The following is a 288358-nucleotide window of genomic DNA, read 5'->3' as shown; positions in this document are numbered from 1 at the left end:
GGAGGTTCCTACGGAGGGAGATTACTGAGCTGGGTTTTCACAAATGAGTGGGTTTAGCCAGACCAAAAGAGATGGCAATAGAGTAAGGCAGGCAGAGAGAGCTGCAAGCACAAAGGTACTGACCAGGAGAGCAAGAACTTGCAAGATTATAAGTGTGAACATCACACTTCAAATTTTAGGTTGGAAGTGATAAGGTGGGAAAAGGAGTGTTCCTTCCTCAGAGCAGAGCTTGAATATTTTCTAATCCACTGAGATAGGACGGCTTTTCATGCTTTTAAAAGGTAAGAGGAAAAATTAAAACCTGTTCTCAGAAATAGTCACAGTGTACATATTAAATCAAGTTCCAAATGTAAATTATGGGCTTTTCCTTTAATGGTTCCAATGTTTTGGAACTATCTGGAAATGGGGCAAGTTACCTAGCCAGTGGATACCAACTCCTTTGACCTTGTGCTTCCTCCCCTTCACCAGAACCACATCTCTGTGGGCCATTTCTTGACCATTCACCCAATTTTAGGCTCTGTAAGTATTCTCAACTTGATAGGCTAGACAAACTCTAATCACTTCTCTAGAGCAACAATTGAATCAGTGATATCAAACAAAATATCAATGTTATTTCTTTTTTATGTTATTTCTTTTTATACTTTTATATACTTTTTATAACATTCACAAAATTAGTGTCACATATCAAGAAGTTTTTTATTTCGTAAAGTGATACATAAGTTCATATGTGAGAAAATACAGATGAAAAGCAAAAAAATTCTTAAAAAGAAAAGTAGCAAGTAATGACTTCTTTTCACAGTATAAAAGACTTATTTTAGAGCAATTATAACTAAAATAGCATCTTATTGACATAATATATCAATGAAACTGAAAAGAAAACTAAGATATTGATTTGAATAATATCATCAGCCTTCTTCTGAGTCCTTTTCTTTTCTCTAGAATTGACTCTGAGGTGATCTCATCCAGTTTGTGATCTTAAGTACCATTTACATGCTGATGATTTCCAGATTTTAGTTCAACGTAGGCATGATCTCTCAGTTCCAAACATGAATATCCACTTGCCTACTGTATTGGTGTTCTCCAGAGAAACAGAACCATTAGGATATGTATAGATATATAAAAAGATGCTTCTTATGAAGAATTGGCTCACACTATAATGGAGGCTGAGAGCTCCTCCATCTACCAGCTGAAACCTGAAAGCCCAAGAATGCTGGTGGTATAGTTCCAATACAAACCCAAAGGCCCGAGAACCAGAGGGCCAGCGGTGTTAATTCTGTCCGAGTCCAAAGGCCTGAGAACTAGGAGGCCTATGATGTAAGTTGTGGTACAAGGCCAAAGGCACAATAATAAGGAGTGCCACTGTGCGAAGGCAGGAGAGGATGGGTGTCCCAGCTCAAGCAGATCAGAAATTTGCCCTCCCTCCATGTTTTTGTTCTACTCAGCTCCCCAATGGATTGGATGATGTCCACCGCCACTGGTGAGGACAATCTTCTTTACTCAGTATACAGATTCAAATGCTAGTCTCTTCTGGAAACTCCCTCACAGACACACACAGAAATAATCTTACCAGCCATCTACATATCTCTTAGTCTAGTTGGGTTGACACATAAAATCAACCATCGTATCTTGGGGTTAATGTAGAGCATGAAATCAGCCATAATACCTGGCTTGCTAAAATGTAATGTGGAGGCCACTGGGGGCAGAGGAAGGTTTCAGAGAAGAGTGGAGGCCTTTGGACTGCCAAGGCAAGTGTAGCCACTCAGTGGTTGGAATGCGGCAGGGAGCTGCCTTCCCCAAGCTTTTTTAGCCCAAACCACCACCCTGTGATCTGAGAGATGAATGCATTGTCCCTTAGGCTATATTTAGTAGAACAGACAGATTACCATATCTTATCTTTCCTGTAAACAGACTCTCCTAGTTTCAATAGGAGCCCTTGTCACACATCAGGTACTTGGGAAACAGTAATAAGGATTTGTGATATCCTGAAGGACCAATATAAGTGGGAGAAGAGTAAAGGGTCTTCCATCTCTGAGCGTTGACGCCCTTGCCTTCTCTCTTTCACAGCAAAGTTTGGAGTAATCTTTCATGTGTGGGTACAGGGATTGCTGGCCATTCCCCACAATCATATCTATATAACAACCTACTTAATTCTTTGAAACTCTATTTCTCACCAAGATGGTCTTCTATTCCCTTCTCAATAAATGCCACCTCAACTCACAGTTTTTAGAGAAACATTCTTAGCTTTCTTTCCCTCACTCCTCACATCCATTTCTAGAACAAGTCCTCTTGGTTCTAACTCCAAAACATATCTCCATCTCACTGCTACTAACGTAGTTTAACCTACAAAACTGGCATTGACTACAGCAAAGGCCCCCAGACTGATTTCACTGCATCTACTCCTGTCCTCCTCCAATTAGTTCTCCTTTCCTAGTGATTTTGTTATAAAATAAATCAGATCATGTCACTCCCAACTTAAAACTCCTTAATGGTGTCTCATTTCAAGTAGACAATATTCCATCTTTACAATGCCCTGCAAAGCATTGCATGGTTTGGCCCCACCTGAAGAAGTGCTATTAAAAATCATTGAAATAGGAACACCCTATTCAACTGAATGGCTCAGTCAGTTAAACCTCTAGTTCTTGATCTCGGCTCAGGTGTTGATCTCATGGTCATTTGTGAGTTGAAGCCTCCAGCTGGGCTCCACTCTGGGGCATGGAGCCTACTTAGAAAAAAAAGAAGAAGAAGAAGGAGAAGAAGGAGAAGAAGGAGAAGAAGAAGGAGAAGAAGAAGAAGAAGAAGAAGAAGAAGAAGAAGAAGAAGAAGAAGAAGAAGAAGAAGAAGAAGAAGAAGAAGAAGAAGAAGAAGAAGAGGAAGAAGAAGAAGAGGAAGAAGAAGAAGGAGAAGAAGAAAATCATTGATGTAAATTAGAAATTTTATCACACTTATCTCATTTCTACTTCTTACATTATTGGCAAAGTATAAACTGGGCTCATGATCTTAACGAGAAATATAAGCACACATACACCCACGAAACATACAAAAAACACATATCTCTGTCTTCCCTAGGGCAGGCCCATCTCTGCTGGGTTGTTTTGTTACAATGTAAGTGTCATGTTACCATGCAATGCAGGTCATGTCAATTAGTCCTGAGGGAAAAAGATAGCAGAAGCAACTTCATCAATTATCACCAAATTTTACAAACTATGTAGCTTTGTCAAATTTTATACGGTACAGTAATAAGCCAGGGGGAAATTAGGATTCTATACCTACTAAGGTTTTATTCAAAAAGAAAAGTAAATTGGGCAACTGGGTGGCTCAGTGGGTTAAGCCTCTGCCTTTGGCTCAGGTCATGATTTCATGGTCCTGGGATTGAGTCCCACATCAGGCTCTTTGCTCAGTGGGGAGCCTGCTTGCCCCTCTCTCTCTGCCTGCCTCTCTGCCTACTTGTGATCTCTCTCTGTCAAATAAATAAATAAAATCTTAAAAAAAAAAAAAAAGAGAAAAGATTAAATTTAAATTTAAATTAAAGATTTAAATTAAAGATTTCAGGTAAACAGGGAGCACCTGGGTGGCTCAGTGGGTGAAAGCATCTGCCTACGTCTCAGGTCATGATCTCAGGGTCCGGCTTCGGGCTCCCTGCTCAGCAGGGAGCCTGCTTCGCAACACCCCCCCCCATCTCTGCCTGCTTCTCTGCCTACTTGTGATCTCTGTCTGTCAAATAAATAAATTTTTTTTTTTAAATCTTTAAAAAAAAAAGATTTCAGGTAAACAAAAGTTGAGAGAATTTGTTGCCAGCAGACCTGCTCTACAAAAAGTGCTAAAGTACATCCTACACACTAAAGGCAAAGCTTACCAAGATACACCCTATTTGCTTCTCAGCAACATGTTCTATTTCTTCACTGCTTCCCTACTCCAGAGACGTGCCTTGGGAATGGTTTATTTCCCCTACTACAGCTCACCTCTCACCCTCACTGCCACTCATCCTAACCCACAGGCCAGACTATCAGTTTAGCTCGCTGTGATTCCCTCACTCAGTACATTTTCCCCCAAACGCAAAGTCTCGGTTTCACTTCTGCTTCGTGAATACTTAGCGTTTATATTGCAAACTCTCAATCACTCTAATGTTGTGTTTTTAGGGTTAACCATGTGTATGCGTTGCTTTTGCTAGAGATCTTGGTTTTGCTTAATCAGTTGTTCAGTCAGAACCCTGTTGTGATTATTTTATCAGGAAGGGTAAGTGGCTAATACTCCCCCTAATTCTTCGCTCATCCAATAATATCTTCCTTCCATTATGACAGGGAACTGAAATTTTAGGTGACTTCAAGATTGCTCATTCCAACCACTTCTTCCTTATGTATAGATGTTATTTCACTATTTATTCTAGCTTGCAGCTATTTTGACTTCTGACATTTATAAATTTTTTTTCCAAATAAAAGCTGTGATATTTTCTTTTTAAATTGAGAAACACAATAATTTTACCAGAAATATGTCTACCTGTATGTCCTTTTCCATCTCTTATTTGGGACTATGGGAGCTTCATTAACCTACCAAATAAAGCCTACATCCCAAAGACTTCTTTTTTTCCTCTTGCCCAGAACTTCAGATGTTCATAATAAATTTCCCAAGACTACATTACACTTTTAAGTATTCCTCCATTCATTTTATGTAAAACAATGAATAGACTCTGTAGAAATGTTAACAAATATAAAAATTCAAAAAGGATTAGGCCTTATTATCTACTGATTTCATAAAGAACACATCAAATAAAATTTTCCTAGCACAGGCAAGTTACAAAATATTCTAAAGCTACATGATGATTCCAAAATTAATAATTTGACCTGCATAACAATGGTAATAAGAAATAATAAATATATTAAATTCCATGCAAAGTCTCTCATGAGTCACAATAAAACTGTTTGAATCCTAAATGATTGTTCTAAAAGTAAAATAAATGATAAAAAGAAAGGCCTGGTATAATACAGATAAAAAGGAAAATTGATTAACGTAATATTCTGCAGAAAGAGTGTTTTGCATAGCTTAATTAGATATATGCTTTTTTTGGAAACTAACCTTCATTAAGAACCACATGACTTAAACGAGAGTTCATTGGACCCTATGATTTCATCCCTCTGTTAGCCCCTGCTTTATATCCCCATCTCTTAGCCCTACATTAAAAGTTCTTAGCATTTCTCATTCTGTCAAAGATTTCCCCAAATGCTGCAAGGACAGAAGGGAAAATTTTGTCTACCCCAATTACTGGCAGAATTGAGAAGTAAGCAAAAATCTATTCTCATTTCTCCTAGCTATTCATCTCTGCATTAGTTACTTTACCCTTTCCTGCAGGCACCTATGCCTCTTGCGTTTTGTCTTTCACAGCAGAGAAATAACTGCTCCCAGGAAATAATACGGTGTCATGGATTTTCAAGTAACTCTGATTGTAAGTCAAGAACATTTCAGATATCAACAAGTAAAAGAGAGGGAACGTATTTTATTTTTTTTTTAAGATTTTATTTATTTATTTGACAGAGATCACAAGTCAGCAGAGAGGCAGGCAGAGAGAGAGAGAAGGAAGCAGGCTCCCTGCCAAGGAGAGAGCCTAATGCGGGACTCGATCCCAGGACCCTGGGATCATGATGTGAGCCGAAGGCAGAGGCTTTAACCCACTGAGCCACCCAGGTATTTTAAACACTCAGAAAAAAAATTGCCTGCATAACACACAGACATAACACCAAAGTGGGCCACTTCTGATTGCATGGGACTGTGATTGATTGCTCTGCATAGAAGATGGATAGGCTTATTGTTGGATAGGAATTGTATATTCATTCATTTACTCTTCATATTTCTTTGAATGATTGGTATGAGTCAAGTTCTGTGCTAGGCACTTCAGCTGTAACTGAACTAATATTTGTGCCATACTTAATCTATCCAATCTATCCACACATTTCATTTACTTGGATATTTTTGCCTTGCCTCATCACTGAAAGAACTAAATGCTCTTAGAATGGATATAAGCCTAGGGGCTCCTGGGTGACTCAGTAGGTCAAAGCCTCTGCCTTCGGCTGGGCAGAGGTCCTGGGGTCCTGGGATGGAGCCCTGCATCCGGCTCTCTGCTCAGTGGGGAACCTGCTTCCCCCTTCTCTCTGTCTGCCTCTCTGCCTACTTGTGATCTGTCTGTCAAATAGATAAATAAAATCTTAAAAAAAAAAAAAAGAATGGATATAAGCCTTCAGAGTGCAGAACAAAGAGAAGACACAGGGCATGAAAACCCAGGGAGAAGGTTGTTAGGTTATTGGGGCACCAGTTTAGTGGTAGAGGAATGGCAGTAAAAACCTCAGCTGATCCAAAGGAGATGACAGTCCCAGTCAGAGTTGGATGTTCAAGGCTTATCAAGTGGTATGAGAGAGTCTATGGGACTGGCACAGGGTCTGAAGCTGTGGATGACAGTGGGAAGTCACAGAGTTGTTGACATCACATAGGCAGAGCCTGATGTATAGAGCTAGGATTCTAAAATCTCCCCAGATCCAACTGGAAGTAGACCTGTCTGATGTAGAGAAACAGAACGGATACTGAACAAGCCCAGAGTAATCCTCCAATACGCTGATGCTGGAGGAAACAGCCAATACATTTTGGAGAGAGAATTTGTTAGGTGTGTAACAGTATATGGATAATGCACACTCTAGTATCTCATTCCAGGTAACAAAGAAATGAATTGCATCAAATTCTACCATAGGTACATTGGGTCACAGTACTTACAATCTAAAGACCAAACCACATTCTAAGGTAATGATTAGAGAGAGAGGCTGTAGGTTCAATGACTATTGTAAGCATGAGCTGCCCACAGTAATTAGAAGGCTTTATAAGCTAGTCCAATTGCACCACAATTGATTTTTAGTCATTTGGTAACTTCTTAAGCTAGGTATCATGCTAGGCACTGACTATGGATGCATACATGAACAAGATGAAATTTTCATCCTTGTTATCTTCTTTTAAAGTGGTATGGCGTTAAGGTATATGGACTTGAGATCAGCCAGATTCCAAATTTGGGTTTCATCCCTTCTGAGTTACCATGGGTAGGTTACTTAACTAATGAATTCTTAGTTTCCTTAGTGTCAAATAAAGATAATAATGTCCAGATCACAGGGCTATTAAAGTCAAATACAGCAAAGCATGCAGTGCCCTAATACTTAGCAAATTCTCCATAATTGTTAGCTGCTATTATCCTTCAACATTTTGTGAACAAGAACACACAGTTGTTGAGAACTGTAATAGGAGACTCATATATGAGAACTGCTGCAGAATAATTTATACCTTTTGGCAATCTAGACTTCCTTCTGTCACTTTTCCAAGAAATACTACTACAGAGGCTTTAGTGAGCTATATTCATATTAAGGAACCTGTTAGAGTTCCTAACTGGTGAAATTGGCATCTTGGTTGGAGATGATAAATGTAAAAATTAATGAAACATAAACATGTGAAGGACAGAGTTGTAAACATGGTGGATGCTTCTTAAAGATCCAGAAATAAGGTACACGACCCAGAAGTCTGAAGCTTCTGGGTATAGAGCCACAGAAGAGGATCCAAAAGAAGAAGAGACGTTCAGGCAGAAGATACATTAGGTAAACTCTGCCACTTGACAAGAGTCCAGGAGTGAGGGACATGCCAGCGAGGGCATACCACTGGGTTCAAATTAGACCAGAAAAGAAGTGCAGGGTGGTGGTAAATCTGGGCTAGAAATACAAAGTGTGGTATTCACTGTGGTTGGTAAAACTGAGGTTTCTCTGCACTGTCAGATAGTGTGGCTCATCAGCAAGGACTGACAATTCCAGAGGGAGAAAAAAAGATATGTATAAAGTCCAAATTGGAACAAAATTGGCCATAGTTCTGGTCAGACTGAGGTAAAGTGGCTGTGGTTGTCAAAGGCATAGGCTCCTTCTTAAGGTCTGAGTCTTCAGGGAGGATCTTCCCAAGAAGGAGAATGTCATGTCCAAAACAGTGCCATTTAAGAAATTCCCTGAGCATGATCTAGAAGTCACTGGTACTTTAACAAAGAAAGGAAAGAAGAAGGAGGAAAGGAAGGAAGGAAGGGAAGAAAGAAGGGACTAGATCAGTTTAGCCTCAGCTACAACAGTAAGGACCTAAGATGAGAAGATGCTAACCAGTTCTATACTTAGGTTGATGAGAAAGAAAGAGTCAAAATGTCTCTCCCTTATACATTATTGCAAATCTAAAAGATTTGTCCAAAAAAGTTGCCTTTTGATGTCTGAAGTTAAGCTGTATAGCAATGCAAATGAACAAAATTTAGTAATGATAATCTAAGACAAATGCATAGCATTTCATCCCTTGGAAATGAAAGATTTAAATGTATGCGTGGCAGATATAAGCAAAAGCTTATGTATATAGCTGGGATTATTATTGCTCTCCTACATTATAGGAATGATATGAACTTGTATGTAAAGTCTTCACTGGGATTATTATTCATATCAAGAGAAACCTTTCTCAAATCACTCAACAAATAAATTTTGAGCTTTGGGGGCTACTGAAGAGAGGAAAAACAGAATTAATTTTCATGGGAAAAGTGATCAGATAAATATGGACAATGTAAGGTGTTTCTAAATCTTGCTTCTTTAGGAACTTTGTGAAAGTTCCACTGTCAACTGAAAGGGATTAGCATGGCTTTAGAACCCTGCTTGTGGGTAAACTTCTGCCCATCAAAACAAGAACCACTTTGAAATTAAAGCTCAGATACCACAAAAGAAAAGTTCTTCAATATTTGCACCATGTTCCAATAAATCTGCTTTAAATCAGAGAAAACAATTCTTAATCTCTGAGTAGAAATGTTTCACACTGTTGGCTCAGTCTGCTTAAACAAATCTAATCTATTCTAATATATCAGCTGTGAGAAGGTCTGGCGAAAAGGGGAAGGAAGGACCTGCACACTTTTTTTTTTTTTTTAATTTGACAGACAGAGATCATAAGTAGGCAGAAAGGCAGGCAGAGAGAGAGGGAAGCGGGCTCCCTGCCGAGCCCGATGGGGGGCTCAATCCCAGGACCCTGGGATCATGACCTGAGCTGAAGGCAGAGACCTAACCCACTGAGCCACCCAGGTGCCCCGACCTGCACACTTTTTATGCTATTGCTGTTGATGGGGTCACACAGAGGGCTTGTTTTCCATCTTTTCTTAGGTCTGATAATAACTAGAACTGATGTGCAAACAGCTAAAAAGGCCAGGATAATGGAGCTCAAACAAGTAGAGACCCTGTGAAAGACAAAAATGGATGGGACAATTAGAGAAATGAGTTTATTTAGATTATTGCAATGAAGAAAACGTTCATTAGTGAGAAACATCTAAGGAAAGGTGGAGGAAGGGCCTGCAGTTTTATAGAGGCAGATATGAAGGATGGAGATGCGTACTACAGGAGTCACTGAGAAATGGTGGAAATGAGTCTTCAGTGAGGGCAGAGTGGTCTTTGAAGGTAGCCACATCTCATAATACAAAAGCCATATCTCAGAGCTCAAATAAAGTGCAATGTTGTCACCCCTTTTTACTCTTAAAAAAAAAAAAAAATCAATTGTTAGTTGGCTTAAATAAAATAGCTACTTTACTTTACACAATACTACATTATTCTTACTTACAAACTAAAGTAAATTGAAATAGTAAGTCATACTACAAGTAGTACAAGTAGTAAATTTAGAAACAACTGCGATGGAAATGCTTTCAAATATATAGTTAAAAATAACTTAAATTACAGGGAAGGGAAGCAAAGTTTTGTAAAACATATATTTGAATTCTACAGTGGTTGTTTTTTGCAGATCTCTAAAATCAAAGAACTGGAATAACAAAATTAATGTATCTTTTTCTTTTTTTCGGTGAATGAAGACTATACAATCCCTGAATCTATTTCTTGCACAGTGGTACTTCAATCATTATTTATTTATTTATTTATTTATTTAAAAAGATTTTATTTATTATTTATTTGACAGAGAGAGATTACAAGTAGATGGAGAGGCAGGCAGAGAGAGAGAGAGAGATAGAGGGAAGCAGGCTCCCCGCTGAGCAGAGAGCCCAATGCGGGACTCGATCCCAGGACCCTGAGATCATGACCTGAGCCGAAGGCAGCGGCTTAACCCACTGAGCCACCCAGGCGCCCTTCAATTATTATTTATTAAGGCAACTTTCAGACATACATAAAATCAACACAATAGCATTAGGAACACCCATGTACCACAACCTGACCTCAGTGATTGTTACTATTCTACCATTCTTATTTCTTTATTCCCCTAGAAGTTTTTACTCAAGTGTTTTAAATAAAAAACTAAAATCATATTTAAACAAAAGCAGTATGAATATTTAACTGGAAATGACTTGTTTTTAAACAAAGGGAAAATACCATTATCAGAACCTTAAACAGATCAACAGTAAGTCCTTAATGTTTTATAGTGTTCAGTCTCTGCAATTTTCCTCATCTCAAATAGAGGTTTATTGGCTTACTCAAATTAGGATCCTAATGAGTTGCATACATTGCATTTGGTTGAAATATCATTTTAAGTCTTTTTTAATCTCTAATATCTCACCTTTCCCTTTTTTATGCCATATAACTGTTTAATAATCTGAGTCTTCTTTTGTCACAGAATTTCTACATTCTAAGTTTGACTAATAGTTTCCTTAGCATTTCTTTTAATATGAGTTAGAATCTTGATGAAATTCTGATGCAAGTTTTATGGAAGGAACATCTAGTAACTTTTTGTTCAGAGTTGAGGATATATTAGAGTTGAGGATATATTAAATACCTTCTTTAGATGGATCCTGAACACAAGTGAATTTGGGGGGCTCCAACTATTTGGTCTATTTCACAGCATCCAAAATGATCCCTAAAGAACAAACTTCAAATTCTAGGTGTATCCATAGAAAAAAGCATGAAAACCCAAAGGACTGTATTTCTAAAATACTTCCCTTATTTGGACATAAAGGAACTAAACAGAAAGAGATGCTCAAAGCCCAACTTCACAGAGTTCACATCTCTTCCAGAGTGCTGTCTTGGGGTAAAAGCAGACCTTCTTCCTCCAAGATAATTCTAAACTCTCACTCCCATTTCAATTATTGATGTGTAATACTAGATACCCACTATTTCACATTTACAAATTTGCTCTCTTCAAATGTAGGATCTTTTAGGTTTTTTCTTTTACCGTGGACCCAAAAATCACTTCCAACTTCCAGATATTATCAGGTTCTAAAGGAATAAATGTTCATCTTGATGAAGATGAAGCTATACTTCTGGTTATGCTAAAAGCATGTCAGGGGGGCTTCAGGACAGGTACCCCTTGAAGTAAAGGGAAGGTTGCAACAGAAGGCAAAAATGAGGAAGAAGGAAGAAAGCAAACATAAATTACAAGTCCTTCATGGTTTAACCAAGGAACGGCCATGTCTATGTGTTGAATTAATCTGTCCAAACCCTTACAGAAGATCACTCTGTCTCTATCACAGAGATATTTTAAGATATATGACAAGAACATCAAATTTAAGTATATTGTCCTTTTTCTGGGATTCACAAATTACATCTGAGAAAGATAGAAACATAGATCCCTTTTAATTTATCATCTACTCACATCTCTTCCCTCAGCATCAGCCCTTTATTTTCTGAGTGATTTTTATTCCTTTTCTTTGCTTATATCTCCATTTAGGTAATACTGGCATGACTTTACATGCTAACAGCTCATTACTAGTTCCTGGTCATTTTTGTTTGTTTTTCATATTTTATCCATCTCCCACAGAAAGACTGTAACATCTAAATCATTTATTAGTCTTGGTAGGAAACTAAATCTTTTCTTTACATGTAATTTTTGAGTTGTTTAGATTCTGACTGACTTTATTAAGATGAATTGAGCCATGATAGGGGAGGCTTCTTGCTAATAGTTAATAAAGTTAAATTTTGTATGTGCAAAATGATCTCAGGGCCAGGGTGGGTCTTATGATTAAAAACATTGTTTGTCCTGGCTTTTAAACAGAGAACATTGCTGGTTAACTTAGTAGGAAGCAGAACAAATATCTGGTCAACATCACCCTTGACTTTGGACACTTGATTTGTACATCTTGTTTGTTGAACTGAACTGGTTCACTTAACTCTAATGGCTGTTTTCAAGGTTAAATTCATTTTTAAGCCTTCAGCCATGGAAATGCAGGAAGTAAATACTCACAGAATGGCAGGCTTATAATAGGAACATGGTGAAAAACAAGGTGCTCATTCGACTAAATACAAAAAGGAATCATAATACTGAAGCCAGTCTGAAGATAACATGACTTACTGATTGGGCAGCAAATATGGAGATTTTTTTTGCCACTATTTAACCAAACCTACATTAGCAATAGATTGCAATGTGAATAAAATAATCCAATAATCTTACTGTATTGGACTAGTTTCCTTAACAGTCAATTCAAGAATAATCAGCATTCTGATTATCATGTTAAGACACTTGACTTTTCCAGAATTATTTCTACTCACTGAGAGAGTGAAAATGGCAGCATTCGAACATAAGAAACACGATTATTGTGCTAAAGTGGGCATTTTAGTATAATATTTGAAATAAAGCTAAGGTATTCTTATCTTTAAAGGGAAGGCCAAATGTAAGGAAGTTTAAAAGATAGTTGAGGTCTTGAGGTACACACTAACATAGAAACATTGCGTTATCTTATAATTCATGAGTTTAACCATCGCATTTAAAGTGTATGATTCAATTTATTTTAGTATATATGTAGCATAGTACAAACATCACCGTAAAGTAAATTTAGCACATTTTGTTGCTCCCAAAACAAACCCTATGCTCATTAGCAGTAACTCCACATTCCCTCCTCCTCTCAGCCTGTAGTAATTAGTAATCATCTTTCTATCTCTATGGATTTGACTATTCTGGATAATTCACATAAATTATATTACATAATATGGTCTTTTATGACTAGCTTCTTTCACTTAGTATGATGTTACAAGATCCATTCAATACTTCTTTACTTTCTGTTGCCAAACAATATTCCATTGTAAAGAACCAGTATATTCTGTTCATCTCTTCATTAGTTGGTAAGAATTTGGATTGTTGTCACTTTGGGGCCAGTAAAAATAAAGCTTCTATGAATAGCTATGAAAAACTGTGTGTACATGTTTTTGTTTTGTTTTGTTTTCCAGTTTTATCAAGGTATAAATTGACAAATAAAAACTGTATATATTTAAGATGTGCACTGTGATTTGTTCTATGAATATATTGTGAAGTGATTACCACAATCAAGTTAATTGATACCTATGTCACCTCACTATGTGAGGTGACGTAGGTATATGAATATGGTGAGAATACTTAAGATCTACTGTCTTAGATGGGGCACCTGGGTGGCTCAGCCGGTTAAGTGGCTTTCTTCAGCTCAGGTCATGATCTCAGGGTCCTGGGATCGAACCCCATGTTGAGCTCCCTGCTTGGTGGGGAGCCTGCTTCTCCCTCTCCCTCTGCCTGCTGCTCCCCCTGCTTGTGATCTCTGTCAAATTAATAAATTTTTTTTTTAAAGGGAGAGAGAGATCTACTCTCTTCACAAACTCCAAGTATACAGACAGTATATTACTAACCATACTCACCATGCTATCCATCATCCCCAGAACTTGTTCATGAAAGTTCATTTAAATAACTTGGCTGAATTCATTCTGTGAAGTCTATTTTCTCCACGGTGCACGGCCTCTGTTGTCCCTACTCAGATATTTTTCTTTTGTTTTACCTCTTCTCTTGGGTACCTAGAGGTCATTCCTAGGTCAGAAGTTTTGTTCTAGCCCCCTCAGCCAGCTAGATTTTTACCCTTATGCCACTGGATGTGTTGCTGCTTGGAGGCTGCTGTCAGAGCTCAGGGCGTTTGCCTTGTTTGCTAATGTTCACCAGGGGTCAGGACCCCTGATGATTCCTCTCTGCTGTTTCCTGAGAAAGAACTGCACACCGTCTTCCAGACTGCCAGAGATAAGTGGTATTTTAACTGTAAGCTTGGTTTCCAAGGAAGTTGTTCCAGCATCAGGGCTTATTGTTTCATAAGCAAGCGCTGCCTGCCCCTGAGCTAGTGAAGCCTAGGGCATGCACGCGGCCTTCCCCAAACCCAAGGTTGGCAGTTGTTATGAACTGTTTGGGGACTATGTCTCTCCAACCGAATTCATATGTTGAAGGCTTGCTCTAGTACCTTAGAATGTGACTGTATTTCGAGATTGGGCCTTTAAAGAGATACAGTTAAATGAGGGTGTTAGGGTGGGCCCTAATCCACTATGACTTATTGGAAAAAGAAATTTACACACAGAGGGATGAATGTGAGAACACAGTAAGAAAGAGGCCCTCCGTAAGCTAAAGAGAAAGGCCTCAGAAGAAACCAAACATTCTAACACCTTGATCTTGGACTTCCAGCTTCCAGAACTGTGAGAAAATCAAGTTCTGTCATTTAAGCCAGCCAATTTTTAGTCTTTGATTATGGTAGCCCCAACAAACTAATACAGCAGTGATCCTAAGAGGCTCTTTCCCTGGTTCTGTTAAGCTTCTAGCTGCTCTGCCATCTTGCTCATATCAAGGAGCTATCAGCCTCCTTTTTTGTTGTTTTTTTAAGATTTTATTTATTTATTTGACGGAGAGAGACACAGCAAAAGAGGGAACACAGCAGAGGGAGTGGGCGAGGGAGAAGCAGTCTCCCTGCAGAGCAGGGAGCCCGATGCAGGGCTCGATCCCAGGACTCTGGGATCATGACCAGAGCCAAAGGCAGATACTTAATGACTGAGCCACCCAGGTGCCCCAGTACTCTCCCTTTCTTATTCTGAATATTACTTAAGTTTGATTCATATGAAACATTTCATATATAACCATTATATAAAACAAGATACAACTATTTTTTAAAAGATTTATTTATTTGAGAGAGAGCAAGAGAGCATGAGTTAGAGGGGCTACTGGGAATCTGAAACAAACTCCACAGTGAGTACAGGGCCAGAGACAGGGTTCAATCTTATGACCCTGCGATCACTATCTGAGCCCAAACCAAGAGTTGGACTTACTGAACAAACTATGCTACCCAGTGCCTCAAAACAAGACACAAGAGGCTTTCAAAATTTTTCTTGGCAGCTGTCAACCAGGTTTTACATTTTCAAATTCATGTGGACACTGACCTCTAAGTTAGCTGAAAGCAATGAGGTTGGCAATAGGACTTCTCCTAAATAATAACCACTTGGTGAACAAAATCTGATTCTACTGGTTAGAGTTCTCTCAACCTCTGAAGCAAGGGGAATTTTGTGACTTATTTAAGATGGAATTACTTATCATGGCTTGGTATCCTGCTCTTATGATCTAATATTGCCAAGGAAATCAATGAACAAAGTGTTAAAATTAAAATGGGGGAAAAAGTTTGAATGAGGAAAGTTTGTTTAAAACTGCCTTTCAAATTCTTAGCCCAGCTTAGAAAATAGCTTCTTTATAAAACTCTGAAGCTTTTCAGTATTACTTACAGATTGATTTATATCCTCTAATTCATTGCCAAGGTCTGGTATACACTCAGTACTGTGTGGTTTTCAATGTGAAAATGCACATTAAATCAAAGAAGAGAAATGGAGTCCTAAAGAAATGTTTCATTTAAAATTATGAAATATAAAAAGACTACAATTACTACCATTTTTAAAGTTCTTTAAACCCAGGAGTTTACATTCTATCTTTTAACCAGAAAATAATAAGCTTTAGCAACTTTAGTAAACAAAGTTCCTTCTTACATTTGACTTAGAGAAAAAAGACTGATCAGAAGAAATTGAGTCAATAACCAATAGTTAGTTAAAAATAAGGTTTTAGTTTTTGTACTGAAGTCAGTTGCTGTCTGTCCCAGTATCTCCTATCTCTACCCCTACATGATTATCCAGTAAAAATAATCTCAAATCCATAAACACTCATGTTGGCAAAACAAAAACAAAAACATCAAACAAACAAAACCCTTATTTTTAAAAATTATTTTCTTTACTGAGACTAAAAGAGAAGCAAGATATTTTTTTAAAAAGGTTTTATTTATTTTGTTGACAGTGAGAGAGGGAACACAAGCAGGGGGAGTGGGATAAGGAGAAGCAGGCTCCCCACTGAGCAGGGAGCCTGATGTGGGACTCGGTCTCAGGACCTTGGGAGCATGACCTGAGCCAAAGGCAGATGCTTAACCGACTGGGCCACCCAGGCACCCAGAGGCAAGGTATTTTAGAAGAATTTATGATGAATGTTAAGCACCAAGTCTTAACACATTTACTTTTATAAGGCATAGGTCCTACTTATAATAATCATCAACAAGTCTATTTATAGTTTCTATCCCCAAAATAAATCCTCAGTCTGACCACTTCTCACCACCTCCATCACCTCCACCCAAGACTAGGGCTGAGACAGATAGAATGCACATATACAACTGTACTGGTCATTAAAATATTGAAGCAATTCTGGCAAGCTTGTATATGGCCTCTTAGCCATGTGCTGAATCTGCCAGGTGCCCCTGCCAGCCACTCTGAGCTTTCCTCTGAGACACCCTATGACTGCCCTGGATATAGAAACTGAAGGGTTAACACCTGATATAGCAGGAATCCCACCCACATTTTGATCCTTGTGACTGGTCAGTATGTATGACATATGGGACCTAGATCTGCCCTAGACCAATGGGGTCCTCTCTTGCAGTAGACTCCCTGCTATCATTCTTATTCCTTTGACATTTGTTCTACGGGAAGGCAAGGTGATTTTTACTATTACTAATGCAAATAAGATCATATTGCTTTCCTCTTTAAATTCTTCAGCAGTTTCCCATTATGTTTAGAATGAAATCCAAACTCCTAACTAAGCTTAGTTGGCTTGCAGATGACTCTATCTGTTCCCAAAGTCTAGTCAGTGGCTATCCTACAGTTTCCTTCCCATGTGCTTGTTCCTTCTTTCCCTCTGCCATAATACCCTTCCTTCCAATGCTTCCAGTCCAAAACTAGTTATTTCATTAACAATAATATTTCATTAACAATAATATTTCATCAAATGCCATCTCCTTAGGATGTTCTTTGATCAACCTATAGCATGTAATCTCTCCCTCTTAAGCATTGCTACCAATATTCCTCTGTTCTCTTAAAACCTTAATTGCTGATTTTTATTTATGAATTACCTTCTCCTCTCAGTGAACCATATTTACTTTGAAAGATATATTTTTAACCCAGATATAAGCTTTCATTTCAGTCATCAGTAAGTTTTCATGCAGAATGAACTTGTCTTCCTATTTATTAGCTGACTTCTTTCTTTACGATAAACCTCAGTTTTAGGTCATGGGACGAAGAGAGTCTTCATAAATTTGCACTTCATGGTGAGTTAACTTTGGCTTATGGGAAGGGAGCTGTGACAATTCCCCTCAGGACACATTGCTGCCTGCTTAGGAAAACTTAACTATAGTTTATAAACTTGAAGGAAAATAAGGTAGAACAACTCCCTAAAGAGATTCTTTCCAGATGTTTTTTGAGTAAAGTTAAATCCTTATAATCATTCAATGTTCACTAGTCTCCTTGCTCAAGAGTTCATCCAACTATACAAGTCATATTTCTTCTCTAATAAAAACAGTTTTAAGCCAATGAAAGTATTTACTGGCACTGGTTCACTTCTATTGAGAAGTGAATATTTTAATATTTTTAAGCAGATGATCTAACTGCAAAGCTAAATTATTTGTACTTCTCATAAATCCTATCTTTTATCATCAAACAATTATTTTTGGAATTATAATATTTTAGTGCCAGAGTTCCTTAGAGTCTATTAGCTAACACCTAACAGAATATGCCAGGTATTGTTTTAAGTGCTTTTTATGCAGTAATTCATTTAATCCTGACAATAACCTCTGAAATAAGTACTATTAATATCATCATCCTTATCTTAAAGAAGGAAAAACTGAAATACAGAGAAGTTAAGTAACTTATCCAATGTCACAAAGCTAGTAAACAGCAGAGATGGAATTTGATCCCAGCCATGTCTTGTTTGGATTTATATGGCAAACATATCCTTGTTCTAACCCCCTTCTCCCTCACCTAGTTTTGAGGTAAAAGATTTGACTTCTCAGCTCCCCTTACATATTGAGGAAGATATGTGGCCCTTCTCTGGCAGTAAGAGTAGACACAAGTTCTTGGGAAAGATTTCCCTTCCCAAAGAAAAAAGAAAACTTCATAAAGAAAAATATTTGGCTATTTGCCTTATTTACATTGTTGCTCTCATATCCTAATTTTAGGATACTTATTACTTATTTTTTAGTGAGAGTTATTTTTTCTTATTTAGTCAATACCTGAAAAATAGTTTTAGGAAGAAAGGGAGAGTGAGATAGGATACAAGCAGCTTAAATTCAGGTATATTGCCTCTCCTCAGTTCTGCTGTGTGCTGTGCCCTGGGGCATGTCACCACTCTGTCCCTACACTAATGAGGACATCGATTGTGTCCTCAGCAATCAATGTGGTATAAATGTATACACACTCTCCACTTCAGGGTGAGCAGGGTGGTTTACTGAGAACTCTTATGTCACAGAATTTTATTTCTTTGGAGCAGGAGGGTAGTTGAAGTGATTTATTTATTTCTCTTTAACGGACTCTGGTGGATTGATACAACTATTTTTCCTCTTTGTTAACCCATTGGCAACCTGCTTCTTTTAAAGTTGAGCTGTTAGCAGAGTTTCTCTGTCCTTTGTGTTACTCTACAGCATGGAGATTGGCCCAGTTTCTCATACAGCCCATGCACAGCCTCAGACTCTGCCATTCCAAGTAGGGACTGATGGTAGGCTCTTCAGAGCCAAATAACCCATTTCCAGTTGTTTGTGCTGAAAGGTCTGAAAAAGAAATTATCTGCAATCATTGTCCTCCCTCGTGGGTTTTGGCACACATTCTTCAACTATCTAAACTAACGAGTTATTTTAATTGCTAATTTCATTGACAATGAAGAATCTTTTCTCCCCATTTGTCCTCTATTTTGCAACATTTAAGGGAGAAAAAGGTGTTCACAACAGTTTCCGTCCCCCTAATCTTTAGCATATTTTTTCCTCTTTGGGAAAGGAGTCATAAGTAACATACTTAGGGCCTTGACGTGTATCATTACTTTTTGACTGAGTCTTTTCCTAATTTATTTTGATTAGCTTCTAGGAAGTCCCAGTATGTACTTTAATAGTAAATCTCTTCCTTAGCAGCCAGATATGTTCAGAGCCCAGGATGCTAATGATATCATAACCACAAATACCACATAGGGCACTGTAATCGCTTCACAGTTCTCAGATCCCTCCCACCTGATGCTAAGATTTTGAGACTAAGAATTGAGTGCAAAAGATTTATCAGGGAGGCTAATAGGAACCAGATCTGTGGATTTTAGCCAGTGTTTTCTCAACTTCACCACTATTGATATTTGGAAAAAAGAATTATTTGGTGTGGGGAATGTCCTGTGCATTCATTGTAGAGTTTAGCCGTATTCCTGGCCTTTACCTACTAGATGCCAGTAGCAAATGCTTCTCGTTTCTATAACATTCTAAAGTATCTCCAGACTTTGTCAAATGTCCTCTGGGGGAAGTGGGGGTTGGTGGAGGGGGTTGGTGGTAGTGGTGGTGTTCAAAATCACTCTCAGCCAAAAAGCACTGGTTTAAGAAAGAAGAAGAACTGTGATGCAACTAGAATAAAGGTCTCATTGGATTGTTTGGAAAGCCCTGGAGCTGGGATCCTTTGCAGAATTGCCCCAAATCTGCTTTAATGAATAGTAGATATAAGCTGCTCCCAGGAAAGAGACATTAGTTTGGCAAGGCAGCTCCCTTTAGCAAGCCTGAGTGGGCGGCCTCAGGAGGGTGATGTCTCCAGCTCAAGGCCCCAGCAATTGGGGGAATGAGTGCTGCAGTCCTGAAAGGTGACCTGGTGGAACAATAGCATCCCTACATCGGTCAAGCAGGGTACCCAAGCCTTGTCAAATACTTTTGAACATAAAATACTGAGTAAAATATTGGTCTGGGACTTGACCCCCATAAGTAAAGTGAGGGTTAAATAAAACAGTGTATGTACTTCTTTTCAGATTTCTACCTTTGACTGAGATCCCACTTTTAATCATACTATATTCTTATAAGTATTAGAGCTTATTTCCTGTCTTCCTAATTAGTTCCCTCTGCCTGTGTGCTCTCTCTTTCTCCAATAAGTAAATAAATAAAATCTTTTTTAAAAAATAAAAAAAAAAAATAAAACAGTGTATGTACAGTTTCTGGCATATGCGATGTGCTAATTAAGTTCTAGCCACAATTGTTTTGCTCACATATGTAATTCTCTAGGCATAATTAAAATAAAACAAAGCCAAGCAGATTTATACCACACTCTTAAGATTACCTAACCACTTTCTTTGGTTGCTTAGCAATGAAGGACAAAAGGACAAAGCTACCAGTGTGACCAAATACTGAATTTACATGATTGGAATTTTAGCCCCAAGAAGTCTTTCAATAGTAGATATTGTCTTAATGTGAAAATGACAATAAATACTCCATATCTGACCTTATACTTATATTGAAATATGTTTCCAGATATAAAAGCTATCCTTCTCCTTTACAATAATTTTCAACTGGGAGACATTTTCACTGAGGAAGAGTTTTGCTTACTACTTAAGTTTAGACTCTTATGTACCATGATGAATCAACAAATGCAATCGAATAATATGTTATCTTAAATATGTTGGGTCAGTGGAGGAAAAAAACAGAGGCAACCTTCATTTGTTAATGATATTTAACAAATGCAATGACAAATGTGAAAACAATGTTTTCAGACTATTTCAAATAGAGATAAATAGAATTCAGTGAATGAGAACTGAGTAATGACAGGACACACCATAGCATAAGCAAGATCTTCTCAAAAGGACTGACATTTTGCTAATTAATCCAAATATATATATATAGAGAGAGAGAGAGAAAGAGAGAGAGAGAGAGAAGAGATATATGTCACTCATTCTATTTCTATAGCTACCAAATTGCGAACCATCATTAGCAATAAGTGTATTAGAAAGAATATGAAGAATATTTTGTTAGTAGATTGTTAAACCTTTTCCAGTATTATAATTTCAAGCACAACCACTGAAGTGACTGAGTCATTAAAATAATGTGAGAGTAGTTTAAAAACAGCTTACTGTTTAACAGAAAGAATGTCAACAGCATTAATGACAATGACTTAGAAGATGGTCCATCATAAGCAAAATTTAAGGAATCACTTTAACCACAAGTGAAAAAAGAGAGACTACCAAAGCACATTTTCAAACCATTAAGCTCAACTTTAGCAATTAAAACACTATTTATCATATCAAATTAATTTTAATGTTCTTAGTTCTGGAGTTCCCTTTCAAAATTTGGGTATTTTGGTAACCACTTTTAGCAAAAATAATTCCAAACTTAACCAGAATATGAAACATAATTACTTCCTGCATCTTAATAAAGTCACATAGAAGCCCTCCATATTTGTCTAGAATTTTTTGAAACTTTTTTTAAAAAGTGTGATATACTATAAATTTATTCTTATTTTAAAGCAGTAAAAGACTATAGCATAAATAGTTTACTCTAAATTATTAATATATATTTATATATTATTACAATAAAAAATATGCAAGTTAAAACTCAAGTTCTTAAAAATGTTTTCCTTGCAAAGTAGTCTATATATCTTACTCAATTTTGAGAATCTGAACTTTTTAAGAAATTGAATTGTGTTATATTGTCAATATTGATGCATGTATCAAATGTAATGCTTGTTTATGCTTCTATTCTTAAAAAAAAAAAAAAAACCTGCCTATAACTTCAAGATTTAGTTAAAAAACCACCAATTCTGTGAAGCTATTCCTGAACTCCACACCACCACAGTTAACAATAGAGTTAATCACTTCTTCTGCAAGTAGCCTTTATAGCTCTTTCACATTTCACTGTCCTTTTATCATCTTCTGATCTTCTTTCCCAGAAAGCAAACTCTTTTAGGACATAATCTGTAATTTATTCATCATTGAAATCACAGTTCCTGGTTCAGTCCCTGGCACATGGAAAACATTCAATAAATGTCTAGTGAACAAATAAACAAAATAATTATTTAATTAATTGGAAGGCAGAAGCAATTACTCCTATTAGTAATAAGACTCAAAAATCTGCAGCATGTGATCCCTTGAAACACAGCAATGTCACAAAGCTAGTTTGTAATGTTCATACACCATCCTGGCTTTTTCATACTGGAGAAAAGTAAGAATAGTCACTGTACGAATTTACAGATTGTAAATCAATTTATCAGCAAGTGTTTCCCAAACTGTCATCTCAACCTGTCATCTTGAGGAATGATTTCTTAGGAGAAGTAAGAGGAAGGGTATCAGAGAGCTCTGCTGAAGAATAACCAGTTCAAGAAAGTAATTGAACTTTGAATAAAGTAGCTGCTGGGGACACATCTATTTAGGACTCATATGAAAGACGACAGAAGAGACATGGATCCCTTTATGAGTTGTGTGTAAGTTCCAACACCATGTCTGATACTCTTATCAGCTGGAAATATAAGCCAAGTTCCTACCCAATTTTCCTTTTCGCCCTTGGAATTGCTTGGCAGAAACTGTTATGCTTTGGTAACAAAGAACTACCAATTCCTAGCAGCCTAAAACAACAAAGATTTCTTTCTCACTTGAATGTCTACCAGCTGGTGGTTTTGCTCTGCACCATCCTCACTGAAGACCTAGGCTAATTAAAAATCCCCTGTCTGAAACATCCTGGTCATCTTGGCAGAAGTAGCTTTTGAGGGTCAAGCAGCAGCAACTAAATGCTCCAGCTCAAAAGCAATATGTGTTATTTCTGCACATGACACATATTTTCCAAAAATAGTGGCCCCACCCAACCACAAGGTGGCAAGCAGTGCCATTCTACTTTGTGCTCAGAAGCTGAGGAGTCAGCACTTACTACCACCCCTAAGACTAACTCATTTAGGAAGTATGCCTTGACAGATTACCAGGATCTTGTCAAGGGGATTACCTTCTTTTCAGTTAGGAAAAAATAAAAACCAGACCAGATCAAACCTAAAAATCTTTTCTCCTATTAATTTATTAGCCTAAAATTTGTCTTTAAGAGATGAACTATACTCTGTGAACACCCATTATGTGGGGCAAAAGAAAACAGGCACAACGATGACATACTGCATGATAACATGAAGTTCAGGAACAAGTGTGCCTAATTGATGGTGAGAGAACATTGGAGGGCGATTGCCTCGGGGTATAATACTGACTGGGAAGAGTACCTTCAAGGGGCTACCAAGGTTCTTTCTCTGCCTGTACATACAGAAAAGTTGACTGAACTGTACTCTTAAGATTCAGATGTTAAATGTGTGTGTTATACAATGGCTATCAGACACATGAAAAAATGTTCATCATCACTAGCCATCGGGGAGATTCAAATTAAAACCACATTGAGATACCACCTGACACCAGTTAGAATGGCCAAAATTAGCAAGACAGGAAACAACATGTGTTGGAGAGGATGTGGAGAAAGGGGAACCCTCTTCCACTGTTGGTGGGAATGCAAGTTGGTGCAGCCACTTTAGAAACAGTGTGAGATTCCTCAAGAAATTAAAAATAGAGCTTCCTTATGACCCTGCAATTGCACTACTGGATATTTACCCCAAAGATATAGATGTAGTGAAAAGAAGGGCCCTCTGTACCCCAATATTTATAGCAGCAATGGCCACAGTCGCCAAACTGTGGAAAGAACCAAGATGCCCTTCAACGGACGAATGGATAAGGAAGATGTGGTCCATATACACTATGGAGTATTATGCCTCCATCAGAAAGGATGAATACCCAACTTTTGTAGCAACATGGATGGGGCTGGAAGAGATTATGCTGAGTGAAATAAGTCAAGCAGAGAGAGTCAATTGTCATATGGTTTCACTTATTTGTGAAGCATAACAAATAACATGGAGGACATTAGGAGATGGAGAGGAGAAGGGAGTTGAGGGAAATTGGAAGGGGAGGTGAACCATGAGAGACTATGGACTCTGAAAAACAACCTGAGTGTTTTGAAGGGGCGAGGGTGGGAGGTCAGGGTCCCAAGATTTGTGTAAGTCCATCTCTCTCTCTCTCTTTTTGTTTTTCCTCATACACTCTCACACACACATTTTATCTTTTTATTTAAATATAATTACTTAACATATAAAGTATTATTAGTTTCAGAAGTAGATTTCCATGATTCATTAGCCTTATATAACACCCACTGCTCATTACATCACCTGCCTCCTAAAGCCCATCTTTTATCTAGCACATTGTTTTAAAAAACAACAGCAACATCAACAAAACTGCATCTGTAATTCAAATAAGAAAACTATTCACCTAGAATTCATGAAAAAGTGAAAAGTGAAATACTGGAGATGTTTAAGTAATTTCTATAAGCAAGCCTTTTCTTAAGTGATTTCAAAACATCTTCATCTTCAATAATAGGTATATGCAGCTGATACACTTAGTCAACTCTAAAGATACTCTAATGTAATAGAAAAAGAGATGCTTCCTGGAAGAGGCTAATGCAAAAGAGCCAGCTTGTCAGGAACCCCTATCAATGGACATGAAGTTTTAAACAAAATTATTGATCCATAGGCAGAACTAAAAAGCACATGCCAGGGGGTCATAAAGTAATATGGTTCTGGTTTTTATTAGGGATTGAAAATTTTCAATAACTCTTCATTATTATAGGCCTTTACTCTACATACTACTTAATGAGGCTTTGAAAATCCAGAATTTCATCTTGAGTGGTCTTTGTACTTATTTAAGAAAATAAGGCTTACATTTGGAGATTAAGTCCTCTTAGAGAAATTCCATTTACTATATAATAATTTTTTTAAAGATTTTATTTATTTATTTGACAGAGAGAGATCACAAGTAGACGGAGAGGCAGGCAGAAAGAGAGAGAGAGAGAGAAGCAGGCTCCCTGCTGAGCAGAGAGCCCGATGCAGGACTTGATCCCAGAACCCTGAGATGATGACCTGAGCCGAAGGCAGCGGCATAACCCACTGAGCCACCCAGGCACCCCACTATATAATAATTTTATAAGGAAATGTGTATTGTTTCATATTAAATGTATTGTGAGTATAGGTAAAACTCTAGTCATTTTGACACTTGAATTAAACTAGCTGATTTCTTCAGATTGTTTAATAATTTACAAACAATGATCTTCCTTAATGGTTCTCAAATTTGTTCAAATGGCTAGAGACATCATGAAGACCTTTTCAGAATACCATAATCTTTTTAGCATATTTTGAAATTTCATATTTAATTCCTTCACACAAATAAGAAACTACTATCTTAGTCCAAAAAAGGAAAAAAAAAAAACCCAACCACACCCATACACATACACACGAAATATAAATTCACAATCATTAGCACACAGCTTCTGAAAAAAAAAATATCAAATCAAGTATGATAAACTGTTTTTAGGTTTTCTATATTCACTTGCTACTTTTAATTCAATAACAATAAATAACATATAAATAATAAATAATATACTTATGTATCATATGCTATAATGCATAATAAATAAAAATATTTATATATTATACACTATAATAAATAATACTGAGTTCAATAATTCAATAACTAAAGATCACTAATAGACAACAAAAAGCCAAAGCTATCACTAAAGCTTTTAATAAAATTTTAAGAAGGAAAAAATAAAAAATAAAAAAAGTCCATTGATTTTCATGCTTTTTTGAAAAAAATAGGAAAAAATATTATTTAGCATTAACCTCAGAACACTTTCTTCCAACTTAAAGAATCCAAGAGTTTCAGAGCACATAGCTTGTTTGATCTCTCTGTCAATGATAAGAAGAAGATATCCTTTTTGGTTTTATTAGAACTGCTAAAGCTTCCTTGGGATCTGATTTTATTTCAGCTCCTTTACTACAGTGAAGGCAGAGGAGAATTGGAAAGTGTTTATGAGTAAGGGCTATACCAAGAAATATCATAGGACAATAACCTCTAATTTTTTTTACTCCTATACTACTAGAAAGAATTTTGGCAAATTGTATGCCTCTTTGCACATTTTTATCTTAACCATAATTTTTTTTTATCATAAATCTGTATTATAAACAATATAACTTCTGGTCTGTTTAAATATTGACATGTAAATAAAACTGCTATATTTTATATCCAAAAGGAATAAACATTATTCTCTATTTTAATTAAATATTGAATTAGCTCTTCTTTACAAGTCAGAAATTTCATATTGCTTCCTTCTCTGCTCAAAACTTGTATTTCCATTCCACTTCCCCTACAGAATTTTACCCTAATCCAATCTATTTTTATATTTGAAATTATTTTTTTAACCAGCCTATCTTACTTTCCTGACACAAAAATCTGAACATAAATTAAAATGTTTTTAAATCTATGAGACCATAGGGGAGCCTGGGTGTCTCAGTGGGTTAAGCCTCTGCCTTCGGCTTAGGTCATGATCCCAGGGTCCTGGAATCAAGCCCGCATTGGGCCCTTTGCTCCACAGGGAGCCTCTCTGCCTGGTGCTCTGCCTACTTGTGATCTCTCTCTGTCAAATAAATAAATAAAATCTTTAAATTTACATAAAGCTGTGTTAAAATATTCCTTCTAGATTTAATTACTTCAAATAATAGTAAATAATTAATCAATATTATATAAATAGTATAATATTGATAATTACCTGACATAGAGAAGTAATATTTTATTGGAAATGTAAATTAGTAGGTATGGTTTTTTTTGCAATTGGTTCGCTACTTATTTCTACAATGAGACCACAAACATTCCATTCCCACTCTTCATTTTTTATAGATGTAATTGCTGAGAAATTATACAGATGAAAACGGAAGGAGTTTTGTATACCAGTGTTACTTAATTCTTTGACTCCTTCCATGTTTTGTGGTAAAAATTGCACACTACTTGTATTAGTAAACCATCACATTGATACATTATCAAAAATTATTTTCAGATCTATCATCTGACACTCAATATGTGCTCCTTCAGTATTGTTAAAAGAGAAGAACTGACCTAAACTGCAAGTGAATTTGTTATAGTCAAAAAGCAATGTACTTCTTCAACTTCTTGAAAGTATAGCCAAATGAACTTATCAAGACTATAAAATGACTACTCATTGTATCTTTTACTCCTACCTCTAAGCAATTTATTCAAACTGATGCACTCAAAAAGAATTGGAAAAAATTCAAAATATTGTTAACTTCAACACATCTTGCCCCAAATAATTTTTAGTTGTTTATTTTTATTTCATCATGTGTTTTATATATATTTTTATTAAAACTTTGGCACTGTAGATTTAACTCTTTCAAGTTATGGAAAATGTCTGTCTTATAACCTAATATAACCTAATTAGCACAGTCACCCTACTACCTCTTTCCTTGGCTGTTCAAAGTTCTTATAATTTGGGTTTTCTATCAGTATATGTCATATTTGGAGGACAAGTATAGGTATGGGATACAGGGAGAAAACAGTTTATTGAATTATATGCAAGCCATTCTGCTAAGAGATGGAAGCTGTTCCTTAGATCTCATCTCATTCTCCTCTTCCTAGTTCCCTGGTGTCCAGTCTGAAAGACCTCCTCACAAGCTTTGAATATGCCAAGCAGAAAACCACTTCCTGGAATGATTCCTCACTTCATTAAGATACCTGATCAAATATATCTTATCAAATGAAGAACCCCACCACTCAACTGTCCCCTTACTCTGCTTCACTTATTTCTTTAAACTTATGTCCACTCAATATATTATATATTAATTGGCTTATAACTTGAATCCACCCTTGTCAGAATTTAAGATCCATGAGAACAAATATTTTTGTTATTCCTGCTGTGTTCCCAGCACCTAGACCAGTCCTTGATACAGCATCTCAAAAGTTTTTCAGGATATAAGTGGATGAATGAATGGGAATCTCTCAGATCGCATTTAAGAGTAAAATAGTGGGGCGCCTGGGTGGCTCAGTGGGTTAAGCTGCTGCCTTCGGCTCAGGTCATGATCTCAGGGTCCTGGGATCGAGTCCCACATCGGGCTCTCTGCTCAGCCAGGGAGCCTGCTTCCTCCTCTCTCTCTCTGCCTGCCTCTCTTCCTACCTGTGATCTCTCTCTGTCAAATAAATAAAATCTTTAAAAAAAAAAAGAGTAAAATAGTAAAAGGATAAAAAAGTGAACTAGGATAGGGTTAATAATAGTAATAGTATATTTTGCCAAATATGGACACTTAGAAAATTGTTATATTTCCTAAAACAAAGAAATCTTAAACAACAAAACTGAGTAAGAATCCACTATATCAGAAACAAATGAGTATATTAAACTGTTCTAGAAATTCACTACATTTTACTTATTTTCTTACTTCATACTAGTGAAAACTTGAGCAAGAAAATCATTGTTACAAATACTTTGGCTGTCAACACTTATCTGGGTCATGCCAGGATACAATCTTATTCTCACGTAATCTTAAGAAATAAGATTATTTCTTATTTCAGCTGAGGCATTGGTAGTTGATAACTGGATTAAAAACACTAAAATATATTTGAAAGCAAACAAAGAAACAAAAATGTTGGATGACTGATTTAAGATGAAATTGAACATTTCATCTAACAGCTTTCTAGATAGAATGTTTAACTTAAAGAAAAGAAGAAATAGTCTTTGTGGAATTTGGGGTTTCAGAAACTGAATTCGCGACAAGGATATTATTCTTCAAAGCATCCTTCAGATTACTTTCATAAAGGTGAGAGCCCACAGATAAACTTAAAGGAAATTGTGACATTACACCTGACATTATAGCTGAGATTTGAGGCATACCTGAAGTGGAATTTGCTAATTACTATCCCTTCTGTATCCTACCTCTTTGGGCTTTACCATTTACATGTATCATAAAAGATGTCATTTTATGTATTACCTCCTGGCCATTTTTCATTTGTTTCTTTAAGGCTTAGCTATATGGTTCATTTATTCTTTGGTATCTTTTAGGTCTAGTAACTTGGAAGGGATACATGCTGTTTTACTTGAAATCTTACAATCAAACCAATAGTCCCTAATTATCAGTGTCAAGAATGAAACAGCGATTATTTGCTCTCTCAATGACAGGACAAAGTAATTTGCATATTTGTACTTTCCTTAACACCCCTATCCTCTCTTTGGTGGTGTTTTGCTTTTTGTTTATAATCTGGAATGTTTTTATTATAATCTGGGATGATTTTTAAGTTATCATCAATTTCAAAAATTACATTTATTTTGTAAACAGACAACAGTTGTTTACACTTTATTTAAATGGTTTCAGTGCTCAACATCAGTGTTTTCCTATCATGGTATAGGTAAGTTTTTATTTTGATGTTATCTCTTGTTTGAGTTCATCTTCAAATGATGTTGGTGCCCCTAGGCACATGGTCCTATTTCACCCACTGCTCATCACTGTCACTAACCAATTCTAACCCCTCCAAATTAGGAGGTCTTAAGGGGGTAGACCAGCATTTCCTCATTTCCTACAAAGGATGCAATACCTCACTACCTTCTTAAGAAGTTTAGTAGTCTTTGGTGGCTCCCTTAATTAGTCTCATCTGTGCTCTATCTAATAAAAATCACCAACATTACATTCATGTCATAGCATTATTGCTATTCTCTACTATTGTTATTCATTTATCTTTTTAATAGTCTTAAAAGGGAAAGAGCAGGTCTGAAAGGAAGATTTGATCACATCACTCTTTTGCTTCAGATGTCCTAGCTAAGTCCTCACCTATAGAGTAACTTTCATACTCTATAAAAGAAAGATCCTTCATTCTCTGGACCAGCCCACCTAAATCTTATACCAGAGCAAGTGCCCCATTCACCTCACCTAGATCTGGTCTTCTGTGTCTAGATAAACACAGAGGAAGATTTTTTGTCCCTAAGCTAGTTTAGACAGAGTCCAAAATTAAAGCCATCCCTATTTTACTTATTTTACTTTGCCTTTGATATCTTATTAAGTACCGAAAGTATGAATGAAAAATCAGTTCAAAGTAAATAAGCACATCAACAAGCAGTTGAACATGGAAACATGTAGGGTAATTATCTATGAAATACCTGTTTTTATATCTTGACAAATATCAAAGGAACTAGCATCCTAAGTAAAGCCATCGATAGTGCAAGCCAACAAACACCTTGGAAAAATTTACCAGTGCTTTTGGCCATGAATATTACTTCTTAAATGTTAATAAACAAGAAGAACTACCCTAGTCAACCAATAATATCATTCACAAGCATTATAAGGGAACTCTCAGCAACTCTTCAGTCACAACCGTCTGACTATGTTGACTGCCAGGTCAAATATTTTTCTAGCTTGAAAATCAAATGAAGAACATCTTTATAGTTTGTTCTTAATTCTCCTCTATATATTGCTTATTATAAACAATTTTATGAGTTCCCATGACATTTATATGTAGAATAACTGTTAAACCTAAGTTAAATTTCTCAAAAAATATTACTGTGTCTAATGAAGTCAGCTTTTCTGATCTAAGTTAATCTTTCTTGCAATCAACTTTAAATTATATTCGAACTTCTAGGCATACTAGATTATGAGTTGCTCTACAGCAAACACTAGGTATGTTTACTTGGTCTAATTAACTAGGATAAAAGGATCAGCCAGCAGTACCTTGAGATATTTGCTGTAGATTTCTAAAAATACGTGTAGAAATGGTTCTGTACCAAAAGGTGCTTAATGAATTTGTGGGCACTCAGAAGTTTGGACAAATAAATCAGGAAAAACACATTTTCTCTTTTGGACAATGGTAATCAAGATAATTTCCATTATCTAGTTAATGCTAATCATTTATCATATCTCTTATTAGCAGTGAACCAAATGCCTCTATCTGTAATTAATCTAATAAGCTTTTAATACCTACCACAATAAAATGACTGGTTTGCATTTATACACACCCCAGTTTTTTCCACATAAAAGGCACATAAATACAAATTAGTATCCACTTCTACCAATAGATGAAATTGAGTTACTATTAATTTTGCATGCACATTTCTATCAAGCATCAAAGAAGTGGTCAGCCTTCATTTGTACACATTCATTGGATGGCAAATACTTTTTTCCATAGGAATCTGAGAATTCAAAAAAAATTAGTTGCTAGAGGTCCGCTATTACCAAAAGTATTAGAAACAGGATAACCAACTTAAAATAAGAAAATAGGTTTTTCAGATATAAAGCTCTGATGATCAGATCCCTAGCATCATAATAAAATTTTTTTAAAAATTCTAAGTGTGTTTAAAACAGGTCTTCTCTTTGGTACATCTTTGGAGAGCAAGATTTTTGGTTTTTGGCAGTGGCGGCAGAGTCCCATAGTCTCTATTGCCTCTTATAGGAGAGGAGATGGCTTTTACTAGAACAAATACTTTGAGACATCAACAATAGCCAATTTTGGCAATGAAAGAAAGTAGTTGTGCCTCTCCTCCTTCCTCAGTGAAGCTCTCCTCAATCTCCTTTGTTTTCCAAGCCCTCCCAAGCTCTTAATTTTGAAGTATCTCAAGATATTCTCAGTCCTCTACTTTAGTTACAATCACTTGTTGATTTCATTCAGGTTTGAGGTTTAATCCACCTTCTCTCTATTCTAATGCTCCCAAATTCTTACTTAAGTCCAGACCTTACTCCCAAACTCCAGATTCGAATATCCAATAGCTGCCTCAACATTTCCACTTGGATGTTAAATAGCATGCCAAAGTCAGCATGTCCAAAACTCAGCTCCTATTCCTTCTCTACAGAGACCTTTGATCTAGATGTTTGTTCCCTTTGCTGGAAGATTTCCCATCTACACACACACACACACACACACACACACAGGAACGACGCACGTATACATGCACCACAGACACCACACACACATACAAACCAGACTGCTGCTTGGTTAAACTCCTAACCCCCTTAACCTCCTACAATCTTTGCTCAGATACTGCTATCTTAATGAGTCCCACCCTGATTGTCTATTTAACACTGGAACTTGATCCTCTGTGACCATAGGCACACTGATGATCCTCCTTATCCTGTCCTACCTGTTTCACTTACAGCACTTTAACCTACTATTTGATATCCTTATTTATTTTGTATCCTCCTGCTGAGATATAAAACCACTAAGGGTACCATCTTTTTCTCTTTGGTTCATGTATCTCAAACACATAGAACAGTACCCAACACACAGTAGTTGCTCAGTAATTATTTATTGAGAAAAAAATGGGTAGCAATTAATAGACACATCCCTGAATTCCCAGTACATAGGGTTAATCTTGTATGAACTTATATTTAAAAATCTATCTCATTGCCCCTCCACATTGCATTCTTTCATCTAGCTACTTCTCTTCTCTTTTCCTTCCTTTCCTTCCCTTGCAGGTGCCCAATGCTCTCTTGCTGCCCCTTGGTTTCTACTTAGGAAACTATGAAAGGTAGAGCAAGACATGAGGAGCTCTCCTTGAATCTTTGTTCCTCAAATTACTATTTCTGTGTTTTGTTCTTAATACTATTGTGCAGGAAATTCAGAAAACATCACCTGGATGTTAACAGAGATCAGCAAAAATATGCCCCCAACTTGTCCAGACTTAATTCTATTGTCCAGTAAACACATAAAAAAAAAAAAAAACCTTGAAAATGAAGGTCACTGTGTGTGTGTGTATTATAATACATGCTGTTATAAGTATAAAGGATTATTTGCTGGAAGTTCTTATAATAAGTTCTTAGAGTTAGAGAAAAAGCAGTCATTTGTATTTTATAATCAAGGATGCTAAGATTTTCCAATTCAGAGTTTGACAGGTGTAGACCCTATGAATTAAGGCACGCAGATTGACCATTTTGTCATATAAGAACATCACACAACATACTGGATCTAGGGTACTTTTTAATATAAATAAAACTTCAACTTGGATCCCATTTCTTTCTAGCATGTTTATGAGCATTTCTGAGTTGCTATCTCATTCCCTCCTCGGCCAGGACTAGGAAGATCACAAGTTCTAACACTCTTGATCCACACTGAATTAGGTGTTTATTGGATAATGTGATTTCTGTGTGGTCATTTCATAAAACATAAGAAACTGATCACTCTGGTACTAAAAGGTTCCTTACTAGACTAGATGGTAGTGATTCTGGTGAGGTAAGAATAGAGGAAAGGTTTGTAAAGGTTCCTGCTCCGCATATCCCCTTGGTCCCATGGAATCCTCAATTGTATTAAGGAACCCAGAACAAAGTAAGGTCAGAGTAGGTCTTCTAAAGCATAAGGCTCCAGGTGGCCCTCGGCTGAAGACAGTATTGCCTGTATGACCCTATGGAATATAAAATTAATACAACCCTGGACCACTGTCACCTTGAACAAGTTCAATCATCAAGCAGTAGAAATGGACAGCAAGTCCAAAAATATTCACTTGCTCATTGCTTTACTATATTTCTCCCCTACTGGCAATACTGAATTCATCTGATAGGCCCACTATCTACAAAAACCTTAAGCCAAGGCCAAGAGTTCATCAGCAGAAGTAATAACCATACCTAACATGGTACCCCATTTTTACTCTTTTCTTATCTCCCTACACTACCTGTCATCTTAGATCCACACATCACATATCCACACACCGCATATCATATATCTTAATACCTCTGATCAGTTACTGATACACTCACACACAAAATCCATTTTTATGTCATTTTCCAGATATAGCTCTTAGGATAGCTAAAGGAAAACTTTTATTTCTTTGTGTATTAAAATTGTTAAAAGCATAAGCAATTAATTTCACATGCTGTAAATGAAATTATTTGACATTGGATGACATAGAAGTTAATGGTTGTTTACAGTTTATAGTCTTCATAAAGCAGTATTTATAGGACTACATTTATCAATATTTATCTGAAAATAATTACAAAATTTCTATCAGTACCATCCTAGTCCACCAACACACACATAGATATACACACACACACACAATAGACAAGTCTTTCTTTTTTAAGTCGTTGGTTTCTTAAAACAAAGAGACTGTCTTTCCTGTTCTCATTAGATTTAGTATTTGCAACCTAAAAGTTTGATGGTAATAACAGCTGGTTTCTTTCTTTTTTTTTTTTTTAATGCTGAACACTGTATTTTATCTATTTGTTTTATTTTTATTTAAATTCAATTAAAACATATAATGTATTACTGATTTACTTTGTGTCAAACATATACTGAGCCCTGTGAATGTACTTGTTCATATAAATCTGACAACAATCCTGTGACATAGGTTCTATGATTATTTCACTTTACAGGTTAGGAAATTAAGGTACTTTTATCATGGTAAGTAAAGCTAAGTAAAAACCTACACTCTACCCCAACCTCTGATATCTTTAACTCATTGTATAAGAACTTGTCCATTGATTGTATCAATTATATTACCACTAACAACATTTTAAATTTATAGAATATAATAACTTACAGATTTAAGAAATACATCTTACACACATACACACAGAAATAAAACAAAAGTTTCACAAATCAGTAATCAACCTTACTATTTTACTACACACAAAGTCACTCCCATACCTTCAATATCTAGTCTAGTCTAGTGTATTTTTTAAGTATTATCAACTCATTAAATTGATGTTATACCTGAGTTACAAATATTCTGAAAAATGGTAAATAATGATATTTAGCTTTGATTTCTCTATTGATTTATTTTTTTAAAGATTATTTATTTATGGGACGCCTGGGTGGCTCAGTGGGTTAAGCCTCTGCTTTCGGCTCAGGTCATGATCTCAGGGTCCTGGGATCAAGCCCCGCATGGGGCTCTCTGCTCAGCAGGGAGTCTGCTTCCCCCTCTTTGCCTGACACTTTGCCTACCTGTGATCTTTCTCTCTGTCAAATAAATAAATAAAATCTTAAAAAAAAAAAAAGAGTATTTATTTATTTATTTGTCAGAGAGAGAGCAGAAGCACAGAGAGCCGCAAGCAGAACAGGCAGAGCAGGCCGAGGGAGAAGTCTCCCCACCAAGCAAAGAGCCCGATGCAGGACTCAATCCCAGGATCCCGGGATCATGACCTGAGCCAAAGACTGACGCCTAGACTGAGCCATCCAGGCACCCCTATTTTTCTATTACTTGATAAGCTTTCTAATCATTTGCCAAATTTGATGAAAAAATAAATTTTATGATTTCCTGATAACCTTGTTTTAAAAAACAATAAAACATTCAGATTGTATGTACTCAAGAGAAACATAGAATTCAACACTTCAAAAGATCTGACAAGGGTTTTTATTTATTTTTTTTATTAACATATAATATATTATTAGCCCCAGGGGCACAGGTCTGTGAATTGCCAGGTTTACACACTTCACAGCACTCAGTATAGCACATACCTTCTCCAATATCCATAACCCGACCACCCTCTCCCTAAACCACTTCTCCCAGCAACCCTCAGTTTGTTTTGTGAGATTAAGGGTCTCTTACGGTTTGTCTGACAAGGTTTTAAGTATTTTCTTAAACAGAAAAAGTTACATGAAATCTTCATAATCATGATAAAGCTAAGCACACAGTTGTCTTTTCATATACATTACAATAAAAATAATTACATAGCAATAAGTAATAAAATGGAAATTAACCTTTTAAAATGTGTTTTATTTATCAACTAATATATTTTTAGTTGCTTGAAAAAAGTAATCAGTTTCTTTTACATCTTTTCTTAGGAAATCTAAAACTGTCTCCTATACACAAAGTTTTTAATTATAATTTTTAATATTTTCTTGGTAAATAAATCACCTAAGCTTAATTTATCTATTCACAATATACAGTGGGATCATTACTCTCACATTTTCATAGTTGGAATGACTTGAAAGGATATTATTTGTTTTTATATAAAAGAATAAGACAGGGTGCCTGGGTGGCTCAGTCAGTTAAGCATCCAACTCAGGTCAGGTCATGATCTCAGGCTCCTAGGGTCAAGCCCCATGCCAGGATCCCTGCTCAGCAGGGAGTCTTCTTGTCTCTCTCTCCCTCTGTTCATTCTCCCTGTCTCTCCCTCTCTCTCAAATAAATAAATAAATCTTAAAGAAAAAGAACAAGGAAAAAACACTGATTGGAGAAACTACCTTTTTCTAAACTGAGTTTAAGCATTGGTCATAAGACAAAGTATAAACCTTTGAAGATTATTAAAGCCAATTTCTACCCAAAGTTGGGGTCAGCCAGTTTTTGCTTACTTGGGAAGAACAAGGGTTAGGCTTTTATTCAGAGACTGTGTTAAAAGCCCTCCTACCAAGTACAACTCCTAGCCACACGTCCATGTCCAGAAATAAATAGCTGGTCCACCTTCAGTGCAAGTTGACAGTAAATGCAAAAAAGGAAAGGCAAGGATGGATGGAAAACTTAGAGTTAACCAACTGATTTGCACGAAGGTTAGAGGTGGAGTTTCATATTTGTGAAATGCTTTTGTGTAGGTATCATGAATTACACATGGCCCATTTCTAATGTATATATTGAGGGAACTGACAGATACCAGATGTGCAATAGTAGCCTAAAGGAGTAATAAAGAGAGATAGACTTCACAGTGTCATCACACTTATGTCATCTATAAATGATACAGTTCATTTCCATTAATGGCTTCTTCCTATTTTTGAACTTTCTCAAAATGCAAAAACATATATCACTCAAATACTATTTTATTCAAGTGCTAAATAAATTTTTAGTCCTTGGACTTGACTAGTTAATTAAAAAGAAACCAAACCCTATACTTGTTGAGGATAATTTGGACACTGTCCCAAGATGGTCATGTCCATAATCCTCCCGTCTGGTTTCCCTACTGGAAGAACTTGAGAAAGTAAGGAAGTAACATGCTGAATTGTTACAATATTCTTTTTCAAACCTATGATTTCATATGGAAACAAAAAGCCTCTTGTTCCTGGAAACTTGATTACTTAAAAACTTGTTTTCTCTCTCTAATTTGTTTGCAATCTTTTCTATATTGCAGAGTCAGAAAAATGTGTAATACCACAGAGATTTAGCAAATCTCTCTGATGCCCAACCCTGAGCAGGGCAGGAAAAGACTGCTTACCAGTTTGCCTCTTTTTCTCCTACAAGTTCAAAGGCAGTTCCCAGTTAGATCTAGTGGTTCAGTCTAATAGTCTGTGTTCATAACCTTGAGTCTCAGTACAAGATTTGTCCCAGACTGAGGAACCAAATAAGAATACTCTTTACTGAGGAGCCAAATAAGAATACTAATAAAAATACGGAATAAAATACAAATAAGAATACTCTCTTGGGGAGATATCTAGTCTGGCTACAGGCCTCAAACACCAATGAAATCTTCTCAGGAACAACACAGGGAGAGCACCTGGCAGTTCAATGCAACTGCAGCACAGGCAAACACGTGGTATGACTCAGCTGGGATGAGGGTTGACCAAAGGCATCCTCTACCTGGTCCACTAACAACACAAGGACCAAACTCTGCCCACAACACGCAAAAAGAGATACTGCAGATACTGGACTGAAGGCAAATGCAGCTCAACCACAACAATAAAGAACATAAAACCCACATAGGAAACATCCTGAAACACCAGGTTCTGGTGAACAGAGGACACTGCACTTCAGGGCACTGCAGGACCTCTTCTTCGTAAGGTCACTACTTGCAAGAGTAGGAAATGTAGCTGTCTTTCGTAACACATAGAAACAGACAAAGAAGGTTAGACAAAATGAAGACACAGAGAAATATGTCACAAATGAAAGGACAAAATTACTGCAAGAGAGCTAAATGAAATGGATATAAGTAATATGTATGATAGAAAATTTAAAGTAATGGTCATAAAGATGCTCATTGAACTTGAGAAAAGAGTGAAGGACCTCAGGAGATCCTCAACAAAGAGATAGAAAATAATAAAAAGAACCAATCAGTGAAGAAGAAAACAATAAATGAAATTAAGAATACAATAGAGGTAATAAATAATAGACCAGAAGAAGCAGAATAAAGGGCCAACCTGGAGGACAGAGTAATGGAAAGCAATAAAGCTGAAAAGGAGAAAGAAAAAAGAATAAAAATGAAAATAGAATAAGGGAAATCAGGATACCATCAAGCATAAAATTTGAATTATAAAGATCCCAGAAGGAAAAGAGAGAGAAAAGGAAGCAAAAAAAATTATTTAAAAAAAATAATAGCTGAAAACTTCAGAGAGAAGTTATATACCAGAGAAAAGAGTTATATACCAAGAGAAACCCCATAAGGCTCTCGGCTGATTTTTCAACAGAAACTTTCCAGGCCCGAAGAAAGTGGCATGATATTTAAAGTGCTGAAAGGGGGGAAAAAATGGGTATCACTCTTTTGCTGCCTGCAAGAGACTCATATCAGACCATATCAGTCACAAGCAGATTGCAAGTGAAGGAATAAAAAACCATTTCTCATGCAAAAGAAGTGAAAAGAAAAGAAAGCTGGGGGTAGCAATACTGGTACCAGACAAAATAGACTTTAATACAAAGATTGTAACAAGAGACAAAGAAGGACACTACATAATCATAAAGGGAAGACTCCAACAAGAAGATATAACACTTATAAATACTTATGCATGCAACATGAAACATATAAGCTCCCAAACTGAAGCAGGAAGAAATAGACAACTTGAACAGCCTGATTACCTGCAGTGAAATTAAATCACTAATCAAAAAGCTGCCAACAAACAGAAGTCCAGAACAAAATGGCCTCATAGGTGAACCCTACCATTTAAAGAGGAGTTAATACATATTCTTCTCAAACTAGTCTAAAAAATAGAAATGGGAGGAAGGCTTACAAATTCATTCTATGAGGCTAGCATTAACCTGACACTAAAACCAAATAAAGACATTACAGGTCACTATCTCTGATGAATATAGGTGCAAAAATCCTCAACAAAATATTAGCAAATCAAATCCAACAGTATATTAAAAAAATCATTCACCACAATCAACTGGAATTTATTTTCCAGACTTAAGTGTGGTTCAATATTTGCAAATCAATCAACATGATACATCACATCAATAAGAGGAAGGATGAAAACCATATGATCATTTTAATAGATGCAGAAAATGTATTTGACAAAGTACAACATCTATTCATGATAAAAACTCTCAACAAAGAAGGTTTAGAGAATACCTACCCTAACAAAATAAAGTACTGTGTTAAATATTTAATTTCATAAACCCACAGCTAACATCATACTCAATAAAAAAACAGCTTTCTCCTCATGATCAGAAGCAAGACAAGGATGAAGCAAGACAAGGATGTCCATTCTTATCACTTTTATTCAATATAGTACTGGAAGTCCTAGTCACAGTAATCAGACAAGAAAAGTAAATAAAAGCCACCCAAACTGGAAAGGAAGAAGTAAAACTTTCACTATTTGCAGATAATAAGATACTATATATTGAAAACCCTTAAGACTCCACCAAAAAAACCACTAGAACTAATAAATGAATTCAGTGAGGTTGCAGGATACAAAATCAATATATAGAAATCTATTGTATTTCTATACACTAATAATGAAGTGGCAGAAAGAAAAATTAAGAAAATAGTCCCATTTGCAAATATACCAAAAATAATAAAATACCTAGGAATAAACCTAACTTATGAGGTGAAAGTTCTGTACACTGAAAACTATAAACATTGATGAAAGAAATTGAAGATGACACAAACAAATGGGAATATATTCTGTACTCATGGATTTGGAGAACAAAAATCATTAAAATGTTTATACTACCCAAAGAAATCCACAGAGTCAATGAAATCCTTATCAAAATTCCAATAACATTTTTCATAGAACTAGAACAAACAATCCTAAAATTTGTAAGGAACCACAAAAAAAACCAAATAGCCAAAGCAATCTTGAGAAAGAAGAACAAAGCTGGAGGTATGACAATCCCAGATTTCAAGTTAGACAGCAAAGCTGTAGTAATCAAAACAATATGGTACTACAAATCAGCAGTTCTGAAAATTATTTTTATCCTAGAACAGAATTATATAGATCAACATGTAGAAACATTGTCCCAGGTCACTAGTCTTATTTTTAAATTATAATACATGCTTTTTGAAAACTGCAAAGAGTATTGAAGACTATTTGAAAACTGCAAAGAGTATTGAAGAAAGTATACATACTTTTTTATAGGGTTTTGATTATTTAGTAGAAGTGGGATTTCATTATATATATATATATATATACATATATATACATATACATATATATATATATTTCCATTATCTTTTTTTTTTTTGCAGTATTATGGCCATCTTTCTATCTCTCTGGTATATATGTATTGCATTTTCTTTCATCACTGTTTAGCATTCGATATGTATGTTTGAAACAGGTTTTTTTACCCCTATTGGAAGATCATTTAAAATGCTTCCTACCATTTGTTGTCACATTAGTAAGATGTTTCCTATCATTTGCAGTCACATTAGTAAAATGTTGTATTTGTAAAGGTACACATGTGTTTCTGTAGGATACATTTCTTTAGTCAAAAGATAAGTCCATTATACATTTTAATAGATATAGTAGAAACTTTCCCAGTGAAACTTCTGGATCAGTGCTGTCCAATCAAATATAATGTAATCCAAATATATAATTTTAAATTTTCTAGTAACCATAAAAAGTGGAAAGGGAAAAGATAAAATTAATTTTCAGCATATATTTTATTTAACTCATTATGCCCAAAATATTATAATTTCAGCATGTGACCAAGATAAAAGGTTATTAATGAGATGTTTTATATTCTTTTTATCATACTAAGTCTTGAAAATCTAGTACATATTTTATACTTGCTGTACATCTTAGTTCAGATGCTAAAATTTTGTTAGAAATATTTGATTTATATTTAAATTTCACAAATACATAGTTGTAAAAGCAAATTTATATATCCAAATTGCTCTAAATATACTTCAAAGTTTTTCAATGATTGAACTGTGTATTAGTTTTTAAATTTAACTTTATATTAAATTTAGAAATTCAGTTCTGTTACACTAATCTCATTTCAAGCACATAATAGCCAAGTGTAGTTAGTGGCTTTAGTATCAGACAGCATAGATATAAATTAACCAGATTAACCAAAGATTTCTATTCTCTCTTTTCACCAAACTAACAAAAAGCTGAATATTTACAGCTAGGAAGTTATCCTTTGGTAGCCCTAACAAGCATTTTCCTACCAGTTGAGTTTTATATTTACAAAGATGAAGTTGCACTGTTATGAAATATAGTTGATCTCTTTGTTTTTGTCATTATAATTGTGCGATTTGATCAACATTACAAAACACTGATGAAAAATGAATTAGTTGCTTTGGAAAAACTTAATAAAAGAACATTTACTTAATAAAAATCTATTGATTTAGAAGTTGGCAAGATGACTGCAAATGTTTGGGAAAACACTGTAAAAATATGTAAGAATTCTTTACTCCTTTTGCTTGGTAAATTTCTTTAGGACAGAAACTGGAAATAATAGACAATTTGGAGATCCCTTTAGATAATCATATAATTTTCCTCCTTTTAACTGTTTAAGTAATCACATCTAGAGTTTTACTAATATTTTATTTCTATGCTTTCATGTTACTCCCTTAATACACGGTTGGGTTTAATTTCTTAATATTTTGTCACTACTTTTGTATTTATTTGTATTTGTACTTTTCCATGCCTGATTTCTAGTATCCAATGTCTGCCCTGAAGCCATTTGCGTAGTTTTAAGAATTGCATAATGTAAGGCACCATGTCAGATGGAAGCTATGCTGACAAACTGTTTTAGGCAATGGCTTTGATTTCCCTCAGACATATATGGCACAGCTATTCTTAGTCTCTAGAGAACATAAATACATCAGAATAAGATGGCTCTTTATTTGGTGAATAAGGAAGATCCTCAATCACTTTCTTCCTGTCTCCCAGTGTGAACCAGAAATAAAAGGCACATTTTCATTTGTTCTTTCTATTGCCTAAAGTGTAGAGAAAATGAGTTGTATCATTTGAAACCTGTCTAAATAATGGTGCTTAATTAATTCTCTGCTTTAATTTCATATCATTCTCTTTAGCAGTTTAAAGATTTTATTTATTTATTTGTCAGAGAGAGAGCGAGCGAGATCGAGCACAGGCAGACAGAGTGGAAGGCAGAGTCAGAGGGAGAAGCAGGCTCCCTGTGGAGCAAGGAGCCCGACGTGGGACTCCATCCCAGGACGCTGGGATCATGACCTGAGCCGAAGGCAGCTGCTTAACCAACTGAGCCACCCAGGCATCCCTCTTTAGCAGTTTAAATGCTTTTGGCTGCAAGTAACAGATTTCCTGACTACCACTACACAATGTGAAGACATTTATTTCAACAAAGAAGATCAGATTAAAAAAAAAAAAAAGAAAAAATTTGCACCATTAGTAAGAATTGAAAGAGGAATGTCATGATTTAGTAACTAGAGCGAAACATACGTTTCTTCCCCTGTTATCTTTTTTCAAATATAATTTAGACAAAACACTAAAATAATCTGACCTTACAATCAGACCATAAATATTTGTGTCATAATTTGTTTTTTATTTTTTTAAAGATTATATTTATTTATTTATTTATTTGATAGAGACAGCAAATAAGGGAACACAAGCAGGAGAAGTGAAAGAGAGAATCAGGTTTCCCGATGAACAGGGAGCCTGATATGAGGCTCGATGTGGGGCTCAATCCCAGGACCCTGGTATCATGACCTGAGCCAAAGACAGACGCTTAATGACTGGAAACAATCTGAGGGTTTCAAAGTGGCAGAGGTGGGAGGAGGGGTAACAGGGTGATGGGTATTAAGGAGGGCACATGCTGTGATGAGCACTGCGTGTTAACGTAATTAACAGATCACTGAACATTACATCAAAAGCTAACGATGTAGGGGCGCCTGGGTGGCTCAGTGGGTTAAAGCCTTTGCCTTGCATCAGGCTCTCTGCTCAGCAGGGAGCCTGCTTCCTCCCCTCTCTCTGTGCCTGCCTCTCTGCCTATTTGTAACCTCTGTCTGTCAAAGAAAGAAAGAAAGAAAGAAAGAAAGAAAGAAGGAAATCTTTAAAAAAAAAAAAAAAGCCTCTGCCTTCAGCTCAGGTCACGATCTCAGGGTCCTGGGATCGAGCCCCACATCGGGCTCTCTGTTAAGCAGGGAGCCTGCTTCCCCCTGCCTCTCTGCCTACTTGTAATCTCTCTCTCTGTCAAGTAAATAAATAAAATCTTCAAAAAACAAACAAACAAACAAAAAACAACTAATGATGTACTAAAAACAGTGGCTAACTGAACATAATAATTAAAAAAAATTTTTTCAGAAAGCTTATTGTTACTTTGCATGGTGATAATAAAAATAAGGCAATTTTCAGCCAGTTTTATTACTATTTCTAAATTCTTATAGATAATTCCCCTTTCTCTCCTCTCAATTGCCTGTGCTTGGAGCTGATATGACTACTACCCCATCATTGGTATATCATTAGGGGAAACAAAGACATTTTGTATGTTCACATTGTGCCAAGAATTGTCTCAGTGTTTTCTATATATCAGAGGCAGATATTCTCTGATTTGTGGGCAAAAAAAAAACTAAGACTAAGAGAAGTTAAATAAAGTTTGTGAAGTAATTGGAAAAATCCAGAATAAGTCAAATTCATCAGGTTCCAAAACCCATACTTTCTAATGGATATCAACTAACTTATAAGGGGTCATGGAACTTGGATTCTAATTCTAGTCCCAAACCTTCTGTTCTTGATCTGAAAAAGACGAGGCTTAGGTGAACTGATTCCTACGATCTCTTTAAAGAAAAAAAATGAAATTTCTCTTTTGGGTGCTCTCCGTGGGTCAGTCATTGAGGTAAGCATTTTACATATTATTTATTTAAAAATGAAAACTAAAAATAACTAGTAGGGAAGGAAAGTAAGATGCAGAGAGGTTAGATAACATGCTGAAGGAAATCTAGAGTTAGCAAATGGTGGTGCTAAGATTTAAATTCAGACCTATCTGGTTATGAGGACACATACTTAACCTAAAATGCCTATTGCTTTAGAGAAATTGTTCTCAATTAGACATGTATATCAGAATATGTAGAGTGAAAGGGCAAAATTCTTAAAAGCATATTGAACATTATAAATTATTTTACATTCACATTTCATAAATACATTTTATAGGACAAGTTTCTGGATATTATTCTCACCTGTTATATTCATAGATAAGGGAAATATCAACATATGTAGAATCAGAAGCTGGAGAGGGATATAAGTTTAATTCTTTCCAGAATTTTAAAAAATCACAGTGAACAAATCAAAAGTTCCAGGCCTGAGCATAAAGAGGTGAGGACACAGAAGCAGAGTGACAGTGATGTAGGAAAGCTTCTTCACTGAATGTTTTTCCTGATGACTGAAACCACACTTGCCTCAGCCAAGTCAAATTTTTATCCTTCTAAAGACACTGACAGTCTTGATACTTTTGTCTTTCTTGTATTCTTTCTGGTTGTCCTATATGTTTAGACTACAGCAGTAAAAAGATAGCATACCCTATCTTCATGGAGCAAACAGTCTAACATGTAGGAAAGCTTATAGACCAAACTCAGATGCTTACCTTCTTTCTGCAGCTGAGTGGGATGCATTCGCAAGTATTGAACCCATAGAGAATTTCTTTGCTGATGTGCAGTCCTGGCCAGAAGCCATGTCAGCTTTTTTCATCTCCGGGGAAAAGCTGGCAAATGCAAGGTGCGAAAGCTAAACTTTACCTACTTCAAGTTTTGCCAGGGAACAGCCCTATTTGCTCCCAACTCAATACAAGCTCATAAAATCTATTTCTGTCCTGTGGCACTTGAGTAGGTGCAGCTTACTGGGAATTTGTCTGGACTAGTTGAACAAATAAAGGTGAGGATAAGGAGGAAAAGACAGATTCAAGGATGATTATGAAGAAAAAATTGAGTGTTTGGTGAATGACTGGATGTGGACACCAAGGGGGGTTTGAGAATGATGATCACTCAATAGAAATATCAGTTAACACGACAGTTTGAGATGTACTTTAGATAAACTGATAAGGACACCTACACACAAACATGAAAAGAAATATGTTCAACATCACCAAATGAGGGTAAAAAATGACTTTTATGAATAAAAGTCTACATAGTCTCCCCCCCCCACACACAATCTTTAATCCCATAATAAACCACTCAGTCTCACATGTGATTCTAGATACTTATGGAGAAAAAGTAGAAAATTTAGTCAGTTTCCAATAGGGCTTCTGTTCTTTGCTTCTCTTACCTAACATTATTGAGAACTGTTTTATAATAGGCACCATTATGAATCTTTCACAGGTATCTGTGTATTTAACATTCACAACAAACCTATGAGAAGGAGAGAGCACCACACCCATTTTGCTTACAAGACACTGAAGTCCAGAGCCAGGAATTACACACAACCTACCTAGATTTAGAGACTCTGTCCTTCCTTGCCCTTTGTACCCTGCTGTCTCTAACCTCATGCATAGCTCTGGCACCTGGTGATGCTGCTGGGAACAAGCAGTACAACAACCTGTCACAATCCTTATTCCCTGCTGGGAGTTCAGTGGTGTGCTAAGGTTTGCCCGTTACCCAGTACAGAATAGCAGAAACCCAACACAGTTCTGGTTTGCTGCCCAAATTCATAATGACTAGGGCATTCGTTGCCACCAAATCTAGGGTCCTAGAGCCTATGTGAGTCCCAAATCAATGAAGATAGAAGATTCCCACTCACTGCTCCTACTGGAAAAACATGTTTCTCATAGTATGTCTCTGCATCCAGTCTGGGTATCCAATGTTACAGCTCTTTAGTAACATAGACTTTTTTCAGTATACACACACACACATCATATATGCCTACTCTCAAGAGGCATCTATAGAGCCAGGTTTTCCAACCTTCTGGGACAACACAGGCCCTGGAGTTGTGCTCCAGACCTCCTAGAAAACTGCTTTCTAATTCTTGGCATTTGCTCTTGCTTAGATTCCCTAAACCCATGGGTTCTAATAATGTTTAACTTCAAGGAAAAGGCAAGCTAATGTCTCCATATATTTGCTCCCTGTCCTCTTGACTCCTATGTAAATTTACTCACCTTCCTGAATTTCCTTCAATTTATTTTAAGTGTGGCATTTTAAGTAATTTGGAAAGGGATATTTGTTCCCAGCACAAAAAATAGCTAATTGTTTCGTATTCACATAAAATACACACATAAAACATTCAAGTGATTCTTCCCAAAACAAAGGTCCACCCACAGGTGAAAGAAACCTCTGATGGGATGCTAGGTGGCTCAGTCGGTTAAACATCAGCCTTAGACTCAGAGCATGATCCCAGGATCTTGGGATGGGATCCCACATCAGGTTCCTCGTTCAGTGGGAAATCTGCTTCTCCCTCTGCCTGCTACTCCCCCTGCTTGTGGTCTATATCTTTCTCTCTCTGACAAATAAATAAAACCTTAAAAAAAACAACACTGACAATTTTACATGATCATTTCTTTAATTAACAAATAATTCTTAAAATCTTCCCTTATCGCATACATCCTACCTAGGAATGGAACTTAAGTAAGAAGTGAGAGTGTGTCAGACAGCTTATCAAGAAATTCTTCCTTAGAATTAACCTAAATTCATGAATCATATAATTTATTATAATGAATATCAACTAGAATCATCTAGAATAGATGAATATGAAGTATGAATATGAAGCTAATATTCTAGCTATCAAAAGCATTTTGTCATACCCATTAGAATGACTATTACTACAAAAATTACAAAAATTAAGAAGAAAGTAATGAGAGATGGCAAGGCTGTGGTAAAATTGGAGCGCTTTTGTATTGCTGCAGAGATATATAATGGTACAGCCCCTGTGGAAATCAGCATGGCCAGTTCCTTAAATAATTAAAAATGACTTACTATATGGTCCAGGAACTCTACTTCTGGATATATACCCAAGTGAATTGAAACAAGGACTTGAACAGAAATTTATATGCCTATGTTCTTATTCACAATGGCCAAAAGGTAGAAGCAACCCAAGTGTCAGATGAAGGGATAAACAAAATGTTGGGGGGAAAAAAAGGGAGGGTGCATGTGGGTGGCTCAGTCACTGGGCTCAGGTCATTATCCCAGGGTCCTGGAATCGAGCCCGGCATCAGGCTCCCTTCACGGGGAGCCTGCTTCTCCCTCTCCCACTCCCTCTCTCTGTCAAATAAATAAATAAATAAAATCTAAAAAAAAAAAAAGTGTGGTATATAAATACAATGGAATATTAATCAGCCTTAAAGGAAGGAAAATCTGAGATTACAACAAAAAGGATGAACCTTAAAGATATTATGCTAAATGAAATAAGCTAGGCACAAAAGGACAAATATTGCATGACCCCATTTATATAAAGTATCTAAGCGTAGTCAAACTCATAGAAATAGAAAGAATGGTGGTTGCCAGGGGATGGGAGGGGGAAGGAGTTGGACTGGGGAGTTAATGTTTGATGGATCTGGGGCTTCAGCTTAAGAAAATGAAGAGCTGTGTGGAGGGTGGTGGTGATGGTAGCACTATAATATGAATGTTGCATATACTTTACAACAATTTTTATAATTTTAATTTTAATTAAAAAACACACACATTTAGTCTGGTGTGGGAGAAAGACTGATAAACGATTTACATAACAGTGAGTGCTGAGACAGTAATATGCAGCATCTGTGCTGCATCCTGATTGCCCTGTGCATGGCGAAACACTTGCCACAAGTAGCCCTGTTATTTAAAGTCAGAAGATAAAGAGGAGGGTGTTACCATTTTGAAGTGTTAACTAATGACCTCCATTCTGTCCACTACGATTCAGTCAGTTGGACCCCTGGTCCTGGCAGTTCAAAGTCAGAGAACAAAGGTGACAAATTCTTAGCTTTCATGTTCCAAAGCCGAAGTACGAAAGAGGGACAGAAAATATTTAGAAGATTCAGGTCCTCTCCCTAACACATATATGCAGATTCCCAGACTAGGTAAAGTTCAACAGGGTGGAGGAGAGAGAGAAGAGAGATGACAAGAATTGGAGTTTAGACACTAAACAATTTGCCTGGGCAATTCTCTGTGGCATAGAGTATCACATGGGCTAGTGAGAAACAGGGAGCCAATGGGAGCAGAATCAGTGGCTGTATCACAGTTTTGGTGCTCAGAGACATGTCCCTCGGCGCGTACTGAGTGAGAACTAAGTGTACAACATCTGCTCCAAAACCCTGCCTTAGTTGCCCTTCTCGCTGGTTACAGACAGCAGAGGAGTCCAGCAGGAATAATGCCTACATGCTTTCAAAAGACTCAACCCCCATCCTATCTGCCCTATATAAAATAATCTCCCTTTCAATAGCTTAGGAATCTTGTATCTCCCTGAAAGAAAGGGCAGAGGTCTGAGTAACTGATAGTGATACAGGAAGGAGAAGGAAAGGAAACCCGACCTAGGACATGATAGGTGGAATAAGCTCAAGCTCTCCCATCCACCTGGAACAATGCTGGAACAGAGATCAGCTTAGTTCATTAGAAAGCTTAATGTGCTAAAAGGGAAAAAAGTCTGAGTACCACGTGTTACAAATTTCAGTAAATACTCTGTGGAAATTTTTTTTAGAAAAAATATGACAATACTAGTGTTTAAATAATGAAATCCATACTAGGGGTCTTTTGGATGGGAAGACTAAGAGACCCCTCTACAACCAAGCGATGTCACCAGGACCATACTCTTGATTCCTAGAAGACTCTCATTTAGTTCGATACAACTATAGATACAAAGCACAAAGTCTCAGGGCATAGCAGAGTAGGGGTCACAGTCAGGAGTATCGGGGGTTGGAAGAAATCAGGACAAATTACTGCAGCCCAGAGGTCTGGAAAGGGATCTAGCCCTGACCACACTGCATTGTCAAAACAAATACCCTGAAAAGATTTTCAAAACATCTCGCCAAATTTACTCTTGTAGCTCTAGTTACAGACTTGACTCCTCTGGGATCAAGAGGGAAAACAGAAAGAAACCAAGCTGATATGTCTAGACCCTAAAATCTCCAAACAAGGGTCAGTCATGCATTTTTGATAGGTGTATGTCAATACTTAACTCTTCTTTAAAAGAGGTCAGCTGAATGCAAGATAATGGAACTCCCATGACTTATTGACTTTGTTGCATCATTAACTAAAATTATTCTAAGCCAAATGTGACCAATTTCTTTCTTATTATTCACACAGTACCCAATAGACTCTAGCTTCTTGGAATTCTAAATCTCTTAGCAATAATTTAACAGTAATGCCACAATGTCTCATTGTTCTCTAGTGAGAATCATCTCCACGTGATTGTTCCCAAGTCCATTATTCATTCTTTTCCTTTCCTTCTGGCTGTTTCCTTCCCCATGGCAACTTGAAATTATTAAGTTTTCCATACCAAATACAGGTACCAAATACAGGCAAATGGCTAGAAATGGGAAACTGTCCTGTGTGGATCTTGTTTCCTGTATAAATACTCATCAAAGAGTAGACTTCGATTACAACCCATTTCTAGAAATATGAGATTAGTCTATTGTGTGTTGATTCCATTCAACCAGTGGACTTGCTATTTAAGTATAAAAAGATAAGATACTATATAGTTTTGCAATAATGTTTAAGTATCAATGCCTAATGAATTAGATCACCTAACAATCATGTCCATTAGCTCCAGGTGAAATAAATGTTACTTTGAAACTATTTTATTCCCCACCTATGAAAGGTTAGTAGTTAAAGAAAGTGACTGGAGACTCACTTAACCTATGAGTATTTGCAATATAAAAATTTTCTCTCAGGTGTAACACTTAGACATGGATTATATTCAGTTAGTAAATTCTTACTGAATACTACATAGAAATAGAAAAAAACAAAATAGATTTCTGCCCCTGAGGAATTTGCAGATTTATAATCTTGGGGGAGATAATACTTTTAAGTAATCTTATTACAAACCAGTTGCAGCTCTTCATAGGTCACAAGATATTAGAATCTAAAGTCAATTCCTAGGTGGCTAAAAAAAAAATGTAGTCAAAGTATACCTTGAAAATCTCTTAAATTATCCATAATGTACAATATATACATAGCTTAACTTATAGTGTTTTTGAATATGCAATGTGTACCTTAATATGAAATATAATAAAGAGCAAACATGCAAAAGTTATTTAGATTGTGTACGTTACACATATTATTTCATATAAAGTAACTGCTATTTGGTTTAAGTGTTTACACCCTAATATAATTTCTTGCTTATACATAGGCATTTATTTATATTATAGCAACATTTTAGAAAATTGCTTGAGGGGCTTTGGCATGATATAAAACACATTACATTTTTTCTTCTTTAATATAATGCAAAATAAATTCCTGATTAGCATTTTCATTCAGAGCTCCTGAGTTTTAGAAATTGTTTCCAGACATTAAGTACAGATGCTAGGGTTTCTCAGTGATAGAAAGGTAGCAATTGAAATGTAATTTCATCAAGTTGATTTCATGAAAACTCCGAGCAGTGCTTCAGGCTAAGGTACGCAGAAACACAGAGGTGCCAAACATCTAGGATACAGTTAATGATAGCACTTTATATGCATAGGGAAGCAGAGAAGCAGGCCTTCACCAGGAAAATTTTAGATCACAGAGTGTTATATGCATAGGGAAGCAGAGAAGCAGGCCTTCACCAGGAAAATTTTAGATCACAGAGTGTTGGGCTAAGAGGCTGAGAATTACCTATTGTGTATTACTGATAGGTAACAGAATGTCTCATTTATATATTATATATAGATATATCTATACCTATATATCTCTATCTATCTATCTATCTATCATCTATCTATATCTATATATTAATGAGGAATCTAAAAACATCCTTGGGTGAGAGAAGGAGAGTTAACACTAGAAATAATTTGACCAATCTGGTTTCTTTGGAACAAAATGGATTAAAGTCGGTTTAAATCCACAGGTGCCCCCTACTGATGAAAAAAAAGATGACAGCACAGAGGGAATACTTGATCAGTTCCTCTGCATCTAGAATAACCATGGATGAAATACTTTTCCTTAGAATGAAATAATAAAAATGTCCTCAAGCAAAGTTCTCCAAAGGTCTAGAACATTATTCTCTGAAAAATAGCCAATATTCAATAAGAAGTTTGGTTGGAGGGCTGAGGCCAGGAGGAGAGATTTCTTCTCTGGTTGTTACAGAGTATCAGTTGAGTGATGCAGTAACTCATGGAGAAAGGAAAAGTATAAATCTTCTTTTTAAATACCTTCAAAAATCTGAAAATAGTCTGTAAACATATTTATAGCTTTCAAGAAAAATCAAGTTAGAAGCATTTTAAGAGACTGCAGCTCAAAATATCTCCTAGGTGCTCTCTAGCACCATCATAAAGGATACTTATGAGGCAAATAAAGTTTAGAATTTAAATCCTGAACAAGGGAAACAAGGCAAGATTCTTCTAATTCCCTGGAAAGAGCATCATTATTATACCACATTAGAAGATGTGCCCTCTATGGCATCCTTCATGTTCTCCTGCTGTGTCTCTTCTCCTGACAGTGCCTTCCTCTTTATACTTGATCTCTTTTCTCTAGAAGTGAAAAGGGACATAAGTGGTCCAACATTTAGGGAAGAAGTGATAAAGAAGCATTTTTTTCTCTCCCTTTGCACCAAATTCTCATCCGTTGCTTTTGGCAATTTGGTAACCAGTTTTGAAAATAACCAGCACTATGCTCACTGAGATAAATTAATGCCTCTGTTCCTCAGTTTCCATATCTATAAGATGAAGAGGATGGAATACATGGTCTTTAACATCCCTTCCCATTGTAGATTCAAAGTATTACTTAGAACTGCAGAACTCAAGGAGAGCCAGCTCTTAGAAACCTTCCGTTTTTCTATACCATTAAAAAAAAAAAAAAAAAAAAAAAAAAGGAACTGGAATGAAAACTTTTGACTGCCTATGGTTATTTCTATTCCATTTTAATTTCTTCTTATTTGAAGTCTGAAAAACAAGCCTACATTTCAGAGACAGATGGAGCTTTAAATTTACACAAGTGACCCATTTTCCAAAACCAAATAATTTTTTTCTGGCCCTAATAATATTTAAACATATATGTGTGATTTTCACGATCTTATATATTCAAGAATTTTTGTTATTTTTGTTGATTATTTGATCCAGTTTCACACATATTATTTTCAACTTTTCAGCTTTAAAGAAATTTTTTTTAGCTCTCCTAAAAAGACAGAATTCTCTTTACTTCTCAAGGATCCCTGTCATTGTATTTCTACTCTATTCTCTACTAAAAGAACTAAACATTTGTTCTCACATATATTTTTGTTTGCTTTTTCTTTTGTCTTTTACTTAAAAACAATAAGTTAACTTATTGTGAAATTTAAATTTGCCAAAGATATTAAAATAAAATTCTTTAATTAAAAAAAAGTTTCAGCAAGAATGACTACTTCAAATCTATAAGAATGTTTTATATGGTCTGGGTACAGTCTGGTAGGGGCATTAGAGTAAAGGAATAGGTGATAAAACAACCTGCAATTGACCATTTCATAAGTAGGTATTTGTAGAAATATAGAAGTATAGAAAGCCAATCACAAGCAATTGTAAAAACTAGATAGATGGCAAAATACCCAGCTATTGTTTTTGCCACCACAGCATACAGTCCCTCTTGTGAAAACTACCACGTTTTCACTTGAAGAATTCTTCCTGCTTCAATCTCAGCCCATGTAATTTGAAGGCTCTGTGGAGCACCTATGTGCCAAATCTGGCCAGTTAAAGCACTGCCTCCTTCAGGCCACAGAGGGTACCAGGATGGGTATGTGAACCAGGACAAAATGAAATACTAAGTCTATCCTTGTCTTACTTCTAAAATGTGTCTAATCCTTTTATTATTAAATTCCTTGAAGTTGTAGTTATTTTTTTCTCCTTTGAAAGAACAACTATATTACCTGTTTAATTTATCTCATAAAATTCTTCTAAGGTGAAATGAGTTAATATACAACTTATGAAATGTTTCTAAGCAGTATTTTAAAAAAGCATATGCAATTATGGCATGCATAATTGAAATCATAAAATACATATCTTACATGTGTCGTGCGATATAAAAATAAGATATAAATGTGCTTTGGAAAGCAAAATGCAGGGGCACCTGGGTGGCTCAGTGGGTTAAGCCTCTGCCTTCGGCTCAGGTCATGGTCTCAGGGTCCTGGGATTGAGCCCTGCATCGGGCTCTCTGCTCAGCGGGGAGCCTTCCCCTCTCTCTCTGCCTGCCTCTCTGACTACTTGTGATCTCTCTCTCTGTCAAATAAATAAATAAAATCTTAAAAAAAAAAAGAAAAAGAAAGCAAAATGCAATATATAAACACAAGGTGATTGTGATAACAACATACCAGGTTTATTATTAAGCACCAGGGCATGAGTTCACTGAAACCGGGAATAAACTCATATTCTCTGAACCCATTCATCAATTTATTTTTCAAGAATTTACTGAACACCACTATGTGCCAGGTACATTCACTGGGGTCACACAAAGGCTATACTGGATATGTGTGTGTATACATATATGTGTGTGTACATGTATGTGTATATATATGCATATATGTATATTTTGTGTGTATATATATCCAATATATATTACACATACATACACACACATACATATCAAGAAAAAAATGTTACTTAACATACACATGTTCTCCCATCATATATATATAAAAGTAAACAATATCTAATGGACTATAGCTGTTTATGCCTTCCAAGGAAATTAATCATATCGGGCAAAAAACCCTTGCATAAATATCTGAGTTGGGCAGTCATTAAAGAAAATGTTTTCATTTAAAGTTCCTATTTTTTTTATTAATTTCAATCAGCCAACATTGATTTCATTTGGTACTCCTGATGCAACCCTGTGCATCAGTGGAATACTATCCATACTTTATAAGTGAGAAAACTAAAACTCAGAAATATTATATGGTATCATTAACTCCTTACAGAGAGAAACCTAAAATCCAGGTCTCTTGATTCTAAATCTTACAATTTCTGTACTTTTTATTGTACAATGTTTTATAAATTATAGATAAGTCAATATATCCATCTCTGAAATCAAGCAAATTCAAAAACTCTCCCATGGCCCAAAAGGTAGTCAAAATTACAAATTTTTACCTGAATACCTACATTATTTTTTTCTATCATTATTTCTTTTTCTATCAGTGCCAGCCATCAAAATGTCACTTTACAAATGAAGTTATCCATCCCTTTTGCTACTTATCAAGTCATTTAAAAAGTCTAGATTTGTGAGATTATGATTGTTACCTGGTAATGAACTTCAATATCAAACTCTATTCATAAATCATCCGTAAGTAAAGCAAATAAAAAAATGAGACTTGATAAACACTGAGAGTTTTTTTACTTAAAATAGAATCAGTATTTAGTAATAATAATAATGTGTGAAAAAATTAAATTCAAGATTTACTGCATGCCTACTATATACCATGCTTTGTACCACTTTCTGGCAATACGGAAACAAATGGTATCAGTTTAGAGCCATTGGCACAGATTACCTTTCAGCAGTTTGCTCTTTCAACTAAGGCTGTGGCTGGATTTGCCACAATCTTATTTTAATGTGTGAGCTAATAAACTAAAAATATAGGATACAACCAGTCATTCATTTTTTAAAATAATGCTATTACATAATATTTAAGGGGCACCTGGGTGGATCATTTAGTTAAGCATCTGCCTTCTGCTCAGAGTCCTGGCTTCAAGCCCCCAGTTGGACTCTGAACTCAGTGAAGAGTCTGCTGAGATTTTATCTCTCTTTCCCTCTGTCTCTATCCCTGCTTCTGTTCTCTCTCAAATAAACAAAATCTTAAAAACAATAATATTATTTAAATCCATCAAAAATTGTTCATAATGTGTTTTTACAATTTAAAAAACATTTTAAAAGTTTACAAAATAGTGTTGATGGTGTACTTATGATTTTCTTCTTTCAAGACATGACTCCTGTTGTTGTTTTAATTGATTGTCCACTCTGATCTTCAAATTGTTTAATTGGATCAGGTTGTGTTAAGACCTCAAGGTAAATATATTTTAATATATGCAAAGAGAGCTTTAAAGAAAATTATCAAAATTATAGTAATCACTTGGCAACCTAATATCTTTCCATTTGCTTCTACAGCAACTTGCTAAGGTCTTAAGGGAATTATGATGGCTAAATTCTGAGCTAAGTTATGAATTAATAGCTATTTTGACTTTAAAACACCACTCTGAGTTTAATTACTTAATCTTATCTAATGTGTTTATTTACACAGAAATCAGTCAGCCTCTTGAGCTATTTTTTGACTGCTGACATCTGAATCTACTTTGTCATCAGCATTTCTTATTAAGGATAGCCAATGATAATAACTAACTAAGTTACAAGGAGCCTTCAGCATGAGTGAGTTTCATTATGTTCGCTGGCATGATGCTTAATGTTAGTATCAACATAACCTCAATTCTCTCTCTTAAATCATTTAACTTAATTCCACTACAGTAGGGGAATATACTAAAAGGTTTTACACCTTTGAAATTTGTTCAACTTGTGAAATTTGTTCAACTTATGATTCATCATATGGTCAATTTTGCTAAACATTCATGTGCATTAAAAGGAAGTTAAATTCTGTCATTGTTGGTTCAGTGTTCTACATAGCTCAGTTAAGTCATTAATTTTGTTGTTTAGATCTTCTGTTTTAATTTTTTTCTCTTAGATAAACTAACTTTAAAACTAGAGTCAACTGATTTTTTATGATTTTATTTATGTATTTTGAAAGAGAGACAGCACAAATGGAAGCGGCAGAGGGAGAGGGAGAGAGAGAATCCCAGTTTTAGTACATGTGCTGCCAAAGCAAAAGAGGGAGAGAAAATCCCAAGCAGACTCCACATTGAGTACGGGGCCTGATTCAGGCTCAATCCCAGGACGCTGAGATCATGACCTGAGCTGAAACCAAGAGTCAATGCTTAACCAACTGTGCCACCCGGGGGGCCCCAAGCTAACTGATCTCTAAGAAAATCAGTAGTAGAGTGGAGAAAAAGTGAATATTCAAGGTTTTCTCCAAGATCTTTGGTCTGAGCAATGGGAACGGTAAGTGGTAATTACATGAGATAGAGAAGAAAGAAAGGATAGTCACTCTACATGACCTATAGTCTCCTACACAACTGCTGTCAGTATCTCTTCCTCTACCCTGCTACCTATTTCCCAGACCCTGAAGGACTTCATGTGAATGAACATTCAGAGATAATACCATACTATTTGTACTTAAGATAAGCTAACACCTTCTCATGGTGTTTTCCCATGGCATGGCCTATGAAAGACGCTGGTCTTCCATCAGACCCAAGAGAAGTGAAAGGGAGCTACCATGTTTCATGAAAACCCTCTGAGAGAATTGTGAATCATTTTTATTATATATAGAGAGTAAAATTACACATAAGCAAGTATTTCATTAATTTATTTGAACATTATATATTCTTAGCATATACCATAGCTTTGAATTCACAGATGCTGCAAAATATAATGAAATGGCACTCAAGCTTGTATAAATGTCAGAGAGGTTTAAGGTAATTTCTCTACAGTAATAGTCCTCACAAGCTCATTCACACCCTTGTTGTACAGTTTTTCATTTCTATAGGATTTCAGCACTAAAACTAAACTCAGAAATTTTAGGACCCTTCAAAAACTGAATATATTTGAGTATGCATAGATAAATATTTCATAAAATCCTTAGAAATAATAATTCAGCTCTCCAGGTCAGGCCATGTCAGATCAACACTGGTAATTCAAAGAATTTGTGATATGTTAGGAACAGAGAAATAAGGTTGAAAGCAGCAATGGCTGCTTTGTTTAAGCAGTGATGGAGCTGATATTTATGATTTCCATTTTTTTTTTAAGAAAAGTCTTTCTAAACTAACACGTGTGCTAATCTCTAATAAAGACAAGCCTTTTGCCTCCCATTTAGATTGCAATCATAAAGGTCTGGTTTTTCTATAAAAACACTGCTCATTCTTTATTTACAGTATATTCATAAACAAATCCCTATGTGTTACTTGTTTCCTTTTCCTAGTTAGAGGGAATGTAGCATGAAACTGAAATCAGGGATTAAACCTAAATGGATTTAAACTGGAGGACATTTTGTTCTCTATGAAAAGCAGATGACAGTAGCATTCATATTAGGGGAAAAAGCAATGAAAATAGGAAATAAATAAAAATTTACATAAATTTTAGAATTATAGTATATTTTTCTACTCAAAAGCTATATTATTTTCTTGTATGAGATCAACAGAAATACTTAAGAAATCACAATCCTCTGCCTTATATTTAGAACATGTTTGCATTTTTGTGGTGTTATGTCTTCTGAGAGCTAATAACAACATCATAATCTTGGGTCTGCGGACTGTTTTGCCTAGAGTTAACACTTGAGTAAAAGACTAAAGTTCAAAAGGGTCACACAAACATTCCAAACACAATTCTGAGAAAGGGATCATCCCATTGTAGCACTTCACGAATTTATACATGAATACAAATGATAACATCACATTTTGTTCCCTGGACCAAAGCTCATCAAAGCTCAATTTTTTTTTTTTTTCAGAATGGAAGAAAATGAATAGGAAGCTACATTCCTCCTTAAATAACTCAAGTAGATTCCCTGAAAATGACTAAGTCTTTCCTTGTTTTTATATCTTCCTTCCCCTCTCCCCCATCTCACACACACATCCCTCCAAATGAATTATAATAAATAGCTTTTTTTTTTTCTCTCAATCAAAAAACATAGTAGCTTTGGTTGTTTGTGCCAAACAGTGGAGCCAAGAGGTAATAGACATAGGAAAGAGAAATAGACATAGGACAAGAAAATCATCCCAAAATAAATTAGGGCTTTTCAACCACCTGAATATGGTCTAAAATCCTCTTAACTATTCTAAGGATTAGGGACTGCTTATCCCACCTTATATAATGTTTTCTGAATTTACCAAAAAAAAAGTTCAGTTTCAAAAATTTTAACTACCATAACTGATTGCTGTGTTTGAAACATATGTTATAAATCAGTCATGCAGCATTTACTCTTAAAGGAAAAAAGAATCAAAAATTTAAATTTTAAATAGAATATTTTAATTTAGTTGTGTGGGATATAGGGAACAAAGAGAGTTCCAGCTTTTGAACTAAGAATCGGGTAGTAACATCTTTTTTTTTTTTTAAAGATTTATTTATTTATTTATTTATTTGATAGAGAGATCACAAGTAGACAGAGAGGCAGGCAGAGAGAGAGAGAGAAGCAGGCTCCCCGCCGAGCAGAGAGGCCGACATGGGACTCGATCCCAGGACCCTGAGATCATGACCCCAGCCGAAGGCAGCGGCTTAACCCACTGAGCCACCCAGGCGCCCCTAACATCTTTTTTTTTAAGGTTTATTTATTTTGAGAGAGAGAGGAGTGGCACAGGGAAAGGGTGAGAATTTCAAGTGGATTCCCCCACTGAGCTTGGAGCTAACACGGGCTCAATCTCATAGACCAGGAGATCACGACCTGAGCCAAAATAAAGTGTCAGATGCTTAACTGACTGAGCCACTTAGGTGCCCCTACTTTTCTTATTTATAGTTTAACAGTTGGACTTTTCCTATGAACTAGGGGGCAGCTGATGGCTTATGTCATTTAACTCTTACCACACCAAGTTAGCAAAAGGCTCTCTTTTCTCTTTTGGACAACTAAGGTTAATAAAAACAAAAACAGTAATAGCTAAGTTTGACTGAAATCTTACTATTCGAGCTCTTTATTTGAATCAATTAAGTTCTCTCCACGAGCTTATGAAGAATACACTAGTACTATCCATTTAGCCAAAGAAGCTAAGACTCAAAGAAGTCAGGTAACTCTCCTAAGTTAGTAAGCAGAAAAGAATTATAACCCAGGCTGACTTCTTCAAGAGCGCTCGTAACCTTTCATCTGCGGAGCCCACAGCATTAAGCCTATATCCTTGCACAATTCATCAAAACTGAAATTTTTCTCTTTTCACTCTTTAAATTTTATTTTAAATATGTATCATCCCTTAGCAATTGTAAAAATTCTAGTAAATAAATTTAAGAATAGTTTCTGATGTTGCTTTTCTATTACTAGCTTTGCTTGCATTTGCCTCCCTATACTCTTTTTTTCTATGTTGCACCAATCATTGTTATCGGTAACACCCGTAAAGATTTACTCCTAGTGTCTAAAAACATTCACTTAGCAAATATAATGTCTAGGCCTTGTTGAATGAGTCAATAAATACATAAAAAGTTGGATTACTACTAGATTGTGAAGGAAATTACCTATCTTGTTAAACTGTATCCTTAAGGCAATGGGAGACAGATTATGTAGTAAGGTAGTGTCATACTCTGATTTGATGCTAAAAATAAAAATCACAAGGGTGGAAGTTTGAAAAAGAGTGAAACTGGATAATCAAGGAAATCAGTTAAGGGGATTTTGCTGCCTTATCTAGGCAAAACATAATAGCAACAGGAATTGAAAGTAGGGTAGATAGAAAATCTACTGAAGAGATACTCAAATTGAAGCCACATATTGATAGTAAAGAGGAAAGATGCGAGTACATCTCAAGAACAGAAATCCCTCCATATAGCCTAGGATCACAACACAGGCAGAAACATATCACCACTTGGGGGTTTTCATGCCTGGGAAGAAAGCTGGATAGTAAAGTAACCACCCAGAGCTAATTTTTCCTGCCATGAACAGAGATTTAGCAGATCAGGAGATAAAAGTGAAAGTAAGGGCCACTTGTCATCCTCCTACCTGCACTTCAACCTAGCAATACGGGTTTCACTTATCTTCATACACCTCTGGTCAAAAGAGGAATGGAAACCTCTGTTTTTTAGCAGCATAAAAACAGAGGAAGGAAACATGGGGCTATTTCTTTCTTCCTTATAGGAAGTTTCCATAAAATCTCCCTCAGAAAAGATGATCCAAAGGCCAAGAGTAAGTTAGCCTTTGGAGAGTGAGACCTGATGTCCTTGTAAGGAAAGAGCAAACACTGTCCAACCACCACGAATGACCATAAGCTACACCCCAAATTCTTGCCATATTTAACATTATTCTTTATTGTAATAATAAGAAAGATAACTTAAGGAAGCTGAGACAATTTATTAACTTGCATAAAAGTTAACTTAAAAGGTTCCTCTTTGTATCTGAATACCTATCAGATTTTTATTCTCAAATTGTTTCTTCCATTTCTAAAGTAAAATACTTATAAAAACACAAGAATTGACAATATTGAAGACAAAACTGATGGACAACTATTTGTTAGAATCTATTACAAATCCCATGGATAAAAAAAACTGAGAATCACAACGGATGGTAATCTCAATATTTTCTAATTGTTTGTTGTTTATTCTCTCTCTCCTGCTAGGCTATACTATGAAAATAATAACTATATTAATAATGACAGAGAGGAACAAAGAGAATTCAGTTGGGATTTAGCAGATCATGGGACTCAAAGTACAATATTTAATTATTGAGTCAGATAATTGGATATAAGCTAAAATTTTTAAATTTAAATATAATAGTAGTGAAATTTGAAAATAGGTCATTTACCATTAAAGATACTGGAGAAACACATGACATATTTAAAAAAGCATAAAGATAAGAAATGTCCAAGAATTAACAAAAGAATCAAAAAATACAATAGAACAGACATACCTATTGCAACAGTAAATCTGAATAGTTTAAATTCAGTACCATAAAATTGGTTTACCTAAAGAAGATTAGAAAAATGGCACAAGTAAGTCAAAAAGAAAATTGATGAGTGAAGGTATATAGAAAAAGTCAATACAAAGAAAGACATGTGATGACAATAAAATTGGACAAAGAAAAATCAGGTAAATAATTAAATTATATAAGGATCATTCTATATTGATAAAGATTTTGATTAAAAACAATATGATGTCTATTATTAAGAATGTTTCTGTAATGGGGCACCTGGGTGGCTCAGTCATTAGGCATCTGCCTTTAGCTAAGTTATGATCCCAGGGTCCTGGAATCGAGTCCCACATCAGGCTTCCAGCTCGACAGGAAGCCTGGCTTCTCCCTCTCCCACTCCCCCTGCTTTTGTTCCCTCTCTTGCTGTGTGTCTCTCTCTCTGTCAAATAAATAAATAAAATCTTTAACAAAAAAAAAAAAAAGAGAGAGAGAGAGAGAGAATGTTTCTGTAATGGATATACATTCTCTTACAATAACAAATATGAAAACCAGAATACATTTTAAAAATTGACACAGTCGGTAGTATTAGAAGTTTGTAATACAGTTTAAGCAAATTTAGTATGCAAAAACCAAGCTACTGAGACTATAATTATATATTGATTTACGCTATTTCATGTTATATAGGCAACCCAAGAGTATGTTGCATACTGTAAGTATTACACTTTTTAAATAAAATACATAATTGTAAAATCAATAAATTTGACTACATGAAATATCAAAGACAAAATTGATAGGATAATTAGAATAATGTTTAGCATGAATAATACAGAAAGGGAATTGATTTTTGTCAAAAATATAAATTATTATGAGAAATGCAAGCAATCTCATAGAAAAATGAGCAAAGGACTGATAACTCACAGAAGACAATTTTTTTAAATATAAAGAAACTTTAAGTTTGCTATTCATAAAAGACATATAAATTAAATCTGCAGTGAAACTGGAGGATGCCTATTGAATAAATCCAATTTTTCAGTACTAAGCCAAGTGAGAATGTCATAGGCTGAGCAGTTTTATATGTTGTTGATGATAATGCTTTCTGGGAAATAAGTAAAAAAATTGAGACTTATATGTTCAGCATATCTTTGTTATTCACTGAAGGGTATCCCTGTAGAAATTATACAAAGTGCACAAAAAATGTAAGCATGGAAATCCTCATTTCAATATTATTTATGAAAACAAAAAATATCTAAAACCCATAATCTCTTAACTGAAATACTTTGGAAATTACAATGCATAGACTAAGCCCCTGTGAGTTTAGGGGAACACCCCATAATCTATTAATATTTCTGCTGCAAAATATCTTTAAATGGGATAAATATAGATACTCAATAGCCTCACATCAGTTTAAGTAAATCTTGTCACTAAATTAGATCAGGCCAGCCCAGGTGCCCTCAGATGAGTTATAAAAACTCTTTTCTTTTCACAGCTGTTCAGATTTTGAAATTAGAAATAAAGGACTCTAGAGCCCCTGGGTGGCTCAGTCAGTTAAGCAGCTGCCTTCTACTCAGATCATGATCCCAGGGTCCTAGGATCAAGTCCCACAACAGGCTCCTGGCTCAGTGGGGAGTCTGCTTCTCCCTCTATCCCTACCCACTGCTTGTGCTCTGTCTCAAATAAATAAATAAAATCTTAAAGAAAAAAAAGAAATAAAGGACTCTAGATATGACATTTTGAAATTATAGAAAAGAGAACTGTATTTGATGGACTATTTGAAGCATCATTTCATTATGAAGCATCCATATGACAGAATATGACTTAGCAAATAAAATTAGAGTTAAAACATTCTATAGGACAAGGAAAATCTATTTTATATATACTTGATGTAAATATTGGTATTTGAAACTATATATACGGTATAATTTGAATTTTTAAAAATATTTCTATGCATAAAATGATGCAGATAAAATACTATGAATGTATGAAGAACTACTGACTAGTTCTTTCTCAGTGTTGGGGTAATGGTTGATTTTTCTGTTTTATTTATATTCTCCAATTTTTAAAATAATGAGCATGCATTCCTTTTATCTCAGAAAAAAATGCATGGCTTAGAAGCAAGACAATGTGGAAGTAATATAACCTAAAAATCATTCTTTTAGGTTTAAGCTGTTATAATTAGGATAAATCTAAGCAAGTATTCTTTAACTCACAGGAAGATAAAAGCATACATTTAGGAAAAAAATCTGAATTTCTTGGCTCTCAAAGTGATTAATAGCAATATTAGTTCACTAAGGAATGCTTTGGAATCACTATCCCTAAGGAAATCTAAATGATTTACAACTCCTGCCTAATTCTTTTATTTATCATAAAGATGTGTTTTATGTTCTAATTTCTCCTTTACTTTTATAAGGTTTATTTATTTTTAATAATCTTTACTATAGAGGGGCCCAAACACAATCCAAAGACCAAGACTTGCATGCTCTTCTGACGGAACCAGTCAGGCGACCTCAATTTCTCCTTTAGAAGAATGTGGGTAAAATGTGATGGTGTGCCACGGGGAGATGAAAAGAAAGGGAGTTAGGAATAAGAAATTAACTTCAAGGTTCTTTCAGTCATTTTTTTACTGCTTTCATCCTGGAATATGGAGAAATGATAACACAAGAAAGTACTAACCTATGTGTTTGCTCAGTGAAGTTCACAATTACTCAAAATATTATCCTGAATATATACTGTAGTCTCTTTATGACCCTTCTTGGTCTCTTAGCATTTGCATTCTCAGTCAAACATAATTTTTCTCTTTAACACAAACCCCACATACACACCCAAATCTTTATTTTAGCATTCCCATGGGTGGCTCGGGCTCTCTGTTCTATAAAGGGACATTGGAATTGAAATACTTAAAAAAAAAAAAAAAAGTTTAAGTAATCTCTACACCCAACAACTCTCGACACCAAGATGAAGCGTTAAATGCCCCTCTGACTGAGCCAGCCAGGCGCCCAAAAATTCACAACAGCCTCTCCCAGGAAGTTCCAAATGTTCAGTATTTGTTCCATTTCCCCAATCCTGTTGTAAACAACAACTTAGGATCTCATTTTCTTAGACCATAGTCACCACTTGACTCACACAGGGAGAGTTAGTAGCTTGTTATGAATGAACACCAAGGCAGCTATTTTTAGATCATTAAAAGACAGACTTTCTGGCTAACCTTTATCAATCCAGTGAGTCACATTCTCTTGGTAAGAAAACATGCAAAAGCTGCTCTTTAACCCTTTCAGATCCTTTCACCCAAGTTAAGACTGCTCTAAGCCCCAAGGTTAGGACAGCTGACTCCTGGCTAGCTGTCACAAACAACTTTTAATTTCAGAATAGCTTGGTGCCTCTGTATTTGGATTAATTTAGGTACAGTTGATACAGATTTGTTTATGTGGTTCTCTGGTTGTATTTTTTAAAAGTAGAAAGAAATCCTATGAAGGAGATATGATAATTTTTAATGAACCTGAAGTCTTTAGTAATAAAAGAATACAAATTTGCAAAAGGGTGAAACATTGTAGTTGCAGATTCTTGGATATTAGAAACCTTGAGAATTAAAGTTACACGTCCTAGAAAAGTAAATACCATCCAAGAACCAAGGACGTGTCTTAACAGCAACAGGTGACCAAATCAGATAAGTACTGTGTACCGGAGAAGACTTGTACTGGCTCAATGCAATGTTTGTGCTCATTTTTTCTTATCCCCACCAGTGATATCACAGTGGTAGCAGGTGGAGTGTTTAACCACAGAAATCATCAAACGCTACAAATCAGAGCTTTTCCTCTCTCTCTTTCTCTCTCTCTCCATTTTTTCCTTTTTTTTTTTTTTTTGTCCTTCAAGGACGTTATTAACCACTTTTTAGACATAGACTAAAGTATATATTTTTCAGAATTTTTAATAATATAACTAGTGGTAGGTGTGAGTGTATGCGCCTTTAAAGTCAGTGCTGTATAATGAAAAACTACACACAAAGCAGACTTTTTTAAATTAATTTATATTTTTAAAGATTTTATTTATTTATTTGACAGGTAGAGATCACAAGTAGGCAGAGAGGTACGCAGAGAGAGAGGAGGAAGCAGGCTCCCTGCTTTCATATACCATGAAAACCTTTCATATACCATGAAAACACCAACAAAAGAAAATCAGAGTGGCTATACTGTCACATAAAATTACCTCAGAACAAGGAATATTACTAATGTTTAAAAGAAAAGTTAGACAATAATAAATGGGTCAATTCTCCAAGAAGACCTAACAATTCTGAGTAGAGCGCCTGATGTGGAGCTCGATCCCATGACCCTGAGATCATGACCTGAGCCGAAGGCAGAGGCTTAACCCACTGAGCCACGTAGGCGCCCCAAGCAGGATATTTTTTGAAGTCAATCTCTGATTAATTGAAGATATACATTGTAATTCCTAGGGCAACTACTAAAAAAATTTTTTTAAATAAATGTTAAGTCCATAGTGAAGATAAAGGAAATCAAAACAAAAATGCTCAATTAACCAATGAGATGGAACTGAAAGAAGATAAAAGAAATAAAGAATAGATAAAACAAACAGAAAATAAGATTGTAGATTTTAATAAAACCACACTAAAAATAACAAATTGTGAATGATCTAAACATATTAATTAAAAACAGAGATTTCAAACTAGAATGTTTAAAGTATACACTATTTATAAGAAACCAAAATTAATGTAAAGGTATAGATAGATTAAAAGTAAAGTGATGACAAAACATATACCATGAAAACACCAACAAAAGAAAATCAGAGTGGCTATACTGTCACATAAAATTACCTCAGAACAAGGAATATTACTAATGTTTAAAAGAAAAGTTAGACAATAATAAATGGGTCAATTCTCCAAGAAGACCTAACAATTCTAAATGGGTACACCCCAACAACATGACCTCAAAATACATAAGACAGAAACTGATAATACTGAAAGGAAAAATAGATAAATCTACAACTATAGAACACTTCAACACTCCTCTCTCAGTAATTGCTACAACAAATACATGGGAAATCAGTAAAGATATAGGAGACAAAAGCAGCACTATCAATCAATCTGTCAATAAAATGTCATGTTATTAACATTTATAGGATACTCTATCCAACATCTTAATAAACATTTCTTTCAATTGCATGTGGAATATTCAACAAGATAGACCACACCAGGGACCCTAAAACAAACTTCACCAAATTTAAAAGAATAGAAATCATACAAAGTATGTCTTTTGACCACAGCAGAATTAAACTAGAAATTAAGAGGCATATCTGAAAATTCCCTGGTATTTACAAATTAAAGCTGCAATGAATATATCATCATTGCAACTGAGCTTGATGAATTTTTTAAGTACATGATTTTTAAAAAAAATATGATGATTCTCCCCTACAGTACAATGAATTACTAACAGCAGGCTTGCTGTTGTCTTATAGGACTAAATATGCCAGTTCTCAAAATGATACCTGGCAGAGTTACTTCAGTTTTAAACTGACATTCAAGAACTTTTCCAACACCATCCCCCACATACCTATGTCCATATGACAACCTCCTAGTAATCCTTTTGGACAAATTCAAACATCACTGAGAAGCCTTCCTTGACAACTGTCATGCCTGCTCCTCATTATCCCCCCAAATTAGACTCTCTTTCTCCCCATATTCCCATAGAACTCTGCACATACCTTTTTAATGCTCTGGTGTCCTCTGTCTGGTTAACTCCAGTTGTTGTTCAAACTTCAGTCCAGGTTCAACGCAAGCATTCCATGACTCCTGTCCCCTACTCACCTTTATTGGGTTAGACCCCCCTTTTATATAAGCCCCAAAATGCAACGATTAGTGTAAGGTTTCTTAACAGCAGCATTATTGAAATTTTTGACCTTATAACTCTGTTGTGCAGGGCTGTTCTATGCATTATAGGATGTTTAGCAATATCCTTGACCTCTATCTGTTAGATACCAGTGGCGCACACACCCCAAGTTGAGACAGTCAAAAATATCTCCAGGCCTGGCCAAATGTCCTCTGGATGGCGGGCAAGGTACTCCTCATTTGAGAACCACTGAATCAGTCCTACCAATCATACTGACTGAGATTAGTCTGCTTTTCTGTTTAATTAGTCTATTTTGGACCATTGATAACTCATAGGAAGAAAGTGCATTTTCTTTCTGAAGCCCAGGATCTAGCACAGAGACAGGCACCTAAGTAAATGCTTAGATGATTTATGACCCTATGGAGTGGTATTTTTAATATTAACCAAGGCAATCACTACTTCCAAGAAGATTATCTAGAATATAAGATCAAGTCATGCATACAATTATTATTAGGCAGAAACTTGTCTTTTATATCTTAATTATTGCCAGGAAATACACTCCATTGAAAATCAATCTTAGCTGATTGATCGTTAGATCGAATAACTTTTAATTATCTATTTTGTTGTTTTTTAATATTTTATCGTTTTTATTATTAGGGAGCTTTTATTTATTTTTTCCTCCTAAGTATTATATTTAATATTGCTACATATGTGTATTTTTAAAATTCAGTTAATTAACATATAATGTAGTATTAGTTTCAGAGGTAGAGGTCATTGATTCATCAGGCTTATATAATATCCAGTGCTCATTATATCATGTGCCCTCCTTAATGTCCATCACTCAGTTACCCCATCCTCCAAATCCCTCTCCTCCTGCAACCCTCAGTTTGTTCCCTATGATTGAGAGTCTCTAATGGTTTGTCTCCTTGTCTGATTTTGTCTTGTTTTATTTTTTCCTCTTTTTCCCTATTATTCTCTGTTTTGTTTCTTAAATTCCACATAGGTGAGATCATATGAAAATTGTCTTTCTATGATTATTCACTTAGCATGATACCCTCTACTTCCACTTGGCATGACAGCCTCTATTTCACTTAGCATGACACCCTTTAGTTCCATCCATGTTGTTGCAAATGGAAAGATTTCATTTCTTTTTGATAACTCAGTAGTATTCCATTGTACATATATATACACCACATCTTCTTTACCCATTCATCTATTGATGGACATTTGGACTCTTTCCATAGTTTGGCTATTGTGGATATTTTTACTATAAACATTGGTGTGGGTGCCCCTTTGGATCACAATATTTGTGTCTTTGGGGTAAATACCAATTAGTACAATTGCTGGGTCATAGGGTAGCTCTATTTTCAACCTTTTGAGGAAACTCCATACTGTTTTCCAGAGTGGCTGCACCGGCTTGCATTCACAACAGTGTAGGAGGGTTCCCTTTCTCTGCAACTCACCAACATCTATTGCTTCCTGAGTGGTTAACTTTAGCCATTCTGACTGGTGTGAGGTGATATCTCATTGTGGTTTTGATTTGCATTTCCCTGATGATGAGTGATGTTGAGCATTTTTCATGTGTCTGTGGCCATTTGTATGTCTTCTTTGGAGAAATGTCTGTTTATGTATTCTGCCCATTTCTTGACTGGATTGTGTGTGTGTGTGTGTGTGTGTGCGTGCGTGTGTGTGTGTTTGGGTGCTGAGTTTGAGAAGTTCTTTATAGATTTTGCATTCTTGCCCTTTATCTAATAAGACATTTGCAAATATCCTCTCCCATTCTCTTGGTTGTCTTTTGGTTTTGTCAACTGTTTCCTTTGGTGTGCAAAAGCTTTTTATCTTAATGAAGTCCCAATATTTCATTTTTCCCTTTGTTTCCCCTGCTTTGGAGACGTGTCTAGCAAAAAGTTGCTGTGGCCAAGGTCACAAAGGTTGCTTCCTGTGTTCTCCTCTAGGATTTTGATGGATTCTTGTCTCACACTCAGGTCTTTCATCCATTTTGAGTCTATTTTTGTGTATGGTGTAAGGAAATGGTCTAGTTTAATTCTTCTGCATGTGGCTGTACAATTTTCCCAACACCGTTTTTGAAGAGACTGTCTTTTTTTCCATTGGATATTCTTTCCAGATTTGTCGAAGATTAGTTGATCATAGAGTTGAGGGTCCATTTCTGGGTTCTCTATTCTATCCCATTGATCTATGTGTCTGTTTTTGTCCCAGAAGCATACTGTCTTGATGATTACAGCTTTGTAATGGAGATTGAAGTCTGGCATTCTGATGCCACCAGCTTTGTTTTTCAACATTCCTTTGGCTATTCAGGGTCTTTTCTGATTCCATACAAACTTTAGGATTATTTGTTCTAGCTCTGTGAAAAAAGCTGGTGGTATTTTGATAGGGATTGCATTGAATGTATAGTTTGCTCTAGGCAGCACAAATATTTTAACAATATTTGTTCTTCCAATCCATGAGCATGGAACATTTTTCTATTTCTTTGTGTCTTCTTCAATTTCTTTCATGACTGTTCTGTAGTTTTCTGATACAGAAACTTTGCCTCTTTGGTTAAGTCTATTCCTGGCTATCTTATGGTTTGGAGTGCAATTGTAAATGGGATTGAATCCTTAGTTTCTCTTTCTTCTGTCTCATTGTTAGTATATAGAAATGGAATTTATGTCTGTGCATTGATTTTATAACCTGTCACTTAGCTGAATTTTTTTTATGAGTTCTAGCAATTTTAGGCTGGAGTCTTTGGGGTATTTAACATACAGTATCATGTCATCTGTGAAGAGTGAGAGTTTGACTTCTTTGCTGATTCGGATGCCTTTTACTTTTTTTCATTGTCTGATTGCTGAAGCTAGAACTTCTAGTACTATGTTGAAAAGCAGTGGTGAGAATGGACATCTCTGCCATGTTCGTGACCCTAGGGGAAAAACTCTCAATTTTTTCCACTGAGAATGATACTTGCCACATGCTTTTTGTATAAGACTTTTATGATATTGAGGTATGTTCCTTCTATCCCTGAACTGTGAAGAGCTTTAATCAAGAAAGGATGCTGTACTTTGTCAAATGCTTTTTCTGCACATACTGAGAGGAACATATGGTTCTTGTTCTTTTCTTTAATTAATGTACTATATTACATCGATTCATTTGTGGATGTCAAACCACCCTTGCAGCCCAGGAATAAATCCCACTTGGTTATGGCAAATGGTATTTTTAATGTACTGTTGGATCTTATTGGCTAATATCTTGGTGAGAATTTTGGTATCCATGTTCATCAGGGATATTGATCTGTAATTCTTTTTGTTGGGGTCTTTGGTTTTGGGATCAAGGTACTGCTGGCCTCATAGAAGGAATTTGGAAGTTTTCCTTCCATTTCTAGTTTTTGAAATAGCTTCAGAAGACCAGGCACTAATTCTACTCTAAATGTTCAGTAGAATTCACTTGGGAAGCCATCTGGCTCTGGACTCTTGTTTATGGGGAGGTTTTTGATTACTGCTTCAATTTCCTTGCTGGTTATGGGTCTGTTCAGGTTTTCTATTTCTTTCTGTTTCAGTTTTGGTAGTTTATGTGTCTCTAGGGATGCATACATTTCCTACAGATTGTTTAATTGTTTGGCATATAGTTGTTCATAATATATTCTTATAATGGTATTTCTTTAGTGCTGGTTGCAATCTCTCCTCTTTCATTCATGATTTTATTTATTTTGGTCGTTTCTCTTTTCTTTTTTATAAGATCATTAGTCTAATTAATCAGTAATTATTCCTATTAATTATCTCAAAGAACAAGCTAATAGTTTTGTTGATCTGTTCTACTGGGTTTTTTTGGTTTCATTTTCATTGATTTCTGCTCTAATCCTTATTATTTCTCTTCTCTTGCTGGGATTAGGCTTTATTTCTCCTCTTTTTCCAGCTCCTTCAAGTGTAAAGTTAGGTGTTTGAGGCCCTTCTTGTTTCTTTGAGAAAAGCCTGTATTACTTGTATTGCTATATACATCCCTCTTAGGACCACCTTTGCTGCATCCCAAAGGTTTTGAACAGTTGTGTTTTCATTTTCATTTGTTTCCATGAATTTTTAGAATTCTTTAATTTCCTGGATGACCCATTCATTCTTTAGTAGGATGCTCTCTAGCATCCATGTATTTGAGTTCTTTCCAAATTTCCTCTTGTGACTGAGTTCCAGTTTGAAAGCATTGTGATCTGAAAATACGCAGGGAATGATCCCAATCTTTTGGTACTCATTGAGACCTGACTAGTGATCCAGTATGTGACCTAGTCTGGAGAATGTTCCAGGTGCACTTGAGAATAAACCTGTTGCTTTAGAATGGAATGCTCTGAACCTATCTGTGAAGTCCATCTGGCCCAAAGTGTCATTCAAAGCCCCTGTCTCCTTGTTGATCTTCTGCTTAGATGATATGTCCATTGCAGTAAGTGGGCTTTTAAAGTCCCCTATGATTATTGTATTATTATCAATGTGTTTCTTTAATTTTCTTATACCTGGTTTATATAATTGGCTGTTCCCATGTTAAGGGCATAAATATTTATAATTGTTAGATCTTCTTGTTGGATAGACCCTTTAATTATGATATAGTATCCTTCCTCATCTTTTATTACACCCTTTGGTTTAAAATCTAATTTGTCTGATATAAGGATTGCTACCTCAGCTCTCTTTTGAGATCCATTAACATGATAAATCATTCTCCACCCCCTCACTTTCAATAGGGAAGTGTCTTTGGTCTAAAATGAGTCTCTTGCAGACAGCATATCAATGGGTCTTGCTTTTTCATCCAATCTGATATGCTGTATCTCTTGATTGGGGCATTTAGCCCATTTACATTCAGGATAACTATCAAAAGATATGAATTTAATACTATTGTATTACCAGTAAAGTCACTGTTTCTCTATATTATCTCTGTTCCTTTCTTGTCTATGCTACTTTCGGGTTCTCTATTCACTTAAAGGATCCTCCTTTAATATTTCTTGTAGAGCTGGTTTAGTGATCACAAATTCTTTTAGTCTGGTTGCCCGGGAAGCTTTTCTCACTTTCTTCTATTTTGAATGAAATCCTTGCTGGAAAAAGTATTCTTGGCTGCATATTTTTCTCATTTAGCACCCTGGATGTATCATGCCAGTCCTTTCTGGTCTGCCAGGTTTCTGTGGATAGGTCTGCTGCCAATCTGCTGTTTCTAGGTTATGCACCTCTTGTCCCAAGCTGTTTTCAGGATTTTCTCTTTGTCTTTGAGACTTGCAAGTTTCACTATTACATGTTGAGGTGTTGACCTATTTTCATTGATTTTGATGGGGATACTCTGTGTCTCCTGGACTTGGATGCCTGTTTCCTTCTCCAGATTAGGGAAGTTCTGAGCTATAATTTGCTCCAAACATACCTTCTGCCTCTCTCTCTTTCCTCTTCTTCTGGGATCCCAATTATTCTAATATGGTTTCACTTTATGGCATCACTTCTCTCTCAAGTTCTCCCCTCATGATCCAGTAGTTGTTTCTCTCTCTTTTTTTCAGCTTATTTCTTCTCCATCACTTTATCTTCTATATTACTAATTCTCTCTTCTGCCTCATAGAACTTCGTATTTTATTGCAGCTCATTAACAGCCTTTTTGATTTCAACTTAATTAGATATTAGTTCTTTTATTTCTCCAGAAAGGGATTCTTTAGTGTCTTCTATGCTTTTTCCAAGCCCAGCTATTATCTCATAATTCTTAATCAGAACTCTAGTTCTGACGTCTCATTTATATCTAGATTTTATATATATATATATATATATATATATATATATATATACATTTGATTAGGCTCCTGGCAGTCAGTACTGCTTCTTGTTCTCTTTTTTGAAGTGAGTTTTTCCATCATGTCCTTCTGTCCAGAGAAGAACAGATGAACGGGAGAACAAAATACTAAAATGGGAACAATCCCAGAGAAATATACACTAAGCATATCAGAAGAGACCCAAAACCAATAAATAAAATAGATGAATGAATAAATAAATAAATAAAATAATCAGACAAATGGACAGAGCAGAGCAATACACTGGATCCTGTGCACATTTTGGTATGTTTATTAGAAAACTAGATCCCAAAAATGTAAAGAAAAATTTACATATATGCAAAAATAAAATGAATACAATGGAAGGACAGAAGGTAACTGTAAAAATGAAAATTAAAGGACAAAAAAAATAAGTACTATAAACATACAGGTGAACAGAACAGAGCAATACACTATATCCTGGGTATTCTGGTCAATTTGTTAGAAGACCCTACATCCCAAAACTGTAAAGAAAGAAAAACTTATATATGTAGAAAAATAAAATTAAAGACATTGAAATGACACAATGTAACTGTAAAGAAGAAAATGTTAAGACTTTAATTTAAAAAAAGAATAAAATAGAGAGAATATGATCAGACAAGTGAAAAGAACAGAGCCATACACTAGATTGTGGGTGTATTTTGTTCTATTTGTTAGAAGAAACTGCATCTTAAAACTGTAAAGAAAAAAAAAGAAAAGCTTGTATATATACAAAACTAAAATTAAATACGACAAAAGGATAGGATGTAAATGTAAAAATTAAAATTTAAAAAGATTTTTTAAGATGATTGATAAAATAAGAAATTGGTTGAAAAAGGAAAGAGAAAAAAATAAAATTGAACAACTAAAAAAAATTGAGCAACTAAAGAATCATGGGGGAAAAAACATGAATTCTCTATTTTTACCTAGCACTAGCATTTTGCAGGTATCTATAATCAGAAACTTGGTCTTAGCAGGATGTTTTCGCTGATATTCTGTGGAAGGGGCCTGTTGCACAAATTCTCAAGTGTCTTTGCCCTGGGCATAATTGCACTGCCTTTGCCAGGGGCCAGACTAAGTAAGGTGCTCCAGATTGCTCTATGTGGCTTTTGTTCCTTGAAGGCTTTCTGAACCACTGAAGAGGATGAGAATGAAAATGGTGGTCTCCTACTCTCCAGCCCCAGAGCTGAAAGCTTAGGGCCCCACTCCTCAGTGCATCCTCAGGGTAAAGCAGTCAGTCAGTCACTCCTGTCTCCCTGGTCTCCATCCACACTCTGTGATCACCTAGCATATGGCCAAGCATTTCTATCTCAGGCACGTGACCCTGTTTCATGTCTCTAAACCCTGCACACTCTGGCACCAGGCACTTATGCTCTCTTCCTCTGGGAGAGGAAGTGGGGTCTGGCCATGGTTCTGCCGCTTCCTGGGACCCTGCTTAGAGAGTAGTTGATCAACCCTGCCACAGTTCACAGTATATGCCAACTCCAAGCTGAGAGCCCACTTCTGGGCTTGCTGAATTGAATCTGGTTTGCCCTCTCTAATGCCTGGGTACTCAGCCACACTCAGGCATCCCCAGTCTTCCTATGATCCCGAGGATCCTGAAACCATACTGTCCCATCTAGGACTCCACCCTGTTTTACCACCTGAACACCGTTCAGGCAAGGATGTCCCTCACTGGAGCAGATTTCTTAAAGTTCTGATTTTGTGCTCCACTCCTACATTACTTGCCATTAGCCAGCTTACAGAGTCTCCCTCCTCCCATATATCACCTATGTTTCACTTCTCCACACCTCCTACCTTGCAGAAAATGGTTGCTTTTCTATTTGTAGAGTTGCAGCTATTATTTTCTTAGATCTCTGATTGAGCTAACAGGTGTTCAGAATGATTTGATAGCTATCGAGCTGAATTCCTGGGACCAGACTTCTACTCCACCATCTTGGACTATCCCTCTCTATTATCTACTCTGTGTCTTTTAAAAATTATTGCTACAAAAGAAGCATATGTGCATTGTAGAAAATTAGGAAAACATAATTAAATAAATCCTTTATCCACTACTAATTATCTTAATTCTATACTTTCAGGTCTTTACACATACACACACACCCCTTTGCAGTTTCATCTCAGTATAAAATCATATTGCACATATTTTTTTCTCAACCTGCTTTTTTCAGTAAGTTATCTCTACTTTCTCTTTCAGTACATTTTATCTCCTCTGATATTGAGAGTATTTTCAAAATTTCCCATATAATCCCCAAATATTGCACACAGGAGGTTTATTCATTCAAATATCAAATGTGAGGATGTCTGTTTAAGTGTCTGCCTTCAGCTCAAGTCATGATCCCAGGATCCAGGAATTGAGTCCCACATTGGGCTCCTTGCTTGGTGGGGAGCCTATTTCTCTCTCTGCCTGCCACTAACCCTGCTTGTACTCTCTCTCTCTTTCTCTGACAAATAAATAAAATTATACACACACAAACACACACGCACACACACATACATGTATATATATACACACACACACACACACATATATATATATAAAGCATAAGATCATTTGTCTCTGGTTTTTATGTCCCTTAGTTTCTCAGAATCAACCACAATTGTCCTTTTCACAATAGTAACTTTTTAAAGAATCCAACCCATTTACCTCCTGCAGAATATCCCTGAATTTGTCTACTTTATTTGCCACACTCTCATTTAACTTGTTTGTCTATATTCTATATTTCTTGTAAATTTAACATCATATTAGAGGCTTAGTAAATCCAATTTAAATATTGTTGCCTAGAATAATTCATAGGCAATGGTGTGTAACTTCATGTGGTATTATCAAAAGGCACACATTATTTCATTAACAACCAATAGTGATGATACAGTTGATTGAGTCTTTTACTAAGTTACTTTGTTTTCTCCTCCACTGAACAGATAAGTTTTTCCCTTACTATTAAAAAATAACATGTGAGATTTTCTTTTAGCAATTAACCAAATTTCCGATTAACCACTTAATGATTTTTGACACAAATTAATAATTTTTCCCTTAATCTATATCATTTGAGTCTGTGAAATTATTCTTTTCTAATTCTGTACTTTCTGTTTCATGACTGACATTTTTCTGTAAAACGGTTCATTTCCTTAAAAATTGGGGTATTTGGTTACCTTCTTTGTGAGGATATAAGCAACAGAATTCCCACAGACACCTGATGGGAATATTTGTACCATACTTTTGGAATACAATTTGGCATTATCTAGCCAAGTTGAAGACACACAACCTATGACCTAGCATTTCCATTTTAGTTGTGGCATTTCCCACATTAAGGTGTTCTCCACTTAAAAATCAGAAATCTGTTTTTATAAATTAAACATTTTAAAAATAAATGCTAATCGAGAGTCTATTTATCAACATTTTAAATAAGAAAACTTGTAACATTTTTATGTCAACTCAAAACCTCAACCAATTTCCTAAAACAGAACTAATTCACAGTAAAATACCTATACATACAAGTGACAAGCTGTCAGGTTAAGATGTAAAATGGCTGAAGTGTTCATTAAATGATTAATATGCTCATTTCAAACAACCACTTTGTATACAGCAACAGCTGTATTAGTCTGGGTTCTCTAAAGAAACACAATCAATTGGATATATGTATGACTTACGATTTGTTATAAGGAGCTGCCTTACATGATTATGGAGACTGAGAAGTCCCAGATCTGCCGTCAAGATCCAAGTATCTGCTGATGACCCAGGAAAGCCAATGGTATAGTTCTAGTCTCAGTCTGAGTCTGAAGGCAGGAGAAGACCAATGTTCCAGCTTGAAGATAGGCAGAGAAAGCAAATACTCCTTTACTCAGCCTTTTGTCCAACTGAGACAAGCAATGATTTAGATGAGGGTCACCCACATGGTAGAGGGCAATCTGTTTAATTTACTCTATTCAAATGTTAATCTCATCCAGAAATACCCTCATAGATACACAAAGAATAATATTTAACCAAATATCTGGGCACCCACCTCCAGCCAAGTTGACATGTAAAATTAACCATCACAATGCCCTTTGCTAATTCTGACTGCAACTTTCAAAATGTTAACATTTAACAATTCTACTTAGAATATAACTCAAGACTTCCCCTACAACACCCACCCCTAACACACACACGGAGTTTTCTTGAAAATGTAGTACTGTATATTTGGGGATAAATATAAATTTTTCATATAAAACATCAACTGACAAGCATATTACAAAGATACCTATATTCTAAAGTTTGAATATCAAAATCCAAGAGGTGTTACACCAGGTAAATATTAAAGTATGCTAGTACTTACCATAAAAACATGTAAAGATATGTACCAGCAGAAGTGTGTAAGAATATTGGCAGCAGTTATTTACAGTAACCCAAACCTACAAACAACCTGAATGTCCACTTATGGTTGCGTGAATGAGTTGTGAAATATTCATACAATGGAACAGTATATTACTGAGAAAATGATATAGCCAAATTCTATAATATAGATGGCATTGCAAATACAATATTGATCAAAAGAAGAAGGATAAAAGTAATTCCAATAGTGCACTTAGAGGTGGCCACCAAGCAGACTGGAGTTCACTCTCTAGAGAGTCTCACTCTCCTTCCTCTGCATCATGTCTGACAAACATCATAAGGCTAGGGTTGAGAAATTTGGTAAGTTTAAATTAAAGAAGGCATAAAAAAATCTACTATCTTCAACAGAAATGACTGAATAGGAGAAGCAAGAAGGCAAATTATAATGAGGTGTGTGCCACCAACATGTACTGTGTACTCCACAAGCACTACCTTCTTGTTTTACTTATTTCAGCTGTTTAACTTTATAAGATGCAAAGAGGTTGGATCAAGTTTAAATGACTGCTTCCACTTTTCTCACCAAAGAATCAGAACAACCCACAATGAACATGGAGCCTGCCTCCCATTTGTCTGGTTGGCTGGCAGGGAAGGAAAAGAACTTGCATGTTGGTGAAGGAAGAAGCTGGAGGTTTTGACATCAGTGAAATCTAGAGTAAAAACCAAGTTGGTCCGAGGTGTCCTGAAAACTGTAAAATGCAGTTTAATCAGAGTGTAACTTTTTTTTTCAAATGATTTTAATTATTGGCGTGCACAATTAAAAAAAATTTTTTTTTTAAATTTATTTAACAGACAGAGATCACAAGTAGGTGGAGAGGCAGGCAGAGAGCGAGGGGGAAGCAGGCTCCCTGCTCAGCAGAGAGCCCGATGTGGGGCTCGATCCCAGGACCCTGGGACCATGACCTGAGCCAAAGGCAGAGGCTTAACCCACTGAGCCACCCAGGCGCCCTGGAGTGCACAATTTTTAATATGCAAATCAAAAGTTTAAAATGGGAAAAAAAATTCCAACAGTATGATTCCATTCATATTAAGTTCAAAAAAGCAAAACCGGAGCATTGTTTAAGGATGTATATATGGGTTGCAAAGGCATAAAGAGAAAGGTATGATTATCACACAACCAGAATAGTAGATACCTCCAGGGTGGAGGGGCAGGATTATAATTAGAGAGGAAGCCAAGAACTAAGTGGGTATGCTTGGAAACTGCCCAAGTTGTATTTTTTGTCATGGGTTACACTACTGTTTGTTAGGGAGGGAGAGAGAGAGTGTGTGTGTATGTGTGTATGTAATAAAAAAGGAAAAGAAATAAATGGAAGAAGTTAGGTTAAGCATAATGTAGAAGATATGACTGCAGAATGTTGTTGAAGGGCATTGACCTCTTCTTGCTGTGTCTCAGCATGTGTCAGCACATATATAATTGAACTACAGAAGAGAAAAAGAAAATTAAAAAAATTCAGAAGCAAAAGCATTTGTAACAGAGCTCACACTTATAGAAAATGCTCAAAAATAAAACATTTGTTGGACTGGAAACTGATAGATGAAAAATCTTTCATATGAATAAAAAGCTTTAAAAAACAGTTCAGAAGAAGATAAAAAGTGAACAACTTAATGGGGACATAATAGGCATTCATAAAATCATAAAATGTAAGAATGCTGTAAACATGGCTTTGTGCAATAAATCATGCAATATTCAAAACATGAAGTTGCCAGTGAACTTCAAAAGAAGTCATTCGGGGGAAGAGCAAGATGGCAGAGAAGTAGGAGACCTAAATATCATCAGGTCCCAGGAGTTCAGCTAGATAGTTATTAAAACATTCTGAATACTTACAAACTCAACAGGAGATAGAAGAGAAGAAGAGCAGCAATTCTAGGAACAGAAAATCGATCACTTTCCAGAAGGTAAAACGTGTGGAGAAGTGAATTCAAGGCAACATAGACCGTGGGGGAGGGGCTGGCTCCTGGCAAGTGGTAGGAAAGCAGAGCACAAAATCAGAAATTTTAGAAGTCTGCTCCACTGAGAGATGTCGCTCCAGAGGCTAAGCAGGGGGTGGAGCCATCACGGGGACAGTGTGCTCCCACGACCTGCAGAGTCTTAAAAAGACCAGGGGTGTCTAAGTGTGGCAGAGCTCCCAGGTATCAGAGTGGGGAAGCTACAGAGATAGAGTCAAGGAGGATCTCTCAGCTTGTGGTTATGTTAAACTGTGATCTGAGGTGCAGTTGGGCCACTGCTCTTCAAACAGGGACCCCCACAAGTGGCAGACCTGGGGAGACCCTTCCTTCCTCCTCTGGGAGGAGCAGTGAGGGAGTGCACTGCAGGAATCTCCTGGGTTTGTAAACTCCAAACTGGGTTGTGTCCCAGAGATAGAAATGCTTGGTCACAGGGTAGGCATGGAGTGCAACTGGAGACCAGAGAGATGGGAGGGACTGACTGCTTTTATCTGAGGGTGCACTGAGGAGGGGGGGCCCCCAAGCTCTCGGCTCCTCCTCACTGGAGATTGGGAGGCAGCCATTTTCATTCCTGTCCTCCAAAACTGTACAGAAAGCCTTCAGGGAACAAAAGCTACTAAAAGCAAAACTGAACAGATTTTTTAGCCTGGCCCCTGGCAAGGGTGGTACATTTCCGCCTCAGGCAAATACATTAGAGAATCACAGCAATAGCCCCCTCCACCAGAAGATTAGGAAGAATATCCAGTCAAGCCCAAGTTCACTACTCAATGAGAACTATGGATCTCCAGAAGTAAGGGAAAGCAACACATAGAATTCATGGCTTTTTCCCCACAATTTTTTATCCTTTCAAAGTTAAATTTTTTTATTTTATTTTTTTTCTTCTTCTATTTTTAAAAATTTTTCCTGTTTCTTATTTTAACATTTTAAAACTATTTTATGTTATCAATAACTTCTTAAAAATCTTTTTTTTTTAAGATTTTATTTATTTATTTGACAGACAGATCACAGGGAGGCAGAGAGGCAGGCAGAGAGGAGGAAGCAGGCTCGATGTGGGGCTCGATCCGAGGACTCTGGGATCATGACCCAAGCCAAAAGCAGAGGCTTTAACCCACTGAGCCACCCAGGCACCCCTTAAAAATCTTTTTAAATTTTTCATTGTTATAGTCATATTTTATCCCTTCATTATATTTAACCTTATTTTTTGTATACATATAGGTTTCAAAATTTCCTACAAATTTTGGGATACAGTTTCTTCTACTAGATCAAAATATACCCTAAATCTAATGCACAGCATTGTTATAGTCTCTGGCCTGATCACATTTTTTCCTCTTTTTTTTTCTTTTTTCAACCAACTTCTTATCTTATCAATTCCTTTTTTAGAATCTTTTTAAATTTTCCTCTTTACAGTCATATTCCATCTTACCCTTATTTTTGTGTGTATATATAAGATTTTCTTTCTTTAAAATTTTGGGAAGTAGTTTCTTCTAACAGAACAAAATACACCCAAAATCAAGTGTGTGGCTCTGTTCTATTCACCAGTTCAATATATATATATATTTCTTTTTCTTTTTTCCCCCTTTCTTCTCCCCCCAGTTTTGGGTCTCTTCTGATTTGGTTAGTGTATACTTTTCTGGGGTCATTGTTAGCTTTTAGTATTCCGTTCTCTCACTCATCTATTCTTATCTGGATAAAATGACAAGGTGGAAAACCTACCACAAAAATAAAAGAACAAGAGGTAGTACCGATGGTTAGGGACCTAATCAATATGGACACTAGTAATTTATCAGAACTAGAGTTCAGAATGATGATTATCAAGGTGCTAGCTGGGCTCGAAAAAAGCATGGAAGATACTAGAGAATCCCTTTCTGGAGAAATAAAAGAACTAAAATCTAACCAAGTTGAAATTTTTAAAAAAGCTATTAATGAGGTAAAATAAAAAACGGAGGATCTTACTGCTAGGATAAATGAAGCAAAAGAGAGAATTAGTGATACAGAAGAACAAATGATGGTGAATTAAGAAGCTGAGCAAAAGAAAGACAAACAAGTACTGGAACCCAAGGGGAGAATTCAAGAGATAAGTGATACCATAAGATGAACCAATATTAGAATAATTGGGATCCTAGAAGAAGAAGAGAGAGAGGGGGGCAGAAGGTATATTGGAGCAAATTATAATAGAAAATTTCCCTAATTTGGTGAAAGGAACAAGCATCAAAGTCCAGAAGGCAAAGAGAACCCCCCTTAAAATCAATAAAAATAGGTCTACGCCCTGTTATCTAACAGTAAAACTTACAAGTCTCAATGACAAAGAAAAAATTCTGAAAGCAGCTTGGGACAAGAAGTCTGTAACATACAATGGTAGAAATATTAGATTGGCAGCAGACCTATCCACAGAGACCTGGCAAGCCAGAAAGGACTGGCATGATATATTCAGAGCACTAAATGAGAAAAATATGCAGCCAACAATACTATATCCAGCTAGACTGTCATTGAAAATAGTAGGAGAGATAAAAAGTTTCCAAGGACAAATAAAAACTTAAAGAATTTGCAAACATCAAACCAGCCCTACAGGAAATATTGAAAGTGATCCTCTAAGCAAAGAGAGAGACTAAAGTAACAGACCAGAAAGGAACAGAGACAATATACAGTAATGGTTACCTTACAGGCAATACAATGGCACTAAATTCATATCTTTCAATATTCATCCTGAACGTAAATGGGCTAAACGCCCCAATCAAAAGACACAGGGTATCAGAATGGATTAAAAAAAAAGAACCATCAATATCCTGTCGATAAGAAACTCATTTTAGACCCAAAGACACCTCCAGATTTAAAGTGAGGGGATGGGAAACCATTTACTATGCTAATGGACATCAGAAGAAAGCTGGGATGGCAATCCTTATATCAGATAAATTAGATCTTAAGCCAAAGACCATAATAAGAGATGAGGAAGGAAACTATATCATACTAAAGGACACTATATCACACTTCCAATGAGAAGATCTAACAATTTTAAATATCTATGCCCCTAAAATGGGAGCAGCCAATTACATAAACCAATTAATAACAAAATCAAAGAAACACATAGATAATATACAATAATAGTAGGGGACTTTAACACTCACCTCACTGAAATGGACAGATCATCTAAGCAAAAGATCAACAGGGAAATAAAGGCTTTAAATGATACACTGGACCAGATGGACACCACAGATATATTTAGAACATTCCATCTAAAAAAACCAGAATACATATTCTTCTCTAGTGCACATGGAACATTCTCCAGAATAGATCACATCCTCGTCACAAATCAGGTCTTAACTGGTACCAAAAGATTGGAATCATTTCCTGCATATACTCAGACCACACAATGCTTTGAAACCAGAACACAATCATAAGAGGAAATTTGGAAAGAACTCAAATACATGGAGGCTAATAGCATCCTACTAAAGAATGAATGGGTCAACCAGGAAATTAAAGAAGAATTTTAAAAATTCATGGAAACAAATGAAAATGAAAACACAACTGTTCAAAATCTCTGGGACACAGCGAGGATATTCCTGAGAGGACATATACAGCAATACAAGCCTTTCTCAAGAAACAAGGTCTCAAGTACACAACCTAACCCTACATCTAAAGGAGCTGGAGAAAGAATAGCAACGAAAGGCTAATCCCAGTAGGAGAAGAAAAATCATAAATATCAGAGCAGAAATCAATGAAATAGAAACCAAAAGAACATAGAACAAATCAATGAAACTTGGAGCTGTTTCTTTGAAAGAATTAATAAGATTGATAAATCCCTGGCCAGATTTATCAGAAAGAGAAAGGACCCAAATAAATAAAATGAAAGAGGAGAGATCATAAATGAAAGAGGAGAGATCACAACCAACACCAAAGAAATACAAACAATTATAAGAATATATTATGAACAACTATACACCAGAAAATTTGATAATCTGGAAGAAATGGATGCATTCCTAGTGACATATAAACTACCAAAACAGAACCAGGAAGAAATAGAAAACCTGAACAGACTCATAACCAGTAAGGAGATGAAAGCAGTCATCAAAATCTCCCAAACAAACAAGAACCCGGGGCCAGACAGCTTCGAAGGGGAATTCTACCAAATTACAGAATTAATACTTATTCTCCTGAAACTGTTCCAAAAAATAGAAATGGAAGGAAAACTTCCAACCTCATTTTATGAGGCCAACATTACCTTGATCCTAAAACCAGACAAAGATCCCATCAAAAAAGAGAATTACAAACCAATATCCTTGATCAACACAGATGCAAAAAATCTCACCAAAATACTAGCCAATAGGATCCAGCAGTACATTAAAAGGATTATTCACCACAACCAAGTGAGATTTATTCCTGGGCTGCAAGGTTGGCTCAACATCCACAAATCAATGGAATGTAATGTAATACAATGCATTAAAAAAAGTACATGCAAATGTAATACAACACATTAATAAAAGTACGAACAAGAACCACATGATACTCTCAATAGATGCTGAAAAAGCATTTGACAAAGTACAACATTTTTTCTTGATCAAAACTACTCACAGGGCGCCTGGGTGGCTCAGTGGGTTAAGCCGCTGCCTTCGGCTCAGGTCATGATCTCAGGGTCCTCGGATCAAGTCCCACATTGGGCACTCTGCTCAGTGGGGAGCCTGCTTCCTCCTCTCTCTCTCTCTGCCTGCCTCTATGCCTACTTGTGATCTCTCTCTGTCAAGTAAATAAATAAAATCTTAAAAAAAAAAAACTACTCACAGTGTCAGGATAGAGGGTACATACCTCAATATCACCAAAGCCATCTATGAAAAACCCACAGTGAATATTATTCTCAATGAGGAAAAACTGAGAGCTTTTCTGATAAGGTCAAAAACACAGTAGGGATGTCCACTATCACCACTGCTATTCAACATAGTACCAGAAGTCCTAGCTTTAGCAAACAGACAACAAAAAGAAATAAAAGGCATCTGAATCAGCAAAGAAGAAGTCAAACTCTCACTCCTTGCAGATGATAGGATACTTCATGTGGAAAACCCAAAAGACTCCATTCTGAAACTGTTAGAACTCATACAGGAATTCAGTAAGGTGTTAGGATATAAAAATCAATACACAGAAATCAGTTGCATTTCTATACACCAACAGCAAGACAGAAGAAAGAGAAATTAAGGAGCCAATCCCATTTATAATTGCACCCCAAACCATAAGGAATAAACCTAACCAAAACCTAGGAATAAACCTAACCAAAGAGGAAAAGAATCTGTACTCAAAAAACTATAAAGTACTCATGAAAGAAATTGAGGAAGAAAAAATGTTCCATGTTCATGCATTGGAAGAATATTGGGAAAATGTCTATGCTACCTAAAGCAATCTACACATCTAATACAATCATTATCAAAATACCATCAATTTTTTCAAAGAAATGGAGCACATAAACTAAAATGTATATGGATTCAGAAACAACCCCGAACAGCCAGAGGAATGTTGAAGAAGAAAACCAAGGTCGGCAGCATCACAATTCTAGACTTCAAGCTCTATTACAAAGCTGTAATCATCAAGACAGTATGGTTCTGGCACAAAAATAGACACATAGACCAATGAGATAGAATAGAAAGTCTAGAAATGGACCCTCTGTTCTGTGGTCAACTAATCTTTGACAAAGAGGGAAAGAATGCCCAATGGAAAAGACGGTCTCTTCAACAAATGGTACTGGGAATATTGGACAGTCACATGCAGAAAAATGAAACTGGACCATTTCCTTACACCACACACAAAAGTAGACTCCAAACGGATGAAAGACCTCAATGAGAGAAAGGTATCCATCAAAATACTCGAGGAGAACACAGGCAGCAGTCTCTTCAACCTCAGCCTCCAAAGGCAAGGGAAGCAAAGGCAAAAATGAACTATTTGGGCTTCATCAAGATCAAAAGCTTTTGCATAGCAAAGGAATAGCCAGCAAAACCAAAAGACAACTGACAGAATGGGAGAAGATATTTGGAAATGACATATCAGATATAGGTCTAGTATCCAAAATCTATAAATAACTTAACAAACTCAATAACCAAAGAACAAATAATCCAATCAAGAAATGGGCAGAAGATATGAATAGACTTTTCTGGAAAAAAGATATCCAAATGGCCAGCAGACACATGAAAAAATGCTCCGCATCACTCAGCATCAGGGAACTACAAGTCAAAACCACAATGAGATACCACCTCACACCAGTCAGAATGGCCAAAACTAACAAGTCAGGAAAGGACAGACACTGGCGCGGATGTGGAGAAAGGGGAACCCTCCTACACTGTTGGTAGGAATGCAAGCTGGTGTAGCCACTCTGGAAAACAGTATGGAGTTGCCTCAAAAAGTTAAAAATAGAGCTTCCCTACAACCCACCGATTGTACTACTGGGTATTTACCCTAAATTTACAAATGTAGTGATCCAAAGGGGCACGTGCACCTGAATGTTCATAGCAGCAATGTCCGCAATAGCCAAACTATGGAAAGAACCTAGATGTCCATCAACAGATGAAAGGATAAAGAAGATGTGGTATATATGTACAATGGAATTATGCAGCCATTAAAAAAAAAAATCTTGCCATTTGCAACGATCTGGATGGAACTAGAGGGTATTATGCTAAGCTATATAAGTCAATCAGAGAAAGACAATTATCATATGATCTCTCTGATATGAGGAATCTGAGAGGCAGGGTTGGGGGTTGTCGGGAGTAAGGAAGGAAAAAATGAAACAAGATGGGATTGGGAGGAAGATGAACTCTAAGGACTCTTAATCTCACAAAATAAATTGAGGGTTGCTGGGGAGGTGGATGTGGGGAGGGATAGGATGTCTGGGTAATGAACGTTGGGGAGGGTATATGCTATGATGAGTGCTGTGAAATGTGTAAGCCTGATGATTCACAGACCTGTACCCTTGGGGTAAATAATACATTATATGTTAATTTAAAAAAGAAGTCTTTTTAACAATTAAAACAACTGTATCTTACACAGAAGGCTCTAAATTTATAATAAGTCATTATTATTATTATATGTCCTTAAATTTTGGCATATAACAGGAGGAAAAAATCAAATAAGCACCTAGTCAGAATATTCAGCCTCAAAGAAAGTGTTTCACAGTTTCATAACTGTTTAAAACACAACAAATAAAATCCCATAAATGTTTGTCAACAGTTTGACCAGACTCTGGCACTTGAGGCAAAACAAACCAAAAAAAGTTCAGAAGCATTCCCCTAAAGACTTGTGATTTCCCATGGAGTGCTGCCCTCTGCCAGGAACTGTGGCCACATCTGATCCCATAAATGAGTACTTTTCTGTGGTACTCCATTACCATTTTTGTTTTCATGAATGAAATGTATCTATCCTCCCCTTAAAACACTTCATTTGAAATTAGATGTAAACAAACTAAAGATGTGTTATGATATGTTTTCAAGTAAACTTAAAATTAACCTCTTTTTGCATTTAAAAAGAAAATCATAAAATGATAAGCTAAATACTTTCCATTGAATTGCATTAATCAGAGTACAAGAACTAAAGTTTGAAATATTTCAAAGTAATTTTAAAAACAGGTTCAAAGCTAGATATATGAACAATAAAAATGAATTTAAAATTCATGTTCCTCAATACTCGGTTTAAATTAGTATCCTATAATTAAGCAGCCATCATTAGAAACAGTTTTCATATTTCAATGATGCTGTTATCATTCAAAATCAGTTTTGAACTGCTTGTATAAAATTGCCTTCAAAGTTGTTTAAAAGAGACATAAGACAGTCTATTTTATAATTACAATGTTTTTACTAAAAACATTGCTAAATTTCATTGTCAGCATTATTTATGAACTTAATTTTGAATGTCATTTTTATTTTAGAGCAGATATGACTTTTAGAGCTAAAGATTTTCTATTACTGAGGGTATTCAAAGGAAATTCTGAAAGAGGAATTCTAAAAAAAATTTTGTCAGTAATAATAACTTTTGTCAAACAATTATGTATATGTTTACATGTATATATATAAAATATATATTTTTATTATATATTTCCCCTTTATATTTATATGTAAATATAAAGGAAATAAATATATATTCCCTTTATATATATAATGGGAAAATACTCATGTATATGTAAATGCCAGGTGTCAGCTTCTGCTTAGAATATAGAAAGTTACAAAAAGAATGCCATTCCTACTGTAACAATAACAAGCCAGATAACCAATAAAATCTAAAATTCATCAGAGAACTAAATATGGGGGAAAATGCCTAATGAATAAAACTTAGAAAGTTACAGACCTCTCTCTGCAGTGAAGAGACCCAACAGTTTCTTTCATCCTTGGTGAAGCAGTGGGAAAGGAAAAAGCTGTCAGAGAAGTAGGTTAAAAGGAAAACTGCTGAACTTCTAAAAAAAATTTGTAGACCAAGTGTGGCCTGTCATGATGGTCGAGAATCCTTAAGACACAGACCATGCCCACCTACCAATATTTTCTCATGGGCCTTCACAGAGTGGCCATGGAAATCTTGGGGTTGGGGTAAGAATGCTAAGAGAGACTTTCAAGCACTCAGGCTTTATGGTGATAAAAGGCAGCAGTCACCTAACTTCAGTGGAAAAGGGGCAGGAATGCTGAGAGAGATCTGCTCCTCTGAGGTAGAGTGTACAGAACCTCATGAACTCTGAAGGCAGGAAAGGAGAACTGAAACACGTTCTTTAAGTTCTCAGGACCCAACACTAAGTAAGAGACAGTAATAACTTATAATTGGAGAGGGGCAGGAAAGCTGAAAGGGACTCTCCTCTGAAGCGTAAGCACAGGGGATTTATTGCAGTCTGTAAGCAGCAAAGGAGAAATGAACTGAACTCCTTAGGTACTTGGGGTCTTCAATGAGTAACATGCAATGACTGATTGGGCTGGGGTAGAGGCAAGAATGCTGACACACACCCCTCTGAGATGCAGACAACCAGGATCTGCAAAAGGTTGAAAGCAAAGCAGGAGAATGGAACAAATCCTCCAGACACTCAGGACCCAAGTCTGATTAAAAAGAAAATTCTGATCCCTTGCACAAATTATTTGAAGTCTGCAGTGAAATAAATCCAACTAAAGGAGACAAGTCCAGATCCAACTCAATTATAGATGAGATTGACTTATCTCCTTAAATTTCATCTCCTCTTTTTAGTGGTCTGACCAAAGGAAGGTACGCTTTGTTGGATGTAAATATTATTTTCTTCAGCTTCTATTGTACTATTATCAATATCAAACCATCAATCACAGAAAAAAAAAGTGACTTGTTCTCAAGAGAGACAAGAGTCAATTAAAACCTGATCCAAAGACAGTCCAAGTGTTAGAATTATCAAAAGGGGACTTCTAGATAACAATAATAAATATATTAAAAATCTCATGGGAAAGGTAGATAGCTGGTGTGAACAAATGGGGAACCATAGAATAAGGATGAAAACTATTAAAAGGAGCCAGATGGTAATCTAAAAATGAAAAATAAAATATAAGATAAAGAATTATTTTGACAGGTTCATTAGCATAATGAACATATCACATGAATCAGTGAATTTGGGTTGAAAATTAAAACTAAAATTACCCAATTTAAAACACAAAAAAAAATATTTTTAAAAGAAGGGTGATAAGAACATCCAATAACCGTGAAACAATATTAAATAGGCTAACGTTTGTGTATCTGGAGTCCCACAACAAAAACAACAACAAAACAGAGAAGTAGTATCAGAAGAGATAATGAGTAACAATTTTCCAAAATTGATGGAGGATGTCAACATATGGACCTGAGAGGTTCAGAGAAATCCAAGAAAAGTAAATAAAAAGAAAACCATACCTAGCCTTATCATAATCATACTGCTGAAATCTAAAGAGTAAAGATAAAATCCTGAAATCAGAAGAAAAAAAGAAATATTTCATACAATGAACAATGAAGAGAGTTATGGCTGACCTCTTATCAGAAAAAAATGAAGGGGGTGAGCAATGGAGTGGCACCTTAAAGCTCTTAGAGAAAAAGGAAAAACTATTAATCTAGAATTCTATATCTAGGAAAAATGTTCTTTAAAAATGAAGTCAAAAGAAACATACTTGGAAGGTAGCAAAAACTGAAAGGATTCATCTTACCTCCCATAGACCTGCACCACAAGAAGTATTAAGCACTAATGCTCTATGGGGCTTTTTCAGTAATTTTTCTCTGTTTCATCTGTATAGTTTTGATTGCTGTGTCTTCAAGTTCAGTCATTACTTCTGCAATGTCTAATCTATCATGAATCCCACCTATTATACTTTTCATTTCACACACTATAGTTTTCATCTCTGGAAGTCCAATTTAGTTCTTTATAACATTTTTTTGGTCTTTATTTAACATGCATAATATTTCCAGCTTCTTGAAATAGGGGTTGTAATTATAGTAATTATTTACTGTCCTGGTTTACTAATTCTGTCTTCTGTACCAAATCTGGGTTGGTTTAATAGATTATTTTTCATCTTCATATGGATAATACTTTGCTTCATTGCATGATGATAATTTTTGATTGGATGCTAGGTATTATGAATTTTATCTTGTTGGATACCCTATATTTTTGCATTTCTGTAAATATTCCTGAGCTTTCTTCTGAATTGCTGTTAAGTTATTTAGGAACAGTAAGGTCTTGCTTATGAGTGTTATGAGGAGGAACCAGAACAGCATTTAGTTTAGGGTTGATTTTGCTACTATTGAGGCAAAAAACACTTCTGAGAATTCTACCCTGATTCCAGAATTATAAGGTTTCCCACATTGGCTGACATCTTCTGTAAGCCCCTGTTATTGTTCCCTCTAATCCATTCTGGTGGTTCTTTCTCCAGCCTCAAGCAGTTTCTTCACCTCATGCACTTATCAGTACAGAGCTGAAAACATGTAGAGGACTCTGCAGATCTCCAGAGATTTTCCTCCCTCTTTCTGCATAACTCACTCCTCCGTGATACTCTTCCTATGAACTCTGGCTTGGTTGCCCTTCCCAGATTCCCTGCTTTGTCTTCTCGACTCAGGGAGACCACCAGGCTTTGTCTAGGTTCTCTCTCTCTTGTGGCCTGGGAAATCCACAGGCAATAAGCTGGGGAAATTATAGATCTCATCTCATTTGTTTATACAGTGAAGGGAATCACTATTCTTCATTGCCTAATGTTCGATGTCTAGAAAACTGTTCTTTCATATATTTTATTCAGTTTTTTGGTTACTTAGACAGGAAAGTAAATCTTCTCTTTCTAAATTACCCTCCATCTTGACTAGTAACAGAAATCTTTGTATCATGTGATTTTAAATGTTCTAAATCCATGTATTGTGTATTTTATGACTGAAATGCTTTTCCTTTGAGACCCAATCAAGTAAAAATCCTTTTCATTCCTGTATGATGTCAAATTTAGAATACAACAGGAATTGTGGAGGGAGCGAAACTATCCGTAAGTAGGGGCTCACGCACAAAAAGAAAGGCATATGAAAAGACATTGACCCTATGATATTCGCCCCATTTACCTACTTCATTTTCCATTTTGAAATTCTTCTCTGACCTGACTTGTCCTAAAGGTAAGTTCCTGCATTCCCTGTTATTAGTTTCCACTCTGGGCAAGAAAGGGATAGCATAAAATGTCTAAAAGCCCTTTTATATACCAAACTTTTTTCAAATTTGCAAACTCTCTTTCCTCTAGGTAAGGTAGCCCTGCCTACTTTCTCTAGAATTTCTCTACAACTGAAGAAAAACAAACATATACAACACACACACACATGCACATACACACACACACACATATCTATCAATTTCATACTAAGTGTCTACATTTTAGTTTTCAACTGTTAATGTACTTTTAACTAAAGTTAATCTCTGATGTCTCTCTTTTGGACATCCCTCCTTCACTTCAGACAAATGTTGTTTACCACAATCAATTATTAGAAAGTGATTAAAATATAAAGTAACATCCTATCTTCCTAAGTACAGTGAAAAAAGGCAACATGAGTAGCCTATAAATCCTTCTATTACTTTCAGTATAGAGAAGAGGCTACCAGCTGGTGTTCAAATAACAATCATTTCACTCAAAATTTAGGAGAGAGGTATTGGCTAGATGTGGATGATGTATTATGTTTAGATGATTCAGTGCAAGTTTCAGGGGATGCTGTTTTGAGGAGAATGGTTATAAAGCTCCAATGACTAAACATCTTAATTTGAAACCCATGCTACATGTTGTACACCAATGAAATAGAAAGAAAAAGGGGATTTCATGACGTTCATGATAGAATATTTTTCTATTGCTTCCATTTCTCATAATAAAAATATATTAACAGCATTCCTGAAATGTTTACTCCTCAAAAAATTTTTGAATTTCCCACTTTTGAAAAATAACAGCACATTTTAAATATTCTCTTAAATATATTTTTTAATTTTTTATTTTTTATAAACATATAATATATTTTTATCCCCAGGGGTACAGGTCTGTGAATCGCCAGGTTTACACACTTCACAGCACTCACCATAGCACATACCCTCCCCAATCTCTTAAATATTTTTTAAAGCCAAGCAGTTTAATCCTGTATCTCTCAATTATGTTTGAGTCTAGTAAAGCAAAACCAAGGAGCCAAGATGGCAGAGTAAGAGGAACCTAAGCTCACTTCGTCCCACAGATAAAACTAGAGAATACTCACATCAGTGTAAATAACACAGAAAATGACCTGAAGACTGGCAGGACAAACTCCACAACCAAAGGTAGGGAAGAAGCCACATGGAAGAGAGTATGAAGAGAAGACACATGGTAGGAAGTGAAACTTTGGCTATTCACAAAGTTGGGGAAGGGAGTCGCAGATGTGAAAAAGGGTAAGAAACAGAATTATCTATGCATCTCAGGGCATGTCCCAAAGAGGCAGTGTGCATGGAGGGACTTCTCCAGGAACAAAGAAGCTGGCAGGGGCTATCTGCCTCTCCACTCCCCAGCATAAACACATGGCCACCTGCAGGAGCCAGCACAGCACCCACATTCACTACCTAGCTGGCTTAGACTAAGTCCTGCCTGCCTGCACTTTGGTTGATCAAAGTAACCCCTGCCTCAGTCTAGCTTCTGTGGGCACTCTCCCCCAGAAGACTGCTGCAAACCTTGCCATTGCTGCCTCTCCTGACCCACATTTTCCAGAGCCTCTGTCCCACTGGTGATGGTGGCAGTGGCGGGCCCTGTGGACGCCCAAGATGCACCTTGCTAAAATTGTCCACTCTGCTCTGGTTGAGGACCAGACAGTACCCACAACAGGCAAAGACAGACTCTAAAGACAACTGGGCTGAAAGAAAAAGCAGCCAGGACACAACAGCTGGGTGCAAACAACATACATAGCTTTAGCTAAAGTGCCCAGTTATACTGAACAGAGTACACTGCTCTGCAAGGCACTCTTCTTTATAAGGTCTTTACTTTCGAGAGCAGGAAATGTAGCTGACCTCCTTAACAAAGACAGACAGACATAGAGTGTTAGACAAAATGAGAACACATAGGATTATGTCCCAAATGAAAGAACAGGACGAAAGGACAGCAACAGAACTAAGCGAAACAGATATAAGTAATATCCCTGACAGAGAACTTAAAAGTAATGATCATAAAGATATTCACTGGACTTTGGAAAAAAGTGGAGACATCAGTGAGACCCTTAACAAAGAGATAGAAAACATAAAAAAGAACCAGTCAGAAATGAAAAACACCATAAATAAAATTAAAAATACACTATATGTTTTGGGTAGTATAGACATTTTAACAATATTTGTTCCTCCAATCCATGAGCATGGAATGTCTTTCCAATTCTTTGTGTCATCTTCAATTTCTTTCATCAGTGTTTTATAGTTTTCAGACTGCAAGTCTTTCACCTCTTTGGTCAGGTTTATTCCTACATATCTTACTGTTATAGGTGCAGTTGTAAAAGGGACATATTTAAAGTAATCCTTATCAAACTACCAACAGCATTTTTCACAGAACTAGAATAAACACTCCTAAAATTTGCATGGAACCACAAAAGATGCAGATAAAGCAATCTTGAAAATGAAAAGCAAAGTTGGAGGCATCACAATTCCAGACTTCAAATTATATTTCAAAGCTATAGTGATCAAAAATCTTGGTACTGGTACAAAAATAGACACAAATATCAATAGAACAGAATAGAAAACCCAGAAATAAACCCACAACTATGTAGTCAATTAATCTTCGATGATGAAGGAAGGAATATCCAATGGGAAAAAAGACAGTCTCTTCAAGAAATAGTGCTGGGAAAACTGGACAGCAACATTCAAAGAAATGAAACTGGACCACTTTCTTACACCAAACACAAAAATAAATTCAGAATGGATTAAAGATGTAATTGTGAAACCTGAAGCCATAAAAGTCCTAGAAGAGAAACAGGCAGTAGCCTCTTTGACACCACCCATAGAAACTACTTTCAGGATACATCTCCTGAGGCAAAGAAGCAAAAGCAAAAACAAACTACTGCCACTTCTTCAAAATAAAAAGCTTCTGCTCAGTGAAGCAACTAATCAACAAAGCTAAAAGGAAACTTACAGAATGGGAGAAGATAAGTGCAAAGGATGTAATTTGTTGAAGGGTTAGTCTTCAAAATATATAAAGAACTTTAAAAACTCTACAGCCAAAAAATAAACAATCTAGTTAAGAAATGGACAGAAGACATGAATAGACATTTTTCCAAAGAAGACACAGATGGCCAACAGACACATGAAAAGTTACTCAACATCACTCATCAGCAGGGAAATGCAAGTCAAAACAACAATGAGATATGACCTCACTGAACCTGTCAGAATGGCTAAAATAAAAAATCCAAGAAACAACACGTGTTGGTAAGGATTTGCAGAAAAAGGAACTCTCATGCATTGTTTGTGGGAATGTAAACTATTGCAGCCACTGTGGAAAATAGTACAGAGGCTCCTCAAAAAATTAAAAATAGAACTACCCTATGATCTAGTAATTGTACCACGGGGTATTACCCAAAGAATACAAAAACCACTAATTTGAAAGGATATGTGCACCCCTATGTTTATTGCAACATTACTTACAATAACCAAACTATCGAAGCAGCTCAAGTGTCCATCAGGAGATGAATGGATAAACATATGGTATATATATATATATATATATATATATATATATATATACAGTAGAATATTAAGTCATAAAAAATAAAAAAACCTGCCATCTGCAACAATATGGATGAAATGAGAAAGCATAATGCCAAGCAAAATAAGCCAGTCAGAGAAAGACAAATACCATATGATTTCACTTATATGTGGAATTTAAGAAACAGAACAGGGAACAAAGGGGGATAAAAGAGAGAGACAAAACAAAAAACAGACTGTTAACTACAGAGAACAAACAGAGGGTTGCCAGAGGGGGGGTGGGGGTAAGGGGAATGGATCAAGTAGGTGAAGGGGATTAAGAGTACCTTACCTTGATAAGCAGTGAGTAATACATGGAGCTGTTGAATTGCTATACTGTATACCCAAAACTAATAGAACACTGTATGCTAACTACACTGGAATTAATTTAAAAAAAAAAAAAGAAGCAAGGAGAAAGAAATAAAGTTGGTAAATATACGTAGAATAGGGTACAAGCAGGGTAATCCTGTGCTATACAATGTTCATATGTTCTCTTTTTTTCTGTCTCTCTCCCCTCCCCTCCCTCTCCCAACTTCGCTTTCTTCCCCTCACTCCCCTCTCACTTGCTGGCTTGTTCTTCCCCTCTCATTCTCTGTTACATCAGCCTTCTCTGCTTACAATGCAGTTCTAATGACCAGAGTTAAAGGCAAGAAAGGCAACTTAGCAGATGACAGGTACCTGGAGCCTGTACACACTTGATCACTTAGAGATGTAGGAGCAATATTCCTGGTCAAGAGCTTGCTAATAACCCCCAGGCAACCCCAGCAAAGGACACTTGTGGCCAGATTAGATATCAATAATAGATTGTCAATTTAAGTATATAACTGTCTTGAATATTTCATGCCTCATGAATGTTAAGTGCCTATTTGTTCTTTCCATCCTTCCCTATTGTTCAGCATACATCTGTACTACCCAATTTACGTATGCCTAACCTGATCCACATGTTACAAGCTTTAGATTTATTTAAGAAAGACTATTCTTAGGGGCGCCTGGGTGGCTCAGTGGGTTAAGCCGCTGCCTTCGGCTCAGGTCATGATCTCAGGGTCCTGGGATTGAGTCCCGCATCAGGCTCTCTGCTCCGCGGGGAGCCTGCTTTCCTCTCTCTCTCTGCCTGCCTCTCCATCTACTTGTGATTTCTCTCTGTCAAATACATAAATAAAATCTTTAAAAAAAAAAAAGAAAAGAAAGACTATTCTTAAATGATGTAGCAAATATACATAAACATGATTTGCAAAATGATTATGATTATTAACATACCAGTAGATTATTCTTGTATTTAAAAAATGTTAATTGATCACCCATCATGTACTAGTGATTCTTTTAGGTGTTGGAGTCAGGACAATGACTAAAAGAAATTAAAATCCTTACCCTTTCAGAGCTTACATTTTAGTGGAAGCTGTATAGGTAAGAAATACATCACATGTGCATGGGAATGGGTATCTGTATTATGTATTCACAGACATGTATGTGTGAGCACTTGTACATGAAAGCATGTATGTGTTGCACATACTTAAAGTTTTTTATTAACCTAGCTCAACAACTATAAAACCACAAGTCTAAGAAGTATTTGAATATTGAGGATAACAATGAATTGCATTACACTTTCTCAATATGCTGTGTTCCATGGACTACTGAATACCCGAGTGTTAGTACTGGCTCTGTCACTTACTATCTGGGTGTCAATGGACAAATCACTTAATCTTCATGAATCTTGCCTTCTGTATATACAGTTTCTCTACAGACTTAGTGAGATAATATGAGGAATGTGGTAGATACATTAGAAAGTCACGCACAAATATAAGGTATTTTCTGTATTATTACCTTGATTCCTAAAGTAAGCAGTAGTGTTATTTATTGATATTTGGTAGTGATTTTGCTCCCATGGTCCCAAACTAGCAGAGTAGCAGACTTTTTTTTGTTTCTGCTTAAACTTTATCCTCTAGCCTAAGTTTATATTTCTTTCTGTACCCAAATCTTCAGTATTATTTCTTTGCTCTTCAATAAAGACATGAGAACACATGGAAGTGATGGTGGTAAAGTGATATATGGAAATGCACCATTTAGCTTCATTAAGTCCCATTTTGGGTTTTCACCAATAGCTACCACCATAGTTGCTAAGAAAAAAAAATTTTTTTTTTAAGATTTTGTTTATTTGAAAGAGATCACAAGCAGGCAGAGAGGCAGGCAGAGAGAGAGGGGAGGAAGCAGACTCCCCACTGAGCAGAGAGCCCGACGTGGGGCTTGATCCCAGGACCCTGGGATCATGACCTGAGCTGAAGGCAGAGGCTTTAACCCACTGAGCCACCCAGGTGCCCCGCTAAGAAAATTCTTATCAACCCTGTGCTCCCTCTACCTTCTCAACTTCACTGGCCCACTCCATTTCACCACATTCTCCTTTCTATTTGAACCCTCTAAGAATACTGTGCTCAGTACTGAAAATCTTTAGCAACCCTGGATTTACTTGCATCATTGCATAAAAAGGCATAACCCTGTTGGTGCCACATAAATGAGTATAATAAGCAAAGCAGTGCTTTCTTAATTCATTAGCATTCACTTTACAGCACTGGTCTCCTAATTAAGATTCATAAATATTCATATTCATTCAGGCTATTCTATATTTTATTTGCTTCATTTGGTTAGAAATATTTAGACACATTAACTGTTCTTCCAATCAGAACAAGTACTCCCTATTTGTGGATAAGCTAGTTAATAATGGTCCTTTGCCAAAGCAAAATTTTAAAGCATGTTTTGTTCCCATTTTCAATTTTCCTTTATTTCTTTACATAAGTCATTGTATTTGGACACAGAAAAGTACATTGTTCTAAGAGTGAAATTTTGAATTGGTTTGTTAGCTTCTTCCAATGGTAATAATATCCTCAAGTTAAGCTGGTAAATATATTATATAAAACTATGAACCTGAGAAGTTTGCACCTTTGATAAAGAAAGTGATCAAATGAGGGGAGGGTGACTTGAGGCTCCAACTCCTGAGTAATGGCTGAAGGGTTGACAGATGATTATTTCAAAGGAAAGATTTTATGGGTTGGGGAACAGCTTTTGCTAGAACATGAGAGAAATTTGATTTATTATGTTGTCTCAAAAGATACAACCAGGGGGGTGCCTGGGTGGCTCAGTGAGTTAAGCCTCTGCCTTCGGCTCAAGTCATGATCTCAGGGTCCTGGGATCAAGCCCCTCATGGGGCTCTCTGCTCAGCAGGGAGCCTTCTCCCCCCGCTTCTCTCTGCCTGGCTCTCTGTCTACTTGTGATCTCTCTCTCTCTGTCAAATAAATAAATAAAATATTAAAAAAAAAGATACAACCAGGATTGGTTGTAAATTATAAGGAAAGAAATTGTAGTTCAAAAAAGGAAGACCTCAATAATTACATTTGTTCAAAAATAACATAATCTGATTTTGGAATCCCACAGGATTATGGGGCCACCAAATTTAGAGTCTCCACATATCTTCTGAATACCATACAGATCAGAGACAGTAAATAAAACTGTCAATAACTCAGGCCTACAACATGACTAAAACAGAATGATACTTCAACTTACATGTGACTAAGATAAACACTGAGAAACCAGAAGAACTACCTCTGGACTCCTCTGTAAAGCAGCAAGTGGGCACTTGAGGTGTGGAATACAGATATAATCATCTTCCAAAAGATAGAGTCCCACTATCTCTTGACAGAAAATAAATCTGATATCTGGATGCTCAGAGTTCTGGTTTGAGAAGGAGGACCTTGAAAGTGGATGAAACCATACTGGGAGTTGTATCCCTTCTCCAGAAGGGTAGAAAGACTTAGAAGGAAGAATGGCTTTGGATCCCCATGGATTTGGGGGATAAGGGGAAAGGAGGAAATGAGTAGTAGAAAACAAAGATTTTATAAAAAACAAAAGAAAATGGAAACATCAGAAGACATCAGTATCTTCTCTCCTATTCCCACAAAAAATGTGGACATTAATTAAAGAACCTGTAGTTCATCATACCAACAGAAGAGGGGACTCTTGCACTAAGAAATCTAAAAAGCCACCAAACTTCCTTTCCTCCTTACAATTGTTATTGCTGGCATAGGAAAATGTAAGATATACCAAAATTAACAGAAAAAGGAAGACATCATCCATACTAAAGATCTTGTATTAGAAAACCAAAATATGGAAAGAGAAACATTTCAGATGATGAAAATGATTCCCCCTAAAACAACCACAAAGCACAGAAAAATATGTCATTTAAATTAAAAATCCCTGGGGCACCTGGGTGGCTCAGTGGGTTAAAACCTCTGCCTTCAGCTCAGGTCGTGATCCCAGGGTCCCAGGCTCAAGCCCCACATCGGGCTCTCTGCTCAGCAGGAAGACTGCTTCCCAACCACCCCCACCTGCCTCTCTTCCTATTTGTGATCTCTATCTGTCAAATAAATAAATAAAATCTTAAAAAAAATTAAAAATCCTTAAACACGTATTTGGTGATGTGAAAAAACTCAAAGAATATATTTAAAAGTGCAAAATAAAAATTAACATAAAAATAAGAAGCTGTAAAATGAGAGTCGACTGAACTCAGGAACAAAACTGAAAATAAAGAAAAAAAATCAACAAAACAGACACAAAATTGGAAGACATTCAAGTAACAACACATTAGACTGAGAATATAATATGGGACATAAGCAAAAATCAGAACAAAAAATAATTTAAATAAAATAAAGAGCAAGGTAAAAAGGATCAGCAAGAAAATAATAGAAAAGGGGAAAAAATCTAAATAAGGAAATGGTTATTAATGCAGGTATTAGCACAAAGATAACCTAAGAACAAAAACAAACACAGAACATGTAAATACATATTTTATATATAACATATAACATATAATATTCAAAGTATTAAGATAAGGAACATAAAAATATACAAACATAGAAAAAGAAATGCAACAAATACATAACACACAGTAAATATATAAATATTACTTAAATATATAATAATAATATCAATAAATAAAAATGAATTTAACTCACCTATTAAATAAAAAACATTTTCATATTGGCTCATGTAGCAAAACCTAACTGTTAAATAAACCGACCCACTTAAATTGATTCGGAAAAGCTAGACTTGGTAAATACAAGTGAAAAAGAAATACCAGCATTCCATGGCTTGGAAATATTATATTAGACAAAAAGTTTACTTTGTAATACAGTGAAGAAGTAATGGCTACGAACACATATTCACCATAAAATGCAGTAACTTCCTTAACAAATTACAAATTACAGAAAACACAAGAAAAAACAGATAGTCTTCTACCAACGCTCAAAGAATATGAAGGCAAACATACTTCCAATGAAAGAAAAATAAACAGTAAAAAGTCATCATACTATATAGTAAAAATGAACTAATACTGAAAATCAAGGGGAAAATGAGACATGAGAAGTCTTCATAGTGCAAAATAATGATCAATTTAGTTTAGCTACTGTGAATAGAAAAAAAGGCTAGAAATCTTCTGATAAATGAACACAGATCTGAGAAATCGTAAGGCGTTAAAAACCACTAAGAATTTTGCTTGCTTTCAGATAGCATGTAGGTCACAAAGATTGTTACTGCAACAAGAATACACAGAATAAAAGGAAAATTATACTTTAGGCCATCAAAGATGGTACAAAAAGTCTAAATAAATTCCAAGGATAAATGGGCTCTTTTGGTGACCAAAGAGCTGTTGCTTTTATAGAACCAAATGCCTAGTCTGGGTGTTGTGTGTGGAATATCACACCTATCTCAAGAAGATAGATTTTGCTGGGATAAGAAAAAGACCACTGAAGCTTTTAATGACAATATGATTGCTATACTAGATTGCAAACTCCAAATGTGAACTCCAAATGTGAAAAAAGTAGAACAACTCCAAATGTGAAAATAAATTGTTGAGCCCCTGACAGGAATTCTGACAAAAGACAGAGAGCAGGGTGGTTCAGTGGGTTAAGCCTCTGCCTTCGGCTCAGGTCATGATCCCAGGGTCCTGGGATTGAGCCCTACATGGGGCTCTCTGCTCAGCAGGGAGCCTGCTTCCCTCTCTCTCTCTACCTGCCTCTCTGCCTACTTGTGATAAATAAAAGAATAATAAATAAATAAATAAATGAAATCTTAAAAAAAAAAATGTTGAGAGAGAGAGCAGATCTGAAAAGCCAAAAAAATGTCCTGATTTTGTTGAGGACAACTGCAGCCACTAGAGAGGAAAAAGGGAGTCTCAGAAAAGAAAAAGCCAGGAAAGGGATCACTGAATTCTCTGTCTATATCTTTGATTGAACTTTGTGTGAAAAACCAACTCAAGTTGCTCACTTAAATATAAAGATAAACTGTTGCTCAAGGAACAGAGTTTGCAATTTACGTCTAACCATGATAACTGTTTAAACAAAAGAAAAAAAAGTCACACACTGGAGAAAAATAGCAGAAGCCAGACCATAACTTAACATTTATATTTTTCAGAACACAAAATTCTGCAAGATACAAAAAAAGAAAAGAAAATGACTCTCATTACTTTAATTTTTTAAAAAAAGGACAATAATAACAAAACTGAAACAAACACTTCCAAATTTGGAATAAGCAAACAAGGATTTTATTTTATTTTATTTTTTAAAGATTTTATTCATTTTTGAGATAAAGAATGGGAGATAAAGCACAAGCTGGCGGTGAGGGGAGGGTGGTGCAGAGGGAGAGGGAGAAGCAGACTCCCCGCTGAGCATGGACTCAGGACCCTGCAATCATGACCTAAGCAGAAGGCAGATGCTTAACCAACTGAGCCACCCAGGTGCCTCAGCAGACAACGATATTAAAGCAGCTGTTACAACCGTTCTCAGCGATATACAGGAATGTATGGCCTCAGTGAAAAAAAAAAGAACAAAAAATCTGAGAAGAAAAATAGAATTTTAAAAGACAACCAAAAGGAAATTACAGAACCAATACAATAATAAATTATAAAAATTCACAAGACTGATTTAACAAAATATAAAGAGTTTGAAACCTTAAGATTAATCAATTGAAATGATCCAAACTGAAGAACAGAAAGAAAAATAAATGCAAAGCCTCAGAGACAGCTTATAATAACAAATGGTGTAAACCATGTTGTTACACAATACAGACCCAGAGAGCAAGAAAGAATAGGGAAGAAAATACATTTGAAGAAATAATGACCCCAAATCTCACAAACTTGGTAAATGACATGAATTTCAATATTCAATAAGTTAGTAACTCCCGAGCTAGATAATTATAAACAAGGTCTTCCAAGACACACTGTAGTTAAACCATTGAAAACCAAGATAAAAAGTAAATTTGAAAGAAGAGAGAAAAAATGGTCCATTATATACAAAAGAATAAAGATGTAATTGGTGAGTTACTTCTTACCAGAAATTACAGAGGCTAGAAGAAAACAAAAGAACATCTTGAAAGTGATGAACAAGTAAAATTGTCAACCCAGGATTTTATATATCTTAAAAAAATAAAAGACCACATTTATTATTTTGTAATATGTTTCTTTTTAACTTCTCTTTAATATATATGAACTGTTTCAGCAAAAACTATAACTGTTGTCTGAGATTTATAATATATAGCAGTATACTACACTTAACAGCTATAATAAAGAGTGGTTTGAAGAATAATGAAATCTACACAGTTACAACATTTGTACTTATTACACAAATGAGTACAAGGTTAACTATAAGAAAACTTTCAAAAGCTATGGAAATATGTTGCAATCACTACAGCAACCTCTAAAAAATGAGGAGACATGCTAAAAAACACTAATAGAAAAACTTAAATCAATTTCCAAAAAACAATGAAACATCCAAAATAGAAAGAAGAGAGAAACAACAATAGTGAAGAGGGGATAAACAAGTAATAAAATGGTAGATCTGAAGCCAATCATATCAATAATCACATTAAAAGTAAATGATCTAAACATTCTAACTAAAATGTAGGTATATTACCAGAATGGAAAAGAAAAAGGCAAAATGTGCTATATTCTATCTATAAGAGATAAATTAAAACATAAAGACAGATTTAGGTTAAATGGATATATCAGGAGATCAGTATTTTTTTAAACATCGAAGGGGTGATATTAATGTTAGAGAATGAATTTTACAACAATGAGTATTATCAGCAAAAAGGACATATTATTAATGAGAGATAAGAGTTAACTAATCAGAAAAATATAAGTCATCTATGTATGTGCACCTAAAAACATCATCAAAACACATTAAGCAAAAGTTGACAGTTAAAAAGTAGGCAATTCTACATAAAGATTTTAATGTCTATTGGTAATTGATAAAACTACTAGAAAAAAATCAGTATGGGGCAACTGGCTGGCTCAGGTTACCCTTGATTTTGGGTTCGTGGGTTCAAGCCCCATGTTGGGTGTAGAGATTACTTAAAAATAAAATCTTTAAAAAAATCATATAGCCAATATAGAATATCTGAACATTATCAATTACTTTTACCTAATAGATAGCTATAAAATATTTCACCTAACAACTACAGAATATAAACTCTTTCAAGTGCATGTGGCATATTTACCAGAATAGATCATAGCTTGGGCTAGAAAGTAACGTTCAACAAATTTGAAGATTGAAATTTTTTAAATGTTCTCTGATAAAAAGAGACATTGAATCAGGTATCAATAACAATAAAACATATAGCTAACAGATTAAACAACACTAATACAACAATACTAAATAATCCATGGATTGAAAAGTAATCTCAAGGGGTTAGAAAATATTTTAACTGCATAATAATAAATACGTAATATTTCAAAATGCTTACATGAAGCTAAAGAGGGCTTAGGAGGAAATCAATAGCTTTAAATGATTATTTTTAAAAAATAAAGGAACAGTGACACCTGGGTGGCTCAGTCAGTTAAGCGCCTGACTCTTGATCTCGGCTCAGGTCTTGATCTCAGGGTTGTGAATTAAAGCCTTGTGCTGGGCTCCTCACTAGGGATGGAGCCTACTTAAAATAATTAATTAATGTTTTGAAAAAAGAATAGAATCGATTATCTAAATTTCTACCTTAAAGAACTAGAAAAGAGAAAATTGAATAAAAATTCAAAACAAATTTTAAAGCAGGAAGGAATATTAGAATATTAATCAATGAAATATAGAATAAATCAGCAAATCCAAAAGTTGGGTTTTTTTTTTAGAATAATAAAATCAATAAAACTTAAGTTAGACTGGTCAAGAAGAAAAAAGATATAAATTACCAATATCAGGAATGAACAAGATGACGTACTACAAATATTAAAAAGAAAATAGGGAGACCTACTTTTGGCATAATAACATGAGTGGTTCTGTGGAATGGCTCCCTAGAGAAACTGGAGAAACTTATTAAAAAACAAAACAAAACAAAACAAATTTAAAGTCTCCATAAATGGTCCCAAAGCATACAGAAAATGAAGAAATATTTTCAAAAAAAAAAAATCTACTAAAACTCAGTAAGAACATCAAGTGTCTGGGATTTGGACCAAGATTCACTCACTCCATCCTTCCTTCAAATCAGCAAGTTATCAACTAAATGGGGCAGACAAGGAAGAAGAACCATAATACCTCCCTAAGTGAGAGAAGTATCTTCCCAGGAGGGAGATGGTCAGCATTTTCCATCCTGCCCCCAACTACATGTTGCTGAAGCCAAGTTCTGAATGAGTGTACCCAGGTGTAGGAACTCCCTTTTTTGGAGCAGCACCCACTCATGGATTGTAGGCTGTATCTTAGTACTACTAAACTTTTTTTTTTAACTCTAACTCTAATCCTAACCCAAATACTGTGCTCTTATTATAATGTTAAAATCCCTCAGTTCTAATGAGACAGGAAAGGAATATAACATTTCCTCTGCAATTTGTGAGGAGAAGGTCTTATGATCATGTCTTATGGAATGTTTTCTCTACGACTGTGGAATAGAAGTTGGCTTTAAAATGTTATGAACTTTTGGGATGCCTGGGTGGCTCAGTTGGTTAAGCCGTTGCCTTTGGCTCAGGTCATGATCCCAGGATCCTGGGATGGAATCCCAAAACAGACTCCTTCTCAGCAGGGAGTCTGCTTCTCCCTCTGCCTCTGCCTGCTGCTCTGCGTGCTTGTGCTCTCTCTTTCTCTGACAAATAAATAAAATAAAATAAAATAAAAAATCTTATGAACTTTTGGTTATGTAAAATAGCAAAAACTTCCAGGAAAATTATTTTCACTGAATTGGTATTAAATAGGATATAAAGTTAATTTCTGCTGTTTCACGGGGAAAAAAAAAAAACAAAAACAGAAGCTGTATGACCATAACAATAAGTGCAATTCCAATGAATATTCCAGTCTTTAAGCAGTATATTTATTAAAAATAGATAAAAACTTCTTTTTGATAACCAGTTAGGGACCCTTGAGAAGAACCTATAGAAAGCTTAGCAAATTTGCTATTCTCCACCAGGGCAACCTTTGAACTGAAACTAGAAATCACAAAGAATGAGAGAAGTACAAACTTGTTCTTCACAGAATTTAATATTTTAAAAAAGAAAATATAAACGTCATAAAAAAAAGTCTTAAAAGTTTCATTCAGGGGCTAAATGCTAGCACTGAAACTTTTCTCTTGTAATTGATTTAAGGTAAAAAATAAAAGTTATGTAAAAAAACACAGCAGTTACAGCTGTCCCAATATAAAGCCCACCTGCAAAAAGGCAGGACAAAATTAGCTGAGCAGATATCCACATCATGACCTTAGTAACAAATTTCAAGTGGTTTCAGTTCCCAAGGTCTAAAAGAAGGCTCATCTTGCATGCTTAGATTCTACTTCTTCAAGAATCCACTGAATGCCATTCAAAAAACCAGTTAGAGTTTCAGCCTCTGTATCCTGGACCTATGAGCAGATAAGAGAAACCACTGTAAGAAACTGAGCCCAAAATCTTATTATTAAAAGAAACGTTTTTCTAGATACTAAAAAAAGAACAGGATTTTTAAAATCCTAATAAACTTTGGGTGAGTCATTTGTTTTGTTTTCTAGAGAACTTAGATTAAAAAAATGATCTTCTACTTATAATTATTACCAATATGAGGCTTATTGCTTATCTTGGAATTCAGTTTTGGGAAGGGGAAGAATTATCATTTCTATGACTTATTTGTATGTATTAGAAAAAAAAATTGCTCTAAACGATCCACTTTGAAAACTAAAACATTTTTAAATGAACTCAGCTAGTCAGCTGATAAATGTGATATTCAGTATTGCAAAAATGTACATTTTAAGACTGACACTCTTCCTAGCCTACTACTTAGGAAGGTACACCTTTATTAGTAGCTTTCCAACTGTGGTCCAAAGAGTCTTCAGGATTCCACAGGAGGTATATGGGAAGGAAGGAAGAAAATCCTTTAACTTATTAAGCATAATCATTTCCAATTTTTTTTCCTTTATTTTACTTAGGGGCTTCATGTAAGGTTTCGTTTAAGAAAAGGATTCCATGATTAAAGTAAAATTTGGAAAGCAAGAAAAAATAAGATGAAATTTTTATTTCTGATGACCCTTAAAGCATATTTTAATGCTGAAAAAAAGTGATACTGGTATCTTAAAAAAAAAAAAAATCTCCAAATGCTATCTCACTATATCTATGATAGAAGAGACAAGTAGTGAGCAAATGATAGGTGAAACATTGATACCAAACAATAGTCTCCCACTGATTAAGTTATTAGGATCAACTGTAGAATGCTATTTCATTAAAGAGAATGAGTAGAAAAGAATAAAATCAAATAGAGAACAGTGAAAAAAATAAAATAAGATTTTCCTCACCAGAGAAGATAGGACCTTACCATCCATGGGTGGTTTAGATGATTTAGATGCAGCTCATGAGCCAAATAAAAACAGGGCATTCTTTTTACATTTGCTTGAGAAATACAAGATAAAACCAGCATAGGTCTTCCTGAAGATCCAAAAGCTGGATCTGTCATTGCCATAATACGAGAAAATTCATCTTGCCATTCATGTCCTAGAGAATGTAGTCAAAACCCTTAATTTACATTACTTATAAGGATTTTAAAAATAAAACAAATTTAAAAACAAAACAAGGAAATAAAAATATTACCAGGATCCAAACATAACAAACTGTCCCTATTGTTGTTCATTTACAGCTCTTCATTTACTGATCTATCATAAAACTACATTAGGTAGCCTTCAAGGATAGGCATTTCAGTGAAATTAGAGAAAAAAAAAAGTCTCAGTACCATTCAGATGTCTCCATATTTTAAAGGCAAAAATACATTGATATAGGTATTTTCCTCTCATACATTTTATAGCTATCACCACCCTTTCCTTGAAAGACTAGTTTAAACAATTTAAACACAGACTTGGATCTAGCACTATTATTCAAACTAACAATCTCTGGCTTTCATTGGACTATGTAAAATCAGTGATATTGTGAGGTAGTCAAAATTCTAAAGGACCCCCAATGACTCACACCCTTGTATAATATATGAATCTAGAGGGGATGAATCTAGAATCAGTGATGAAATATCATTGCCATGAGTAGGCTACATTATAAGACACAGCTAACTTCAAGAATGAGTGATCATCATCAGTGATGCTGACCTAATCAGGTAGGCTCTTAAAGAGATGAGGTTCTCCTGGTGAGAAAGATTCTCCATTGTGGATTTGAAGACAAGAGGGAGTCACAAGGCAAGAAATGAAGGTATCTTCTAAAAGATGGTATCAGCCCCTGCTGACGGTTGGCAGGAAAACAGTAACCTCCTTCCTACAATAGTATGGAACTGAATTCAGCCAATAACTTCAGTGAGTTAGAAAGAAGATTTTTCCCAGGAGCCACCAGAAAGTGCTGCAACCCATCTGACCCTGATTTCAACTTGTGAGGCCCCAAGCTGGAAACCCAGCCATACTGTGCTGATTTCTGACACACAGAACTATGAGCTATCAGTGTTGAGAACTATGAACTATGAGTGTTGTTTCAAGCCACTAGATTGGAGGAAATTTGTTATATATTAACAGAAAATGAATAAATATTTAATGTCATTATCAACAGGTTGCGTTTAAATCTAATCATAACCTCTTAGATTTTGACTTGTCCCATCTGTTCTTTGTTCCTTTATCCCCCTCTTTGGACTGATATTTCTAATAGTTCCATTTTACCTTCACTAATGGCTTATTTAATTGTACCTCTCTCACACTTTTTTTAGTGGTTACTCAAGGATTTACAATGTACATTTTTAACTTCTAGTGGTCTACCTCTAGATAGTATTACACAACTTCATGTACTGGAGAACCTTATATCAATTTAACTCCATTTGTCCCCTTCCATTTGTCTATATTGGTATCATATACCTTACTTAAAAGAATCATATGCCCACAATACAGTCTTACTATTTTTCCTTTATATATTATAAAAAAAATTTAAATTAGGAACAAAAAATCTTATCTATAGCTACATTGCTTCCCTCCCAGGGCTCTTTTTTTTTTTTTTAATAAAGATCCATTTTTCCATCTGGTATCATGTTCTTCTGCCTTGAAGAGCTTTCTTTAATATTTCTTGTAATATAAATCTGCTGATATTTAACTTTCTCAGGTTTTTTCTGAAAGTCTTGATTTTACCTTCATTTTGAAAGATATCTCTGGATACAAGATTTTCCCCACTTTGCAACACTGTAAAGATTTCCCTTAAAGGCCTTCAGCAATTCTTTTAGGAATTCTCTGTCCTTATCTTTGGCCCTGTCTATATATGATTCCTTTTGCTTTGGCTGTCTTCAAGATAATCTCTTTATTGTTGGTTTTCATCAGGTTGGCTCTAATGGACCTAGATTTATTTCTTATTTATGTATTATTATTTTTTAAAATTTATTTGGAATCCTCTGAGCATCCTGTCATCTTTCAGTAATTTTGAAATAATTTTGGTCATTATTGGTCCCAAAATTTCTTTTTCCTTGTTCTCTTTCTTCATATTTTGGGACTCCAATTACACATGAGTTAGACCAGGTATTGTCATACTATGGTCTATGGATCTATTTTTATAAATACTTTTTTTAAACATCCATGCCTATTCATTTATAAATTGTCTATGGCTACTTTTGCACTCTAACAGCAGAACTGGGTAACTGTGAGAGATCATATAGATCATTATATGACTAATCTCATATAGAGATAGAAATCTCATATAGAGATCATTATATGCCTAAAATATTTACTATATGGACTCTTAAGAGAAAGTCTACTGATCCCTGAGTTGGGAACCCCTGATGGGTTCCCCCAGTTCTTGGATGCTCTGTTCCTCACTCCTACTCTTTTTTTTCTGTGTTTTACTTTGGATAATTTTAGTTTATCTTCAGATTCACCAAAGGTTTCTTTTGCTGATAAATCCACTATGTAAAGTGTTTACCTCCTATATTTTCATATTTAGCATTCCCATTTTACTTTTTCACAGCATCTTTCTCTGTGCTGAAAATCCCTATCTATTCACACATATTTTCCATCTTTTCCACTAGATCCTTTAACATATTAATCATAGTTATTTTAATGTCCCTTTCTGTGAGTGCCAACATCTGATATCATATCTCTGGATATGGTTCCACTGATTGCTTTATCTCTTGAAATGGGTCATTTCATTTTGATTTTTTTGTCTTATAATTTTTAATTTAATGCTAAATGTTTTATGTAGAAGAACATAAAAGGTAAAAGAATATATATCCAGAAATGGGCATGCTTTTCCTGTTAGACCACTAACGCTGTGGGTTGATTCCAACTAGTCATTAGTTGAGCTGGACTTAGCTTTTGTTGCTCTGGTTAACTTCAGTGCACTACAAACTTTAAATCCCTTCAGCAATGTTGCTACGTTGTTCTGAGTGGGAACAATATATTACATATTCATGCCTTAACTTATTCACAAAAGATTTGGGAGAAAAATTATAATACTTGTTTGTGGCCCAATAATATTCTGATGTGATGCCTATATAGCATCGTGAAGGGCAATTATTCAGAATATGTGGACTGTTCTTAACTATTCTACTTAATTAACACTTCATCCCACCTTTCTCTTGACTATCTGGGTAATTAAAACAAAGCTAAAATTTTCCAGTTATCTACATGAATTATTTGAATAGAGCTAGAAACATACAAAACATCAATAACAAGTGCAGAAGCATACAACAAAGAAATACTATGTACTTATAAAACTTCGATATGCATCAGAATTTTTTAGGTTAAAAAAAAAAAAAGAATGCCCAAGAGACAACCCAAATCTATGAATTATAATCCATCAGAATAGGAATCAGCAGCTGTTTTTAACAAGCTCTCCAGGTGGGTGATTCTAATGCACATTAAGGTTTGAGAACTCATTATTAGCAATGAGAAATGAAAAAGTTGGAAAATGAGTCTTAGTCTTGATGATAAATAGTAGCTGTTAATGATGCAGCTGCTACTGATATGATGATACAGAAAGGAATGCTATAAGCTTATCTGTTCTTTGTTCTTTATCCATAGAATAAACTGAGGTCATAGAATCACATTTATTAAATTAACCATCATGCTTTTAAGAAGCCACAGTAAAGCCTAAAAATGTATTTTCTTATTTGCTTTGCAAAAAAGGTTTCTTAAAAAGAAAATAAAATAATGCTTACTTTTATGAGCTTCAGCATTTGCAACATAGATGAATCCATCAACAACTTCACACACCTTCTGAATTTGTGGAATTACACTATACCGGCTTCCTTGTTGATCATCTCCTTCATTCTGTACACTGAACATCTTGTTAACTGCACTTGTATGCTCTTCTCTTGCTCTATCTCTTTCCTTTCTATAAGAAAAATGTAAATATAAAGCATAAAAACTAAGCAGGCTCCACCTTCCCCATAAAGTACCCAAGTCCTGATGCCCCAGGTTGGCCACCACATAGGCAGCCTTACCTAGTAGTTGAATATAGTATCAGGATGTTGAATTTATGTTGGTTGCTCAACTGAAAACTGACTCCAGATCCAATACCTAAAGAAGAAAATTATAGTTATCAAAACAAGTCATTAATAAATACAGAAAAAGATCACACTGAAAAACAATTACCCAGTGCAAGCAAAAAAAGCAACCAAAAAGCCCATGACAAATTACATATAGCTTTGGAATAAAATGAAATGTTCATGTTGAAGAAAATGTGCTGTATGCAATTTTAATTTACATGGTAATAAAAATATGGATAAAGAACATTGTTCTTTATCAACATTGTTACTTGTCCTTGTTTCTTAACCTTCTCCCTTCTTTGGTTGTGTTAACACCTGGGCCTCTTCTCTTCTTACCTCATGAAAAGATCTTTCTCCCATGGCTCTACTTCTTTTTGCTATACAAATGCCCCTGTAGTTCTGTCCATCCTCAATCCCTCCTTTTAGTCTAAATTACCATACCCTCAACTAGACTTTTGCAATCACTTCTAACTAGTCTCCCACATCCATTTTTTATCCCTACTGTCCATTCTTCTGACAGCAACTGGAGAAATGGCTTAAAAATGCCTATCTCATTATGTCTCTTTCCTTCAAAGCCATTGCTCTTCAAAAACAATATAACCTTACCTCTACTTTAGGACAACTCCACTTTTCACACCTTTAATCCCCGCATCATAACCAATCTAGTTGTTTAAATTAACCTGTCATGCCATCTTATGTCACCATTCCAGGTTAACCCATACCCAGAAATCTTGGTGGCTGAGACTGCAAGCATGGCCCTAGTCCCCTGGCCACAAGGTTTGGTGCACAAACTCTCCAAAGAGATCAAAGAAAAATTTTCTACTGTTTTCTCTTTGTTTTCATCAGTTTAATTTCCAGACATTACCTTCTTAACACAGCTAACCACAACCCAATACTATCTCTATGCTGTTCTGTACCACACTGCCAACAACCCATTCCCCCTTCTTCCTTGATCTCGCAGGGTTTGAGGCATAATTAGATTGGCATCTATAAACAATCATTTCTGCTGCTGTCTAGAGAATAAAATTGACAACTCATGATTAGCAAATTTCTCCATATCCTCAACCTCTTCTTGAGTCTTCTACCCCATGGCCTTACCTGAACTGGCCTACCCTTAGGGGCTGCTTCTCTTGAAGTACATCTCAAGTAACAAAACTGCTTCTTCTCACACATCTCAGGGTAAAGATGTGGAGTCAATGTTCTCTTTACTCCTCACTGCCATGTCTGGTTACTCACCAACCTTCTTCAAAACTCCATCTCTGAGATACACTATTCAGATGCAATACCATCTCCCTTTTCTCAAACTCATCATTTATGAATCTCCTTTTGATAACCTCTTCCACCAAACATTCACTGAAGATTTTACACCTGGTTCACAATCTTCCTCTCCATCCTCAGAAACTTCCAAGTCCATGTGGACACCATGAGATTCCCAAATCTTGATTCCTAACCCAGATCTTTCTCTTGAGATCTGGATGCATAGAGTAATCCAGTTATTGTTCATTTAGTCATCAAATCTATATTGAGTGCCTACTACATGCCTGAGTTCAAACACACAGCTAAGAACAAAGCTGGTAAGACTCCTGCCCTAATGGAGCTTCCATTCAAGTGGACTGCGGACAGCAGGCATCTCCATTTATATATCCCAGAGTTATCAAAGTCAGCATATTCCAAAGAGCATCTGTCCTTCTTCCTATAAAGATCCCTCAAAAAACTTTCTCTTCCTCCTCCTTATCCTAGTGAATGGTACTATCATCCAATATGAAAACCACATCAGAAATAACACTCATACATATTCAGTCAATGCTATCCTTCATGTTTTTACAATATTATGGTGCTTTCTTAACAGGTCTCCATGTTTTATAGCCTCTTCTAATCATTTTTCCACTCAGGAGCCAGATCTTTCTAAAATGTAATCTTGATCATCTCACTGCTCTGTTTAAAATCTTTCAACAGCTCCCAAATGCTTAAGCAGGGAATACACATATCTTCTCATCCAGCCCACTCTAGACACTGAGATCTACTTCAAACGTGTAATATGTATCCAGAGCTCTGTGCTTTTAGAAATGTAGTTTTCACTGCTCAGAATACTTGTGTCCCTTTTTTTCTAATAGCCTACTTTAACTCATCATAATGACTCAAATAAGGCATCATATTCAACAAAGAGCCTTCTTGGAGCCTTATCTTTCTACTCAGGAGCTAATTACACCATATTCTAATTACCTATATACTTGTCTTTGTCTTTATCAAGACCAAGTGTCTTCAGGGCAGATAAAAAAAATTTTTTTTTTAAGATTTTTATTTATTTATTTGAGAGAGAGACAGTGAGAGAGAGCATGAGCGAGGAGAAGGTCAGAGGGAGAAGCAGACTCCCCATGGAGCTGGGAGCCCGATGCGGGACTCGATCCCAGGACTCCAGGATCACGACCTGAGCTGAAGGCAGTCGTCCAACCAACTGAGCCACCCAGGTGTCCCGGGCAGATAAAAATTTTTGATGTTTGTTTCAAATAGCTACACCTCTAGCATCTAATAGGTGCTCTCAATAAATGAATAAGCAAAGCATAAGCTAGATTATAGTATTATTTATACTTCTATTTCCTGCTTGCCAACTAACTATATGATTATTGTTTTCACAGAAAGAAGAGAAAGGTGTTAATTTAGCTCTTTTTAAAAATTCCACTACATATCAAAGTACTTTGCACATAGTAGATGGGTTTTTGCCATCAACATTCTTTTAAAATATGGTAACTACTGTACAAACATCCCGATAACATATATTTTACTTGCACATAATCTTATATTCTAGATTACACAAATCTGAGGAAATAAGAGGAAGCTCATCTCTGATAAAAAGTAAATCAACCCTTTCAGTCCACTGGGACCTGGGGAGGAGGAGTGCCTATTCACCAAAATACTATAATTCATTACATCAATGAGTTAATTAAAAATTTCTTTTGATTTAAGATTAGTGTCAAGATCAAAGTGTTTTAACTATTATATGCTACAGATTAACATGAAAATTACCATCAATCTGCCTCTGAGGCAAACCAGCTGTTGGGCAAAGTTCCTCAGAAGACATCAAGCTCAACACCAAAGATGTATTCAGTTCTTCCAAACCTGGTCCAAACATAGCAAATCGTGGTTCATTCTGAATGATCAGTGAGTGTAAAAATGATGTGACAGCTCCATACATAGGACGACTAGATTTCAAGGATCTTCTTGTATATGGACAGCACATTTTATAGCTGCATAAAATTGTCACAATTAGAAAATAAACACAGAAAAAAACATAGCCAGTTATTCATTCAACAATAGTTTATTGAGAACCCGCTAGACACATTATATTATGGTATTGTACAATACAATAATTATATAGTTCCAGTCCTCATGGAGGGAAGTGGAGAACAGATACATTATACATGTATGCTGGATGCCATCACATGAAAAAGCAAAGGCACTCTGGGAGTAGAAGTGGTCCAAATGTTAAGGAAGTCTTCCCCAGGAAATGGCTACTTACTTTCTAATTTTTCATTTAGATTTTCTCATGGAACACTTGGTCTAACACTTGTTTCAGTCGTAAAAATTCACTACACAGAGCAGCGTCTCTCAGTCCGGAGAGATTTTGCCTCCCCACCCCAAGAGAGCATTCATTTGGCAATGTCTGCAGTCATTTCTGCTATTATGACTAGGGGTCATTGTGTGGTGTGCTACTGGCATCTAGTGGACAGGGGTCAAGAATGCTGCTAAACATCCTACAGTGCACAGCACAATTGATCTGAACACTTGATCTAAAATGTCAATAGTACCAAGACTGAGAAACCCTACAATAACCTATAAGGATACTTATCATAAATGTCTTTAGAGGTTAAAAAAAAAAGATAGAAATTAGTAATGCCACCAATAGAACCAAATTTCTTAAGTACTCCTATTAACAGCCTCCAATGTAACAGTTTAGTAAGTGTTAAATATACAGGGAGGCTCTACTGTTCCTTAAAGATAACCTAGCAAACTCAGAATCGTGTGAAAAAAAAAAAACAAAACTAACCAACAGTTTCTTTCAATAGCTATAAATTTCTAAATTACCAATTCTACATGTTATCAAAAGTTAGAACACAGTAACTGAATCAAAATAAAACCTAAAGCCCTTTGACTACATCATGGTGGTTAAGACAATTACTGACCTAACAAGACAATGATCTTTATTTAGGAAACTTGTAATTCAAGAAGAAAAAAAAAATCAATTTTTGAGGCTAGGTAGATCTGACCACTTTATTTATATACTATGAACCTACATTTTTTCATCTGCATTATTTGAACAATAACAATTAACCCAGGGTTGTAAGGAACAAATTAATTTATATTATTTAAGAAACAAAACAATGAACAAAGAAAAAAGCAGACAAAAAAAGAAACTGGTGGTTGGCAGAGGGGAGGTTGGTGGCGGGGTGATATAAAAGGGGATTAAGAGTACATTTAAAAATGATGAGCACTGAGAAATGCATAGAATTGTTGAATCATTATATTGTATATCTGAAACTAATATAACACTGTTAATTATACTTCAATAAAAGATACTTTATATGATCACAAATGTTAGTTACTATGATTATTTCTATTCCCAGGGAAAAGCTGGTTCCACAGCATGATATACTTGATGCTATGGTTGGTTGTGGGACAATGTAGAAGTAACAACCAGCAAGTGAGAGGACAATAGTACTTACTGAAATTATATATAACATATCATATACATTTTAATCAAGTAGTCTTATAAGACTTGGCATTTAGATTAGAATAAAGAAAGATCTGAATAACTCAAATAAAATATGAAAAAAAATCCTAAATACAGCAGAGCAAAAACAGTTCTTATCTAAAACATAAATACTTTTTAAATTTTATTTACAATGCCTTAAATGTGGGGCCCTCAATAAAGTAGGTTATATCCAGATCCAATGACATTATATATTTTTAAGGTGGCATGACAGGGTTCCAATCTGAATAGTCCCTTATAAGCTATATAACTAGGTAAATCCATAACCATTCTGAACCTCAATTCCACATCTATAACACAAGGGTAATACTTTCTTATTGGGTGATGGCTAAATAACTAAACATACATAAAGCATCCCTCATAGAATTCAATACACTATAGTTGCTCAACATTAATTCTCTCAGCTACATGATATTTAAAAGTGTCAATGCTTCTGGGTTAACAAAATCTTAGTTTCCAGAATCTTGAGAATGGTTTTCTTCCCTGTGAAAGAACTGGTGTCTGATCACTGATCATTTGTTTTTTGGATACAGCAAAGTATTCACTATTTAACAAAATGACAAGTGTTCTAAAGATGATGAAAGCTTTAAGAAATGTTTTACTTCTTGGCATATGAACTGTCTACAATTATTCAAATAACTACCATAGGTAAATAACAAAATGTGAAAACTGAAAGGGTCATATGAAGGAATTTAAGTTAATACCCAACTTTTACAAACACAACCAAATTCCATGAAATGTATGATTGGCAGAACCAAGACTAATTTAGACTATTAACTTGCACCACAGGCAAATTTAGTAGCTTCTTTTTAATGCATAAAACTAGATACTTACACTGCCATGTAGTCAAAAAATGCACCGTCAGTGACCTCAGATATAGGCTTTTTTAAGATTTCTAGATCTGGAAGAGACTTCCAGTCAACAGAAGACCAGGAAGGAAGATCCCGCAGAAGAAAATACCTCCACAGAATTGGATCTCGTACAGTTTCATTCCAATAATGGCTTGTACTTCCCAATTGACACAGATCATGAGGTGAAAGAAATGACAAAATATATAGCTGTACGTCAATCTGAAATAGAAACGGCAAATAGGTAAAAGGGAGGAAAAAACGTAGCTTAAAAATTTTCTGATAATTATAAACAAATAATTATTTTATTATACTGGGAATCCAAAGGTCAACTGGACAGCCCATCTTTTTAATAATTATATCTATCATGATGAATTACAAAACAATTATACTAGATAACCGAAGATCAATTTAACAGTATTTTTAGTAATTAAATCTATAATGCTGAAGTGATTTTCCTGCCATCAGAAGAGAAACGTATCTGAACATTTAATTGTTGACACACTGAAACGTTCATGAAAGACCAATCATTGCTCTGGAATTTCAAGCAAAATAAAGAGGTCCTTTAATTTCTCATAGAATTTTGCCACTACATTACCTGAACCAACCATTTAAGGAAACAATCTAGTCTTCAAAATAAAACTTCTATCAAAGCACTTCTGATTTTGTCATTAGTTCTGATCAAAGAGTAAATCTGCCATCTCACTTTCTCCATCAAATCAGTATTTCAAAGAACTTCTACAAAAGGGAGAAGCTTGGAGGCGTCCTTAGCCTGCAGTTTTTAATTTCTGATAGACGTCAGAGGGAGGGAGGTGTCAACGGTCCAGCCGAGATACAGAATTTGTGTAATGCCTAAGAATTGATCCTCGCTCCCATTTTCCCATCTGCCTGAAAAGTTGAACAGTAAGTGGTGTGGATAAATCTTGTGGTCTCTTGTAACTTGAGGCACGACTTCGTCCTGGTCAGTTACGAGTGAGTTCTGTTAACTTGAACTGCGCGGTAAGGGACCAGCCTCGATCTCCCGGCGGTGTTCGGTTTCACCTCAGGTGAAAGACGCCGAGCACCCAGCGACCGAAGGCTTTCCCCAGGCTAACCAGTCTGTAGTCATCTCCTCCCATTTCCTTAACCCGACGTTCGGGGTGTTCTAGGGCCAAAACTTGGTTTGGGGGGTGGAAGGCTTGGGCGGACCTGGCCGGTTACCTGGGCGTTTCGCTGCGACCTTCGGTCCGGCTGCGGAGCACCAAAGGTCAACGCCTCAGCATTTCTGGTCAACTGTTGCTCCCGGGTGACGACACTGCCCGGAACGGCCTCGCGCCAGACACAGACTTCAGCGCGGTGATGCCTCCCGAGGCCGCCAGTGCGGAACGCCCCTCCCGGCCCGGCCCCTAGGTCCTCCGCGGCCGGTGGCCGCCACTCACCGGCAGCCGCGTCAGGGTACTGGCCTCCTCATCCGCCTCCTCTTGAGAGGCTCTCAGCGCTGCCCTCTCCTTGCCCACCGACTGCCAGAAGTTCCTCCAGCCGCTGAGGATGGCGGCCTCTAGACGGCCCCAGTCGCTGTGGTGTGGCTGAGGGGAGCTGCCTCCGCTGCGTGGCTCGCTTCCCGCCATGGCCGCCGGCGTCGCACGTGACGCGCCGCAGGGTCACGCACGCTCCCGGCTCCGGGCGGCCGGCCTCCCGTCTCGCGCCTCCCTCCTTCCACGTCTGCCCGAGGCCGGCCTCGGCACCGGAGAGGGCACGGATTATTCTAATCTCAGGCTCAGTGCTGCGCGAGTCTGCTTGGGTTTCTTTCTCCCTCCCCCTCTCCTTCTCCCACACTCTCTCACCCCCTAAATAAGTAAATACATCTTTTTTAAACAATTGAAAATAAAGGCAGAAAATGGGGGCACCTGTCTGGTTCAGTTGGTGGAGAATGTAACTTTTGATGTCAGGGTTGTTCAGCTCCATGTGGCCCAATCAGTTGTGGCGTCTCCAGCCGAGCTCGAACCTCGCGCCAAGAGCTTAATCCAGGCTTCAACCTCGCGAGCCGCGCTTCATTCACGTGCAGTCTCTCCCCGCTTTATAACTTCCCCCAGAGACGCTCTCTCTGTCTGCGACCCATTTCCACTTAGTCTGGGTCTAGGTGGCCCCTACTTATTCCATAGCTGGCCCTCCTTCGCTACCGTAGGCTTAAAAGCCGGTTGCTTCCTTCTCAGCACTGCTGTGCTGGGTGTGCTGGTTTTTTATTGGTTTTCGGTCTCCGATTTACTGTTAGTTTTCCTGCGGATTAGCAAAAATGGAACATGGAGGTGACCAAGCGCCCAATCACGAGAAACCTCATGCCAAGGCGAGGAGCCTATATTTTCTCTATAAAATTTTAGGTACATTTAAAAATCCTGAAGGTAGGCAAGCATCCCATAAAAGGGCAGCAAAATAGGGCTAGAATAAGAGAAGCCAGATATGGTACCGTTAAAATCCTAGTTGTTTTTGTTAATCTGTCAGAACAGCTCTCCATTTTACTTACTTTGTCCAGCCTTACTTTGAAAGGGTTTTAAGAAACTATACTATAGCCCACATTAAAAGATAGTAAAAACAAAAACTCAATTGAGTAAGATCAAACTGGCTTTATTGAACAATTCATGAATCTGGAAGCATCCCATCCAGCAAATGGAAAGGAACTGCAGGACAAGGAAGGTTTTTTAAAGATAGAGGTGCGTGGGTAGCACAGTGGTTAAGGGTCCTATTCTTGGTTTGGGCTGAAGTTGTGAAGGCAGAGTCCTAATCTCAGGCTCAGTGCTGCGCGAGTCTGCTTGGGTTTCTTTCTCCCTCCCCCTCTCCTTCTCCCACACTCTCTCACCCCCTAAATAAGTAAATACATCTTTTTTAAACAATTGAAAATAAAGGCAGAAAATGGGGGCACCTGTCTGGTTCAGTTGGTGGAGAATGTAACTTTTGATGTCAGGGTTGTTCAGCTCCATGTTGGGTGTAGAAGTTACTTAAAAAAAAAAAAAATAAAGTCTTTAAAGGCAGAAAGGAATGGGGAAAAGGAATTATTGACAAAAAGTACACTACTGTAGACAAAGCCATCCTAGTGCTAACCAGGAATTCCATGTTGAAGGTTACTTTTTTGGGGTGCCTAGGTGGGTCAGTTGACTAAGATTGGAACTACTGATTTCAGTTCAGGTCTTTATCTCAGGGTCTTGGGGTTGGGCTCCATGTTGGCCATGGGGCCTACCTAAGAGAGAGAGAGAAAAAAAAGGTTGCTTTCCTGAGGGGTCTGAAACTGCAGTTAGGTTGGATATGAAGTATTGGTTTGCTGAAGTGAGAGCCTTAAAATAAGTGATTGCATTTGGGGCCTGTGGGTTTTCTTTCCAACAAAGGCAACCTATTATTTGGAACTGGATATAGTCTCTACTGGTAAGATGGACACAAATACTTATTTAGTATTATGTGTCATTCATTTTTAAATAGATTACTTCAATCTAATCCAAAGAATACTCTGCTCAAACACTAGAGCTCTGTCCCCTAAAGGAATATTTCATTCTGAAGTTATAAATATAAAAACTTTTAAGTCTCTAGGATCATTCAATAAAGGGCAAGACAGCATTATCTGTTACAACATGCAACAAGAAAAATACATTCAAAATAATCCAGGGGCTTTAAAATTCCATTTTTGAGAACAGAAATAATAGATCTCTACATAATCTGGTTTAAACTGTCAACCAGTAGTTGCTTACAATATCCAGATCTGCAATTATCCTTTCTTTTTGTGAAGATATCAAATATGGAAATTCCAAATTTCACAATCAACCTACCATTGTGTTATCTTAATCGTCAAAATAGTCTCTCACATATAACCCGTCACCAGTTGAAAAATTAATCCCCTTTTTTTAGTCTTCAAGATAAAAGGATCATCAACTTCATAAAGCGATTAGTCTGTAAGGATCATGATAAACTAAAGGGAACATATATGTAAGTCATATGTCTATACAAATATTTAACTGCATAATTATACTTAACATAATATACATACATCTCTTTCACACACTGTCCCTTCACATATATTAAGCCGAATGCTTAATGCTTAATAATGAACACAATACTTATGGGCTTGAATTTATACTTCAAAAGTAAATATCTGGGGATCTCAATGTCAAATAACAGAAATTCAGTGAAGCCTGACAACTGAGGTTCTATGAGATCTGAATTTAAAGTTTCGTTATCTTCCTTGCATGCTCTTGCTAATGGCCAATAACTAATTCAATTGCAAGCTTACTTCTGTGAGGCTGGCCAGACAAGAGAAAGAATCATGAATTGATTAATCATATGGCATTTCTTCTCCCTCTCTAGGAGGACGAAAGAACTAGCACAAGAAAAAGTTTTAATTCAAGTATGAAGTATGAAATGATTCTTAGCTTTACAAAGAAATGTGAACACTTACAAAGGTATGGGTTGTAATTTTTTTATCATGAAAAATTTTAAAACATGTATAGGAGAATTAATAATGTAATGGAATCCCATGTATCCATTAGCTGATTCAAGTTACCAATTTATGAGTCTTGCTCCATCACCATTCTACCTAATACTTAACACATCCACATTATCACTCAATTATTCTGGCTGATGAGTATTATATTTTTCAGCATGATTAGCTGATATATAGAACTAGACTTAAGTTAAATAGTAACTATTTTGAGCTCTTAGATGTGCTAAGCATCCTAAGAATTAATCCAAGCACTAAGCAGTATGAACGTTAACTCATTTAATCTTCAATAACCTGTGAGGTAGGTACTATTATTATTCCTTTGTTAAATAATAGGATATTAAGAACAGAAAAGATAAATAACTTATGTGGAGTCACATAACTAGGAAATAACAGGGCTAGTAATCAACCTCAAATCTCTGGTTCCAGAGGCCATATTCCTAACCGCTATACTACCTTGTCTGAAAGTTATTAGAACCATAAGAAATAATATTCAGATGTCAATGTAAACTGACACAAAGTTTTCATTCTGACACAACACTCAGATATAAAAGAAAATGAACAAGATAGAAATATTGGAATATGGTTTTATTAAAAAAAATTTTTATTTGCTCCAAAACATTTGGAAATCTCCACTAGAAGTAGGAAAACAAAAAACAGCAAAGAACATCAGCATGAATACATAACAAATACTTTAATTGCAGATACACTGAATGTATTTTAATATAATACTTCCAATAACATACTATCTCATACTGTGTCAAAAATAATACAAGGAAGTGACACTAGAGAACTACAGAATCCTGGATTCTGTTGCAGATAAGGTATCCTATTAGAGCCAGGAACAGAATCCTGAAAGATGGCAAGAGAAAAGTGACACGTAATCCAAAACTAGCATGCCATCCAGTTGTGGGCTTTTAAAAATGCCATTAAAATAAATCTGCGAATTACCTTTAGACACATTTCCCACATTAATGAACATCATAGAATCCACAGAGTGAGTGTAAAAGTTGGAATGTAATTTTATTGCAGGCTTTTAGCCATAACTCTCACCTCACTCTACTGTATATAAAGGTATGAGGGAAAGTCTTGTCATGATTTACACCTTAATCAACATCACACAACTCAACAGTAGCCAGAAACCGTATAAATGCCACAAAGCAGACAGGCCTTTAAGTTTCAAAACCTACTTATTATCATCATCATCCTAATTTGCACTGGGAAAGAACCACACAAATTTAAGGACTATGCAAAAATCCTTTAACAGAGTTTAAGTTTTTGTAACCATCAGAGAACTCAAAATGTAGAGAAACCCCCAGTGTAATAAACAGTGTAATAAACACAATAAGGCCTTTAGGTTGTCACTCACTCATGAGTAAAGCCCACACTGGAGAAAACACCTTAAATGTAATCAAAGTAAAAAGGTCTTAAGGAATGACTTATTCCTTAATTCTGTATCAGAAAAAACCTTTATGAATGTACTGGATGGCAAGGTATTTAACCAAAGGGTCAGAATTCGACACCACCAATGCTGAAGTACACAGGTGCCTTCCCAACCACCTTAAATAATATAGTACTACTTTCCAGATTGTAACAAGCCCTATACCCTGCTTTATTTATAGTGTTAACCACTTAATACACTATAAGTTTATTTTGTTAAATGTGTTAACTTCCTCCATTAGAATATAAACTCCAAAAAATTGGTGTTTTACAAAGCTATATCATCAATACCTAAGATGAAACCTGGCATGTAGTAGGCACATAATAATTAGTGATGAGGAAGTTATACTGCTTTCCTTATGCAGAGTATCTGTTATCTTGAAGATACTTCATTCTAAATGAAATAGAATTTACTTAGGCTTTAACATATAAAAAAATCTGTTGTTCCTTGTTTTGTAATACACCACAGTTAAGAGCATTTGTAACTGCTATGGTCTACAAATTATTCTCCAATTGTTGGGGGATGGAAAAGTACAAAAAGCACCCAGTAGCACCCTCAGAACTATACCAATCAGTGAGGAACCCAAGTGGTTCACAAAGGTCACGAAGGAAAAATGGAAATTTCCATTTCTGAAGAGAAAGTTATGGTTTTCTCAAGTTCTAAATCTATACAATACTTGACTCCCTTGAGGAGTAATTCCTTATTTGCCTTGTCAACCACTGGTATAAAGGGCATGGCAGTTTGGAATCCAATAGCAGCAACCCTTTTGTGCAATGTTCGGCACTTATGAACCATGTCTCTTATTAATTAAAAAAAAAAATACTAAGGGCCTACCATTCATTAAGCACAATGTATAATTTTTTTTTTTTTTTTAAATACAGAGTTCACCAACTCATAAAGAACTATAAAGCAGTGTTACCTGTTTAATTAACAATTGACCATGATGCTCCAAAAAGAGTCAGGGAGGGTGGTCTGTGGTTCTTAAAATCACACTAAAAATGATGTAAATCTTTATACTTAGAAAACACAAAGGCATTTTTATAGTGAAACTTGTTGAAAAGCAACGTTAAATAAAAATCTTAGTTGCATAAGATTAAGCGAAAAGATGGGGCAGAGACAGGGAGACATTTTCCTTATACCAAGATGCTCTATCAGAATGTTCATATTTATCAAAAAAGAGCCTGGTTATTAATGTTTGAGGACTAGAACTGGACTAGGACGTGATTACACAGGATACATTACAGAGATAAAACAGGGAATGTGGACAGAAACTAGATTATGGCATTCCTTATTGCCCTGCACTGTGAAAGATCAAAACCACCAAAAACATGAACCAAAAAAGATTTTAGATAAAGACGAGGGTTAGTTATTTGGACATACTGAATTTAAAATTATCTAAGTGAAGACATTTAATAGGCAGTTAGAAAGAAGGCTCAGAGAGCAGAAGCTGGGATTCAAGTTGCAAGTCTAGAAGTAAGCTTAACATTACAGGTGTCAGAAGCAGCCATGGCTATGAATGACATCACCTAAGAGTAAGTTTAAAAAAGAGAGAGAGAGAGAAAGGAAAAGGGGGAGAAGAGGGATAAAGAGAAAAAGGACAGACCTCCAGGGGAAGAGTAATACCTAAAAGGTAGGCAGAAAAAAAAAGAAGCCCCAGGGGAAATGAGGAAAGGCAGAGACTGGCTTTCAACAGCGTGCAGGCAATCTCTTTTCTTCTAAAAATGGGGAAAATGAGTAGGGCAAAGCCAAGAAATAGAAGTTTATGTCCTCATAGTCTTAAATTTCTGTAAGATAGGACCAAGAGCCATATGCTATGGGAGAGGATGGGACAGAGGACCTCATGAGGAAAGGGAGAGGTTTCGATTAGTCACCATGGTAGGAGAGGAGCCACACCAGAAACCAACAGAAGGCTTGTACTGAGGGCTCTCCTAAAGTCGAAGCTGAGATACTTATAGGGATTACACTTTCAATGGCTGCATGTATTTCACATGGGATGCAGCATTCCAGAAAAGGTGGGTGACAGGATTAATTCAACACTGACACTTGCAGAATGGTCAGACTGAAGGACAAGGGGACAGTGGACTTGAAGGGACTGTGAAGAGTACTTCATCTGGTATCCCATATTAGGCTGAGGCTGGATAGGGAAGGAAGAAAATCTCAAAGGGGCTGATGGTTTAGGAGAAGGAAGAACAGTCAAGAAAAAGGGGCTGTGAAGAAGCTAAAGAGATAGAGTAGAAATAAAGGAGAAAGAAAAATCAGTAAAAATGAGGAAGTGAAAAGCTGGAAAGATATGAATTATCATCAATTACTGAAATTTAAGGATTTCAGAAAGAAAAACTCAGGATGGTGATATTCATTCAAGGTGTAGCCATGGGAGTTAAGTTCCTGGAATGTGATGAAGTCACTGGAACAGAAGTCAAGGATATCAGCAAATTATTAGATCATCCCAAGATGACAATAGGAGTTGAGGTAGACAATAAGCAAGATAGCAAGTTAGGTTCTCTGGCCTTTATCACTCATCTCTACTATTAAAGACAAAAATATTAAAATTTCAATACCTATGAAAAGGGGCACTCTAAACACAAACAAGTTAATGATGGACTAACCTAACTTGATTTCATCTTCATTACTCATTTGATAAACCATCCATTTTCTTTTAAATAAAATTGGAAAATCACTTGAAAATTTTTACTTAATGCCCAATAGCATAAAAATTGTAAATGCCATGAGTAGTGGTAAAACAAAAAATGAAACATTTCTTTTGTAGCATCTGTCATTATTTATATATTCTGGAAATGGAGTCTGAATACTAGTCATAATTTTTTATTTTGCCAATCTTTACGTCTTTAGAATATATCTAAAGCGATAAGTTGACTTGATTTTAATCTCTGAAGCACAGCAAACTTCAAGACAGATTTAAAAATAATCTGAAGATATTTGAAATGGTCAATTTATGTCACAAAAAAGCTAATAATTAAAACTTATAAAGCTAAACTCTAATCCTACTTATTATTAGTTATAGAACATCTGCAGTTCAGGCTGAGTTAGAATAACATACATGCCATCTTAAACATTAAAGAATCGTTCTTTCATAGATTTAAAAATATATAATGAAAAATGGTGATGGCATTAAAAATAGGTAACCACGCTGGGTATCTTTATGTAGTGTAACATTCTTAAACAGTGTCAATATGTCTTCTTTTCTGAAACTTTTCCATTTCATGGGTTGTTTTGTTTTCCTCTTGGAAAAGGAATAGATAACTTACTGGTTAGTGTGATGCTGAAAAAAGTTTAAAATTTGTTTTGCATTTGTTGTATTCCATTCTTGCTCTTTCAGGGGTCCTTCACACACAAATACATACTTTTTCAAAATTTTTTCTCCTACTTCTCGGAAATCCAGAGGTTCTTTTTGTGTTGTGTAGCTTGCTCCAGAAACACCAGAATCCACTTCGTGATTTTCTGGCTGTTGATCTGCACAATGCTTCAATCCCCAGTAACACATTTCTCCACTGTACATCATAGCCAGCAAATGAATGTCACTAAATATTCCTGGGAAAATCATTTAGGTTGAGAAATTAGAATTTAAATGTTTAAAAAGATAACCTGGCTACTAAACTCTAATCAATTCCTTTTATGTCATTAAGCATTTTTCCTCTTCATTTAACAATTACCCCAGAAAAGCTGAATTATCACTAATACATTCCTTATGTAATTGGCATCTCTATCTCTATTTACTTATAAAAGAGGTCCATCACCTGTACCCTCCAGGGTACTGTCAGAGAATTTTAAAAAAATAATTATTTAGACCATTTGTTCTTAACCTTTAGGGGATTCTCTTTAGGCCCTCTCTGAGAAGCTAATATAATCAATGGAACCTCTCCTGGAATATATGCCCCAAATTCTCCATAAAATTTCAGAGTATTTGGAGACTCCCTAAATCTCATCCATGAAGACAACTTCTTTTTTGGGATATATTCTAGGATCAGCAATACAGTACCAGTCAAGTATTCTACACCTCCTGTATTTCTATAAGAGGCTACAGAAATTATCATACATAAATATAACCCTAGGAGGCCATATAATTCTAAATCATGAAAGATGTTAAATTACATCCAAGATACTTTATATTCCCCAGGAAAAAGGAATACAATGTAGGGTTGCCATCAAGAATTAAAAGCATTCTTATTATGAAATAAAGTTATATAATTAAATATTTATGGCACACTAAGTATATTAATTTGGTAGACATATAGACCTAGAATCAAAAGATTTGGGTATAAATTATGGACTATGATTTTGGAAAACTTTGAGCCTAGGTTTGCAAATCTGAAAAAACCCTTATTTTATGGAGTTGTCTTAAGGAATACATAAATAAAAATATATAAAAGAGTTTTAGAAACCAAAAAATGCTATTAAGATACATTAACTTCTCGAAGCAGCTATAATACAAATAAATGATTTACTCTAACGTATGATTAGAAAAGTTTACCTCACATCAATGAGTATCATAATCTCAGCTGCTCACCTAATATGGCTCATCAGAAATGACTATGATGGTACCAGAGATATACAAATAGAAGAAATATCCAACATTCAAATCTATCATAGTCTCTATTGTCTTGAATCTACTGCAAGCTTTTTAGTCTCAGAATTTGTCCCTACAGTTATCCCCTTCACTTCACCTCAAATTGAGGTTCTAGTACCACCAAGAGAAAAACAGGGTTAGCAGGAGAGATGACTTGTTAAACCATAAATAAAAGAAATAGTCACTTAAGAGTAGAATCTGAGGCCTACGTTCATGAAAATGATAGGCTACTCTCCATTAATTATGCTTTCTATGAATAAAGCATTATATACATATTGTAAACGTGCTATGTACTATGTTTAAGTATAAACATTTATTATTGTAAATGATACATAGATATTAATAAATATAACCATTTCTTTTCACTATTCCTTTAGTTAAAAGATCATAAACCTCAGAGAGGAAGCATTAGATGTTATTCAGAATTATATTTTGTATCAGTTATGGCATTTTGTTGAATGCATGTTGTTTTTATTTTTGTGATCCTATACCTTGTCTAATTCCTCCTAAAAAGAATGGTAGAGGGGAGTAAAAAGATAGAAACAAAAATGGAGGGATGGATGAACTTTAAAGCAGGCTAGAGCTTTGGGAGGACGAACAGAGGTATGTCTCACAAAGTGAAGCCGCTTGGGAATGGTGAGAGGAGTTGTCTGCCTAGGGGACATATGGGATCCAATTTGCGCCCAAGTTAAGCCTCATTCTTTCTTTTCTTTTCTTTCTTTCTTTTTTTTTTTTTTTAAAGATTTTATGTATTTATTTGACAGAGAGAAATTACAAGTAGATGGAGAAGCAGGCAGAGAGAGAGAGAGGGAAGCAGGCTCCCTGCTGAGAAGAGAGCCCCATGCGGGACTCGATCCCAGGACCTTGAGATCATGACCTGAGCCGAAGGCAGCGGCTTAACCCACTGAGCCACCCAGGCGCCCCAGCCTCATTCTTTCTATTAACAAGAAGTGACTGCTGAACAGGGTACACAGGTACCCCGTGAAAAAATGTTACTAGAGAGAATGGCTATATGCTGAAGTGTTTTTCTCAAACTTGAGCCTACATTAGGATTACCTGGACACGCTAACATGTTGATTGCTGCACCCCCAACTCTAGAGCTTCAGATTCGAGTATAGGGTTGAGCCTGAGAATGTGCATTTTTCACAAAGTCGTAGCATTTATGATGATTTTGATCCAGAGACTATGCTAAGCTACTGCTGTTATGTAGAAGAGATGAACAATGTAAATTAGGTACTTTCTCCCTTTCAACTTCCCCAAGGATTCCACTACTCTGTAGCTGTAGAGTTTTTGTTCCTATGAACTTTCCTTCATATTTTTTTTTTAAGATTTTGTTTATTTGACAGAGAGAGATCAGAAATAGGCAGAGAGGCAGGCAGAGAGAGAGGGAGGGAAGCAGGCTCCCTGCTGAGCAGAGAGCCCTATGTGGGACTCGATCCCAGGATCCTGAGATCATGACCTGAGCCAAAGGCGAGGCTTAACCCACTCAATATTTTTTCTCTTAATGCTCTGCATGGTTTTCAATAAAACATTCCACTTTGCATTATGCAAGTCAGTGCACTTGGTAAAACACATGTGATAATGGAGGATGCAGGTAGGGAAGAGGAGAATAACCCATGAAGTGAGAATGGGGGCAGAAAGACTTCTATAGGAAGGAAAAAAAAAAAGGTAGCTAGGTTGATATCCACTAGGAAGAGTGATGTCTAAAATCTGGCGCATCCTATTATGGAAGCTTCCTTTTTTAAAAAAAAAAAGATGTTATTTATTTATTTGACAGGAAGAGATCACAAGTAGGCAGAGAGGCAGGCAGAGAGAGAGAGAGGTGGAAGCAGGCTCCCTGCCTGCTGAGCAAAGAGCCCGTGACCCTGGGGTCATGACCTGAGTTGAGGCAGAGGCTTTAACCCACTGAGGCACCCAGGCCGATTATGGGAGGTTCTTAAAAACAAATTCTCACACTCCATATATTGAACTGACCCTGCAGGGGGTATATAGAAATCTGTTAATTTTTAAAAAGCTACCAGGCAATTAGTAATGCTAGTTCAGAGCTGCTTCTTTCGGGGATCTAAAATCCCAATTTCTGGGTTAAGCTACGAGCCAAAATGCTGCTGAGAAGGCTCCAGGGAGGTCCTCAATGGTATGAAAAAGGTCAGAAACCAAGGGTGTGCCAAGCTCAGGAGTACTTGATTTAATCCCTTGACTCCAGAGTTATTCTGACAAGGCTATTTCTACAAGGGCCCACAGAAAAGTAAGGCTCAGAAATGACATAAAGAGGATTACTGAAGGGGTGCCTGGGTGGCTCAGAGGTTTGAGCCTCTGCCTTCGGCTCAGGTCATGATCCCAGGGTCTTGGGATCGAGCCCCGAATCAGGCGCTCTGCTCAGCAGGGAGCCTGCTTCCTCCTCTCTCTCTGCCTGCCTCTCTGCCTACTTGTGATCTCTGTCTGTCAAATAAATAAATAAAACCTTTAAAAAAAAAAAAAAGAGGATTACTGAAGACTTTATTTGGTAATTTTTAAAAGCTGAAAATTTAATGGCATAATAAGTAATGTTCAGAGGACAAAATAATTATCTTATCTTGGAAAAAGAAATAACAATCATACTAAGTATTCAGTGCTTTGAGTTTTACCCAAAGTTGGGTAAATTATCATTAAGATCTGGCCACAAAAATATTTTGGTAATTCATATAAACTTTTTAAATTAATATTAAGGATTATTCAGAATTATGCTTCCCCCTCTCTACTGGGGTTTCAGGAGTAATTCAGCCTGTGAAAGACAGGCTTGCTAGCTTCTAACCTACATCTTGAAAAAGAAGTAGGGAAAAGCAAACTGCTTTAGATAACAGCAAGAAGCTAACACCAGAAGAGGACCGAGCCCTATGGCAAAAGTGCTAGGGAACAGATATGTTTTCTTTCTTCCTGGAAAGACTCTTGATTCTTCTGTTGAAGAATCAGTGGAAGCTAGGGGCTAGTGCAATCCAATTACGAGTTAAGAGAAAACACCAGTGGGACGCCTGGGTGGCTCAGTTGGTTGGACGACTGCCTTTGGCTCAGGTCATGATCTCGGGGTCCCGAGATGGAGTCCCGCATCGGGCTCCCAGCTCCACGGAGAGTCTGCTTCTCCCTCTGACCTTCTCCTCGCTCATGCTCTCTCTTACTGCCTCTCTCTCAATAAATAAATAAAAATGTTTAAAAAAAAAAAACAAAACAGAGAAGACACCAGTACCAAAAATATCCTAGAGAAAATTCCAGGCCATAAGAGTATCCTACCCTATGACTAGAAATGGGAGAATAAGGGAAATTGGTGATCTTCTTACTTTCTTTCATTTTAAATAGGCTTTGGTGCCAATTCTGCTGTTTCTCTTCTATCAATCCATGTGGGTGGGTAAGATTTTAGAAGGCCATTGCCAATGCAGCTAATCATTGTACTAGTTATCTGAAAGAAGTACTTCCTACAAATATGTCAAAACCCCCATGTTTGTCAAAATAGCATGCCCACTGGAATGGCACTTGGTATTCACAATTTTTAGGACAAATTACTTGCCTGAATTAAGTGAAATAACTTTCAGTAGCCAGTCGTATGTTAATGATACTTAAATCATGCTGTTTTTTCTAAACTATGTTTTCAATGGAAAAGCCTATACAAGCTAACAAAGAAAAATATTTAAAAATATACTTATAAAATTAAACTATAGAATTTTCCCTAAGTTTTCTTCTTCTTCCCCCTATTTGATATTTCCCCATCATGATTTCAGATGGAAGTATAAAAGACAATTTGCGCATATAATGGAATGTTATTCACCAGGTATGTGACCTTTAGCAGATCATCTGGCTTATTAGGACCTCAGTTCCTCCATTTATAAAAAGATGGTAAAAATAAGTGGTTCTTCCCTCTCACACCTCAGTCTAAAACCCAAGTGATGAATGAGAGCATCACTTGGGTTTGCAAGGCTTTCACGTTATCTTATTTAATCTTCACAGTACTTTGAATTTGTTTAAGAATACATAGCAAGGAAAAGAGCTGGAATATAAACCTTAACATTTTTAAGTGCATAGATATTTATGACAGGAATTAACAGTTGCCACCCTATACTCATTCCTCCCTTCTTTCTCAGTTAAGAGATAATTTTATTTGGGATGGCAGTGTATCAGGTAAAGGGCTATCCAGCACATCCCAGGTTCCCTTGTACGTGTATGAAGTCATGTGATTAAATTCTTGCCAGTGAAATGCAGGTGGAAGTTTAAGTGTCAGAAACTTCTAAGAAGGTTGCTCTTTTAGTCTTCGCTGAAAGAAACATCCTTTTGCCATTCTATGGACTGAAACATAGGTGAGGTGAAAGGAGCTCTAGCATGGCATCTGAGTGGCTCAGTCAGTTAAGCATCTGCCTTCAGCTCAGGTCATGATCCCAGGGTCCTGGGATTGAGTCCTGTGTCTGGCTCCTTGCTCACTGGGGAGCCCGCTTCTCCCTTTCTGTCTCCTGGCTGTTGTTCTCACTCTTTATCTCAAATAAATAAAATCTTTAAAAATAAAGAAAAAGAGAAAGAAAGGAGCCCCAAGAGCACCCTGAGACACTGAAAATGCAGTATCCTCAATGGGAAGTCTTGCTGTACAACTCTGGGAAGCGTTTACATGGTAGTCTATCTACATACAGTGTCTCCCTCTTTGAGGCCATAAGCTGTAGTTCTGAAGATGATGGAGGAAAAAGGTAGGAACCTGATGATGCCATAACCAGCTCCAGACCATTTTTATGTGACAGGGCAACATGATATATAATCCTCCCAGAATTGCTAGAAAGAGATTAGCAGTAGTTTTCTGTATTATAGGAGAAGATATTTAAATTTTTTAAAGGCCCTTTTATTATTTTTTGGTGTATAATGTAACCTGAAATTCATTTAAATCAGAGTTAAGTCTAATAAATTTCTTAAGATTTTTTAAAAACCTTCAAAACAGAAAACTTCAAAAAGAGAGCACATTACCTTCACTCAGTAATTTAGCTGTGTCTAAGTCTTGGAAAGAAACTCCTTCATTTAACTGGACAGGACACCGATAATTTAACATCTGTAGCAAGTAACTGATTCCATCAATAAGGTACTAAATGAAAGTCAAAGTCAAAGAATTACAAGTATTACATGTAGAACTGTAGAAATTTCAAATGCTAATTTTCCCCATTCTTTACTCAAGAGAAAATTGGCTAAGATGTAGACCTATCTTATGGTTATTGTATTACAATGGTAGAAGGACCCACTACCCCAAACACTTTTATAAATGTAACCTTCCAAATGCTCCAATTAGCAAAAAACCACGGAGAAAAAAAAATTAACTAAGAACACATGATTCAGTAATATTCTTGCCAAAATGTTATCAGGGGAAAAAAAGGATAAAGATAATAAAGATGAGTTCAATAACAATTTATTAAAATATGTATGCACTTATAATTTAGAAAGATTATAATCAAACTTTTGTATCAAGTGTGACCTCTCACTTCCAGGCCCACATAAACCATGTGTACAATTAACTCAAGTTAGTCTTCCTAGTGATACTTAACACTAAGATTTACTGATTCAGTCAGAAAAGCCAAGATGAATCAGAGGGCTACAGTATTCTAGCAGCAGGGTCACGGTGGTTCTTTAGGAGTGATCTGCTGACAGAGAGGTTCACAACCAAGTTTGTTTCCTTCAGGCCAAAAATATGCTTAGAAATTAATACAGACTGTCTAGCTTGTATTTTAAAAAATAAAAATTCAAAACTTTAAAAAAGCACATAGAATTTCCCAGTTTGCAAGGCTTTCACATTATCTTATTTACTCTTCACAGTAACTCCAATTTGTTTAAGAATACATAGCTAGCAAGTAAAAGAGCTGGAATATAAACCCAGACTACTGACTCCAACCACTTTTCTTAATACATCAAGGACAGCTTTTGAAACCTATAAATGTTAATGATCAAAAATGTATAAGAAATGCCCTTTTACCTTTTTAAGCAAATTGGATTTTCTTGTGAGCCACTCCCTCCTTTTGGTCAGAGAATGACAATACATATAGAGTAGGGCTCCCCGTCTCCAAGAGAGACATTCCAGGAGTTCATCCCCAAGCAAATCACAGGGCTGAAACAACAAAGACATAGCTAAAAAAAGAAACCTTGCATTGTAAAAATCAAAATTAATTTCAAAATATTGAGCAATTCAGACAACTATCATTTCACAAAATTTGCCCTTTACTTAGTTACTTATATATGAATGCCTTACTTTGAATTAGAAGTATAGAAATCTATTGCTACATGAAAATTAAAATAACTATTCCTATTTACCTTTTTTTTTACAAAATAAATGTTTCAGTATGTTAGTAGCTAATTCTAATATATCTAAAATAAAAATTTTTCATAATCTAATTAAAAAGATAACTTTCACTCAATAAGTGGTGTGGGAAAACTGGATAGCTACATGCAAAAGAATGAAAATGGGCTACTTTCTTACATGATAAGCAAAAATATGGGTCACAAATCTCAATGTAAGACCTGAAACCATAAAACTCCTAGAAGAAAACACAGGCAGTAATTTCTTTGATATTGGCCTTAGCAAACTTTTCTAGGTATGTCTCCAGGGGCAAGGGAAACAAAAGCAAAATTAAACATAAAAGAAAGAATAAAGGAAGAAAGAAAGAAAGAGAAAACACCAAAATAAAAAGCTTCTGCATAGCAAAGGAAACCATGAGCAAAATTAAAATGTAACCTACTGAATGGGAGAAGATAATGTACAAATGATATATCCAGTAAGGTGTTAATATCCAAAACATTAAAGAATGTATATAACTGGGGCGCCTGGCTGGCTGAGTGGGTTAAAGCCTCTGCCTTAGGCTCAGGTCATGATCCCAGGGTCCTGGGATCGAGTCCCACATGGTGCTCTCTGCTCAGCAGGGAGCTTGCTTCCTCCTCTCTCTCTGCCTGCTTCTCTGCCTACTTGTGATCTGTGCCTGTCAAATAAATAAATAAAATCTTAAAAAAAAAAAAAGAACATATACAACTTAACACACACACACACACACACACAAAACAAATCATCTGACCAAAGAGTGAAGAGAGGACCTGAGCAGATATTTTTCAAAAGAAGACATACAGAGACGGCGAAAGGGCACATGAAGATGCTCAACATCACTAACCATCAGGGAAATGCAAATCAAAACAACGAGATATCACCTTGTACCTATCAGAATGGCTAGAATCAAAAAGACAAGAAATAACAAGTGGGGGCGCCTGGGTGGCTCAGTGGGTTAAAGCCTCTGCCTTTGGCTCAGGTCATGATCCCAGCGTCCTGGGATCCAGCTCTGCACTGGGCTACTGGGCTTTCTGCTCGAGAGGGAGCCTGCCTCCTCCTCTCTCTCTGCCTACTTGTGATTTCTGTCAAATAAATAAATAAAATCTTTAAAAAAAGAAAAGAAAAATAACAAGTGTTGGTAAGGATGTGGAGAAAAAGGAATCATCATACACTGTAGGTGGCAATATAAATCAGTGCAGCCACTGTAGAAAACATATGGAGGTTCCTCAAAATAAAAACAGAACTACCATCTGATCCACTGATGGATCCACTAGTATGTAATTCCATTAGTGCGTATTTACCCAAAGCAAAGACTAACTTGAAAAAAAAAATACACAAACTCCTATGTTTATTATAGCATGATTTACAATAGCCAAGATATGGAAGCAATCCAAATGTCCATCTATAGATAAATGGGTAAAGATGTGGTGTATATATACAAAGGATTATTATTCAACCATAAAAAAGAATGAGATCTTGCCATTTTTGACAACATGGGCAGACTCAGTATCATGCTAAGTGAAATAAGTCAGACAGAGAAAGACAAATACCATATGATTTCACTAACATGTGAAATCTAAAACAAAACAAAACAAATGAAAAAAACAAACAAAAAGCAGAATCAGACTCAACTACAGAGAACAAAATGATGGTTGCCAGAGGGATGGGCAAAATGGGTGAAGGTGAGTACAGGCTTCCAGTTATGGAATGAGTTAAGTCACAGGGGAAAAAGGTACAATGGTACTGAAATAGCCTTGTAAGATGTAGCTACACTTATGAGCATAGCATAACATACAGAGCTGTCGAATCACTATCTTGTACACTTGAAACTAATGTGACATTGTATGTCAACAAGATCTCAATAAAAAATAATTTTAAAAAAGGGTAACTTTTCAGAAATATGTTAGCTGAAACAAGATCACACTTATCTGTACAACTGCTAGAATAAAATAATGAAGATATATAAAAAAACAGTTTTAATAAATTGAACCTTTTAGTGATGCCTGGGTGGCTCAGTGCATTAAGCATCTGCCTCCTGCTCAGGTCACGATCCCTGCGTCCTGGGATGGAGTTCCACATCCCGCTTAGCCAGGAGCCTGCTTGTCCCTCTGCCTCTGCCCCTCCTCTCTCCACTCTTGCTCCCTCACATGTGCACACACTCTTTCTCTCTCTCTCAAATAAATAAAATCTTTTTTTTTTTTAAGATTTTATTTATTTATTTGACAGAGACCACAAGTAGGCAGAGAGAGAAAGAGAGAGAGAGAGAGAAGCAGGCTCCCTGCTGAGCAGAGAGCCCAATGCGGGACTCGGTCCCAGAACCCTGAGATCATGACCTGAGCCGAAGACAGCGGCTTAACCCACTGAGCCACCCAGGTGCCCTCAAATAAATAAAATCTTAAACAAATACATAAGCAAGGCTATTTCCTGAGTTAAGATTTCTAAAATGAGGTTGTTGTGATTTCATTCTTTATTCCTATTAAAAAAAAATAAATCAACCAAACTTTTACTATGATGTATCATTTAAAATTTGGGATTATGTTTTTCCACAGTTAGCATCCCCCAATAAACACATAGAGGGAAAAAAAATATATCCTAGGTAAAGAGAGCCAGCAGGCAGTTAAAGAATTATTTGCTTAAAAAAGTAGCAGGGTCTAGAGATAAAAATCTTGGAATCATCTAAACAGGACACTAAAAAGCATGTGAACAAGTTATGAAGCAAAGACAGAACAGAGAGGATCAGAGATGAGGAAGATATCCTTGGCAAGGGCCTATCCTTCCAGGATGGCAGAGAGGGGCGATGCCTGGGAAAGAATAAGAGCAAGGCCCTGAGACATGAAGAGGAGCCTGCAGGACCTCAAACGGATGGTGTAATCAAAGGGAAGGAAAGCAGCAAATGTCCAGGGGGATGAGAACTGTAAAAAGGACATAAGAGATGTGGTAATTAGATCACTGGGGACTTTAGGGAAAACAGTACCTGCAAAAGTAAAGGGAACAGAAACAGCAAATATCTGTGTTTGGAAAATCATCAGGCACCATCAATTACAACACAATTCCATCATGCAAATATTCTGAAACATATATGTGATACTTTGTTATGACGCTGGTCTGAAGTGTTAAACTCTCATATATCACTCCTTTAATCTTAATTTAAAATAGAGACAAACACACATTCCAGAGGAAAAACTACAGATTCTGAAGAGCAATACAGCAAGAATCAGCACCATTTCAGTATAATTTATAGGACTGCAAAACTTACTTTTGGATGCATATTATTTTCTTTAACTAAAATTTCTGGTTCTGAAAGAAAACTGATCAGCTCTTTTACTTTCTGTGAAGAATCTTCAGGAAAATCTTCATCTACTAGTTTGTTCTCCTCAAAATATGTCATGTCCAAGATTGCCTGAAATAAAAGGGAAAAAAAAGAATATTCATAAAAAATGAGTAATTCGTACAGTTTAACCTTATATATACAGATGCTTTATTAGACAGTTAAATCTTCAGCACAATATTTAAATTTGAAAAGTTGGAAAAAATGTCTAAAAAATGTTATCCGTATATGTAAAGAATCTATAAATATATAGAACAATATAATCTGAGATGCACTTTATAGGAAACTTCATAGGTATTTTACTAAAATACTGAATTAATGATCTTGCTTCTCTCAAAAAAATAAGTAAATAAAATGGACACTTTGGATAAGCTAATCACATATAATTATGAAAAATAAAATTATTATGCTCTTTGCAATTTACACATAATACTTCTTGAACATTTTCTTAATGCTTGCTATATCAATTTAAGGTCAATAGCTCTAGTTTTACATATTTAATCTTCAAAGGATTTGCTTCCTCAAGTGCGGAACCAGCATTTGGGTGATATGTATCCTACCACCCAATAAAGGCAGCATTATCACCAACATTATGCAATTTAAACACCAAATCCCTAGCATTCCTAAATACAGGGATGCTCTGTTCAAGTACCTTAAAACTAACCAACCCTTTCTCTTTTTTTAATTTATTAGACCAAGACTAAGGAAACTGAGTTCTACCACTAATCACCTAACTAACCCAGGACAAGACTATTTTCTTTTGTTGTTAAAATGAAGAAATTGCTTTTCAAAGCTCCTTGCTTTGAGGATAAAATAAATTAACATCTGTAAAGCACATAGAACTAGCACACAGGATTACTTAATTGCTAAGTGTTCTTGTTTGGAAGGCTTAATCCACAAAGGGCAAGATCATTATCTTATGGATAATTACCTGTTGATTCAGAACCAAAATTAGGGTCCAAGGAAGCCTAGAGAATTTAAATCTATATCTCTAGGCCTTTCATCTTATCTTTAGGAGTAAATTAAAACATTTAGGGTCACTTGGCTGGCTCAGTCAGTAGAACATGTGACACTTGTCTCAGGGTCATGAGTTTAAAGCCCCATGTTGGGCATGGAGCCTACAAAAAAAAATAAATAATAAATAAAATGTTGAGAACTCTCCCACGTGAAAGACATGAAACAAGCACTGAGTCTTCCAAAGGGAAAGTAAGCCAGGCAAAGCTCTGACAAATAACAGCGGGCCTTTGAGGTTTTTGAGTCCAGTTTTTACAGGCTCATTGAACCATGATATCTGAAGGCAGAACCCAGCTTCCTAATAGAAAACAGAGTGCCAGGCACCTAAGTGCTACACGTGTGTACTTGGGAAGCTTATCCAAATTTAGTTCCTATAACCACTTCATCTTTATTATATCTTCGCAATCATGTAAGAGCCTGGGAAACACTCGGTCAACTATAAAGTGCTACAGGAATGTTAGTTACATAATGGAATTATGTTTCTTTTTTTTTTTTTTAAAGATTTTATTTATCTATTTTTTTTAACTGATTTCTTTCTTTTTTTTCTTTTTTTTTTTTTTTAAAAGATTTTATTTATTTATCAGAGAGAGAGAGAGGGGAGAGAGCAAGCACAGGCAGAAAGAATGGCAGGCAGAGGCAGAGGGAGAAGCAGGCTCCCCGCCGAGCAAGGAGCCTGATGTGGAACTCGATTCCAGGACGCTGGGATCATGACCTGAGCCGAAGGCAGCTGCTTAACCAACTGAGCCACCCAGGCGTCCCATAAAGATTTTATTTATCTATTTGACAGACAGAGATCACAAGTAGGCAGAGAGGCAGGCAAAGAGAGAGAGAGGAAAGCAGGCTCCCTGCTGAGCAGAGAGCCCAGGACCCTGGGAACATGACCCGAGCCAAAGGCAGAGGCTTTAACCCACTGAGCCACCCAGGTGCCCCTGGAATTATGTTTCTTAATGTCAGCTTGCCTCAGCAGTGTTTGAAAAAACCAAGAAAATAGGTCTTGTCCATAAAGTGACTGGAATTTTAAAGTAAAAAATGGGGGTGGGGTACAGAAAAATCTTATAGACCTACATGACACCTGCAGGAGAGTTATGTCGAAAATCCTAAGAAAAGATGAATTTCAGGAGGAAAAAAATAATCAGAGATTTGACAGAGATCTTCATTCTTTCCTAATAACCTTCATGAACTTGGAAATTGCATGTATTTGAGTTGGCTTAATTATATATAAAGAGAAGAAATTCTGTGATCTCCAAGATTTTTTTCCCTTAATACATTAGATAATAAATCTTACTTTTTTGTATATCGCCTCAAAGTTTCAAGTCCATATGTTTTATATATATATATAGGTCTTTTTGAGAAAAATTAAACACTTTGTTTTTATTTTAAAGTTATTATTTAGAAGTAATCTCTACACCCAACAGGGTGCTCTAACTTACAACCTCCAGATGAAAAGCTGCATGGTCTACCAACTGAGTCCGCCAGGTGCCCCCCAAGTCAAACACGTTAAATAGAGAATAAACTAGTTTCGCCACATGTAAACTTCAGAGTCAGTCATCTCATATAGGCAATCTTCTCCATAATATGTCAGAAATCACATCTGTTTCAGTACCTGTGTGTAAAGTTCTAGAAGATTTGATGGATTTGAACATTCTTTGTCTTCTCCACACAGAAGTTTCAATTTTTCTAGAGCCGCAGAGGCCCGAATTAGAAAGTGATCTATTAAGAGATAAAAACGTGAAGATTAGTTCATATAGTTTCAAAATGTTAAAGAGAAAAAAAGTGTACCTGAAATGATACTGTGTTATAGCACTGAAGCAGCATGGTATTAATAATATCTTTGTAAAACCTAAGTACTGGGGCGCCTGGGTGGCTTAGTCCTTAAATATCTGTCTTTAGCTCTGGTCATGATCCCAGGTTTCTGGGACTGAGCCCCAAATTGGGCTCCCTCCTTGGCGGGAAGCCTGCTTCTCCCTCTTCCACTCCCCTTGCTTGTGTTCCCTCTCTCACTGTCTCTCTCTTCAAATAAATGGAAAAAAATCTTTAAAAACCCCAAAAAACATGAAATATCATAATGCCTAATCCTTCATAACAAATTTATCATGGTAATTTATTCTGGAGAGCTAGAATGGACTTCTAGATTCAGTTGTCATTTCTTAAATGCAATTTGTATTTTCATTTTCATGATGCTTCTTTTATGATGCTCACACACAATTTTTAAGTAATAAATGTAACTTTTATTGGAATAGTACAAGCAATATACATAAATCTACACAAAGGGCTTCCACTGAACTTGTAATTTCATAAATGAATTTTCTACAACAGGATTAAATCAAATGCCTCACAAAATGTAAGCTGAGCAATTATAACTTTATCCCGTGTCTATGTATTTATATATGTAAATAGCTGTTACAATTAATTAAAATTACATAATCTATCTGCATATTTTATTCCTTTAAAAACCTCGAAATGGAAAAAAATTACCTAATTCTTTCAAAGAAGCAATTGAGTATTCTATTATGTCCTCTAAAAACAATTCACCCTCTCTCTCCTCTACATTGTCCACCTTCTCCCTCTTCTTTAATGTCATATTCCCTTTGCTTCTACGGTTTCACTTTTTCTTATGGATTTTTCCTCCCTAACCTATAAAGTGTCCATACCAAGGTGCTAGGTGTCTACCCTCTGTACCATCTCATGTCAAATTTAGACATGGCCACTATCATGATATTAAAGTCCTTGGGTTTGCCCCTCTGTGCTTCCTTCATGAAATATGAACCCTTTCCAACACTAGCCAATGGACAGAAAATGTAATACTTGGTCCAGGCCCATCTGATTCAGCTTTAGCACTTATACAAATAGCTAAGCTGTTCACTGTTGAAGTAAAGGCACTACCAGCTTTAGTGAAGTCTGCTGGTAATCATACAATGACCTCAAGTTTTCCTAGAAGAGGCCTAATCTGTATCTAAATCAGATTCTGATTGCTTTTTCTTTTTTTTTTTTTAAGATTTTATTTATCTATTTGAGAGAAAGAGTGCGAGAGAAAGAGGGAGAGAAGAGAGAGAGAAAGAGAGAGAGAGAGAGAGAAACTGAACAGGGGCAGAAGGAGAGGGAGCAGCAGACTCCCTGCCAAGCAGGAGCCCGTAGTGGGGCTCATCCTGGGATCATGACCCGAGCCCGAGGCAGACACTAAACTGAGCACCCAGGTGCCCCTCTGATTGCTTTTAAAGTCCACTATTCAGATGAACTGAAAAGTACTTTGTTAGTACTGCCCTCCCTCCAGAGCCCAGAATTAGCATCTATACAACCCCAAAAAAGAAAAACAAAGACTACTGTGAAGTGAAATTATACGGAACATGGCACTCCTTAGAAACGGAGTTGGTGGGCGCCTGGGTGGCTCAGTGGGTTAAGCCGCTGCCTTCGGCTCAGGTCATGATCTCAGGGTCCTCGGATCGAGTCCCGCATCAGGCTCCCAGAGAGCCTGCTTCCTCCTCTCTCTCTCTCTGCCTGCCTCTCTGCCTACTTATGATCTCTCTCTGTCAAATAAATAAATAAAATCTTTAAAAAAAAAAAAAAAAGAAACTGAGTTGGTATTTTCTTTTTAAATTGCAAGATTATTTTAAATGTAAAGACTTGCACTGAATTCAGTAAGCCACTGCTGAAGGAGTAGTTCACATAAACTCTAAGTACAGTGGAGGGGGGATAATGGCTCATATTTTAGCAAACTTTGATAAAATGCAATACTTTCACCAGAACCATTCAGTGAAAGAAACACTTGGCAAGGGACAGACAAGTGATTATTACATAATCCTGAAAAAAAGTCCACCTCATGGCATACCTCCATATAGTAAACACAGCATGTTTGTACAATGAGAAATAAAAAACAAAAATTGACTCAGTAATAAAAAGAGCATTCTTAGATGGAATATGTAGCCACAGTCCAGCTAATCTGATCTGAGGTAGAAAACAGGAACTATCAATCCCTATAACTTAATAAAAATACATAGTTGTTACATTAAAGGGCACATTTTGAGTGAATATTATTTTTGTTGTGTGGAAAAGAATGTCAAGTTCAGGGGCAGCTGAGTGGCTCAGTCCCTTAAGCATCTGCCTTCCATGCAGGTCATGATCCCAGGGTTCTGGGGTCAAGCCCACTGGGTTCCCTGCTCAGTGGGGAGTCTGCTTCTCTTTCTTCCTCTGCCTCTCCCCCTCTGTTCCTGCTTTGTCTCTTGATTTCTCTCTCTTGAATAAATAAAATCTTAAAAAAAAAGAATGCCAACTTCAGTTCAAACATGAAACCACGTTTTAAACTTCATAAAATAAAAAATCTTGCTATTAATACTGATTAATGGCTCATAACATGGATCACTATCATTTTAATTTTAGTAAATTTTCACAACTTTAAAGTGTCCCAACAAGGAGCACCTGACTGGCTTAGTCGGTAGAGCATGCAACTCTTGATCCTATGGTTATAGGTTCGAGCCCCATGTTGTATGTAGAGATTACTTAAAAATAAAATCATTTGGTGCCTGGTTGGCTCAGTGGGTTAAAGCCTCTGCCTTCAGCTCAGGTCATGATTCTAGGGTCCTGAGATCGAGCCCCACATGAGGCTCTCTCCTTAGCAGGGAGCCTGCTTCCCTCTCTTCCTGCCTGCCTCTCTGCCTACTTGTGATCTCTGCCAAATAAATAAAATCTTAAAAATAAAATAAAATAAAATCTTTAAAAATAAAATCTCTGGGCGCCTGGGTGGTTCAGTGGGTTAAGCCGCTGCCTTCGGCTCGGGTCATGATCTCAGGGTTCTGGGATCGAGTCCTGTGTCGGGCTCTCTGCTCAGCAGGGAGCCTGCTTCCCTCTCTCTCTCTCTCTCTCTGCCTGCTTCTCCGTCTACTTGTGATTTCTGTCAAATAAATAAATAAAATCTTAAAAAAATAAAAAAAATTTTAAAAACTTTACAAAAATATAAAGCACTTTACTTTTACTTCCACTGCTCATTCTAGTCTGGATTAAAGAACTCTTCCACGGGAAAATGAAAACGGCTTTCGGGTTCAGTGATAAATGAATAAAAACACTCTTCGATCTCTTTAGCGGGGGTGAGGTGGAGATCACTGTATAGTTTATTTAGAGGTAATCTGGATACACTTTCCGGTAATAGCCACTACAGTCCAAAACTATTCAGATGAACCCTGGGATACCCTTACCAGGTACCAAAAAAGAAATCAGCTTCAGGGTGATCTGTCGGGTTTTTAAGAACATACTCCTGAGAAAAGATAATCCAGCAAATAATCTTCACTGGAACTTGAGCCATTTCATCGTGGGCCCTCCTCAATAAATTCACCAACAATCAACCATCTGGCAAAATGTTTCACTACTATTTTCCTGTGAGTCCAATGACAATGAGTCCACAAAAATTTAAAAACCTACCTGCATAATGGCTCAAAACTCAAAAAGAAAATAATATAGAACCTATAGGAAGCTGAAATGTAATAAAAGAGAATTGGACTTAAGAAAACTAAAAGTCGAAAAAAATAAATTTATAAATAAATAAATAAATAAATAATAATAATAATAAATAACAGTCCAGGTAATTCTCTAAGCCAGTCTGTCCGAAGAAAACCATTTAGACACTTCCAAACAAGTGTTCTAATGCTAACAGAGCCCTTATGAGAATTGAGATGATGTATATGAAAGAATCATCTAAACTATTACCAATGTAAAGCTCTTCCGTAGAATACCATTTACAGTTGGATTCAGAATCCAAATCAGAAGAAATGTGTAACGTAGCAATGAAAAAGTGGAACTGGTAGGCGCGTCTAGCTATCTTCACTGCATCCAAAACAACCACTGCTGATTTGTGTACTACTAGACACCTTCAAACACTCATTTAAACTTCTATACTTTTATCCAGATCTTAACCTTTTCCCAGTCGCTAGCAAGATAAAGACAAGCAGCACAGATTTGAGATGTAAGCGGTTGTCATGGGTTATGAAAAGATGCAGTTTCGACGCAAATGCCCTAGCATAAGGGAACGTGAGTTCCTGGAGGGGGACAACCGACCCTGCAGCGAGGCTCAGAAGCCCAGCACCCTGGGGAGCTCTGGTCTGGGAACTATACTGACCACAGGCCGAAGCCTCCAGTCTCTACCGCCATAGAGTGCCAGCTTTAAACTATGGCCGGCCGGCCCGCCCGCCCCCCTCTCCCCGGCTCCCTCACCATCTTCGCCGGCGGCTTCGCTGAGCTGCTGTATGTGGGCCTGAGCCAGGTCCCCGAGCTCTTCCACTCGCCTCACCACACTGGAACCAGCGGCCGCCATGGCCACAACGGGCGGGCGCGCCCCAGCCACGTGACTGCGCCAGCCCGCGGTCACCTGATTTCCCGGCGCAGGCGGGGCGTGAGGGCGGAGCTCGCCTGGTTGCTGGGACGGAACCCACGCTCCGTAAGAGGGCTTACACTGGCGGGTAAATAAACTACCGTTTATTTTCTCCCTTTCTGACTTCCCCTCCCTCCCATAACCCGGAGCAAGAGGTATACTTTAGCGGCGAGCATGACGTCAGAGTACGCCTCTCTCCCGCCCCCTCCTCCAAACCAATCGGGGAGCTGTCCACGCCCTCACGTTGGCCCAATGGGAAGCCAGCTTTCTCTGCGGGCGCTGGGAGGAGAGGGTGGATGCGACTGGCTGGAGGTGGTTGGCTGGCGGATCTCGCCGTTGGGTCTCTGGCCCCAGGCAGCTGTAGTCTGTAGGGCAGACGGGAAGCTTTGGAAGTTGGGTGTCCTCATTTGGCCTTGTAGTGAAGGCGTTGCCTAAAATAAAATGATTATAACTTCCTGGTCAGAAATGGAAAGCCTGACAGCCCCTTTGCGGCACATAAAAGTCTTCAAGGGGTTATTGTGTGTCTGGGTGGGGCGCTCCAAATACTAGTGGGCGTTCCTAGTCTGCTTGTTGAGTGTCGCTTTTCCAAATCTTTAATTTTAGCACCTGGGTTTGTTGTATTTCTGAACTGCGTTGGCTGGCTTGTATTAATGTACTTTAACCGTCTCGCGTCCAGTAGCACCAAAATTTTGCATTTACAAAAAGTTCCATTGCCACACACCTCAACCCTCAATGTGCTCATTATGTGTGAAGTTCATCCTCTCAAGAATGAATTTTAAAGCACTTAGTCTACGAGTCTAATGTCTACTTTTCATTCTCTATATTCTTGTCTCTTTCCAAACCTTAACTCGTGTTTAGTTTTTTATTTGGACAAAGTACATCTTGAAAAATTTCTATTCTATCTTACTTTTTATGAAAGATAGTTTTTCTTTAATAGGCAATACTAAAAATAGGGAATGTGATAGTGTTGTGATTTATAAATGATTAATCACAGTGGCTTCTTAGTTGATCTTTATAACAGTTTCTTTCTCCAGTTCACTCTAAACATAGTGGATGGAGAGGAATCGTAAGTATTCAGATGTTTATTAGTTTAAGATTCTATGTTATCTTGTCAGTAAATTACTCTCTTGTCATGCATGTAAAGGCCAGGAAGTTTGCATTTTATGATCAGTATGGCTAAAGAATCAAAACTCTAATAAGCATTTGGCACCTCGGTGTTCATTTTAAATAAATTTACGATTCCAATAATTCATTCAACAACCATGGACTTTTAGTAGAAAGCATACTTGGCACTGGGAATTATTGCTCAACCAATAAATCAAGTATGTGCTTGTTTTCAGAGAGCTGAAAGGGATGTGAGAGCATATAGTACAGCCCTTCATTTCCAGATGAAGAAATTGGGCAGAATTTGACTGTAAACTTCTCCAAACCCTACAGTACACAATATTGTGATTTGTGCAAGACCATACCAAAGTAAGCATCTGAAGAAGAGTGTCTCACCATAGATATAGACAGGTAACAGCCAGCCCCACCACGAAAGGCACTGAAGAAAATACTTGAAGCCAAAGAAACCCTGTCCTAAAAAAGAAAATATGAGTAATTTTCTCCAACTTTATAAGTTATATTTATTTTTTTAAAAAAAACCTGTAAAAATATGCTAGATTTTAGAAACTTCTCAAAGAAATTAACTCATTATGAATCTACCAAATTATCTTCTAAAATAAATAATTGATCTATTTGTACCATTATCCTCATTGCTAATATATAATTGGATAAAATCCAATTAGCTAAAAGGAAATTAATTAAGTTTAATCAAATTTTGGACCAGGAAGACTTTTTGTCTCTTGCAGTGTCTCTCTAGTTCCCTCTACTGACAATGTTTAACATCATATCAGCTTACCAAAAAATACTTAAAGGGCCCATTCATTGATTTTACTCATAGAAGAGGCAAAACAGGATAAATTTAGAGCTCATAGTCAATAAATCTATAACCAGAACAGTAACAGCATATGCAATGACTCTAAGTTTGGAAATTGCTTGGCAGTTTGGAGGAATGGAAGGAAGCCAAATGGTCCTAGTGTGAGGGGGAAAGTGGAACAAGGTGAGCTTTAAGGCTATCTCTTAAGGTGGATGCCCCACTCATAACCATGGAAATAAACTTCAAACCCTGGAGTGAGCTTCTGTTGGCAATATCTATATTAATTGACCCCGTCTTCTGGCCATGGCCAATTCATTTATTCAATTAGTTGCTCATTAATTCAACCAACTGAGCCACCCAGGCATCCCTAGTTGCTCATTAATTCAATGTTTAATGAGCACCTACTCAATACCAGGCACAGGTGTATGGTAATAAACAAGACAGAATGGCCTTTGTGGAGATAGATCGAATGGTAGATAATAGATCCAGAGGTAAAAATAGGACAGAAACCAAGTCAATCAGATTCTTTCTACAGGTAATTTGAAACACTGAAGAGAGAAGCACAGAGATAGGACTAATCATACTAATGTCAGTGCTCCAGGGAGAAACCCATCTGCTGCTACAGAGGTTCCTAGGGGAGGACTTGGGTTTCTTTGGCTCCCTAAATCTTGGTTACTCAACTTTTTCTTGATAATTTTTTCTTGATCATTTCTTGATAATTTCCCATATCTCAACTTTTTCTTGATAACTTTTTCTTGATAATTTCCCATATCTTTATCCTGAAACTAATTAGAGTCAGTTTCTGTTGCCCACAAAATAAAAATACAGAATGGGTATATGTTAGTAGGGGCATATCAGGCAAGGCTTCTGATGCCATGTTAAATATTGTGGACTTTATCTTTTTGGGGCAGAGAGAAAGAGAGAGGGACACTGTAGAAGGGGAGGGGCAGAGGGGGAGAGATAGAGAGCATCTTAAGTAGGCTCCACACTCACCAAAGAGCCAGATGTGGAGGTCATTCTCACAACCATGAGGTCATGACCTGAGCTGGAATCACAAGTGGAATGTTTAACCCACTGAGCCACCCAGGCGCTATTAGGAAGAATAATTTTGACTGCAGTTCTCAGAAAAATCAACTACAAGCTAAACAATGAGGAAATAAATGAATTGGAAAATGAATCCCAGACATAGGACAGGCTTCAATGCTGACTTAAATCAGCAGCCCTAGCTCCATTTCTCTGCAAGTCTTTTGGCTCTGCATTTTTTGTATGTTGGCTTTACCCACAGCCTGATTGTGAAAAGGCTGCAGCCATTAAAGGCCTCATATCTAAGAAAACTACCATTAGAGGAAGAGAACGGCAGTGCGCAACTTTGTGATTTGTGACTGAAAGCTCACAGAGGGAGAGGGAGAAACAGACTCACCACTCATGGAGAGCCCAATGTGGGGCTCCATCCCAGGAACCTGAGATGATGACCCGAGCTGAAGGCAGATGCTTAACTGACTGAGCCACCCAGGCACACCAGAAAGGGCTTTTTTCAATTCGACATTCTATCAGTGAATTAGAATTAGTTCTAAGTTATAGACAAAACCACAGAGGCTTAAGACAGATGCTCATTGCTCTCTCAGAGTCCAGAAATCTGTAAGTTTTCAGTCCAGAGTTGTATAAGCACTCCATGGTGTCAGGGTGCTAGATTTCTTCCATCTTGCTGTTCTGCCACAAGTGTTTCCTTCCTAAGGAAGGAAATCAGCTCTTGATCTAAGGTGGTCTGTGGAAGTCTAGGTTTTATATTCATATTCCAGCCAGTAGAAAGGAAGAAAGGCAGATCATGTTCCCTCCTCCTAAGGGCATTTCCTGGAAGCTGCATTGACCATTTCCACTTATATCCAACTAGCTAGGCCATACCAGGATATAATAAGCTAGAAAAATATAGGCTTTATTCCCAGCAACCCATGAGCCTTCTAGTGTGACCAGTGATCCTAGTTTGTCTGGAATTTAGGGCTTCCACGAGACACAGGATTTTCAATGTTAGACAGTTGGTCACCATAGTTCCATTACTCTGGAAAGAGACGAGAATGGATATTTTCCAACACAGCCACAATCAACTGGGAGCTTTTTTGTTGTAACTGATAAGAAATTAGACATAAAATGGCATAAGCTAAAAACAGAAAAAAAAATTTGCTGAATGATGTAACTGAAAAACAGAGGCCCAAATAAAGGCATTAGAACCAGGTCTCTCTTGAACTACCTATTGCCTTTGGTTCTCTGTTGGCGCCATTTTCAAGGTGGTACCAATGGTGGCAAAAGGCTGCCAGCAGCATTGGGCTCCCATTCTTCAAATTATAAGCCAGTCAAAAAGAAGAGCCTTGGGCGCCTGGGTGGCTCAGTGGGTTGGGCTGCTGCCTTCTGCTCAGGTCATGATCTCAGAGTCCTGGGATCGAGGCCGGCATCAGGCTCTCTGCTCAGCAGGGAGCCTGCTTCCTCCTCTCTCTCTGCCTGCCTCTCTGCCTGCTTGTGATCTCTCTCTATCAAATGGATAAATAAAATCTTAAAAAAAAAAAAAAAAAAGAAGAGCCTTAATCTAACAACCAGAACAAAATCTAAGAGCCTGGTCCTCACATGCCTGAATGTGATCAGCTGCTCATCCCTAAGGCCATTACTGTCCCCAGGGGATCACTGTCCCTTGGAGCAGGTGGGTTCACCCCTCCCTGCCAAACTGTTAGACCTGAAAGCAAAAAAAGGAAGTTTTATTTTAAAAACTGTTGGTACACAGAAAAGGGTGGATCAGAGGCTACTGAGCAGCAAAATCACAAATGTTCACTATTGTATGATCCCTGATCCCTTTGCCATGCCTACGATGTCTGAAAAGCAGAGAGATTGAGATCACTGCCAGAAAGAAAATCTTGCTCTCCCATAACGACAGATACACAGGAGGTCTAGGTGATGCTCTAACATGGTTTTAAGCAGCCTCTTCTGTCTGGCTTTTCCTTCCTCATTCCTGTCCCACCTGGCCTTCATGGTCTTAATCAATCCTTTATTCCTATTCCCAGTGAGTTATAACCAGTTTTCCTAAATGGATACAGAAGATTAAAAACTTCAGATTCTTCAAGTCCCTAACAGAAAATTATCTAAAAGGCCAATACACCCTTGCTCAGTTAATCTGAGCACAATTTATGGTTTAACACCAGTGGTATTGTGCAGATAGTTTTCTATTGTTTTTTTTCAGTCCTACCAAACCCCCTCCACCATACCAGTACATATATCCTGCATAATATATCTTGTGTGTGTAGGTGTTAATATAACATATGTGATTTTTTTCTAATTCAGATTTTGAGGCAAAAACACATTTTGGTCCATACAGCATGACTTAGAGCTCACATAGTAAATCAGAGTGGTAGTGGTATCAGAAAAGAATTACTTGGGGTGCCTGGGTGGCTCAATCAGTTAAGTGTCTGCTTATGGCTCAGGTCAGGATCTCACGGTCCTTGGATAAAGCCCACACTAGTCTCCCTGCCCTGAGAAGGCCTCCTTCTCTCTCGACCTCTGCCCCCCTCCCAGCTTGTCCTTTATCTCTCTTGCTATCAAAAGAATAAATAAAAATCTTTAAAAAAAAGAACAAAAGGAATTATTTTACTCTTCAAATAAATTATATTTGTATAGCACTTTTAAATTCCCAGAAAATTCTTGCACCTTATCTCTAAGTCTCAACAACTCAGTGAAGCAGGTAGATATATTTTCCATACTTCATAGGTAAAAACCTGAAACTCAGAAAAAGTTACATGACTTGTTTAATTTCCCACAAGTAGCGAGTGGCAGAGTAGAAATTAGAACCTCCTTTCTCTTGGTTCCTAGATCTCTGATCATTCCACCACTCTCACCTTCTTGCCCATCTCTCCACTTTCCAAAACCACTGGCCCTTTGGGGATGCTTTATATCACACTAGTTACCAACTGTGCCCTCAGACTATGAGAGACCTGGGTTCGAACACCATCTCCTCTTCTTACTTCTCACATCGTTTCTGCTCTGTTTAACATTTCTCACTCTCATGATTTGGCCATCATGTATACAATGTATACAATGACACCCAAATCTATCCTATCTCCAACCTAAACCTCTTCATTGAGCTTCATACTTCCATATACTGTTATATGAAATCACTTACTGGGCATTTCAGCTGTAAATGCCATAGGTATTTCAAATTTAAAATGTCCAATCCAGGGATTATCATTTCCTACCCCATCTGTGATACCCCAGCTCCTATCTTGGAATCATTCTTGAATCCTATTCACTCAGCCCCATTCCAGTTCCACCCAAAGAGACACAAAGTTCTGAATATTTTACCTCCTTTCCTTTCCAAGGAGAGGTAAGCAACTATCCACCCAAAGTCTTGATTAATATATTCGATTTTATTTTATTTTTTTAAAGATTTTATTTATCTACTTGGCAGAGAGAGAGATAACAAGTAGGCAGAGAAGCAGGCAGAGAAGAGGGTGGGGGAAGCAGGACCCTGGGACCCAGGACCCTGAGTGGAAGGCAGAGGCTTTAACCCACTGAGCCACCCAGGCGCCCCCAATATATTCGATTTTATTAAAAGGATAATTGACCCATTGTGGTAGATATAGATACAGCAATAGTCCCACAAACACATCCACATCCTAATTTCTAGAATCTGTGAAAGTTACCTTACATGGCAAAGGAAGAGTAAGGTTGCAGATGGAATTGAGACTGCTAATCAGCTGATCTTAAAATAGGGATGCTACCCTGGATTATCTGGGTGAACCCATTATAATCACAAGGGTGAAAAGTGGAAGAGGGAGGCAGACGTTAGAGTGATGCCAGAGGAGAACTGGACTCACCTTTGCCAACTTTGGAGATGGAGAAAGGGGGTGATGAACCAAGGAATGTGAGTAGCCTAGAAAAAATCCAGAACCTAGAAAAGGCAAAGAAACTTGGCTAAGGCCTCCACTGGGTTTATATTTGTCACAGATTGCCACAAAATCAGTGGCTTAAAACAACACACATTTATTTCCTTATGGCTCTGGAGGTCAGAATTCCAAAATCGGTTTCAACATGTGCCAACAGGGCACACTGCCTCTCGCAGTTCCAGGGAAGAATGTTTCCTGTTTTTCTCCAGCTCCTAGAGCTGCATTTTTTACGTTCCCTAACTCGTAGCCCTTTCATCTGTCTTCAGAGCTAGCCATGTGGCAGATTCAAATCTTTTTGTGGAAAAAAAAAAAACTTTTTGTGCTTTTATCCTATCACCTTCTCCTTTCTGACATCAAATCTGCTTACATTCCCGATTCTTATAAGAATCCAACATCTAATTGTTTGCTCCCAGCTCTTAAAAGACTTGTTAGAAATTATTCATGTCTAAAGGACAGCCAGCAGAATGCTGCTGTCCAATAGAACATTCTGTGATAATGGATGTGACCTATACTTGTGCTGTATTTCATAAAAATTGAATCACATATGGTCTTTTATGACTAGCTGCTTTTGCTTATACAACGTCTTCAAGATTCATCCATTTTTGTAGCATGCATTAGTACTTCCTTCCTTTTTCTTACCAAATAAGATTCTGCTGTTTGGATATACCACATTTTATTTATTCATCAGTTGATTGGACCTTGGGTTGTTTTCACCTCTGGCAGTTAATATTGCTATAAACATTTCTGTATAAGTTTTGTGTGGCCCTATGTTTTCACTTTTTTAGGGTAAGAAATGAACTGCTGTGTCATATGGTAACTCTATGTTTGTTTGACAGACTGCCAGACTGTTTTCCATTTTACTTTCCCACCACTATGTTAGGGTTCTATTTTCCTAACATTCTCACCAACATTTCCTATTACTTCACTTTTTGATTTTAGTCATCCTACTGGGATGTTACTGGTGTAACTGGTATCGTGCTTTTGATGTGGATTTCCCTAAGGAATAATTGTGTTGAGTATCTTTTCATGTGCTTATTGGCCATTTGTGTATCTTTGAAGAAATGTCTATCCAGAGCCTTTGTACATTTTTAAATGGGCCATTAAATTTTTTATTATTGACTTGTAAGAGCTCTTTATATATTCCAAATAGAAATCGTTTGTGAGATGTATGATTTTCTCCTATATTTTCCTAGTCCATAGGTGATTTTTCACTTTCTTAATGGTGTCCTTTTTCTTTTGCTGCTCATGTTTTTTTGTTTTTCTTACTTTTCTAAGAACCCATCACCAAATCTGAGGTCATGAAATTCATCTGTGTCTTCTGGGGATTTTATAGTTTAGCTCATTTTACATTTAGGTCTTTGATCCATTTTGCATTAATTTTTGCTTCTGGTATGAATAAAGGGTCCAACTTAATTCTGCTTGTGGATATCCAGTTCTTGGAAAGACTATTTCTTGCCCATTGACTAGTCCTGGCACCTTTGTTGAAAATCAGTTGATAAGTCTTTTGATATTTTTACCTAGTTATACTATCCATTATTTAAATTTGAATATTGGAGTCTCTATTACTATTCAATGGTCTGTTTCTCTCTTTGTTTATTTATTTGGCACTCTGATGTTAGTGACATATATATTTATAATTTTAATATTTTCCTTTTATCATGATTTGAATGGTACCCTTACAAAAGATCTGGCTATGGGGAATACTTCTGTTTCTCTTCCTGCCCCACCCTTCAACTAAAAAGATGTAAAAATAAGCCTTCTCTTACATGCAGAGAGTCCAGTTTTATTATTACTAGGATTGACTTTCAATAGACAATTCAATTATTATTGCATACCTATCCAATTATTGTCAGAAAAGAGGGCCACAGATTATTCTAAAACACAAGATATTACTTTTAATTTATTCATTTCATTATGACAAGAACATGACTCTCTTGTTTCCAAATCATTAGATTCTAGCTCTTTTCTAAGCAATGCCAAAGAAATATTTCTTAGAAAAACTAGACGTCTAGGGGTTCCTGGGCAGCTCAGTCAGTTAAGCGTCTGCCTTTGGATCTGGTCATGATCCTGGGGTCCTGGGATAGAGCCCCATGTCAGGCTCCCTGCTCAGTGGGGGGTCTGCTTCTTCTTCTCCCTCTACCCTTACCCCTGCTCCTTCTCTCTCTTTCTCACTCACTCTATCAAATAAATAAATAAAACAAAACAGAACTAGACTTCTTGTCCCATGAAAGGGAATATATCTCATTTCTTCTTATGCTGCTGCTGTATAGAAGAGAACCTGCTCTAAAACAAATGTCTGATAACTTCAAATTTTAATATTGTTTTTATCACCTCTTCAGGAACAGATATTTATAGATATTTCAAAAAGAAGTTGGAGGTTATATAACTTTTTATCCACAATGAGATAAGAGTATTAATTATAACAGCATAAAGTATAAAGTCAAATCACCTGAAATAAAAGTAACTCCTATTGAAATTTCTATAAATACTCTCCTGGGCATTCATGAATAAACAAAAGCAATTTTTCTTTTTTTTGTAGATTCTTACTGTCATAGAGCTTTAATCTGATTTTTTGACTTTTCAATGTCTTGGAGATACTGAAATGTGTCATTCTTTTTAATATTTCAAAGTCTGGATAATTAAGAGCTTAAGAAATTTTATTGGATAATGATTAATTTAAAAAATTACACAAATAGTATACAATCACCTACAGTAAAAATTAAAACAAGGCAATGCATATAGATGGAAAATTATAAATTTGTCTTCACTTTGGACTCCTACTCTCTCTAACCTTCTAGAATAACCACTGTTTTTTTCAGATATCTTTCTATGAATTTCCATATGAATATCACAAATATATAATTTTGGTTTATTCCTCTTTACATAAATGAAATCACATAATACACATTATTCTGCAACTTGATTTCTTCAAAATATAACCTGGTGAATTTTTTCTGTAAGTACATGTAGATCCCTCTTCTTCTTTTTTTTTTTTTTAAAGATTTTATTTACCCATTTGACAGAGAGAAATCACAAGTAGACAGAGAGGCAGGCAGAGAGAGAGGAGGAAGCAGGCTCCCTCTGAGCAGAGAGCCCGATGCGGGACTCAATCCCAAGACCCCGAGATCATGACCTGAGCCGAAGGCAGCGGCTTAACCCACTGAGCCACCCAGGCACCCCATATCCCTCTTATTCTTTATGACCGCTGTGTAGTATCTCTAGATAAAGATATCTGTGAATTCCTCCCAGTACTTTCCTAACTGCATTCTAGTAAAATAGCACTTTTACACTTTTAGACTGGTTATGCTCTAGGACTCATCAGTAATATTTGTCCATTCTGTCTTTTGAGCAGAAGTGTTTTGTTAGACATCAATAAATGAGACAGCAGGCTACTCTGAGATAGGCAGAAAACCCAGTGTAGATATGCCTGGAGGGTAGCCATGTTTCAAGTCACAGCTCAAGCCTACAGGGAACTGGCTAGTATCCATTAATAATTTTTAAGTGGGGAGATGTTTATCGTGTTGATTTATTTATTTCCCAACTTAATAGCTTTTTATCACTGAAGTACATGTAGATTTTTTTCTTTGAAGGCTGCCACCCCCATTCATCTATAGAGAAATACACGTTGGAAGATTACCACTGCCATTCCATTGTGGGTCACCACAGGAACGATTAGTGTGTGATGTGAAACACAATGTTCAGTCTCCTGAAATGCTCCTCTGGATTCCCGGGTTAGAACTGGAGAAGGCAAAGTTAGTAACCAAACTGGAAATATATATTTGTATGTATATACATATGAATACATATAAATATTATACACAGGAAGTATATAAACATGTATATGTTTATATACATAAACATATGTACCTTTAAAAAAAAGAAAAAGAACACTTCACATGAGATAGATCCTCTTAACACATTTTTGACTGCACAATACAGTATTTTTTTAAATTTTTTTTAAAGGTTTTATTTATTTATTTGACAGAGAGAGATCACAAGCAGGCAGAGAGGCAGGCAGAGAGAGAGGAGGAAGCAGGCTCCCTGCTGAGCAGAGAGCCCAATGTGGGGCTCGATCCCAGGGCTCCAAGATCATGACCTGAGCTGAAGGCAGCAGCTTAACCACTGAGCCATCCAGGCGCCCCTGCACAATACAGTATTATTAACTACATGCACAGTGTTGTACAGCAGAACTCTAGAACTTACTCATTGTGTATATGTGAAACTCTACACATGTTGGATAGCAACTCCCACATTCCCCCCCTCCCTGAGTCCCTGGCAGCCATCATTCTACCCTCTGCTTTTATGAATTTGACTGTTTTTAGATACCTCATATAAGTGGAATCTTACAGTATTAGTCTGTGGCTGACTTACTTCAATTAGCATACTTCAATTAGCATTACTTCAATGTCCTCCAGGTGCATTCATGCTGTTACATATGGCAGGATCTCCTTCTTTTGTAAGGTATGTATATATCACATTTTCTTTTTTTTTTAAAGATTTTATTTATTTATTTGACAGAGAGAGATCACAAGTAGGCAGAGAGGCAGGCATAGAGAGAGAGAGAGGAGGAAGCAGGCTCCCTGCTGAGCAGAGAGCCCGATGTGGGGCTCGATCCCAGGACCCTGAGACCATGACCTGAGCCGAAGGCAGTGGCTTAACCCACTGAGCCACCCAGGCGCCCCTATATCACATTTTCTTTATCCATTTATCCATGAATGGATATTTCTCTTGCTTCCACATCTTGGCTATTGTGAATAATGCTGCAATGAATATAGTGGTACACATACCTTGAGATCCTGAAATAAGGCTATTTTGAACTCACATCAAAACTCTATGTATAGGGATGCCTGGGTAGTTCAGTCCTTAATTGTCTGCCTTCGGCTTGGATTGTGATCCCAGAATCCTGGGATCAAGCCCCACATCAGGCTCCCTGATCCCCGGGAAGCCTGCATCGCCCTCTAAGCACTCCCTCTGCCTGTATTCTCTCTCTCACTGTCTCTCTCTCTGTCAAATAAATAAAACCTTAAAAAAACCTATATGTATGTGCTATTAAAACACACTGAGGGTTGCTGGGGGAAAGGGGATTGGGAGAAGGGGGGTGGGTTATAGACATTGGGGAGGGTATGTGCTTTGGTGAGTGCTGTGAAGTGTGTAAACCTGGCGATTCACAGACCTGTACCCCTGGGGATAAAAAAATATGTTTATAATAAAAAAAAAAGTCAACTAGAAGTTACATAATATTTTAAACAATGACAGAAAATACCTAAAGTCCTGCTCTCATTATGTTTTTTTTTTCATTTTTCAGTGGTCTTTTCCAGTTTTTGGCCGTATGTGAAACTATATGACACACAGCTGTGATCGTTATACAGTTTGAATTCTGCTTTTTACAATTATCCTTAACATTTCCACACACACTTGAAATTTTTACTTTTTAGTGGTGGCAAAATAAAACTTTCAAAAAGGATGTACTATAATATAATGGATTGGTTCCTTATGCCTGGATAAGTGACCCTGAATTCTGCTCTACTGAGCAGCTAAAATAATAAACATGGAACATAATACAGAAATTAAAGGGTATCACAATGTTTTGGCAGCATTTTTTTGAAATATATTATTGCAGGCATTAGTAGTTTTCTTAGAGCACAACTAGTGGATGGGGCCACAAAAATAAATAAATAAATAAATAATCAATCATCCAGTCAACAGGGTACATGAAAAGGTGCTCAACATCACTAACCATCAGGAAAATGCAAAAATCAAAACGACATTGAGTCATGCCAGTCAGAACAGCTGTTATCAAAAAACAAAAAATAATAAGTGTTGGCAAGGATGTGGAGAAAAGGGAAACCTTGTGTATTGCTGGTGGGAATATGAATTCATACAGCCACCGTGGAAAATAGGATGAAGTTTTCTCAAGAAATTTAAAATAGAAATATCATATGGTCCCACAATTCTACTTCTGGGTATTCAAAGGAAAAGAAAACACTAACTCAAAAGTTACAAGCATCTCCATGTTCACACAGCATAATTCATAATAGCCAGGGCAAGGAAGCAACCTGTATCTATGTGTTCATCAATGGATGAATGGATAAAGAAAATGTGATATATTGTTTTATACATATGTATATATATATATATACATCTTCTGTATATGGATATATACAAAATTCAGTCATAAAAAAGAAATTGTTGCCATTTACAACAACACAAGGGAACTTGAGGGCATTATGCTAAGTAAAATAAGTCAGACAGAGAAGAACAAATACCATCTCACTTGCATGTGGAATCTAAAAAATGAAAAACAAACAAAAATCCCCAAAGTCATAGAAAACAGAATGCTGGTTGCCAGAAGGGGTAGGGAATAGGGAAAATGGGTTAAGGGAGTCAAAAATTACAGACATCCAATTATAAAATAAATAAATCATGGGGTGTAAGGTATAGCATGGTGACTGTAACTAATAATACTATATTGTATGTAATTTTTAAGATCTCATTACAAGAAAATACATGCTGTTTGTATGTGGTGGTGGCTGTTAACTAGATCATTATGTTGTATAACTGAAACTAAAATAATGTTATATGTCAATTATACCTTAATAAAAATTTTAAGTGACTATCTTATACCATTTTAGGAAGATGGCTTGTTTATTTTATGATTATCAGAGGCATTTATAAGAAATGTCCTAAGTTTCACTTACATTAATTAAACAGGATTTAGTCTTGCTTACATGGCTTAAATGATTTTGTTTGCTTAGGGAATTTTCAAGTTGGGTCTCCTCTTTGCATTTTATTTTAATAATAGGAAAGAAGGCATGAGCAAAGACTCCATGTCAAAAGGCCCTTGGTATGTACGGGGAGCAGAATGTGGGCTGCCATAGTTTACTTTTAAATAAAATTGCACTTATAAACCAAATAATTAGTAAACATTTAAAGTAAAAATGTATTTATAACCCAAATATTATAAAACAAATACAAAATATTATATTATTATAATATATAATAAAGATACATATATAATATGTATATATAATACATATAATACATAATAATATGTATATATAATAAAAATATCATAAAAGTGGTACTTTATAATTTAAATGATTTTTTCATTTTAATTGTGAAATATTTTTTCTGTTATAAATGAAGTCAAGATAACAAAACTCTTTTGATGAACAAAAACTTCACAACCATGGAGTTATGCCTGATGGTTTTCTTGTTTTTGTTTTTCTTTTGGGTGCACAATACTAAGAAAATTCTGATTTATACTACAGCTTGCCCTAAAATCCTTAAAATCTGTTTCAATTAAAGCCGATCAGAAGCTTAAAAGTAGCAGAAAGTGTTTGCTTCAATAGTCAATCATTAATCATATTGGTTACTTCTTGTTTGCATATACAAATGTATATTAAGTGACCAAAATTGAAGACAACTTCTAATCCTATCCATAATATGACATTATCATGAAGTGCTTTAGGTGCTCTTGTTGAAAAACTAGTATGCTGTAGAAATAATGCTAGGCAGTAGACCTGTCTGAGCAGAGCATCCAAGTATTATACATCTATATAAAATTATGTGAGTCAACATGCAAAAGTGAAAATGATAAAAAGCTAAGTACAGAGCCTCTACCTTTGTTAACACTTATTTATTTTTTAAGTTCTAGCATAGGCATTGAGAGGACAGAGAAACTTTGTTAAGATCTGCCTCCTAGGGACGCCTGGGTGGCTCAGCTGGTTGAGCAGCTGCCTTCGGCTCAGGTCATGATCCCAGCCTCCTGGGATTGAGTCCCACATCGGGCTCCTTGCTCAGCCGGGAGCCGGCTTCTCCCTCTGCCTCTGCCTACCACTCTGTCTGCTTGTGCTCACTCTCGCTCCTCTCGCTCTCTGACAAATAAATAAAATCTTTAAAAAAAAAAAAAAAAGATCTGCCTCCTAACTGCAATCTGGTAACCTTTAGTATGTTGAAATCAGAGATAATTCACAATTGAGTGCACATGCTACTGATTTGTTAGAATTGACAGAGTAGCTCGAATATAATTTAAGATTTCATTTCAAAATATAATGTGTGTGGAACTCTGAAGTACTTCTATAAAATCATTAAGGTTATATGGTTTGCTGAGCCTGGATTAGAGAGATGGCTACAAATGAATGTTGAACTTTAATTTGTAGCCTATGAGGATTCCTGAAAAGTTCAGGAGAGTGTGTGAGAAGACCAGAGTTGTATTGGAAGTGATCATTTAAGAGGTGGTTAACTCTGAGAGGGAAAGGAAGTTTATCTAGGAAGGGACTGCAATCAAATAGATAAGAGAAACTGAAACTGAAGTTGGGCGCTTGGGCGGAATGAGGGAAACGTAGGTCTGAGGGTTGGCTTCAAAGGCATCTCATAAAAGAGGGAGGTATAAAGATAAAAGTAATCTTTAATGCTGTATAGTCCAGGGTTTGAATCCTGCCTGATATTTTCCAGATCAGAAAGCATCTGAAAAATAGTTAAGTTCACAAGGTATAACCTTCTAGCACCTGAATACTGCAAACAGATGCTGGTCTGGACATGAGCTTACATCTTGCATTCTGTGGCTCTTTTTAAACTCTTATCCACGGTGATCCCCAGAGTTAGAGAATTCTTAGCAGAACCGATATCTGAACCCAGGCAGGCTAAAAGAGTCCATGTGCTTTACCTTTTGCTACCAATATTTGTTGTGTGAATTCATCCTGAGGAAGTCAAGAGGCAAATGCCGAATAGCTTGATATATAAAGGAAATAATGCAGGGGGAAGGAGAACCAGAAGAGATGATCCCCTTCTATGCCAGGGTAGGAAGCCTGAACTTTGAATCTTTTTTAAAAAAATATTTTATTTATTTATTTCACAGAGAGAGAGAGAAAGAGAGAGAGCAAGCACACAAGCAGAAGGAACAGGAGGGAGGGAGAGAGAGAGAAGCTGTCTCCCTGCTGAGCAGAGTCCAATCCAGGGAGGCAGAGGCTTAGCCAACTGAGCCACCTGGGTGCCCTTGAATTTTGGATCTTAAAGGCAGTGGGGAAAACCACTGAGGGGTTTTAAGCAGAAGTAACAATCAGATGTGAATGCGTACAAAATGGCTTTGGTGTGTTTTGCTCCTTTAAGTTTCTTTAGCACCTTAACATAAGTTTCATTTTCATTCTTGGAGTTGAACCCTCTACAAACATCTCATGTACTTATTTTACCTTTTCTCCCCCTACATTGAAAGTAAAATTTAACTTACTTTTATCCACTGAATATTAAATGCACATTAGTTAATACAAGGCACTGCTTCAAAGAATCTATGAAAACACACAAAAGAAGTAAATTAGGAGATGATGATTTGCATCATAAAACAATACATTTACAGATTTATGTAAAATTTCAAACTTCTGTCTTTCAAATCCACTAGAGGAAAATTATTTCTCTGAAGGGATTTGTTTTTATGTTAACAAACCATTGTATACAATGAAGCACACATTCTTTTTTTTAATTGACTCAAATGACTTAGTAAAAATTCCCATTACTAGTTAAGCCTGTCAAACAACCTTTGAAAAACAAGTCTTCAAATGCCCCTGTTTATCAGTGTGGAGGAGTAAATATTCCATCAAATGTGAGGGCAGGATGTCTTATCTTTCAGTAATGAGAGATGATGCTAATAAATAGCATCTTAGGATAATTTAAACAAAAATCTCTCAAGCAGAGAATGACAATTTACAATCTAACTTTGACAAATTGTCTATATTCATTCGACAGAGAGGGAAAATATATATATACACACACATACACATATATACACATACATATATATAAATGAATGTGTATATGTATATAAAAACAACATAAGATATACATATATAAATACACATATATAAAATGACATCATACAAAATAAACTTTCCTTATTGTGTCTCTGGAATCAGGCCTTTTGTTTAAAAGCTTTGAATTCAATTAAATTCTTCCAATTTTTGAGAATGTGTAAATTAAGCTGTGCAAGATTACACAAAGTTTCCAGAATATATTTGCCAAAAGCTTTCCTTTAAAGCAAGGGGGAACCATTCTTATTAGTTCAGAAAAATTCAGATATTCAAAAAAAAAATCGGTTTTTTCACAGACTAAAATTGAAATGGCTTTGTGGAACCAGGAGGGAAATGTGTACAGAAGAACTCTTCTGTAATTTGTTCAAGTTACTCCTATGTTAGATAAAATGTATAAAACACAGCCATTGAGCCATTAAAAAATAGTACAGTGTCTTGACCATAGTAAGGGTGATTTTTCCCCCCACAAGAATTAGAGTCACACAGAGTACAAGACTGGAAATGCGTGTTTTAATTTAGCCAGAGCAACAGAGACCAGCCAAGAAGAGTGAGTCATATGACCACAGTTAGATGAAGTTGCCAAAGTCGTTTTCCATTTCGTATGCCCTCTGGAAGGGCGAAAGTGGGAAAGCAGACCCAACCGTGAATGTCAGCTTTTTCACATTCTGTAAGCTACAGTACAATAACTGCTGTATGCTGTATTAGGACTAGTAATGGGATTTAAGTTCTAATACCCGAGTTTCACCTCTATCCAACTTTTTTTTTTTTTTAAGATTTTATTTATTTATTTGACAGAGATCACAAGTAGGCAGAGAGGCAGGCAGAGAGAGAGGAGGAGGAAGCAGGCTCCCTGCTGAGCAGAGAGCCCAATGTGGGGCTTGATCCTAGGACCCTGGGATCATGACCTGAGCCGAAGGCAGAGGCTTTAACCCACTGAGCCACCCAGGCACCCCTCTATCCAACTTCTTAAGATGTGTTGAAAATATAGAGCATTACTAAGTTAATTTCTCTTAATGTAATTGGATAGTCTAACTTGGTATCTTATTCCCTCATTGATGTTGATTAAAATGATAATATCCAGGAGGGAAAAGGAGCTAAAAGAATACAATAAAAGGGCAAATGCTTTTATGGAGAGACTTGAAGCTGGACCATGATTGTTCATTGCATTAGGTGTACTTGCTGAGGAAGCTAAGGTATCATTTAATTTCCTTGTGTGCTTTGCTTTGTTTCAAAACTAACACCCATATTCCCAGGACTTGGTTAGCATTTAATAAAATAAAGCCTTTACTGAGTTTCCCCTTGGTCCTTCTAATCTGCTAAGAGGATACTTCTGAAGAAATCAGATTTCGCTCATGTCCTCAAGGGGTTGTTCAAAAGATAATGCTTTGAGAGCATATATTTGCCATACCAGTTCAGGACTGCAACTTGAATGATGCCTAACATTTATTGTTTATAACAGAGCCAGAAGCTTCCCATGAACTATCTCTTGTAGATCTTAGATAGTTCTGAGATTTAAAGTTTTCAGATGAGAAGGCGCCTGGGTGGCTCAGTCCTTAAGTGTCTGCCTAGCTTGGGTCAAGATCCTGGGGCCTTCAGATGGAGCCCCACATCAGGCTCCCTGCTCAGCAGGAAGCCTACTTCTCCTTTTCCCACTCCCCCTACTGTGTTCGCTCTCTTGCTGTGTATGTCTCCGTCAAATAAATTAAAAAAAAAAAAAAATTTTTTTAATAAAATAAAATGTTCAGATAAGAGCACTGAAACAGGAAAGTTATTGTAACTTGCCCAGGGACAGTCAAAGGGGTATACACACCTGCATGTTTACAGCTGCTGAGTAATCTCTGGAGGTTTTGGGACTCAGGTGCCAGAAAAATCCTGAAAAATACAGACTTGGATGATGGGGAAGAAAGGAAGGAAGGAAGAGACGGTCCCAGAGGCCCAGCCCTAACCTAGTCTCTCTTGTCCAGGTACAGTGTTGCCTAGGCTTCCCTGGCCACACCTAATGACATGGCTTGTGGCAGGTTCTTAAGGCAAACTTAACTTTACACAAGCCAGGGCCAAGTGTGGGGAGAGGGGACTGAGAAATGGAAGAAATGGGAACGCTGCCCGGATGGGTAAGCGAAGTAGGGGACCTCCAGGGGGTATCCCCTTTGCAGCCCACACAGGTGCCAGGCACTGTCTCCGAAAAGCAACAGACTCCGAGACAGACCCTGGGGCGCCCGAAGGCTAGGCCAACCCTCACCGCAGACCTTGGGGAAAGCAAGCCCCCGCAGCACCTCAAAGCTAACGGACTGATGAGGGGTTGCAGCAGCAAGTGCGCGCCGACGCGGCTGCCTGGAACGCGAGGGCAACGGACACTGTCGCCCAAGGGCGGCGGCGCTTCCCCCGCCCACCGCCCCGGCGGCACCCGGCTCCCGCTCCCCGCCGGGCCCCTCCCAGCCCCGCGTCTCTCTAAACCTGCAGCCTCAGTGGGCGAGGGAGGGGAGGACGTCATCGACGCGCGGTCGAGCCTCCAGCCCGCCCCTCGAGCGTCTTCCCTTCCCTCCCTCCGTGTCGACGCGGCCGGGCCCGGCAGCGCTCCCACACCCTCACGCGCGCGCCCCAACCCGTCGCCTGCTCCACGCCCGGCCTGGAACATGGCGGCCCTCAAACTCCTCTCCGCCCGGTCTCCGCTCTGCGCCTCCGCCCGCCTCACCGGGGGCGCCTGGTCCAAGGTAAAGTGGCAGCGAAGAAGGCCACGCGCCGGCAGGACGCAGACGAAACCCCGCGTTCTCCCCTGACTACACCCACCCGCTCCACCCCTCCCCTTAGCATCCGTGGCGCCGTCTCCGGGGGCACCGAGACGCACCACGCTCTGCCTTGCCTCGCTGCCTCTTCGCGTGTCTGCCTCTGCGCGGTTCTGCAGCCGCTGCCCCGGGGCGGGCGCGACCAGGCGTGGGAGCACGCGGAGGGGCGGAAAGGGGGCCGGAGGGCGTCTGGCAGCGGCGCGGCGCCCTTCAGGGCTCGCTCGCGTCCTCTGGGGCATGCGTCCTCTCGGCTCGCATCTCCGCCCCGCGGGCAGCCTCCTGGGAGGGTGCCCCGGTCCAGGGAGAGGCAAGGGTGACGGCAGCAGGGGACAGGTTTGCGCCTCGCGTTGGGGATTTTGGAGCAGGTTAGCTACGGGTCCGCGCAGGTTCGCCGCGGAGGGGGCGGATGCTCGGGGTCGCCGGGGTGGAAGGTCGTGCCCTCCCTGTCCTCCCTCATTTGGCTGCGCCGCACGGTGCCGAGGAGAAGGGGAACCCGCCGGGAGCGCTCGTCTGGGCATCTTCCCCGTCGCGCGCGCTCTTGTGGCGCAGGCATCCGGGTTGGAGGATTTCCATTTTCAAACTCTTAGCAAACATTGTGCCGCCCTTAGTGCCAGCTCTCCACCAAGTGGTATCCTGAGACACTTTTCACTGCGATTGTTGGTTGATAAGCACCCCCACCCCCCGCACGCCCGCTGGACTCTCCCTACCTGTACGCCTACGCCCAGGTGCGGTCCCTGTCCCGAGCCCTAAGAGGCCAGTACAGGCCGAGAGTGCTAGGTCCCGGAGGGTGGTTTACCTTGGCTATCAGCGTAATCGCGGGAGCGTCTTCCTTCCTAGGGGAAAACGAAAAGTGGCGTTTTTATTTAGTAGCGCATTAAATAGTTTCGAGCTTGAAAGCGTATCTTGCATAAGGTGCGTGCTCACAGGGAACTGTCGTGCCCCAGTTGCTCTGTCTTTCCCGCATCCAGTCTCTGAGAACAGTGAACGCAGAGGGGCCAGTAAGCCCCTTAGGTAAATGATATGGGATGATTTAGAACTGGGACCTTTTATTCATAAATGCATTTTAGGAAGCATTTTGGTGATTGCTGGTAGCTTTGGGTATATAAAGCATTATTAAAAGGGCACTTAGACTGACCTTCAGTGACACTGCTGCGGGTGCTGAAATATGCAGACCAGGACACTGCCATACCCTTGGATCTAGGTCAAAAACATTCCCTCTTTTGGTAGTTACTTATTTACCTAAGTGTTATTTATTCACTTTCCTATGGCGTTAAACCACTTCAGAAGCCCAGCAAAACTCTTAGGAGACAGATGAGATGGGTGTGTGTGTGTGTGTGTGTGTGTGTGTGTTAGGCAAGTCTGTCAAGCTTTAATGAACCAGGATTACTCGGAGGTTTTAGCAAACCAGATTCTGGGTCCAACTCTAGAGTTTCTGATTTAGTAGGTCCCGTGTGGGGTCCCACACTTTACATAAATGAGTTCCCAGATGATGTTAATGCAGTTAGTCTGAGAACTACATTTCAGAGTCATTGGCATGGACTTAGATTTGAGTACAACATCCGAAGTTCTCTTTCTTCCTCCATTACTGTTTCAGAAGGAGCATTTAATACTATTCTCTATTCACTTTGGAAAATTATTACTGGAAGAAGTTCCTAAAAATACCATTAACACTTACCTGCCTTTCTTCTTTGAACCTGTTTTTTTCCCCAGATTTCTCACCAATTCCATTCTCCCCTGGTACAACTTATCAATCCATTCCACCTGGATGACACTTAGTCCTTCAAGCTCTTTCTGACCCAAAGTGAACCAGTCATAAAGTGATTGTTTCCCCCCTTGTTTTGTTCTGTTTCCATTATGGCCAATAGCATCCATATCCATCCAGGGAAATCTTGGACCCCTTCTTTCCTCCCCTCTTGCCTCCGCCTCCAGTGGATAACCAGTGTCCTGTATTTACCTTGAGCTGAAATTTCCTTGGGGATGTCCTTAGCGCTCTTTCCCAGCAACTATCTGATTCTTCCTTTTAGCTCCCTGATGAGATATTAACATTTGTATTTAAATTTTTGTAATTACTTAATGACTGTTACCTTTGCTAGTTTGCAACTTTCATCAGCGCAGGGACTATGCCTGAGTGGTTTTTTGTTTGTCTCAACGCTGTATTCCAGTATTTCATATATTTTATACAGAATGAAGATTTTTGAACAAATGGAGGAGTGAATGAAAGAATGATTTCCTCTGCCTCTTCCTGTTTCAGGCTTTCATATGAGTTTTGACATCTCTGTTTCAAAAGCTTTGGTGTCCCTTCCTCATTGAAGGAAGAAGTCAAATCTCGAGTGAGGTCCTTAAGGCCTTCCCCAGTCTTCCTTTCCAGCCTGATCTTCACAAGCTTCTCTCCATGGGGCCTGATCCCACATGTCCCTGGGCTTGGCTCCTCTCAGCTCTCAGAGAGCTTCTCCTCTTTCTGAGTTCCCCATCCTCATTAGTATTTTAACTCCTGGCAAACTCAAGCTTTCTGATACACCGGGAAGAATGCATCATGACTTCACCTCTGCTCCTTTCAAGTGCTGGGCATCACTCTATTGTTAGAATAAAAAGAACATGTATGTTCCCTCAAAAACAGTATGCTACAACTTTAGAGAATTGGCCTTAAGTCAGTAACTCCCTGTAGGGTCTTTGTGATTTATTTATTCATGTCGTAATTGCATAACTGGTAGTGTTTAGTGTAAGGGAAACATCCACCTTTAACAGATACTGGTACTGTCAATTCACTCTTGACATTGGTAAGCGTTACAACACATATTACCACCTCCACTTGGCACTGATGCCATATTCTTGCCAAGTGCGTGTATCCACCTGCATGTTATTGCCTTTACCTTCCAACAGGGTTGTCTTCATCTCTCTCCGTATGGCTTCTCCCCACTTCTGTTTATCAAACTTTGATACTGAAGTGGGCAGTATCAGTCTCCCTGTGTCCTGATTTTTTTAACTGCAAGGTAACAAGGTAAATAACACCTGGGTGTACAGTTCTGTATCATTAAGATAAGATTCATTTAAAAATAAAGCAGTATGCTGTATGGATTTTCCCTGAAAGACCTTCAGAAGGAAGTATATATTTTCTTAAAGTTGTGGAGTATTGAATGACCAAAAAAAAATAAATAAATAAATTTAGGCAAAAGAAAGAACGGTAGGAGTGGTTAGACAAGAAGGAGATTTTGAATTGGGAAATCATGAGATAAAATTTAGGCTCAACAGTGCACTCAGTCCTCAAATTCTAAATGTAAGATTTGAACTAGAGGACAAAGGGTGAAGATGGAGAGAATTTTAAAAGGAGAAATAGATTAAATAGAAAAAAAAGGGCAATGTAAGAATTTTGATTATTTTTTATCTTTCAGGACCTTAACTGTTCTTTTGCAGTATAGTCATTATTATTTTCTTCCTCCAATAGTAAAGCAGAAGCTAGGGGCGCCATAAAACGTAATTTTGCTGAAGGTGGGAGAGTGAAAAAACAAAATGAAATGTTACCCAAATGTAAAGGAAGACCTTGGTGAGAAAAATCATCCCCAGAATACATTAGATGCTGAAGCCGTATAATTTATTACTCTTCATTTTTTTAGTGACCTCTGCCGACTTGAAGGCTATTTGTTTATTTATTTATGTAGTAGATGTTGCTTGAATCTTCTCACCTCACTGTTGTAGCATTTTAGAAAGTAAAGGTCAATTAAAGCAGTTTAGAGCCTCACTTTGAATTCAGTTATTTATGAAAACAGGACACCACCTCTGCTCAGTCTTAGGGGGTGTCAGCAGTGTTACTCCTTAACTCCCAGAGGCTGGGAGAATGGGAGAGAATGTGGGCAGAGACGAAGCCTGTTCAGAAAACAAACCTAGAGGCTTTTTCTGGGCTGCCGCCAAGGCTCCAAGCCTTAAAGATCCACAGGAAACACTCTGGTGTTTCAGACATTCTCCTTCCTCTTTGCCTCACTACCCGTGTTTGTATGGCCAGGTTGCCCAGTCATTTCTCAATACTTAGAATGGCATACTTAACTACAGACAAACATGTTAAAGTAATCTTAAAGTTTTCAAAACCCTCAGCAAGGATGGCATGGATTAATTTGCTATAGCATAGGTCATGGTAAAAAAAAAACTCTTAGTAGAATTAGTAATGCATGCTTGTGTATATAGGTAAGGTGAGTGTGGGGGGCCGGGGGTTAAATGTGAAAACTAAAGCCCAGTGAAAGGCAAGTTAATTGTACTGCCCTGGTGGGGAATGGAGAGGGTTGCATGGCTTAAAGGAAGCCAACAACCCCAGGGCAACTTCTGCAGTTGAAGTGGTGTGGTTCTGATGCACCATTACTTAATCCATTACTTAACGTCGGCACCCCTTACACTCAGATTTTGCAATTTTCCCAGTTTCTCGCAATTGTGGCTGAACTGGAATTTGAAACAAAGATATTTTGACCCCGAGATTACTGGAGAGTGGCCCATTATGTCACACTATTGATTTCTTAGCAAATAGATAGCAAATGTCAGTATAACTAATAGATAACAAATGTCAACAAATATTAACTGAATGTGTGAAAAATGAAAAAAAAACCACCAACGTTGGGTGTAAATTCTTCATAATCTTGAGCCATTCTCACATTGCCTGCAAACATTTTTATTTCTTTAAGCTTTTGATGATCTGGATGAGTGTGAAACACTTGAATCTTTTTTAAAATACTTCTGAAGTATTTTTTTAAAAGATTTTATTTATTTGAGACAGAAAGAGAGAGAGAGTGAGTCAGGGGAAGAGTAGAGGGAGAGGGACAAGGAGACTCTTTGCTGAGTGCAGAGCCAGACGTGGGCCTGGATCTCAGGACCCTGAGATCATCACCTGAACTGAAATCAGGAGTCAGATGCTCAACCCACTGAGCCACCCAGGCTCCCCGTTCTGAGGTATTTTTTTAAGGTGTGGGGCAAGCATTTTAATAATTTCTGTTTGTAATGAGGACACTAATTATCAGCTGGAACAAAGGAACAGAATTCCTGACAAGTCTGTGCTTATATACTTTTGTTTCCCTTTGTGAATCTGAAAAGTTTCCTGGATCTGTAGGAGAAATGAGTTTTCTCTTAACTTCCTCTCTGTAGGATTCGTGTTTCTCGGTTTACGGATAAGTAGTTCAGTGTGATTTTAACCCCTGACTACTTAGGTGTAGAAGAGTTCTTTTATTTTCTTCCTCCTGCTCAGGCCCTGACTTTTCACCCCTTTTTATTTGGTAAGAGATACAGATTAAGATTTGTTTATTTATTGTATCTTTGACTTTTTCCAATTTTATTGAGATGTATTTGGCAAAACAATAGTGTATCAGTTTAAGGTGTACAGAGCAATGACTTCACTCTTTAGAAAAGAAGACAATAGAGTTTTTCATGAAAAAATAGGGCATTCATAAAGATTTGTTGCTGTAAATAATGAAATTGAAGTAGGATAAGATTGAGGGCTTTTGAAAATCATGGTGAGTAGCAGATTGTGGTAGAAAGATGCTGTGATGAAGGCTAAAATCCGGGATCTGGTCTTGCTTTAACACACTGTTGGGTACATTTCGAGAACTTGCTCAGTTGCAAAAACTTGACCTGTGAAATTAATTGGTAGGATTAGAATATCTGTATCTTTCTTTTTCTATTTTTGAGCAGATACCCTCGACTTTATGATTCATCTTTTGGCCTCTTTATTGAGACTATTGAACTTTTTATTTCCAAGATTTAAAAAATATATATATATTTGCATGTGTACCTGTGTGTTTAAACAGAATCCAGTAAACCCTTGCTACTGAGCATAGGACAGAGAACTAAGCTCTCTGGAGCTCAAGCTCGTTCCTTGCTAGCTCTGCCGCCATGTATTTCCCACCAGGAAGAGACAACTGGGAATAGACAACTCTCTACACCACACCTGAACCAGGGTTGAATTTAAAGGGACAAAAGTCATCTAGGTAACCTCTACTTTGGCAGCTCTCATTTGACCTTCAGTATTGTTCTCTTAAAGGAAATAGGCTTTTGTACTATTGGATACTTTTTATGAAAGAAGTTTATAGAGGAAGAAAAGAATGCTAGAAACTCCTTAATGGATTTACCTTGACCCCACAGGATGTCTGTCAAAGACCAATAAGGCAGTGTGTGTGAGCCTACATTTATGAACTTCTTGTGGTGGCGGCATATGGGGAGTCAGGAGCCTTTCTCTTTGCTCTCTCCCTTTTTAGGTTGAATATATAATAAGAGTAAAGGAGAGGTGATAATTATTATGAATGATTACAACATAGTCATCTCTAATTATCTCCTATCCATGTTGTGGATGAAGCATAGGGAGGGAAACTGTTTAAAAACAAACTGTTGATAAATGTTCACTAGATAACCTGTTATGTGCCTAAACAGGTCACTGTGGTAAGACTAGCCATGCCTTCCTTGCAGATAATAGTTGCTGTTTTTCTCAGCATCTATAAACTCCAAGCCTTATGGGCAGGGGTATTCTTTTTTTTTTTTTTTTTTAAAGATTTTATTTATTTATTTGACAGAGAGAGATCACAAGTAGGCAGAGAGGCAGGCAGAGAGAAAGAGAGAGAGAGGAGGAAGCAGGCTCCCTGCTGAGCAGAGAGCCCGATGCGGGACTCGATCCCAGGACCCTAAGATCATGACCCGAGCCGAAGGCAGCGGCTTAAGCCACTGAGCCACCCAGGCGCCCCGGGCAGGGGTATTCTTGTGTACTGTTCCTTACTTGCTCCCTTAGGAGGCATTCATTGATTAAAGAATGGGTCAGGGTCAAACTGTGTATTTGTATGTTGGTCGCACTGTACCTGATTTCCCACAAAGCAGCAGTCATGTCTTAATATTTACTAGATGGGAATAAACAGCAGAATAGTTGACACATAGTACATTTTCAGTGAATATTTGTTGACTGAATGCAAGGTTAGCTCACTATCAGAAACTGATGCTTGATGGCATTATTATTGTGAATCTGAGTCCCAGTGTATGAGCTATCTACTTTCAGTCTTTTGGGTGGCCACAAATGTTGGCCACAGAGTTTTCCTTTATACAATGGAAGACATTCATCACGATCACCAGGGAATTCTGGTGATAATCTATGGATAGAGATGTCCTTCCTACTACTACTTCTTCTTCTTTTTTTTTTTTTTTTAAAGATTTTATTTATTTATTTGACAGGCAGATATCACAAGTAGGCAGAGCGGCAGGCAGAGAGAGAGGAGGAAGCCGGCTTCTCACTGAGAGAGCCTGATGCGAGGCTCCATCCCAGGACCCTGAGATCATGACCTGAGCCGAAGGCAGAGGCTTTAACCCACTGAGCCACCCAGGCATCCCTGTCCTTCCTACTTCTAAGATGAATTACTTGCAGCCCCACTCTTTGTTTCAAAGAGCAGATAATAAAATTATCCTTGTATATATGAAAAATGAATATGTTGGTATACATGCAAAATAAAGATATGTCTCCAAATGATGATTCACTTATAATTTTTAAAAATGTTTTAGGGATGTGTTTGCTACTTTTCAACCAGCACGCGTCACCACACCAAATTCTATACAGATCCAGTGGAAGCTGTAAAAGACATCCCTGATGGCGCAACAATACTGGTTGGTGGTGAGTAATAGTACTGTTTTCCTTTTTATGATGGTAACATCCTTATGTTTGTAGCAGAGCAGGAAATCACAGTGGCAAAGCTGTGGAATTAGAAATGCCAGTTATTTTATTACTTATTTTATTAGTTTATTTTTAGTCATTTATTGCATGTTACGTAATTATTTTATTATGTAATTATTAATATCCTCATCTTGAAAATTTAGCAGGGTTTAGCACTTGATGTTTTACTTTTTCCCTTTGTGTTTTTCCATTATTTTGAAAAGCTCAAGTTTTATTTATTTATTTTTTAATTTTTATTTGACAGACAGAGATCACCAGTAGGCAGAGAGGCAGGCAGAGAGAGGGAGAGGGAATTGGGCTCCCTCTGAGCAGAGAGCCCGATGCAGGGCTTGATCCCAGGACCCTGAGATCATGACCTGAGCCGAAGGCAGCGGCTTCAACCCACTGAGCCATCCAGGCGCCCCGAAAAGCTCAAGTTTTAAATAGTGATGTCTTGTTAGCTTTGAAAACATTCCTAGATCCGTGGGAATTCTGTTTAGCTATAACATTGGCATTGATCTCATCAGCCCTTACCTAGCCACTCCTGTTATCATTCCTCATTTTAGGAGCTAGAAAGCATATTTCATCTGTCTGTTGTTGAGGCCTCTGGGTTCTATTGCTGCACCTTGTTTAGAATGTCTTTTAGAACCACTGTCTCACACTCATTAAACTTGCTGCCTGATTGAGATATATTTTTTATATATATATATATGTATGTATGTATGTATATATAACTTTATTTTTTTTAAGTTTTTTTTTTTAAAGATTTTATTTATTTATTTGACAGACAGAGATCACAAGTAGACAGAGAGGCAGGCAGAGAGAGAGTGAGAGAGGGAAGCAGGCTCCCTGCTGAGCAGAGAGCCCAATTTGGAACTCAATCCTAGGACCCTGAGATCATGACCTGAGCCGAAGGCAGCAGCTTAACCCACTGAGCCACCCAGGCGCCCTTATTTTTTTATTTTATTTTATTTTTTTAATTTATAGAGCTTGATTGTAGGAATCTAGGCTGGGTTTTAGGGCTGCTGTTCATTCATTCATCTGACCAGTCATTGATGTCCGTTTTAAACCCAATTCTATTTGACAAATTGCAGAATTTATAAAGAAATAAAAGTCATTGGTCTAGGCTTCCAGTTCTGCAAAATCTACTCAGGCATTTAAAACAAACATGCTTGAAAAAGTAACTGTATAAAGGTTGAATTCTAAAGGTGGACGATAATGGATGTGCAGTTCAGTGCAAGATGTGTGATGTGTAAGCTATGTTAACTGGTTGTACCTGGCTTTATTCTTAGCATTCAAAGGTTTTACAGTTATGTCTGGTGCTATTTAACGGTGCAAAACATTTGAGTAGAGCTATGTAGCCATTTACTGAGTTGCTGAGATACATCTGTGTGTTTTGCTTAATAGATCTAATTTTGTGTTTTGCATTGTGTGTGTGTGTGTGTGTGTGTGTGTGTAAAAGAATAACATACATTTCTCTGAGAGAACATAGCCCTTTTCACAAATTGTCTTTTTCACTTACAGGTTTTGGGTTATGTGGAATTCCAGAGAATCTTATAGGAGCCTTGCTGAAGACTGGAGTGAAAGGCCTGACTGCAGTCAGCAACAATGCCGGGTACGTGTGCCTTTAGAAAACAAGTGGCTTGAAAGAAATGACAGTTCTCTATATTTATACAAAGTTCATGAATGAAAAATTTCCTCATTTTATGAGCAGTATGCTCAAGCATGAAAAGATAGTTTTTAACAAGCTCAAGAGTTGGAAGTTACATTTCTTCAAATATTTTTGGTCCCATCCTTCATAATCATAAGTAAAGCAAACTTGCATAAATTTATATCTTAGTCTGATGTGCTTTTATTTTTCTAAATTCCAAATGCACTGTTAAAGTTAAAATATAGATTTTCAGATTGAATCATGCATTTTATAATTTAGAGGTGTCCCCTTATGTTACTATAAGTCATTATATAGAGAGGAAGATTTCAGTTTTAATTTGTTTCAAGTCTTTTGGGTATGCCACATTCTAGATGATATAGAGGGAGGTCATTTACCATTAAAAATGTTGCTGGTCTGGGTAGGAGGAGGATATGCAGCTAGTACTTAATACAGTAGGATCTCATCAAAATGGTCAACAATAGCTGTAACACTTTAATAATGACATGCACATTAAGATATATTTTGTTATGAAGAAAAAATTCTATTTTTATATAAGATGATAAGTTATCAGCTCTCTTTCAATAATGAAAGACTTTAAAGATCTTTAAAAAATTTAAACACTAAGGGTGCTTGGGTGGCTCATTCGGTTAAGTGTCCAACTCTTGATCTCAGTTCAGGTCTTGATCTCGGTCAGGGTAGGTGCAAGTTGTGCTCCATGCTGGGTGTGGAGCCTACTTAGAAAAAAAAAACAACTAAATTGGCAGTTTAGCCAAGTACCAGAAATGCAATTAGTGTAAATAGTGCTAGTTATTCAGGACATGAACTAATCCTACATTTGTACTCATACTTTGCATCTGGAAGGCCTTCCTACCTCTTCTCTGCATATCTACATCTTTCCCATTTTTCAGGATCCAAATCCAGTTACACATCCTCAAAGAAGCCTTATCTAATTATAGAACTTCCCTAGCCTTCATTGGTCTTGCCCCTTCCTGAGTTCCTTTGGACACTTCTAGCCTTTCTTCGTATACCAAATCGTATTCCTTCTCCAGTATATATTATGGACTGATCCTTTTGCTTAAAATAGTTTTCTCTTCCCTATCAGGGCTGGAGCTGGATGGGATTGTAGAGATCATCTGTTCCACTTCCCTCATTTAACAGAGGAAACTCATCTGTAAATAGAGAAGTAACTTGTTCATGATCACTTGATATTTCTTAAACATATCCCGTGCTTTTTGAGCTTACTTTGTATTTATTAAAAATACTTTTGTCTACCAGTACTTTTCTAGATAGCTCAGTGCTCACAAGGGGCGGTGTAAGTCAATGTAAATCCTTGATAGAGTAAGTACTGATAACCATCATAGAATACAAAGAAAGTTCTTTGCACACCCTCACTGACAGCTGATACTCTTAATTAGGTGGGTTTAAGGCCTAGAGGTCTACAAGAATGAAAGCTTTGTTTTGGCCATTAGATCAGATAAATGAGGAAAACTTAGCATTGCTTTGTTGGAGAAACAAAGATGATTTGGATTATGGAGTAAATGGAGAAAACTTAGAATTAGAAGTAATAACTGCTTTCTTGGGGTACCTGGGTGGCTCAGTCAGTTAAGCATCCAGCTTCTGATTTCGGCTCAGGTCATGATCTAGGGTCCTGGGATCAAGCCCCTCATTGGCTCCATGCTCAGGAGTCTGCTTATCCCTCCTGCCTCTGCCCCTTCCTCCCTATAATGAATAAAATCAAATAAATAAATAAATAAATAAAATATTTTTTAAAAAAGTAATAACTGCTTTCTTATTTAAGAAAAGGCTTTTTATGGAAGGGTTTACCTGAATTAGAAGACCTTCCAAAGCTCAGGGCTCTGATTGTCTGTGTTTGTTTTGTTTTGTTTTTAGTTATCATGAGACCTGTTGCCATAAGGTACCACTTACCTTGGTGTGGAGTATTAACTATTAGTCTTGATGAGATAAACCTTCCCCTTTAGGATCACTCAGATGAATTAGGACTTTGCTACAGATTGATTAGGAAAGTAGAAAAAATAGAAAATATGCTTTTCACTGATTTTTTAAAGAAGACTTTGACATATGAATTACAAGCCCATAGGAACTAAAAGTTTTACAGTATACTATATATCAACCAATTAAATTGGAGAAGTAAGGCAAGAAGAGATGTTTTTGTTTTTTTTTTTTAAAGATTTTATTTATTTATTTGTCAGAGAGAGAGCGAGCGAGAGCAAGCACAGGCAGGCAGAGTGGCAGGCAGAGTCAGAGCGAGAAGCAGGCTCCCTGCGGAGCAAGGAGCCCGATGTGGGACTCGATTCCATGACGCTGGGATCATGACCTGAGCTGAAGGCAGCTGCTTAACCAACTGAGCCACCCAGGCGTCCCAAGAAGAGATGGGTTTTATTAGTCATGCTCATTTCCTCATGACAAGATTATTTTAGATGGCAGTTCTTGAAGGTGGGAATTGAGACAACTAAGGACCCCCCAGCTTAGCTTCCCTGTGGATGCCTGTAAGTACCGTGAGGTAATATACGTGCCCTGTGCCTGTGTGACAGTGCTGTTACTTATATGTCAGCTGTAGGAATTCTGTGAGGACCCAGTGAGCAGTTTTTCACTGTAAATAAAATTTCTGTTCTGCATCAGTGGTTTCGAGCCAGGAGATAAAGGCGGTGGCTCCTTCGCTGTGCTGTCTTTACATTTGATGAGGCAGCTGCAGGTCTGAAGGGCTCAATGGAAAGCTTAGGCCATCTTGTCTGATTATAAGCATTCCCCCAAGATTTCATTATTTTTTTTGAGAAGGGCTAACCACTTCTGGGGATGTGTACTTGAACTTCTCTGCTCAGCTCGTGGAAACGAGTGTTCATTTGTTCCAATGAACTGTGTCCTATGTTAATGTGCTGTCCAAATACAGCACTTTCTTTTGATATTCTTGATATTATCATAGTAAGTACACACTGTTACTGAGATTTAAGCATGCCTAAAAGGAGAGGAAATAAGAGAAATGCAGTTTGGTATATGGCTGCAAATTCATTTTTATTAGAGTTTTGTTTTGACAAGAATTACCAATTAATGAGATTTCAGAAAATGAAATGTCAGATTCAGAACATGAAAAATGTTTGCGAAACACTTGTGTCTTCCATAAAATACTGTTTTGCTTTACATGAATGTATGTATCTCTTTATTGAATTCTTGACTTTAGACTTCTTTTATCACTAAAATGTTTGAAACCTGAGTTTGTTATACCATAAGAGAATGGTCAAATCTCTCTCTCCTTAGGTGTGCTAGGAAAATGTTGGCTACTAAAGGCAAGCAAGATAATCTCTTTGAAAGTCCATCAAAATCACCTTTAATTTCAGAGAGCTACAAGATGTCTTAATGTGCATGTTTCTCTACTAGAAATACACGTTTTTCATTTGTAAAAGATGACCTGTGTCTGTCTTCTCTCTTTATATTGTAAGGGGTTTGCCTTTTTCATTTTTGTATTCTCAGTGTCTGATACACAGTAAAGAAGGGATACATGTTTGCTGAATTTGTGAGCTTGAATGTTATGTGGCAAGCAAGACACTCTTATTATAAGCTACCTAGCAGCATTTTTTGAGACATGAACACTAACTTTGCATCTGGTGGGGGAAGCCTGGGCTGAGCACCTTAAGCACTGCTAGGTTGCCAGGCCAGGTGCTAATCCAAAAAGAAAGCAAAGGCCAAGTATACATAGTTTCCAGAGCCAAGATCAACAAATACAGAGAGGTCGTCTCCAAACAGACCTAAGTTCAAATGTGTAATGTGTTGAAAAGTCAAACAGAGATCCATGAAAGAGTGTGTAATGGGAAAAATCTCCAAAGTCAGGGAACTGAACAAGTACGTTATGGTCGGTTTATCATATAGACCTGTATACTTGGAGGGAGGTTTAGGTATTTAAGACTACAGAAAGCAAAAGGACTATATTCACTTTCATGGATTATTTTATTGTTACAACTTTATTTAGACAGGGCTCCAGAGGATATATCAATGGTACTTTCATATTGGGTAACTGAAGAGAGTTTACTAAAGGGACTGTCTTTAAAAGAAGGGTCAGGGTTGAGGGAAAGCAGTATTAGTATTGAAGTGCCCTGGAGTTAATAACAGAGGAGTGCTGTTACCACCAGCCTCAGGCCTGAAGAATGAAGGGAGGGAGCTGCCAGGACCTCTAAGAAAGCTTTCTGGTGAGGGCTGTCCAGTGTGCTGTAGCTTGGGAGGGAGTCAGGGTAATAGGAATCTTGACATTCTTATTGCACCTGGTCAGAAGCCAGAGGGCAACGGAGTCAGTCTACACAGTCTGCCATCCCAGCACAGAGCAAGCTGGAGACAGACAAATGGATCTGGAGGGGCAAATAGAAAACATCCAGCATAAGAACATCACGATTTTCATTTTGAGCCAGTGAGGAGAGGGGAAGTGAAATAAAGCAAAAAATTCATTCAGTGAATGTTCCATAAATGTTTATGTAGTGACTTCTGTGTGTTGTGTAAGCTTGTGGATACTTGGGGGGGGCACAAGAGTGAACAAAACAGACCAAGTTCCCTGCCTTTGTGGACCTTACGTGCCAGTGTAAGGAGAGGCAGGCAATAAATAGTAAATATAACAACTGAATTTTCCAGTATGTTAGGTTATAGTCTATGGACAAAAAAGAAAAAGAGCAAGAGAGGGGAACTGGGAATGTGAAAATGGACAGGCAATTTTCAGTATAAAATTGGGCACTCAGGGAGGGGCTCATTGAGGTGATGGTTGACCAGAGACTTGAAAGAAATGAGGGGTGAGCCTTGCATTACCTGGGGGAAGAGTTTCGGAGACAGGTAAAGGCCAGCGCAACGGGCCTGGCAGTATGCCTGGTGTGTTTGCGGAACAGTGAGGAGGTCAGCCCAAGAAAAGTGAGCAAAAGGGAGGTGGGAGGAATGAGGTCTGAGATGTCAAGGGCATCTCATCTTATGGGGCTGTGCAGGCCACTCTAGAGACCTCGGCTTTTACATGAACGGATGAATGCCAGGGTGGCATTATGGGCAGAGTGATCTGACATTTTGTTTTATTCTTACGGTTTTGGCCGCCATTTTGTGAGTGGATTGCAGGGGGCAAGAATAGAAGCAGGGCAGGTTGCCATCTTTAGGCAGGAGATGGTGCAGGCCACACAGGAGAAAGTGAGACATGCTCAGATTCCAGACAGGTTCTGAAGGTAGAGTCAGGATTTTCCCATATAGGTGATGTAGACTTAGAAGTGACAGATCCACGGCCATTACTTCTGTACTAAAGATCTGCGGGGATGGGGCAAGCAGGCTGCAGGTGTATGAATTTAGGAGAATGGAATTGTTAAGAAGAACTGAAAGCCCAGCTAGGTATCAATTAGGAGTATAGGTAAAAAACAGACAAAAAACAGGGCATTTTGTGTGAGCGTGAATGGATTTTCCAGGAGAGACAGAGAATCTGTGGTGATGTGGCACCCTCTAGTGGCCAAGCATATTATTAATCTCCGGGGAATTCTCTCCCTATCTCAAAAGCACACTCTTGAAAATAGTTGTGTGGGTTGTAGTTTTCTTTTGAAACAAGTAAGAATAAATCATGTAGCTATTCCTTTTATACTCACAGTGAGAGGAAAATGTTATCACACTCAGTACTGGAAGGCTAGAACTATAAACTAGTTTAGCAAATGGTTGATAGTTACCTGGACTGCTTTGAGGTTGTCAGTGTACCTAGTCCTGGTCTAGGTTAGAGGCTTGGAAGTGATACATCCTGGGAAGCGGGAGTCAGTTGAGCTGGGATGGGCACTTACGGGCATGAGGAGTGTGAGGATGGAGAGCAAAGTGAAGGTGGGAGACAAGGAGCTTGTTAGGAGAAATGTCAGTGGTTTGTCACAAAAGGTACCGTACTTATCTCTCCTTAGGTCAAACACTAGGGACCATAGACTGATTTGTCACCAGTCCATTCTCCCACGCTGTTCCATTGCCAAAGCCAGAATTCTGGGCTGGGTCTGTGTCTACGTCAGGATGGGCAACAAGCCTGTGATTCATTCCCCCCAAATATCCCTTGATTTGTCCCCCTTTTCTCCCCTCCTGTTGGGGCTGCCTTAGTTCAGACCGTTGTCTACTTATTTGGATTATATCAAGCCTCTTAACTATTCTTCCGGCCTTTTATCACTGAACCTCTCTAATTGTATACCCCACTACTTTCTACTTAAAATTATTCACAGGGTCTCCCATTCCCATCAGGATGAAATCCTGATTTCATGGTATGTGACACCTGTGACAGGTGACAAGCTGGCCTGCCTTCTACCTCTCTTGCTCCCTTTTGCTTTCATCCATACTGCAGTCACACTCAACACGGAGCTTGTCCCACCACTGTGCACCTTTGCAAAGCTGTCCACCTGCCTTTTTGGATCATTGCTTCCACACCTCTACTCAGCTCTCAAAGTCTTTTTTCTTCAAGTCTGTTCAAGTGTCATTTTCCATAAGCCTTTCCTGGACCTCTTCGTCCTCTGTCGTGCGACTTCAATGTTCTCATAGCCCTTGATGCAGACCTCTTAGCACATCTCTCCCTCTGTTGTCATTATAGTTTTACATGTTTATCCCTTAATATCTCAGAGACCCCATGGCCCAAGACCTGGGATACTAGCCCTGGCAGAAAGGTGTGGAGGGGCGGTAAGAACTTAGTAAAGGACTGTGGGATAAGTGAACCATGTAGGTGACCAAGGTTCCAGAGAGGAGAGGCCCTCAGAGCACTCTGGGAATTAGGAGGGAGAGATCATAAAAGAAGGCTTCTATTTCTGGGAGGTGTTCTGGGAGGCTTGACCAGTGTATTTCTGTCTTTTAAAAAAATCCTTATCATAGTATTATATAAGTAACACAGGAAAATAATAATATCACAGGTGTGAAGTTTGAGGGATCTTTACAGGCTGCAGACCCATGTAACCAGCCCCCAGATTCTTTCAGTGGAACATGACCAGTACCCCAGAAAGCCCCCCTTGTGCTCTTTCGAGTCCTTGTTCTTTTTTCCTACCACTGAACTTGAGCATTATCTTCCCTTATGATCGTATCCATTAGTCTTGTGTGACTTTGAACTTCATACAGAAGGATTAGTTCAGTAAGTACTCTCCTGTGGTTCTTTGGCTCACGTTTTCCCTGTGAGAGCCCTCCATTGTTGCAGGGGTTGTAGCTGATTCCTTCTCACTGCTCAGTTTGTCTGCTCTGCTGTGGAGTAGTACTGGGGAGGCTCCATGTTTGACCAGGATAGTGCGACCAAGTATCCTTATCTCCTGGGGAACATACTTATGCATTCCTGTTGGATGTAGACCGAGGAGGAGAATTACTGACACAAGGTTTGTCCATATGTTCAGCATCTATAGATACTGCTGTTAATGTTTCGGAAGTGGTTGGATCAGTTGACATTCTTTTCTTCATATGTGAGAGCTCTGGGTGTTCCACATTCTTGCCAGCATTTGGAATTTACTTTTTTTTTTTTTTTAAAGATTTTATTTATCTGTGTGTGTGTGAGAGAGAGAGAGAGCACACAAGCAGGGGGAGCAACAGGCAGAGGGAGAAGCAGACCTGCACTCAGCAGGGAGCCCAACATGAGCCGAAATCAAGAGTCAGATGGTTAACCAACTGAGCTGCCTAGGTTCCCCTGTTCTTCTCCCTTTTAAATATGAGAATGCATGTTCATTTTTTTAGGACAGAATGGATTTCTCTGTTTGGAGCCAGTGCAGGTTAAGAAAATGGCATTGCCTTTGCATTTATGTACGCCTTCAGAGCATAGAGCAGGATCCAGTCTGCCTTTCTTCTACCCTGTTACCACTTGGGGGCAGTGGAGAGAGTGAAAGGTGTAGGGCAGACTTGTAGGACTAACGTGGGTTTGAATACCAGCTATGTCACTTACTACCCAAGATATCTGTTGGCAGAAATCACTGAAAGGTCTTGAGTTTTAATTTCCTCAGCTGTAAAATAAGAAAAGAACAGCCACCTTGCAAGGCTCTTTGGGTGTTAGGAGACTACAAGAGAACATGGGCTCCCTGCCCAGCAGAGAGAACTCCTTTGCATGAATAATACTCCATGTTTTCGGAAGTCAGGAATATTAGTGTTCTGTCTGTTGTTCCTTTGATTGCAAGTTGCTTGCATTTTTCCTCTAGGGTTGACAACTTTGGGCTGGGCCTTTTGCTTCGATCCAAGCAGATAAAACGCATGGTCTCTTCATACGTGGGAGAAAATGCAGAATTTGAACGACAGTACTTAAGTGGTGAATTAGAAGTAGAGCTGACACCTCAGGTAAGAATACTTCTGTGCTCCTCTTTTATAATAGTAACTTAGTTTAAAAATTCCCTATTTCCCTCCAGGAATTTTCTTTTGTAAAAGAGGTAATGCAGAGGATGTGATTTTGCCAGGCCAAGGAAATTTGTTTGTAGGTCACACCTATGGATTGCTAGAAGCCCAGTAGCCTCTGTTGCTGTGCACTGAACAAGGGAGGGATATCTAGTGAACTATATCTAGGCTACAGGGTAAATTTTTAACTTTGGCACTGCGGTGTGCATTGTTCTTGATGAAATGCTTGGGGGTTGTCCCAAGAGTCCGTTCCTGTGAATCATACAATTAGAAATGTGTGAGGAATATGTTCTTGCTGAGCATCAGGAAAGTGAAGTCCTTGGAGGGTGAAACTGGCCATGTCATGGAATATGCTGGAATCAGAGCCCAGGTCTCCAGGGAATTGACAGGCCTTACCAAGCAAGCAATTACTACAGTTAAATCTAGCAAGTTTCCATTCATTTCAGAAACTGTGTCTTAACTGGCTAAAGAGTTTGTCATAGAGGAAACTTTTTTCTTTTTTTTTTTTTTTAAGATTTTGTTTATTTATTTGAAAGCCAGAGATCACAAGTAGGCAGAGAGGCTGGCAGAGAGAGAGGAAGAAGCAGGCTCCCTGCTGAGCAGAGAGCCTGTTGCAGGACTCGATCCCAGGTCTCTGAGATCATGACCTGAGCCGAAGGCAGAGGCTCAACCCACTGAGCCACCCAGGTGCCCCTAGAAGAAATTTTTGTAGCCATTTGAGTATAACTAACTGTTTGGGTATAACATAGAGGAAACTTTTTAAAAGCCATTTGGGTCTACAGGTTATCTGCATTGGTCTTCTTAATTTGACATCATCTGCGTTCATCTCTGAAATTGAACCCATCACTCTGCTTTATTTTTGTCAACAGAGTTATTGTTACCACTGACTTCACTAAATCGGTGATAATGTGAGATAGCAACATTTAAAAAATCAATGATGGGCTCCAGTATACATTTTTCCAGAAAGAGCACACAGCGGAGAACGTTTCTACCTGAGGCTTCACAGCATTATTCACATCACAGCCGATCATCCTGCAGTGCTGGCTGTTGTGTTTGTTTTAAGCCTTGCACTGTGCCTGGTCTTTATCTGGTTTTTATTGAAAGTTTCTTGAAAATAATGAAAGGTATCCTGTCTTAGTCTGCTTGCAAGGCTTTTAAAAAATACCACAAAATCGGTGGCTTGGACAAGAGGAAGTGATTTCTTATTGTTCTGGCAACTGGGAAGTACAAAGTCAAGTACAAGCTGATGTGATTCTTGGTAGAGAGGAGGCGGGGGAGGGAGAGAGCAAGAGCAAGTAAGGACTCTGGGGTCTCTTACTGTAAGGACACTAATCTACTGGATCAGGGCCCTACCTTAGGACCTCATTTAGCCTCAGTGACTTCCATAAAAGCCCTGACTCTAAATACAGTCATGTTGGGGGTAAGGGCTTCACCACGTGAATGTGATGGGGACACAGTTCAGTCCATTGCATATATTTTTCCTCTTCACATTATAGATTGAGATACCTTTCCCTTGGGTTGTGGAGACCTTGAAAATAACCCGTCAATTACTTCTGTTCTTTTGTCAGAGGGCGTATACATGGGAATTCCTTAGTATTTCTTTTATGTTCCTTCTTTAAACTGAAAGAGATCAGTGTCTCTCTCCCCAGCTTAGTGGCAGATAAATAAACATTGGCTCTGGCAACGTGTTTTGTAGCCTATAAGCCAGAGAAGTGTTGATGAAGTGGTAGGGATTAGGACTCCTTTGGGGTTTGGATGTAGGGGGTTGGTTGTACCTGCAGAGAACTTTTCTGTAGAAATTGTCCACTTTTAGGTCCTTGCCCATGTAGATAGAGAGCAGGAATAAAGTATTCAGGGAGGGTAGACATAAAAAATATTTTATAGTCGGGAGTATTGTTATGGTTGATCTGCTGATTTAATCTGTGACTGTTATTAACTTAAAATACAATACAAAACGGAGTTATCTCTGTCTATTAGATAGAATAGAGAAACTGTTAACTGGAAGACTGCCAGTTATGCCTCAGGTCCTGCTACCCCAGATTATCCACCTACTTCAGACGCTCCGCATCTGATGTCCCAACTTTAAGTCCCTTCTTTGAGTTTAGTACTTAAAGGACCCAGTTAAAGTAGAAAATTTTTTCAGGTTGAGATAATTTCAACATAATATTATTAAGACCTAAACCAGTTCTTACTACTGATTGATCAGTTATGTAGTATGAATATGACATAGCTAGACTGTAACAGTGGGTTTCAGGGTTAGAGTGGGAGATTGGAGATATTTAGGGCCGGAGTTATTCCGCTGTGGGAGAACTGGGTTGGAAAGTAGTTGGGGGTAGGGGGAGCTAGGGAAATCGGGTCTGAACCGCTGGTACCTAGGAAGGGAATAAAGATGATCAAAAGAAGATCCCAAGAAACTTTGCATACAGTTGTTTCTACTCTGAGATAAAATTTGAAGTATTCTTAGCTTTTAAAAACCAAATTACCTGTATGTGGTACTCTTTACCTAACTTTTGATTTTTCTTTAGATAATGTAGTTAATAAAATGCTTGTAAGAATATTTTATTTTATTTTTTTAAAGATTTTATTTATTTTATTTGACAGACAGAGATCACAAGCAGGCAGAGGTAGGCAGAGAGAGGGGAAGGGAAGCAGGCTCCCCGCTGAGCAGAGAGCCCGATGCGGGACTCCATCCCAGGACCCTGGGATCACGACCTGAGCTGAAGGCAGAGGCCTTAACCCACTGAGCCACCCAGGCACCCCTTATAAGAATATTTTAGAATAACTCTTAAGTAAATGAATATATTATTATTATCTTAATAATGGCATTGTTATGCATCATAAGCTTCAGGCTATACCTGCATAGGGCACACAGTAAAACACAAAATTTACATACGTGTTTTTAAATATATATAGTGATATAGATCAGATTTGAAAATTGATTTTAAAATTTTACAAATAAACTGATAGAGAATAAGATGTCAAGAGAGCAGTGGGAGACCAGAAAGCTGAGAACACAATGATGCAAAGAAGCAGTTGCATTTGAATGTGGAGTAAGAATTGAGAGATTGTTGTCCGGAGGGACAATACTTGTTTCCCGTTAATCCAGCATACCGTGGGAGCGAAATACACTGATAACACAGTGCTAGGTACTGTTTAGAAAGATAAACCTCTAGAGAGAGGAACCGTGTCTGTTAAATGTTTCTGTATCCACACACAGAAGTGTGCTTGATGAACCTCTTATGGTGTGTTGGTTGCTCACTTGTAGGGCACGCTTGCAGAGCGGATTCGTGCTGGTGGGGCTGGAGTTCCCGCATTTTACACCAGCACCGGGTACGGGACCCTGGTGCAACAAGGAGGGGCACCGATCAAATACAACAAGGATGGCAGCATTGCCATTGCCAGTAAGCCGAGAGAGGTAAGACGTGGCCCTTCACCCAGGTGACACTGGAATACCCCCTTTTTAAGCTTAGGATTCCAGGTGGACTCAGTGGGTAGATAAGATAAAATCTGCTGTGTGTGAGAAGGGACTCTTTCTCCATTTATGTGTGTTTGGCACGTAAAATTTCTAGCTAAAGCTGAGCATCTGCCAATAATTAAAAATCACATAGAGAAACCAGAATAAGTAAATGAGAAGAAAAGAAACTATGTATGTGTGAGTCAAGATTAGTTTTATGGTGAGTTTTAACAAATGTAGGAGCATTTATAACTTCTGATCATGTTCATGTGGAAAAAACAGTGGGTGTATGATATATATTGTATTAAACTTTTCATTCTCAAGCCCCTTCTAGATGTGGGTGAAGAAGAAAAAAAAAAAAAGCCAAGGACATCACAGGTTTGTTTGTCTACAGTTCTGAAAAGCAGGGGACGGTTGTAATTACATAGTAAAATAGAGCATTCATCCTGTCTCCTTGGTCCTTCATTTTGTATACTGGACATACTTGAGCTGACTGAATAATTTAGTTTTATTTAAAGTGCTGGATAGAATGGAGTGCCTTTATACTGAGTAACTTCACTCACATATTAGAGAAGAATATGACTCGATATACAGGTATTTGAGATACTTAGATTTGAGCCAGTTGTAATAATGACACATGCCAATACTCCATTACTGTATTTTTAGTCCTTCTCCCTGCCCCCGGCCATGTGGTTCAAGAGCATTAGTTCAGGCTGCAGAAATGCTGAGCTTAGCTCTAAGGAAATGACAGCTTAGTAAATCAAGGGAGCTCTAACCACTTGCTTTTTGTGGTTTTTATAAATTTTTTTTTTTTTTTTTTTTTTTTTTTTTTTTTTTTTTGCTTATAGTGATGTTAGTTCTGAACCCCCATGTTTTGAGAAAAGATAAAAGGTCATTGAACATGCCCCTTGCTGTTCAGTGTTTGTCTCTAATGTCCTCCATCTGGAGCTTTGCCTTTCTGTTTAGAATGACCTATATTGACTCAAAGCTTTGATTAACATTTTTTTATATTCTATCTTCTTTCTTTCTTTACTGCCTAATTAGGTTTAAAAAGTTTTCGACAAAGTAAGACAGGAGCCTAATTTTTAAGATGGATCTTAGTAATTAGATAATGATGCCCAAAACAAGTAGGTTAATACTTCAAGAGTTTGCTAGAAGTTAGAGCATTAACTTGCCCTGGGAAAACCTAGGATAGACTGTGGAGTCTGTCCTGAAGGCCTGGGTTCATTTTTGCCTGGAGTCAGGTGCACAAATCTAGTAGTTCTTTACTTTTGTCTGAATTACCTAGGAATGTGACAAAACAATTTCTTGAAATGATTCTTGTTGGCTCTTTACGTCCCCTACTTATGGTAGGAAGAGGAGGTGAGTAAATTTCTTAATTCAGGGGTATTTGCTAGGCACTGGCCCAAGCATGGTAGAAAAGAGGATGATCTAGACCAAGTCCCCGACTAATGGAGGAACTGACGAGGACTGAATTAATAGACACATAATGTCAATAATGAAAGTGCTGTGAAGAAAAATCGAGGAGGGTGTAAGGGCAGGGAGAATGGTCACTGACCAGGGAAGGTGTTCCAGATTGGGTCACGGGAAACCTCTCTGAGGAAGTGACAGTTGGTAGACATCACAATAAAACAGGAGAATGAGTGGGCAAAGATTATTGGGTTGTGCTCTGGTCAGAAGGAAGAGGAAGGACATGGTCCTTAGGGAGGCTAGCCCTGTTTGTGGAACAGCAGGGCAGTGAGACTGGAACAGAGGAAATGAGGCAGAGAACAGTACGATGGGAGGCGGAAGGGAGGTGTGAACCAGATCACATGAGTCTGGGTTTTACTGAGCGGTGAGAGGACAGCAGAGAGTTCAGAGGTCGGAGGGTGATGTGGTCAAGTTACATTTTGGAAGGATCACTGTGGCTTCCTGATAGAGAGTTTTTTGGTATTTGAAGAACAGAAGCAGTGAGCAAGTGAGGTGGTTAACAGCAGAGCTTATGGGAGGTGGTTGGAATCAGGACATGTGTTGATAGCAGAGCGAGCAGGATTTACCAGTGGATTGCCTGCGGCGTGTGTGGAATGGCCAGAATCAAGCATACTGCTTACTGAGATGGACAAAGTATGGGGGTAATCAAAGAGCCTTGTCAGGGACTGTGTGCATTTGAGACATCCTTTAGGCTCCAGCAGAAGTTGCTCAGTCGTTTCCAGCTTGGGGAGCGTTTAGACCTGGGATAGGAGACTTGGGAGTCTTCAGCGTGTAGTACTGAAATCTGTGGGGCTAGCTGAGTGCCTGGGGCTGGAGTAAGGTAGTAAATACCTCTTGTATTTAAAGGGTGGGGAGAGGAAAAGGAGCAGTGAAGAATGGGAAAGTGTCTAGTAAAGTGTAGAGAAAACCGAGGGGAGTTTGATAACTTGAAAGACAAGGGCAGTTTTACAAAGGAGGGAGTGATCAGTTAACAGGACAGGGCTTTGAGCATTGGGTTTAGAAACTTGGAGGTCATTGGTGACCTTAAAGAATGATTCTTCTGGAAGAGAGGATTTTTCTGGAAAGGTGGGAATTTGATTGGAGTGGACTCAAGGAAGGGATGAAAAAAGAGAAAGTGGTAACTGGGAAACACACAGCTCTTAACAGTGAGTGCAATAGCTAGTATGGCAAAACCAATCTCTTCCCTGTTTTAAAATTTTAGAATGGCTAACATCTGCAGCTGCGGGTTTGTAGATCCATCAGGAAATTGTGTAATTGGAATAGGGGAAAAAAAGTCCATTTTTTCACATTGCCTTGGACTAGCATATATTTAGATCTGTATGTAATTTTCTAGATCTGTATGCAACATAACTCCTCTGTCATCCTTGGTGTTTTCCGTAATGACTTTGAAATGCATGAAACTCTAAAAAGCTGTGTATTGATGTGCAGTTTATGAATATCTTTCATATGATTTGTCTAAGTTTCACTTTAGTGAGATCTTCCTTTTTCAGGAATCTCCTGGATTCATTAATAGTCTCTAGCAGGAACGTGGGATAAGGTCTTTAAGGAAGCTGTTCTTTAAGAAAGGATTTCTGCTTTAAACCATGGTTAGAGTAAGATAAATAGTGCAAACTTTGTCCCGCAGCTTTCTGTACTCTGCGTGCGCTTTGTCCACTAGAGGGTGGTGTCGGAACGAGAATGGAGTTCTGCCTTCCTGTGTGGGATGGAGCACCCGCACAGACTCTCTTCTTTGTTTCAATTCCCAGAGCTAAATGCCCAGGCAGAAAAAAGGAACAAAATGCCACGACCTAGTTTTACTTTATGCTTCTTCTCCCCTCTCCCCACTCCATCTGTAGTAGAATTGAAAGACAATACATGTAAAAAATCCATACCATTCCATTAGACCAGTGATGACGGAGAGAAGGTATAACAGAAGAACACAGAATACTCATAGTGACATCAAAAACCAATGAAATACCTATGAATAAGCCTAAAAAACATATACAAAGCTTTTTTGGGGGGGAAATTAAAAGCAATTCAAGGAGGTAAAAGAAGACTTTAGAAAATGTAGGCATATATTATGCTCCCAGGTGGAAAGCTATGGCATGTCAGTTCTCCAGTTTCATCTGCAAATTCCAGGTATTCCAATTAAAATTTCAACAGACAGTTATAAATAGGAGAGATGAATGGATTTTTATAACTTTTATGTGCAAAATACATTGCCCATTTTACTCAGCTTATATTGTTTTGTCCCTCCTGCCCCAGGGGGAGGGAAAGATGGGCTATTTTCTATATTATATATACTTAATATATATAGTAATATATATAATATATGAATGATAGCAAATAATAAAAGTATGTAAATGATGTATAATATATAAATATATAAAATATAAATAATAACAAATAATAAAAATGTATAAATAATAACAAATAATAAAAAGAGTGCTGACCTATAGCCCATGCCTTAAACATACGGATCTTTCAGTTCCTCAAGTTTACCAAGCTCACTTGCTACTGAGTCTTCACACACGCTGTTCCTCGGTTCCCCCTCCACCTCTTTGACTAAATCCTAGTTGCCTCCCACTACTCACCCTCGAAGTCTCTGTTTATTGTTCTCTCTTGGAGAAACCTTCCCCGACCAGCCTCGTATCCGTATTCTCTGCTTCTGTCAGAGCACACACCTGACAATGCCCTCTCTGTCTCCTGCAGGTGAGAGAGTTTAACGGTCAGCATTTTATTTTGGAGGAAGCAATTACAGGAGATTTTGCTTTGGTGAAAGCGTGGAAGGCAGACCAAGCGGGAAACGTGATTTTCAGGTAGTATGATGGTTTAAAAAAAAAAAAATTAACAAATGCATGTCAGGAACTTTACATTTCCTAAATTATGATTAGAAAACAGTTATCTTGATGTGTTTGCTGTTTAAAAATTCACGTGAAGAGTAGCTTACAATCAAGCCCACAGGTCAGTGTGTGCATGATGTGGTGTACTTGGGGGAGTCTGTTCTGATTGGATGGTGCCCACATTGCACTGCTTGGTAGCTATTTTGAATCAATTTACCCTTGTGTATAGTCACGTACAAATTATTTTTTTCCATGTGTATTTTAGTTGCCAGGACAAGTTACAGGGTTGAGATGTACTTAGCAAATGTGAGAAAAAGCACACAATTGCATTTAATTTTTTATATTGTTATTAATATGCATTACCTAAAATGTCTAAATTTTTTTGATATTCCGGAAAGATGTTGCTAACAACCATTTAGGTCTGTTCTTTTCCAGTCCTGTTGGGGTCTACTAGGAAATACTTAAGTAGGTTTTATCTGAAAAGTTGATTAATCTTGATGGTGCTAAACTTTCATTCTGTTACTTGGATAGCCACAGATATTAAGCCATAGGCTTAATGGATTTCAAAGTCTTTTGATTACCCTGAGCATACTAAATACCAAGTATTTAGTATGTTGGATTTATACATTATATGGTTGTTTTGAAAATTGTACCATCTTTGAATATACATGTACAAGTCTTGAAGACTTTGCCTGTTAGCTTACAGAAATAGTTTTCTTTCTTATAATATTGTCATTTACTGTTAGTAATAATTTTTATCTTTACTGAATCCACCTCTGTGATCTCTGGTGAGATCACAGTTAAATTCTCAGTGACTATTCTCATGTTTTTGTTCATTTCTGAAGCTCTTATATGATATTAATGCTGTATTTGATTTTTTTTAATTCAACCAGGTTTTGATTACAACTGATCTTGGCAGTTACACATTTTGCATCATGCCTGCCTTACTTGACACCTTGGTGTAATGTTTGCAAAGTTTAGTTGCATTTTATTTTATTTTTTAAAATATTTTATTTATTTATTTGACAGAACGAGAGATCATAAGTAGGCAGAGAGTCAGGCCGAGAAAGAGGGGGAAGCAGGCTCCCCACTGAGCAGAGAGCCCAGTGCTGGGCTAAATCCCAAGACCCTGAGACCATGACCTTAACCCACTGAGGCTTAACCCACTGAGCCACCCAGGTGCCCTAGTTCAGTTGCATTTTTTAAAAAGATGAATGAAATTGTATAGAAGCAAATGGAAATGAATTATCTAAACTATTTCCATGAGTTTATCATGTGTTTGGTTGCCTGGCTCTGTTATCTGAAGACTGAATTGACTGAGCCTGTGGTTACTGATAGGAGATGAGCCTGCTCTTCAGCAATGGTCAAGTGACTCAGATTCTTAAGATTCTGATTTCTAGGGTGACCTTCACTGTTAATGGAACAATTGGTAAAAGGTCTTTCTAGGCCATTGTTTGGGCAGCCCTGCACACCTTTGCCTCTGGCCACACTGCCAGAGCTTTCGATGCTGGACATGCTGGATGAATCCAGCTTAGCAACCTGTGACAGTACCCAAGGACTTCTGTCTCAGGGACACACCTGTCTTTATATTTTTCCTTGAATCTAAGTGAGATAAACATTGGTGGCCTAAAAACACCGGTAAAAGAGAGATATAATTCATTTCCCTTTATCAAATAAGCATTATTTTTATCAGCTTACACTCTCAGAAACAACAAAAAAAAACATTAAAATTTTTATAGATGGCAGTGAGTGATGCATTAATTTAAAAACTTGAGTGCAAAATCATCAGCAAAATTGGCACTTTCTGGAAATTTTTACACCTCAGGGTCTAATGTGGGTGTTGTACTTCAAAAAATTTCATTAGAGTTTGGTCCCCCGGAATGATCTTTGTAGATGACTCACACATTACCAATGAATGTTTCATTTTATTTCAGCAATAGGTTTCTCTTTAATAGATATAATTACTATACCTTCCCTCATATAAAGTACTGGGTACTTTTTTAATATTAACAAGTACTTTTTTAATATTTGGTGAAATATATAACTGTAGAAACAAAGTGAGATCCCAGTTAAAAGATTTAGGCAAATTAGTTTTAAATATTATTAATAATCTATTTTATCTTTCTGTATGTGATCTATATGTTGAATATGAAAAACAGTCCCTCTTTCCTTCAACTCCATAGAACCTGTGATTGAGTGAAGTGGCCATTGCTTTTATTTATAAAATTATTTTAACACTTATGGAAAATATGATACATTCTTTTAAAAGTTTCATAGATTTTTAGTTTATAGAAATTCTTTTAATCTATAAAGCTGAGAGAAGCTCTTCTTATTTTTGGTCTTCTTTTCCCACTTTCCCCGACTCCTAATATAGGAAAAGTGCAAGAAATTTCAATTTGCCAATGTGCAAAGCTGCAGAGACCACAGTGGTAGAGGTAAGAAAAGAGGTTATTTCTGCTTTCCAGAGGTTGCTTTTTAAGCTTGCTGTTATGTATTAGTTCAGAAAATATATAACAGTTCTTTTGTCTTCTGGAGGGCAAACAATGACTCCTTTTAAATTTTGGATATCTAAGGATTCTATTTAAATATGTATTAGTTGAGGGACACAATGAGGTGACTCCATGGTTAAGCATCTACTTTCAGCTCAAGTCATGATCCCCGGATTATGGATCAAATCCCACATCAGGCTCCCTGCTCAGTGGGGAACCTGCTTCTCCTCTTACCCTGCTGCTCACTCTCTCTCTGTCTCTCTGGCAGATAAATAAATAAAATCTTAAAGAAATATTTGTGATAATTGAAATTTTACTGTAACATTGGCTTTCTGCTTGGGTAGGGGCTCACTGGAATGTTCTCTTTGGGATCAAGCCATGAGACTGGTTAGCTTATAACAGTCCTTTAGTATTTGAATAAAATAGGACTCCTTAGGTAAAATTATAAGATGAATTTTTATATATAGAATCCCAGAAGAATAGTTGAATTGTATCATTATCTTACTGTGTTTGATACTATTAATTCTTTAAGGAAGAAGGAGTGTAGTACAAGTAATTGCTTTGATGTGGTTCTGTTTGGAGCATTTGAATTAAGGAACTAAGTGGCTCTTCTTTGGACATCTCATGGTGTGGGAGATACTTCACTAATTCTAGAGCCTTTCTAGGGCTGCAGCTCTGGGACAAAAATAGGTGGCTTGCTACCCAAACATGCCATTTTGTTTATATGTATTTGAACCTGAAAGGAGACTTCAAAATGATTCTTAACTTGAGGCTTTGAGAATCACCCTGGAACCAAATTTTCATGAAAGTTTGAGATAGCTTGTCTTTGGGAGAGCTTTATAGGAACCTGTTATGGGATCTGGAAATGAGAAGATATGTTTGAGGTTTTTCTCATGATGGTAGTGTTACTGTATGTGGCATCTGACTCCTTGCATACTTTTTGGCCAAGGTAGTATCTCATAGGGGCAGCATAGTGGTATTTTTGAAAAATCAAATGTTAGAATTCTGTTCCTCTCTTGAATAGTGAAGTATGTTATTTTTAAAGTTCTGGAGGATATGGTACTTCCAACCCAGGCATGGTGGTTTCTTCTGAATTGGCTATTGTGTATTTTCTGCATTCAAAACGGACAATGTGGTTTACTCTCACTGTGTAATTTATTTTTTTTAATTTATTAAATCATCTTAATGACCTGTACATGGCACATCTACACACTACCACTGAAAAAAAGCCTATAACCTAGCTTAAAATAATTGGTAGTTTAACCGTGTTGATTTTACGTGCTTCTGTAACTCTTCCTGGAACTAACATTCCTTCTCTGAATACCAAGGGCAGTATGCATGTTCCTGGCTGAAGTTCTTTTTTTCTTCTTCTTTTATAATCTGGTTCTTTTCAGCCAATCTTATTTCTTCTAAGAACAGAAAATGACCCTCTAGTGTCTGAGAATCACTGTAGATAACTAGAAAAGGGAGGAGTTGTTTTTTGTTTTGTTCTTTTGTTTTTGTTTTGCATAAGAGATGGGGAGGTCAGTTCCCTTAACTGAGCCTGTAAATATGGTAAAGGCTAGCCCCCTCCTTCTCTGAGAACAGACATCGCTATCTGTGGCTGTACTCTTTTCTGCTAAACATAGACTCACTGTGGGATCCTTTTCAATACAGTGTTTCCGTTAGCTACTCCCAATTGACTATATCTGCAATGTCCAGCATGGTGGCCACTAGCACATGTGATATTTAAAAATTAAATTAATTAAAATTAAGATAAAATTAATTTTCTCTTCAGTAGCTGCATAGGACTAGTGACTACTGTCAGTGATAGTGTCAACACATAGAACATCATCACTATGAAAATTTGATTGGACAGAGCTTAGTTTTGATGATCAAGAGGAAATCTAATTTGTCACTCTATCTTAGGAATCTAAGCAAAACAGCTTTTAGGTAATGGATTATCCTAAGCTCCATGGTAGAAGAGGTCTATATGCTCATAACTTGAGTTATAAAAACTGTGTTCTCAAAAAAGGAAAATCATTTGGAATTGGGGATGGGAGTATTTTCTGATATGACGAGTCCATTTTGACTGTGACTTTTGTATTATTCTGATACTGGTGAGTTCTCTGGACCTCCAGCTCCTCCTGTTTGCTGTGTTCTGTGCACTGTGTTATCTGCATAGACCTCCTGGATTCTCTAATTCTCTTCTGTTCTGTCCTGCTTTATTTGATGCTGATCTTAGTGGGATGGATGATTGTGAGCTGGTTTCTGCAGTGTGGTATCAAACAGGAATCTTCAGAGATCATCAGTTACCCACATTTTTTCCTGCCTTCTAGTTATTAACAATAATAATAGCTACTGTTAATCAAGTATTTATTATGTATTAGTCACTGCTATATTCTTTATGTACATTATTATTGTTGTAATCCTCATAATAATCTTATAAGGTAGGAACCAGTATTATCCTTATTTTACAGAAAAGAAATTTAATGTACAGAAAGGGTTAAATATGTGACCTGATGTCACACAGTTAACACAGCTAGGTAGACCCAGAATTACAGAGAGATCGATTCCAGGTATCTTCTCTTTTCCATTATTTTATGAAATACACTCAAATCATCATAAATGGATGATTTTTCAAACTTTTTGAAAGATACTGAATCTCTGGAAGTCATCCATTTCAATGATAACTATTAGAATCAAGCAGAGAGCTCTTTGGCTAATTTATTCCTCTCTCCTATTCTTTCTTGCCAGTCATCCTGATCATGGTCTTTTTCTCCTCCACAACTATGTACCCTGGAGCTGGCTTTGAGAAAAGCTTGTCCTGGGATCAGTAGCTCTCTAGGTCCATTCAGTCTTCACCTCAGTTCATTCTATCTTTTAGCCTCTGTGAACCTTGCAGAGGTTCACATATTTCCCTTAAATATGGTGAATGTCTGTTCTAGTATTTTTAGACAGTCAAAAAATATTTTTGAGAACTCTCAGCTCATCTCCTCTCTCTTCTCAAAGAGGAACTAGAGGACTTTTCTGAAGAAGAGCCTGGATTCCACCCTGTCTTCCGAAGCTCTGGGCTGCTCTGTAGTGCAGCGTCTTTGCAGCCTTTTTTCCCCATTTACGTCCTGTGATTTGATTTTTAAGGAGGGTAGAACTATAAATGTCAATAATACTAATGATAGTTCCCTTAGGCATCCCAAAATTGTTTTTGGCCTTAGAAGCAGAGTGACAAAGGAACATAGAATCACCTCTTGCTTTTTTTTTTCTCTTTCGTTCATCGTTTCTTCTCTAATTAATTTACAGTTAGTGTTTTCTGTCAAGAAGTAAACCAGGATGTTTATATCTTGAATTAAAGGGAGTATCCAGTTTGCTCTCAATATGAGTTATTTCCAGTTTCTCTAAGAGAGGAATGTTCCTCCTTTCCAGAACACTTTTCCCTTTCCAGTTGTATAAAGCTAATAAGGTGACTGAGTGTTTCTGTTTTCCCCTTTAATAAAATCGATAGGAAGATTGCATTCATGTTTCTTAAAGCCTGCAGCCACTTGCGTGCTTCACCTCAAAGTTGTGATCTGGTGAGTGCCCACTGTACCGCCCGCCCTGCCTGCCATCACCCCCTTAAGGAACTGGGTGGCTACTGGGAAAAACAATACAAGTGGGTGCACATGTTGGCACACATGGCAGAAAGATGTTTCTCTTTTCGGCCCAGACAGTGATATTTTTAGACCTCCGTCTCTTTGAGTGGGTGCAGTCCCGTCTTCCCTGATAAACTTCACAAGTTTAAGTGCAAAACCAGCCAGGGAATGACTCTTGGCATTGCATTCTGTGTGTATAATGAGAAGTGAGGACTGTCCTCACTTGGGTTGAACTGAACTCATTTGGGTTTTGGAGGGGTCTTCTTATCCCTCAATTCCCCGTGAGCCCCCTCTGCCAGTGTCCCTGGGTGCCTATCCCACCACTTTGGATTTTCCTTGGAAGTGACCTGTTTCTGCATTTTTTAAAAAAGCACCTTATAATAGAAAACCTAGGGGGAGGGTTGGAGTGCTTCAGTCAGGAGACTGTTGAGCTTTTGTCTCCTGCAAGCAGCCTGGCATGCCTGCTCTGTCAGAAAAGGTCGTCTGACTCAGCCACGGAAGGCTCTAGAGGCTGCCTGAGCCGGAAACAACCCCGCTGGTTTCATCAGGGTTGTGCCGTGGCCGGTGTTAGAGGGCAGCACGGTTTATACCGAGCCTCTTCTCTTTTAGCTGATTTCAGCTTTTAGTTAAAACAGTATATTTATGATCACAACTTGAATAGAATTATTTTTATGTTGTTGACATTATGGTATATTTGCATATTTGCATATGAAAGACTTGCTTCATGCAACTATTGCGTGGGTATAGCCCATGTGGGTTAAGAAGCATAATAACACATTGAACACCTGTGAACCCACCTCAGGTGAGAATTAGAAGATTGCTCGTATTCCTTCTCATCTGCCTGGGTCTCCTGTAGCCATCACCATTATCAGGAATGTGGTGTTTTATCAGTCCCTTTAAAAAAAATGTACTAAGTCGTAAGGTGCGGACATATTGAAATTACTTCCCAGAGTGCTCTCCTAAGACTTGTGTGAGAAGAGGCAAGCTTTGGGAACTGTGACTTCTGGGTTCTGTGCTAATGCCTGGCACATGCCATCTCTCCTTAGGAGATTAACTGGAGGAAAAAATGGCATGTGTGCCCGTCTGCCGAGCAGACATGTGTCATTTCTGATTGATGGGTGAGGAAGGGTGAAGATTAATTGCAGTATAAATGGTATTAAAAATTTTTTGTTTTTGATGTTTGTTATGAAGAATGATGAACCTGTGCAACAGTAAACAGAAGAGGATAGTGAAGCCCCAGGAGCTCATCCCTCAGCGGCAATGACTGTCAGCCCATGGTCACGCCCGCCGCATCTACATCCCCTTGTCCCTGTTTCTCCTCCTTTATCATCTGTAAAGAAATATCAGATATTATATCTCAACCCCATTTTAAGGAGAGGCGCTTTTCTAGCTTCTGGAAGTCCAGCAGTGACCAGAGACACACCCGCTCTCACAGAGCTTACAGTGCTGCTCAAGATAGACGTGCGGTATGTAAGGGAAGTATGCAGTTTGCCGTATGTTGATATGTGTGAAGGAAAACAAACAAAATGCCTGAAGAGTCACATGAAATGTCAGGAGAAGAAACTGAAGTTTCAGATAAGGGTCAGTGAAAGGCCTTCTGAGTAGAGACCCGTAGGAGGTCAGGACACCAGCTCTGCAGCTCCCGGAGTGGGAGCAGTGTAGGTGGTAGGAGTAGCGGTGGAAAGGCGAGAGTATTCCTGGTGGCTTTGAGGACGAGGGAGGACCTACTCTCCCTTGTTCGTTGCCGGGTGGTAGGCTGAGGAGCCTCCCATTAAGGTAGCTTTCTCCAGGGGCAATAGCAATGTCTCCTTCTGAGGCTACGGGAAATAGGATTTGTATTTTTAGTTCACTTTGTAATAATGCCCAAGAGATGATTAGGCATAAGTCTGGCTTTAAAACTCTGAGATGAATGGAGAATGGTTCTAAGATTGGATCCTCCTGGCTCTTGTGACTCTCTGGCCTTGTTTGGAGAACTTTGCATTGATAACTCCTCGTGAATTATCTTAGCAGAAGTGATCAAACTGGTTGTTACTTCACTTTACAATTAGAAGGTTGGAACACAGTGGATTTTAGTGACATGACTTAATCACTTCAGTGGATTCTGTGAACATTTAATCTCCACCAAGCAGACCAATTAATGTATCCATGTTTTTAGAGACTTTAGTTATCTTCCTTCCTGCTTTAGAGAACACAAAAATGCCTGAGGGATAAATATAATTTCTTTCCTCGTAAGTGTCTTTTATTCTTAATCTTGACATTGCTAATGCCTTTTGATATTATGGCTTTTAAAGCAGTGAAACTCATAACTTTTGCAAGAGACTGTAAAAAGAAAAAACAGTTATAAACAGAAAAAAATTAAAGCTTCTCTCACATAAGACAAGCACTTCTAACCAGTTAAGAGACTTCATTAGACAGACTCAGTTTGGAGCACACAGTATCTTTAGGCAGGCTACTAGTGGTCACCCCTGTGAATTCATTCACACACACAAATCTCTGATTGATATGTGGAAACATGATATTTACCTCATGAGGTACCTCATGAGTAGACTGTCAAGTTGGACATTGACAGTGTGAGACATAAGATGCTAAGTATCTCCTACTGCCCGTAAGTATTTACCTGGTAAAACTCTACTTCAGTTAGATAACTAGAATGAAGACAGCAAGAAGCTATTACTTTATCTACCTGGGCCAGTTGAATTGAACACATGACACAAATTCTTCTTTCAAAAGGGCAGGGAGGAGGCTACCTGGGTGGCTCAGTGGGTTAAGCCTCTGCCTTGGGTTCAGTCATGATCTCAGGATCCTGGGATGGAGCCCCAAATCAGGCTCTCTGCTCAGCAGGGAGCCTGCTTCCCCCTCTCTCTGCCTGCCTCTCTGCCTACTTGTGATCTTTCTCTCTGTCAAATAAATAAATAAAATCTTAAAAAAAAAAAAAAAGGGCAGGGTGGGGTGCCTGGGTGGGTGGCTCAGTGGGTTAAAGCCTCTGCCTTCGGCTCAGGTCATGATCTCAGGGTCCTGGGATCGAGCCCACATCAGGCTTTCTGCTCAGCAGAGAGCCTGCTTCCCCTGTCTCTCTGCCTGCCTCTCTGCCTACTTGTGATCTCTGTCTGCCAAATAAATAAATAAATAAAATCTTATAAAAATAAAAAGGGAAGGGAGAGGTAAGAGAGCTACTTGTTTCAATATAGAAAGAACAAATTACCTTCTTTCCTCCAACTCTCATGAACCCTGGTAGAATGCAGTGGCTTGCCCAGGTGTTTACATTGCTTTTTGGTTATAGACCTGTTAAATTATGTAATATCTTTTTTAAAAAAAGATTTTATTTATTTATTTGACAGAAATCACAAGTAGGCAGAAGGCAGGCAGAGAGAGAGGAGGAAGCAGGCTCCCTGCTGAGCAGGGCTCAATCCCAGGACCCTGGGATCATGACTGGAACTGAAGGAGAGGCTTTAACCCACTGAGACACCCAGGCGCCCCTATGTAATATCTTTTAATTTATATTTCTTTCTCTCATAGTTTTTTAGTTGTAAGATTTTATTCATGCTTTACATTTCAGTTTATAATTATTACTGAACTACTCTTGAGAGAGATACCTTTAAGTTTCTTATGCTACAAATTTAGCCAGGTATGCAGTCTTTTGACAGATAAGATGATAATTTCCTTACACAGCTGAACTGACTGAACTGATCAACTCTGCTTACTTCAAAGTAATAAAGTATTTAAAGATCATTTATAATTATTAAATACCATTGAATTTTTATGAAATGCTACATTGGTTTGAAAATATATGAATGCTAATGAAGATATATTTAATGAAGACAAATTGTAGTTTTGGCAAAAAATAACCTCAGTAGGAGAATTACTATTATGTTAACTCTGTCCACCAAAGAAGTAGTAAATATTTTTTAAAAAATGGACTTGGTGAATGCCTGGTGATAACTTTACTGCTTTCTTTCTTCCTTTCTTTCTTTCTTTCTTTTTTTTTTTTGCATACTCTTATAGATTACTAAATATAATTCTTAGACTAATGACCATTTACATCCAGAAGAATAGCAGAATAGAAACATGGTTTGTTGATGATAAAAATATATTAAATCAAGTGCTAATCCTGACATTTTATTTCTTGTTGCTTGGTAACAATGCAGCAGCCATGTGAGAGATTTCCATTATCTCAGGTACAATGGACTTCATTGCATTGTGGGGTAGAAATACCAATTACAGCAAGTCATTCGTATGCCATTATCCTTACAAAATTTTGGTGCTATTTTTTAATGTTAGTGCAGAGATCCTGAAAGTCATTTAATAACACACGGATGGATATTTTATTTTGATGGATTGGTGAATTTTATTCTATTTTTGGCCTTTTGATTTTGTGTCTATTTATAATTTTTGAGGGTTCACAAATTTGCATTTTACCAACTTGTGCTGTATAAACTTAGGCTTTTACATTTTACTATAAGTACGTATATTCTAAAGGATGCTTCATTAACTCTAAGTGAACATTTTTTATCCATGACCACCTAGGGAGGGGAAAAAATATCTGGGCAAAATTTTTTGCCTCATGAGAAATAATCAGGGTATATTCCTCATCCTTCTATAATACAAAACATTCCTAGTTTAGTGCCTGCTTCAGGGAAAAAAAAAACACAAAACCCTGTGGAACCAGTACAATTCATGTTAAATGAAAGACTGATTTATATTTTATGTAACTGTGTATGTTCTATATACTGTTAGCTCACTGTTATTATTTAAAAGGGTTGCAGAACTTTAGCTCATGGCCTCTTTTTGTACCACACAGAGTTGAGAATGTTTTTATATTGTCAAAGGGTTATTTAAAAAAGAAGGTTATGTGGCAGAGTCCACAAAGCCTGATGTATTAACTGGACTTAAATGAAGAAGTTTGCAGACTCTTAGTGTATAGTATGGTTTTCATTTTTGTAGTCTGAATATCTTAAGTGTCACTCAGTATTATTTCTAAAAAGACCCAAGGGGTTCAAGTAGAACTGAAATAGACTAATAACTGCAAAAAAAAAAAAAAATCAATGGGAAATTAAATTGAATAATAAGAATTTGTGTGGTAGTGAAATGAATGTGCAGTTTGGCAGGTCTTTCTTGGGGCAACCATAATGAAAGGAATATCAGATAAAACAACTTGTGTATCTGTCCACGGTTGTTACAATTTCTTTGAAATCTCAGTGCCTTTGTCCGTAAATCTGACTTTCGTATTATCATGAATCAACGGACTGATCCTATTAGAAGCATCTCGCCTTGGGGCACCTGGGTGGCTCAGTGGGTTGGGGCCTCTGCCTTCAGCTTGGGTCATGATCCCAGAGTCTTGGGATCGAGTCCTAGGGTTGAGCCCTGTATTGGGCTCTCTGCTCAGTAGGGAGCCTGCTTTCTCCTCTCTCTCTGCCTACTTCTCTGCCTGCTTGTGATCTCCGTCCGTCAAATAAGTAAATAAAATCTTTAAAAAAAAAGAAGCATCTTGCCTTTTCCTGCCTGTTTGATTTGTCTTATTCCTGAGGGCTAGTTTCTTATGTCTGTAGCACAGCCAGGTGAATGTCGGTACCTCAGGACTTCTCTAGCCGGAGCCATGCAGCTGCAGCTCCCACTGTCTGGCTGGAGTTGGAGTCATCCTGGGTTCCTGGCATTGGGAGGGACCCTACAGCCCTGGGCTTTCATCTTCTCTGGAGCTGTACCCTCTGCTTCCCGGAGAGCGGGAGGAAGAGAAGTAGAGAGACTTTGGGCATGGTGAGGCTGGTTTTTTCAGCCTTTCAAAGTCTGGCTTTTAGCTTCCTGTTTTCTTTTTAGTCAGAAACACACTTAGGATTTGTCTGGTTATTTCTTAACTTGTTGGTAAGGTAAATCGAGAGATCAGGGACTAAACCAGGGCAGCCCTGTGCTTTCTTGTACAGCACTGGTCCTCAGAAGCGATAGAGAAGGCTGGAACCAGCCTTATGTATTCTGGTGACAAGAGGCAAAAGTCAGTTATGTTAGAGAGATTTACTTACCTCCTCTTTTCTGTAAACAGAAGCTCAGAAAATTCCATACCTAGGCGGCATTTCTGCAGTAGCATACATTTTATATCACTTACTGTTTGTGCCATGCTGTGTGTTTTTCAAAGTACTTTCACATATATTCACTCATTTCATCTTATCACCAGATGACATAGGAGGAGAGGCACTTTTGTTACAACATTACAAAGGAGAAAACTGAGATATGGGTAGGTTTCTAGGACTAGATCACTAGGAAATTGAATGATCTAAAGAAAAAGACTCTTGGAAGACTGGTTGAAGTCCTGACTTTCCAAGCTCCATCTGCCATTGGCAGGCTATGACGACTACCAAGGCTTTATTTTTGAGATGTAAAAATTGTAAAATTGAAAATGTAGGTAGGTAGGTATGTGGGATTTTACAGGAGGTAGGACTTCAGCACAAATGACAGGGTCATGGTTGTAGCATGGGTCCTGTGTGTGGAATGGGTTTTACGATGGCGCGAAGGGAGGCAGGGTGACTAGTGAGGAGATGACTGCACTGTCCAGGCAAGAGGTGATGGTGGAGTGCAGGTGGGAAAGGGAGGCGGAATCGAGGTAGACAGTATTATGGGAGAGGACTCCATCAGACTTGCTGACTCACTGGTTATGGGGTGCTGGGTAGAGGAAAGGCAGAGATTAAAATAACTCCTCGACCTGACTAGAGCAGTGGTGTGCCACTTCCCGAGATAGGAAACCTGGCAGAAGGGGAAACAAGGGTTCTGCTAGGGGTGAGTTGGCTTTTTTAGGCATTCAGGTGGTAACTTTACAGGTGTCCCTGGACACGTATGTACGGTGCTCACTGAAGAGGTCTGGAAGGGGTTATGCTATTGGGAATGATCTACATGTATTTGATAATTAGTCATGGAATGGGGAAGACCCCATAGCGAAAGAAGTCCTGGGACTAAGCCCTTAGGAGTCTCAGTCTCAGAGTCTCTTTGTTTTTGTTATTACTTTTTATGAACAGAATCTGAGATTCAGAATTGTATCTTTGTCTCTCACTAGCATTGCGACTTGGGACAACTTACTTTAGAATTTGGGCTTCTTTGTGGCAAAGGGCATTTGAATATATTTTCTAAACCTCTCAAGTGCTATGTGCTCACCTTGATCCCTCCTGCTGCTTTAGTCAGTAAACCTCAGATGACTGCCAGTGTTCTCATTGACCCAGTGAGGATGACTTTGGAACTCTGTGTAGTGGGTGGCAGCTGGCAAGGCTCACCGTCCTTATCCTTGCCATGTCTTCCAAATTTCTTGAGATCAAGGGAATGAAAATTCCATAACATCTCCAATTTCTAAAATCTTAACCTAGTTATCAAAAACTAGCCTAGATTATACTTCAAATATATTGTTAACTTTAATCTTCAATAAATTATGTAATCTTTAAGGCTTATAAAAAATCAACCTGAATATGTTGATCTTTTCATTCAAACTGTGATGACTTTTAAGGGGAACGTCATGGACACCTTGAAGAAAGGAAGGTTCTTATAAATCTGTCAATAGCATAAGTTGCATATGCTCAAAAACTGATGACCTGTCTTAGCTGTCAGGTTTTAAATGAAGCGTTAGTTAATGACTTACTTATCTCTTTTTGTACTTTGGTCCGAAGATTTCAAATACTTTGACTTGGGTTGAAAACTGAAGTTTGTTCCCTGAGGAAATTGGCTTGTGCTGACTATCCAGCTTGACTTCTTTTGAATGAAAGTAACATTTATTATTCTTTTGGAAACAGGAGAAACAAAATGAATACAGAGGGACTCAGATATTCATGGATGATTTATGTTCACCCATGGGCACACCACTGCCTACAAACACCAGAGGGACTAAGTGTTTAAAAATAGATACTTTCCATATTCCTTAGGATGGAGCACATGGTTATATAGAAATAAGTAAGACTGCAGGTGTGTTTTCAGTGCTTCCTTATGAAAGCTTTGCCTTATTGAATTTTTACAAACTCGTGAAAAAAAAGTATGTCTCATTTTGTTTGTTTTTAGAGGAAAAGGTTTGAAACAGTTGCTTAATTTGGGAAAAATAATGAAAGATTAGAAAACAAGTTACTAGAATAACTTAACTGCTAGAAAGTAATGTTGTTCTGCTCTGTGGTTCATTCCATGACAAAACCAAGACCACTCAGGTCCAAGAATGTAGGTCAATTCTTCCATTCAGAAACTTAACATTAGGACATAGTTTCTGTCACTAAATAACTAAGTCCACATTTAATTGCTTTGAAGAGAATTTTAGTTCCAAATCCTATGGGAGGGAATTTAAACAGGAATGTGAAGAACTCTGGTATCTTTTTCATGCTTTCTGTGAAAAGGAGCTGGGTTATTCACTTAAAGAAGCTATTTTAGTTTCCTTAATAATTGGGGGAAAGGATACAGGTTTTGCCTTGTGTTGTGAAAAAGTTCTTTTCAGTTTCGAATTTCATTTTAGATTTTGGAAAAGCTTTGCTGGCATAGACAAAACTTGGGGAAGAAAAATTCATCGTTACCAAACTCAGAAAAATAACAGGTTGACTATTAAAAGCTATGGGATTAAAGCTGTTGAATTTGAAAGTTTTTATATAATTTAAATTTCTCTCAGTTTGAGGAATTTATTCGTCATTCATTTTGAGAGTTGGCATCTCAGAAGTGGAATTAGACCTTTAGAAATAAAGGAAGTATTAAATAGAATTTTAAAAGCAGTTCTATAAATTCATTCCTGCTACAAAAGGGTTTTTAGCCAAAAACTTATTAACTTTTCCCCCAGTGCTTTTGGCATTATGTTTGCATCCAAGAAGTTTTTATTTTTCTTCTTTCTTGGTTCCTATTTTTTAGTATACAGAGTAGCATTTTACATGCAGATTGATGAGAACTAGGTTTTATAAAAATGTAGGAAAATAATAGAATGGAAAGCTTTTCTTCATGAAATTCATTCCTAGGAAGTAGAAGGGGCCATAGAATGGTCTAAGTAGAATGAATACAGCTAAGGTATGCCTTACACAGAGTGCAGTAGACTCTGTCCCTGAAATATTTCCAGCACTGAAAATAGCAGGTGAAGGAGTTACAGACTTGTAATAATACAAATAACAACAGAGGGAACAAGTACTGTTTATGCCATGCCCTTAAGTGCAGAGCACTTTACATCATCCGTTATAATTATCCATTGAGTTAAGTTTTATTATCCTTACTTTATAGAGCAGAGAAATGAGGATAGGGAAAAATTTTATCCAAACATATTTCTTTCTGCCTCCAGAGCTGATGTGCTTAAGCAAAAGTAAAGGGTAGATGTATTTTAAGGTACATTTTGTTTTATACTTTGCAATATTAACGTTTTATTTTAGTTTACTACCTCCTTACTGGCAGGGTCATAGATCTTTAGTGAATTGAATTTTTTAGTCAACTAAATATAGCTGCAGGACAAAGTGAATGCTTCCATAAACACAAAATTAGAAATCATTCAGTATATTAACCTCTTAAAACTTTTAAAATAAGATGGTCCCCTAATAGCTATAAAATGAGAGCCTTCACATTTGGGGAGCTACAATGGTTTTCCTCCAATGAGAATGAGGTGGATTAGTGTTATACAATGGTCCGATTCTAAGAAATTTTAGGATTCTATATAATAACTATTGGCAATGATTATTTACTTAAAAACTACAGACGGCCCCCCCTCCCCATCCATAGCTTTACTCTGCACAGCTTCGGTTACCTGTGGTTTGTTGCCGTCTAGAAGAAGGTGACCCACCTTCTGACGGTCAGTAGTAGCCTAATGCTACATCAAAATGCCTACATCATTCACCTCACTTCATGCTATCATGCAGGGGGTGACTATAGTACAATATTTTGAGAGAGAGAGAGACCATATATACATAACATTTATTACAGCATAGTATTATACTTCTATTTGATTATTAATTGTTATTAATCTCCTACTATGCCTAATTTAGAAATTAAACTTTATCATGGTAAGCATGTATAGAAATATACATGTATATAGGGTTTGGTACTGTCTGTAGTTCAGGCATCCACTGGGATTTTGGAACACATCCCTCACCACTGTGGTACTTCCGGTTTCTTGGCTGGCATCTGAGAAGCCTGGAAGTCACCAAGCCTGTCCTTACAATAAGAAAAAAACTGAACAAACTGAAAATCAGCAGTGTTTCTTATAGATTCATCAGGGAATTGAGGTTGCAAGGAAAACCATTGCCTCCAAAATGGGGACAAACAGGCTGATACAGAGAATCATAGCATACTGGAGGAGAAACCGAGGAGCAAAAATCTCTCTGGGAACCAACACTCGGGTAGGAAACCCTAAACTAACTGATGAATTGCTGGAGGCTCAGTGTGGACAAGCCTGAGAGTTAAAAACTCTGAGGTGGCCACATCTTGGGTGAGGTAGGGCGTACTTGCCTGGGTTTTACCTCCAGGATTTCTAGCAGATTCTTGCAATAAACATTGGAGAAAAATCTTATGCTTCTCGCAGGAGGAGGGGGAAGTAGCCATTTTGAAATAGACCTAGAGTATTCTCATTATCTTCTTCTTGACAAGGCCTGCTTTCAAGAGGAACATTTTCACTAGAGCCTAACTGACCTGGGGAAAAGGAAATACCCAACTCCAGTTCTCTCTAGCCTTCCAGGTATGGGAAGGGGAATGACCAACCCTGCCCCCCTTTCATCTTCCTGTCTCTCTTAAGGAGAGAGAAACCACAAAATTGAGAGTCACTAGTGAAGGTCACACTAGTTGGGGGCAAAGTCTCACTAGAAGGCAGACCTAGTCACAAAACTGTGGATGCTTCCCTGGCTTCCCTACCTTCACAGTAGCTCCCACACAGTAGAGTTCCTATATTATGATAGGGAAATACAACAGAAAGATCTTCCTACCTCGGACCTTATTTTAGAAGCAGTCTCTAGGGAAATCTAGAGACAACAGAGGACACAAAAAAACAAGGACATCACAGAAAAATTTAGCCTCTGACACCTACAGCGACAGCAAACAGTAAATACAACCTGAACGCCGGCTCACCATAAGGGCCTGTTTACCTCAGGTTCATTTACCCAGTACATCGTGTCTGGCTTTCAACAAAAATTTTAAAGCATCCTAAAGGCAAACAACACTGTTTGAAGAGGAGAACCCACTTTTACTATAAAGACAGAGAGATTAAAAGTGAAGGGGTAGAGAAAGAAATTCCATGCTAACACTAATCAGTCACAATAACCGTGGAGTAGCTGTATTCCCCTTGGACAAGCAGATTATCAGGAGTAGAGAGACATTCCATGATGACAAAGGGACCAAGTCTTTATGAAAACATAACAATCCTCAGTGAGCGTGCAGTGGCAGTTGGTTTTTGTTCCTGATATTTCCCCCTATATTCCCAGTACTCGCCTCGTCTTGACGTCTAGAGATACCAGCACTAGCTGCCCATGCCATCTTTTAGCTCTTTGGACCCCGGCTCTGTGAAGCCCCTTTCCCAAGCACCAGTTCTAGTCACTGCTTTTGTTTCCTCTTGGACTTACTAAATTGGTGTCACCTCCATGCTTTTTTGCCTTTTCAGATCTCTACTTTCTTATTTAAATTCGCTTTATTAAAATAACTGACAAAAATTAACTCAAAGTGGAGCACAGGCCTCAATATAAAATGCAAAATTAAAAAACTCCTTGACTATAACTAAGAGAATACCTAGGTGACCTTGGGTTTGGCAGTGTCTTTTTAGATACAACACCGAAAACAATCCATGGCCAAAGATCTGTATAAACACCTCAGCAAAGACAGTATACATATGGCAAATAAGCAACATCATATGTCTTTAGAGAATTTCAGATTCAAACAATGAGATAGAACTATCCCCTTATTAGAGTGGCTAAAATCCCAAACAGTGACAACACCAAATTCTAGAGAGAATGAAAATATGGGAATGTTCCTTCATTGCTGGTAAGAATGCAAAATGTAAAACTGCTTTTAAAGACAAGTTGGCATTTTCTAGCAAAACTAAACATGCTCTTAACGTGTAATTCAGCAACTGCACTGCTTGGTACTAACCCACTCTGCTGCTTGTAACCCTTTCTGAAAGATTAATAAATTGCTTGTTTTTTGTTTGTTTCCCTATAGATTGTATTGTGAGCTTGTTTCATGCTCTCAGTCTGAGCCATAGTTGAATTTGGTATTTGCTTTCTTGTAATTTTTCTTCCAATATCCAAGTACCACTTTCCAGGTATTGTGTGCAGACTTTTACAAGGAAATAAAAGTTTTATTCTTAAAAGAGGTTACTGCACATGTGACCACGTAGAGATAAAAACACTTCACTTAAATAGGGGATGTGGATAGTTGGCTAGAAATCCATTCTAGGTGCATGTTGAGTCAAGTTTGAAGCTTACCAAAACAACAAGTCCGAGTTGTTTGGGAATATAGTAAAAAACATGACTGTTAAGTTCACAGATGAGAGGGATCTGCTCTGTATAATACAGAAATTATTTTAGTCTCAGAATCTAGCTGATGAGATAGGGCTCACCTAGAAATTAGAAGTATTTAGAGCAATGTGTGCTAAATTTAATGGTAAAGGTAGCAATTGCTATGGGATCCTGCCTGCTGTTGTGGGCTGTGGGTTTGTACCTCTAACCTCACAGGACCCCTATCTATTTCTTGGCCTTGTTTCTGCAGCTATTTATAGTGGTGTGTTGTGAAAGGGGGCCAGAACTCCAGGCATTTGATACCCTTCCTCTTGGCTCACAGATCTAAGGATATTTGGGTGGGGATGGGCCACCAAATGGGCCTCCATTTGGGTGGAGATACTTTTTACCTGGAACCAAGGGCTTCAAAGGAACAATAGAATTGATTATCTCTTGGCTTGATTTCTTTAATTCCTGTTTCTATATATTATAAAATTATGACCATATTATATATATATATATATATATTTCACTACATAAAACATTAAGAATGTTTTTGCATGTTATTAAATATTCCCTCAAAAAAGGCTATTTCAATAACTGATACACAAATTTATATTATCAAATCTCTGTTGTTGGACTTGTTAGATGAGGCTAGATGTTATTTTCCATCTTTCCCTTTTACTGACAGTGCTTTAGTGAGTATTCTTGTTTCTGGGCCTGTCTGATTATTTTCTTTAACAAAATTCCTAGAAGTGGATTTTTTGGGGGTGCATGTATCAACATTTTACAAACTTTGGATAAATATTGCTAAATTATTCTCTAGGAAGGTAATTTCAGTTATCCTGTAGTGATATATTTAAGTGTCACTTTTGAACCATTCTTGACAACATGGATATTATACTTAAAATTATTTTGATGATTTGCTGTGTAAAAAATGCTGTCCTATGATTTTAGTTTATTTATCTTTGATGACAAGGGAAGTTGAATATTTGTTGGTTATTTATTTTTCTTTTGTGATTTTAGGTGTTATAGGTATTACTGTCTTTTTTTTTTTTTTTAAAGATTTTATTTATTTATTTGACAGATCACAGGTAGGCAGGGCGAGTGGGGGTGGGGAAGCAGGCTTCCTGCTGGGCAGAGCAGGGCTCAATCCCTGGACCCTGAGACCATGACCAAAGGCAGAGACTTAACCCGCTGAGTCACCCAGATGCCCCACTATCCTTCTTTTAGTGGGAATGTCTTTAGTATTTCATTCCCAGGTTCTAGAGTCTCCCACTTAGATGAAGAATTGTATGAGGGACGAAAGGGAAGTGCAGGATTGTGGTTCATGTGTGATCTGAAGCTAGGCTCTGTGGGTTTGGACCCAACTTCCTGGGGGTATCTTCCTAGCTGCTCCACCCTGGGAAAGAACTGGATTGGCTCTGGCTAGTAAACTAGAAAAGGAAGAGTATCTTGAACCCATAGCAGTAATTTAGTTATGGAACTACAATGGCTAAGGCTCTCAGAGAGACATAACTGAGGCTGGCAGCTATACCCACAGAACGAACCCATTCCTAAAATAAGGTATGAGTCAGGTGCTCTGTTGATACACAGTTTGGAGACAGCTCTCTAAAACTTATGGTCATGATTTCCCACAAAATCCTCTCACTGCAAATGAGGACATAGATTCTATTGAGAAAGGGAGAGCAGGAAAAGGCCAGAGGGAATTTCTAACATAATACAATGATTTTGGAATCTTTACCTGTGATATTCTCTCCTAAAGGTTATTGAGTAGTAAGGCACAGTATGACTGGTATGAATTGAGGGGATACTCTCTCACAAAACTGTCTTATTGCAAAAAAGGACAAAGATTCCTTTTACTAATTTTTTCTCCTTTAGTTTACCTAACAACTTTTGACCTACTTCTTGATTTATTCCATGTTGGTGTTGAGAATTTAGCGTGTGATTTTAAAGTCACTCCTATTAAAATAATAGTGGCTTTCCTCACTCCTTCCAGAGACCTTGTCAAAAAATGTTATTTTTTCTACTTCAAATATAGATCTCATCTACAAATACTGAAGTGATAATTAGGGCTTATGCAAGATTGTTTCATTTTAAAAATTAGCTGCTTTTTTTTTTTTTAGGAGTTACTCTCTAAATATTTCTTGTTCAAGAGTATAGCTTAAAAAAGAAGACATTTTAAAGTCATGGCTTACATAAATGATTTAAGTAAGACATGTGTGAGAGGAAAAGTGATCAGCATTACTTATTGACCCCTTTTGTGTTACTGGTTATATTTCTTATAAACACATTTCAGGATGTATCATTATTATAATTTTAGCACATAGCATATGGCAGCCTTCTAAAATTAGACTATATCCAGATTTCCCAGTGGCCTTTCACTAGGCCCCTAGAAAATCCAGCTGCACAACCAAAAATTAATAAAAGTGAGAGGATGTAATTGCCAAGTTGTTAAAAATTTCTTTTCTGGAGAGAAGCCACAGTAATCAAAAGAAACTGCCCTAGCAGTATAAGAAGTTCAGGTGAACTCTCATGTAAGTTTTTTGAAATATGAATGAAATCACATTTCTTTTTTGTTCAGGATAGCTGTTCGCATTTCTGATAGCTTTTCCAAAATTAGGCTTTTCATTTCATAAAATAAAATTTTCAGACTTCTTTCTGCTGCTCCTGTTCCTGCATGCTGTCTCTTCACATTCCCCCACATCACAGTCTTTCCTGATCCCAGGACTTCGCTCTTGCATTTCTTCTGCCTGAAATGCCCTCCCCACCCTTCTTTCTGTGGTTCATTTCTGCCTTCCCGGGGGAGCTTTCCCTCTGTGACAGCATTTATCACCAGGCATACTGGGATTTGCTGTTTACCTCTCTCCTTCTTTTGATGGGGAACACCTTGTGGGACCTTGTCCTACTCATCTTTGTATCCTCAGCATCTGGCCCAATGCCTGGCACATAATAGAGGCTCATTAAATGAGGTTAGCATCACTGAGCCAGTGATTTTAAAATATAAGCATTGCTTTGCAGGCTTAGAAATGTTCTACCCATTCTACTTGATTGGCATCATTATCCTGCTGTGGTCTAAGGAAGCAAAAATGCCTTATCCTCAGTGGTTCTTCCTGACAGCTTTATATTTGAGGCCTTTGTCAGGCCCTGAATTGAGAGACTTGATAATCTGCTGCCAGCTGTTCTGTAATTCCTTTCCTTTTTACTGTGACTAGCTTCCTCTGACTTCCCTGGGATCATTTTATCTCAAGGTGTGCCTTTTAATGCTGGCTGGAATAGATAGTGTGTCTCATTCGGTAGGCTTTTCTTAGCAGTTAAAGTAGAACAAAAACAATGGTAGTTAACTACATAGGTAGAGGGTTATCCATTGGTGGCAAATAAACTGGCCTTGTCAATGCAACTGCCTGTTTACCCAGGTGAGCGTTGGCCTAGCAAACATGGAAGTCCAAAGGAGTATCGAAGGTAACTAAGTGGCGCAGAGTTAAAATCATGTGTTGCATTTAACAAAGTACACCCAGTAAGAGGGGAATGATTTAGTATTCAACAACCTGGAGTAATGAAAAAGATACATTAATTTGCATACTTTAAGGTCTTTTTATTAGCACATCTGAGAACTAATATAGACTTACAGCATGTAAGGACTGGAATTCTTCCCTCATACAATTCTTCATCTAAGTGGGAGACTCTAGAACCTGGGAATGAAATACTCAACTTCCTGTTACCCTGCAATTGCACTACTGGGTATTTACCCCAGAGATACAGATGGAGTGAAAAGAAGGGCCATCTGTACCCCAATGTGTATAGCAGCAATGGCTGCAGTCGCCAAACTGTGGAAAGAGCTGAGATGCCCTTCAACAGAAGAATGGATAAAGAAGATATGGTCCATATATACAATGGAATATTACGCCTCCATCAGAAAGGAGGAATACCCAACTTTTGTATCAACATGGACGGGACTGGAGGAGATTATGCTTAGTGAAATAAGTCAAGCAGAGAGAGTCAATTATCATATGGTTTCACTTACTTGTGGAGCATAAGGAATAACATGGAGGACATTAGGAGGAGGAAAGGAAAAGTGAATTGGGGTAAATCAGAGGGAGAGACAAACTGTGAGAGACTGTGGACTCTGAGAAACAAACTGAGGGTTTTGGAGGTGAGAGAGGTGGCAGGTTGGGTGAGCCTGGTGGTGGGTATTATGGAGGACACGTATTGCATGGAGCACAGGGTATGGTGCATGAACAATGAATCTCGGAACACTGAAAGAATAAAATTAAATTAAAAAAGAAAAACCTCAACTTCCACAGTTTAGAGATGAAATGACTTTAAGTGGTTCACATAAGAACACAGTGCTAGGTGACATTAGGATTAAAACCAGAATCTTCATCTTATTACCCCAAATCCAGTACTCAGTCGTCCTCTGTTGTCTCATTTTTTAAGTGTAGGAGAAGTGGATAAAATAGATGCCATTAGAATCATATGGTCAGAATCACTCTCTTACAAGTATTGGCATCAACAAATTACTGTTTACCATCAACCGTAGCCACTTACCTTTACTGGGGGAAATTCTGTCTAAAAGATCAGGGTGCTTCTCTTAATTATCATTTTAACTTTTCAAATATGGCATTGAGTTTCAGAGATGAGCTGTATATGCCAAAAGGACATTTTAGGTTTGGGAGTTCATCAGCTTTATTCACCGTAGGTTTTTCAGTGATTGCTGTGAACGATGGCCTCAGAGGCAGGACTGGCTCTCCTTTCCCTGATGATAACTAAAGGCTGAAATTCTTTGTGGGGGGGGGGGAGAAGGAACAAAGTGATGCCAGCTGTAAAATCGACTCTGTGTACCTGCTGTTTGTATGGAGGGAATGGCCATTTGCTTGTTCTTACTGTTAACATCATGGCTGAGAAGGTGATAAATATGTTTGAATTTCCTTAGGACTTAAAGATCTAGTTTCGGGAATTCTACTCTGAGGGTGGGAAGGGTATGTTGTCTTGAAGTTTATTTATTTTTGCATATTTGTCTACCTTTTTTTTTTTTTAAGGTTTTATTTATTTATTAGAGGGAGGACAAGAACAAGGGAGAAAACAAGCAGAGGGAGCAGCAGAGGGAGACAAAGGAGCAGACTCTCTGCCAAGCGGGGAGCCCGATGTGCGGCTATATTCCAGGACCCTGAGATGACCTGAGCTGAAGGTTCAGCTGAAGGCTCATAACTGAGCCACCCGGGCACCTCTTTAAAAAAGAAAAACAAAAAAAGAGGGAGAAGCAGGCTCCCCATTGAGCAGGGAGCCAATGTGGGACTCGATCCCTGGGATCAGGACCCAAGCTGAAGGCAGATGCTCAACCATCTGAGCCACCCAGGTGCCCTACCTAGGCGATTCTTATGTCTACCTTTCTTATACTAAATCAGGGGAAAAGAAACATGGCATTTAATGGTTTTTTTTTTAAGATTTTATTTATTTGACAGAGATCACAAGTAGGCAGAGAGGCAGGCAGAGAGAGGGGGCGGGAGGCAGGCTCCCCGCTGAGCAGAGAGCCCAATGTGGGACTCGATCCCAGGACCCTGAAATCATGACCTGAGCTGAAGGCCGAGGCTTAACCCACTGTGCCACCCAGGCAGCCCCGGCATTTAATGTTCTTAATGAAATAAATAGGATGCCACTTTGCTTACTGCTTTATAGAATAAAAACATATAGAGAACATTTAAAAGGTGAAATGAAAAACGAAAGCTCTTGTTCTCTCCCACATGGTGAAGGATTTTAAATTTAAATTATCGAGTCATTCACAAGGGGAACACTAGTTGCAGTCTCTGTTAGATTAAGCAATCATGAACTGTGTTCCAGAAATGCTAGTTTAACCCAATTCTGTTTTGCAGTTTACATGTTAAATACTGGGTTCTTACATTGCAAAAAGCTCCAAGGATGATTAGCAGCCCCAAATGGAAGGAAACAGTTTTAAAAAGAGTAACCAACCTTTCAAAGTTTTAGTTGACATTACTAATAGGCAGTTTTTTGCTGGCTGTAAAAACTGAACACAGACTTTCTTCCACTTCCTATTTCTCCATAACTCTCTTCAGTGAAAAATGTTCCCAGCTTAATTCTTTTAATTATATCATGTCTCCCTGTTTTCCTTGGGGTATGTGATAATGGTGTAGTTTTTTCCCTTAGTATTGTAGATAAGACTGGTGCTTTGAATGAATGTGTTAGAAGTGTTTTAATTCCTTTGGGTGGATGTGCTCCTTTTAATTACTTCTCTGGATTAGCTATAGCCCTAATAAAATTTCCTTTTAGAAAAAGATATGACAAATAAAATGTGGATATTTATAATACTGCCTGAATGTTATTAAATCACGTACTTAGTGAAGATTGACATTTTTTGGTCAAACTAAAAAAATGCTAGCAAAAAACCCAGCATGGACTAGACTGTTTGGATATAGTATTAGAGTACATGGAAATGAAAATAATACTTAGACGGCTTTCAATTTGTTTTTATTATTTTTTTTAAAGATGTACTCATTTTAGAGAGAGGAGAGAGAGCATGAGTGGGAGGGGCAGAGGGAGAGGGAGAGAGAATCTCAAGCAAACTGTGCACTGAGCATGCGGCCCAACGTGGGATCCAATCCCACAACTCCGAGATCATGACCTAAGCTGAAACCAAGAGTCAGACACTTAACTGACTGCACCAGGCAGGTGTCCCACTTTAAAATTTGTTTCTAAAATACAGTCTCTCTATTATAAAAACTACTGGGGTAGTCCATGAAGTAATATTATTCCTACTTTTTTTTTTTTTGGATGAATACAGTCTATTAATTTTGTGGCTAATCATAGTTTTAGTAAATTAAGCAATTAAGCTATTTTTTAGGTAAGGCTTTCTTTCTTTCTTTCTTTCTTTTAAAGGATTTTATTTATTTATTTAACATGGAGAAAGCAAGAGTTGGGGGAGAGAGTAGCAAAGGGAGAGGCAGATGCCCCACTGAGCAAGGAGCCTGATGCGGGCTCGATCCCAGGACCCTGGAATCATGACCCGAGCTGAAGGCAGATGCTTAACTTACTGAGCCACTCAGGTACCCCAGGCTTTTCTTTTAATGAGCTCAAATGGCTTCATCCGTTTTCCTTCTCATCCGTGTTTGAGATGAGACATTGTAGAGTGGAAGGATAGTTTTTGTTTTGTAACGAGGAACATGAGGTTTAAGGTGTTTATCCTGAATTCTAAGGCAGCACAGCAAAGGGAGAAAGGAAGATTTTTCTGGAATTTTTGGATGTTTCTGTCACATGTAGTCTTTGTGCTGGTGCTCAGTCAAACACTTTTATATTTCCTCTTCAAAAAATTATTAGACAGGTATTACTTTGCAATATTTGTTTCCTGTTGAATTTCATTCTGTTAATATTCGCCCATTTTATTTTCCTAACCAATAGAGACCAGATGGTAGCCAGCCAACCTGCCTGCCTGCCTGCCTGCCTTCCTTTCTTTCTTTTTAAGATATTATTATTTGCCAGAGAGAGCACAAGCAGGGGGAGCAGCAGGCTGAGGGAGAGAAAGTAGCAGGCTCCTGGCTGAGCAAGGAGTCTAGTGTGGGGCTCAGTCCCAGGACCCTGGGATCATGACCTGAGCCAAAGGCAGACACTTAGCTGACTGGGCCACCATGGGATCCCCAAATGGCAGTATATTTATCTTATCAGTGTCAGCTCTTTTTTTCTGGCCTTGTATCATTCTCCAGTCTGATACATGCACTGTTTAATTTTTACCTATTTTGTTCCAGAGATGATGTAAGGTAGCTTACAAGACATGGAATATATACAAAACAACATCATTTTAAAGTAGGGCTGTAAGAAGAAAGAAAAGCAAGGGCAGGGCTTTAAAATGGAGCTGGAATTTGACTAAAAAAATCATACTGTCCTGGCAAACATGAGTGGGCACAAGATGTCAAGAAAAAGTGGAAGACTGATGTAGTTGGTAGTACATATCATGTAAAGGAAACTAATGATCAGATCAGGTGAAGTACAACTATTCTTTGTATTAAAATTAGGCAGAATTTGATCTTGGCACCTCTTTTTTATTGCACGAATGAACTTATTTGATTTTGAGGAGAAAGAAACTGGCCCTTTGTAACAATGGTATAAGGATATTGCCTTGCTCCAGGGGCAGACTCATCTTGGAACATTAAAAGGATATTTGGACTCCTTGAATACTATTTTTGTCCCTCAAACTTTTGATGAATACTTGGGGGGTCATGAGCCTGAAATTGTCTTCTCTGACAGAGAAGGAAATGTATCTGTTCAGAATTGCCCATTGCACACAGACCCTTTCCTCTGAACCACAGTGGACTCAGAATGTGTTCTCTGTCTTCATTTAAGGCCTTGATAAAGGTGTTTAACAGGATAGGACCAAAGATCTCACCCACCAGAGGGGGCTTTTCTAATCCGAGTTCTGGCTGAGGCTGAAGAATAGGGAGGTTTTGTTATGGACCAAACCCCTGAAATCTCATGAAGGATTTTATATATTGGGAGATTCTTTTGGATGTAGCTTTCATGGGATTTGTGAAGAACTACACATTTCCTCCTAGGTTAAAAAGCACAGTATTAGAGACTTCTAAGGGTCTGTCAAGCCATGAAGTACTTCTGTGATTTCTTCAAGTACTTATCTACCTATCTGCACATCATAGCAGACTTCCTGACTGTTTCCTTCATTGCTGTATCTAGTAGGTGCTTAATCTGTATTGGCTGAATATAAGTGAATGTATCCAAGGCACATTTCCCTGTTGAATCTGTACAGCGTTCATGAGGAACTTGGTCAGGTTCTTTGCGAAAATTACTGTTTTTCTGATGGCTTACCAGGTGCTAGCCTGATCTGCAGATTAATGCGGTCCATTCTGCATGGTGTGGTCTAGGGGAGGCTTGTCCTAGTACCTCCCAATATTCTATTCTCTGTTTCATGAGACATGTTTCATGTTTTATAAGCTCTCTGTTTAATAACCCATTTAGAGTACTGTTGTGAACCAAGCCCTATTTTAAAGAGGAGTCTATTTCCTTCTCTCTGTCTTTCAACGCCGCTACCATTTTTCACTTGACTGTAATTCTATGACCGTATTTTCAGGCTCTTTAAAAATCCTGGGATATCATTTTGTCTAGGGCCTAGTATTAGTTCAGAGAATCTATCTCTCCTTGGAATTCAGTTCCTCCTTAGCCATATTAGTACTGCCCTTTCCTTCTTGCTGATGGGGGAGTCAGGAGCAAAATGGAATTGAACTTTCTGTCCTGTCTCAAGCATGCTGATTACCATTTCTAAATTCTTCATCTGCAACAGCAAAATCACCCAAGAGACCACTCTCTCCTTAACTGTAGCATTTTTGGTTATGACTCATCTCATTTCAGTTTTATACCTTATGACATACCTCTGAAGGCTTCATGTGACTCCCATTTGTCCTAGATCATACTTGTCTCTCTTCTGTGGGAGCCCTTGTGAGATATGCAGAACCACATAGCCATCACGTTATACCTCTTACACTCTTCTTTGTGTGCTGTTCTCTTCATCATCAAGGTGGTCCGTTTTCCTCTCTTCAGAATGAAAAAGTCTCTTAAGCTTGTCATTTAGGGTTCCTAACCACTTGATCCTGCTTCTTTTTTTCTCAACTTTTTGAAATCTGCTTTTCTTCAAAGACCAGGATACATCTCTATGTTAATGTCCAGGATGCAGTTCCTGTTTTTTTTTTTACAAATTCCAGTTTCACGTTGTCATTTTCTCTCAAGGTTTCCATCATTTCTACTTTACCAACTTTATCCTTATTGGTTAAAAGTCCAGAATCAGGATTTCTCTCACGTTTTCCTTCTGAAATACAGAACTTATCAGAAGGCAATACAGAATTTATCAGAGGAATATGGTGAACAGAAGATGTTCAGATAATTAGGCTTCTCATGATATGACTGTCGTATTTCTGAGCAGTGCTGACATTCTATTAAAAATATGTCCTCTGCATCTTTAGTTTGGTGAGCACTGATTATGTGGCCACCACTGTGATGTTCTTTCGCCTCTTAAACTCACGTTGAATATACTTCACCATGTTTCATCACTAGGTCTGTGGCTTTCCGGGCATGCATATTTTTCTTGAAATAGCTTGTTCTTCTGTCAGCTGGTTTTCACTGAACATTGTAGAATATCTATGGACCTGAGATCCAGTCAACGAAGTTTCAGTAATGACTGTGCAGTTATATTTATCAGTGTTGTTAAGGTTCCAAATTTCCTTAATAGCAACTCATCTTTTCAGTCTTTGTGCTTGTATGTATAGAATATCTAAGACCATACATAATTTGTTCCAGGACCTTTTAGCTTCCATGCCGTTGTAACTTATGTTTTTGTAGTAATCATATCATCCCTAGCAGGAAGCTTAATACAATATGCATCTTCTTGCTCCTTTGGAAAATTTTTTTCCCTTTTTTGGATTCTTAGGAAGGATACCCTGCATGCTACTGACCTCCTTTTACTCTACATTTTCTCATCTTACCATCCCGAGCGCCTCTGGCTTCTAACTTGCAACGTTTTCTGTTATTGCTCATGCTTCCCTCTTCCATTTTTCTGGTCTTCCACAGTTCTTCCTAATTTGGGGTCAGTATTTTTCATGATTGTAGATATTATTGCTTGTCGTTGTTGGCTTTTTTATTTCTTAGCAAAAGAAGAATGTTCATCCTAACCTGTTTTGAGAGTTAAAATGACTCAGGAAAAAAGCCTGCAGTGTGATTCTTCCCCAAACAGCCCTCACTTTGTATCACAGTGAGGTTTGCAGGGTTGGGCCCATTTTTTTGTGGCAATCACGGATTCAGGTTGTCACTAAAAATGAGATTAAAAAAAAAAAAAAAGTCACTGCCTTGCAGCTCCTATGTTCCCTTACCTGAGATATAAATAATGTTTGCCAAAGGAAAAAAAAAAAAACATTGTTGCCCAAGGATGAATTCTTATTCTTGTCTGAGCTTTAAAATAAAACTTTTCAGAATGATAAACTAAAAGGGGTACAGGGCAGAGAAAGCAACCTTTTAAAACGAAGTTCAAATCAATAATAATTAACATTTCCTAGCCTCTGTTTTCCTGCTAATGACTGAAGACAAGTACTAATTAGAGAAGCCTCAAGTGTCTGGGTTTCTAGATGAACCAGATGGTGCTGCATAAGAACTGTGCTTCGTGCCGGGGAGAACTCTTGGGTGTTCTTAGCTACCTGTCCTCCCTCTTGCTCTTGTCTGAGGATACCTAAATCTGCTCATTGCTTTGCACTGAGACTGCTTCTTTGTTCTTTATTTTCTGTCTCGCCCATTTCTGATGTCAGGAGGCGCCATGGTTAGTGAGTGCTCCTATGAGCGTTTATTTTTACTTTTTTCCTAACAAGCTCATTTTACTCCTCTTTTTCTTTTCAGGTTTCCTTTAGCTCTTAATGTTATCGCCTGATCTCACTAGACTGTCCCCCCCACCCCCACATTGATTCCCCCATACGGTTCTTTCCAAATCACACAAGAGCAGTAGAGAAGGTTTTGGTCCCTTCGGTAGCTTGCATTAAGATAGTTCTGCCTTTCCAGTTTTTTGAAACCCTTTTCACAGATTGTCTGAAAACATATGTTTTCTTCTTTTGGTTTGTACTTCAAATATTTTCTTCCTTTGCTATTAACTCTGCTAACCAACTCTGAGAAAGCTTTGATTTTTGTATAGAAGTTTTCAATACTGTCGAGTGTTGATGTTTGGACAAATGCTGCACATGCGTTTTCTACAATAGGAAAATCACTTCTATCAGGATGACAAAGTGTAGAACTGATGATATTTAACCAGATTCTTACTTTCCGTCAGAGTTCTTTTGTCAGGATACATTCTGTCACCTTATTTGTTGTGAAAGTCATGATGTCATTGTCCTTGTTTTTGTTTGTTTGTTTGTCTGTTGTAGAGTAAGATCCTACTTATTTATTTTTCACTTCAGTTAAAAAACAGAAATCATACTCTATTCATAGAGATTTTAAAATGACTTAGGTCCCATTGTTTTGACCCTATTTAAAAGCAATAATACTAAATTATGCTTTAGTATTATGCTTACAGCATCAATTAAGGTCCACTGAAAATTCCCTGTTCAATTTTTTGTAGAGACAGTGCTAATGTCCATGACACCACACAATGTTGTTTTTATGAAAATGTCCCTTTCAAAAATTCCCCATTTCTTTTATTGTCCTTGTTTAAAACAAAACAAAACAAACAACAAAAAAAAAACCAAAAAAACTGGTTTTTGGGGTTTTTTTGTTAAGATTTTATTTATTTATTTGAGAGAGAGGATGGGAGCAGGGTGAGAAGCAGAGGGAGAGACAGACTTCCTACTGAGCAGGGAGCTCGATGCAGGGCTCTGTCTTGAGACTCCGGGATCCTGATCCAAGCTGAAAGCAGCTGCTTAACTGACTGAGCTGAACCAAGTTCCCAAAAGAAACTGTCTTAATATGGTGTTTTAGGATAAAACTTCCTTTTCTGGAATCAGAAGACAATAGCAATTGGTTACCATCAGCATTTCTAGTCTAAGTAAGAAGGATTACTATCTTTTTTTCTTTTCCATTATGTTTCTTGTCCTTGCTGAAGGGCAAGGAGACCAATTAGGAAGCTGCAGTAGTAATTGAAGCAAGAGATAGGAGGGCCCTGACTTTTGGAACAGTATCAGGAGAATAATTCGCATTATCTTTAAAAAGCATAGGCAAAAGAGTTTCCTTAATTCATTTCATAAGGGTGTAAGTGCTTTTAGAGTTTAGAAACTGCAGCTTTTCTTTGAGTTCCTGTTTTCTTTTTAACATGTCCTTTTGGTACATGTATAACTGATTAAGGAATTTATGACGTCCTCCATTTCATGTAGTTTTCAGTTTGGGAAACTCCTTACTGTCTGCTGCATCTTAAAAAAAAAAAAAATCTAAGTTTTCATTGTAGAAGTAAAGTGAAAGAAAAATAACTTGTACTGTTACCCAGAGGCAATAATTATTAGCATTTCTGTGTTTCCTTTCAGTTTTTGTAAATGTAAAGATAATTGTGCCAAAGGGCATATCCTGTAAATACTTACTTGTACAAAATCTTGCATTTTTATGAAATGATAAATTATGATGTGTCATTAAGTATGATGAAAGCAAGGTCTTAGTCCTTCATGTGAATGTACCACATATATTTTACCATTACTCTACTGTGGATAACTTGGGTTGTTTCCAGCACATTATTTTACCAAATGCTGTGGCCAATGTTTTCATGAATAATGAGTCTTCATATATATCCTCAAGATAATGGGTTCATGTCTAAACAAATTTTTTTTAAGTCTGGACCTCTCTGAAGCTTTGAATTAAATAAGTATAAAAATATGAATGAACTCAAATGGCTACAAGTTCCAACTCCTTGAAGTAGTGATAATGCTTTGTGGCTCTGCATTTCCTATATCCATCTGCTCTTTACCTGGTCACCACCTTGAGTTGGAAATACCAGAGCACAGAGGTCCCTGTGGGAAGGATACGGATTCCAGTGGTGGGGAATCCTTTGTCCTCTCTAGAGCTAGATTCTCAGACAAATGGGGATATGCATCTCTACCCACTATTTCAAGTTTGTTGCCTGCATGTTTACTGACTCCGACTTGTAATTTTTGTTTTATTTTGGCTACAATCCTTCTAATTATCATTGAAGGTAGCTTTTATCTACCACATTCTATTTTATTTTTCCAGCTGTCTGGGAGCAGTGCATAGTAACAAAATGACTCTTGTATCCCCTGGTATTATTTCATTGGAGGAGGAGTATGGTGTGAGTGTACAGGGTAAAATAGCATAAAAAGTGCTACTTGACCTCAAAACTTCCAGAGAGTTCGGTTATTAGTGTGGGAGGCATGTTTACTACAACTCAGCTTGCACAAGTTAGTTCATTTAAGCAAATAGTTCTTTGCTTTGGATATGGCATATATTGAACTGAGCACCCAACATTCTTCAATATAATATTTTTTCTTGGCCCCAGAAAGGTAATTCTTTGACCCCAGCAACATTGACCTTAGTTTTTTGTTTGTTTGTTTTTAAGATTTTTTTTTAAATTTATTCGACAGAGAGAGAGAGAGAGAGATATCACAAGTAGCTAGAGAGACAGGCAGAAGCAGGCTCCACACCGAGCAGAGAGCCCAATGTGGGGCCTGACTCCAGGACCCCAGGACCATGACCTGAGCTGAAGGCAAAGGTTTTAACCCACTGAGTCACCCAGGCGCCCCAACCTTAGTTTTTCTTGATCATTGTTATTCTGAGGTTCTTTTTATATTGATGTAAAAATACTATTTTGTCTTTTTTTAATGAATTATAAAATAGCAGACTAACTTGGAGCTTTTCATACTGTTGTAAAATGCCCTTTTGCTCTATGAATGACTTTAATTCTAATTACATTGAGTATGTCTAGTTATTAGTTAGTATTTCCTTTTTGGATTTCCATATTGAAATTAAGATTTGTCTTTAAGTAAAATTATTTCAGCAATTGCAGTTCTATCACGATCCTAGGAAGCTAATAACAGAAATAATTAAAAACTGTTACAAATGGCATTTGTATCTATATTTAAAAAGCTTCAATTGACCAAGCAGATGTTGGTACAGATTTTTGTCTTTGATATGATAAATCTCCCATTAATTTTGAAAATCTGGGTTTAAGGGATGTGCTTTCAAGTTTTGAGCTGCAATTTGTGAAAGTTCAAGCAGCTGTACTGAGAAACCATTTGACAAATTTGTAACTGAGACTCTTTTAGGCAAAGACTAAGTTATGGAGCTTTGTGTTCTGTATGCCATGTTCAGACATAAGTATTTGAATTTCTTCTTTTTTTGAGGGTTGAGAAGTGTGTGTGTAATATATTGTCTCTCTTTGATATATGTGTGTGTGTGTGTGTGTGTGTGTGTGTATTATTTTTTCAAAGATCCATTGATTTGAGAGAGGAGAGAGGTAGAGAGAGAGAGCGTGAGCATGGGGGGAGGGGCAGAGGGAGAGAAGAGAGAGAATCCCGAGCAGATTCCCTGCCTAGTGTAGAGCTGGACGCTGGGCTCCATCTCACAACCTGGAGATCACAATCTGAGTTGAAATCAAGAGTTGGATGCTTAAGCAACTGAACCACCCAGGTGCACGCATATAGATATAGATATAGATATATAGATATAGATATATGTATACATACACACACACACACACATATATATATTTACTTTGTATATATAATCTAAATTGGAGGTAGCAATAAATATACTTCACTTTTCTAAGAATTAAGCTCTCAGTATTTAATTTTTTTTTTTTTTGGCCTAGGTTGAAGAAATTGTGGATATTGGATCATTTGCCCCAGAAGACATCCATATTCCTAAGATCTATGTACATCGCCTTATAAAGGGAGAAAAATATGAGAAAAGAATTGAGGTACTTGACTTAGCTTCTTCGTTAGGAGTTATAAATCCGATTAACAGAGATATGTGCCCCTGGAGCAATTCCAGATGATAAGGAATTAGAACTGAATGGAAAGTCTTGCTTTGGATCTTAGTAGGAGTCTCATGTGTCCATCCTAAGGGAACATGATCATCTATGTTATTGTCCAGTCCAACAGTGATTTGTGTTTACCAAATATATCACCAAGTTATGTGACATCTCTGGGCTGTTTTCAGGCTTCTGTAACTGTCTTAATTTATAATGCATAGTTTTGACTGGCTGTCCTAGGGTAGAGAAGGTTTTAGCCCTGCTGGACTTAATGTTTGATTATTCAGAAATGTCTATCTTAGAATTGCTTTGCACTTTATAAAGTCCAGAATGTCATTCCCTTTAGCATCAGGCTCTGGGCAGCTGGTGGGTATGAGATCATGGCAAGGAGTAGGTAACAGGAGCAGTGGAAGTATTCTAAGGCTACTGAGGGCATAAAGAATGTTCAGTTGGGCCAGAATTGATATCGAGATTCACAGCTGTCTCGGGAACAGCAACAGAATAGACAATATCCAGTAGGAGATACTGGGCAATCTGAGATACCCTCAGCTGTGTGTCAAACAAAGACATTTTGTAATCTAATACTAATGTTAGGGGACTAGGGAGAAAGGATGTGGGATATTTGCAAATAGAAACCAGAGTCTATGTCAAGAAGATTTAGTAATGGAAGTAGTTTCCTGGCTGGTTTCTGGATATTTTTATGATTCCCGTGATGCACTTGTAGCAAAACCAGTCCAGACTCTGCAAGTAGAAATATGCACTTGGCAGTAGCAACACCTGGTAAAAATATTCTGACAGCCCTGCAAAAACAGAGTCCCAAGGTCTCTTCATTTTCTTTGTTCTGGCTCAATCCTTGAGCACCTGAGAATTCAGTTTCAGAAGTCTTAAGAATCATAGCAGTAGTAGTCAGTGTGACAGTAATAGAGGGATTATTTGCTTCAAAAAAACAGAACAGAATAAGTATATCTTCTTCAAACAAATCCGACCTCTTTCACTTTCTAAAAAATTATTTCGGTCATCAAATACCACCCATGTTATTCTTTAAAAAATATAACCCTCTCTATTATATTATAGATTTGTCTAATAGTAGTAATGAGAAAGACTTAAATTTTCTCCAGTAAAATTCTATATTTCAGCAATGATAAAATACAAGGTATACCTCAACCATGAATAATTTATTTCTGTTTATTTTAAAGCGTCTATCAGTCCGGAAAGAGAAGGATGTAAAAACCAAATCTGATAAACCTGGAGATAATGTAAGGGAACGTATCATCAAGCGGGCAGCTCTTGAATTTGAGGACGGCATGTATGGTATCCTTTAACTTTCTGGGGCTGGGCGGAGACATAGCCCTCACTTTTTCTGTATTCATCAGGCTACTAGGCCTCCTGCATAGTGATTCTTTTCTAGTCTGCTGTAACTTTTAAAGCAATGAATCAATTTTTACAAATTGTGCCATATAACCTAAAGATACTGAAGTATATAAAATTGGAATTATAATCTGTTTGCCTTCTTGAAACAAAATGGCAACCAAAATTTGCTTAGCTATTTTATAATATACAATGGATTTCTAATGTACAATTTGGCATTTTGCTAAAGGTTATTAGGAAAAGAGATTACCCAAGATGAGGTTTCAAATCTCAGAAGTACTAGTTATAACAGTGCTATTTGCTTTCTCTATGTTCTGACATTTGCATATTCATTGAAACATAAGATCCAACTTCTTAACAACCCCTGTTTCCTTTGGCAAGGGTCCCATGAGTGCACACTTCTATGTCTAACGCTTTGTAAGGGTATTCAATGAATGAATCAAATCCTGCTTTAGATACTTTGGTAAAAAAAAAAAAAAAAAGGTTGAAATAATTCAGTACAGTTACCATTCAGTTTTTTAATTTGTTTAACAGTGAGTCTCTTTGCCATTTTGCTGATTTTCAATGCATCAAACATTGAACTATACAGTAACAAATATTGCATAAAATACAAAGGGTTTTTGATAAAATAAATACTTGTTGAGTAGTAAATACACAAAAGCCATACTTAAAGGCCTAAAGGCATACTTAAAGTTCCTAAAAGAGAATCTAGAAACATGATAACTGTCTTCATTTTGCGAGCTTCCCCCAGCCATGAATATCCTCTTTCAGACTGACCCTGACTGGGGAAACTCTCTGTTTCTACTTTATTTTTACTTCTAACACCTCATTTTTCTTTTTCCAGTTTATACCTTATGTTATAGTGAGAATTCATGTGGGGGAGGAAAATATAATAGCGCCTCTCTTTACCTCTGATATCAGCAAGATAGAGCATCAACCAAGTTAACTGAGCAAGTAAAAGCTAGGCCCTGGGTTTTCTAATGACCATCAGTCAGTTGTTTTCCCACTGACATTTAAACACTGACTGTATGATACCACTAATTTTAGATAATAATGGCTTCTAGGTGTTCTTTATTTGCTGTTATTATATTGCCTATGAAAAATATTTGCAAATTAGTTCATATAAATGGTCTTTCCATTCCACCCACTTTTTTTCAACCCAGAGTACCCAGACTTCTTTATCCCTGGCATATTTGACCTACTAAAAAGCATTGAATAACTGAAAAAATTATAGGATATGATGGAAGAATTCAGGTAAGAAGCTTGTCATTGGGGTTGCCCTTATCTAAAATACTTACTCATAATGAAATTAATATCTCAATGTGATCTGTATGTCACTGTGAGAAATGAAGTACAAACAACACTGTACTAGATTGTGTTCTGGTAAGAAATGAACCAAGGAGCTGTTGTCAGAGCTGCTTAGAATTACTGTGTCTACAAGCAGTATCTTGGTTCATTGACATCTTGCCAGCCTTCATAGTCTATAATATTGCAGCACATACAAACCATATTTTTTCTGGCTCTGATTCACAAAGATCTCACTGTTCCTGGAATCTCATATCAGAGTGCCATGATTCTTTGTTCTAATTCTAAGTCCAGTCCTGCAGTCTGTGTTGGTTGTGGACAGTATTGATAGCAGTTTCAGGCAGTGTGGGTATCTCTGATCTGATCTGCCTGTTAGTGTTGAGAGGCAAGTTTAAATCTACACCATTATACAAATCAGGACCCAATTTTGATCATTTGAGGAATAAGAGTCAAACTCTCAGCCCTTCAGTGGACAAATGAATATAGAAGATATGGTCCATATATACAATGGAGTATTGTGCCTCCATCAGAAAGGATGAATACCCAACTTTTGTATCAACATGGATGGGACTGGACGAGATTGTTCTGAGTGAAATAAGTCAAGCAGAGAGAGTCAACTATCATATGGTTTCACTTATTTGTGGAGCATAAGGAATAACACGGAGGACATTGGGAGATGGAGAGAAGTGAGTTGGGGGAAATCGGAGGGGGAGATGAAGCATGAGAGACTGTGGGCTCTGAGAAACAAACTGAGGGTTTTGGAGGGGAGAGGGGTGGGGTTTGGGTGAGCCCGGTGGTGGGTATTATGGAGGGCATATATTGCACGGAGCACTGGGTGTGGTACATAAACAATGAATCTTGGAACACTGAAAAAAATAAATTAAAAAAAAAAACAACAACTCTCAGCTCTGTTGATTCCTTAGCTCAGCTACTTTTTATATGGTCTGTTATATTCACTGAAACTTAGCCACCACCTCCATCTTCTTTATAGCTTAGAGAAGATTTAGTTACCAATGAACGTTATCTCAGTGACCCAAAGGAATCACTGTGGTTTTAGACAGACCTTTTGGTATTGTCAGAAAACTTTCATTTTAATTTAAAAATGATAACCCTTTTTGAGAATACTAAATCACTGTTATTTTTAGTTGGAGTTTTGAATAGTGAAAATTACTTTTAAACAAAGGTCAAGCCTTGTTTAATAATGTGTCAGTCATAATATACCAGTTCAAATTTGCTGAGCACATTAATGAAAATAAAATGTCTTACAATAAAAATGACTTCTGAATCCACCACTTTGATACCTTTACAGGAAAGCCTATTAATGTTATTGAAAATTAGGGATTTTGTTTTTTAAAAAGATTACAAAAGAGCGCCTGGAGAGTGATGGGAGAGTGTTCAGAGTGTTCAGTGATTACATTCAGAGCAAGTGCCTTTAAAGGTCAGAAGTTCAGACTTCTATATGTGGCAGATTTATGGCATAATCTTTCTACCTTTTATACGGTGGACCTTAACATCTTTTTTCCTCAGCTAATTTGGGCATAGGAATCCCACTTCTGGCCAGCAACTTTATCAGCCCAAATATCACAGTTCATCTGCAAAGTGAAAATGGAATCCTGGGTTTGGTAAGACAGAAATTAATGTTTTATTTATTCAGTCTCGATAGAAAACGAGATAGTCCATACAGTGAAATCTTCTGAGAATTGTTAGCTTGAAGTTCCTAGCCTTATTTTTAAGGTAGTTTCTTGACTATCTGCGCTTTCTGACTTTTCTTCCTGTGCCATCATGTCAGTGTCTTCCTCCCCTGGTATACCTGCTTCAGAGAGACCTCACAGTGTCCTCCTGTTCAGATGAGCTTTCTTAACTTTTGTGTGGTTGGACAAGGTAGTGAAGGTCATAAAGAATTTTGTAGTAAACAATGATCTGTAAGACTCTGAATGAGAAACTGAAAAGTAAGGTTTTTACTCGAGGAATAAGGACACATTTTGACAAACGATTAATTAAAATAGTTCTTCATACCTAATTCTCATTTTGAGGCCATGTTGTTCAAAAGGAAAGAATTTTTCTCTTCCTCAAGACTAGCCTTCTAGATGAGCTCAACATTCTCACAGAATTTGGATATACTTTTTACTCAGTACTATAATAATAAGAAATATTTTTGCTTCCTGGATGACATTTTTTATGTAATGTTAACTATGGCAGAGATTATTTATAGTTTGGCCAGTTTATAGGATTTCTAATCTCCTGTTGTTCTGAGTAGACCTTAACTGTTCATGCAATAAAAATTGTGTATATGGAACGGTATATCTAGTCTTAAAACATAAATAATGATCAGGAGCCCTGATTGAGGTGGTAATCATGACCATCTTCAGATGCGCAAAACTGACATGAGTCTGGATAAAAGATTCATGTTGCAGCCATAGAGGGACCAATTCCCTCATTTAGAAGACAAGGGAAATAAGTTGATATCTCTTATCCATGGTCAGTGTTTAAAGGGAAAATTTACATAGTCCTAAAATACTAGTTGCCACTTCAGTTTATTTAAATGATACATGTTTGGTCCCTCATTTTGAAAGCATGTTGGAATTTCCTAGCTCAGATTTCCTCACTCTTGGTTCTCTCTTATGCCTCCCACCCCCTTTTTCCATTTCCTCCTGTTTTGCTTACTATATGTTATGTTATGAAACAACTCACCCCATTCAAGTAATGTAGAGATGCCTTATAAAAATGCATACAACATTAAAAAGCAAAACTGAGAGTAATCAGGCAAAGGGAAAATAAAGGCTTCAAAACTTAGATGTTGTGAAAAGTAAGGTTAGGACTCCAAATTTGAGCCTTTAGGTACTGCATATCAAAATAATGAAAATTTGCCTCTCTGCAACCCTCTAGTCAAATAAGGTAGCCATTTTGTTTGTGGTCGTGGCTGCTACCAGGAAGAGTTACAAGTAACACTGACTGCATCGTAGGCACTAAATAATTACTGTTGGTTTTAGTGACCTGTATTTCTAATATTAACATTTCTTTTCAAACTTGGTCATTTCTAGGAAATAATTTTTTATTTATCACAGTTATTAGTGTGGGAAAGACTAATCAATATGAGAAATAGCCATGAACATACTGGAATTATTTTTAGAAGGTTCACATCAAGTCTTTTGATAGTACTATCCCAGGGTTTTTAGAGAAGTTATTTATATTATGATTTTAGTATGTGATTCAGTGAGAAACTTCTTTTACTAACTCAGTGTGCTTTGACAGGGTCCGTATCCACTACAAAATGAAGTTGATGCAGATCTAATCAATGCAGGTAAACTCCCTCACGTGTTTTTCCACTCTTTTCCTTGGCTATTAATTTAATTCTCTGCCAAATAAGAGAAAGGAGTTGGGCTTAATTGTCTTGATTATTTTTTCCTGGAGAGTGCTCCATTGTGTTTTTCACTGCGGAGGGGAGAGAAGACTTCTTAGTCTCTTCTTTGCCGGCTTGCTCTTCAAGATCATCTCTTACTTAGGGAAAAGTAAGATAATAGAGAAATTGCAGGTGGGGCTACATATAATGGCAAGAGCTTTGATGGGTCAACCAGTGAGGGTCCTGCCTATACATAAGGGCACTTATGTATGGGCATAAGGGCACATTTGAGAATGGGGTAATGAGGAGAATTAAAGGAAAGGACCATTTACAAGGGTATGACCAAGATTGAGGGAAACCAGAAAAGGATGGTGAAGTACCACAGGGAGTTATTATCACCCTGAGGTCTTAAGGGGCAGTAGTGGGGGAGGGCCACCTAATCAGATCTATGGCCTTTGGTAGAGGAATGCAGCCATCTAGCAGAAACCTGGATGAGGGGTGGAGGTCTTCTCTGCTCAATCATCTTCTTGCACCTTCCATTGGCCAATTCCAGGCTGAAATATGTCTGCCTTCTTGTGATGAGAAGGATGACAAGTGGATCCGTAGAGGCAAGAAGAAAAGATTGGCACACTGGTGTTTCTGTTCTGAACAATACTTGCTGTCCCCCAGTCATCACTGGAGAAGAAGAGCATCCTTTAGAGGTTCTGGGGGTATTTAGAGATGTACTCTGCCCCTAAGTATAATCCAGTGATGTGAGTAATAGGGACTTTTGAACTGGCACTCTAGCCTGCCTTCTCTTATTCCCACATTTATATGCTTTGCCTTTTATTATAAGCCTTTTATTTGACTGTGACACATAGTTGCTTGTAGCAGCCTAGAGGAGAAAAAAACAGGCCAGACCCTTTGGCCATTGTTACTGCCCATGCTTGAGGCAACATTCTCACTTTGGGGCTGAAGGTTATTCTTACAATGGGGCTGCTCAGAAGAAGCTGATTTTTATACTCTAGTGTGATTTATTTTTTACCGTTCTTTTCCTCTTGAATTCAATCTACCCCCACAAAAGTATTATTCTTACTTCATATTCAAAAATAGTACATGTAAATCTCAGAAGAGCAGCAATATTAGCTGAACATAAAGGCCAGCTGCCAAGCAGAATTGATGTTTGATACTTAGAATTTTTGGAAGTAAAAACGCTTCTGGTTGAATAGTTGAATTAGCTAACACGACTCAACCCTGAAAGGCCCACTGTGATAAAGCAATGACATTTAACTAAGGCTGTAATTTAATTGTACTGTACCCTTTAGCAATAGCTCATTGATCTGTGAAAATATTTGCTGCTTGGTTTAATTAATTTATGATGTTAGTGAGTTATTTGCAAAATGAATAACTCCATTTTCCACATTTTAGGCCTGAGTTCATAAAACCCACTTTCCTTGGAAAAGTAGCCTTTTCAGTGATTATTGGACAGTAGTTATTTTTTATTCCATGAGCTTAAAAGTAGCTCAATCGTAATGAAGCCACTAGTTTTGTTTTGTTTTTTAATTTATTTATTTGACAGACAGAGATCACAAGGAGGCAGAGAGGCAGCCAGAGAGAGAAAAGAGGAAGCAGGCTCCCTGCTGAGCAGAGAGCCCGATGTGGGACTTCATCCCAGGACCCTGGGATCATGACCTGAGCCCAAGGCAGAGGCTTTAACCCACTGAGCCACTCAGGCACCCCTGAAGCCACTAGTTTTATATTTTAACTTCTAAAATATCATGTATAATTTTAGACTACTTTATAAAATAATAATTCATTGCTTTTTGGAAGCCAAGTTGCAGATGAGCTTATTAATATTTTAACTCTTTCATCAAAGTTCTGCTTAGGATTTATGTTGCTTTTGACTTTGGAGCTATCTAATTAGGGAGGAAATACTTTAAGCTAAAGAGTCCAGAATACATATTGGTGATCTCCCCGACTCCCCAAATTTGGAAGTTACCTGGAAGATCACCCCCTTCTAAATAATAACCTCAAGGTTATGAAAAAATGAATGACCTCACCTTACAGCACCATTTTGTTTGCAGCATATTTTTTTCATACTTAGATACCATTTGAGTCTTACGTGAAAACTTACCGAACAGATTGGGAAACTGAAGCCCAGAGTAGTGATGTGATGTCCCCAGGATCCCATTGCTAGGGACTGGACTCACACAGTGTCTCCTGGCCTTTTTCTCTACACATGGAGCTATACCCACTGCTACCCTAAGTTTTAAAAAGGTGGAGAGGGCCATGCTTATAGCAATATTTCAGAGGTTCTGTTAAGTTTTGCATTATTCTGATGCAATTATGAAATTTCCGATGGGTCTCACGTTTTAGCTTTCCTATTAATGTACATTTTGCTTTCTTCTCATTTCTTAATTGTTTTCTTTTAATATACAGTGTTTTAAATGACTTACCTTTGATTAAAACTGCCTTAGAAAGAACCACCATGTTAATCTCATGTCTCATAAATATCCCTGGCCCCTGCCATGTGCCTCCAGGGCAGTGGTTCTTAGTAAGCAAGTGGGGATATTTGACAATGGCCGGAGACATTTTTGATAGCCAGTGTTATTAACAAGTAGTCGGTAGAGGTCAGGGCTGCTGTTAATTATCCTACAATAACCGAAACAGCCCCCCTCAAAGAGTTATCCAGCTCCAAATGTCAATAATGCCTTGTCTGGAGCCTGTTGTGCCACAACTGAAGAATCGCAGGCCTGCAGACTAAGGCACAAAAGAGTACAGCATTCGGGACCTATTGAATAGTCCTGTGCCTATCACCAGATTTTCTGTTCTGTCCCCTTCTTTTTGCATCCCCATCTCCTTATCAGTAATTTCCTATTGAAATGTGTCATCCTCAAAGCTCCAGTTCATTTGATCCTTCCATGATTCAGAAATGCCCCCTCCTTTGAACCTATAACACATCTAGTGTCTCTCATCTTGCCTTGTAATTATTCATTTATATTTCTCTCTCTAGCTGAACAGCATATTCCTTTGGCTTCGGGCAGTGGTTCTCTGAAGTGTGGGACAGCAACAGTGTCACCATCACCGGGGACCTATTACAAATAGAGATTCTCAGGCCCCATCACAAGCCCACTGAATTCCAAACTCTGGGAATTTAGTTCAGAGATCTGCCTTTCATGTAATTCTGATGGGTGTTAAAATTTGAGAACCATTAGTGTAGGGCATCTGTGTTTGGTCTGTAACACTGTTTAAGGCACCTAGTAGCCATTTACTTGATGTTGAGTAAACCATGTGTTAAATCAAGAGCCAAAGGACTCAGTAGCTATGAAATTGAATAACCATGTTTGCCCAAATATCATGAAAGGATCTAGACACATGCAGAGAAAAACTGGAGGAAACAGAAATCAATCAGGAATAGTCAAATAAAAAAGTTCTTTTTCTTTAAGATATTGATTGTATGTTGATTCGTTATTTCTTGACCAGATTTGGGCATCATATTTGAAAAACATGGATTCAACTTTAGGATATCTATTTTTATTTAGATATTGGATATTTAAAAATACTAACAACTAACTTGGCTTCCAGAGAATGTAATTTATAACACACCAGAATGTATTAGCAGGTGCCTGACAATAACTATTTTTTATGAGAGTTGTTTTCTGGGCTCTTAAAGCTATGCTCCATAAATCACATGGGGAGAGCCAGAGTCTTGCACTGATCTCCAAGTTTCCTGTGTCTGGTAAATAATGCCTTCTATGTACTGTCAGCTGGTGGAGATTGCCCTTTAGAAGCCATTGTGATTTAGCCCATGGAGAACAAAGAATTGAAATTTTTATGTTTCTCTGCTTTTTTGTCCCTACACATTCTTGGTCCTTGCTTATCCACCTCACAGGACCAGTGAGGAACCGGATTTGCTAGTTATGAAAATAGTGTTAGGATCAAGTTTAGGGGCACCTGGGTGGCTCAGTCAGTTAAGCATTTGCCTTTAGCTCAGGTCATGATCCCAGGGCCGTGGGATGGAGCCCTATGTTGGGCTCCCTTCTGAGTGGGGAGCCTGCTTCCCCTTCTCTCTCTGCCTGACTCTTTGCCTACTTGTGATCGATCTCTTTCTGTCAAATAAATAAATAAAATCTTAAAGAAAAAAAAGAATCACGTTTAGTTGTATTACGCCTGTCCTGAAACCTAGAGCTCCCAGGCTGGCTTTTAGCTCTGCTGTATGAGACAGTGGCTGGGTCCTGTAGCATTTATCCCCAGAGGGGTGATGGCACTGTCTCTTTTATAGGTAGGTTTGGAGTGAGGGATTAAAAAAATGACAATAGTAAAAGCTTGTCTATGGAGTCTGTACTCTGTGCCAGGTGCTGTAGTAAGGATTTTGCATGCAATATTTCATTTACTCCTCCAAATTTTATGTGCTACCTAAAAGCCCCTACTGACCACACCAGAAAGTATTTTCCAGACCTTTCATCTTTATAGTACTTTGGAGGATGTGAAAATGTTTCCCCTGTTTAGAGTTCAGCTCCTTTGGGGAATAAATATTTCAGCATGATATAAATAGCCTCTTTCTCTCTACTTGAGCTCTAGTGGAGAGGGATATTGATAGAGAATTTAGCTTGCAGGCAAGGCTTGAGAAGCTGAGGGTACAGTTGTGTTGCACACCTGGGCATGATCTGACCACTCTGGTTTGGCTTTTCATTGTTCCAGCCCTGGAATCATAACTTTTCTTCCCCTTCCGTTTGACTGCTTTATTACACTGGGATAATGCACGGGGTATTCTCATACAGTTGGCTTCTGTTTGGCAGAGTGGCATGTGGGCACTTTTCTGGTTAAGACTAGAAGCCTCCTCCTGGGCACTGTACACACATGAAATGGATCACAAAAAGAAAACAGCTGAAATATATAGGTCAGGTGGTAGGGTTGGTTGTGTGGGGACTGCGTGATCTTGGAGATCTTTCCAGCTCTGAACTTTTTATTATGAGGTATAAGTGGAAGAGGTCTTTCCAAGGGGACCTCTTGGAAGTTACCATTAGATATGTGAACCAGTATTACGATGTTATTCCTTGATCTCATCAAAGTCCTATGATTTTAACAAACAGGACCAAGAAAGGAAATATGAGGCAGAGAGAGAGAGAATAAAAGAAGAGGTTCAGGCCTAGTGATATTATGAAATTAGGGGGCAACTTGCTTTCTAGATCATTTCTTGATTTTTAAGAAACATCTGAGGAGCATCTTCTGTGTCATTCCTTGGAAGTTGCATTTCTTCCTGCTTGTTCCACGGTCTCCTTGCTCCAGTGACTCACAGTAGCGCTGAATTCTGACAGGTGCTTTCCAGGGACTTCTTTTCCCTCACTCTCATCAGCATTTACCAGGGGCTTGTGGAGGGAGTGGGGCTGGGGAGAGGTGGGAATGGTTAGAGGTGATGGGGGAGTGCTTTGTCTGTAGAGAATTTCAAAAACAATAATAAAATCAAAAGTTGGTCTGCTTTCTGTCATCACCATGCAGGGTCAAATCTGAACAATGCCACTGACTAAATACTCCTCTTCACAGGGCAACAGTTCCCACTGTGCCCCACAGCCCCATTGCCACAGCAGTCTGGTTAAAGGGACCTCAGTTCTTTAGGAAACAGAGAAGGTACAGACCTCTCTCTGCTTGATTTCCACTCTTAGAAATCTAATAGCTTTTTCTTCTCTTTGCTTCCTTTCTTGTGTATGAGTGTTTAGGCAAGGAAACAGTTACTGTTCTTCCAGGAGCCTCTTACTTCTCCAGCGATGAATCATTTGCGATGATTAGAGGGTATGTAACGACGGAGCCCCCATGTTTCAAATGGCATGGAATGAACTGAGTCATCCCCGAACGTGTTAGCAGGGCTTCGAAACGTAGCCACGTCTCCCAGCCAGAAAATGGTCATGGGCTCATTCAGCTGCACCAAGATAGGAAATTATTCACATTGAGCATTGGGAATTGGAACATTGAGCTCACTGTTATTAAAAGAACCCCCCAAATGGAGTATTTATCTATGTGCTGAGAATACTGAAGTAAACATTTTTAAAGTTCTTTCTGAGGATCCTAACATTTTCTACAAAACTGTGTTTTCATTTTCTAGCTAGCTTTTACCTTCAAATCAAGCCACATTACCCCTCACCAAAGGAAACAAACACACTGTGTACACCTGTTTTTAATTTGTTTTTGGAGACAATATAGGCTATAATTTTTTTTAAAGAACTCTTAATGGTTATTTCTCTACATCAGCTTGAGCTGATTGATTTGGAAGATCCGGGGTTGGGTGGGAGAAAGCAAATTTATTTTGGAGGGTATAGAATTACTTTAATTGCTGGCAATTTCAAGCAAATCGGACACAAAGCTTGTGAAATTTGCTTTATATTTCCTTTTTCTCTCTCAGGGGACATGTCAATCTAACAATGCTAGGAGCAATGCAGGTTTCCAAATATGGTGACCTGGCTAACTGGATGATACCTGTAAGTAGACATTTTTCTTCTGAATTAAGTATGGGTCACCATAATTATTTTTTAAGAAAAATCTTGTTGAATTGCTATGAGAGCGCAGCATAATTATTATGAAAATAAGGAAATTTTAAAATAATATTTAATATTTTAGTCAAATTTTGGTAAAGCAGCTACTGAGAACTATTTGGCTTTACTTGTTTACTATGTAGTTGGAACTAAAAAGGTGGGATCATGGCCAAAACATAATTTTTCATAAGGAACAGAGAACTGGGGAAGATGAAAAATAAATGGGTTAAATCTGATAAAAATAAGGAATACCAGTATTTGTTATAGCTAAGTTTTTATAACCAGAAAGAACAATTAACAAGTTCATTAATTTTGTGTTGATGCTCTATTTTCTTATTCATGGTGATTAAAGACCTTTCTTGTTGGTTGGTCATGTGACCTCATAAGTAATCAATCACATTGTCTTCTGTTAGGGAATACAGAACTTGTGATGTTTAAACATGCTTGTAAAATGCAGTTTTCATTTACTAATGGCTTAAGTCAAGGAAAAACCACTTAGAATCAGCTTTGGAAAAAGGACTGTAATCAGTTGACTTAATTTATGACTGTGGTTTGTTACATTCCAGGTTGTTGCTTTGTGATATGCGTACGGAAACAAGAAATAATGCATGTCCATAAGTATGAGCTCATTTTGGCTGGTGGCTCAAGTTACTCTTTTTGTGTGTATACTTACGGGTTTCTGTGTATTTTTCTGTTTCATCAGCTAAAAGGAGTTTAAGTAACTGATGCCAATGTTCTATGATTTGAAAGTTTTTCTGAAATCTCTTAGGTATTTTTTCCTCTAGTAATTTTTTGAGGAAGGTGAATTAATATAGTTGATGACAGTGTCAGAGAGCTCTTTTGATCTAATATACCATGAGATATTATTATTTTAAAATTTGAATAATTATTAAAGCCCTGGTTCTCAAACTTGCTTGCATATTAGAATCACATGATAGTTTTAAAAAATATTGACAGCTGGGTCCCACTCCCAGAATTTCCAATTTAATTAGTATGGGATATAGCCTAGCTGGCTACTGGCTGGCTAGTCAGTAGAGCATGCTGCTCTTGATCTTGGATTCATGAGTTCAAGCCCCACATTAGGGATAGAGTTTACTTAAAATAATAATAATGAAAAAAATATATAAGGGAGAAATATCACTGAACCATTAATAGTAAGAGCCCTTAGCAGATCATGGAATATGTTGTTATTTTAGTTTTAAAATGTTTATCATTCTAAATCAGCCATGGTTATAAGAGTTGGCAGCCTTTGAAGGCTTCAGAGGAATTAGGGAGGATCTCCTGAATGTTGTACAGTGAATCAGATTGACAAGTTTATGGGAATACTTATTCCCATACTTATATTGTATCATTTATTCCTTTATATAAATAAAGGAATTTTCCTTTCCTAAATAAACACTCCTTTATTTATATAAAGGAATAAATGATACAATGTATACAAAGTACATATCACTTTACATATGATGTATATGAGCTTGACATAGAGTACAAGCTAAATAAATGGGCTTATTATTATTTGACAACTTAAGAATGAAAATTGGGGGTACCTGGCAGAGAAGGGAATAGAATTAGTTACTATGAACAGAAATAATCTAGTTTTAAATACATCTGTTTCTCTGGACTGTTAACAAGTTTTGAAATCAGTTTGCACAGTGGTCATTAGTATGGAGCAGAAACATGTTCACATTTCTGCCTTCGGGGAACGTGGGCATTTTTAAAAAGTCAGTTTATGTTTTGTTTATATTATGGTTTAGCGCACAGGGAGGCTAGAAGCTCTTATAGAGTATATATTCTGTATTCCTGTGCAGGAAAGATTTTTCAACATGTATCACTTTTTTACATATCCTGTGGGGATTCCTGTGAGTGACTAAAATATCAGTGTTTGTTACTTTATAATTTTCTTAATACTCTCAGAGCCCATGTGTTTCCAAATGATTGGACCTAGTAGGACAGTGACGGAGAGCTCTGGAGTTCTGAAGAAACAAAAACTAAACATAAAAAGTGTTCTTGTGTCTGGTTCTATTCTTTTGGTAGTGGAAGTTGGTAGTGTCATTTCTTTTTTTCTTTCTTTTTTCTTTTTTCTTTTTTTTTGAGAGAGAGAAAGAACTCGAGAAGGGGGTATGGGGAAGGGCAGAGGGAGAGGGAGAGAGAGAATCTTGAGCAGGCTCCATGGCTAGCTTGGAGCCCAACACTGGGCTCAATTTCATAACCCCGAGATCTTGACCTGAGCCAAAACCAAGAGCTGGATGCTTGGTTTCCTTGGACCTGAGCCACCCAGGCACACTGGTAGTGTTATTTCTGATGAGCTTTTCTTTTGTTCCTTTAATAACTGATAAACACTCCTTGGATTCTTCATGTGTGATGCATAGTGGATATTTTGACTCTTTCGAATGCAAAATAGGTTAAGAATCAAGACCATGGGTTTTAGCTTGTAATAAATTTGAATTTCACTTCTCTTTCTAACAGATCATACAATCCAGAGTACATATTTTTGTTAGGATTAATTGAGAAGAAAATGAAAAGTGGCCGCCAAAAGCACTCCATAAATAGTGGCTATTTTTATCTTCTTCAGTGATCTGTTGCTTAACATTAGAGAGGAAATAATTTGCCTTAAAGTACACTGGCTTGAGCAAGACTATTTTATAGTAGCTAGTACAACCTGCTTATCCTGAGTTCATATTCAAGTACCAAAAATTAAACCCTTTGAGGGCATATTTCTTGCTCTTACTGGTTATGGAGAAGATACCTATCCTCTTTATATAAAGTTTCAGTGAGAAATCTATTTCTCTTTGTCCCAAAGATTTATGTTGATTATTAAAATTCAGGTATATTTTTATTGCAAGATCTGGCAGTTAAGCTGAAAAGTTCAGCTTTATTATATCATTTTTCATTTACTTTTATCTTTTTAGTCAGTTGAATAATCTTTCAGTGGCTGTAAAGCCTTGAGTTTCTCTGCATCATGGTATCCTCATCAATTACCACCATGTCAGATTACAGTAAACATTGTGCTTTTAAGGCAGGCAAATGGTATGGATTCTCTTTGTCTCATCTTTGATAGCTTCTTAGTATGTGGTGTTTGTCTCCTGTACACAGAGTTTTAAAATTTCTGCCCTGAACATCCAAAGAGAGAGAATGTGACCAAATAGTCATTGGCTCCTTCAAGTTCCCTGATTATTGTGATGACGGTAAAACCCCAGGCAGGCTATGAAAATGTGGACAGATGTGTAGCCCTTTGAATCTGCATTCAGAACTGCTCTGGCTTTCCTAATGCCTATTTTTGGAAAACAGCTGCCATAGATTATTGACTTGTGAGGGGAAGCAGATGTGTGTCAGCAGTGATGGGAACTAGCTACAGAGAACGTGCAACCGCGGCCGGCTGGCCATGGCTGCTGTATGTGAGCAACATGACAGCCAAGGGCTTGCCCCTTCTGCATGGGCAGAATTGAAACAAGGGAGTCTTAAGGTAAAGGAAAAGAGGATGTATTTTGTTTGTTTTTCCTTCACATTTTAAAAATTTCTTTGTACATTTTAAAAGAAGAAATACAAGTAGTGGGTATAGTCATGTATGCTAGATGTATGAGTGCACAAAATTGGTTTGGTATTCTAGTTGTGTCTTTTTAAAATAAAGCTAACTCTAGTCTTCTGTTTGTACAACGAAGGAGGTTTGTGTTCAAGATTTAACCAATGTGATGTCAATGATATCTCAGTAAAGTTGGGAAAAAGTTAGAAAATTCAAAAAGTATTTAATCTCGTGGTTTAATTGCATAAAGTATAGTCTAAATATTAAATCAACAGTTACAGATACAGAAATATAAAGATTAAAGCACAGATAGTAACACATAGATACAGAGCTGGATTTAACACACTTGTCTTGTTCTACAAACTGGAGTTAAGGAAAATGGCAGAGAAAATATGTATGTGCGGTATTATGCTTTTATAGTTACTCAGTAATACGTTTGCCATCTCAGTGTAATGTAGTGGAAAGTGTACAGAATTTTGGGATTAGACCTAGGCTTAAATACTGGCTCTGTCACTTACTGGTGGTATAGCACATTATTTTATTTTGGTATACTCATTTATAAAATGATACTGTTTAACTCCTATGCTGTTCTGGGGATTAAACTAGTTAATTCAGCAAATATTAAGCATGTATTAAGGACCGTGTACTGTTCTTGCCTCTTAAAGATGAAGCAGTTAACAAAAAACATGAAATCCTCTGCAGTTGGGAGCTGATGTTCTAGCGGGCTCCACACATGTGGCCCATATGCTGACTGTGGCCCACTGCCTCTTTTTGAAATAAAGTTTTACTGGAACATAGCCACATCCATTCATTTGTGTATTACCTGTAGCTGCTTTTGTGCTGCAACAGCAGAGCTGAGTAATTTCAACAGAGACTGTATGGACTGCAAAGCCTAAAATAGTTACCATGTAACACTGCACAAAGAAGCTTGCCAGCTCCTGCCTTAGATCATTGGTTTGAAACTTTTCTTATTTTCTAATATAAGCAAGTAATGCTATTAATTTCTCTCTATGCACAGTGTTAGTGACATCCCACAAATTTTTATATATGGTGCTTTCATTTTCAGTTCACTTTTCTTCAAAATATTTGCTCATCTCCCTTTATGATTTTTTTCTGTGACTTGGTTATTTGGAAGTATGTCATTTCACTTCCAGATACTTGGTGATTTTTCATATAACTTTGTTAATTTCTAGTTTAGTTGTCTTGAGGTCAGAAAACATACTTTATGTAGTTTCCATCCATTTCAGTTTGAAATTTATTTGTGGCCTAGAATATAGTCTATCTTAGTGACTGTTGCAGCTACACTAGGAAAGAGTATCCTGCTACTGTTGGGTAGAATGTCCTATAACTCAGGTCAAGTAGGTAGATAGCATTGAAGTTTTCTATGTCCTATCAGTTACTGAGAAAGGAGTAACGAAATCTTCATCTGTAATTGTGCATTTGGCATTTTCTACTTTCAGTTGTATTACCTTTTGCTTTGTATATTTTAGAGTTCCATTATTGGTTGTATTACACAGTTAAGTACACAGTTAAGACTGTTATACTCTTTTGATGAATTAACCTCAGTCATTATAGCTCACCTTATTTCTGGTAATATTTTGCATTCTGAAGTCTACTGTCTGATATTAATATAGTTACTCTGCATGGTATATATATTTTTTCCATTCTTCTACCTGTAACCTATTAATGTCATTATATTTAAGTGAGCTGTATAGTTAATATATAGTTAGGTCTTGATCTTTTATCTAGTTTTATCTCTGACCTTTAATTGGAGGTTTATGCCATTTACATTTATGTGATTATCAACATGTGGGCTTAAATCTATCAGCATATGATTTTTTTGCCAATTGCCAGCTGAGTTTTTTTTTTTTTTTCCCTCTATTTTCTTTTGGGTCAGTTAAGCATTTTTTATGATTCCAATTTTTTATGATTCCATTTTTTATGATTTCTTCACTATTGACTTATTTTCTTGGGTTTTCTTCCAGTGGTTCCTCAAGGGTTTACAATACATACCTTTTACTGATCACAGTCTAAGTAATACCGTATCACTTTACATATAATGTAAGAACCACCCACTGTAAACTTCTGTTCCCTGTCCTTATCCTGTTTGCTGCTGTTGGTCATACATTTTATTCTGCATTTGTTTTAAACCCCATGATACTTTGATATTTTTGTCCTAAGCATTCAACTCTCTTTTAAAGAGATTGAAAATAAGAAAAAAAGTGTGTTTTATTTTTATTATATAGTATAATTTTTTTTAATTTAATTTTTTTTTATTTTTAATTTTATTTTTAATTTTTTATTTTTTACAAACATATATTTTTATCCCCAGGGGTACAGGTCTGTGAATCACCAGGTTTACACACTTCACAGCACTCACCAAAGCACATACCCTCCCCAATGTCCATAATCCCACCCCCTTCTCCCAAACCCCCTCCCCCCAGCAACCCTCAGTTTGTTTTGTGAAACTAAGAGTCACTTATGGTTTGTCTCCCTCCCAATCCCATCTTGTTTCATTTATTCTTCTCCTACCCACTTAAGCCTCCATGTTGCATCACCACTTCCTCATATCAGGGAGATCATATGATAGTTGTCTTTCTCTGCTTGACTTATTTCGCTAAGCATGATACGCTCTAGTTCCATCCATGTTGTCGCAAATGGCAAGATTTCATTTCTTTTGATGGCTGCATAGTATTCCATTGTGTATATATACCACATCTTCTTGATCCATTCATCTGTTATAGTATAATTTATATATAAAAGTTATCTGTTGCCCAACATGTTTGCTCTTTCCTACACTTCTCCTTCACATAGATCCAGATGGCCATCTGATGTTATTGTCCTTCTGCTTGAAGGACCTCCTTTGATGTTTCTTACACTGCAAGTCTTATAGATGTCACTCAGGTTGATTCTTTCAATATTTGCTTTTCAACTTTGCTTTAAGGTTAGTTGAGAGAAGCCTTTAGTTTCAGTGTAGTTAACACCACTACTAATGTGATTTCCTTTTGAGCACTTTACCTGATGCCCCACGTATTACAAGGCCTTTCCCCTCAGGCTAGTAGGAATATGAATTGTTCCCACACCTGTGTGAATTCTGGGTAGTATTTTGGTTAATACTTCCTGTTGCTTCTTTTCCAGGCCTTGAATAATTTCTTTTCATATATACACACATTGGTACTCTGCCAAAGACTTGAAGTGAATCCTTTGCAAATCTTGTGAACTCTCTCTATGTATAGCAACCTGTTTTGGTATTTTGAGATTTCTAGTCAAATTCTAGTTGACTAGGTCTTTCTGAACCCAGCAGGGTTACTGGGTCCCACTTGGGTTCGTTCCCCTCTTTGTACTGGGTTCCTCTTTCTAATCAGTAGGCTGGGGCATTTGTAGGCCTACCTCATTGGTTTTCCTTCTCTCAGAGATCACAGTCCTGTATTGCCTGTTTTCTAATCTGAAAGCTACTCTCCTGTATTAATACCATTAATAATATTTTTGAACTTTTGTCTTCATATAGTTCTTTTCTTTTAATATTAATTTATTTATTTTCAGCATAACAGTATTCATTATTTTTTCACCACACCCAGTGCTCCATGCAATCCGTGCCCTCTATAATACCCACCACCTGGTACCCCAACCTCCCACCCGCCCCCGCCACTTCAGACCCCCCTCAGATTGTTTTTCAGAGTCCATAGTCTCTCATGATTCACCTCCCCTTCCAATTTCCCCCAATTCCCTTCTCCTCTCTAACTCCCCATGTCTTCCATGCTATTTGTTATGCTCTATAAATAAGTGAAACCATAGTTCTTAGATGATTTTCTTAGTATAAATTCCTAAAAGTAGAATATGTTGGTCAGTTTTTTAGGGTTTTTGACACATAATGAATTACTTCCCATAAGAATGATCCCAATTCACGCTCAAACTATTTTCATTGTGTTACCAGTGCTGGTATCTTTTCTGTTCTATTATTTTGCATTTCTTTTAAAAACTGTCATCTAGGGCTGTTTAAAGGATCAGCAGTGCATTACTCCTCTGCCTTACTCCTCACTTAATCCTTTTCTCTTTTGTTCTGGAGGCCACTCTTTTAGCTTTTAGCAGCTGTTACCTCTTATCAAATATTGTTGGGTGCTGCTGTCTTTGGTCATTTTAAAGATCACATTCAGGGTGATTGTTCTCTGCGTTAGTGAATGTGTCTGAACAGACCAGCTGTAACAAGCATGTGTGTGTGTTTTCTGTATCCAATATGTTGAACAAGCTCTACATGTGGGATGAAATAAAAACACAGCTATTTTTAATCTCCTGTGGTGTCTTTAACTTTAGTTAGGGAAGGTCTCCTTCTGCGTGACATTTCAGCTCATTCTCTGACGATATCATAACTATCACTGGGTCACTTTAATTCACAAACTTAAAGACTTAAAGATTCAAGACTTAAAGAGTCCAGTTCAAAACAATGAACATTGTTTCACCATATGTTTAAAAGTGGCACATCTCCTCTCCCTTTGACTCCCCAGCTCGAGACAAGCCTGGCTGGCTGCATTTGGGAAAGGTTTTGTGTGGTGGTCTGCTTTTTTCTTCCTTGACCTCCTTCCCCAGTTCACTATTTGGCACCTACCTGGGTAAAAATTCAGGAGATTGAGAAGGCAAGGAAATAGGGCAGGAAAGTTCTTAAATGGCTGGTGGTGCTATGAGCTGATCCCTTTTTCTGTGCAGGGTATTTGGAGAGCCCCTTGCCCCTTCTGGAGGGGCAATGGCCGGGCGCTTCTCCTGCAGATCCCGGTTTTCCTGTGGTCTGCTTCACACAGAAATTCTCATTTGCCTCAGCATCCTGTTGAGAAAATGTTAAAGCATCTTTAGGTTTGTCTTCTTATGACCACACCTGGGAAGCCCTCATGTCACACATTTCTTGTCCACTTCTGCCAGTCACTTCAGGTTTCTCAGGTAGAAGTCTGGTGCCCTGTGCCCCAGTTGTTTTCTGACTCTTCTCCTGGAGGTGGGACGCTCTGGAGTTGTCATCCAGGCTGTGCTGTCATTTGAGTTAGGTGCAGGCAGACACTTACCGTCTCCATGTTGCTGGCGTAGAGGAAGTAGGACCACAGTACGCTTTTCTTCACAGTCCTTCACACACAATCCTCTGTACCTGCTGGACTCTGATTTTGCCAATCGTCCTGGGTCTTGGGATTTGTTTTTGACCACTATCTCTGTAAATTGTGGTTCTGAGATCTGTCTCACATAGTGGTATCTCCTAGCTATCCTACTTGTACATTCATGAAAAACAAGATAAAAGAAGTTCTTGATTTAACATCTGGTTACTGGGCGTGGTTTCCTTGCTGCTGTAAAGTCTTCCTCTGAGCTCATATTTGCCTAAGCCTTCATAATACATGTAGGGGTGTGTTCTTCTATGGTTTCTGTACATCAGGGCGATTCCCCAGTCTATTCTGTTTGCCAGCTGCTCTAGACAGAAAAAAGGACCATGGAAGAACCTATCCATGCTCTGTTTATTCTAACTGGCTAATAAAAACTGACTGATCCCTAGCTGGCAAGGGGTGGGAGAAGAGGAGGAAAAGGAAGGGGAGAGAAGGGGGAGTGTCGGAAAACAAAAAACCCATACTGCTCAGACCCAATGGATGGACCTTTATTTCCTCTGCCAATTTAGAGACCATTTAATGCTTGCAAAATTTCCAAGAGCAAAGAATGATTCCTTCTTGTATAACAATTTAACAAATGAGCATACATTTTTAAAAAGACAAGTTAGTATTTATGAAAATTATTAGAAACATAAGCTGTTTATTATTGCTCTTTACTTGGAGACTATTTAGTTATTCAAAAGTGCTTTTTATCTGTGACTATCTGGAAAGCATGTTGAAAATTAATCCTTACTTTTATTATTTATATCCAGTATTTTTTAGGCTAAAAGCATATTTATAGACTAACATATTTGATACTTTAGTTTTATAAGGAATTTTCCTTTTACTTGGAGGAAACTGCTTGTTGGTGATTAAAAGCTATGATTAAAGTTTAAAAGCCACAGCTAAATTATAAATCTAAAATTTTCACAAGGAGGGAACCAATAGCTATTTAAGCACATGCCATTGGCCAGGTACTGTTTATTTGTATATGTATTGTCATTTAATCGGTATAGAACGTTATAGAATCCCTGTTATTATAGATGAAGAGACAGATCACGAGTTAACCATTCAAGTTTGCAATATGTAACCTGGTTTTGACATAGGGATTTAATCATAGTTTCCTTTGCTCTTATGCACTTTGTATTCCACCACACTTCTTTTGGAAGTATGTAACTAATGCTTTTCATGATAGGAGTAAAACTACCTGCAAAATAAAGAAATACTCTTACAGCATTCCTATAAATTTGATTAAGAAGTTATTGTTGCATTGTGTGGAATAAAGCTTATTGCAATTGGAAGGATACAGGCTGTATGTATGATCTTAGTTCAACTTGGGGTTTTGAAAGGTGCTGGATTCACCATTTTCATGTGCTTTTTTTCTGCATCTTCTCATTTTTTAGAGCTCTCACACTCAAATTCCAAAGTCTTCACTATCTAATCACATATAACTAGCATAAATCTCATGTATGAAGTATTTTACCCATTTTATTTACCATTTTTTAAATAATTTACCAATTGAAGAGTTTTTTGAAAGAGTTCAGGGCTTCTACCAGGATTTAAAAAATAATTTTAGCTTTTAATATTTCTTAAATGGGAAACATTGAAACATAACTGTGGAAATATGAGAATCATTGCAAAGGAGAATCCTCAACAGAAGCTAAAAAAAATTGATATCAGACAAAAACAATAGCAAATTTATTGGCAAGTCAGCTCACTCAGCCTAGGTCCCCACCAGTGTTAATCTTCTACGTAGGCAAGGGACATGAGAATGTGAAATAGATTTTTCTTTTTGGAAATCTCAATTTTCATTGATCTTAGAGAAATTTTTTCTTTTAATTGCTACCTGAGATTTTTTGGGCTCTGTAGGAAAAGAAATACTTTCCTCCTTGCTATGTTGCATATGATATGTTTGTGAATAATTGCTTAATTCTAAGAATGTCAACTATGTACTAGAACTCATGTATTCAAACCAGGGACTGAAAAAAAAGTGAGCTAGATTTCTGATTGATTCCAAGCCCTGTACTACCTAGCCTCGCAGCAGCTATTTTAAGAATTTCTTTGATTATATACCCTCCATTGTCTCTGGTGTCAGAAGGCAGACTTCTGCGCAAGGCGTGTGAATTATGTCATCGTCATGTTTATCTTCTCATTCTTCTTCTTCCCTCTCCTCCTTCCTCCTTTCCCTTTCTCTTTACAGAGAGGACGCACAATGAGTGAGTTTGATATTTTCAACTATTATTATCCCTTTGGCTAGTGATGTATTTGTATGACTGCAGCAGCCCCTTCTTATTTAACAACAACCCACTTAAAAGAAAGGGAGGAAACAAATGCTAGATGAGGTCTCTTAGAAAACCATTATTAGTAATTTCATAAATAATGCTGCTGCGGATATAACTTAGCAGGGAATCAAGCTAAAGGGCTGAAGATGGTGTGACCTTGCTGCTAAAGGCTAATGAATCTTGAAGACTAAATTTTATTTAAAGAACTGGATTTGGCTTTGCTAGTTGATGAAATCTGTACTTCTCACTTTACTTTTCTGGTTTAGAGATAATTTTTGGTCAACATTTTGATTTACCAACAAGAAAAAGTTTTATCAGAAAATGTCCAATATATACAAATGTAGAATAGTAAAATGCATATATTCAGTTTGGACACTTATCCATTCATGGCCAGTCTTGTTTCATCTATACTCCTGTTCACTTTCCCCTTCTCCCCAGATAGCACATATATCATTCCATACCTTAATGTTTTCGTTTTACCACTCAAAGGTTCCTTTTCTAAGTCACTGATCTGTTACCTCTTAAACAATAAGGAATGAAGGATATAATTTTAACATCGTCCAGCTATACAGCACCTTAATTTTATAGATGGGAAACTTGAATCCAAAAAAATGAAGTCACCTGACTCAGGTCACAACACTAGTTAGTAACCAAGCAAATCCTGGAACTCATCCCTTCTATCATGTAATCTAATAGAAATATTGTTTCCATTATGAGGAAAAGTTTACTTGTGAAATGCAACATCCCCATACACAGAACCTTCCATTTTCCTTTCAGGTACACTTTGAATTATCTGTCTCTGTGAAGTTACTTAACCTTTCTAGATCTTAGCTCTTTATTTTTAAAATATGGTGAATGACATGGGTTTTATTCAACAAATTTATTAGGAGTTTTGTTTGTTTTTGTTTTTGTTGCTGTTGTATTAGGTATATTAACCACTTTGGATAGAGTGGTGGGCAGACTTAATTTCTGTGGTAAATATGGCAAAAATAGGGGTGAATGATGGTACTGTGCAAAACATTTTATGCCCTAAACATTAAATATATTGATTTAGGAATAACAAATCAATTTACAAGAGTTAGTCTCTGGTCCAGGAATAAGGTATATTTTGTCATTTATTCAGGTCTCATTTTATGTCCTTCATTACATTTATTCCTAATTATTTCTCAGTTTTTGCCAGTGTTTCAAGCTGGGTATTTCAATTTCTAAGTGTTCTTGCTAATATAAAAGAAAACTATTGGTTTTGTATATTTATCTTTTATTTATTCACTTGTAAAAATTCTCTTATTAGCTAGTATAGTTTTTTTTTTGAATTCTCTTAAATATTCTACAATGTTTTTATCTATAAATAAGAATTCTTTCTTTTTGGGTGCCCAGGTGGCTCAGTCATTAAGTGTCTGTGTTCAGCTCAGGTCACGATCCCAGGCTCCTGGGATCCCTGCCCACTGCTCTGCAGGAAGCCTACTTCTCCCTCTCCAACTCCCCCTGCTTGTGTTCTCTCCCTTGCTGTGTCTCTCTCCATCAAATAAATAAATAAAATCTTAAAAAAAAAAAAAAAAGGAATCCTCTTTTCTAAAAGCCTTATCACTTAGTTTATTTTCTTTAAATAACAAAATATCCAAAACAGTATGAGTAAGTAGTAGTGCTTAAGGATTTTCTCAATTTTGATAAGAATTCATTTAGAATTTTAACTTTTAATATTGCCGATTGTATTTTTAATAGAATGTCCTTTATATTGTTTTAGAAGTTTCCTTTTGTTTATAGATTTAAAAGTGAATGGCTATTGAATTCAGTGTGTATTTTTTTTTTTAAAGATTTTATTTTTTATTTGAGAAAGAGAGCCAGAGAGCATGAGTTGGGAGCGGAGGCCGGGGGGGTGCAGGTGGAGCAGAGGGAGAAGCAGACCCACTGATTCGGAAGCCCAAGCCCCGGTTGGATCCCAGGACCCCAGGATCATGACCTGAAGGTAGCCACTTAACTGACTGAGCCACCCTGTTGCCCCTTACTTAATGTGTTTTTAACTACTGATTTAATCACACAGTTCCCCTTTAATTTGTTAATGTCGTTATTTAAGTTGATAGACATTGATAGATGTTATTACTTTTTTATACAACGATCAATTTTGAACAGTCTGTAAGATATTTTTATGCTTATTGGTCACCTCAACTTTTGTGACCTTTCCTGTAGCAGTTTTGTCAATTTTTCTTTTGATAGAAAGCAGTCATTTCTTTTGGATTTTCACATTTATCCAGAACAATATGCAGTATTCTTGTTTAACTTCTTTAGTATCCTCAAAAACTGCTACTGTTATCTACTTTTTATTCCAAATTCTGTAGGTGTTAATACTCTCTCCTCTCTTTTAATTAGGCTTATAAGAAATTTGCCTATTTTAAAGTAAATCACGTGTACTTTAAGAAATATGTTATTTGGGGCACCTGGGTGACACAGTTGATTAAGTGGCTAGGTCATGATCTAAGGGTCCTGGGATCATGCCCCAGCTCCCCTCCCCGCTCCGTGTTGGGCTCCCTGCTCAGTGTGTGAGCGAGGTCCCCTTTATCTTCTCCTTCGGCCTCTCCCCTTGCTTCTGCCTGCACACTCTGCTCTGTCTCTCAAAAAAATAAATAAAAAATCTTAAAAAAACAGTAATTTATTAATATCCTTTTTCTTATTTATCTTCTATTTAATATTACACTAGTTATAGATTTACATATTGAATGCTTTATTTTTAAGCTTTCTCTTTTAATTATAAAAACATTTAGGGCTCTCCATAATTTTAAATCGCATTCTATAAACTTAGACATAAAGTTCTTATAGTTATTTGTTTCTTAGGTGATTTTTAATTCTAGTTTTGATATCATTTTTGATCCATAATTTTTTAGAAAGACTTCCAGCATTTGATCATATTAGCACAGTTATGTATCTTAAAGAGACCCACAGGAACAGTGCTAGATCCGATCATGACTATGCTGTTAAGAACCAGACAGTTGGCTTCTATTTGGGGGTCATAAGATCTAACAAATCTTTAACCCTGGAGTTATCTTGGTAAATTTACATTATTAGAGGCATATGGAGTTAGAGATTGAGTATCAGTTTCCCATATCACATCTTATCCTCTTTCTAGACCTTCACTATCAAAATAGAATGCCAGGCAAAATCATCAGCATTTTACATTTAGCTTTCTTCCCCCACCCCATCCCCGCCCCCTGCTCAGCCAATATAGTTAAATTTTCCTAAGTAAAAGATAGCATTTTTTTAAAGATTTTATTTATTTATTTGACAGACAGAGATCACAAGTAGTCAGAGAGAGAGAGGAGGAAGCAGGCTCCCTGCTCAGCAGGGAGCCTGATGTGGGGCTTGATCCCAGGACCCTGGGATCATGATCTGAGCCGAAGGCAGAGGCTTAACCCACTGAGCCACCCAGGCGCCCCCAAAAGATAGCATTTTTGAACTTTATAGTACCAGTAAATTCAGCATTGCTCATTTTTTCACTTGTTAACTCAATTAGATCATTAGAATATTTATAATAATACTTTATTTAAACAGAACTATTAAGAATAAGATATTCCATATATATCATATTTTTCAGATCATCCAAATTAAGTTATATAAGTACCAATTTCTAAAAAAAATTGTTTTGGCTTGAAAACATTATTAATTTTCTTACAATTGTGCATAAAAAGTAAATAAGTTTTGCATGAAGGCCTGGCACAGAGTCTTTTGATAGAGACTCATACACTTTAATTTAGGAACATGAGACTTGACATGTTTTTTTAGCCATTATGTGTTTTGCATATTTCTAGATTAGAGTTACAACGTTTAACGTTAACAGTATTGGATAGGGAATTTCTGATGAGTTGTCCTAAAGGATCTGACTGTTTTTTTTAGAAGTTGTTTAAACTGAAGCTACATAGGGCATCTCTAGGCTTTCTTTGTGATTCTTAACTAAATCTATTAACATCACCCAACAGATTAGGAACAGTAAGAAAGAAAAATAGTGCAATAAATTCAACATAATGAATATTTTAAAATAGGAAGCATCTTCTGTGGGGATTCAATTACCTCTTTCTTGAAACTAGGGAAGGACTTTATCCAATTCTTTTTCTGACTTGTTCTTTAACTTCAAGTAATGTACTTAAATTTTTCTTGTCGATTTTTATCTTTTTGTAAAAGAAAGCTTGAATTATATCTACTTTCTGCAAGTACTATTTAGGTAATGAGAAATTATGTTCATAGAATTGTGTTTATTAAAAGCTTCTCAGTATGGAACAAGTAAACCATAACAAGAAAAATGAAGTAGCAAAAGCAGAAAATAAAAATGGGATTTTGAGGGTGCCTGGGTGGCTCAGAGGGTTAAGCCTCTGCCTTCGGCCCAGGTCATGATCTCAGGGTCCTGGGATCGAGCCCCACATTGTGCTCTCTGCTCAGCAGGGAGCTTGTTTCTCCCTCTTTCTGCCTGCCTCTCTGCCTACTTGTGATCTCTATCAAACAAATAAATAAAATCTTTTTAAAAATGCTATTTTATTTGTCATAGAACAAAGGTGCAGTCTATGTTTTTAGTTTTTACAAACTTGTAATAATCTGACTGCGGAACATGGTTTTATATAAAAGTTCTCATTACCATATTTTTTTTAAATACTTTCTCAGAAATCTAAGCTATCATTAGGGCAAGCTAATCAAAATAACAGTAACTTGGATAGTAGAGTTTGTTGGGAAAAATAAAACACAGCAAGGGGATCTATCAAAATGAAAAGGCGGTCTACCAAATCAGAAAAAATACTTTCAAATTTTATATTCCATAAGGGGTTAATATCCAAAATATATAAAGAACCTCTATAACTCAATAGCAAAAAGAAAAAAGATTAAAAATGAGCAGAAGAGGGGCACCTGGGTTGTTCAGATGCTTAAGTGTCTGCCTTTGGCTCATTTCATAATCCCAGGGTCCAGGATCAAGCTCTGTGTCGGGCTCTCTGCTCAGTGGGGAGCCTGCTTCTCCTTCTCCCTGGCCTCTAAGCTTGTGCTCTCTATTGCCATCTCTGTCTTTCTCTCTCAAGTAAATAAATAAAATCTTTAAAAAAATTTTTTTTTAAATTAAAAATGGACAGAAGTTCTGAATAGATATTTTTCCAAAGAAGACATCCAGATGGCCAACACACAGGTGAAAAGATGCTCAACATTAGTAATCATCAGGGAAATGCAAATCAAAACCACAGTGAGATACTGCCTCATCCTTGTTAGTATGGCTTCTCAAAAGGACAAGAAGTAACAAGTGTTGGTGAGATTTGCAACAAAGGGAGTCCTTGTGCACCGTTGGTGGGAATGCAAACTGGTGCAGCCACTGTGGAAGACAGTTAAGGAGGTTCATCAAAAAATTAAAAATGGAACTACCATAGGAATGAACAAATCTCTTTTTGGATATTTATCTGAAGAAAATAAGAACACTAACTCAAAGACATATATGCACCCCCATGTTCATTGCAGCTTGGTTTACAATGGCCAAGATACAGAAACAGCCTAAGTGTCCATTGATGAATGAATGGATAAAGAAATAGTGGTATATCTATAATGGAATATTCAGCCGTATAATAAGAAATTTTGCTGTTTGTGATAACTTGGGTGGACCCTGAAAGTATTAAGCTGAATGAAATGTCAGAAAAAGACAGATACTATATGATCTTTCTTATATGTGGAATAGAAAAAGAAAACAAAAAAGCAAACTCATAGATGGAGAGAACAGTTTGGTGGTCGCCAGAGGTGTGTGAGAGGGCTATGAGAAATAGGTGAGGAGGGTCAAAAGGTAAGAAGAAAAAATAAAATAAAAACAGTAACAACAACAAAAACCCACATATGTGTTTCAGAACTATCTTATTCTTTATCCAGCTACTCACTTGTAGTTTTGTTAGTGTACTCTGCATTGGTAGATGCTTGGGTCCTGCAAAGACATAAAGTTTACTTATGACAGGAGAACATTGAAACCAAAAAGAAAGCACGGATTCATTTTAACAGTCATAAATCTACTTGTTTTTTAGGGAGTTAGAATTTACAGAGGTTTTTAGCAATAAGCTGGAAGAGTTATTAGGAGAGGCCCTCACAGAGGGAAATTGGAGAACTAATCTTCATTTTGTTTTGATTTTGGTGAAAAAACAAAAACGACAGGAACATGCCACATACTGAAATTTTTAAAAACATAAACTATATTTTGGAATAACTAGATTTTTCATATTCTCTCACCCAATTTCCCTCATTATTACAGTCTTTTATTAGCACAGTACATTTGTCAAAAGTAAGAGACACACATTGCTATATTACTGTTTTGGGGGTGGAGGTAGGGTGTTGGTCTCTTTTTTTTCAATTATAAATAAGAAGACTTAACATGAGATCTTCAATTTTCAGGTGCACAAAGCAGTATAATTTTACGTGCACAATACAGTATTATAGCTGTAGGCACAGTGTTGTACAGCAGATCTCTAGAATTTATTCATCTTGTATAACTGAAACGTTATACTCATTGAATAGCTCTGCATTTCCTGCTCTCCCCTAACCCCTGGCAGCCATGGTTCTACTCTCTGCTACTGTAAGTTTGATTATTTAGATACTTTGTATAAATGGAATCATGCAGTATTTCTTCTGTGACTGGCTTATTTTATTTAGTATAATGTCTTCTAGGTTTACCCATGTTGTAGCATATGGCAGGATTTCTTCTTTTTAAAGGCTGAATAATATTCTATTGTATGTATACACCACCTTGTCTCTATCCATTCATTTGTCCGTGGACATTTAGGCTGTTTTATATCTTGGCTATTTTGAGTAATGCTTCAGTGAACATGGGAGTGCAGGCCATCTCTTTGATATCCTGATTTCAGTTTTTCTGGCTGTATACCCAAGAGTGGGATTGCTGTATCACATGGTTGGTTTATTTTTAATTTTGAGGAAAACTGCTATACTATTTTTTGTGAGCAGCTGTACCATTTTACATTCCCACCAGCAGTGTACAAGGGTTCTAATTTCCTCACATCCTTGTCAGCACTTACCTTTTGGGTTTATTTGTTTGTTTGGATAATAGGTATGAGGTGATACTTCATTGTGGTTTTAGGTTGCAACTTTTTTTTTTTTTTTTTTTTTTTTTTGAGATTAGTGATATGGAACATCCTTTCATTCAACTGTTAACCATTTGTATGTCTTTGGAGAAATATCCAAGTCCTTTGCCCATTTAAAATACCCTTCAACTTAGGCTCCATATAACATGTATCTGAAATAATCAAGTTTGTTTGTTTTTTTAGATTTTTTATTTATTTACTTGACAGAGATCACAAGTAGGCAGAGAGGTAGGTGGGGTTGGGGGGGCATCTGGCTCCCCACTGGGCAGAGATCCAGATGCAGGGCTCAATCCCAGGACCCTAAGATCATGACCTGAGCTGAAGGCAGAGGCTTAACCCACTGGGCCACCCAGGCACCCCTAAATAAATAAATCTTTAAAGACACTTCACTTTTCATTTTTTTCCCAGCATCATCTCTCTCTCCTTTCTTTCTCTCTCTCTCCCTTTTTGGTCACCCAAGAGCTGGCTTTTGAAAAGATAAGAAGGTAGAGATTAATTTATGCTCCCTTAATATCCCTTGTTATAGATCTTCCAAAAATATTAAATTCATGGAAAATTCCCTGAAGTAATTTTCTCAACCTCCTTTAGTGTTTGAAAAAGTTCTTGGTTTCCACCTTATTCTCCCCAGTTTTAGGAGGAGCCATTTTGGCTCTTATGCACTTTCAGTTCCAGAGTTCTCAAAGGAAAAATTGTGCTTTTGATTTCTGGTCCCTGTGATGTTAGGGCTCCCCACTCCCTCAACACACACACAGTGACATGGCTCTCTAGCTCTTCCTGTTGTTCTCAGGGTGGGTTGTTCTCAGAAAGGTGGTATGCTTCTCCCTCTTGGGGTCAGACCACATCCTGGCCCCAGGATCTGAATCTCTGTGGAATGATGCTGCCCATGGTTTTCCTAGTCCTGAAGAATAGGGAATGCTTTCCTACCAGAGGTGGGAGTTTTCTTCATATGTTACAGTCATCAGGTCAACATGTTACAGATCAGAACTTGGCACAGGAGGGAAAAAATACTCTTCAGTAATGACTAAAGGGTTATCAGTTTGACATGAATGTTTATAGCTGTCAACTCCCAGGAGGTATGGGGTAGTCATTAAACTGGGTCATCAGGTGACTCTGGAGGACATCTTGAGAACAAACAGAGTACTTATTAAGTGTGGAGTCAAAGCAGTCTCATGTCCTTGCACCTAACCCTCTAACACTTGCTTAATAGGGCACCCCCACTTAATATACATAGCATACTCTCACAGATTCTTGGAAGTGACATTTTTTTGTCTTGTTTTTAACTTTTAAATGATCCTTTACATTATTTTTAAAATCTTTTCTACTGTGGATTAAAAATGCTGGTAATGATTTCCATGTATTCCTTAATAATGTTCCTTTGGTCCCTGTGTCTCTCTCTGGGGATTCTGTCCAGCTGTCAAAGATGGCGGCATAATTGCAGTAACTCTGGTACTGTGTGCCTTACAGCTTGCAGACAGAGGGAGAAGGTGATGGAGCAACTGTGTTCCAGCCCGTGGTTCTTGTTCTCAGACCTCTCCCTCCATCCCAACCAACCCACGTCCCATTTTAAGAATCAGAAAATAAAATTTCTGAAAACAACTATTTTCTAGTTCCAAAAAGAAGTAGTAATAATTTTGTATTCTATGTGAATGAGTTTTTGAAGAAATTGATATATTTTATCATTTATACATGCAGACAAATAAAAATGATTGTTACCTTTTAATTTGTATTTTTACATGACACGTTGTGATTATCTAGGGAACTCCTAAATATAATATCAGCCTTTGATAAATTCTGTGTGATAGTAAATGGAATCTATTTTCCCATTGTTAGAACATGAGTTTGAATGGACCATATGGAATTCCTGTGTTTGTAGGTCACACATGGTCATACGTGGCAATTTCCTGCGATTCTAATACATTTCTGTGTGTGATCCAAGGGAAGGAAGAGGTTGTTAATGTAGAAGATAACTTACCCTTGCATTTTAAGTATATATGCTTATTCTGTTTCTGGATAATTTACAAGACCAGAAACTCCAGTACTTAGTTATATTTAATAAATTCAGTTAAATATTACTTATTCATATGTAATAATCCTTAATCATTTTAAATAAAAAAAAAACCCCTTATATGTATCCTGGAGCACTTGCTCAAGCTCTTTCCATTGATATCTTCTGTAGTAGGTTTGATAAAACAAGGTGAAGTCCCTTGGCTAGGTTCTTTGATGTCTGTTTTCATCTTGGCAGAATTATGAATTGACTCTAAACTGAAGTTATAGCTTTGAAACAGAGCTAAGAATAACGAAGTTTTTGTCCTGTCCATTTTATTAATTCAGTAAAATAGAACAGAATGTGAGTCTCTCTGATCTTGTACAAAGAAGTTAACCTATCCAAAGTGCCTCATTTATAACCAAAAGAGACCTAGTCACCCATTGATTATAACTTAGGAAAAGAAAATGTGAAAGTTTCATACGTCTAACTATTCACCTAATAAATGCTTACTGATCTCCTGTACAAAGGTGGAGTTAATGATTCACAATCAATTTTATGTGCGTTGCAGTTTTTTTCTTTACTTGGAATGATGAGGTTTCATAAGTGAACTCTGTAGACACTATTGAGTGGTATTTATACTTTTACAAAATGAGAGAATCAGGGTAGTTAATTGCTAGAAACAACTCACTTTTTCTGTGTGAAGTTAATTGATTTCTGTAGTGTGTAGGCACCGATTTAATCCAAATAAATGTTATCAGTCAGAACAGAGGGTGGTAGGGTCTTGGAGGCCCACTGTTGTATTTTCAGTAGCTAGATGGTGGTGGAGTTAGGAAGGCAGGAGTTGCAGTGTCTCTCATAAGGAAGAATTTCAGTTATAACTGCCTGTATGGCCTGACCACTACCTGCCAGTGGAACATCAGTCCTGATGTTCATGCAGATCATTTGGCAGATTCTGCAATAGGGATAAGCCAGGTTGCTGTGGGAACATCCAAGAGAGGTCCCTAATCAAGTCTTGTTGATGGGGTGGGGCAGAGGCCTGTGAAACTTCCTGGAAGAAGTAGTCAAGATGTGGTACACAATGAGTGAGCTGGAGTACACCTACTAGAATGAGGATGGGTGCTTAGGGCATAGCGTGAAGCCATATGCTATGCACCAGCAGCTCACTATTCCCGACACAGAAATGGGATCTGCTTTGGGAGGGTTGAGGCAAGGTTGTCCCAGGCTTCGTATTCCAACTGAGGTGTTTAGACTCTGCCCTGGCACACTAGGGGACTACTGAAAGGTTTTAAGTAGAGGAATAACATAAAATATTCATTTTTAGAGAGATTATTTGTATGGCTGTCGGAAAGGTTTGAGAGAGAAAAGGCTGGATGTAGGTTGACTATTAGGGATGTTGTTACAGCACTTAGGAGAAATCACAAGGATCTTCGGTGGCAAAAAGTCAAGAAATATTAGAAAAATTGGATTTCTTTGTGATTGAATGGCTGATTGCACATAGATCATGAAGGAGGGTTAAGAGTAAGGAAGTCTCTGATTTGGACCTTGATGTGGATGGTTGGCCACCAGCTGAGATAGGGAGTTAGTAAGTAGATGATATTTGACTTGGTAAAAGACACTTTATTTAATTTGGAATATACTTAGCAGAGATATGTCAAAATTAACATAAAGAAGTTTTGGTTTCTCACACAGAACCCAAAGGAGTATCCCTGATTGGCAGGGAGCTCTCTGTGCACTGATTTGGGGATTCAGATTCCTTCTATCCATGGCTCCACCATTTTCAACGTGTAGTGGGAAGAAAGGGGAAGAATATGGAACCATAGTGCTGGGAAGGCTTTGTGGTCCAGCCCTGGATTTATTATATGTCACGCTCACCCACTCTCTGTTGGCCAGACTTTATTCACATGAACAATCCTAACCTCAGGAAGGCTGGAAAATGACTAAATGTGCCCAGGAATAAGGGAAAAGATTATGGGAATTAGCTTATAGATTGTGCTACCTGAAGACTGGGAAACTTTTGGTTATTGAAGTTTGAGACTTGGAGGAAGGATCTGAGCTGGAAATGTGGCTTTGGGTGTCATTGGAGACAGGAACAGTTTATGTCAGGAGAGCAGATGAAGTCACTTTGTCAGAGAAAAAGTAGAGGCAAGAGCAGAAGGTCAAGGACAGAACTTTTAAGTTGGCCAACACACAAAGCTGGGGTGGGAAAAGGGATGCTGGGAAGGAGCTGCTGGAAAGCCTTGAAATAGGAAGAGCAGGGGAGTATCTCAAGGAGTTGGTTAAAAAAAAAAAAAAAGCATAAAATGTAGTAGGAAGGTGCAGGAATATAGTAAAGTAAACCCACGAGATGTCTACTGAATCAGGTAGTTAAATGTTAGAGACCTGAGAGAGTAGTTCTCACTTCGAAAGCATGGTCAAGGCAGAAAGGAGATTTTAGCGCACGAGGAATCAGCAGGAAGGAGCTACAGAGTGGGGAGGTTAGAGAAACTGGAGCCAGGGGGATAGTTGATGTAACAAAGTCCCCCAGAGAACAGGAATGAGAAAGTTTATTAAATGAAGTTTTGAGTTTGTCGAAGTGCTGGTTTTTTACATGCTTTCCTTTTTTTAAAGCCCATATTATGATTGATAACTGAGATTTGTTACAAACGATTTTAGTAACTTACCTGGTAATAAAGACTGCAATTATATTTCTAGCCCTATATTAGCTGGTTTACATGATCAGTCCACCTGTCCTGGAAAATACAGTTAATCTTTGAAAGGAAAATCACATTTTTCTTGGTTTTGAATACAAAGTACAATGCAGCAAAGAGAAATATTACTACTTAACTTTGTTATAACTTGGCAAAACTAAGGCAAATTATAAATCTTTTATTTTCTCTAAAACGGAATTCTAACCTCTCTTTTACATTTAAACAAATATTGATATTATATTTCTTATCTTCCTCACTCCTAGTCTTTAGCTAGGAGAGGCTAGGAGAGAGTGTAGAGGCCCTTTCTTTCACAGAATATTTCATAATGGGGAAGTGAAATAGAAATAAAGAGGCTTATATTTGGATTGAGGTGGGTGCTGAACTTGCCGATGTTTAGTATTGAACCACAAAACCTAGTTTTATTATTAAATCACTCCACAGCTATCTTTCCCTTTTTATTCCAGTCAGTTAACATTTTCCAGTAAGTCACATAACATTAATTTAAAATGCTTTAAAAATTGTTTCTGTAGGGATACCTGGCTGGCCTGGTCAGTAGAGTATGTGACTCTTGATCACAGGGTTGTGGGTTCAAGTTCCATGCTGGGTGTAGAGATTACTTAAAGATAAAATCTTTAAAAAAAAAAAAAAAGGCCACAAATTTTTAACAAGTCAGGAAATGACAGATGCTGGCAAGGATATGGAGAAAGGGAAACCCTCCTACACTGTTGGTGGGAATGCAAGCGGGTGCAGCCACTCTGGAAAACAGCATGGAGGTTCCTCAAAAAGTTGAAAACAGAGCTACCCTACGACCTAGCAATCGCACTACTGGGTATTTACCCTAAAGATACAAATGTAGTGATCCCAAAGGGGCATGTGCACCCGAATGTTTATAGCAGCAATGTCCACAATAGCCAAACTATGGAAAGAACCTAGATGTCCATCAACAGATGAATGGATAAAGAAGATGTGATATATATATATCTAGAGATCTAGATATACATATATATTATATATATACATATTATTATACATATTATATATGTATATATACTATATATATCTAGATAGATATATCTAGCATATCTAGATATACATATATATTATATATGTATATATAGTATATATACTATATATACTAGATATAGTAGATATCTAGTAGATAGATATCTATCTAGATAGTATTCCATTATATATAATGGAATACTATGCAGCCATCAAAAGAAATGAAATCTTGCCATTTGCAATGACGTGGATGGAACTAGAGGGTATTATGCTGAGCGAAACAAGTCAATCAGAGAAAGACAATTATCATATGATCTCCCTGATATGAGGGATTTGAGAGGCAAAATGGAGGGTTTGAGGAGTAGGGAAGGAAAAAATGAAACAAGATGGGATCGGGAGGGAGACAAACCATAAGAGACTCTCAATCTCACAAAACAAACTGAGGGTTTCTGGGAGGAGGGGGATAAGAAGAGGGTGGTGGGGTTATGGACATTGGGACGTTATGTGATATGGTGAGTGCTGTGAAGTGTGTAAGCCTGATGATTCACAGACCTGTACCCATGGGGCAAACAATACATTATATGTTAATAAAAATTCTATGACCAGAAAAAATAGTTTATATTGTACATTGTTTCTCACTTAAGACTAGAATATAAGTAACAAATCTGCAAATAAGCCATTTTTACCTATATATGAATAATAAAGGTGATAGCAAGAATCATTTTTAGTATGTTTGATATTGTATTTTAAACAGGATTTCACAGAACTATTCAAATATATTCATTTTGCCTTTCTGTAAAAACCTTAAAACATCACCAAAGGTGATGTTTTGAGCTTGAATTACTGTCTTTGGGAATGAAATTTAATATTTGTACTTGGGTACATTGAGGTTTTTTTTTTAATGTCATGTTATTAACATTATTTCTTCTACTTTCTTTCAAATTCTATTAGGAAATAGAATCAAAGTAATAAGTAAAATATATTTAAAATATTGACTTCAGTTTAAATCTACTTTCTAGAAAAAAAGTAGATAACCATATTCATCTTTTATTCTTAATTCCTATTTTGCTATCTAGTTTATAATTGACCTTGAATAAAAAATATTCATGAGTTGAGGATAATGCTTCAGTTAGTATTTTTTATTTATTCTTTTTTTTTTTTTTTAAGATTTTATTTATTTGTCAGAGAGAGAGTGGGAGCGAGAGCGAGCACTGGCAGACAGAATGGCAGGCAGAGACAGAGGGAGAACCAGGCTCCCTGCCAAGCAAGGAGCCCGATGTGGGACTCGATCCCAGGATGCTGGGATCATATCATGACCTGAGCCGAAGGCAGCTGCTCAACCAACTGAGCCACCCAGGCGTCCCTATTTATTCTTAATTCCTATTTTGCTATCTAGTTTATAATTGACCTTAAATAAAAAATATTCATGAGTTGAGGATAATGCTTCAGTCAGTATCTCTTTAGAAACATTTGTAAGTGTGTCATAATAGAGCATACAACATTCCGAGTTCATCTTATTGCTGTGTTTTTTGCATACTTGATACTGGCGTCCGTCTTTAATGGCAATAAGATGAGTTGGCCATGAAATGAGTATCCAGCAATCATCTCTCCATTATGCTAGCCAAAATACATTTCAGAGCTAAAGTTGCACCATTCAAGAAATGTATGTTTGCTAATGAGATTTTAAAGAAAGGCACACTTTGTGTCACCCTGGCCCAGTGCTTCAATCATGCCCAGAATCTCTTCTGCGTCACAGGCCTATTTTTCTCTGAGAATTACTTTCACTCTTGTGATTTATGTAAAGGTATATTTTTAGCTTCATAACTTCTCTGTCTTATCAGTGTCTTGTTTTGTATGTCAAATAGGTTGTTGGATTTGGGGGAGGGAGATAGAGATGGCTGTGAGGTCTGTTTCTCCTCTCTGTAAACTGGCAAGCATTGTGTTGGACATGTGGATAGAGAGGTAAATTTTGGTATCTGGCATAGTCCCCTTTGTGAGGGAGCAGTAGATATGGTGTCCCTCCGAGAGGCTTGCTCCTTCCTCTCTTGCGCAGCTATAATAGTTGTGATTCTACATCCAGTTCTGTCCCTTCCATAGAACTCACTTGGGCGTCACATCATATTAGTCACACTAGCTGCTGTAAGGAATAGGACTCCCAATTTCAGTGGCTTAGCATTTGCATTTGCATTTGACTCATATCACAGTGCAGGGTGTTTCTGAGTAAGTGGGCTCTATTGCACACAGTAATTTAAAGACCCAGAAAAACCCCGAAGGATGGAGGAAGCTCAGTCATCCTCCAAGGTCACCTTGGATGTCAGTGTCCAGATTGCAGAAGGCAAAAGAGCATAAGGGACCTGGAAATCACAGGTATCCCCTTCCTCGCTCCATTGTCAAGAGCTCACACACAGGGTCACCCCTAGCTGCAGTGCAGACTGGGAAATGCAAGTTGTTGAGCCCCAAAAGCGTGGCAGCTAAGGTGGGTTGAAGGGCAGTGATCAATTTCTCACCATTGGAGAGTTGAGTCTCATCTAACCCTGTTTCTTTCTGCTGGGGTAGATAGAATGAACTGTTTTCCTTTAGTAATTGATTCTGTTTCAGAAATCCCCTGGGAACTGAAGTGGAAGGGAAGAGGTTATTTTCTTGCTCCAGTACAATGAACTTACTTTAAAAAACAGGAAAACCAAGTATTTGAAGGTGTTCCTGTTAACCTGCTGGAAATACTTTCTCTTAGGTGATGCTGCTGTTCTCTGGGCCATCTGGCACCCTGCTCTGGGGAAGCACCTCCTCTGGGAGATCCATTCCCCACCCCTCCCCAGCTGCCTCTTCCCCCTCCTGCTTCCCCAGGCATAGAGACCCCTGGCGGCCTCACTGCCCAGCTAGGACTTAAACATGCCTACGTCCGTTTAATCCTTTCACTCCTCACTCATCCAAGCACTGAAATGATGAAAAAAAAAAAAAAAGTTGAAATTCACTGTGTTACAATCACAGACTAATTAGCAAATGTGCCAGTGTAGAAGGGGGGAGGCACTCAGCACTAGACTCTTGGGGATGAGGGAGTTGTGGCAAGGCTTTTATAAAGGGAGGAAATTTGGGGTGCCTGGGTAGCTGAGTGGATTAAACATCACACTCCTGATTTTTGGCTCAGGTCATGGAGATTGAGCTCCGAGTCAGGCTCCCCACTCAGCAGGGAATCTGATTCTCCCCCTCCCTCTGCCCCCTTTCTCACTCTTACTCTTTCTTTCTCACTCAAATAAATAAGTCTTTGAGGGAGGAAGATTGGTCCAGATCTCCTTAATTACTCATGGATGCTTTTCCTCCCCCCCAGTGATGGAGTTTATGAACAAAAGAGGCCTGCTGTGGTCATCTCTAACTCTAGCACCCAGTACAGGGACAAGCTCATACTAGACACTCAGTAAACCAAATACACTGGATGGTGATATATGTCAGTACATTTATAAATTTTATTTATTCTGCAATTTTCCATACATTATCTCATACTCCTCATTACAGCTTTCAGAGAGGGCAGATATTCTTACTCTTGGTTTATAGATAACAGATTCAGAGATAGTTCAGAGAATTTGCCAGTGTTCAGGGGGTTCATGGGCCAGATCTCCGGTATTCTGCTCCTGAGCTCGTGTATATGGGCAAGAATGTTCTTTTTAGCAGAAACAAAGTGACATTTCTTCTACCATGTTCTGTAGCTTTTTATATTCCTGCCAGCACAGTGTTTTGTACTCAGTACATGTTCTATAAATATTTCTTAAACAATTGACAATGATTTAAAATGTATAAATCAGATTCATCTGAGTTGGACAAGCTTCTTGTTAGAGGTTGGCATAAGCTTTTACCTATCATTGTTGTGCCACAGGTGAAAAAAATTTGCCTAATTCAAAGATTTTTTAATTTTTTTTAATTCAAGAAGTCTAAAATTCTAGTTTAGTTTCTGCTTTTCTTTGGCTTCATCATTCTGCTAGCACTTATCCCTTTAGAGTCTTCCCAAGGACACTGTGAAAGCTGAGACTGGATGAATGTTCTTACCACAACAGGTTAATTCATTTCTATAATGGACTTGCTTTAATGTCCTTTGATGCTCTAAAATCTCAAACTTCCTTAGTACTGTAGTTTATGATAGACATTGATTGCTTCCATCTCTGAATTACTTACATTTCATCCCATAAGGTAGAGAATATATATTTCTCTACAGAAATATTATGAAAATAGTATGCCTAGCTTATTAAAATCGCAGCTAAGAATGAAGGCATGGCTCATGGAAGCATAAAATTACAGAGATATTCTGCTTCACTGAAACATCCGTTTCTGAAGACAGACTTCCTTTGTACCTTCCATGTCTGCCCTGCTCCCTGCTCCTCTCCTGCCGCCATGCCACTCCACAGCCACTTCCAGCCACTGCCCGCCACTGCCCATCTCATTTAGCGGAGATGGACCATGAAGACATCTTGACCACTTGCTCCTTTCCTTTATATAATGCACACCTAATTCATGTTTGTGCGGTGTTGGCATTGGCTTCTACAATGTTTCTGCAATCTGAGAACTTGAGACTTCTCTGTTTGAAAGCCAGGTGTGAGTGCATTGCCTCATCTACTTGTCACTATGGAAGTATAGAGAAGGAGCTGAGAGTTTACTGTCAAATCATCAAGAGGACTTGGATTAAAAAAATAAATAAAATTTTAAGGAGGTTTCAATGTTGGAAGATATTTCCCTTCAATATACTTGAGTAAGAATTTATTTCATCGTCTTTGGCAATACCTGCTTCTTCCAAGACTCTGGAACCAGGAGACAGAACAGACAGTGGGAATTATTCAAAGTGGCCTATAGAATGTGGCTGCTAAATGTTTAATGAATGAGAAGATGGACAAATGAACAAAAATAGAATGGTGATGGTGAAAGGCCCTGAACTCGGCTTCTGTTTTCTGTTTTTGCTTACCAGCAATATACTTTTTGTTTTCTTTGGCTTATTTTTCTAAGAGCAAGATAAATGCTCAGTTGTGGAAAGACAGACCCACCTTTTCATATTAATGATTACTGGCAAAACACCGTAAGTGCCTTAGCCTACTACCTAATGACATTTTAATCTGTAGGAAATCCAAGAGAGTGCTTTAGAAAGTGTTTGCAATTGAAGACTCAGTGGTGCCGATTTTGTGTTTAAAAAGAAGAAAGTGGATGTCAGGGGTGTGTGAATTTCAGTCTCCTATCATTGTAGTAATAAAGTGCCAGAATTCTGAAATGGTTCTTAAGATTTTTCTTTAAGATTTTTTTTTTTAAGATTTTATTTATTATTTGACAGAGACACAGCAAGAGAGGGAACACAAGCAGGGGGAATGGGCAAGGGAAGCAGGCTTCCTGCTGAGCAGGGAGCCCGATGCGGGACTCAATCCCAGGACTCTGGGATCATGACCCAAGCTGAAGGCAGATGCTTAAGGGCACCCCTTAAGATTTTTCTTATCTACTGATTGTCTTACTGCTAGTATATCATCAACAAAGTAACGTTAGCCACATGTAATAAAAATGACATCAAAGCATTCGTCCTGAACTTATCCTTCAATCATAGAATAATAGAATAACAGAATATTAATATTCTAAAGGTTCTAGTACTAAGCAATAAAGGTCAGTGAGTTATTCTCACTCATTATTCCAGTGACTTATTCTTGCCAGTTAATTTTGTTCTGCCACATACCAAAAGAAGTGAAAAATAATTACATCCTCTTTTCCATTTCTGTTTTGCAGGGGAAGATGGTGAAAGGAATGGGAGGGGCTATGGATCTAGTGTCCAGTGCGAAGACCAAAGTGGTGGTTACCATGGAGCATTCTGCAAAGGTAATGTGTGCTGCGTTTGGAAGTTCCCAGTATGCCAAAATCCTGTATGTCCGGTCATGCATCCATGGTTTTTGTTGTTTTCTCAGGCTCTTCCAAATTAATAGCATTTATATTTTAGAGAGAAAGGTTGCAAATAAACAGTTATTTATTCTCATTCAGCTAAATGGTTCTTTAACTTTGAGCAGAAGAAACAGTGGGGTATTCCTTAGTTATTTGCATACACAGTAAGAGTAAAAGCTATAATGTCTTCAAACTCAGTGAAAAGGTATCAGGGCAGATGTTACGATTCAGGTTTAAAGATGATTATAGTGGTTGCTCTCTGCATGCAAAATGAAAAAAACACAACAAAATATGGCTTTTCAACAACAGTTATTTTCAAGTGGATAATACGGACTCTTACCAAGACTCTGAAGTGCCATTTTGGGAAGGGTGAAAATGGTGGACTTGATGATAGCAAGTGTCCTTACTCTGAAAAGTAAGATACTTTTATTTTGGTAAATCATTAAATATTTATTGAGTACTGATTATGTGTTAAGTACTTCTATTATTTGGGAAGACAACCCACACAAAAGTCATGGACCTCATGGAGCTTACATTTGGTGGTGGTCAGATAATAGTTGTGATGATGGTGGTTCATCATGCTACAATAATGAGAGCTACCATTTATTGAGCTTACTGTGTATCAACAGTATACTAACCACTCTGTGTGTATTTGCATGTATAAGCTCATGAATCTGAAATAGGTGTTTTTTTTATGGTTTCAAAACAGCTTCAGAGAAGTTAAGTTACTTGCATGAGGTCGTATAACTAGTGGAACTGAGATTAGAACTAAGTGTCCATGATTCCAAAGTTGAGTCTTCTAACTACAGAGCTGTCAGTATAACTTTGCTCCTTGTTCCCAACTCAGTGCTTTTGAACCAACTGAGCTTAATTGCCTTTCTGACCTGAATCCATGGGTTTCTGATGATTTGCAAAATTCATACTGGGTGGTGCTCTCTTCGTTGTCTATGCTTTGTTCATTCTCCCTTATTTTTTATAATTCTTAGTTTTAACACAAAATCTGCCTGTTCTCACCTTGAGACCTTGAGACCTGCTAATTTTAATGGAAATGTTAGTTCAGCTGCCCTGCGTTTTGTTTTTTTGTTTGTTTTTGGTTTTTGGTTTTGTTTGTTTTTGTCTTGTCTTTTTCTGGGAGACAAAGAGAAAGAGCATGAGCAGGGAGGGCAGCGGGACTGAGAGAATCTCAAGCACTGAAGCCTGACACGGGGTTGATCTCAAGATCTTGAGATCATGATCTGAGCTGAAACCAAGGATCAGATGCTTGACCAACTGAGCCACCCAGACATCCGTTGCCCTGTTCTTAATTAGGGATGCAGCATCGTGGGAGAGCATAGAGCTGGAAGATTCGCGTCTGTCTTGCTTCCCAAGAGGGAGTTCTGTTACAGAGTGATGTGTTCCATGAAATTATTTTGTTGTGAAAACTGTAATAAATATGAAAATATCATGAATTGTTTTGTAAACAGTGGAAAGGAAGCAGAAGAGCATAAATATGGAACAATAGAAGTGAAACCAATGCAGGTGACTTCTGAGAGATGTCTTGCAAAAGCATCCAGAATACTTCATTTCAGAGGCAAAAAGGATGCCAAGCATGCAAATCAAATCCAAATCTTTTCTGGAACATGATGTCTAATTTGGAGAAAACTCTCTGACTTCCTTTTTGTTGTTACTTCAATGTTGATGCATAAGCATTGAAGTCCACCTCATTTTAGATTATTTTTGCGCATTCGTTTTCAAAACATTAGACTTGTATTTAGCAAATTCTACCCCCTCCCTTTTTCCAAAGTCTTTTCTTTCATCTCAGCCAGAATTTCTGAAACAGAAAAAGAAATGGTTCTTCAAATGTTTAATTAGAAATCCCTACTTAAAGCTTTTTACAAAAGCAAAATATTTTCACTATTTTTTTCTTCCTAGGCAGTTTTTTGGTGTCTAGCTACCTTTTTTTTTTAGGCTTCTTGATATGTCCTTCTTCTGCCTTCTAAAACTGTCAGGAAAACGAAGGAAGGTAGTTACAGTTTGAGTCCTTATGAGGCACATCGCCCTGTGCTTGGCATTGCACGTACTGAATCTCATTAGCTTCTCGGTGCCCCTCTTAAGACTGAGATGTGGGCAGGTGAAGAAATTTGTCCGGGTGTGTGAAAGAGCCAGGAGCTTTGTTCAGCTTCGTCCAGCTTGTGTTCATTATAGCGTATGGGCTGCATCCTCACCAGAGCACACTCTGTACCAGTTTCATCCAAATCTGCCCTTTTCTGGAAGCTTCAGGTTTCAGAATGATCACTTTCCCTTTTTAAGTTTCCCCTAAGGCTTTCCTTGCTTTGGTAAGATATTTACCTGCAAAAATAACTGTTCTTCTCGAGGCCTGGAATGCTCCACCTCACATACCTGCTTGGCCTGCTCCCTCAATTCACTCAGGTTTTTACTCAAAGAGAAGCTTTCTTCTGATTATTCCATAAAACAGAAGCCCCCCCTCTTCTAATGGACCTTCACCGCCTTCTCCACCAGAATGGAAGTTCGGTGAAGAAAGGGGCTCTGTCCATTTTAAGAGCTGAAGAGTATCATGTCTAATGCACATTAAGACTCAGTAAATACTTGTTGAATCCATTAATTCTTCGAATAATACTGAGACTTTGAACATGTAAGAGCACTTTTAACTTTTCCAAAGCCCGTTTCACAAGTCCTGCCTCCATATCTCATCATTACAATGGTCCTATGAGGAAGGTCTTGTTTCCCCTGCAAAGGAAAACAAACCCAGTGCCATGGAGGTTGAAAACTCCTGTAAAAGTCAAGTACACAATTAGGAGCAAAAACAAGCTGAGAATCCATGTATCCTGCCTTTGGGCCCCCATTTTTTTTCTAATAACCTTTTTTGTCTGGCAGGTACCATTACCACTAACAATATAAAAGAAAGTGCTTTGTTCTCAGTATTGTGTACCGGAAATATTTCCTAAGGGTATAACTTTCAGAGCACAAAAGCAGAGAAATTCAGTCATGGTTGTCATTTATTGGAAACAAGCAAAGCTTGGGTACCTATTTTAGAGAACATAAATGAAAGCCCTCTTTCTAAAAGAGGTTTAGATTTTATTTTACAGTAGGAGGTCTGGATTCTGAAAGGATGAAAAGAATCATAATTATATTGTTAGGATGTTGGGGATAAGTCTTTATGAATAAGGTTTTGATTACATCTAATCTATATCTGATAACAAAATAGAAATCTTGAATGTGGTTTTACGTTGGAGAGGAATTATATGGAGAGGAATTATATAAAGTAAATGAGGTTTATTAGTCCTATTTGTTTTGGACCAAGTGTATTACCAAAGGCCAACAAATGTGAAAGTTTGTTTTTTTTATTATTTCCTGAGAAACATTCTTGGATTAATTTTCAGCAGCATTGAGAAGTATCCAAGGTAAATAAAGTATTTCTTTGTTGGAATGATTTATAATTAACACAGTTTCAGCTGGTTTAATTTTTTTTTCATTTAAAGAAGCTTGTCAATATTTTATAATTTGTTAATGAGACTATTTTGTGGCTAGGATCTGTTTAGGAAAAAAATATTTACCTTTAAAAAATAGAAATCCTTACATGGTTTTCCCTTTTTATTTCTCCATTCATGATGGAAATGCCTGCCAAGAAAAATTTTATAATGGAAAAGAAAAAAAGCAGAACACAGTCCAACAACCAATAAAGCTCTTTAAAATGGTCTTATAAAATTTAATTAAGCTAATAACTCTAAATTCTGAGGCTTTGAGCATCTACAGTTCTTAAAAGGAAAACTAGCTCACAGAGAAGCTTTCTGATGTCCAACAGCAATTCATGAATGGAAAGAGAAAGTCATTCCTGTTCATGCCTGGGCTGTGCCATTCTTAGGCTAGAGATCATAGGATGCAATTTTTAGAGAGAAAATAAAATGCCGTGATAAAGATTTTTGTGTTATATGTAAGAAAAATGGCCTCCTATTCTAAGATCTCAAAGCCCTGAAGACTGTTTTCAGGGAAATGCCTTGCTGTATGTACCATCTCGTTTGGTTAGCCTTCCCCTTGAGAATGCGCCTGTAACCACAAATGGTTATTACATCCACATATAAAAACCATTTGTAATAGCAACGGTTCTCTACTTCAGAGCTAGCTGAGTCTTTCTACTCAAGTCCTTTGTGGATTATTGGAATCCCTGCCAAATAGGTACTGTGTAAAGGCCAAAAATACCCAGGAGTATAAACTCGGTGTGAATAATAGCATCTTGTCCTTTTACCCTGTGTATCCTGATTTTCTTTAGTTAGCCAATCTTGTGTTTCTTTTCTGTGTTTTCTTTTCAATTTTCATAGCGATTTGACAGTCCATGTGTTTTGTAATACCACATTCCCTGTGAGGTGTGTGTTTGTGTGTGTGTGTTTATAGATGCTTTTTCCCTTAATTTAAGTATTGAGACCAGTGGGGAGAAGGAAAGACAAGGGACAGTGACAATCAGGCTTCTTTTACTTTTCGGCAAAAACCCAGAGAGAGATCCGTCCTAGGTTTCACTGTGCCAGCAGACGATGTATTGAATATTCTCTTGTCAAGTTCAGCTTATGTAGTGCCTCTTTTCAGTGCATTAATGCAGGCCTTGCAGTTTTAGGACTGAGTAGGCAGAAGAGGGGGAGTAACCATAATTCACTCAGCTCCTCTCTTGACTTATAAATTTGTATGTTTCATACTGCAGTCTTGAGATATCTTTGCTTCTCCCTTTGATCATACCTTTACATATCTCCCCAAAGTCTTGTAAGCCCCGTCACATACTTCTGCTAGCTTTGCTTCTCCTCGTGGGTTCAGAGATGTTGGGAATGTACAAGTACCTATCTTGGGACTAGACAGCAGTCTCCGGTGGGCCTCAGATGCTCAGTCACGTGGTATTTTACAGCTCTAGCTCTGTTGGAGTTCCCCAATCAGAATTAAAATATTTACACCCCATGTCCTGAATACTAGGGGTCTTGAATGTGGGGTGATGGAGTCTGCGGTGGAGTGTGGTTCAGGTAGCATGAATGAAGGCCTTAAGACTCGGTCCCTTAAGGAGCAACCAACTTCTAGAATTTGCCTTTTCTGTACTTGATCATTAGGGCTTTCCCAAGGAAGTTTCCTGAAAGAAGAAATACATTGCAGCCACATTTAAAAAGCACCTAACAGAAAAGACGGGCATAAAATGGTGTTTTATGTAAAGCAAAACCTTACTACATGCACGCTCCATTGCCTCAGGTGAATAAAATGCTGCTATCAAATGCAAAAATCATTGTGTCGTGAGAAAGAGAGCTTGTTGTTTGGGATTAAGTTCATTGTGATAACATGAAGCTCACCGTCAAGATAACAAGGGGGATTTATTATCATTTAACCAGAGTTGTTTGGTGCTAAAGAATTTAGGTGCAGGATTTCACACAATTATCTAAAGAATTAGAGATCACCATGAAGCAAGTGATAGATAGAAAGTACTGGAGACACTAAATCATTTAAAAAGAAAACGGTGACTTCCCAGGGCTTCCATGAAGCCTGTAAGTGACCAAGAGGGGAAAGAATAAAACTGGAGAAGCAGGTAGAGGAAGGAGATTTAGCTCTTCGTCAAGGCTATGAAGAAGTTAGCACATATAAGGGTGTAGTGAAATCACGAGCCCTCGAGGCTAGTCAGAGCATTTTAATGCTACACTTTGTATCCATTCCTCTGCCTTTTCTGGCATTTCTTCATGAGGAAAGATAGAAAGAAGCAGAATGATAAGGAGGCACCAACCCCACTGACCCTAAATATTTGTGTGTGGATCTACTCCTAGTTTACTGCATTTTTAGAACATTTTGTGTGATTCCTATAGTGATCGGGTAAGGAAGACGAGGCCATTGTAGAGGAAACGACGGCACTAAGAATTGAATAGACCAAATGACCGTTCAAAGGCGGATGCAAGAGAAAAACATAAATGGGTCTTTGGACCCTTAAGACAGTGTTCTTTGCTACCTCATTATCCTGCATCTCTTTTTGAGGATTTATTTTTAAATGCTAAAGACTCAGCACTTGTTCCTCCTTTGTGAATCGTTAATCTATGCAGCTGCCGTTCCACATTGTAGGGCTCAGCCTGGCATGGTTAGAGCAGAGCACTAAAGTGGGAGTTAGTCCTGTTTGGGCTTCATAGCTAGCCTGTTGTTGAATATTGAAATTGTGACATTCTTTCATCTTCTTGTCTCTCATTTTCTCTTTTTCCTTGATCTGTGTTGTGCCTTGGAGCTAAATGTGAATGGAGTCCTTTAGCGACATTGTTCTCCCTGTAAGTGACCAAGAGGGGAAAGTTTCCCTAGGTGGCAGTTTCCTAGGTCAGCCATATGTGATTTTAGGAATTGTGGTTAGACCATTTTCTGCACAATTACGTGTCTAACTTCATATTGGAAACTAAGAGCTCCTAAAGAATTTCCTGGTAGACGGTAGAAATGTAAACAGGTAGAAATGTAAACATGTTTTGTATAAACAATAGTAGCTAACATTTATTGAGCACTTGTTAAGTGACAGATACTTAACATGAGATGAATCGGTTTTTTGCATCTCATTTTGCAATAACCCCGTGGGGTAAGGCTGATGGGGAAACATAGGCCTAGGAACTTTGCATAGCCAGCATGGAGCAGAACCAGACTTGCCCCTGGGTATTTTGGTTCCAGTCCACACCCTTAACCATACACTATACTGTTTATACAGCATATAGTCAATGAAAGGTCCCTCTACTAGGAGCACACAGTTAATTCTGTCAGTTGAAATTCCTGATTCCTCCTAAAATGGAGTTGTTTGGTCATGAAAATCCAAGTCGTTTCTTTCACACCAGACGCAGATCGTGCTCAAATGAGAACAAGGTAAGAGCTCGCTGCAAAAGCTGTTCTTCAGAGGCCCCCAGATTGTTCACTTTGTTTCCAGGCAGGCCCGCAATTCACTGTGACATGCCTTATTTGAGTTACATTAAAAGTAAGGAGACCTGACAACTGTACAAGCTTGAATATTCATCATTAATTTCAGCTCTTTAATTAAGTTTCTCTGACACGTGCAGACTTTCTTTGAAACTGGAAGGGAAAATAGAGCATTAAAAATGAAGTGAAAATGAGGTTTTTATTTCTACAGTTATGAATGTTCTTATACAGTAAGATCCAGAGTATATAACTTGTTATTAAAGGTGTAATGTCTATCCATTTTATATGTATTTCACACTCATTTTGATTAAATTAAAGTAGTAGAGTTTGGCTTTTTGAAATCTATCTGGGATTCCCAGTGGATCTTCCATTTTCCTACCCATTCATTTATTTAAAAAAATACTGAATGCTTTTTATGTCACGCACTTGAGTTAAGTACACTAAAACCTTTTAATTACTGGTGCATTGGTTAGTTGACAGTTTATGAAGGAGCAAAGTCTTCTTAATTAATCTTAGTTATCTGAAAGTCCTTGCCTAAGGACTATATACTTGGTCTAACAGAAATCCTGAGAGAAAGATAAACTAGGTAGCAGGTACATATTTTAGTAGTAAAACAGTCAGATGGCTAAAGATGATGACATCATGTGGGGTATTTTCAGATCCAGAAAGAAGCAATAGAAGCATTTTGCCATTTTTTTTTTTAATAGAAGATCTAGAAGATGATAGGGTAGCCTTCAGCCTCAAGGGGAATACTAATTTAAGCTCCTGTTGGTTGATACTTGGAAAGGACCTTAATCATAATTGTACTCTTAGATCATCAGAGTTATTGTTTCAGGTGTGTTCCATACATGTCCCAGAGGCCACCTCCACACCTGGGATGTGGGGATGGGGGTTGGAGTATGGGAGATAAGTGGGGAAAACCTGCTTTCCACTATTTTCTTTTCTTTCTTTTTTTTTTATTTTGCGGGTATAGTTGACACATAGTGTTACCTTAGTTTCAGGTGTATAACACAGGGACTAAGTTTGTACATTATGCTGTGCTCACCAGAGAAAAAAGGGTACAGTAGCTAAAAGAAACTTTGAAAAAAATACGAATTTTAGCCAGCTCACACATTTTACAAATGAGCAAACTGAGGCTCAGACAAACACCAGGAAAAGCAAATAGCTGTATGGGCATGTGAATGTAAGCGTGGTGGACCACACTGCCTTGCCCGGCAGTAAACAGTTTGACACGGTCATTTTGGCAGAACCATATACATTCTAACCACGGAGTTAACTACGAATTGTGACACAGCTCTACTGAAGAACTGCAGAGGATGGAGGAGGCTGGGATTTTGTTAAGAGAGTTAAGTCTTCAGGTGCCGTAATAAGAAGTTAGTAGAGGGCACCTGGGGGCACAGCGGGTTAAAGCTTCTGCCTTCAGCTCAGGTCATGATCCCAGTGTCCTGGGATCGAGCCCCACTTCGGGGTCCCTACTTGGTAGGAAGCCTGCTTCTCCCTCTCCCACTCCCCCTGCTTGTGTTCCCTCTCTTGCAGAGTCTCTCTCTGTCAAATAAATAAATAAAATCTTAAAGAAAAAAAAAAGAAAGAGCATGGTAAAGACAATATTTAAAAATGAAGAGGTAACGGGAAAAATGTGTAGAGATAGGGAATGCTGAGAAAAATAACATAAAGTGGATTCCTGTTGAGAACAAGTCTAAAAGTAAGGGAGGGAGGCTAGGCACTGCTGTTTTCACATATGTTTTACTTTTCTAGCAAACCAAATTAATTTTAAAAAGGATATTAGACATTCATGTTTTATATGTGCTTCCTTTCCTTGGTGAATAATGGCTCGTGTTTGTCAAGGAGACCAGTCCCTGAAAGAGAAGAAATAAGCAGGGCACTAGAAGTGAAATTTTTCATTATGGGATATGAGGACTGAGACTTGAGAAGTCCAATTTGTGGCAAGGTGTTTCCCAACTAAATCATTTATGACTTTGGCCATTCATTTAGTATTCTTCCTAAATTATTTTAGGGACAGAAGCTGTCTCCAGAAAGAAAGCAGAAGTGTGACTGTGCAAACATTTTTAGAACAGCTTGTACCTAAAGACCATTTCTCTGGTGGTTCCTGTTTGTCCTTTTGTTATTCTCCTTCTAAACAAGAATTGGTCCCTAACTACTCTTTTTGATATTCCTTCTTTAAAACAGGGAAATGTACATAAAATCATGGAGAAATGTACATTGCCACTGACTGGAAAGCAATGTGTCAACCGCATCATTACTGAAAAGGTACGGTGTCTGTTTTTATTTCCACTAATGCCTGCCGTCACTTTTTTAATTTATAAGCATTTTTAGAATTTTGTTTTGTTACCCTCTAAAACTGTTATGTTGGTAGTCATAGGATTAATTTAATCCATGAGTAGACTGAATAAGATAATTCATCAATTTAATGTTTCTAAATGTAGAATTCTTAGCATGGTACTCCGGAAATACCCATATACAGACTTAAACTGTTGGCCTTGGTAACTTTGACAGTATGTATAACCAAAGAAAAGTTTTATTCATCCTTTTACTTGGATGATTAAGATGTCTAAGATGGATGATATATATAAAGTTAAGAATATATTAATCATTCCTACCTTTCTTCTTTGCTTTCCCAAATCACAAGCGCAAATTGTTGGATTTCATTTTGAGAAAGTCAGCCAAAATTGGGTTTTAATCATTTGGGTTCAAATTGCAGTGAAAGTCCGACAGTGAGCCAAGAAATTTGTCCTATGGTTCTTGCAAGCTTTCAGCTCTCTTTTATAAGGTGGACTTCAGAACACACCAGCCATGTTCGTGCTTCTCTTGATTTTCTTCTTAGATAGAAAATGTTGGTTAATGGCACAACTGGAAATGACTCAGATCTGAGAGCAGCCTTACCAACAGTTGTCTGTAGTCATTTTTCTGGCCCAGATACGAACCTAGAATGTTGGAATGACATAACTCTCTGCATTATGAGTTAGGAGGGCATCATTTTGATTCAATAACTTGGTTAAAGCAAAACAGCAAAATTACCTCTATCAGGCCTGGTTGGGGTGCTGTTCCTTTTGCCAAGAGCCATCGAGATAGCATCCTGGCATTCGGCTGGTTTGTTGCCCCTCACTGAGGTGTGGTAAGAAGCGCCCTAAAGTGGCCCTGTGAGGAGGAGGTTCATAATATCTTACAGAGCCACATTTGAAAAGCATTCTGTCCTAAATGATGCCTTCCCGTAGGGCCGTTTATGTGGAATTCCATAAAGATGACTTACAGAGAATAGAAGTTGGATGAAAGGGCAGAATATTTCATTTCACCATTTATTCCCTGAGTCCTACCACTTCTAGAGCCCCTCCCAAACTGTGGTGACAAGATTTACTGAAAAGAATCCATTATTTTGAAAAGAAGAAGAGAGTAGAGGGAGAAGAGATGAGAAGAGAGTCTAGTTAGAGGGCTCCTACAGTGATCTAGGCCAGAAATATCAGAGTTTTAAGCCACAGGACAGAAGGACAGATGTGAAAGACCCAGATGGACCCAACCTAGCGAGATGACGAATTGGATGTGACTGCTGCAGCAGAGGTGCTTCCTAAGAATTCCTCAGGAAGCTCAGACTGTGGGAAGAGACGGGGGGGAGCAGTGGGAGGTAGGAAGAGAATGGGTTCAGTTTGGACACACTCGGTTTGATTATTCCCGAATATGTGAACATCTGGTGAGGGATTTTTTTTTTTAAGATTTTAGTTATTTATTTTTTTGAGAGAGAGAGCCCATGAGCAAGGGTGGGGGGTTGCAGAGGGAAAAACAAATTTCCCACTGAGCAGGGAGCCTGATGTGATGCCAGTGCTGGATCCCAGGACCCTGAGATCAGGATCTGAGAAGAAGGCAGATGCTTAACCAACTGAGCCACCCAGGCACCCCTCCAGAGATTTCTGGTAAACAAATAGAGATGTGGATCTGGAGCTCAGAGGGGAAGTCAGTATTGGACTAAACCAAAGGCAGTTGTGGAACCTCAGGGAAGGGAACGGTGCATGTTTACCTGTGCTCTAGATACAGTATGTGCTCAATAAATCTTTGTTGAAGGAGTGAATTAGAATGCAGTGCCATTAAGGGCGATGAATGTGTTCAGCCCTGCCATGGCAGATATGGGACTAGAATTCCATTTTCAACTTTTAAGGAAAATTCCATTGGTTTGCCATTTGAAAGAGGCTTTGGAGATGTTTTGACCCTGATTTCCTAGTTTTGTGCTGCTAGAATGAGATTGTGAAAGATGCTTTCCTTGACAGCATCTGGGCTATGATTAACTGCTTTATCTGTAATGGAGTTTCCCATTTTTATCAAGGTTTTGTTTATACTTTATACTGCGAAATGGAATCTTCCTAAATATTTCAAAAGTAAATTTCCTTCATTTTAATAATAGATGTTTGGCTTCCTAGTATACAACCTTGAGAGCTAATTAGGGTTTTATAAAGGTGTTAAAAATTTTTAAAAGCAGTAAGTCAATTTGCCATAGATTTTCTCTCCCTGATCACTTTATATTCATGATATCACAGTTGTCTTCTCCTCAAATCCCTTTCCTGCCTATTCTTAATAACACAATCTGGAGGCTCCTTTTTAAAAAAATTTGTTCCATTTTGATAAATTTATAGCTGCTCATAATGCAAGGGAAGGAAAATCAGTGTGAATAATGCCCCAGACACGTTTTTTGCAAAACAAAAGTATCCATTTAAAAAAAATTTTAAGTTGTCATTTTGGAATTAAATAATCTAATGCAGCACACAGACATTCCTAAATGACCATTTTCTGCCCTCTCAAAACATATATTTCTGCTGAAAAAAGGTTTTTTTAGGAACATTTTTTGTGTAAATGAAAAGGATGTTTGGCAGAATATTTCCTCCAAAATTTAAATCCTCTTTTCCAGTAAAATCAACCAAGTTATCCGTGAATTTATCAGAGAATGCAGGTATTACTCGTCCTCTTAATGTTTTGCTCATGGGGGAAAAATCAATTAACTGGAGATTAATAAACATTTCGGGACTTTGACTTGAATTCACACACAAGTGACAGTAAGTTAAGCTATTAAGGGGAAAGAACATGTGGGTGTGGTGCCCCTTCTGAGTTTTAGGCATGATTCCAGGTGCTCAGAGTATGTTTATTTTATTTATCCTGTATAGCAATCTTGGGAAGTGGGGTGTTCTGATATCCATGTGTACTTGCAAAGACAGGTTCACCAAAGACCACTTAGCTAGCACGTGGCAGAGCTGGACTTCCAGTCCACCTCAAAAGCCAGGGTTTTCCTCTACATGTGGCTGTATCTTCATATTAGTCTTCTAAGCAGGAGTGTATTTATTTATTTATTTGTTTGTTTGTTTGTTTATTTATTTATCTTAAAGATTTTATTTATTTATTTGACAGAGAGAAATCACAAGTAGATGGAGAGGCAGGCAGAGAGATAGAGGGAAGCAGGCTCCCTGCTGAGCAGAGAGCCTGATGGGGGACTCCATCCCAGGACCCTGAGATCATGACCTGAGCCGAAGGCAGCGGCCCAACCCACTGAGCCACGCAGGCACCCCAGCAGGAGTGTATTTAAAGTGGCAATTTAGAGTTTGATTTCCAAGCTAGCTGAAAATCAAGATCAGCCTGTGAAAAATAGTTGAATGTAAGGTAAATCTGGAGGACGGACGGAAGAGACATGGGAAACATTAAGTCCGGGTAAAATGAAACTAGCTGTGGAAGCCTAGAAAGAGCGTAGTCCTGTTGCTCTGGAGGACAACGGCGAAGACCTAGCAAGTGACAGAGGAAGCAGTCGAGGCCTCTTACGGTTAGAGCTTCCCAGCCATAGTCTAATCTGCCACGAGCCAAGTGAGCCTCCTGACACAGAAAGTTTCCCAGCAGAACCCCAGTGACCATCTCAGAAGAATGTTTGTTCCTGAGTGGGAGTTTATACTAAATAACTTCATCCGTCCTCCCACTCATGTTGTCATACTGCATTGTGACAACGGGTGCCCTGAATCAGATACGGCAGGTTGAGTGTGCCTGCTGAGGTCACACTGTACCACTTGGTACTCCCGTCACCTGGTGTTACCAACCAGAATGTTGTAAAGGAATTTTAGAGCGCTGGAGTCTTCACGTACTTGTCCCAAACACAAGCATCTTCATTTGAGGTGCATACCAGAGGGGGATTCTCATGCTGGCCTCTAGCACCCGAGTGTCTTCACAGGACTTAAAGGCAAAGTTTTTATACTTACCTGGGAGTCTTTCAGCAGTTACTTGTCAGGACTTCCAAGTGCCTGCCTTCTTTTATATCCTGTAACTCTTTACGCAGCAGCATTGACTAGCTTTTCCCACCATCCTTGTGCTTTCGCCTTCCAAATTTCTCCTCCGTCCCCACTTTTCGTCATTCCTTTCTTTCTTCAAATCATCATCATTTTCTAATTGAAATTTTGACCAGAAGTGTTAGACCTAACTAAAGGAAGGTAAACAACAACTGGATTACAAAGTGGCACGTGCCGTCAATAGTCAACACTCATTTATTTTCTGGCATCAACAGTGTTCCACAGCTAATTGCCGATTAGGGAGCTGGCATTTATTCTCACCAAAATATAATCGTTAGAGTTGACATTTTCTCATTGCTGATTGTCAGAGTCTTTTGTCCTGGGTCTTGTCTCTCCTTTAAGAATTCGAGAGGTTATTTCTGTTTTGTGTTATAAAATTATTACTGTGATAGAAATTGTCATTGTCGTTTTCTTGGTTCTGACAGGCTGTGTTTGATGTGGACAGCAAAAAAGGACTGACTCTGATTGAACTCTGGGAAGGCCTGACCGTGGATGACATAAAAAAGAGCACTGGGTGTGATTTTGCAGTAAGTGTTTCTGTGAACAAATCCAGCCACTTGTCCTATATCATGAGCTTGATTAATGGGTGTTTACAGGACATGAACCATTAATTTGTGATCATTTTTGGAGTTGACCTTTACAGAGAACAGGAGTGAAAAGGGAGAGTGCCTTCAGATGAGAGCAGGTGGGAGCAGGAGCGGGCTCTGACTCATGGCCAGCCAGCATTTGGCTCAGGAGTCAGAAGCAGGAGGGGGAGGAACCACCAGGGACTGCTGGAAGCAGAGGTGGAGTTTGAACTCTTAAGCTATTTTGTATAAAGTCCCTTGCGATCCTTTGTTCTTGGTTACCTATCAGTGTGGCTAGACTAAATTAACTCTAAAATGTGAGCCACACAGGGAGAAATGATACTGCCTTGTTTTAAACCCAGCTGTGCCTTATGGCTTTCTCTTTGATGAACTTTGATGCCTGATTATTCTATCCATGGACCGTATTAGAAGGATGAGCTCGACACTGACTGATAGTCACAAAATAGGTGTATACTGCATTTAAAGAAAAAACCTAGTTCATAAAAACTAAGACTTACAAAGCACATATACATCAGGGGAGTATACATTTAAGAAACCTACAAATCTCTTTTTGAAACAGAATAGTACTATAATATAAATGATCACCCTTTAATGCCAGTGCTTGTTAATGAATCACCGATCACCTACCTAATGGGAGTTGAGAAGATAGCTCAGTCCATTGGAAGTGAATCGAAAGTAAAGGTGAAATGTCTCTGAAGAATTGAAAGAAAAGAATTTCCTTCTCACACACCTTTTTAAGAATGGATTTATTAGTTAAAATGGAATATATTTATAACGGGAAGAAATTTGAAGCTACCCATCCTAGAGAAAGTGATTTAACAAAATTTATTCAAGAAATCGTGCATAGATTTCATAGACTTCTTCTTGCTTGGCTGGTACCTATTAGTGCATAACAAATTCCTGTAAAAACAATTCTGCTGCATAATTCATTATCCACATGTAACTGTTTTGGTATTGTATGAGGGTCTTTGTCTATTAACCTTTTTTGAATTTCCCTTTGAAGAAAGAAGTTTGTCAGCAATACCTCACACAAAAAGCACATCTTGAATTAGCTTTTCAATAACCTCAGGGAGAAAAATGAGATTTGTTCATACTTTATTTGGAATTCCTTACCCCAGTGATAAAAGCAAACAATTCTTACATATCAGCTCTTCTTTATATTTTTTTCCCTATATGAATAAATTGACCTCTTCTTCGTCGGGTAACAATTTTGAGATCCACATCATGTTCAGTTCTTGGCTACAAAAGAGAATAGGCAAAGAAAGGACCCTTGTTGTTATTATTTTTTTTCATTCATGTAGATAAGTCAGGATGAACAAGGTGGTGTTTTACTGTTTTTGCGCTTTTATTTTTTTTTTTAAGTGCAAGTTTCCATGTCTCAATGCACCGAAAAATACCTCTTGGTTTCCGTTTTATTACCATATCACCCCTCCTTTTGACATGAGCCTGTGATCGATCTTGTTTCCTCCAAATTAGGGCGTTGAGATAAAATGTTAATTTGTATGTTCCTGTTGTCCTGAAAATGACAATGTGTGGTAGCAGCTGAACCGCCTCAACAAAAGGACCCACTTTTGAGGATCTGATGATCAATGGCATCTCTTTGGACCCTGACAGATGAAATCACATATGACGATTGTTTTTCCGTAATGCTAGGGACTGGAATGCTCTAATGAATAACTTGTTCTGTTTAATAGCTGGGTTATCAATAAAATACATGTAATCATAAAAGTACATTGAGGATAACACTTCTTGATCGTTCAGAAGGTGTTTCTTGTCATACTTCAGAAGCTATTCCATGTGATTGTTACTGCATAAGTCGCATTTTACTCTATATGTGACCTTATGTCAGTCAGTCAAAATTTCTTCTTGAGGAAAGGCCCACTTAGTCTTCACTATATATCTGGACATAAGCATTCTAGAAGGGAATAGTTAGACAACCAGGTTGTTGCATAATTAAAAAGGATAAAAACCTAGGTCAAAGTAATTTTGAAAATGTGTTGGCTAATATTTTCTCATATTAAAGCTGTGACCAGCTAATGAAAATGTTGGATTTCTGTATATCAGTCTGTGTGTTACTTACTGCCAGTTACTTGATGGGCCAAAGTAGAAAGAAAAGGGGAAATCCCACCACCTAAATTGCATTATCTGCAAAGTCTCTCTTTCCACTGAGTAGTTAATTCAAACAGTTTCTCATTTCTTTCTTTCCTAATGCATGCTTCTGTTACATAAAATAGGTATTTTTTTCTTTACCATAAATGTCTGTGGACCTTTTTTGAAACAGAATATTTCCTTCTGTTTTTATTTTTTAAAAAATTTGAGTCCATATTTGAACGTCATATGGTCAAATAAACTTCCAGAGGTCATTAGTTATCCATGATTATTTATTAAACATCCAGTTGTATCCCATATTGAGTTATGAAATGTGAATAAAATAGAACAAATTGGTATAGTTTCTACTCCCAAGGGCCTTGGTCTTATTCTCCAGGCAGGAATACACCTAAACCACCAGTGGCAAAAAATTAAATAAGAATACTGCTTATTTATATGTTTGCAGTGAAATCTGAAAGAAGGCAGCTGGAGATATTTTTTGCTAAGTTGAATAAATTTACACTCGGTATCTATTATGAACTGGCATTATACCAGAATTAAAGAGTATATACCATTGGGATTTCAGTGGACTGGGCAGACAAATTGTTGGCTTATCTTCTACACTTAAATCATATAATCTTGTGCCACCCTGTAGATCACCTTGGCAGATTAAATTTGCTTTGGCTTGCATGGGCTTAACATGTTGATAAGACTGTGAGAGAATAGGATGAAAAATGGTGGTTTAGTAGATGTTTTTCATTATAAAAATAGACAGGCCAAGTCAGTCTGCATAAAGCTGCTTTTCTGTTTTCATAGAAGTCAGAGTCCACATTGAGGATATAAATAGTAGAGCCCCAAACAGGGTCAATACGCCAAGGAAAATGATCAGATGTTTAGTTTATAAAATTAAGGTGTCCAGTTTTCTTTTAAAGGAAATGCTACAAAGCATCTTTTGGATGTGATTCCCCCCCACAAAATAGTTTTATTTCATTAAATTATTTCTGCAGATGCTCTATTGTTTTAAAAAAAGAAAATGGGTTGTTTGTGAGACACACTTTCGAAATACACAGAGCCCATATGTCTTTTATTCTTTTCAGTAGAGTGAAGATCTATGCACATGTGGGCTGTGATTTTTGTCTATTTATTATATATCTATTATTTTGTCTATTATTATGTATCTGCTCTTGGAACTGGCAAATCTGAATGAGCTGTCATTTATTTTAAGCTATATATGAAGCCATACCAATCCTTTTTATTCTGATCATGTCATTCTTTTAGTAGAAAAATGGAAAGGGGGGCATTAACTCTTGACATTATGAAGAGTTAATACAGAAACAATTTATAAATGAACTAAAAATATTTAACCTCATCAAAGCCAAATAATTGCCTACGCCTTCTATTTTTAATACTGTCTTAACCTCTATTAAAACTTTCCTCTAGTTCTTTGAAGCTTAATCTTTGTTTCATTCATTCATTAATTTAACAAAATATTAACTTTATTCTGGAAGGCAAAATGCCAGCTAGGCCCACTTCCATCGGTTCATTGTTGAAGGGCTCAAAGAATCATTAATATCTTCTCCTGGCTTTCCGTGGACACTGTTACTTACTAGGACTCAATAGATATTTGCCAGATTGAATGACATCTGTGCTGACATTGCACCTTGAAAGATCAGTCAAAATTAAGCCAAACCACTTATGTTTTGTTTAGGTTTTTGCCACCAGCTATCCCATTAAACGTAGACCTGTCCTCATTTTTCTCTGCTTCAGGGCTTCTAGGAATGCATGTACTGTTCTGCACATTGAACATAATTATGGTCAATTTTTAATATTTCTGTTACCTCCTTTTTTAAAATAACTTGGAATCTTTTTACTGCCTTTATATCATTTCCATTCCGATTTTGAAATTTCTGACAGAAGTTGTCATTGATCATACTTATCTTCATTAATATGTATCCAGTTAATCCAAAGACTACGTTGTCTCTTAACAAAATTATGAATTGACTGGGGCTTATTTTGACCATTTTGAGACTTGATCCTTACTCTATGTCTCTGTCTTAAGTAGCCTCAGAGGTATCAGTCTCAGAGCTCAGTGATCCATTCAGTAGAGAGCTTGGTTGTCTGAACCCTTTATTGTCTCTGTCTGCTCCTCTTCCACTCCCTTTCTTGTGAGTCTTAATGATCCTTAATTTAGGAGGTATAATGTGCAAGAAGGTTGAGAACTACTAAATACACAAGATGTCAACAGAAGAGTTGTCTGTCTTGTTGGTTTAGAATGGAAAATAATGAGGAAACTCTAGGTGATGTCCATGGCAAGGCTGTTTGTTACCAACATCATTCAAGTTTGGAGATGTTTATGCCATGAGGTTGTTTTCTTTTTTCTTTTTTTTTTTTTTTTAACAATTTGGTCATTTTATTTTTCTCTTTCTTTTACCAGGTTTCACCAAAACTCATGCCAATGCAGCAGATCACAACTTGAAATTGAAATAGATGTTTGTCCCAGACTGTGTGTTTTTCATTTTAATCACATAGGATTTCGTTGAAAGGGTATCAGTAATCGTAATTGTGTGTCTCATGTAATTTTTGACTAGTTTTCTTCAAGCATCTTCCACTGTCCTTAGCCATATAGACTTTGTTCTGTCAAGTGTGCTATGACATCTTAATGAAAGGCAAAATATATATATATATATATATAAATAATTATCTTATTTGTTTTATAAGTGCCAAGAAGGCTTATCTTTAAAATAGGTGCTCACCTTGGGTTTATCTTTATCTTTTGTGGTAGGTACATTAAATTGTACCAGGATGGACCCTTAGGAAGACTTTCATTGATGTGACTTTCTTCCTAAATCCTGACAGAGAAAAGAATGAGGGAGAAAAATAACTCCACCCAGAGTATACCCAATGCAGCATGCTGTACCAGTCCTGAATGATACGTGAATTTTGAATGGGAAAAATTCTGTCTTAATGATTATGTTTTTCTTTTGGCCTCCCCTGACTTCTGTTTTAGAGCCTCTGATTTGGTGATTGTGTCTTGTTTCCCTAAAGCATCCCTTCTCCCCCCACACTTCCTGTAACTAAATAGTTGCTCAGTTAGGCAAACAGGAACGTCTCTGTATGGGAGAGTAACTGGTTCATGGGAGAGACCAAGGGGTAGAGGGTTTATTGGTGCTGATGTCCCACCAGGAAGTTGCCTTTAAAAACCAACCATCGGTGCTTTGCCAAAGACCAAGGTTTATTTTGACAAGAGGGTTGTAAACCTAATTGATCTAGTCAGCTTTCTCATTTTAAAATAATGCAGTATTTCTGTGTATCCAGAGAGGTCCCTAAAAGGCTTTCTCTATATTACTGAGGCCCAGTGGGCTACCCAAGACGACCTCTTCGGGCACAAGAGGCAGTGGGATAATTTATCCTAAGTCCAGTCACAATGACAACAAAACTTAAACTTTTTCTTTCTCTTCAGGCTCTCTTACTTCTGTTCAGAAAAGTTTCTAAATATCGAATGCCTTTTTCTATAGAACACTGTTCTTTTTTCTGCCCAGGCTACTTCCTTGAATAAAGTACTTTTATTTAGCTTTATCAAAATAGAGGAAATACCAATGAGCATCCAGGATTTGAAGAGCCAGTGAACTTCTATTGTTAGAAAATAAACATGGGGGACTAGGTTTTGTGAGGAACTTGTCCTCAGAGCAGTCGTTCTTACCACCCAGTTGCCTCAGGGGGTATCCTAAGCATCCTGGGTATCAAATGGGAGAAAAGTCCAGGCTCCCTAAAGACGGGTCAGACAGCTGTCCTCCAGACAGAGGTAGGCACATAAACAGTGCAATATAATTATTGCTCTGGCACCAGATATAGGAATTTATGCATATGTTTAGGTGACAGTTATCATTTAAACTCACTTTTCTTCAGGTAGGACTATAATTGCGTTATGTATATGGTATTGGAGGCGAGAGGCTTTTTTGGCCTCACACTCTCTATCTAAAATAGTCTTAACTGACTGGCTGTGGGATTGAAAGCTTATTTTCCCAGTACTGACAAAAAGGACTCTTGGAATTTGTGAGGTAGGAGAATAATACATATCTGTTAGAATTATAATTTGAAAAAAATGTATGCTATTGATGGTTGCTATATTTGCAGACTTAGTTGCTTATCATTCCAGTCCATTACTTTAGGGTAATGTGGTTTGAAGTGTGTTCCCAGCTTTGAGTGGCAGAACCTATGTAGAGGACTTTATATTCTTGATTATCAAGAGTTCCATGGATATTAAACACATTAAAAAACAGCATAAATAATCAAAACTATTGTAGATCACCGTGATTGTCTTTTTTCTTATTTGGGAACGGTGTGACCAGTTATGGGAATAATATACTAGAGACTGGTGGAAAGACCAACAATAAATAGTTCACATACTTTACTGCTTCAATCAAGTTGTTGCTTTTCTTTTTATCTTACCAAAGAACAAATACCATTTTTCATGAAAGAAAAAATGAAATGTTTACTTAAATGAATTCTGATTTTACTCCTTGTCAGAGCCGATCATTTATCTATAAAAATAGACTTCATGTGTTAATATGTATTTTTTTGTTTTTATCTTACATTCTTTTAGGATGTATATACATTAAGTAGCTTTCCAGTGGTGCGTGGAGTTTGCTTGGATTTTGAAGTGGCTCTAGTATAGTCTGCCCAGCATCTGTGTTATCCCTCTGGTTACAGACTCATCCCCTGGCCAAGGGGTGGGGTGTGTGCCCAGATTATGCCTCCTCCCTCATTTGTCCACACTTATACCCAGGGTGCGCTTATGACCCAGGATATACCAGTAAGGTTATTTCTCCCATGTTTAAAAACAGGAGATGAAAGAGAAGCAAATTTTCTTATTCCTCTCTAATGACTAAGCAATAAGAGTGTGACTGTGGAACCAACATCTCCTTTCCCCCTTCTGTTTCTCTCTCTCTCACACACACACATATACACACACGCACACACACGCACACACACACACATGCACCTTACCAGCTGAGGTGCAGTTAGAAAGAAGCTGACACGCAAGCACAGTGAGTTGTAAGTAAGGAATATCCTAGAGGTATTTGCGCTCTTGGTTCTCAATGTGCCTAAGGCCAGCTTCCCTCTAGCCATGCTTGGATATGAGCCCCAAAGTCTCTCATTTTACTTGGGCTCAATCTTTGTGGGTCTTTGTCATTTCCAACTAAAGTATGAACTCAAACAGCTTTTGTAATTCTTGAATCTTGAGAGGGATCTGGTCTGCAGAAGTGGCATAGAATATTAGGAAAACTGCTTGTGGCTGGGCCCAGAGAACACCTATAAGAGCATTTATAGGTGTTACCTGTGGGTAGGAAGGTTATGGGTAGGGGTGTTCTTTTTCTTACAGTGTCAGTATATTCAACACAACTTTGAAAATTATTCCAGTGGAAGTATAGGCAGAGATTTATTCAATGGATGGGTTTTTTAGCACTAACCTTTTCCTCGCAGGGCGTGATCTTCTTCTTTCTTTCTTTCTTTTTTTTTTGATCTTCAGTTTCTTAGTTTCTTAAACTGACTTTCAGGTTTTCCATCTTTAAAATAGGCAGAATGTACTGCTTTTCATCATGGTTCTGTAAGGTATAGTTAACATATCTGTAAGATTAACATAGCAGTATATTATGTATACATAATGGGTCTGTCAGAATTTTTGCAACATTTTTCAATGTATTAATTAATATACATACATACATATACATACATGCATTAATTAACATAGCAGTATATTATGTATACTGCTATGTTAATTAATACATGTATGTATATGTAATTATGTATATTAATTAATACATTGAAAAATGTTGCAAAAATTCTGACAGACCCAATCAGAGAAAGACAACTATCATATGATCTCCCTGATATGAGGAAGTGGAGATGCAATGTGGGGGGTTTGGGGGACAGGAAAAGGAAAAATGAAAGAAGATGGGATCAGGAGGGAGACAAACCATAAAAGTCTCAATCTCAAAAAACAGACTGAGGGTTGCTGGAGGGGGGGCACGGGAGAGGGTGGTGGGGATATGGACATTGGGGAGGGTATGTGCTATCATGAGTGCTGTGAAATGTGTAAACCTGGCGATTGACAGACCTCTACCCCTGGGGATAAAAATACATTATATGTTTATTAAAAAAAAAATACTGACCTTTTTTCTGTGTCATAGTATTACTTTGGGACAGAATTTCTCCTGTCTTTTTATTTGTTAATAACTACAGTGTCTTCCACCTAAGACCATACTAAATTTATCAATGTGAATTTAAGTACAAATATCACTAGATGTTATGTGATCTGAGTGCATGTCTGTGCGGCATACTCTTGAATTCTCTTGTTTCTGTTATGTCTGTGTAAAATCATCCAAAGACACCCTTTATGGACCATGCAGCAAGTCCCATGAGAGTGATGCCTACACCAATCCAGGTAACTCATTGATAAGATAGTTCCTTCCCTCAAAACCATAATGAAACAAAAATGATATTTTGGCTTTAGAGGTTAAATATGCTTAATTGCCATGGCCATTATTACCTTTAATGGGATATTACTCTGGATGATCCACTTAGAAATGACCTCAGGCAGCTCTCCTCATCCTTCTTTCACATTACCCACACCGACTCCATAGGAAACACTCCTGTTCCCAATGATAAACTGTAGGAGCCCAAGTACCCAACACAGTCATTTTATTTCTTTGACTCATTCCTAGGCATTCTGTCTCTTTCCCTTCCCTCTTGATCTGGGCACAGGAGGTAGCATCTCTCACCTAGCCTTCTTGATATTAGGGTGTCCAACAACTCCTTGCAAATTTTCTCCATAAATACTCCTCTAATCTCCAGGTTCCAAGCCTTGTACGTACTCAGTGTGGGTAAGAGTTTAAGAGATGTCTAACTGGGCGCCTGGGTGGCTCAGTGGGTTAAGCCGCTGCCTTCGGCTCAGGTCATGATCTCGGGGTCCTGGGATCGAGGCCCGCATCGGGCTCTCTGCTCAGCAGGGAGCCTGCTTCCCTCTCTCTCTCTCTCTGCCTGCCTCTCCATCTACTTGTGATTTCTCTCTGTCAAATAAATAAAATCTTTAAAAAAAAAAAAAAAAAGAGATGTCTAACTGGTTCTCAGCCAAATATGCTTCACATATGCTTCAAAATGTGTGCATAATGGCCTCACTGGGATGTAATATACTGTGTGTGTGTGTGTGTGTGTGTGTGTGTATACACACTGGTGTGTTCTTGTAAGCGTGTGTTTGTATTTTTATGATGACTCTATGGCTTGTCCATGGTAGGTTTCCAAATGTATATATTGAATCAATTTACTAGTTGAAACATGAGTTGATAGTAGGCCAGGCTTGAGGATTTCCCTCAGCTAAATAATTAGGTATGATCTCCAAGGAAGAGATAGGAGAAGAAAAGGGAAGACACAAGAGGTGGACTCTAGAAACTGCAACAAAGGAATACAGAGACCTGTGATAATCACATTTACTTAGCATTTCATAATTTACAAAACACATAGAATATGCTAGCTAGCTTATTTCATTTTCAGTGTAACCTTTCAGGGAGACATTATAACCACCATTAAAATTAACTTCATTAGTCTGAGAGAAGTAATGTCCATCAATTCTTTAATCAAATTAGCCTTCAAAGCTAATGTTGAGTTTTGCCAAGGTAGTTAATGAGATGTGAATTAAATCCCCTGAATAGAACTAGATTTGTTGCTCTCTGGTAAGCTATAAAACAGAGAGTCCAAAACCTTTAAACCTAATGGGACAGATCTTGAAGTATTGTTCTCCCTGTCATCACAGCTCTTCTGTATAACCCAGTTTATAAGGAAATGGGTAGTTGTCAAAATAAAAAGGATAATGGCACCCACCAAGCAAACTATCCCTGTGGAAGACTTGAAATTACTGAGTTTGCTCACATGAAAGGCCCTGTGTAGGCAGCCACAGGTCAGGATGCTAAGCTGACAGTAGGAGTGGCTGATGGGTATTGCTTCATTTCTAGGACTAAACACCTTTCTACATCTCAAATATAGTTTCCCTTGGTAGTAGCCTGCACCCATGTTCAAAGTCAGAGTTGTGGCTCAGACACTTTCAGCTGACCTCCAGAGATGAGGTTGAAATTGGGAACCTGAAAATAAATGTTACTGGTGACACAAAGAGAGTATCATTCAGTGAGATCTCATGCCATTCTCTTCACTGGGGAAGAAAGGGTCCATGGAAAGAAGAAAATTGGTCACAGCCCTGGAGCCTGTGGAGCTACTGGGGGTGAGTGTGGGGATGGGAAAGCATTAGGGCCATCAAGACACATACCATATGAGAATATCTTTTACTACCCTTTATTTGAATATCAGATACCATCAATTTTTTATGATAAAGGTATTTAACATGAGATCTACCCTCTTAACAAATTATTGTTAACTGTAGGTGCAGCGTAATACAGCAGATCTCTAGAACGTTCCTCACATAATTGACACTTGTACCCATTGAACAGCAACTCTTCATTTCCCCCTTGCCTCAGTTCCTGGCAGCTACCCTTCTACTCTCTGTTTATATGAGTTTGATTGTTTTAGGTAGTCGTATAAATATAATCATGCAATATTTGTTCTTCTCTGGCTTACTTCACTTAGCATATTGTCCTCTAGATTTATACGTGTTGTTGCATATGGTAGGATTTCCTTTTTTTATGGCTGATTAATATTTCACTGTATGTATATACCATATTTCCTTTATTCATTTATCTGTCAATGGACATTTAGGTGGGATTGTTGGATCATATGTTATTTTTAATTTTTTGAGGAGCCTCCACACTGCTTTCTCTAGTA

The 288358-nt window shown here is 37.5% G+C and overlaps 3 protein-coding genes across 9 annotated transcripts; 1 reads left to right on the top strand and 2 right to left on the bottom strand.

Annotated features, from left to right (window-relative positions):
• Positions 1–75683: 75683 nt before the first annotated feature.
• Positions 75684–117100, bottom strand: FBXO4 (F-box protein 4). 4 transcript variants are annotated; one of them, XM_013051526.2, is made up of 7 exons: positions 116713–117094; positions 115281–115516; positions 112703–112923; positions 109634–109709; positions 109349–109524; positions 105522–105717; positions 101228–104600 (listed from the first exon to the last, which is right to left on the bottom strand). In XM_013051526.2, exons 1-7 carry the CDS (start codon positions 116899–116901, stop codon positions 104573–104575), a joined length of 1122 nt encoding a protein of 373 aa, XP_012906980.1. In that variant the 5' UTR covers positions 116902–117094; the 3' UTR covers positions 101228–104572. The 4 variants fall into 4 exon arrangements, with proteins under 4 accessions (XP_004738008.1, XP_012906980.1, XP_004738007.1 ...); XM_004737950.3 differs by having other exon boundaries at positions 105542–105717; positions 116713–117089; XM_004737951.3 differs by lacking the exons at positions 101228–104600; positions 105522–105717 and adding an exon at positions 75684–76067 and having other exon boundaries at positions 116713–117100.
• Positions 117101–120326: 3226 nt separating this feature from the next.
• On the bottom strand, positions 120327–162368 carry RIMOC1 (RAB7A interacting MON1-CCZ1 complex subunit 1). 3 transcript variants are annotated; one of them, XM_045079513.1, is made up of 13 exons: positions 162269–162368; positions 161234–161295; positions 158850–158907; positions 153258–153358; positions 149552–149625; positions 144281–144358; positions 143024–143211; positions 142624–142861; positions 138029–138135; positions 135340–135483; positions 131745–131876; positions 130751–130865; positions 120327–124743 (listed from the first exon to the last, which is right to left on the bottom strand). In XM_045079513.1, exons 4-13 carry the CDS (start codon positions 153269–153271, stop codon positions 124457–124459), a joined length of 1377 nt encoding a protein of 458 aa, XP_044935448.1. In that variant the 5' UTR covers positions 153272–153358; positions 158850–158907; positions 161234–161295; positions 162269–162368; the 3' UTR covers positions 120327–124456. The 3 variants fall into 3 exon arrangements, with proteins under 3 accessions (XP_044935448.1, XP_044935449.1, XP_044935450.1); XM_045079514.1 differs by lacking the exon at positions 162269–162368 and adding an exon at positions 161697–161712; XM_045079515.1 differs by lacking the exon at positions 144281–144358.
• Positions 161844–283949, top strand: OXCT1 (3-oxoacid CoA-transferase 1). 2 transcript variants are annotated; one of them, XM_004737952.3, is made up of 17 exons: positions 161845–162134; positions 169716–169824; positions 171388–171478; positions 179659–179794; positions 183114–183263; positions 187464–187570; positions 189969–190029; positions 221376–221483; positions 222734–222848; positions 225738–225832; positions 227463–227511; positions 233247–233319; positions 233927–234002; positions 263488–263577; positions 272719–272799; positions 277280–277381; positions 281964–283949. In XM_004737952.3, the coding sequence occupies exons 1-17, from the start codon at positions 162057–162059 to the stop codon at positions 282003–282005; spliced, it is 1563 nt and encodes a 520-aa protein (XP_004738009.2). In that variant the 5' UTR covers positions 161845–162056; the 3' UTR covers positions 282006–283949. The 2 variants fall into 2 exon arrangements, with proteins under 2 accessions (XP_012906973.1, XP_004738009.2); XM_013051519.2 differs by lacking the exons at positions 227463–227511; positions 233247–233319; positions 233927–234002 and having other exon boundaries at positions 161844–162134.
• Positions 283950–288358: the final 4409 nt, after the last annotated feature.

The sequence above is a fragment of the Mustela putorius genome, unplaced genomic scaffold, assembly GCF_011764305.1.
Source record: "Mustela putorius furo isolate JIRA1106 unplaced genomic scaffold, ASM1176430v1.1 tig00000407_pilon_pilon_pilon, whole genome shotgun sequence".
Taxonomy (NCBI): Eukaryota; Metazoa; Chordata; class Mammalia; order Carnivora; family Mustelidae; genus Mustela; species Mustela putorius.
The sequence above is the reverse complement of the archived record's forward strand: the minus strand, read 5'-3'. Positions and strand labels throughout refer to the sequence as shown.

What these genes read in the sequence shown, in the direction of transcription:
- OXCT1 (XM_004737952.3), top strand. Translation starts at nt 162,057, where the DNA reads ATGGCGGCCCTCAAACTCCTCTCCGCCCGGTCTCCGCTCTGCGCCTCC. An exon ending in TCATTTGCGATGATTAGAGG is followed by an intron (nt 233,320 to 233,926) that starts GTATGTAACGAC and finishes TTTCTCTCTCAG; the next exon opens with GGGACATGTCAATCTAACAA. An exon ending in CCATGGAGCATTCTGCAAAG is followed by an intron (nt 263,578 to 272,718) that starts GTAATGTGTGCT and finishes TCTTTAAAACAG; the next exon opens with GGAAATGTACATAAAATCAT.
- FBXO4 (XM_004737950.3), bottom strand. Translation starts at nt 116,901, where the DNA reads ATGGCGGGAAGCGAGCCACGCAGCGGAGGCAGCTCCCCTCAGCCACAC. An exon ending in GTACCCTGACGCGGCTGCCG is followed by an intron (nt 115,517 to 116,712) that starts GTGAGTGGCGGC and finishes TTTCTATTTCAG; the next exon opens with ATTGACGTACAGCTATATAT. An exon ending in TTTTTTGACTACATGGCAGT is followed by an intron (nt 112,924 to 115,280) that starts GTAAGTATCTAG and finishes AATTTTATGCAG; the next exon opens with CTATAAAATGTGCTGTCCAT.
- RIMOC1 (XM_045079513.1), bottom strand. An exon ending in TGGCTTCCCATTGGGCCAAC is followed by an intron (nt 142,862 to 143,023) that starts GTGAGGGCGTGG and finishes TTTACCCGCCAG; the next exon opens with TGTAAGCCCTCTTACGGAGC. An exon ending in AGCTAAATTACTGAGTGAAG is followed by an intron (nt 124,744 to 130,750) that starts GTAATGTGCTCT and finishes TGATTTTCCCAG; the next exon opens with GAATATTTAGTGACATTCAT.